Raw genomic sequence first — 232148 nt, 5'->3', positions numbered from 1 at the left:
CGGTGAGTTCTCCCTCTCTCGTTTGGACCGGACCTCCGAACTGACGCTCGCCTCAGTTAAAGTTGCCACATGCACGCACGGTGCAGCAGAGGAGCTGCCCCCCCCCCCCCCTTCTCCCATGAGTTGAGCGCGTAAAGACGCCTGCAGACCGGATGGTTCTGACCCGCGGTGGAAACTCCGGGCTGGTCCAAACCTCGCGGCTCAGCCCGGTATGATCGGGTCCAACCTGAGCCTGAGCTGTGAGCACTGTCCCGGGGGAGGAGCCGGCGGCACAGCGGCGGCGGCGGACGCGTACGGAGAGGTGCCCGGCACCGTCCCTCCTGCGTCCCTGAGCCCGACGGGGCACCTGGTGGTGGCCGTGTGCCTCGGCTTCATCGGCACCGTGGGCTTCCTCAGCAACTTCCTGGTGCTCACGCTGTTCTGCCGCTACCGGGTGCTGCGCACCCCCATGAACCTGCTGCTGGTGAGCATCTCCGCCAGCGACCTGCTGGTCAGCGTACTGGGAACCCCCTTCAGCTTCGCGGCCAGCACCCAGGGCCGCTGGCTGATCGGACGCGCGGGCTGCGTGTGGTACGGGTTCGTCAACGCGTGTTTGGGTGAGCAGGTGTTTGTTTCCTTTGTCTTGATCTCTGGATACCGAAGCATCGGCAGGACATTTAATCTGGTGTAGAATCTGCTGAATGTTATCTGTCTCTGCCTCGTTGGGACGTATCTGCTTCTCACAAGAGAGAAAGAGATGGAATATCGATTTGTGTCCTCACGTATATTCACCTCCTCTCAGATAAGATAGAGTCTGTGAGGAATCTTTGGAAATTGCCTTTTTCCCGCGTATTGACTCCTTCGCTCCCTGGAGCTGGGACAGTTTGTCTCCAAATCATGAATTAGTTCAGTCAAAAACTTTAATTAAGATGTTAATGCATCCGTCGCCTGCAGCAGAACATCTTAATCTTCAATTCATTCTGCAGTTAATTTCCATTAGAATCCCGTTAAAGTGGTGAAGGTGTAATTTTCTGCTCGCTGCTGATTATGCAGCTCGCGAAACTGAATCTGCTTCAAGGACACAAAACGATCTGATCCAGGGATGTGCCCTGATTTAGATCTAGTCCCAGGTGGAACAATGCATTTTGGGTAAATGCAGAAAGAAAACAAAACGTGGGAAAATCCTTGTTATATCAGATGACGTAGTAAATCTGCTCCTGTCAGGTTCTTATCTTGTTCCCCAGAGGTTGTGGAAGACAAAGGTGCAGGGATCTGACCTCTGACCTCTCAGTTTCCAGGTGTCCAGCTAAGAAACCATAAGATCCTGATTCCCTTAATGACGTTTTACGCTTTGCACTTAAGGGGTTCTGTGATTGAGAGCGATTGTATGTGATTAATCAGTGTGTTAAGGAGCTTTGCCCTCCCTGAAGAGGTGAATCTAAATGATATATTAGTTTTCTCTTTGGAGGCTGGCCCTGTAGCAAGGTTTAGGAAGGTGTTATCCCCCCTGTGGAATCTGCAGCTGGAGTAAAAGACAACTATGTAGAAGCAGTAAAGTGCCGTACCTCTTTTCTCACCTGTTGCAGTGAAGCTCTTGAAGATGCTGCTGCTCTTACATCTTTGGTTTTCTCAATGGAATTTGGACTTTAAGTGAGGCGCACTTCAATTTGTTGTTGTTGCTCTGAAATCAGTGGTTTTCTCTATGGAATCTGGACCTGGAGGAAAGGGGCACTCAGATGCAGTAACTTGGTGTTTCTCTTAGAGCTATTGATTTCTCTTCTGAGTCGGGAGTAACAGTAAGCGAGGGGGGGGGGGGGGGAGTGTTGTTGCTATTAAATCAGTTGTTGTCTCTATGGAGCCTGGACTCGGAGTAAAGCGCAGTGAGATGTAAAGTGCAGCAGGTAATGTTTGTTGCTGCAGTACGACACTGTAAGAAGTTGTTGCTCTTAAATCACTTTCTCTTTCGGGACTGGACTCCCTGGCAGATTTAAGGTACAACAAAATGTTGTTTCTCCTAAAGCTCCTGGTTTCTATTTGGAGTCTGGACTTGCAGTAAGGTGCAGTAAGATGTACACCTTGCTAACCCTTTGTCTGACCTTGTATGAAGTTGTGCACTTAGATGCTGTAAGGTCCTAAATCTCTTCTTTTCTCTGGTCTGGTCTTGCACTAAGGTGTTATTGTTTCTTTTGAATAGCTTCTGTATGAGTTTGGATTTGCAAGTTTCTATTAAACCTGATCTTTTCTCTCGTGGGACCGGTATAAGGTGAATTAAACAGTTTTTGCACCTCCATTTTTCCATCTCATCTGTTTTCTCATCTTCTCACTAAACTTCCTACACACTTCCACTTTTCATCCTCTCTGTAAATGAAACACGCGCCATTCATATCTAATCTGCAGTTCATCCATGACCCGAGAATCCGTACGATTAATTTTGCATTCTGTTCCTGGGCGTTGGATGTCCGCGAGCACCTGCAGAATAAGTAAGTAATAACCAATAGCCTCAAAATTGTACGTGACAAGATCAAAAGGCTTCTCTCAGCGCCGCCGAGACGCTTTAGAAATTCAGATCGGAGCCCAGCTGGTCATCGTCTCCGTCAGGCCTCTGGAGCTGAGAGATGAGCGCATCAAAGATGTATGTGAGTGGTGAGTGGTGAGTGGTTGTTTGGTGAGAATTAAATTGAATATATCCAATAGTGGTGGAAAGAAAACAAGAAGAAGCGCAGCGCTGTTTGAAAATGGCCAAAAATAACCTGTAGGGTCAAGTTGTTTCATATTATCCTCCGCCTGATGGAAAATACCTTGTTGGTGGAAGTAATAGTTCCATAAATAAAAGTACCTGACATTATTTGCTTTACCCGGCATATTTACGGGAGTGACATCTTTGAGGGAGCTGAATTTGGAGCAGATCCAAGTAAAGATATGGATTTGGTAGATTTAAATGTGATTTCATACGATGGTTGGCTTTTTTCAGCTGCTGAGGCATCAAGCCTGAATGCATCTACTCTTGATAGCTGAGCAATTTTGTGTGCAAGTGACGAAGGCAGAGACCACTTCGGTTCAGACTCACTCGTGCAACAACTGCAATTACAGAATTGGAACTACACCTTTCAAAACTACAAGTGCACAAACACACGTCACTGTTAGTCAGTCTAATGACACACGCTGGATGAACTTCAGACCCACATAAAAACTAAAATAAGGTTCTAGACTTCTTGTTTCACCCCCTGGCTGTAGGAGCTGAGGTGGAACCTGTGTGTTGAGTCACTAACGAGATGTTGTGTGTTCGGCTGCAATTACCCAGACAGCATCGGAGCTGGTGCACCGCGTGGTCAGTGACTGTAATCGAGCCACATCGAGTCACTCTCACTGGAATCAGATCTCGTTTGTGAAGTCAAGAGGCTCTTTTTTCCTTCTCCTCCTTTCCTCTCTCTCTCTTCTTTGGTTTCACTGCAGGTCTTTCTCTCCGTGTCCTCTCTCCGTCAGGATTTACAAATCAAACGCCAACAGGTGCAAGATTTGGGAAACCAATGCAAACAGGTGGTGACATTTTATGCATCAACAAATAAGGGAGTATCCATAAAAGATAATTGTTACCTGCAGCAGTATTGTCTTTCATCACCTCCGCTCCATCAATACTCTCCCTGCATGAAGTTTTCACGATGCAATCAACGTAAAAACACCACCAGGAGCCTGGTTATGATTAGACACGGTGGACAAGATATAATCTTTCCTCCGAAGAAATTAAGATACAGAAAATCAGGTTTCACTAATCCCCATAAGCTTGTTAGGAAAACCCGATTTCATTCATCTGACTTTGAAGAAAGCAGGTTACTCCAGAAAGCCACCAGTAACAGGATTATGCAGAGTAAATGCATGTAAACACCGTGGAAGTTGTGCTGAGTGGTCAGATTTCGACACAAGCGCGTTTGCTTTGCCAACAATTGGATCTGAAACCAGAAAGAAAGAAAGAGGAGAGTGAGAAAGATAAAGAGAAAGAGGAGACAGAGAAAAAGAAGCGAGGGGGGGAGAGGAAGACGATTAGCTCCCGTGCTGACTCAGGCCCGAGACACTGGCTCATTCATTCGGCCTTGAATCTATTCCTCACCTCTGGGTGAAGACGAATCAGGCCTCAGGTGAAAATAACTCATTTAAATGCACAGTGGAGAATGTGATGGGCCACGTTTTGAATCAAAGTCACAGGTTGGGAAATGATTTGCGCCCTGAAGCCCCGCGAGGCTCCGAGCTGAGACTACAGCAAATGAAAGGTGTCAGAGTCGTGCAGTTAGCAGACAATTCAAACTCAAACAATAGAGTGCATTAGACAGGTGAGGGCTTGTTTACCCTTGATCACTTTATAATTATGAAATAATCCAAACACACAAATGTTGTTTTCTCAGTCGAGTGCATCTCACCCCACAGTCCCCTTATGAAACCACACTTAAATCAGCTAGACGTGGATCTGCAGCATCTGTCACACACACTCGTGGATATCAATCTGATAAAAATGACTTTTTTTCATCAAGATTCATGAATTATTCATTCGTCAAATCTCTTAATGTTTATTTAACCTCTTTTAGCTTGTTGTTCGGATGTTGACAGCAGATAAACGATACTGTCACGTGTCTATTTGTGCTGGTTGAATAAAACTGTTTACCATCTCAATCAATCTCATTATATGTCAAGTGTTGGATATTGTGCTTGTTTTCCGATGACAACAAGTAGCCAAATAAATTATTGAATATCGTTTAACAGTGTTTCTACCAATTCAACTTTTATGTAATGTTGTATCCATGTTGCAGTTTGAGTGTTTTTACGTCAGTGAGCAGATGTTCGACAGATGTTAATCGGTAGCCCCCTTCATGAACTTATCCTGATAATTTATGTTTCCCTCTTTTCACATTTCTTTTTAATCAGTCACTAATTAATTCATAATAATGAATTAACCCCTCTCCACAGGTCACTTATGTCTGGGAGCTGAGAGCAGTTTAACAAAGCAGTGACGTTCCCTTCAGAGATTAACATCATTTTACAGGCACATGCAAAGGAAAGACGAAAGTTTAATTATAATGTGAATACATTTTATTACTTTATATATTCATATAGATCCTTTCATACATGAAATACAGCTCAAAAGGCTTCACAACAATGAGTTAACATAAAAGACATGAAGACACAGTGAACTGAAGAATATTTTATTTTTTCTATATCCCCTCGAGTCAGTATTGACAGAGCTCATCATATATTGTCACCTTTTATCCACATGCTTTATGTAACCAGAGGGCATCTGTAATGGACAGAGGGAGACCTCTCTACACACACACGCACACACACACACACACACACAAACAGTAATTTCCATTAATCTCAAGACCTGCTCTTCGCGGTTGCTATCAACACATTGTGCGCCCTCGACCTCGAGTCTGAACCAAACACGAAGCCTTCACGACAGATCCCAGAGCTGTGATTGTCTGTAATCAAAGTGTCAGTCCCTGGAAGTCTCAGTGGAATGAAGGCAAAGTGCCACTGGACCGCCACTTTAGCTCGTGTGAGCTGATTAGCTCTGATTTAAGAATTCACTCCAGTTGCTCATGTTCATCAATTAGCAATTAACATGCACGAGGAGATGGTGCACAGCTGTCGGCCTCTGCTTCGATGCAGAGGAGAGCGTGTGTGTGTGTGTGTGTGTGTTGCGTGTGAGAGGCAGGTGTGAGCAGCGTCATGATGATTTAAGTGACCACTCGAGAGAATGATTAGCTCACGATTTAGATTGAGGCACATCAAGGAGTTCATGTTTTGTTCCAAGGTTACGATGCAAAGTTTGACTGTAAGTAAACTAGAAGCAACTATAATTGCTCTGTATAAAAAATCTTTAAAAATATTTGTGACTGTCACACCGTTTGACCACCACCTCTCTTCCCCCCCCGCTCAGGAATCGTCTCCCTCATATCCCTCGCTGTTCTGTCCTACGAGCGCTACTGCACCATGATGGCGCCCACCATGGCCGACGGCAGAGACTACCGTGCCGCGGTGGGAGGGATCGCCTTCTCCTGGCTCTACTCGGTGGCCTGGACCGTCCCCCCGCTGCTGGGCTGGAGCAGATACGGGCCTGAGGGGCCCGGCACCACCTGCTCGGTGGACTGGCGGACCCAGACGCCCAACAACATCTCCTACATCATCTGCCTGTTCATCTTCTGCCTGGTGGTGCCGTTCATCGTCATCCTGTGCTCCTACGGCAAGCTGCTGCTCGCCATCAGACAGGTCGGGATTGCAAATGCCAATGTAAATATTTTATACGATTTTAAATTGGTTTCAAAGTGAGATTATTTTTCTTTGAGTTGCAAATTGCAAAGCATGTTTTTGTTGTGCAGTGGGGCAGATCTCGGTCTAGCGGGGGTCTTTCGATGTGGAGTTCTCTCCATGCAGATTAGAGTTAGGTTGTCTGTGTGTCTGAATGTGAGTGTGACGGGTTGTTTGTCTCCTGGTACGTTGGTTCTGCGATGAACTGGCAAACTCCCTCAATCATTTTCTCCATTGACATTTCAGAAAGTCATTTTATTGAGAGTTTAAATCCTGGAACCAGGCCGACCAGCGACCAGGTGAATTTTGACCATTGAAACATTTGATTTGGAACAAAAAACAATATTGGAAAACACAAAGAAAGAGAAGGTGCTGAGTGTGTATGTAATTATTCAGAGAGTGGAGGAACTACACATCCCATAAATCAGGGCAAATTCCCTTTTAATGACTTCCTTCTCTTTGACATTGTGAATAAATCCACTTGTTGATATCAGTCGGACTTGTGGCTTCTACATGAGAATATAACATTGTGTGGAAATTCTACCTCGGATGGTTAAAATATTATGGCTGATGATCAAAATCCCTCCTGATGAAAATTAATTACTTCAGGAGGCTGTCGAGCTCTTTAGATCATGGATGGACGTGTTGTATTAAAGAACGTGGAGCTGTCTCCATATGATCCGATCGGAGCACTTGACTGCAGATCTGAGACGTGACACCACAAAGTGTTCTTAAGTGATTCTTGATTGTGATGGACACCCAGTGAACCTCTCTGATTTGTGATCTCCACTGATCCTCGATGGTATCGAACGCCTCGGGGGTTTGTCTGAGTGTTCGGTCTGAGGCTGACGAGAGGAAGGAAGGAATGTGAGTTCATACCTTTCAAAGAGTCGAGCATGAAAGTGGAGAATCTCAGATCTCAGCAGCCTTCAATCAGGTCGGACATCTACACAACGTTTTCTATTAAAGCTGCCGACACCAGTTCAGACACTTTGCTTCAGCTTTGTTCTGTCGCCGGCGTGTGAGGTCAAACAGACACAGTAGGATTGTCTATGTGTTGACATCATTTACAGCGTGATGCAGGATCAGGAGGTTCTGACGAGATAATTTGATTCCAGTTATGGCTGCTGGGAAGGTAAAGCATTGTGTTTGCCCCTGATGCATTTTCCTAAAAGTACAAATCACAGTAAGTTAAGGTAAGTTTGAGGCGAGGCTTGGAGGAGGATGCATCTCATTAAGATGCAGTTTGTAATGTACGTTGGCTCAGGTGTGATATTTCATTTCATTTTCATATTTCATAATGTCATAAGCTCATAAGTGAAGTGAGTGATTAAGAGAAATAAACTGGATGGATTTTTTGCTGCCTGATATAAAACCCAGCTCCTATTTTTTGCTCAGTAGATTTCAAGATCAATTCATACATGGGAGTAGTCACTCCCATGTCAATATGTCTAATAACCAAGTGGACTCCCATCATCCGTTCTCATCATAATTGAATTGCGAGAAGATTTATCAGAACATCAGTCGCCTTAATGAAAAGAAGATGCTATTAATTAATAATACAATTATTATTTTCCACATCAAAAGAGGGCAAAACTATCTTTGCAGCGTGTAAACCTTAAAATCCATTTGTATTATTATATTGCTTCTACTTTCTACTGTGCTTGGATCTGTTCTAGTGGTTCAGGTTGAGTTGGTCTAATCTGTTCAGCTCTTCCTTTGCTCTAAATGATGACGTCTTTGACTTAGATATTGTGAAAGGGTTAAACCCCTGACCCTAACCCTAAGAGTAAGTAATTCACTTTTAAAGAGCGAGAGAGAGCTAGAGAGAGAGAGAGAAGGGCAGAGGTCATGTCTGCAGGCCGGTGTTGATGAAAGGTCCATGGTCAGATGATCACAGGAGACAAAAACTCGGTATTTTGTGTGTGTGTGTCTGTGTCTGTGTCTGTGTCTGTACTTCACCTGCTGCTGATGACACATAGCAGGCCTTCACACTGTTTCAGGGAATGTGGGTGTTTAAACGACCTGAGGGGGCGTTGACATCCCTCAGTTACAGACACATAATTATTCAAAGCTGGCTCTGGGAGTTGATTGTGATATTTTTGGACCGAGTGCTTCTCATGTCCGAGCCACTTGTACAAACCAATGTTTGTATAAAGTGGTATGAGTGATCGGAGATAGTTTGTTGTATTTATCAACTTTTCACCAAGTTTCTGGTCAGATCCATAGACTGTGGGTCTTTAGAGCGGATATGAAAATGGACATAGACGTCAGGTCGAACACCTAAATGACCTAAAGATCATCATGTTGTATGAACACGTCAAACTGATCAGTTGAAAGTGAAAATGTGACGATAAGATTGTTCGGTAGAGCTGCAGATTTTCCTGAGATCCAGGCTGTGTATCTTTGTGTGTATGTGTGTGACCTTTTGTGATTTTACCTAATGTGAGTGCGTTTGCATCATCCTGTTGATATGTTACCTCTGTTCGGCGGCTACGTACATGAGGTGAGCGTAATCCTCGAACGTTGGCTTGCCTCACTCTTGTGTTGTGTGCGTCACACGTCTTGCTTTACCTTCGCAGGTCACGGTTAAGTGTGTTTGCTCTCGGCCGTGAACCGCACTCTGGTGTTGATGCGTCGACTCTGTTTGCACAATAATTTAATTTGCCACACCATTTGCTGGTTCATGTTCCTTGGCTCTGTGGGGGCAAGCTCTCTGAAGGTCTTCTTTTTCTTTATCTGCTGAATTATGGAATTAGAAAAACTGAAAGTTTGTAAAGTTGGTTCAAATGTCCTCAATATTGCAAAATTTGTTAATTAGAAAAATAAAGTAACCGTACTCCTTTCTCCTCTATTAATAAAACATTTTATAGTTGGATTTAAAAAAGACCTGCAGCAATTCAGATTAAGATTTGAGGCCAAAACGATTTAGCTTCCTGGGAGCCCGCTAACTGTAAAGAGCTCTGATTGGCTCTGCAGTGCCACCACGAGGTTAACAGCTGTCGTCTGTAGTGTGGTGTCTCAACAGCTGTCGGACAGGTCGGTGCAGAGGTCCACTTTATCTCCTGTCGTCCCATGTTTGCACTCAACTCATTTATTCAGCTAATTCCTCCATTAAGAAGAAGCCTGTCAGAGCTGCTCTGTGGACTTGTCTAATTGTAAGAACTCTTCCTGTAAAGTCTGTTTTACCTCATCAGTCATTTCACAGCTGGTTAATCTCATTTCTGCAGAGTTTAGGTCCAGGAGCTGATTCAATTTCGTTTTTGTTTTGCATTCATGGTGCTTGAAGCTATGAATCATCACTGACTTCATAGCTGCTGGTGATTAATGAATTTACATCATCCTAATCTATGAAACTGATAAGTGACTGGGCTCATTAAATCCAACGTGTTGACAGAATCTGAAAACACGAATCGCAGATAAACAACTCCGGTTATGAAGCGGCAGTCGTTCTTATCGTCTTCACGGCTCTGTTGTGATGACGTTAATCTATAATCTAATAATGTGTGTGTGAATATCTTTGGATAATTTGTTGATGAAGCACAAAAAAACGTTATGTTGAGACAGAGGAGAGTTTGAGATCTGCATCAGACAGGGAGAGAGTGAAATGTTTCTCTGCTGCCTAATGTAGATATGCAGGGTTGTGTGTGTGTGTGTGTGTGTGTGTGTGTGTGTGTGTGTGTGTGTGTGTGTGTGTGTGTGTGTGTGTGTTACTGTTGTCTCACAGCAGCCGAGGTGTAACGTTACCTGAGGGGAGGATAATCCCATGCTTACACAGCATGCATCTTTCTCACTTGCAGGGAAAACACACACACACACACACACACACACACACAAAAACACACACTGAAAGATATCTACACACGCACATACATTCCCACAGTTGAGTATGATTAAATCTTTGGCTCTTTCTACTGTGTGTTGAAATATAAACACTGCGAGAGACAAAAGAAACTGAGGGAAAGGCAAAGTTTCCTTCCCTCTGTCTTTGTTTAAATGTAGTATTTATAATATTACAACACTTCACTTTCGGTATTTTTAGCAGAACTTTACTTCTTAATGCAGTTGTGCTTAGTTTTTTCACATCACAGATAATAGCTCTCATCTATTAAAAACACATTTTTTCCTCTGCAGCTTTTCTATAGTGTTTGACTTAAAGAGTAAATAAACCACAGTATATGTGAATCTTATAAGTGGAAGAAACACCCTTATCTGTTTAATATAGTTTAGTGATACAGTGATAACTCACAGATTTACCACTTAAAACTTCTAAAACATTCTGACTTTTACTTGACTACATTTCAGAGGGATTCAGACTCACTTCACTACATCTTCTGTGCTGCTGTGAACGTGTCTGAGCTCAGAATCTCCTGCTGAGTCGTGAATGTGTGAAAGGAAACCACCTCTGGACATTCTCTGAAGATCATGTCCAAAAACTTGAGACCGGAGACATACAAGAACTTAAGGAAATAGCAAGTTGTAATAAAAAACCTTATCGTCCTTTTATCTTTTATTATTCACCGTGTCCTCGGAGCCGTGACGGTCTCATGTGCGGTGTCGTGGACGTCTGAGAGAACAGGAGGATGATGGAGCTCGACCTTGATGGTGTGACAGCGTCTGGTCCATCTCTGACGTGACTGTCACATGTCGTAACGTTTTATAGTTTTGGCCTCTCGTCCTGTTCCCTGGCAGCGAGAAGGACCCCAGACGGAGGGTGATGGAGGTCTGAAGTGTTCTTAAAACATCCTCCTCCGCGTCCAGCTGACGCAGCAGCTGTCCCCAGCGCCGCGGGGCCGCAGTTTGCTCACAGTCACACGGACGGGATGATTTAACTCTGGAAGTCAAAGGCTAGCAGCTCCAATATCAAGACCTCATGGAAAAGAGAACAGCTCCTCTGCACCGTCAGGACCCGTTTCTGGCCAAGCATTTTCATGAATTTGTGTTTTTTTAAATCAAAGTTCATCTATTTCCTTCTAAATAAAGAATGAAACCACCTCAGTGCAGGTTTAAGCTGCACAAATACGCCTGAACATTTTCCAAAGCCTCCTATAATTGGGCTGATTTCCAGGCGTCTTTTGGCTTAAATTCATCTCAAGGTGACGGGAGAATGAACTTGCAGGGATGTGAAACTTTATCCATACGGATTATCCATCATAACAAAGACTTCAGTCGCTCTATTGTGTTTGTAAAGTTGATATCAGGTTCACTTTGTAAAACTTTTTATTGTAACGATGCTCTGAGACTCTGCTGCCAACCACGAACCTCAAATGACCTTTATATTCATGTTTTGTTGCATTAAATTCTTATACTTTTCCATAATTTCTTCGAGAATAATTATGTATATTATTGATTAATCTACTGGATATTCTCTCTGTTAAACACTAGATCTATAAATGACCGAATAGTGTAGAAAGCTCATTATGATCTAATACGGCCTCAGGAGATGTATTCAGAAGTCGATCAAAAGTCAAAAACCCAAAAACGTTAAATTAGTTTCCTGTCGATCGACTAATTGATCCAATTGATTGCTTCTTGCAGCTCTGCTCTGATGGGTGTAGCTGCACAGTATTGAATCTGAACTGCCCCTGGATATAAAACTACAGTTCAGGTGTTATTAATCTGAGTTCTACACACTGCACCAACATTATATTTCCGCTGTTTATTTACCGATGTGTCAACGAACTTGTCCCTCAGGTCCGGAGTTCGGTGGTGGCCCGGCGCCGAGAGCAGCGGGTGCTGGTGATGGTCGTCACCATGGTGGTGGGCTACCTGGTGTGCTGGCTGCCGTACGGCGTGGCGGCTCTGACCGCGACCTTTGGGTCCCGTGACCTTTTGACCCCAGAGGCAACCATAACGCCGTCGCTGCTGGCCAAGTTCTCCACCGTCATCAACCCCTTCATCTACATCTTCATGAACAAACAGGTGAGACGTCCACTGGCACCGTTTCCTGCTCATTGAATCCTGTCGTGTTCACAAACAAACAAACGGGGTGAAAACAAAACCTCCTCAATGGAGCTTATGCATGAAAATATGGATAAATAGAAACATTTCATCATAGGTGAGGTTTATTATTGTTGAAAAATACTGTGAATGTTATATTAAGAACTTAAAATATCATATGTTCAGCTTTTAGCTACTTCATAATGTGTTTTAAATCCTTGATTTAATGGTTAGTGTTGCTAAATAGGAAGTGTTAAACAGTGAAAACACTAAACTTACCTAAACTGACGAGGTGTAGCCGGAGTCAGCTGCTCTGTGTCTTATAATAGATCAGTCTCATTATATTCTTCTCCTTATTAAGTCAAATAATCACAACCAGGGACAGTAATTAAAGTTATATAAGATTCAGACTCAGGGGGAGTCTGTGTAGGGAAAAGCTGAACCCCCCCCCCCCCCGACCCTCCATCTGCTGGCTCCTCATTTACAACTTCAGATATCCTGCTGCACACACACACACACACAGGAGACAGACACACAACATTATTATCATGGTGTCCCAGCCAACGCACAACAGAACTCCCCCGAAACAGAAACAGGAAGTTGTGTTATCAACCAAGAATGCATCTAGAGTTGCATCAAAGTGTGATATTTCTTACAGTGATCACGTGACCATGTGAACTTGGCTATGAACTTTAGATCTGTGCTGTAGTAACAGTTACTACAGTAACTTGAACCCGAGTTTTAAAAAGCAGATCTGTCAGCAGTTAAAACCCAACACCGTCCATTTGTAATGTTTTTATCTTGTGTGTCCTGTCACACCTTTTAAATTATCCCTAACCCATCATGACAGAACGGTTCGGATGGGATTCAGACAGACTCTTTATATAGGCAGTTAATATAAATACATAAAGAAGTTAATGCACATTGTCATTTAAAAGTTATTGTACAGTTTTTATCCAAAACCAGAAGTGTTGCATTGATGGGTTTCGGGGGGCGGGGGGTTATAAGATATTGAAATGAGTGCGACTGAGGAGAAGGCGGAGAAATGAAAAGAGAAGACGCAACATTAGGTAGAAAAGAGGGAAAGAACAGACGATATGAGGTGAGAGGAGCAGGAAGGAGGAGAGGAGGAGGTCAAAGGTGAAATGAAGAAAGAGAAAGAAAACAGATTCTTAGAGAGTTTTCATGAGGAGGAAACGTTTAAGGAAGGAAAAGCAGAGAAGAGTGTTTTAAATTATTTAATTTAATCAGCGAGGGAAACCTCAGAAGAGGAGAAGAAAGGATTGAACTGAGAAGAATCATGAAGAACTACCTGATAAGAAAGATTTAAAATGACAGACGCAGACCTTACGACTCATTAAAGCAAATTTTATACAAAAAGGTTCCTTAAACCTTAACCTTCTGCCAACATTAGTCTGATGAAGTTAGTGGCTCGTGCTGTGAAAAACCGAAACCTGTTCAAAGTGGTAATGAATGAAAGAAAGATGAAGGAAGGACAGAGCAGATGAAAGACAGGAAGGGAAACACAAAGTTGTTTTTTAATCTCCTAAAGGTAACGTAGCTTTGATTTTTGATTATGTCCATATCAGGGAACGACACAGTGCCGCTGACCTTTCCTTCCTCCCTCTCTCACTCCGCCCCTCTTTTATCTGCCTCCCTCTCTTTTTTATCTGCTGCCACCTCACTCCGTCTCTCTGCCTTCCCGCCCGCTTGTGAGACATTTAAGTCTCTTTTGATGACTGACTTGTGTAACTGCCGCACTCTGTGTGTGGAAGTCTTTAAACGGGCCTGTGTGTGTGTGTGTCTGTGTGTGTTTCTGTGATGTGATGATGATGAAGCTGTTGAAAAGAGCTTTCAGGGTCGTGGATAGAAACGCTCTGCCGAGGCCGCGCTGTGTGGCGCTTTCAGTCTTCAGTTCCTCCCAGCCCATAACTATGGCAGCCGTGTGTTGAGGCGAGTTGAAGACTTCAAGCGCTGCGCAGATTCATGGACCAGAGGCAATTAAAAACAGCTGTGTGATAAGAACTACCTCACTGCCGTACTGCAGCCATCCACCAGGGCGGCGATCAAGACACTTTGGCTTCACTTTTGGGACTTTTACTGTTTTCCCCTCTCTCTCTCTCTCTCTCTCTCTCTCTCTCTCTCTCTCTCTCTCTCTCTCTCGAAAAACTGTTCGACCAATCAGCTCCTAATGTTTTTCCTTCCCTTCATCTTCAGACGCCCCGAAGAGGTAAAAATGTGCAATTATTTGCTGAAATCAACAAAAAAATAAACATTCTCTCTCTCTCTCTCTCTCTGATTCCCCTTTTGTAAATCATTTTCACGATGATTGGGAACCACTGGCCCGAAAGCTGTTTTCTAAGAGGATAATTAAAATCCCGGTCGGGGGAAATCATTTATTTATATAGTTGAAGTGAGAGTTTTTCTTGGTTGTCTTCTTCCCTCTGGCTTGGTGATGCTCTCTGTGGTGTTGTTATCAGCCACTCGGGCGAGAGAGAAGGTGAGAAAGAGCTTTTTCTGGACTTGAACTTGGGAAACTTCGCACCCCCGATTCCTCTGCTTCTATTATCCTTTGTTATTGTTTTGGCTTCTCGGTGGAGTCGAGTCATGAAGATGCTTCTGTAGTAACGATATGTTTCCTGCAGCCTTTGTTATATATCTCCTCTTTTCTAACGTGGAAACTTTTCCCCTTGAAGCCTTATTTTTGCCCATAAGAGAATTTTGAATGTTATATTGAAAAATGCATTATATATGCACATATTATTGTCAGAGCTCTACCACACCTCTGTTAAATACACACACTCACACACACATTGGGAGTTGCAGGTGAGGATTTTGTCTCCCCTCAGTCTTAAGATCCAATCTGTGGCTGATTTTAGATCTAATCCTTCATGACGTCAGGTCCTCGATGTTCTGTATCCCGCTCTTCGCTCACCTCAGACATCCCTCTTCTCCTTCACACCTCCGTCCCCCACTTTGCACATCCAGCTGTTTTCTCCTCTCCGGAGGTTTTTGCTTCTTTTTTTTTAAACCAACAGCTTTGTTTTCCCCCCAGCGGCTCTCCAGTAGATTAACACACTGGGATATGAGACAGTGGAAGAAGCTCACAAAAGCCGCCCAGTTACCTCGGGGGAGCAGAAATTAATTGGGTCATATATGTTGAATTGTCAGTCGCCTGCTTGTAAGTATCTCATAAAGCAGATTGAACTGATCCCAGAAACACGCCTTGAGGAAAGAACTCGCTATAATGATGTCATGAACAGACCGAGGGGTCGTGCTCCACGCTGCACACCTCCTTTGATCTGCGGCGCCCTGGGGAAATGTAGTAGACTTTAAGTATACGTGTGGAACCGGAGAGTATACTAAGTACACTACGTTTATCCAGGGGAGCGCGCTGCCTGCTGGACGAGGGGAAGACCTGCACGGATGAACCGGATCAACGGGATGATGTGTTGTTGTTTCACTATTGACTGTATTTGTGTCTTTTCTCAGAGATTCTTTGTTGATTTTTCCTCTTAACTGAACCGAGGGAACTACAGACACTGCAAAAGAGCGAAGAGAACTATTAATAAAAGTCAAATATCTGGTGAATTTGAATAATCTCCTAATTTTACTCTGTGAATTGTGTTATCCTCGGCAAGAGAGGCCTACAAATAGGACAAAAGAATAAAACTACAAAATAAATCTGGAATCCCCCGTTCATTCACGAACCCCTACTTCAGTTTATAGTGACTTCTATAGCTAACGACAGGTTGGGCTGTTCCTGCTGCGCTCTCCTCTCGTCTCTTCACTGCAAACGCAATGCATGATGGTACATATTGTACAATGGTGGTGTTTTGTTGTTGTTTTGATTCATAGCCCCCTAGTGGCCGTAGCTACATGATGTACCTTTAATTTACTACATTCATGTCTACTTATTGTGTCTGTAGTCATGACAAGCTTGTGTGTGTGTGCGTGTGTGTGTGTGTGTGTGTGTGTCTGTGTGTGTGTGTGTAGTTCTACAGGTGTTTCAGGGCATTCCTCCACTGCTCCGTCCCCGAGCGAGGCTCCAGCATAAAGACATTTTCCCGGGGGACCAAGACGCACCGCACCGCCCGCCAGGACCGGGAGCACCAGGTGTCGGCTCCGGCCCCCTCCACCGCCGCGCCCTCGCCCAACTCCATCCGAGGCTCGTCCCAGGGGGCCAATCACACGGCTCCATCGAATCGAGACTCGGCTGTTTCCCGCCCCCCTGCTGCTGACAAGCCCAAACCCAAACTTATCCTGGTGGCTCACTACAGGGAATGAGAGCAGGACAAAACAACAGCGGCGGGAGCGACGAGCGGGGGGGCACAGGTCTCCAATTAGGAAACGAATCCTCTTAATAGTAGAAAAGAGCGAGCGCAAAGTGAGCTCAGTGGGAGGTCTAATCCCAGACCAGGTTGTTGTTGCAGTCGACAAACAGAGACACACATCTCATCCTGCTTCCCCAGCGGCACAGAGATAAGAAGACGAGGGCTCAACACGCTGTCATGCTCCATGTCGAGGTCACCGACTCCTGCCGACAGGAAGTTCTCGCTGTTTTCAAATCCGTCATCCACTGACGCTGCATTAAAGCTCACTTGACCGTTGCTGAAAGTTTTGCAAAGAAAAAGGAGGGGGGGGGGGGGGGGGGGGCCTCCGTGGATCTGAGATTAAAATTCAACGAACTTGCATTAATCAGTGAGGCAGCTTAGTTTGAGTTTATTTAGCTGAACAGGGTCAGGGCTCGGTGGTGAGAGCGATGCCCACGCACACCCGACGACGAGAGGCTCATAGGAAAAAAATCGATAAAAAAAAACAACTGATGTCGGCTTTTGCCAAAAAAGTTTGATATTAAGTAACGGGGGGGGGGGTCGAGCGCTGAGGTCTGGGAGAGTTGTGGTTACGAGACAAAACGCTAGAAGAAGAGAAAGTCGTGTTTTTTTGTTTGAGCTCTTGGAAATAAAACTCTTTCTTTTGTGCAGATTCAGTTTGTCGATGTTTAGATGCTCAAACGGGGAGAGCGTGTGTCCGAGGATCCGCTAGCATGTTAGCGATGTAACACGGAAATAGGCACAATTGCACTTTATTGATTCAGACGGAGCAGATGGAGGGGAAGATATGAAATTGCATTCGCTCTGCCCCATTAATTCAATTCAATATTAAAGTGGGTCAAGCCGTTTAGTCTATTTTTTTATTATATTCATGAGTTGTCTTTTGTTAGACGACAGAAATTATTCAGGAAACATGTTGGAGTCTTCAGAGGAGCTTTTTCTGTTCGGGAGGTTTTATTCTTCTTCTTCTTGTAAACAGGGCAATGAGATATTTGGTCGTCTCCAGTGTGCAGCGACTATAAGACGGATTATTCTCTCTATTTTCTAGCGTTAATTCGTTAGAGGAAGTGGGAATAAGCACGTTTTCCTGACCCTGTTTCCATGCTTGATATCTGAGGATTTGAGGAGAAGCTCGTTAAAAGATTTGTTGAACAATTTTTATGCAATTAAGAACGAGGAGGATTTCATTATATGCCTTTATTTACACTTTGCCCTCTGTCATCAAAGCCATTAAAGGGATTGTTTCACCATGTCGTGAAGGTCGTGTCGAGGTGTTTCACTGTTCTGATTTGTTATTGAAATGTTTTTTTGTGGCTTTGTTCAATAGAAAAGTGATGTTCTGTCGTCTCCTGGTGTTTCTTTCCCTTCGCTTATGTAACATAAATTAAATCATGTCTCAAACAGATCTGGATGTCTCTGTATTTTTCTGTTCACTTCACACAGAGTGTGTGTGTGTGAGTGTGTGTGTGTGTGTGTGTGTGTGTGTGTGTGTGTGTGTGTGTGTGTGTGTGTGTGTTCAGAAACTGGAGCTCGGTGTCTCTCTCTCTCTCGCTCTGTCGCTTCCCTCCCAATCAAATTCACATGTGTTGATTAATCCATGAATTATTGGAGAGAAGCCGATTAACACTCCAAGTCACAGCGTTCTTCTCAGTGTGAAACAGACGCCATTTGAAGAATTAAGAGCGACAGCCATAAACGAATAACGAGTAACGAGGCGATGCCTGCAAACACAGGCACATGTTTGGATGCACATCTGGGCAGCGGCTCAGAGGAAACTTTGGGAGTTAGCGTGCAGCATTATTATCTTCTGGGTATTAACGTCCTGCAGGATTGGACGCAAAAGTTTTTCAAAGCTTGTTTGTGCAGCACAATAAAGTCGAGAAAGAGTTCCTGCTGAGTAATGCTTCCCTCGGCCCGTCTTTGTGCTCCTTGGCATTTGAAATATAAATAGTTTTCTCCTCAAAAATTCTAAAAAAGTTTCTCTCAAACTCGCAAACATGTTCAGCTTCATTGAAATTTCTCTTTGATTCACGTCGATGGTGATGAGTCACTCTTCGGTCATTCCGAGGGCAGATTTTTACAGATTTTTAGATTTTGTTCTCCACCACAGCAGAATATCCTGTTCCCATTATGCTCTATTCTTCCCAGACTTTGTGCCTACATGCATGTGATTGTCCAATATGGTCAGTTCCCCTAATGTCTAATTGTCATGAATGAAGATGTCGGCTCACACAGCAAATGGTAAGAACGAATCCAAGGATGAAAGATTTCACTCAGTATCAAACCTATCAGGACGTATTCCTCTGGGCCACAGACCTCCACTGTCTAATAACTATAAAACCATGATCACACTGGATGACACAACACTTCATTACTATGAACAAACACAGTCTCTTCCAAAAATCCATATTTCCTCCTGTTTAACTCAATATTCACTTCAACACCTTTTTTGTCATTACACAGTATAAACAGATTTGAAGTGTCCAGAGGGAAACAGACAGACGAGTGGACACGTTTCAGTTTGATGAATAAATATAAAAGCAAAAGCAGTAAGTAGTGGAAACCTCCACCTGCACCATTTAGACGTTCTAGTCTTCAACCAAACAAGATAAACTCTGCTTTGTGCACATGTTTGGGTATCTTTGTGTGTGTGTGTGTGTGTGTGTGTGTGTGTATCAACACCACACCCGTATCACTTGCAGAGAAGCAGATTACAGATCAAACTGGTTGAATATCAGCTCCAGACATCTGAGACTAACTGCCCTGGCCTTTATTTCATATTGTATAATAAATCTTTACAGTTGTGATGGAGCATCAGGACGGAGCGTTCACATTCTAATTGAATTATCCTGAGCGGGTGCAGACGGTTAAAGTAATAAACTGGAGGAGCAGGTACAACGCGGCTCAACTGGTTATGTGATGTCACCAACATTTGTCCATTTTCACAGATCTTATCTCGGTTTTATTGGATAATTAAATGTTGGAGGTAGTTTATTCCTACAGACAAAGAAACATAATGAGCAGTCTGAGGCACTAACTTTATAAATCAGATTTAATCGTCCTCCATAAACGATTTGAATTAAGATGGATCGCTCTTTAACTCAGAAACAATCTGGACTTTTAATTTGACTACAGAGATTCCAACAAGTAGATAAACACTGGTCTGCACAGACACTGAAGAGGAGTCCGGAGAGATTAACGAGCTAAAACACCTCCATTACTCTCAATTGATTGTTTGACATGTCCTTAGCGTGTCCCTCCTCTGGCTCCGTCCTAATTGGATTGAGTGGAGACGTCCTCTCGTCACGCTGCTATCTCTGTAACTGGTCCAAATCCAATCCCGACCGGAGTCCTATTGGAAAAGTGAGCGTGTATCTCGGCTGAATCGCTTCATGCATCCTCATTAGCAGCTTGATAAAGAGGGGGAGGGGGGGTCACATTGGTTTTATAATCACTACAGTTTCAGGATGAATGTCCCCGTCGGTTTGAGTGAGTCAAACTTTCTGTAGAGAAGAAGATGGAAAAGAATATGACCTTGTTTATGTGAACAAATTAGTGTTTTTGTGACCAGAAGAGGGAAGAGAGAGAGAGAAGCAACATTTACTTTTATTTTTTTCTCGTGTTGACTCTCGTCGCTCCTGAAGCTTCTGAGATTTTCCTGTCGGCTCCTCAGATGTCGGACGTGTCGGTGAATTCACTCATCGCTGGTCGAGTCCCAGCTGCTGCTCACTGGAGAGACTGGAGTCTGAGAAGTGGGTTTGGATTGTGGGGGGGAGTCTGATGAGCTCACCGTCGTGTTTTCATTTTTATCCTTTTAAAAGTGTGAATCCATTAGCTTGCCACCTCTTACACGAGGATGGAAAACTTACAATGACCCTCACAGCTCTGTAGTGCCCCGGTGTTCAAGTGTTCCCCCCCGGTGTTGAGGACCTTGACACATACTTCGAGTTTTCCAGACCTTGCAATCAACACGAGTGCATATGAGGGTAAATAAAGCAGAATGTTTCAAAACATGAAGCTGCATTCTGTGTTCGGCTGATAGCCATTGAAGTCAGTGAGGTGTTTGACTTAAGTTTGTGTGATAATTGTGTTGTGTAAATAAACACAACTCTACCAGAATACTGATCGAATATTCTGTCAATAGCAGCTGATGAGGAATCAATCACAAAGCCACTGCTCGCTCAGGGAGGGAGACATGCAGTTATAATGTGTTTTTTAAATTGTCAGGGTATTAATGGGAAACAAATCATTAAAAAACGAATTATGAAATAAATAAATATCAAGTGGTGAGTGTTGTTTTCCAAAAGCAGACTTCACATTACAAGATGAGATAATCAGCATAAAATTGTCTTGTGAGTTTAAAGAAGAAAACTTTTTTGTGTGTAATTAACAGGGCCCCAGTATTGAGCCTTGGGGGACACCTTTAATTAAAAGTTTGAACTATGAAGCAAATAAGACAAACTGTCAATCTCCATCTGCGTGATATTATTAAAAAATTATCTGATCAGCTTTTCCCTGTCACAATGGCATTGTTTGCTTATGACGTCAATGGTGTATTACGATTAATTTTTTTCATCCCTCGTCTCCTTGTTACCAGGTGCTTCTCGTCTGTGTTCACAGCTGTGAGCTCGTACAGTTTTTCTGTAAACACACACACATGCTCATACATATTCACAATCATGCGTTCACATTGTGTTGTCTCTCCCTCTTTGGATCTCTGCATCGAGCTCCCGGAGGAAATGTCAGAGTGCACGTTGAATAATGTGAATATTCATCTCATTAGAATAACTCTCGAACATCCACACAACACGAGCTCTGATCTACACGTGCAACCGGGGTGCCGAGCCGTGTGACACTTGTTTATTGTCCTGCCAATCACTTCCATCACCTTTGGTCCTTCTCTCCATCCCACGGCCGATCACAACAATCAGGACGGATGCTGCCGCCGCACGTTCTCACGTTTTCATAAAAACATCTCAACATTCTTGGCCTCTCAGGGTCCGGCCTGGACACAGTCATTCTCTCCGTCTTTGACCTCTCCTTTCTCCCCCTCTCTCTATCTCTCTCTCTCTCTCTTTATTGTTTCACGTGTGTTAACCTTGTGTGGGAGTCGTGACACACTGAGTGGCCTTGACTCACAGAAATAATTAGGTGACAAATGAGGCGATGCAGCTCGAGAGCCAAGATAAAGAGGGAGATAACGTTCAGTTCCACTGAAGCATTAACGGTCGGTGTGGTGCATCTGAGGAGGTGAATCATGACTCGTGACCGGTGTCTTCTTCCTTTGTGCCTCCACACGTTTCTCAGGTGACGGTGGTATTCACGGTCGTTTCTCCTCCTAACTGGTTTGCCGCTGGTTAGTTTCTCCCCACCTGTGTACATCTTGGAAAACAAAATCAATGAACAAGATAAGGGAAGCCCGGCTCAGCTGGACTAATGGTTCGTGAGGGGGGGAATCATCAGAGACTAATTGTGCCTCCTCTCGAGGATGTTGTCAAAGATCATTTCTTGCTTCCCAAGGTGGGATGTGATCTTCAGGCTTCTGAGCAACGTCCTCTGCTCTAAATCAGCTGATGTTTTGCTTCTTGCATGGAATATAAGGATGTAATATAATGTATTACGAAGATTAAGCCAAAGTATCGTGAAAACGGGTTCCGTCATCTGAGGTTGCAGTATCAAGACCCCACTGATACACACGTTCCACCGATCTGAGTCAGTTTCAGCTGTCAATCACAACCTTTCACCTTTTTTTATATCATCAAATAAAAAGATAAAAACCAAACACACCAGAAAAACGTTTCAGTTTGTTCCATGTCCCGTCTGCTAACATGGAGCAGGCTGTGTCTATGACCTATTACTGCAGCCGGGCCACCAGGAGGCGATGAAGATGGTTTGGCTTCATTTACGGGAGCTGTCATGTCGTCCATCTTTATCTGCTTGAATCTGAGGAGCGTTTGGAATGGAGGCGAGCGTGCACGACCAAACGTCCTCCTGTCTTCAGGCTGACGCTCCCCTCTAAATCTCACCACCTCTGAAGAGCAGCACAATGATCTGTGGGATCAGGTCACAGCTGTCCACAGAGTCGTCCCTGCTTGTGCCTGTCCATTAATGTGGTCGTGATTCAGGCGTGAGTCTGAATCTGGATTAACTGACTGAGTTGACTTCCTCTGCAGAAACGCCCGCGGACAGAAGTGACGGCTCTTGAGATTATCCACAGATAATTACCCTGGATAATCTTTGTGGTAGCGTTTGACGATGTTGTTTTCTTTTCTACATCAGGGACCGAGGAGGAAACTCACTGCAGCACTTCACGGGTGAGTTTAGATCTGACTTTCAAAACGACTTGAGACAAACAAGGTGCAGCTCCCCCTGAATATATATGAGCTCCTTTTGTCAAGCACTCTCTCCTCCATGCATCTCACATCTCAGATTGAAGTGTGTGTGATTCAATCAGACACACGTCAAACAAAGTCACGGTGTTAAATTAGATTGTGTTGGTTTATATGTGAAAGGAAAAGGTGAACTTGAAAAACATACAACAAATGGGATATATATATATTTTTTTTAACAACAAGAATCTAATGAAGTTACAATGGAGTAATAGAAACTTGCAATATTTCAGTTTTTATTTGGTGCATTCTATTTCATGCATGATTTGAAAATGCACGTGAAACATTAAGAGGAAACTCTTCATTTCACTTTTCACTTTTACTTCATTTTTCCTTTTCGAATCCTCAACAACAATCAGATAGCATCTTATTATCAGTGCATCAAACCAGCCTGAAATCTGAAGGCCTCCGTTCACTTGATTTGAAATTGGATTTGTCTCATTTGACCTCACTAACAAGGGATTTATTAAACTGACGGTGTTTTCTACTTCTCCACGTTCTCCATCCAGGGTTAAATATAAAGGACCTCAGCAGAGGAGGAGGAGGAGGAGGAGGAGGAGAAGGAGGAGGAGGAAGAGGAGCAGGAACCATCTGTTGCTGTTTTAAACAGCTGCTCTTCTCTGCTCTGCTCCCTGTGTACACAAACACACACACATGCACACACATGCACACAAACCCCAGGCACAGTGGCTCCAGATGGCAAAGCTTCATGACCAAACATGGGAGGTTTGGCAAACGCACACAGAGAAAAGACACAGCGACATATTCCAGCGACACACTCGGCTTTCAGAACACATTCACTCAAGTTCTATCAGAATGGATTTGTCACATGGAGCAAACGGCTGCTCCACTTTCCACTTCAGATCTAATTTGCGTTACTTGGCTGTAATTAAACATGGAAGCAGAGCAAACCCCCCCCCCCGCTCCTTCAGGTCTTTATAGAAGAGTGATGATCACAACACTGGCCTCAGAAGCAAAATAACAAACACACGTGTTCCCTCGCACATGAACACACACCTGAAGTGTGTTGAAGAGTGATTCATATTTAATCAGACGCGCTGGTAGGGAGGGACGTGCCCCCCCCCCCCCCCCCGCCCCCCCGCCCCCTCTGAGCAGCGGCGTGATGAACGAGCGCTCAGGGCGAAGGATGGCGAGACAAACACCTGAGCATCGCCAAGTCCACAACGAGAGGCACGGGACATCTATCACACCGAGGTCGCCACGACACACAACGCGGGATCCCGACAATCACCGAGTTACACAACGACAGGAGAATGGAACAAAAGTCAAACGGAGGGGGGGCTTGTAGTTAAATTGTGGAATGAGTATAACACACACAGACGAGGTGTGTTGTGTGTGTGTGTCGTGTGTGTGTGTCGTGTGGCCCTGGAAAAACGCACACAAACTTTCTTTTCTTTCCCAGGTTTGTTTGAAGCTTATGAATGAAGCGTGTGCGCCTCACACGGGGCACAGACACAAATTGCGATCACATAATAACGTCTGCATGTGGATTTTTATAATTGTCTCCAGCACGCAGCTAATGCTTCTGGGTAATTAATCGAAATTTTCCTGTAAATTTGGTATGAAATTGGTTCATGGCTTTTTGTCTGTGAGCGACCCTGCTGCACAACGATAAGACCACATCCCACCTCTGGCTTTGTGTCTCTCTTTGTGTCTCTCTCTCCCCCCCCCCCCCCCCCCCCCCCCGGCTCTCTCTGCAGCGTCCTTGTTAGAACAGTTTCTGTTTCCTTGGGGACCAATCAGAACCTTTTCACTACGACTGAACTAGAAAGAGAAAAGAGAAGCTCACATTGCAGGAGACAAACAATCCTCTTCTATACATGTGGAGCACTTTAAGAATTACATTTGTTTTTGGTCAAATGTTTATTTTGTAATTTTCCAAATGACCCAACAAGTGTTTTCAGCCTCAGCCTCTATATCTGCTTTCAAAGTCTGATAGATGCCCTCAAACCGAAATCAGTAAAACAGCTGATAAATAGAAAATCACATTTAGGATTTAAGAGCTTGAGGATTTACTTTGGGTGTAAACCAGAAGCTCACTCACTTCTCAGGGTCAACATCAAACCAGAGATTCAAAAAGATGCACGTGTCAAAGGTCGAGCGTTAAAAATTATTTATGCATCCTCATTGATTCTGAAAGTCTGAGATGACTTTGAGCAAAGAGAAGTCGAGCTGCCTCAAAGTCGGCAAAGAGAAGAAATGGAATAAAAATAGAGAATTAAACAGACTTAATAAATGTAAACAACGTGGACTCGTCCTTCAGGTTCACAGCTTTCGTAAATCTGCCTCTGGAAATCGCTGACTCTGTTTTCCTCTGACCTCGTCAGAGAGAAGATCAACGGTCGCACACTTGAGTGAACCACAGACTCACACTCTGATCCACCGCCTACACATGTTCACTCTTTGTTGAACAAGGCGTAATTATTATTATTTCTGCCAATACTTTTTCATAAAGCTCAACCTACCCAGTTCAGTCAGACGACTCACGTTCGATCATGTAATATATTTATTACAACAGATTTAGTGATTGGCGTCTAGGCTCCAGCTTAATCACTCCCCCCATATGATTACACAGGAATGGGAGTGATGAGCAAATACTTGCTCATCACAACCCCCCCGTTGGAGCCTACAGGTGGATGCTGTGGTGGTGGAGGGGCTGAAGCAACAGGGGGCGATACTGCAGCAGCAGTGTGAGCAAGAGGGGTTGATGGGAATTGTCTCTCTGGTTAAATAGACCAAATTTGAAAATGTCTGAAATCACAAATAATTTTAATGAACATTTTACAGCTGAAAACTCGAGCAAGGTTAAACCGATAAAGGTTTTCATGACAAATGAGGAACTTTAAATCTAATCAGGTGAGTTTGTTTGACAACTTTTCTTTTTCTAAGGGCATCCACAAAATCACTTTCACAGCCTTATTTATTTATTTTATTTTATTTCCCTTGATCTGTGCAGCAACTTTTAAACTGACTTGACAAAGCGACACCAGAGAGTCGAGGAATTCCCACGAATGAAACCATTAAGAAATGAGGGCGACAAGAGCAGTGAAATGAAAGAGAAAGATATTATGCAGTTGACGTAAAAGGAAATAAAATTAGTAAAACATAACAGAGACTCTAAGAAACACAGATTATAAAGCACAGTGTGTTTTTGATGAATTGGTACATTATAATAAAGCCGAATGGAAAGCAGGTGGAGTTTCCTCCGACTGTGTTCTCTGGACTCCTCCACTTTCTGAGGATCAGTAATTGGAAATGAGAGCAGAGGTCGACCCCCCACTCGGTCTCACTCGGTATTCAGCTCTGAAGAGAAGATGGCAGAAGCACCTGCTCTTCTTTTATTTTAAGAAGCTCCACCTGTGAGTCATCTCTACGTGAGGCCATCGCTCGGAGGTGTTGACCCAGAAATAACTCTCGTCTTTGCTTCTGAGGATTTGCAGTGAAGCAGTGAAGCATAAAATGTCCTTAGCTACAATCCTTGTTCTATTAAAAACAGCCCCGGCAAAAGCTTCCACCTCTTTCTACACGTTTTGATTTGAATAGTTTAAACTCACCTGACGGAGTTCACGATCCAAACTTCAGGGAACAACCAAAACCCAGAGTTTCCTCCTGTCCTGTTTCATTCTGTAAGTCACTGTCGTGCATTTTTGATTTGTTTTGATTTCTCCATCCTGCAGCTCAGGTTGTTGTGGACGTCACCTCCGCCACAATCTAATATTAAGATCTTTAAAATCATATTGAGTTCATTATCGAAATCTAGTCCCATCCAAAGTAATTTGCACACAGAAAAAACCGAGGCACAATTTCTAAATCCATTAAAAAGAGGAATATAAAGCTGCAGGCAACATTTTTCTCATTAGTTTCTGTTGACTGTTAAATACTCAGAAAATACATTTACATTTTTTTTTTTTTTTCTGTTAGTTGATCTCACCACAAACAGAATTAAACAAGTGGTGGTTCAAATTAAAATGTTCAAGATATTTAACTGTCAAAACAACGACAACTCTCCTCTCAACTTCCCTCCAGGCAACGTGATATTAATAAAAGTGAAGCTGTGATTGGTCAGTTGATAATCAGCGTCCCAGCAGCTGATGACAGGTCAGAGGGGTAAAAATTAACGGTGGGATTCATGTGACAGTTTGATCTATTGTTGGTCTCAGTGAAATAAATCAGCTCTGACTCCTGTTGACAGCATCAAACCTCCACCTCGTCCTCGCCTGCTCATCAGCGACCACAAGAGGGAGTCCCAGCTGTGTGTGTGGGTGTGTGTGGGGGGGGGCATGGGACCATAAGCAGCTGGAGGCAGATATAATTAGTAGTGAGCATCTCTTATCTTTGTCAAACACTCACACACGCTCTCGTTAGTGTTTATTTTTCGACCTGCAGGGGATGTCTCTCGTTCTCTCTCTGTCATTACAGCACCAAGTTTTATTTCATCTTCACGGTCACACAATTTATCATCACATTTTATTTAAGTCTGAGCGGCCTGGTCTAACTGTTAAACATACATGAGTTCTAAGGGATGTTCTGTTCTCTCTCTCTCTCACTAACTGATTTAGATAAATAGAGTCTCAGAAAGTTTAGGGACATTTGAACCAAACCAATCCTCTTTGTTATTTTAGATTTTCAATTTTGTCTGTTGACTTTTCTTATTTTATTCAACAGATTCAAATTTACTTTTTGAATCTGTTTTGAATTTGTTGTTTTAGAGAAGCAATATTACCTTAATATCTTTGTCTTTGGAAGCTTGGAATTTAACACTTTTATTATTCTGGTGAAGGAAGTTCCTGAACATTTGACTCACAAGTACAAATAAATAGATACAAATATTAAGTAAAAGTACCATGTTAACTTTTCAACTTGAGGGAAAGTAAGAACTTGGTTTGTGAGTATATTCAATATATTTAAAGTATTAAGAGTGTAGTATTCGTGTAAATGTAGTGGAGAGAAGTTCCTGACAATAAATCTAGTTAGTCGAAGTACAGATACATGAAAAATGTACTTTAAAAGTTCAGTAGCAAAGTAAATGTACATCCCACCACTGAACTTCAAGACATCAAGCATTAATATGAATTCGAAGAAATATAATAATCAATTTCTTACAAAGGTCTAGAGACATAACTCAACGTCTGCAGGTGAGAAGGTAAAAAAACTCCCTGAACATTTTCAGATATTAGAAAGGAGCTCATTTCAAAGAGACTCAATATCCTGCTGGGACAAAAAAACATAAGATAATAGGAAAGTTAAGAACACGGACAGTAAACAGTCGTGTGAACAGGAAGGTGAAAAATCAATAACCTGCAGCCACAATGAAATCAGTTGTCAGAATAACTTTTTACGATGCTTTCTGGAAGTGGAGACTCGTCGTCAGTGTATTTGTCTCAGTGTTTGACGGCTGTTCTATTATTAAGTGAATCCAGTTTCCTTTTTATTCATGTTAACAACTCTGCTCGTTTATTTTTCATAGTTTCTCATTTGCCTCCGGGGAAAACTTCAAAGTTCGACTCCTCGTTTTCGGCCGTTTCACAGAGAAACATGTGGAGCGACACATCGAGAGATGAAGAGCGATGAAGACGTCCAACGCAGTGAAAACAAGTTCAGTGACAGAGTCAAAGTTCAAAGTTGACCGAACTTTTACTCTGACATGTGCTCAGTCAATCACCATAAATCTTTGCTCCTCCTGTTATTACTGGAGCTCCCACAGTAATTATTCTTCAGACGTCTCCTCTAAGAAGTTTGTGAACATTTTTTGTTGTGTTGCCTCAATATCAGCCAATACTGGATCAACTGTGGCTCAGGAGGTAGAGAGCGTTGTTGTCCATGATCCAGAAGGCCGGTGGTTTGATGCCAAGCTGTGTCCTTGGGCAAGATACTGAGGTGCTATTAGAATTATTTATTTCAAGGCACCTTTTTAGAAACTCAGGGACGCATGACAACACATCATAAATAGACACATGAATAATTAAAGTGAAACATTCAAATCAGATTCGGAGACACCCGAAAAATAAATAGGTACATTTTTAAAAATTACTTTCGACTCGAGACTCTGTAGACTAGATTTACGACCAAAGTAAAAATCCCTTTTTTAAGAATTTACAGTTAGGAAGGTCTTCTTATTAAAAGGCAGCTCTGTGATGACTGACATATTTACTAACACTTTATTTTGGAAAAAACATTTCCATCATATTTTAGTTTCTAGCTCTGCTGCACAAAGTCATGAGGATGAGTTTTCTTCCTTAAAGTTTTTACGCTTTATAAAAGTTTCCCTCCAGCTTCTGGATTGCTGCCAGTGTGAATGTGTTCGACAGCTCCCGGATCAATAAAGTTTGGAGCCTCACTTCTGTGACCTTCCTCATGCTGCTTGTATGTGGAGCTGACTGAGGGAACGAGGAGGGTGAGAGCTGGAGTCAGAGGAAGCTCAAAGGTTGTTTGACTTGACATCACAATGAGAAACCCACACACTGAAAGCAGACGCAGGGTTTGACTCATGAATCATTCCTGAAGGAAGGCCAATATTCATCCTGTTTGGCTCTTTGTGAAAGTTTGAACTATCTTACTTTTACCATTCTTCTATAGTGAGTGACATCCCAGTCTTGTAGATGCAACAACGGCTGAAGATCTTTCTAAAGAACCATCCAATGAGATTAGATTTGATTATTAGTTCATAATAAAAATAAAATGTTAAAACCTTTGTGATGTTGTATCAGTGGATCCGACAGTTTTAAAGCCAGTAGAGTTGAGTCAAATGTCAAGATTCAATAAATCAAATGCAAAAAAAACAGCTTTGTAGAGCTTTTAATTTTTTTATTTGAACATTCAAAATGAAAAAAAAACTTTACATAATCCATCACTGACAAAAAAAATGTGACAAACACAATTATTAAAAAAGTGAGATGCATAGAAAGAGAAGCGAAGCTGAGTATTATAACACATTCGGGTGAACTGAGGAGGTTTGAGGTGGAAGCTGGAAAAAAAAGGCAAAGCAACAGATGTAAAGCAGCTACAGAGATGAAAACTTGGCTGGAACTCTCTCAGCTTTCTGAGCGCGCTCCAAACAGCTGGAAGCTTTGTGTGGATGCACGTGCATGTGCTTGCTCACTGGGTCCATTGACTTCTCATGTGTCCCTTATCTGGTCCAGTCTGGACTGGCTGTGCACTGCGTGAGGCGGTCATGGGCTAAGCTACAAGAACGCACGGGACCGTGTGTTCATGTCCATCAGCATGCATGAGTGTGTTTGCAGGTTTATTTCTTGCGGTAGTCGCCTGCGTAAGCTCTGCGCTCCTCCTGCTCGGGGCTCTGGTCTGCGTAGAGCCTCAGGATGTCCTGCAGGGTTGGGATGCCCTGTGACATCTGAGGGTGGGACATCTGGGGGTAGGACATCTGAGGGTAGGACATGTGAGGCTCCTCCTGGCCGCTCTGGTAGGGCTCCGCCTCGTACTGCTCCTGCTCCTCTGGCTGATACTCCCTCTCTGCTGCCCCCTGGCTGTGGTCCTCCTCGGCGTGCTGCTCGGGCTGGGCCTCGACATGGGGCTGCTCGGGCTCGTAGCGGCGCAGGCGGCAGTCCCTGTCGTACTCGGGGTCGCAGTCGGGGTTGGACGGCTCCATGACGCCGCTCCGTGTGCCGTCGGCGTTCAGGTGGGGCTCGTAGGGCTCGGCAGGGTAGGGCATGTGGCGGTGAACTCCAGAGCGAGGCTCGGCCGGCTTCACGGGGAAGCAGTCACGGTCGTAGCCGATGAAGCATTCGTAGCCCTCCTTGGTCTTACCTGGGGGGCCCAGAGGGTGGCGCTCCTCGCGGGCAGGCTCCTCATAACTGGGGTTGGAGAACGGGATCTGCTGCCTGGGGTTGGAAGGAGCGCGGCGATGCATGGCAGCCGCCGCCTCACGGATCGCAGCGAAGGGATCGTTGGGGTTGGACTCTGGAGCCGCCTCCATGCGTGGAGACTGGGGTTCCTGTTGTTGAGCTTGGGACATGTAGCGGCGCAGAAGAGCATATGGGTCATTAGATTGAGGAGAAGCTGGAGGAGAAGCTGGAGGAGAAGCTCTTGAGCCTGGCGGTACATCGCATAGGGATCAGCACCTCTGTTAGCCTGAGCATAAGCATCCCTGAACATGGCATAGGGGTCGTTGCTCGGCTCGGCAGCTTGAGGGGCGGCACGGATGGCGGCGGCCTCATCTGCCTCCTCGTTTTTGTACGAATGTGGGGGAGTGGCGAATCTGGTGGCGCTAAGGGGGTTGCAGCCCTCTTCGTAAAGAGGGTTGCAGGACCCAGGGGCAGCAGGGATAGGTTGTTTAGGAGCACGGGCGGCCTAGAGGAGAGAGAGAGTAACCCTATTACATCATGATAGTCTCAGGGTAGATGTAATTAAAAAACAAAAAAGCAAACATACCACGAGGGAGGCTGCGTAGGCACAGGCGGGATCCCTGACGGGGTCACAGTTGGGGTACTGCAGGTAGACGCCAGATGGGGCCTTCTGCACCAGCTTGGGTTTGCAGGTGGGGTCTTTCTTGGGATCACAGCCGAGGTGGGCGTAGGACGGCACGGGCCCGGCGGCGGGTGCGTACCCGTAGGCGGCTCTCAGGTGGTACTGAAGACACTCCACGTCTTCAGACGCACAGATCCGCAGCAGCTCGGCCTTCTGCTCCTGAAGAATGAAGAACAGACAGAGGTGGTCCCGTGGTTTCGTTAAAGGCTGGAGGCAGAAGCTTTTTTATCTCTCAAATAATTCAGATTGCGTATGTTGAATTTGTAGGATAACTAGACAATCTGTGCAGCAGATCTTCTATTTTTAATTCACTAAAATCAGTAGTTTTCAGTAATACATAATGAACAACAACATCTAATCTCTTACCTTGGTGAGGAAAGGTGTTGAGGATGGAGCATAGTACTGATACCCAGACTGTGGGTCCTTTGCCGGAGCAGAGCGGACGTACATAGGCGCCGGGGCCTTGACAGGTGCTGGAGCCGGGGCTTCCGCTGGGAGCACCAGGGGCTGGTAGGGGCTCTTGCCCTGGAGCAGAGCAGCATACAGGCAGTAGGTGTCCTTGGTGGGGTCACAGGTCTTAACCGGTGCCGGTTTGGGGGCCTCTGGTTTTGGCTTGGGCCTGGCGGTGTAAGAGGACACGCAGTCGGGGTCATCAGAATCTGCGCAGGACTTGTAGATGTCCCCCAGGTGGCTCAGGTAGGCCTTGTAGGAGCGACGGCCCTCGGCCCGGTTCTTGTTCTGGAGGTAGGCCAGGTAGATGCGGTCCATCTCGTGACCTGGGAGCAGGAAGTGGGAGCAGGAAGGAGGGAGGGGGGCGGGGGGGGGGGGGGGTTACTGCAGAGCTGACACATTTGGGCTATAACAGCAGAGCACAAGCTGTGAAGTGATGCTCCACCCGGATTCGTTTTAGCACCAAATTATTTTTATAGGCTTGAAATCAGACTCAGGCATCATGGGGATTTTGTTGAATAGGTTTTCAAGGTGGAAAGATTTTAAAACATTAGCGTAAACGTGTCAAATCACTAAACACAGTGATGGGATCCAACACATCTCTTGCACAAGGCATGAAAGTTATTACCTTTGACATGGAAGATGTATTTTTTTAAGGTGTTAGCATGATTACGCAACAAAAACTGTCATTTGTCACTTAAAGACTTATTTTTAAATTAGTTTTTAATGTCCAGAGGTGTGTTTACTCACTGCCTCCTGGTTGCCGTTGTCTGTGAAGAACTTGTACCAGTTCCAGAAGTCGGAGTGCTGCTTGTACCAGCTGATGTTCCTGCGGCTGCGGACCAGACTCCGCTGTGACGCTGCAGCCGTCGCCCTCTCCTCGATACCTTCCCCCTCTGAGGGCAGGAGAGATTTAAAAAACAAAAATGAAGGCACTGCTGAGCCCAGAGCTTCCAAACCCACTCGCTCATCAAATTCAAGGACTTGTTCCTGTGACTTCTAAAGATATTCAAGGACTCAAACTTGTTATATATCATTAGGCCTCTTTATGTGATATGACATATCCATGATGAGGTGAAGAGTTGATGCTACAGAGGTGATGGATCTGAGTTACTGGGAACATTTTATAACAACTTCTATGTCTTTCACCTCTGGCAGACTGACACTGTGCACTTTTAGAAACAAGCACCACTGTGTGAGTTTATCCCTCCAACCTCAACACTGCTTTTCAAGGTTTGTGCTCCGGTAAAAAAAACACATATCTACCATCTCCTTTGGCCTTTAGCCCGATTGGTCCAGCAGACAGGAACGCTACAGGGAAAAACAAACACAGAAGTTGCTGAAGCTGAAATTGAGACGCGACAAGTGACTTTTGAAACGTGTCTCGAATACATAAGTGAGAATATGACATTAAAGCCGGAGCCCTCACAGACAGATATTATACATTAAACAGGGCAGAGGTAATTAGCTCTGCCTGAGGCGCTGGCGACAGCAGCTCTTTGTAGATTTTATAGGTGAGCTTGTAACATCCAACCCCCTGCTGGGCTCTCAAAGAGCTGCGTGTGCACTTTGTGTGTCTGCAGCCGTGCACATGTGTCCGTATGTGTGTGTTTGCTGCCGTTTGACCCCATGCTGCCGTGGGGAGCAGCGGAGCGAGCTCTTTTCATCTCCGCAGGGAGAAGGTGTTAATGCCTTACAGAGGGAGAGGAAGAGGAGGAGAGGGAGGAAGAAGGAAGGGGGGGGGGGACAGATGACCGGAGATCCATGGAGGGATAATTCAGGGTTATGTGGAAAAAAACTTCTAACAGAGTTTTGATGATCTCTGATGGAGGAGTCGGGGAGATGTGATGTGCACAGGAGCAAAAGTAGGAATCTGCAAAGAATGAATGTGAAGGTGACCCGGGGTGGTGCAGGAGGTGGGGGGGGGGGGGCTGTTAAATGATGCTGCCTCAGTGTATCCGCTGTGTTGTTTTTTACGAGCCTGTAAAAGAGAGGCTGGCACATCTGGAAACAGCAGCGCTTTAAGAGGGCAGAGGAGGAGGTGATGCTGACAGGTAATAATTTTTTTACAGGAGCAGAAACGATGAAAGGAGAACCCCCCCCCCCCCCTCCCTGACTACTGCTAATGATTTCCCCAGTTCACTATCGGACACGACACTGCAATTTTGAAAATGATTTTTAAAGGGGGAGTTGAGATGTGAATACGTTGAGTCATGTCACGAGAGGAAGGTAGAAACAGATGTTGGAGGAATATAACCTGTCATGTCATGATAGACGAACATCACAGTGATGAAATATGTGAAGCTGAGTTGAGTTACAACCACTTTTAACACAGAGTGAGTCCACGGCCATGAACTGGTGAAGGGCAGAACACCTTTAACACTCCAATTCACCCAGAGCTCAGAGAAATGAGACCTTGAGATGAACATGACGCTGGTGAGCAGCTGGAAGGAGCAGGAAGGAAACAGAGGAGATGAATACAGACCATGAAACTAAAATAAAGAGAGAGATTCTGAGGATGGAAAGAAAAGAGAAGCAAAGGAGGACGATGGTTCTTTTCAATCTTCTCCTTTTATTTGATAACTCAAGGTTTTACATTTCAAGGATTAAGATAAACTTGCTTTATTTGGTTCAGCTGCACCAGCTCTGATGGAGTTTATTCTGCTGCTGAACTTTAACTTATATCTTTCTAGTTTTATTGATTTGTAAGATTTTGGTGTTTTTTTCTGAATTCGTCTTTCACTTCTGATTACGTATCAAACCAGATATTTATATACAGGACGTAATGTATAATGTGAAGGTATCCATCCATAGATACGTGACATTCTGACCTTAGTGTTACTTTATTTGATGATGTGTGTTGTGAACTCACCGGGCAGCAGCACCACAGCCAGCGCAGCCGTGACGAACACGCCCAAGAAACTGCTTCTCCTCCGTCCAGCCATGACTTCTCACACCTCCTCCTCGCCTGCAAACACCAGCGTCACAAAGGGATGATTTCACTTCCAAAAAAACAATCCACTCAGTTGCTTTTGAGCCTAAAAATCCTGATTGCAAAGGGAAACGGTGGATTATTGATCTACAACGTCCTGCATGAATACAGAGAAAGCTACAAATCTGATGAATCCCTGTTGGAAGGTGTTAAACCTCCTCTGCTGAGACCTCAGACCTGAGCTGGTTTTCCCCTGCAGAGCCGATGAAGTGACCCCTGCAGCTCTGAGCTGAACTCTGTAACTCAGGAGGCTTTAAACAAACATGCTGCCACACGGCCCCTGGCTGCTGTGTCATTGTAAAACCTGAACCAGGTGTCATCCAGCAGCCAAGCTTCAACCTGAACTTGAATCGGGTAAATAAACACAGAGGTAGCAGAGGTTAGTGTAGTGTTCTTACCTGTGGTTATCTTCTCAGCGTGGATGTCTGCAGATCCAGATGTGGACTCCAGAGAGACAACAGGTCCACCTGGGCTCAAACACTAAGTGTGTGTGTGTGTGTGTGTTGTGTTGTCGAGGTTCCTGGTGCACCCCGTTCCTGTGGCCCTTCTGTCAGACTGACCTGACAACGGGATCCCGAATGGTTTTAAACCGAGCCCGTCATCCCCTGACGTACACACACACACACACATTCGTTAACACTCGGGCAGGAAAACGCGCACACACACACGCACCACCTGAGGGGGTCAAGGGCCACCTCAACACGGCACCTGATTGGCTGCAACTTTCTGTGACTCTGCACCAATCGCAGGCACCATAATTAGGCACAGGAAAAGAGAGAGGGTGGGGTGGAAGGGCTTGAAGTTAGAGATGGAGATGTGGAGAAATGGTAGAAGTTGTCTTAAATGATGTTTTATGTATTATTATGTAATTTGCAAAACATGGTTTTAAACACGAGTCTCATTAGAAGTTAGAAAGTGGAACCTGGAAGTGGTTTGAAGAAGCGTCAGAGACTCGAGAGCCAGAAAAACATCGAAAGACAAAAGAGACGGGAGAAAGAAAACATGAGGAACTAATGAAGGGGCGCCGGGCTGCCACATACACACTTCTCTGAGACGTGAGAGAGGCCACACCACAGCTTCTGTCCAAACCTGAACACACACACACACACACAAAAACACACACACACACAGGGACAGCTGGTCTACACATGAGGAATTTGATAATCTACAGTTTCCTCCTCACTTTTAACTGTGTCGGGACATGCCAGCCTTGTAACACACATATACGCAGGGATGATTCTGTCGCTGCGACTGATGCAACATCAATACATCTGAGTGGACACGTCTGTAATTCAGTTAGGACACTGTCCTGCTATGAGGAGTATTTGAAAAAAACTTTTTTACACCTTCAGGTGATTTAGTTTTCTAAGAACATTGTTTTTTTAAATGTTATTTTATTATCGGGCACCTTTGGGACTGTTCAGCGTTTTGCTTGTGATTAGTTCTAATCCTTAAAGCTCCTGAAAACCCGACAATTAAATGTTCACGACAAAATAAGTTTCAACACATTTACTCCATTTCATATATTTTTTTTATTTCTCATTAATTTAAAATATAATTATTTGCCAGTTAAAGAACAAAACACCAGAGACTTTACAGACGTTTTTTAAACCTGATTAGTCGAAAGCTAACAAGCTACCAACCCACAACCCCCCCCCCCATCTTTGGAGTAGATCTCTCAATGTTTTAACACGAAGTCGCCTGCATAAAGAAATGTGTTTTCACAGTTTGGTGAGTGTGTGACCTGCACAGAGCTCTGACCTGGTCCAGCACCTCTGGGACGAACAGGGACTTTCATCAGTGGCTCACTTCCCTGATGCTCCTGCAGCTGTTTGCAGCTGATCCCTGCAGGAGCTGATTCTAGCAGCACGGCTGAGTGGAGTAACTGGTGGGTGTCATGTCCACATTGTGTCGACCATGGACTCACTTCAAGTCAAATCAGAGCATTTCCATTTTCCCTTATTAATGATATATGACTTCACCAGTGCTCCTTCATTTCCTCTCCTTTTGAAGCATTTCCACATTCTGCCCCCCCCCCATCCTGTCCAGTCGTGCTCCACATTCACTGGTCATGTTAACACTGTATCTCGTGTGTAATTACGTTTGCAAACAGGTGTTCGGCGGAGCCAGCAAACCTACAATCCAGGTCCCGAGCAGATTCGAACAGGACGCCGCCAAAACCATACTCATAATTTTCTCTGGAGCCGGAATGTGTGGGATTCTTAGAATTCAGCGTAGACACCTGGTTCACCATGACAGCTTGTCCTCTTCTCTTTCCCTTTTTTTGTAAAACCAAAAAGTCGTATTTTCTGTAAGGAGGTGCCTGGCATGTAGGAGGAGGAGGAGGGGGGAGGGGGGGCTGTACAAATAAGAGAAAGCTCTTATATAGAATTCTACACAAATGTTTTTTCTTTATATACAGGACCAGGTGAAGTGTCGTCACTGCATGTCATCGTCATCGTAAAGATCCTCGAAATCTGCAGATGGAGAACAGAGGAGGAGGAGAAGGAAAGAAAAGAGAGGAAGAGGGAAAGAGAGGAACAGAGGAAGAGAGGAACAGAACAAGGTTGGAATCAGTCCAGCTGTTACCAAGAACTCCCACATTCTTATTACACCTTCTTTCACTTCAGCTGCTTAGTTTGGATCAAATTAAACTTCTCTACAACTACATTCACTGCTTGATGAAAACTTATTTTACTTTTACTTTTGTTTTTTTATACTTTTAATTTCAAAGTACTGAGTACTCAAACTGAGACATTCTACTGATCACAGGACAAACAAATGATGGTGACACAAATAAAAGAACAATTGAAAACAGGAAATAGCCGAGGTGTGTTTGTGTGCACATCAGTTTGTGTGCACATCAGTTTGTGCTCGGACAAAACCAAAACTTTTTCAATAAAGTTTGCTTCAGGTGCAGAGGAGAAGCTTTCATCCTGATTATTCTGGTTGGTCACATCTCATAAAGGTTGAGAACCACTGATTAAAAAGTTTGGATGAGAGACGAATCAGCATCAAAGTTTGTGTCTCACATCTTTGACAAAGGATTCTGATTTTATCACTTTAGATTCTGGTTGTGTACTCAGTGAAATGTTATTGTACACTTAACTCGGTTCTCCTCTGATGGTTTCTTTGGGAACTACCTGGGTTTATCTGTGAATGAAACACGGTGTTACAACACTTCAGGTCCCAGTCAGTGTCCCGGGGGGAGAATCCTCTGAATGTCCCTTTTAGCGACGTTAACAGCCCAGGGGACGGACTGCAGACTGTGTGTGTGTGTTTGAAAGCAGCTGACTGGCCTGAGTGTCCTGCTGGGTTTCAGTCTTACAGCAGCTATAGGTGTCCCACTGGGTTTCAGTCTTACAGCAGCTATAAACTCACTTTACCGTCTTCTCCTCAACTCTTTTCCTCCCTCCCTGTTTTCCGCCTCTTCCTTCATTCCCCTCTTTTTAACAATCAGCTCTTTTCTTTCTAGGTCATGTGCTGCTGAGCCAGAATTGTTTTTGCCCGCAGCCAACGCTGCAAGACAGAAAACCGATTAGCTCTGTGGTTTTTTGTGAGTTCCAGCACATTCACTGGTATTTATGGTGGATTTTAAGGGTTAATTTGAGGAGACGATGCATAATGTGCTTACACACCGAAGCTCCAGTTTCCATGCAGCTCTTCAGTAATCTGCTTTCACCCTTTTACCTTTTTTACATTACTGAAACAATATTCAAATACTCTGAATATCTTTTCCGTAAGAACATAAGTCTAATTAGTGGTAGGATGCTGCTGCTGCTGCTTTAAAGGATTATTCTAATAGTCTGAGGTTTAATTTAAATGTGTTTTGAATTGTTCAGCTTCGACTTGGTTGTATAATTTAAGTTTGACTTTAAGGTTTAAAGCTTAAAATAACCAAATAATCAGGGTTCTCTGTGTGTTAGCCAGCTTTTAATTAAAGGGAACTTAGTTTTTAATTTAGACAAGTTCATGTTAGATACACACGTGCAAACACAAACATTCAAACTCCTGAGTGTCTAGTTACAAACTTCAGCTTGTTGGCAACACTTTGCTTACACGTCTTTATCGGATTCAATCATTAAAGAAGCAAATGAGTCATTTCTTGCATCTTTGACCTATTTTTTTGTCATCTTACAAATTAAGAAATGTATTCTCATTCGTGAGAAAAGTGCCAGATCAAGTAGGATTTCTGTTTTCCGTGCACTAACAGAAATATGTCAGTGTGTGTGTGTGTGTGTCTGTTACCATTAAAGAAATCAGAGTGAACCGCTTTTTCATTGGCTGCCAGGTCCATTAGCAGACCGCTGCTGCCCCCTGCCTGTGAACATGCACCAGTACAGCAGGTTATGTGACACAAAGAAAAGCGCACAAACACAAACAGACAACAAAAACGACAACAATCCACAGGTGATGTCATGATCAATAAATCACTTCAGGCTTATTTCAAGGTAAACTGTCAAACGTCTGAAGATCAGAGGATTTATTACTGTTATGTCATTAATATGAAGTAAGTGAACTTTCTGGACTCTGACATTTTTAGGGAACTTTTCCTTTAATTAATTAATTAAACTTTATTTCAGCTGCAGCAGTAAACACAATGATTCAGGGTTTAAAATAATAGAAAATAAAATGGCAGCTTAATCCCCATGTTAACTGTCTGTGGGATTTATTTCAGTTGGAAAAGGAAACGTTTAGATTCCACGAGCTCCTCTGTGTCTGTGATTAAATGAGACCATGTTGTCTTTATTTCTCTTTTAATTTGACAGTGATGAAGGAGGTTTTTATGTTTTTTACAGTAAAATAAAACTTGTACAAACCAAAAACAAATATTAAACCACAAACATGTAAAGTGTCTGTAATCTTCTGCCTCAGCTGCACAAAGGAGGAACATCCGGAAATATTGGAGGATTTTTTACATAAAAGAAAATCGTTTCCCTTCCTAAGTGGATTAAGACATTAGGGAGCTAGGTAGCATTAGCTGGGAGCTAGGTAGCATTAGCTGGGAGCTAATCCACAAACCTCGTCTAGATCCACGTACGGACCCGCTCCCTCGGGAAACATCTCGTCCACCACAGGTTTCATTTTGTTTTAATCGCAACGAATCAGCTGCTGCGTTTTAAAAACACACGGTGGATGCGAGTTTGTGGCTAAGCTAAGTTAGCTTCCCAGCATCCGTAAACAAAACAAATGTGGCCCCACGCTAAACTGTGTCCGGCTGTTGCCAAAGGCGTGTTGCGAAGGTTCCGCTCTCTCATTAGCGCACTGTGGTTGTGTTACAGTAACAAAAATCTGAATTCAGCATATTTGTTCTTTATCTTATATTTAAATAACAGTAATAATTCACATTGAGATATATATTATATTATTGATGATTAGGATAATCTGCAGATTAATGAATATGAACATTATTAATTTTGTTCAATTTTATCTATCAAACAAAAACATAGATAATAAATGAATACAAATATAATAATATTCATATTATTGTGTTATATATAATAATATATAAAAGAGATTCATATGACTAGCAGATGAAGTGAAACTTTAAAAGTGAGTTACATTCAAACAAAGGTATAAAAAGTGATGAAGTGAAACTCATAGAACTTCTTAGATACTTCAATAAGGTTTATTTGTGGCATAATACATGAAGATATTAAACAGTACAATTCTACAGGTCTTCCTTCTCTACTACCTCTGAATTCTACTTGTTTGCTATAATAAGAGAAAGTATGTTACATTTTCCTGTATTTCATTTCTTCTCTTGCTCATTTCCTTTCGGTGAAGCTAAGAGATGTATTCCTTCATAACTACTTTGAGCTGCTACATCCGTCCGTCCCCGTCCTCAGTGCTCATGTCCTGCGTTGGTCTCGTATCCCAGGGTGTCTCCGAGCGGCTGGTGGGCGAAGAAGGCGCGGGCCATCTCGTTGATGTGGTTGTAGGCGCCGATGGATTTGAAGTACTCGATGTAGTTCCAGAAGTCGGAGGTGGAGTAGGGCCAGTAAGGAACAGCTGGTGGCTCGTCGTACGGCACTACACAACAAGCACAGTCACTGTTATATATATAATCACATTCCTCTGGTTATTTAATGATGATTTTGAAGTTTCTCTAAAGCTGCTCGGGTTCAGTCGGTCTATTTTCCTTCACACAAAGAGAAGATTATACTTTGTCTAAAGATAAATGCATGAAGAACAAGTTTGTCCTCTCAGGGGAACGTGAACCACACCTGAAAACAAAATGTACATCATCCTGTAGAACCTCTGTCTATGTCCTGGGCTCACGAGGCTTCTGTTGTTGAATGTTTCAGCCTTTTTGAGCAGTTTAACAACGTTGTTTGTTGTAAACCTTTGTTTGAGTCACAGTAAAATCTTGATTTCTAACACTGGGATGACTTGTGTGCAGGGGTGGATATGCCAAATGGTGCAAGAAGACAACAGGAGGCATCAGCTCGTATAGATACGGATTCAAACCAAACACACATCAGACCAGATACGGTGGTCCACTGTGTCAAAGGCCTCTGATAGGGCCTGCAAGATAAGAACTGACGACTGAGCTCCTGCCTCTGATAACTGTCCCTTCTGTTGAGAGAGGAATCCTCAGACCAGGTAGAAACTCTCCTGAGAGATGGAGCAACACGAGGGTGAGGAATGTCTCATCGAGTGGACGTTTGACTGATAGTGAGAGATTTCATGTTTACCGGAGACAGAAGTTGATTGAAAGCACAGAGCGACAGTGTCCAGTACAGACATACTTCCAACTTTTATTTTGGTGCATTATTAGTTTACTGTTTTTATCCAGTTTAAGTAACTCAGAAAGATATATATTTTTGCAGAAATTTTGGATTGTCTCAATAACTATATATGACATATTTTTGGTTTTGTGGTGAAATTCTATACGTCGACAGAGATGTTATTTGTGTACAGTTACCTCCTTCAGGGATGACTCTGGCCTCTGTGGAGAGGAGGAAAGAGAGAGAGAGAGGGAAATTAACATTCCCGAGCATTCCTGGGATTTTCAGTCACAAAGACGGGATTCAGGTCCGCAAAATGGAAAACTGAGCTTTCTCCCAGAGGAGCTCAGCATCCCTGCTCAAATATTATCACACACACACACACACACACACACACACACACACACACAGACTCCCCTTTGTACACATGCAGTCACTCAAAACAAATGCAGCACTGTCACATCTGGGAGAATCATCCAGGATTTAAAGCCGTTTACAAAACATCTGTACGAACATAAATCCAACTCGGTTCTAATGTCTTAAACCTCAACAGGATATTTCCGTGTAAATGAAATAAACTGAAGTTATATTCAGTTCTTGACAGAATTGGAACCAGAGTTTGACACATGGACAGGAACTCACCTGTGAAATAACAGATACAGAGGCAGAGGAGACTGATACAGACCAACAGCTTCATCTTTACTCCTGTAAGGAAACAAATTGCATCATGCTTTTCTGTTTAGTCTAAAATTAAAATAAAAAAACTCAAATGGCGAAAATAATTAAAGCGCCATCATCATATAGACTATAAAACATAACTGTTTTTCTCTTCAAAATCAAATTGTGCAGATGTTTTACCTGTAACTGGTTTGTGAAGCTGTGCAGAGAGAGTGGTGCTGATCCTCCACTGGTCCACTGTGGTCTGTGGTGTGTGTGTGTGTGTTTGTGTGTGTGTTGGGGGGTTCAGCATAGGTAGAGACACACACACACACACATTTTAGTGTCATATTACAAGACTTGATTTGTCGGGACCAACATCTTTAACTTAGCACCACTTAGTATGATATACACGTATGTGAAGTGTTTTTATGTTCCTTAGTTAACTTCTGTAGCAGACCTATGAACTTTTTTGTGTATTTCATGTATTTACAGTATTTGTGGTTTATTCAGCAGGAATCATGCAGATAAACACTGTTTCAGGAGCATTGTAGAGTGTCAGCTAAGAATAAAAACAAGTAAGTAGATAAAACAGAATCCGGCTGTTTATACATGTAAATGTAATGTATATTTTACCTATTTAATTGTATTGTTTTTATCGTCCTGTGAATAACTTTGTAACTCTGTTAAGACAAGTGCTATACAAATAAATATTATTTAGTAAAGGGGTTTGGATCATCTCATTCAACAGATAATTAAAATGTCATTTTTTTGATAAGGACAATACCAAAGATTTGCTGTTTTCTCTTCTGCAGGTTAATTAATAATGAAAGGTTTTATAGCTGATGTCTTTTCATCTTTGTTTGTGAGGATAATCACCTGGATGTTAAACGTCTTTGTAAAATCAGACCATGAGAGTCAAGAACAGATGAATGAATCAATCTTTATTTTTTAAAGACAAAGCTTATTTCATTGTTTGATTCAATAAAGAAAACATTCTTGTAAATTATGCAAGATATTAACTTCTGCAGTATGAAAAACAATATATTCCTATTTGAGTGTGTTAACATCAAAATATAAACTAAAACACGAGGAACAGGCAGAGGAGTTAATGTGAGTTTATCAGTTTCATCTTTAAAGTCCCGAGCAGCTAATACAGAATTAATATATACAAATATATTTTAAAACGTTTTCACACTGCAGATCACTTTCATTCGACGTCTCCATCACTCGTCTCTGCAGCCAGTCTGATCTGTGGCCTTCATCCCGCTCAGGTCGATTCCCTCGCTGGTCATCAGGTCTTTGGCGTGCTGCACCGTCTCCTGAGGAGGGAACCGTGAGCGGGTGAGGATCCAGGCGAAGTCCACGTGGAACACGCGGAGGACGTCGTTGCACGAGTACACGATGGTGAAACCGGTGTAGTCAGTGGACAGAACCCAGTACGGGCTGTAGGGAGAGACTGGGAGCAAAGGTCACAGAGGGAGAGAAGACGGTGGTGAGAATCTTTGAAGGAGGTTCGACTGCACAGTCTGATGAAAGAGGGAGGAGTTTGTTTTGTGCCATTTGGGCCTCGTTAGGTTTCTTCACAGAAAACTCATCATAGATTAAATCTTAAAATCTACATCCACTGGGAGGTTTGAGTTTCTTCAGTCGAAGGACAGAAGCAAGAAGTGAGAACTGATGTGAAGCTTCCACAGACTCAGACAGACTAGCTCATTGTTTTCCTACAAATAAAGAGATGCTGATGTGTCATGTATCGGCCATAAGTCGTCATTCATGAGGTATGTGTGACTTTAACCAGCCTGAACTCCGATGATCTCAACCATGTAGAACCTTAATCGTCTGATATTCTATTTATTCTTAAAACACTGCACTCCTCTGGAAGTAAAAAGAAAGACGAAGAGGATGAAGACAAGTTCTCACAGTATGAGAAGCTGACTCCCAGTTTGGCTGCTTCTCTCGGGTCTCGAACCACCGCCGTCCCTTCGCCCGTCCTCGTCTTGTTCTGACTGAGACACACAGAGACAGATGGAGACTCTTTGTTAAACGAAACTTAGGTTTTATCAGCTTTTAATCTGTCGGCCGACTCTTAACAATATGTTAAGATGTAGCTTTGGGTTCAATACTGGGATCAAGTTCTGTGTGTATTTCTGAACAGTCTGTGGAGTGAACTCACTAGAACTGAGAGTTGAGAACCCGGATGGTTCCATCTTTCCTCAGAGAATAGTTCGCTTCGATGCACTTTCCTCTTTCAAATGAAGCAGGAAGCTTCTCGATCTCGTACCATCTCCCCAGATACTGTTAATACAGACATTAGGTATTATTACTCTGATTATATACGTAGAGTATTTAAATCATGGGTTTGTATATACGCAGAGTATATGTGTAAATATCTGTGTCACCTGTTGGAGGTTGAAGCCGGGCTGAACTTTGGGTGTGGGGCAGGGACCCCAGTGAATAGTCTGAGCTGCCACCAGGGGGAGCAGCAGCAGGAGGAGGTAGAGGGAAGACATGTTTCCTTCAAGAGCGAAGAAGAAAGAAGAAAATATGAAACTAACCAGGAGCAGTGCCCCCTAGTGTATGAACAGTGCCACTGCACAAGATGTAAATCAGGAAATGATCAAACGTGACAGTTAAAATCTTCTTTTGGACTGAAACTGATTTATTTAATTATCTCTTGTTATAATATTTGATATTAAAGAACAATCTTTCAATTTGGTTCAGATCCAAATAAAAACATTGAAAATCTTGAATTTAAATGTGGTTTTCAGGAAGTTGGGCCTCGATGGAGTCGTGTCCTCGACTGGGTGTTATTCAAGTTTGTTGGAGTGGAAACTATTGAAACTTCTGAGTGTAAAAAACTCTGAATCTAGTCTATAGAATAATATAAAGGAAAGTAAGTGTCGATAAATCCCCAAAGATCTGTAAGGGAAAGTGAGAATTGGCTCAAGTACATTTATTTCTAGTTACCTAATTACCAATATTCAAAATATTCCAATTAAAGATCACCACTAAACTCTAAAATATTAACAATCATGTATATTCCTTCAGTTTTAAGTGTAGTTGTGTGTAAGCCTGAATATGAAGTGTTTTAGTTCTAACTTCATTTTAAAGGTTTTCAGGATGATGTCTGAACAAAGTTCCTCTGGAGCCTCGAGGACGTCGAGCTGCTACATTTACATTCATGAAATTATTTACATTTCAGATTCTATTGTCCGTGTAGAGAAAAGAAATAGGTGTACAGAGTTCATTGCAAAGTAAATACATAATTTCTCCTGTTTTGTCTCTCGCAGGTCACATGTCGCCACACCTGTTCCCCTGGTTTCACATAACACCTGCATTCAGATCAGTCTGCTTATCCTCACCAGTGTCTCAACACAACAACACAACCTCGGTGTTTCACTCTTTCATTTCAAAGAATCATCTTAAGTTAGTGATGCAGATTGTTGAAATATGAATATAGAACAACAGAGGATGAAACCAGGTGGAAAATAAGTGAAGTCATGAAACAGAGAATAATTCGTTTTTAAAGACGAGCTGCAGTTTAGAATAATCCCCATGAATAAATCTTTCTTACCTCCGATGAGTGTGTGTGTGTGTTTGTCCTTGTGTGTGTCCGTGTGTGTGTCTGTCGGGGTTGAAGTCGTCCAGTTGTCAGGTGTGGCCCCGAAGCTGCGTCTCAATGAGGCTGAGCTGGAAACTCTCAGACTCTCAGTTATATCATCAGCTCACACACACACACCCAGACACACACACACACCCAGACACACACCCAGACACACAGTGGGAGTGACATCATGCTGTTTCACAACGACGGCAGGCTTCAGCTCATTAGATAATTGTCATCATGTGCACATTCTCCCACACACACACACACACACATGATAGTGAACTTGCAGACGCTGCCGTTCAAGTTACAAAACTCGAGTACTTGTAGTTATATTACTTCTTTTAAAAGTTTTTTGTTACTATTTGATTTTAAAATATTCAGATTTAAATTTAAACTCTTAAGTTTTCAACTAGATGGCGCCAAATTTAAACAAAATATATTGTACTGCAGCTGTCTTTTAAAATGTGTAATGTTGCCATTAAGAAAATTTAATGTTAACTAATTTACAATTTTTTAAAAAACCTTTACCATCAATATTTTTTATTTCATTATATTCGAGCTATATTTGTTTCCGTCTTGTTTTTACAGCAGCACCCACTTGTGTAAAAATAGCTTAAGGGCCTCAGCATTAAAACTCATAACCATCATAAAAGATATAAAAATGTAGAATATGGTTTAATTTGCATTCCTGCAAAATTATTTTGATGTTCCCAGAACCTTGTGACACAGTTGTGTCCTGAAAATGAAATTGTATTTCCTATAATTCCAGATGATGCAAATATTAGTATGTGTTAACATCACAATGTAAAAAACAACACGAGGAACAGGCAGAGGAGTTAATGTGACTTTATCAGTTTCATCTTTAAAGTCCTGAGCAGCTAATACAGAATTAAGATGTACAAATATACTTTAAAACGTTTTCACACTGCAGATCACTTTCATTCGACGTCTCCATCACTCGTCTCTGCAGCCAGTCTGATCTGTGGCCTTCATCCCGCTCAGGTCGATTCCCTCGCTGGTCATCAGGTCTTTGGCGTGAAGCACCGTCTCCCGAGGAGGGAACCGTGAGCGGGTGAGGATCCAGGCGAAGTCCACGCGGACCAGGCGGAAGAAGTCGGTGCACGAGTACACGATGGTGAAATTGGTGTAGTCGGTGGAGAGAACCCAGTACGGGCTGTAGGGAGAGACTGGGAGCAAAGGTCACAGAGGGAGAGAAGACGGTGGTGAGAATCTTTGAAGGAGGTTCGACTGCACAGTCTGATGAAAGAGGGAGGAGTTTGTTTTGTGCTATTTGGGACTCATTAGGTTTCTTCTCAGACAACTCATCATAGTTTAAATCTAAAATTCTACATCCAGAGGGAGGTTTGAGTTTCTTCAGTCGAAGGACAGAAGCAAGAACTGATGTGAAGCTTCCACAGACTCAGACAGACTAGCTCATTGTTTTCCTACAAACAAAGAGATGCTGATGTGTCATGTATCGGCCATAAGTCGTCATTCATGAGGTATGTGTGTCTTTAACCAGCCTGAACTCCGATGATCTCAACAACCAAAGATCGTCTGATATTCTATTTGTATTTATTCTTAAAACACTCAACGCCTTGAGAAGTAAAAACAAAGAGGATGAAGAAAAGTTCTCACAGTACGAGAAGCTGACTCCCAGTTTGGCTGCTTCTCTCGGGTCTCGAACCACCGCCGTCCCTTCAGCCGTGCTCGTCTCGTTCTCACTGGGACACACAGAGACAGATGGAGACTCTTTGTTGGCCGACTCTTAACAAATATGTTAAGATGTAGCTTTGGGTTCAATACTGGGATCAAGTTCTGTGTGTATTTCTGAACTGTCTGTGGAGTGAACTCACTAGAACTGAGAGTTGAGCACCCGGATGGTTCCATCTTTCTTCAGAGAATAGTTCGCCTCGATGCACTTTCCTCTTTCAAATGAAGCAGGAAGCTTCTCGATCTCGTACCATCTCCCCAGATACTGTTAATACAAAGTAGACAATAGGTATTATTACTCTGATTATATACGTAGAGTATTTAAATCATGCGTTTGTATATATGCAGAGTATACGTGTTAATATCTGGGTCACCTGCTGGAGGTTGAAGCTGGGCTGAACTGGGGGTGAGGGGCAGGGACCCCAGTGCCACGTCTGAGCTGCCACCAGGGGGAGCAGCAGCAGGAGGAGGTAGAGGGAAGACATGTTTCCTTCAGGAGCGAAGAAGAAATGTGTTGACGTCATGTTTATGAAACTAACCGGGAGCTGGGCCCCCTAGTGTATGAACAGTGCCACTGCACAATATGTAAATCAGAAAATGAACAGACGTGACAGTTCACATCTTCTTTGTGACCGAAACTGATTTATTTCATAATCTTTCGTAATTATATTTGATATTAAATAGTTAGGGATTGAAAATGTTTACAGATAATACATGGAAATCAAAGGAGTCCGGTTGATGTGTCAAGAAAAAATAGATTTTTTAACAATTTGTTTTCAACTGGAGCCAGAACGATTCAGATCTCTTTGGCTGAATCGAACAATCATATTATTATAGTATAAACAGATATGAAACCTTTCAGTGATTCCTAAGGTGTTATCAAACAACTATGAAAAATGATAAACCAAAAAGATTATAATAAATAAGAAGAAATCACAAATACAAGCAAATATATAGAAACTTCTACATCAACACGTCTTTTTTCTGCGTTGTTTTCTCCACCAAGGAGTTTCTCTGTCTGTTTGTTTGTTTTTTGGCTAAGTCATTATTTCCATCAAACTTTGATGCAGATCAAGTTTTTTTTTGTTAACTTTACTCTCTGAGAAATCAACTCAAATATTGAAAATATCTTAACTCCCAATGGTAAAGAACAATAATGCAATACGGTGCAGATCCAAATAAAAACATTGAAAATCTTGAATTTAAATGTGGTTTTCAGGAAGTTGGGCCTCGATGGAGTCGTGTCCTCGACTGGGTGTTATTCAAGTTTGTCAGAGTTGAAACTATTGAAACTTCTGAGTGTAAAAAAACTCTAAATCTAGTTTATAGAATAATTAAAGAATATAAAGGAATCTAAGTGTCGATAAATCCCTAAAGACCTGTAAGGGAAAGTGAGAATTGGCTCAAGTACATTTATTTCTAGTTACCTAATTACCAATATTTAAAACATTCCAATTAAAGATTGCCACTAAACTCTCAGAGAATAATAATCATGTATATTCCTTCAGTTTTATGTGTAGTTGTGTATAAGCCTGAATATATTAAGTGTTTTAGTTCTAACTTCATTTTAAAGGTGTTCAGGATGATGCCTGAACAAAGTTCCTCTGGAGCCTCGAGGACGTCGAGCTGCTGTATTTACATTCTTGAAATTATTTACATTTCAGATTCTATTGTCCGTGTAGAGAAAAGAAATAGGTGTTCAGAGTTCATTGCAAGGTAAATACATAATTTTTCATGTTTTGTCTCTCTCAGGTCACATGTCGCCACACCTGTTCCCCTGGTCTCACATAACACCTGCATTCAGGTCAGTCTGCTTATCCTCACCAGTGTCTCAACACAACAACACAACAACACAACCTCAGTGTTTCACTCTTCCATTTAAAAGAATCATCTTTAGTTACTGATGCACATTATTAAAATATTAATTTAGAACAACAGAGGTTGAAACCAGGTGGAAAACAAGAGAAGACATGAAACAGAGAATAATTTGTTTTTAAAGACGAGCTGCAGTTTAGAATAATCCCCATGAATAAATCTTTCTTACCTCCGGTGAGTGTGTGTGTGTGTGTTTGTCCTTGTGTGTGTCCGCGTGTGTGGTCGTGGTTGAAGTCGTCCAGTTGTCAGGTGTGGTTCCGAAGCTGTGTCTCAATGAGGCTGAGCTCGAAACTCTCAGACTTTCAGTTATATCAGCAGCTCACACACACACACCCAGACACACACACACACCCAGACACACACACACACCCAGACACACACACACAGTGGGAGGGACACCATGCTGTGTCACACCCATAGGACACTTCAGCTGATTAGACAATTGTCATCATGTGTACATTCTAACACACACACACACACACACACACACACACACACACACACACACACACATACACACACCTGACAGTGAACTTGCAGACGCTGTATAAAGGGTTAAGTACATTTCATCCGTTCAAGTTACAGAACTCCAGTACTTGTAGTTCTACTACTTCTTTGTTTTCATGGTGATGACTCGTGTAATCTTTGGAATTTATTATTTATATTTGAATAATTGTGTTGGAAACAGATCAGGACACAGTTTAGTGAGTTTAAACGTTTCTGTACTATTTGATTTTAAAATATTCAGATTTAAATTTAAACTCTTAAGTTTTCGACTAGATGGCACCAAATAAAAACAAAATATATTGTAGAACATTATCAGCAGCTGTCTTTTAAAACGTGTCATGTCGTCATTAAGAAAACTTTATTGTTAACTAATGTACAATCTTTCTTTAAAACCTTTACCATCAATATTTTTGATTTCATTATACTCTAGCTATATTTGTTTTTTGTTTTGTTTTAACAGCAGCACCCACTTGTGTAAAAATAGCTTGAAGGCCTCAGCATTACAACTCATAACTGTCATAAAAGATACACAAATGTAAAATATGGTTAAATTGGCATTCCTGCATAATTCTTTTGATGTTCCCAGAACCTTGTGACACAGTTGTGTCTTGAAAAGAAAAGAAAATGTATTATACTTAATATAGTATATATTAGAAAGCTCTGCATTCTTTTAAACTTTATCTTTTATTTATGAGCATCTTTACTTTCCTATTAAGTCATGTAACAGTAAAATAAAATCGTCTGTGTATTTTGGCAGATTGATATATTTCCTTATTCTTCTTCCAAAATTGTTGCTGATGTGTGAAACAATGAGAGCAAACAGACAGTGAGACTCTAATAAAGATTATTTATTTCCAGTGTTTGTTGAGGGGGGGGGGGGGGGGGGGCATCGCACCATGTTCTGCTGTACACAGGCCAGATGTTCATCAAACATTGTCTCATGCAGTTCCTTTCTCTTTTTTTTGTTTTGTTGTCCTTTTTCCTCTCGGGTTTGAAAAAACGCATTTGAACTGCACGTGAATAAACAAGTGAAGGTGTTGAAGTCGAAGAGAAACAAACACTGACATGAACTAGAAATGAGTTTGAACAGGAAGAAACAGAAGAACCTGTGGAATGCCTGTGAAATATTCTCCTCCTAAACTTTTTGTTGGTAAAAACTGTTAAAAAAGAAAAACAAAAAGAGGCACTTTTTTCTTTTCGAGATAAAAACACATGTAAAAAGTTTTTCTTTTGGACTATACCTTGACAAAGTTTGGAAATTAAAAACTACTGCACCGAGCATTACATACTATAGTAACAGTATTTTTTTCGTTAATGTTTTTTTCAGTCTTTATTTGATAAAACTATAATAACCCTCCGAGCTCATATCTGGCTGTTGTGACCGTGCTGTGAAAAAAAAAAAAACACAAACTTCCCACAGCACCGAGCTCAGAAAGCAGCCGTCCACTAAACCCACAGACTTCAAGTACAGGCAAAAAAAATTCAAAAAAAAATACATACACGTCGTTTTAAAAATGACAATAATGTCACAAGCAACTAGTGTTAGTCCAGAGAGAAAAGGAGCGAGTAATACATTCTTCATACCGTTTATAAGAGGAAGTACTGAACCGAGATTCCTTATTTCTAAAAGGTTTCCTCCCTCGTTCTTCAGTAACCGTTTTTCATTATGAGTTCGATTCCGTCACTTGAGCGTCTCGTGGACGGCAAAGTCACATTCTGTCGCGAGTCCAGTTCAGGAGGAAAAGTCTGTTTCTCTTCTTTCCGTGTGTCTTGTTTCCCAGTATGGCCGACGAGTCAGTGGAAATACACATAAACATCTCTTCAGCATTAATCCAGTAACAATCATGTAGGCCTATACACAGTATGTACAGTAGATACATAGAGTTTACTTTGTAGAAAAAAATATTGTGCAGTAACCTTCGCTCAAATAACCACATTCGCACATTCACTCATTCATTCTGTTCGGTCCTCACAGATACTGGTAGAACCGCGAGCGGACGACTTGAGCTCCAGAGAGTTTGTGAGGGTGAGCGTCCGCCCCGAGCGACGCCTTGCTCTTCACCGGCAGCCCCCCCCCGTTCACCTGCTCCCCCGCCGGCGGCTGAGCGTCCAGGGCGGCAGGAGGAGGAGGAGGAGGAGGAAGAGGAGGCGGGGATGTTTCTGGAGCGACGCCCTGAGCTTCTGCGGGATCGTCCTCAGGCTCGGCTTTGGGTGCGAGCTCCACGTTCGGCTCGGAGCCTCGGCAGCGCTCCCTGGAGATCCAGTCCCGGACGGAGAAGTCCTCTGAGGAGCATCTGGGTTTGAGGTGGTCCAGCAGCGAGAGGTCAGCCACCTTGTCCACGCCGCCCTGCTCCCGCCAGTCGTTGATGACCGCCAGCTCTGCGAAGTCCCTCTGCCCGCCCAGGGTGTGCCGCCGCCGGATGTTCTTCTTCTTGGCCCGAGCCTCCTGAGCTCGGTTCTTCTGGGAGAACATGTCGTCAGCAGATGTTCGTATCCGAAGCTTGAGCCGCTCGGTGATTTTCAGGTGCCATGCTGGTTCGGCGCGCTCCGACTCGCTGCGTGAAGACGAGCTGATGCTGCTGGTGGATCGGCCTTTCTTCATCACCTCCAGGACCCGAGACAAGCGGGTGGAGGACTCCGACCTCCCGCTGCTGCGCTCCCCGCTCCCGGCTACGCCCTCCATGGAGGACTCGCTGTCTGTCTTCTGCCTCAGCGACCAGCGTCTGGAGAGGGTATCGCACTCGATCATCCTGTGCGACGGGAAGAGGCGGCGTGCCTCCAGTTTGTGCCCGACGCCTCCGTCAGCTGCATCTCTCGCCTCCGCCTTCTCCTGACTCTGCTCCTGGCGCGGCGTGGACTGGCTGCTGCCGCCGCCCGGGGCGAACACCGGGAAGTCGCTCTCGCTGTCCGTCTCCATGGGCCGGCCCTCGCTGATGAGCTCACTGCGCTCGTCGTCCGCCTCCTCGCCGCCCGCCAGCTCCGGGCTGAGCGCACTGGACTCGGCGCCGGTCAAGAACGTGATGGAGGAAGTGGTGGAGTAGTCCGAGGTGATGGAGCTCACCTCTGCGCCAACGGACGCGCCGGCACCTCCTCCCTGTCCCATGCACACTCCTGGGGGCAGGTCGGGGGGGGCTCCTCCAGACCACTTTTTGGGCCTCGACCGAGGCACCGATGCTCCGGAGCTCATGGTCCCGAGGTCCGAGGTGTTTTCGTCCAGCTGAGACGGAGGATCGGACAGGGAGGACTTCCCTCGGGGAGCTGCCTGGTGGCTGGTGTTCGGAGAGCCGCAGATGATCGGGGACGAGATTGAAGAAGACGAGTGGCGGGGCGGAGTCTTCTCCTTCAGGAACAAGGAGCTTCTATGCTCTCTCTTGGCTTTGGGCATCAGCTCCACAGTTCTCCCGTTCTCCTTCCTCTCCTCGGCCGGGGCTTGCTGCTTGGCGTCGGGGCGAGTCTCGCTCGGGGCCTCGGCCTGGAGATGGTGGTTGGGCTTCTGGCCAGGGAGTTCCTTCTTGGGGAACACGGCGTCCAGGTCGTCATCTGAGCTGCTCGGCTGCGGCTTCTCCTTTGACTTCTTTCTTTTGCGGCTGGCTGCAGCAAAGATGGAGGAGACCAGGAGCTCTCGGTCCTTCCCTGAGCCCCAGGAACCCTGAGAGAAGGAAGAGAGAGGAAGACCAAAATGAGAAGGAGCAATGCAATGAGGTCGAAAAGAAGAAAAAACCCTTCACCCCTGCCTGGAAACTGAAATCTGTACTCCACCTGCTCCCATGAAGCACCACAAACCAGAGAGGTGGACAGAGAGAGGAACATTAGCGAGTGTCATTAACAGGAAGCACATTGTTGTTTCCATGCAGGCGGTGAAGCAGCAGCAGCAGCAGCAGCCTGAGCTCTGTCATGATGTGGCCATGAAGCTGGAGAGAAGCAGCCACGGAGCAGCAGAGCAATGATGGAGGCAGCTGCTTATTCTCAGATTTTGCAGCCTGGAGCATTAAGTCCTTACTAAACAGGAATATGTATAGACTCATAAAGCCATGAAGTGCTGCGGCTCACTGGTTGTGCTGAAGCCTGTTGGACTAACTATCACTTACAGGCTTGTTTCAACCACGTTACAGGAAACTTCCTTTTGCCTTAGTGGTATTGTGCCATGCAGATTACCTAGAGCTTGATACCAAGGCAGATATTAGGGACTGAAAACTTTCTGATAAGGTAAAATCACAGAATAATGATTCCTATGATGTCGTTGTCAATCCCTTATGGCAAAAAGGTAAATTAGGTTTGATATTTTACAGTTTAACCATCACTAAGAAAATGAAAACACAAATTAGACCAAAATATCGATTTTCTTTACCCAAACAAGCTTCTAACTCTACGCTGACGTCTGTTGATCTGATCCTGATCCTGACCGGAGGTGAAGGCACCTACCTCCCTTCATCCTACTCTACCAGAGGCCTGAGAGCGTTCTCACCAGACACACACACTCACCTTTGATTTAGCCGAGTCACTGTTCGGTGAATCTGCAGGACAAACAGAAGAGAGGGAACATGTCAGATACGACACAGACACACTCGCATGTGGAGCAACACGTGAATGTGATGAGGGAGGAGAAAAAAGGAAAAGTGGATGATGGGGAAGCAGGATGTTTTGGTGGGAAACAAAACGCACAACAGACGAGATGGAGGACGACACGAGCAGACAACGGGCCATGCTGCACAAGGGGACAGGTGAGCTCTATGTTACACTCAGGGCCACGTCTACCAGGCATGTGATGTTCTTTCCCCGACTCCAACACACACACACACGTATGTTCCCGTGTCTCTGTGATACTGAGTGCAACTTCAGCCGTGACCACAACAGATACACTGCACAGCGGAGCAGGTCACGTGCCATGCAACACGAGGACACACAGACGCAGCAGAACCCTGTCGCACAGACCAGAACGTCTGAACCCACGGAGAGAGAAGCTACTTTAATACTATGTTTGCTGATGAATAAACATGTTTTCCTTTTTTGATTTCTCAAATGTTAAATGTAGTGTTGACCGGAGCTTCCTGATGTTATTGTCATAAAGAAACACGTCACACACCAGAATGGAAACTTTTTGCACCTTTTGTGAATTTTATAAAATAAGAGTTTGTGGTTTTCATTGGACGGCGACGTGTGATATTCCCTCCTCAGATTATTTTATTTGAATGTTTCTTAGAGGAACTGGGAGATGAAACTATTCACAAGGACAAAAAGCTAAATTGAAAAATTAAAAATCTTGTGATCTTTGAGATTTACCTTCTGGCTCCAACAGGTTTAAAGACCATTAAGAAAAGACCATTGGATAAAACAGCCCACGTACATTTAATTTTATATTTACATTTATATAGATTTATATATTTTTGCTTTCCTTTAGTTTTAATCTTAAAGAATATTTAAACAGTTTTATTCTATCTTGTTCAACTCATCTGTTTCATTTTCGAAGATCATTTGAAGATGCTTTATGATCTTCAAATTGCTTTGAATCGTTACTTATTGTTTGCCTTAAAGCTCGTAAAGCTTCTTGTAACTGTCTTTTGAAAGGTGCTTTGTAAATAAAGTATATTTTTAATATTGTTTTTTCTTAAAGATTTACTTAACTAGTTATTTGTAATAAAGTTAATTGTCCAACTGCATAATATTAAGCCTCAATTACATGTATTTGTCATAAGAGTTTAACAATCTTTTTATATATCTAATAAGCCGATAAATCTGTTTTTCTCCTTAATATCGGCATCAGTTCCACTTTAAAACATAATTATCTTGGCGTTCGATTCCCAGCCCCACAGACGCCCTTCAGCTGAATGGATGGAGCAGTGCGCGGTGGTGGTGGTGACATGAGTTTTACCGTGACAACAATGACATGGTGAGGACATAGACGACTATGGAGGAAACCAAGAGGTCAAAGCTGAGTGACAGGGGGGTCACAGAGGGGCTACTACATGAGACACTACATGAGAGCGACAGTGTCAGCGAGGAGGAAAACCTGCCATCAGTCCTCACCTGCTCTGTAATCGTCCTGATCACCTCCTCAGGTTCTGGACTAGAAATTTGTTTTTCTGATTGTGTGACATAGCCAAGCCCCCCTATACACCCCTTGCAATACACAAGATGGCACAATATGCAGGTGCACACGGACGTTGTGACGTAGAGAACCATACCATGCTATCTCTCCTGTTGGCGAGCTTGCGGGACAGTGAGGAGAGACAGCGGAGAGCCTTTCAGACAGTAGCACCGGCCCGTGTTAGGTAAACTCTGACAGACAACACCGGACACTGTACCGTACCGTGCAGCCGCGTCCTTCCCCCTCGCTCGGCACGGCGTTCTTTGCTTTTACCACTTTTTTCTTTTTTTCTTGTCTTTCTCTTTGGCTTTTCCTGTGCTTTAAAAGAACTGCGGGTTCCTGCAGACTAGGCAGCTACACTCGGGGCAACAATCCTCCTTCTTCCTACAGTTCCAGCTGTCCATCACGGACATTACAGAGTCCATCAGTGACATCATGGTGTGATAGACTCCTCCCACTTGGCCTGTGTCAAGATCAGTATGTGTGAATGCTGGGAAAGCCTTTAGGACACCCGACAGAGCCTCACTAGAGACAGAGGAATCAGAGGTCGCCTTTCACTGTAAAAACATCTACTTTGTGACGTGGGAAAGAACATGCCGTATTAGTGCAACAGTGGGCAGGATAGGGGGGGGGGGGGGGGGGGGGGGCAAAGCCGAGTAGTGGAGTCTGATCCTAACGAGTTATTAACGGGCAGAGAGACGATCGAATAAGATAAACAACGTCTAAGTCTTTATAAAACACTGTGGAATGCTGTCTAGAGCAAATGAAAAACATGACAATTTATCGCGTCCTTGGAGTGACACAAATAAATTGTCCGCTCGGACCCACACAGGCGTTTGGACTCACGGTTAGCCATAGACATTTCTATCTAGTGGCAACAGCCAAAGAAGCAAAAGAGGGGGAAAGCTTGGACTTAAGGAAGAAGCAGCGTTATCACAAACATCCGTAAGTCGTTGTTAAAACAGCGGCGGCCTCCTGGGACCACAGCGAGCAGCAGCGACAGGACAGAGAAAGGTTAACCCACCACAGAGTCGGTTCTGCCAGAGGCAGCGCGTTACCTGATACTTCCCCCTGCGACGCGGCGGTGCGCCCGATGTTGGTGAGGAGGTGGTCGATGTTGGGGATGGGCTGGGACTGCACGGCGCTCATCTCATAAGACACAGTCTGCAGGAAGCAAAGGGAACTCATCAGGTTTGAGTTTTTCTGTCTGGAGGAACTGTTTGTGTCTCAGGTGCTTAGAACGACCTCTCGCTAGATGAATAAATCATTTTGAATTGATTCTATGATAACAAAGATAAAATCTAAGAGCAGAAGGAAGAGTTTTATTAATGGCAGTGACGCCTGTACCCACCGCTGGTTCTCCATTTCCCTCTTCAGTGAAAAACCAGTTGTACTAGAAGGAAAATAAAACATGAGACGTTAGGTTTTTGTGTTTTATAAGCGAGGAGATCCGTGAAGAGACCATGGAAAACATGTGATTCTCACATTCTGAATGAGGGTCTCTACGATCTTGTACTGGTCGGGCATGTGTGTGACCATGTGAGTCATGTTGTCCTCGGTGGTGCGCACCAGAGTCGGACCAAACACGATGGCCAGGTTCCTCGGCTCCATCTAAAACGAAAGAAAAGTAGTTTAAAGCAAATTCTAGATTCGCTATTAAGACTGACGTTGGTTTTAAAAGATAAAAAAACTTGAGTTCTGTACCTTATTCTTCTCCGAATGATCCGCCACACATTTCAGATGAGCTGAGAGGAACTTCAGGGTCTCGTAGTGATGATCTGGTAACTCATGAAGCTGTCAGGAAACAGAAGAATAACAAATGACAGGAAGCATCTACAGATGGAAACAAACAAAGGATGAAATAAGATACTCACCAGCCTCTTGATCACTTTGAGTCTCTCCACTGGGCCCTCGACCCTGTTGGCGTCTATGAAGTCTGAGTATCTATCTGTGGGTGGACAACATTTTTCCTTTAAAAACATTTTCAAAGCTTTCGTGTAAAAAACAATGTTAATTTTCTAAGGGTGTAGTTAACACGTTTGGCCACTAGATGGGAGACACGATCCTGTGAAAACAACTCACCATTAGTGAACAAGGGCTCTGGAAGTTTGCGGAAGAAGGACTTGAGTAAACTGCTGATCACATTGAGGTCCCTCCATTTCTAAAAAGCAGAAACACAACTTAATTAGCATACAAGAAACCCTGAAACTTATTACCTCCACTAATCAGGGGATTTTGCCGCCGTGCGTTTGTTTGTCAGCATGAAACTCGGTGGAAAGATGGAACACAGGCCAATAAACCTTGGCAGAGGTATGAACTCTACTAAGTGACATTCTAGTTCAACCTGTATTTGAATTTTAGGCTCAGAAGAAGATTTCACGACATCCACTGTCAGAGAGATGTAGTTTTAGCTTCTGAACTCCACAGCTTCTAACGGTGCTGATGTAGTTACAGTATTTATCATGCTTTTGTATTTACTGAATCTTGCCAGTAAATGACAGTAAACTTTATTGTTGCCTTGTGTACACAAAGGTCGAGATACAGCTTTAAAAATGTCAGTCTTGCATCCGGCCCTAAACAGATTGAGGTCCAGCACTCACACAACTTCAAGGATAGTGTAATTAAAGCAGCAGAGGATCGATGGAGTGACTCACATCATCCTGGACATCGATATCATTCATGCCCTTGTTGTTGAGCTCCTCCTGCATGTTGGAGATCGCCGCGTTGTTTCCCGGGACTCTGTAGATGCCAGTGTACTCCAGCCCCCTCTCCTCCACCAGATTACAGCAGACCTCCACAATCAGAGGCACAAACTGGGCGATATATGTAAAGGTGGAAAAGGATAAGGTTATCGGACATGCAAAGAACGCAGATAAAGGTAAATAACCTCTTTATGAATGTAAATGAGCAGAGACCTTGTTTGTCTGTGCGGGAGGACAGTCGTCCAGCCTCACTCCGAACGTGACGCCAGGAGACGGCTTCTTCTCGAAAGGTTTCCTCATCAGCCCCGGGATTCCTTTCCTCCATGTCCCTTTGTCCTTAGGAGGGCTGGTGTCGTCTGCGAGCACAGAGAGAAATAATGAGAATACAGACGTTACAGACACTTCTTTAACATTGAGACATTAACGCTGTTAAGAAAACACATTAATATGATATCCCTGTATTGCACGTAATGTTTCTCGTCCTCTTTTCCTACCTTTGTGCATGTTCTTCCTCTCCTGCTCAGGTTTGGGGGAGTGAGGACTTGTGGCTTTGGTCTCTCCTTTGCCTCCCAGCAGCGTCTGTCGGATGCTCAGCGACTGGCGAGAAGGTTTGGGCGACTGCTCCGTCTTGCTGCCTGTGGGACTGAACGAGACAAGGACACGAAGGCTGAATGAGCTTCTGTGCACGGGACGGCGTGAAGTTCTCCAACAGTGTCAGGGCTCTCCCTCTCTTCTGTTCTTACCTCATCAAGGTGTTGTACTCCTTGATCTTTCTGCTGATGAGGTCATGGCTGGTGAAGATGGCGTTCTAGTAAAATAAAGAAAAGAGGAAGAAAGGAAGGAAGGAAAACAGAATGGACATGAGACAAAAAGATGATGGTTAGTGCATCAGGTGCAACACCTCCCTTCGACCCCCCCCCCCCTGCCTGTTTAAGACACAGTTGAGTGAGTGAAAAGAAAGAAAATATCCTGTCTGTGATTTTAATATTTGCTGGATTCTAATGATGTTGGATTTAGGACAGATTGTCATTGTCAGATAATCAGTGTGTTACTCTAAATTATTCCCCTTTTTGCTAGGGACCCCCTGGAGCCAACTCAAGGACCCTTGATGGTCCACGGACTCCACTTTGAGGACCCTAGTATTAATTGAAAAGATATGTTAGTTGCTAAAATATTTCTTTCTAAAGCAAAACCGGCTGCGAGGTCAAAAGGACACGAGCGCCGTTGAAATGAACAATGGAATATTCTACAGTATTAGAGGTAATGTTACACTGACAAGTGATATAACAGAGGATGATCCCTGGCACAGTGACCTGCACAGAGACCCCGAGGCAGCTGCCTTGCTGAGAACTGATGAACTGTACAAGCTGCCAAAGTCTGCAAATAAAATCATAATAAAAGTAGAATTACAGCCGAGGCAGTTGTTCGCCTCCGCCAACCTGTCGGAACACGGGGGGAGTAAGAGTGATTCTGCAGAACGTTATTATGTCACAGTGAAGTTGCACTTTAGCTTTTTAGATATTAAATGTCATCAAACAATCATTTTTATCGAATAAACACTTTTCTGTCGTCGTTGTGACCAAAAATAGAATCAGTTCATCTTTGAGTTCAGGTGAGGATTTGTGTGAGATGTAAAGATGTTCCCTCAGAGCGCTCCTGAGACTCACATGCAACCTGAGAACTTAATGCCTCCAGGTTTCTTAGATGAGCAAGATTACGCAAAAACAAAGAAACACATTTCCAAGGAATTTGGATTAAGCCTGGTATCTCGGAATCGCTGGGTCTCACCTCCTCATCCAGGTTGCTGCTCTCCTGTATGACCCTGATCCAGGCCAGCATGTCCTCCCGGTCCTCGGCCTGGAACAGGTACTCGCAGTCCGACGTGGTCAGCCGCAGCACGTTCTTGCGCTTGGTGTCGCTGTAGGAGATGTCAATCAGACAGGCCTTGATGCTGATTGGCAGGGCCTCGTCCACCACTTGGCAGTTGGCGTGAGCCTGCCCTTCCTTTTTGTCTTTATACAGGCAGAGGTAGTTGCCCCTCAACACGGCGTACATCTGCTTCCACGGGCGCATCCCCGCACCAACACGCTGAAGAGAAACAGAGAGATTAACAAAGCAAAATAGAAGTTAAACAACAAAATAAGCTGCTATGCATGACATCGTAAAGACAAGACCTGAGGCAACAAGGTCAAAGGCAGATTTAAGTTCAAATAGAGGACATCGTCAAACCGGGTCAGACTCACTACTGTTAATAAACGGGTCATGTAATGCTTGTATACGATAGGAAAGCTACACGGAGACGGTGCACACCTTTCCCTTATCTGTGTTCAGCTGCTTGAAATGCAGCAAACCCTCCTTGGTGGCGTCGCAGAAGACCTCAGATGAAGAATCTCTCCTGGAGCCTGAATCTTCTGACGACCTGTCGACTGCCTGCGATGGATGAGAAGGTGACGGGAAACGTTAAAGACAGAAACTCCTCACGTCCAGACCAGTCAAACCATTAGCATAAATCAAGAGTTATACTGGTGCGTCTCAATGTCACATTTTAAAGGATCTACCATATAAAAGTTGATAAAAAAAATACACATCCACACCCTCTGAATCAATAATCTACCAAAAACAAGCCTGACGTCGCTTTTAGAGCCGTAACTATGTCCTGTAAAGTGTTATCTTCTGGGTGTGACCTAACGAGCTGATAAACTCGGCAGGTAGCTGCTGAACAGAGCTGACTAACAAATGTACGGTTGATAAAAAAAACAGACTGGACTCACCTTCCGAAGACCTTTCAGACCAGGTATTAAAGCCCTCCTACATGAAAGAGACATGAAAACATTATCATACTGAAAGGGCTGGAACGAGAGGAATGTGGAGTAATAATCTTTTGTGTGAAGCCACTCACCCTCTGGCTTCTTCCCGGTAGTTGTCCAGACCTTCATCGTACGACTTGGAACGCTCGGTTTTTGTTCCAGAATCGGACTCAATAATTGTGAGACGGAGAGAATCTATTAAGAGAGGGTCAGACAATCATTTAAAAAGTGTCCGTAAGCTGTGATATTGAGTTCAATCTGTTGCCTAATTTCATATTTTGCGATAAAATAGAAAAAACAATACCTTGGTCATGTGAAAGCTGTCGACGAAAGAGGGGTGATGGCGAGGTGGGGCTGGGTGGGATGGTGGTGATGATGGGTGCTGCAGATATGACGGCAGAGGCAGGGATGTGGATGGTGCTGTCCAGGTCAAGACTGGGACTGGACGGTTCATCTAAGGACAGAACAGGAGGAATTTAGCCTCATGGTGAGAAACATAAATCCATCTATTGAATGAGGAAAAACATTTGTATTTACTATTTGAAATCAAGGACCCATCGGTTCAAAACAACAAAGAACATCTAGTGATAAATTTCCAAAACAAGAATAGAATATATTGCTTTAAATGGAAGGATGGGCAGGATTCAACTCTAGTGACCTCACATACACCTTTGTAATAGAACATCACATTGTAAATTAAATAATAATAAATACACAATGCCTCATTCATCTGCGCTATCTCAACTAGACTAATCCTTTCAGCAGATGGCTGTAAAGTGCTGCAATAAGAAGCTGAAAAGAAAAGAGCGATGCAGTCAGAAAGTAAACACGCGTTCCTTGTCGGATAAGCTGGAACACCTTTCCTGTTAAATACACACGTGCAACGCAGTCAGCGAACATTTCACCCTCCCAGACAGCAGTGTGTCATAACATCTGATATGCAGTATCAGCACGATAGCGAGCCCTAAAAACAAATTGAGAGACGCGAACGCTGAACAAACACTGAGAGAAATGAATCATATCTGCGGCGGTGGTGATGCAGGCAACCAAATATGATGTTCCTGAAGACTGTCTAGAATTAAATAGAGCAAAAAGCTGAATAGTTCTTCGTATTTATGGTCTTTTGACGACAGGAGGAGATTTATTTTTGGTAAACTGGTTTGAAATCATGGTTTTTATGAATTTAAGCACATACAACTGTCAAAGGATTAAATTCCCATAGATGCCAGTGCACCGATTCAAACGTTTGTCTTTCAATGACACATTTTATTGCTTTGAAATCTCTTTCCCCTCGAACCTGGAGAGATCAGCTCCCATGACACAAGAAGCCTCTGTTCTGAAACCTCAGCCCGATGCCTATTACATGTAATCACTTGTTTGTTTAGCTTTTATTCTGTTTCTGGGAAGACGGCGACACCCACTGATGTCCGACACGTATGATGTCACATCAAGACTTTAAGCTTTCAGTAAAGTTGGAGAACAATGCAGATCCATTAATATCTGTATGAAAAGATAGAAATCAGTCTCTCTTGTCCAAAGGAAAAATCCAACATATGTTATGTTGATGTTGAATTGAGATTGAATATTCAGCCTTTATCCGATACATAAATAATACTAAACCCCAAATTATTGCTATTACACAGCAATTTTTTATTAATTAACACAAACTATTCGTTTTTTGGGATCAGGCTCCTGTTAACAACTTTTTATGCCAAGCTAAGCTAACCAGCTTTTGGCTCTAGCTAATAAACGTGAAATCCATTTTGATGTTAGGAAATCGCTTCTTCAACTTTTTACCCTCACATTCTGGAAAAGAAACAGAAAATCTCCGGTGTTAAATGAAAACACTGGGAAGTGCAATGATAAAATGAAATCTAGATCTAGATGCACGGTAAGTGTTTGTGTACACAGGAGGGAAATGGTGCTAGAAGACGATAGGATTAACCGCTCTCGGGACAACAGGCGAATACGAGAGCCGCTCTCATTGGCTGGTTGTGAGTCACCAATGGCGGCGCGGCCGTGGATGCGAGGTTGAGTTCTAGCTTGTTTTTCGTCTGCCAGATGACACAACGGAAGCCACTTCAGACGATACTTCAGTCGAAACAACACAACAAGTGAAACCACGACTCTGACGCTCAATGGATGACACAGAAAACACAACAAAAAATTGAATACGATTCCTCCTCGACGTAAACAGGCAGCGATGTGACATTTTGCACGTACTTCAGCAGCACAGCGATGCTCCCAGTACAAAATGTGTGTCAGACAGTAAACATAGAGCAGTTGTTCCACTCATTGTACTATGAGGTATAATTGAAGCGGATTGCTGCAGGAATGACCTTATTTCTCGGTTATGTCACAGTCCATTAGGGCGACATTCTTAGGTTTCTACTGCTGTGCAACACTGGGGGGGGGGAATATGAGACATTTCAGAGAGTGGGAGGGCGCGTTTATTGAGTGTGACTGTGTGTGTCTGTGTGTGCGTCTGTGCTGCACGACTCAGACGCCAGAGAGGTTTGAATACGTCATGGTTACCTGTAGAACAGTGTGGAAGTTACACACAACAACCTCACACCTGACACAGTGTCATCCTGAGTTCAAAACTAATTTTTTTAAATTCCTAGAGGACACGTTCTGCTGTGACTGGAAATTCTGCTTTTGTTTTTTAATTCAACACAATCACCTTCAACACAATGTCTTGCTTTTCAAGAATAAACACACTAACTCTGTCTTCTATAGAGACAGAGTTTGAAGAGAAGGTGGTTCTATGGATTGGGTGCAGTCTTACCTATAAAAGGGATTGAATCCAGGGAGCCATCAAGGTTATTGGATCCAGACGTGTGTCGTGTGTCGCCCAGTCTCCTTAAATGCGTCTCCCTACAGCCGTCGTTGGACATCCAGCACATTGCATCGGCAGAGCCGGCCTTCACCAAAGGTGGTGACCTATGAGTGACTCCTCCACCGCAGTCATTTACAGCTAGTACATAGGACGGAGGGCGAATGTGAGGAGATTCGGTTTTCTTGTCTCTTCTTAGGACAACTACTGTTGCATCAGGTCCTTCTACTCCCTCTGCAAGACCGCCATTAGTTCGTACAGATGAGCTGGTGGATGTGCAGGTTTCTCTGACCTTTGGCTTTGGGGTCACAGCTCCGTTGCTAGTGGAGGTACCAGAGGAAGTTCCAAGTTGTCTCTGCGTGGGCATTTTAGAGGACGGACCAGAGCAGGAGGAGGACCTGGCAGCCAACCCGGCCTCCAACCTATTCTCCATTTTCAGACTGTCAGCCCTGCACCTGAGCTGGAGGTGCAGAGGAGAAGGGTACCCCAGATGGTTGCCACTGATGGCAGCTCTTTGGTCTTTAAGAGGGTCTGTGGTTTTGATGGGTAAGGCAGGTAAAGAGTCTGAGATGGCATTTTTTACAGGCAGACGTGAGGGTCTCATTATGACCCCGTCTGTCCTGGGTGGTGTTACAGAGTCTGTTGTACCTTTAGTAAACACAGGAGCAGCTAAAGGTGAGCTAGATAATCCACTTCCTCGCCCTTCGCTCTCCTGTCCAGGGAGACTCCTGTTGAGATGAGGTAAAACTTTCAGGCCTGCTCCCTGCCTGCCGGCCCTGGATTCCTCTGCCTTGTCAACCCTACCTGGCTCAGCAGGCTGCTGGCCCAGATAGTCGCAAGACCGTGCCCGAGGTTTGATAACATCTGTCGGGGAGGAGAAGGGCAGAGTGCCTTGGGAAGAGCTCCGAGGCCAGTTCCTGTTTGGTATCGTCTTCTCCGTTCCACCTCCAAGCCTCTCCTGGGAGGCGCTACGTAATGGAGTTGTGACTGTAGTACCTGGACTCTTTGCATTCATCCAACGATCACTGGATATGCTCCTCTGTCTGACCTGGGAGACTGATGGCGCTCTAGTGCTGGGGCTAGAAGGGGGAGGCGTACGTTGTTGGGCGTACGCAGAATTAGAATTAGCAGCCGCACGCAAGCTGTCCAAGCGCTCCTGGATGGTGCGGCAGCCATACGAGTGCAGCCTCTTGGCGTCGATGTAATCCTTATAGGTGGTGTAATTTCTCCAGTCAATGTTCTGGTGTGGGGAGGTGGATGAGGCTGTGGGAGAGGGCGAGTAGTGGTTGGTGTTGGGTGAGACAGCAGTGGAGAACGTGTCGGGCAATGCAGCAGGGACAGGTGCCCGTGCAGGTGGGGTTAAGGGGTCCACATGGATCGCACCAGGTCTAGAACTTGAGGACGGGGAGTAGACCGGACTTTCTACGGGATGGGAAGAGGGACGTTGAAGCTGTGCACCCCCGGGTACTGAGGGAATAAGGGGTCTGGGTCTAGCTGATCCAGAATCTGGTGGAGAACTGTACCGGTTTTCCTCTGTCCTGTGACTGGGGCCCGCCCGAGCGACCCAGGGCCCCCTGTCAACTGGATCAGGAGGCATGGCTACTATCCTCATACTGTCATTACAGACAGACACCACAGCCTGAGACTTTGATGTCTGCTGGGGTGGGGGTGACGGCGGAACAGGGATTTCCACGCGGTGACTCTGTTCAGCGGTTCCCCCTCTTCTTCCTGGTCCGTGAGCTGGCCCTCCAGGGGTCTCACTGACCGGGGCAGGCTCTGACGCCTGGGCCATGCCCGCAGCCTTCACTTCTATCCGAGGGTAGCATATGGGAGGGGGCTCGGGGATGTTCTGCGCATTTCCGCTGTACGCCTCGTTTCCTTTGAGGTATGCATCCTGGGAGTACGCCTGCAAGAGATTAGAGGACATTGTGTCACTTAGGTTGCAGAGAGGCTGGAGAGCAGAAATAGATCACATTAAACTGCCAGAGAACATTGCGCCAAACCCGGAACAGGATACATTAGACCCTCTCAACAACGTAAAAAAAGGGAGCTATTTGTGAAGCTATCAGACTTCTTCCATGAAAAATCTGCTGCAAACGCACATCCAAAAATAGCAGACAATACAAAGACTGTTCTATTTAGGCCATCGTTTGATTTTCCTGCTCAGGGCAACCGATTTTTTTAATGCTCGATATACTGACACATCTATAACCTGAGACTTCATCTCCCTCAGTATCAATCTGTTGTTTATAAAATACCTCATCTGCACCACCGCAATGTGGCTGCTTGCATTTTAAGACTAGAGAAACAAAGGTAATCTGAGAGTGTCAATTATTGACATGAGTCTTTTTTTAATGTGAAGAGATTTTCAGAAAGACAAACGATGTGACTGCAGTCCCTCAAATAAGTGTAAGTGACAGACCCACAACTGGATTCTGCCTTTCCAAAATAAATAAACAGAATGGTTAAGAGACATGGCGTTCCAGAAATTCTTTTTCAAACAAACACAACAATTGTTCTCGAAAGTTTCTCAATCTCTCTCCTAGGAGAAGGCAAACAAATATGACAGTATGCCATTTTACAAATTATCATAAAAAGCACCAGATGTGGGGAAAAAGAACAGCAAATAGAAAAAGAAGGCTGGAAAGTCCAGAATAAACCCTCGGAGCCAGAAGTCAGGATTAAAGCGGCAGTGGTTTACCCACCTTCTGTGCTCTGAGGCATGAGGAGAGGGAGAACGGGGGACGTCTCTGTCTGCTGGTGGCAGCTAACGCAACTTCAGTCAGCATGGCTCTAAAACTCTACTGTCACTGTAGAGACTAAGGTACTTTCCTGGAGTAAAACTCTGAGATACCCCCTTAAACTTCGCTAGAGCTCACTCTCCAGTTAAGTATCGTCACGGACAGCCTCAGAAAAATCTCCCGGTTGCACGCTGACCTCGTTATATTTCCTCATCCTCCCAGCTCAAGAGCCCTTGAGAAAATGAAAAGGGAGAGCGCTACGGTGCTGGACTTTAATCGATGGCACTCCACCTGAGGTGTCAAGTTACAGCAGCGGTGGGTCTGCAGCCTGGTGCCTCCCTCTGCATTTGCATGAACCAAGGCAAATATAAACTAATCTCATTATGAGGAAAGTACAGAGGTCTGCTGACTGATGATGTCTCTTTTTCCAGTGAACTCATCTTTATTTTTAAGACTGCATACACTCATCCCAGTAAAGGAGGGGAATTACAAATGGGCTTTTTTGGGAGTTTGCCACCGCCTACAAATTACAGTCAGAAACTTCTGAATCATCAGGACAGAGAAATTAAAGGAAAGTCATTGGTTAGTACAGAATCCCTTCTTACCAGAGCTGTGATATCCCTGGAAAACTGCAGTCCCCAGGTTAGAGAAGCAGAGAGGAGAAGAAAGAGTAAACAGGTGAACACATAGAAACGAGCGATACACAGACAGCGATGGAGATGACACATTGAGAAAGACAGCGACTTCAGCACAGGCTAAAAATACATCGTGCAAAAGGATCGCAGAGCCGAGAAAAATCACAGTTTGAGAGCGGAAGAATAAGATAGAATGAGAATAGAGGTGAAGTTCAGCAGTGTCTGTCTTTCACGGACCTGATTATCCTCTGAGTCGTTGTGTGCTCATCCCCGTTATTTCCTTTTCTTACCCCGCACACACACACACATACACACACACACTGCTGTTGCAATACGCAGGTTTTCTCTCCTCTCTCCACACACTCAGCATTTCCCCCCCGTGCTGTCACTCTCACCTGCTCACAGCGGCACCTCTCCTCCCCCTCTCTGGCTTCTGAGGCATTTCAGTCGCACTCACTCAAACACACACTCTCTCCACTCGCCTCCTTCCACTCATCTGATCGACGCTGCCCTATCGTACGTTCACTTTTGGGCGAGCGTAAACACACACGCTTGCCCGAGCGACACTGGCTTCCTCCCTCGCTCACTCGCTCGCTCGATGCTGTAAACAGTGTACCAAGAGGAGAGTCAGCTGACTGCAGCTGTACTCCCTCCGGTAGTGTGTGGGCTCCATGCCTCCGAAAACTCAAACACATAAACACATTTAAAAGCAAACACAGACACTTTATTCATATAACGCTGCACGGCTTAATTAATGGAAACTCTGCTGTGATAATAATAATTTCCTAGACACTAGAATATGTAGAAAAACTAAATTTGTATTGATGAGGATTAACAGAGAGTGAAATCTGCAGTTAAATGTATATTATTCTTTAAAACTGACTTTGTATCGTGGCACATTAAGAGCAGTTTGACCCCTCGCATTGTAAACAACTGTAAAATAAAATTTTCCCTAAAATCCCCGGCTGGCAAATGAAGCTTTAATTTGAACTCATGCGTTTCTCAATGGCTCATTTGAACTCCTGAGCCTTGTGAGTCCTCACTCATTCCAAAATGCCAAAAGCAAGTTATTGTGGCATCTGGTAAGCTGCGGCCAAACTAACAAGCTATGTGAGGAATTCAGCAACACAGTGGGATCCGACTCAGTTCTCTGCTCCAACAAAGAGGATTTCTCAAACTGGGGTGAAAGGCGTCGTGTGGCGACTGGTTTGACGTGGTCTGGTGCTGCGTTATCGTCTGCTGGGGCTGACTGACTGGCGTGAGCTGGCTGTGTGTGTGTGTGTGTGTGTGTGTGTGTGTGTGTTTGTGTGTCTGTGTGTGTTTGTGTGTGGAGTCAGAACACTGGGTCTGTTCCTCTGTTATTAGTTTTTAAATCACTCAACACTGAGGTTGACAGGTTTTAGAAACGCAGCCCACCTGACGTGAGACGATCGATACCAGGCTTCATGGTCAAGATCAGAAATAGACTGGAGGCAACTATCAACAGATGAATGAATGCTTACCAGCTGCAGAATGTCCTCATCCTTTGGCATCACGCAGAGCTCCAGTGAGGGCTCGCTGATTGATGAAAACGTGAGGGGGAGATGGGAGAAGGAGAGAAACTGTTAGAACAGAGAGTTCAATCAGGGGCGAGCCATGACAAACGTTGTACACGTACAATCCGACCTTCTGCAGCTGCGGGTTAATGGTGCGTGAAAGTTACATGTGCATTTGTCAGCGATAAGGAAACAATCCAAATTGCAAAGCTGTGTGTTTTCGATAGTACGTTTCACAACGGTTCTGTATTATTTTCTGTGTCATTAGTTCACAAACACGCAGCGAAGTGATGGTGGTGAAGAGATAAGCTCTCGGGCACCAGAGTCTGAGTCAGTCATTTTAGAATCAGGGTCTGATTCATCACATTTGGCCCCTGTTGATTCTGATGTGATAATATATGATTATAAATATAAACTAAAAAAGAACAGGGTCACAAGTTGAAGGAGTCCGTCACAGGCGATAATGTAAATGTTTAATTAATCAAATTTAGGCCTCTGGGCAATTTTCCTGCTTTGCCTAGTCTTCCTTTAGATGAACCATAAAATGAAACATTAGCAAAATCGTACCTGTTCTGGATCAAGGCTATGACTTGTGAGTACGTCTTTCCAATGATGCTCTCTCCATTCACCTTCACGATACGATCCCCTGCACAGAATCACAGAATAAGAAAGTAAGTTAGGTTTATGTAATCAGACATCTTTCATAGAGCAAGTCACAGTCCTTCACAAGAGTAAACAGTAAAAGAATCTAACAAAAAGCATAAACACATAAAACAGTACGATAACAAGGCACAGGCCACTTTGAATAAATTATTCTTCAGCTTCTTTTGAAGGTGTCCACACAGACTGTTAGATCTTATGTCAGTAGGAGGACAATCCCACAGTGTCGACACAATGAACTCTACGACCACCGGGTCTGAGACCTCGACTGTCCAGGAGAACTATCTGGAGTCCAGTCCGAGTGAACTCCTCCGCGGCTTCTTCCTCCAGCACAAACACACATCTGCTTTTAGATCAAAGCAGAAACACCAATACTGGTTTATTTGAAGGGACCCCATGTTAGGATCCATCCTGTGCTAGGATCCACAGCCATTAACATTTCCTGAAGACGAGAGGTGAGTTCAGGAGAGGAACTAGATAATTGTGGGAAAACAGTACACTCCTCCGTCCCAGGAGAGGAAAGGAGAGTGATCAGATAAAAGGCACAGGGCTTTACAGGATTTGTCCCGGCCACTTGACATTTCCAGTATTACAGAGCGTGAACCTGGCAATAACGTTTACTGCACGGAGCTTCAGCTGTCAGCAACATTCCCGGGAAATGAAAATGAAAAAAAAAAGAGCTGATTAGTTCTTTTCACCAGAGGGGGAGTCTGTTCGAGTATTTTTTTTTTTATCCTTCGTAATAAGAAATGATTTGTGGATTAATAAGAGAAACAAAGTGGGAGACGCAGTTGATATAACAGTGTGCATATTACACTTTGTTCAACCTCCCACAAAGGAGCCATCTGTTATTTTGTAACCCCATCTCTGTTTTGCCTGGCAGGTTACAAGGAAGTGGAATTACCTAGAGGACAGATGTGAAGAAATCTTGGCATCGAGCGGCGATTTTGGGGTCAAATGTGAGACAGTCAGAGTTAATCTCAAGATCTGCCCGTTAACAGGAGGAGTGCAGCGTGGAGACTGTGTGTTGCACTGTATGCCCATGTGTGTGTGTGTGTGTGTGTGTGTGTGTGTGTGTTTGTGTACCTGTACAGAGTCCAGCTCCGTGGGCGGGGCCTCCCTCCTTCACTTGCTTGACGAAAATGGTGTCCATTGGCTCCAGACGGTTTCGCTGTCTCCCTGGTAACGCGAGAGAGAGAGAGAGAGAGAGAGAGAGAGAGAGAGAGAGAGAGAGAGCACATGCAGTCAGTGAGGACGAGCAACAGCAGTGGAGAGAGAAGTAGGCCATGTTACACTGGAGCTGGAAATTCAACTGCACCAATATGGTAGCACCAGTTCCCACTGTTTACGATAGAGAAGTACAATACAATTTTCAACGCTACTGAAAAGAAGCACATCTGAGGCTTGTTGTACATACTTTATATTATTTCAGCGACTTCCTGCTGATGCTTCACTTGCACCTTACTTTTCTGTTGCTTTACAGAAAAAGAGCGAGAGAAGTTAAGTGGAAAATACTAACATCCCAAACGCTGTACATCTGTCTTTCCCTTAAACAACACATCCTCTGTCCCTTGATGCATCCTCTCACCGCCTCTTCTCCGCTGTCAGATGTGTTCTGAGGTGCAGACAGAGTGGGGGGGGGGGGGGGTCAGAGTTTGCTGACAAGGCCACATGCAAGCGAGACACAAGGGACTTTGGTTTCATGGGGCTCACAAACACGACGGCACGCCATGTCGTGTGAAGTGCACAAGGAAACTCACCAAATTTAGCCTTCATACAAGCTCACTAATATTATCTTTAAAGTGGTTGCAGGGTGTGTATATTAATACACAAAAAGAGGGCACAGGAGTTGTAGTGACTCTGTTTGTGTGAGTCTGATTTAAAAAAAGCCAAATTTGTCTTTTCCCTGAACCAGAAGCTTCAGTCTCATTTGGCCTCCGCTGCCTTTCATGGCCTGCAGACTTAAAGGAAGTGCAACATCTGAGCATCCCACTGTTCTGTCCTCAGGGGGACGCCCGGCACGCATGCTCCCTTCATGAATGCCCCGCTTCATGTTCACACAGCAGCAGATACATGCATTTGTGACCCAGAGGCGCCCGGGGAAATCAGTGGTGTGTGTGTCTGTGTGTGTGGGCCCGATCGACAGGGGTGGAGCAGACGTGGGATGGTGGTGACGGGGGGCTGAGAACCAGTAACATCAGTCTCAAGCCCCAGACTGGTCTCCAGCATGTCGCACAGCCATGTCACCTTAGATGTCCTTGTATCTCATGATTGTGTGTTGTTATGTCAGTGCAATCTGCTGCCCCCTCCATGTGGCTGAAAATGTTACTGCATGCTGAGGATTAACATTGACGACATGCAATGTTTTGATCTTCCATATGATAATCATCTCTGAGCAATAGAAACAACACAGCAGAGCTTAGAAGGAGAACTGGCGGATGGAGCTTAATCCATTTTTAAATCAAATGAAATTGTATTTGTACAGATCATATTCACAAATCACAATTTGGCTCATAAAGCTTCACAATCTACACAAAGTGACACATCCTCTGTCCTTAACCCTCGACCAGTGTGAGGGCAAACAAAATGTCTTTAAGGGCCTCAGGAGGACTTACTCATGGACAGACAAGTATAACAAAAAAAATAACAATATTCATAAGCTTCATACGGAAAGACGGAGAGATCAATGTTCACTGAAATGTTGACAACAGCTGTCAAGTCCTTTTTGAACCAGCAGAAGGCAGTAGAGGACATAAAATAGCTCTATGAGGGACACACTGTATTTATATTAAAGGTAAGGCGACCGAGGGGTCCCAAGGGTCGTGGGTTATATCCTGGGTGGGTCCCCAGATGGTTGTAGAGACAAATATGATTGCATATATAAAAAATTAAATTTAATGTTTTTGACTGGTGATCGTTTTTACATAAAATTGTGTGTACAAGTGATACGATCGTATTCAGAGTGGATGTTATTGAGTGTTTGTGAGAATCAAAGTCAGTGTGCACATGGTTGCACAAAACCATCCTCATCATTCAGGCTCACGACTCGTCAAGGCAGAGAACCAGGGATCTTACTGAATCACCTGGTCGTTGATGACATGACTTCAAACTTCAACATTATTGACGTGTTGTTGGATATGACTGACCCGTGTTGGGTGTAGAGAAGTCGACTAACTCTCCCTCTACCCCCCCTCCGCCTCTCTGCTGGTGTGCGTGCAGGAGGCAGATTCCCAATCCAGAGCCAATCTCACCGAGCACTGACGCTGCAGCACAAAATTGGATTCTGGAAGTTTCCATGCCCCGCAGCTGGATGAGCAGGATTAAATGTGGAAATCTAAAGCTTTGGACATTTTTAATGCTCCCAACTGTCTTATCAAAGCATAAACTACTGCGTGGATTAATGAAGCACGTCAGCCTCAGAATGACTTTGGTTTGCTGTTCCAAAGATCAGATCCAGTTGAATAACCACAGCTATTCTTGGGTGGTACTGGGAAACAATGACGCAACGACTTTTTTAACTTTACAGAATTTGAAATATGTGACGGCTCATGGTCAAGGTCTCAGCAGAGCACATAAATCCACTAAGGCCCAATAATCCCCTTAAATTCAATTAAGCCACACTACATTTTACACACTTATATATATGATGCATCATTCCCTGGGAAGTTGGTGAAAAACAGCCATTCTCACAATGTTAAAGAAAGTGAAAAATTAAATCCTGGATCTGCCTGATTGTATCTGGACTCTCTGGAGTCCTTTCTTGGCTCATGTCCTCAAGTTTCATGGAAACCCATTCAGTAGTTTTTTGCATAATCCTGGTGATAAACAAAGAAACAAACAGATGGGCAGGAGGGTAAACATAACCTCCACGGAAAAGAGGTGAAGAAGCTCCTGAATGGGCCCAATACAAAGAACTGGTTTGTTGTTTTCAACACGTGGACCACAACTCGCATTTCAAACATATATTGAGCAAGAAAACCAGTAAAAAGCTGTTTACTTGCTGTACATTTCCAGTCTAGCAGTTAAATGCCTTACACTGGCACGGTTGTGTCTCCGCGCTGCTCTTTGGCCTCGACAGGCTCTGGCTTGGCTGCCGTCCCCGGCTGCACAGCTGGGCCTGGTTGTGTGGGCCAGCTCCCCGCTCCGCTGTTGTTTTGGGTTAGATAATGTTATTCTACAGAGGGCTGGGCCCGCTGCCCGCTCTCTGCATTAACCTCTAATACCTCTCCATCCAACTCGCTCACAACCCGTTTGTGTCACTCACACGTTCACAAACACCACACCCACATGCAAACGCACTGCCTTCCTAAAGTACACAAACACCTAAGCACATGTGTTACTCATTGTTTGCTCTGGTACTGAATAGGAAGATGTGTTCCTCCACAACTTTCCCAACACTTCAAACACGGAGAAGAAGGATCAGGAGGACTGTGTGTGTGTGTGTGTGTGTGTGTGTGTGTGTGTGTGTGTGTGTGTGTGTGTGTGTGTGTGTGTGTGTGTGTTTAGATGATTATCTGTGTCAGCTCTCTTCCAGCAGAGGAATATGAAAATGTGAGGCACATGATCCTGGCACACGGAGGTCCCCCCATAGTGTGGGAAGGTCAAAGCACAAGTACACTTCACATAAATCCATAAACTGCGACTTCCTTCAAAAGCACAGTGTGTTTTATCATCAAACTCCCGCTTTAAAGACGGCGGACGAAGCCACCGTGAAAACAAATACTGTAACTCGGCCTCTTTGCCTCCTCCATTCCCATGAATTCTGTACAGTTCTCACACAAACGAGTCCAAACACAACTCTCCTTTGAAAGCTTAAACTCTGCTACAACACCTGCACGGCCGATTGCTGACATCCTCCAAATACTCAAACAAACCCACACATCCTTCTAAACTGTGTCAATACACTTTGTCGCACAGTGAGACGACTTTCAGGTGCCGGGGTTGAGATGGACAGGTCTCATCTCGCTAATCGCAGCGCTCTGTAAACAGCTGCAGCTTTACATCAGCACACACTGGAGGGGGGGGGGGGGTATGTCAATACGCCTTAAAGCCAGTGTCAAGTCAGTGGCTGCACGTCGGTAAATAAGTGAGTAAACTTTTTCAGTATGGCAGGTTTAGAAATATAAAGGTCAATGAGTTGAACTAACAAGCTGCTATCTCAGTCCAGGTGTGTCTTATCAGATTTGCAAATGTATGAAAGAAAAATGGTAGATTTGTCAACACAAACTCAAAATCTCTTTGCACATATTTACATTTCTGGTTCAGCAGACACAGAATTCACATTTGAAAAATTCCTCCAAGCATTTGCAGATTATTTAACACATTTACAAATCTGATACACACTCTCCCTACACACAAACAAATAATAATGCCACAATATTGGCCCCATAGAAAAGATATATATATATATATAAACACGCAATTATCGAATAGTCTTTTCTCTACCCCCTGTTATATACAATAGATTTTTATAATAATCATATTGGTCATAACTCATAAATCCCTTTTTCTCGAGCTTCCCGCCAAGTGTTCTACTGGATTGAATGTTGGTCACATGTCGCTGTACGTGGTGGGCGGTGGGTGTGGGGGGGGGGGGGGCAACTGTGTTCAAAACATGATCTGCATCTCCCAATACGAGGAGGAAATTCCATTACATGACGACAACGGAACAAACCCCCTCTGCTGAGGAAGAGATGTGGTTGAAAGCTCAGGAAGAAGGTTGTAAATGGTCAAATGTTCTGACTCTACAACTTCTTATGGAACAATTAACAATTGACTGACACACTGATTCCAATATATCTGCGATAAGATAATGGTTGGACTTTACTAAATAAAAACATGGAAAGTCCAGTGATCTATATTTGAATGTAACACCTGCATGGCTAAATGTCTGGAGGGCTGATAACATTTCAAAAATAATTCACTTATGTGATTGTAGCATTCCTGACGTAGAAACACCTGACACCACTGTCGCAACTGTCCACTGATGTGCTCAACAACAACGCACACACACACACACACACATGAACACAGACACACACACCTGGTGTTTTTCCACCACAGACAGGAAGGTGTTGGTGTACTTTCCATCACTTTCTAGGAATTGCAAATACCAAAACCCGCCCAGGGGAGAGAGGATTATGTTCTGACATTACTCTGACCGCACTGTACTGAGAAAAAAAGAAGAAGAAGAAGAAGAAGTAGTAGTTGATTGAGTTGTTTTGTTTTTCTCTCGTTAAAAAAGACAGTTTAAGTTTGACTTAGGGAACAACTGACAAACATCTGGAGACAGATGTGGCCATTTTTAAATACCTTCTCATGCTTCAAGACATTTTCTCTAAATGAGCCAACTGGCCACGATTCCTGTTAGAGAGAGATTTGCGGGGAGACTTTGTTTTTCTGATCTTTACACAAAAAAACACAAGAGCAAAAGTGTGAGGAGTGGATAAGATAAGTTCAATTAGCAAATAAAATATAGTAGTTACACTTGTTTCAGTAAATATCTAGAGGTGGTGGCCAGAAAAGAAAAACCTACTCTGGTCTACATCTGTCTGAAACCAGTCTCGAGTGGTAAATCCACCATCATAACCACTGGCGAATGCTTATTATCCCTATGAGAACAGTGGAGCTTGATGGGCGTTGCAACAGTCCAGCAACAGAGAACGTGAACGGCCGGTTGTGTTTGGATATTTACCTAAGAAAGTTTTTATGATTTGAGTCTTAATGTTACAGCTTCTACGTGGGTGGGTGTATATCATAAAAAAAACAAAAAACAGAACGAGCTGTCAGAGTCATAATTACTCACTCAACTTAAAAGAAAAAAAACAGTTTGAACTCTAGATTGAAATAAAAGACAAATAGTTCACCCTCATGAGTAAAGGATGCCTGTTGCCAAGAAAAGCAGACGTTTTTTTTGGGGGGGGGGGATATTGGTTCTCTTGCCAAGCCTTAGATTAGACCATCAATATTAAATATCACCCTAATATCTTGTTTGTTCAATCTGCACAACCTCGGTCGGTCTGGGTAAATACCTGCAGTCCTGTCGCATACCTCTGCACAGAGCCAGGCTAGCTGTCTCCCCGTTTCCAGTCTTAGTGCTACGCTAAGCTGACCGTGGAAAACGATAGAAAAGAAGACAAAAACTTTAGCTTTGTTAAAGAAGGTGGGGCATTAAAAAAGGCTCACTGGAGAATACTGGGGAATTCTGTTTGCTTGAGCTGCGCTGCGTTCCCTCTGCAGACTTCATGGGAACGAACCAAAACCTGACACACACACACACACACACACACACACACACACACACACACACACACAAAATAGAAGTGGTATCTGCAGAGAAAAGTGTTTCACGTTGAACGAAAAACAAATATTTGAACAGATGGGGAAATTTTTTATGTTGCTTCTCTCGCTGCGCCGCACAGAACGCCTCATTCGGATTTCAGCCCCCTTTGATAACTTGCTAAAATACACAGCTGAGGAGAAAGAGATACAGGAAAGGCAGAGACAGACGGAGGGAGGGAGGGAGGGAGGGAGGGAGGGAGGGAAGAGGAGGGAAGAGGAGAGGAAGTGAGATAGAGAGGAAGATTTGGGATAACAGCCGTTTGGTATGTACACAACCGCTGTGAAAGGAAATAAACACGTCTATACTTGGGACACACACACACACACACACACACACACACACACACACACACACACACACACACACACACACACACACACACACACACACACACACACACACACACACACACACACACACACACACACACAAAGTAAAAGCACATCAATCCCGTTTCCATATTTCCACAGTGCATCTACACACTGCAGGTCGGTGTTTACGTTTGTTTATCTGTGTATCTACGTCACCGTGTGTGTTTTCTGGATGTTTTAACTGTTTCCAGAGGCAACACCCAGCTAGTCAACACGCGGTCAGCAGAAAAATGGGCCAAGATAGAAGCTTATTACATTTTGGCATGAAAATGAAATGCTTTTACTTTCTTTCATGACGAGAGAAGGTTGTTTTTCTACAGATTCACCAATCCCCCAGGAAATAATACATGGATCGTGATAGAAAAAAAAAAAAAACAGGCATATTTAGGGGACTTATATTTATGAGTAAGTGTTATTTCACTTCAGATTGATTGGATTTAAGAGGAGTTTGGGGTCTTATCGGAGGTATGTGCTCCAAATGCCTTTCTAGTGTTTAATTAAATAATTCAATCCGAGTCAATCAGACTCAAAAATCCTTCAGAAATCTGTTTTCAGTCTATTTCGGTTTTAATTTCTGAAAACTTGAGCTGCAATCACATGCTCTGAATTTCATAATCTAGTCTGTTTTCGCATATTTTTCATATAATTCAATTACTTTCAAATTGTTTATTTAGGGTTAGGGTTAGATTTCGAAGAAGTTTCTTAAACACAATGAAACTCCAAATTTAGAGACAAACAGTCTTCAGCTTGACAAGTGACAATGTTAATTTATAATCACCGTATTTTTTACATAATTTTCCTTAATAAATACTTATTATCGATTCATTTGCTGGAGTATTAGCTGCAGCTTTGCAAAAACAACAACAAATGCATTCATTCAAGACATTGTTTGTGCCGCTCTGCATCATCACCTCTGCTGGAGGCAAAGAAGGATTTATGAGACTGGAGGGAGGCCAAGTGACTTCCTGAGGCAGCAGCAGGAGGCGGTTATTATTCACTATGTATTGAGCCTTTCAATGAATGGCTCTCATGCACTTACAACATAAGATTTAATGCCAGAGGAACCACGCACACACACACACACACACAGTCACAAGAGGTTAACACGACTTCTTTCAGGTAAAGTCACAAAAAGCAATCCCAGTTCTTAACAATGTGGAGCCACACTTACTCCCTGAAGGGTTTCCTCCCCGTGTGTGTGCTGTTTAATGTTTTGAGGCCTGTGTTGAATGAAGCGGGTGGACATGGAGGAGCTGAAGTGGGTGGGGGGGGATAGTGTGAGGAATGTGACACCAAGAGCCAAGAGGAACGATGAGGGACACTTACTGGAATCTGGTAATATCCTGCTGGGATGTGTTTTGAGTCAGATTTACCACTGAAGGGAGTCCGCTCACCTTCCATCAACCCAGAATACTTCATGTTTATCATCCACTCAAGACATATTAATTCACTGAATTACACCATGGGGGGGGGTCTGGATGTTTCACGAAGCTCAACCATGATGATGAGCGTCTCACTTTCTTGTTCATTTATGTCAAACACAAAGAATTACTGTGAAAAACGGTGTCACGTTTTCTTAAAAAACACGATTTTCTATTTGTCTGTGTATGTAAACACGAGCCGATGTACACGGGCCTCGATGGTCTGTTAGAAGATGTGTTGCTGGGCTGTCTGAGAAGGCAGCAGAGCGATCCGCCTGCGTTCACGCTGGGCTGCGGATGTGAGCAGAATACTGAGGGACTGGAACGACGAGCCGGATGCTCTGAGGAATGCCGGGGCCTTGCCAAGCTAACGCCACAGCTCTGAAGAGCAAAGACTAAAGACACAACGCCGCCTGTCTGGCTGACAGACCCCAGAGAACACGACTGCACCTGCAACATGTTGTTTATTTCTTTGTCTGCTTTATTCCCTGTGTTATAAAGCCATTCTAGAGACTGAGTTCCCTGTACGAATAATGAGATGTTAAGACACAAAGACTCATCAAAATGCGTCTATTTCAATCTGTAAAGAGGGAAAACGTTTGGAGTAATGAGGTGTCAATCTTCATTTGATGCCCATTCAGCAGGAATAACTGAGAGTAAATGGTTTCTGTGCGTCTCTTATTGCAACAGCTGAGGTCCCAGCTCACAGTGCACATCCCGATTTCATGCAGCAGTTTAGATTAAAAAAAATGATTTACAAACTTACCTCGGCTGCCATTGTCCTCATCCTGAAAGAAAAGAGGAGACGATTGGTTTAGTTTTAAGTAATCATAACAAAGACTGACAAAGAATAATGTCTGTAGCCATAAAAAGAGTCAAAGTCATCATAAAAAACAAATAATCATGGAAGATATTGGAATGTTATTCTTATATTAATACTCATAACACTGTTTTGAAATATTGTAAGACATTTAAAGGCCTACATAATTTATCACCTCCACCAAGAAGGTTAGGTTTTTGTTTTCATTGGTTTGTTTGTCTGCTTGTTAGAAGGATTAACCCCAAAGTACATTTTTTAAAGGGCTGGAGCTGGATCTTTAACGTACTGAGATGGGATGTGAGCCTTGGCAGAGGTATGCCCTCTCAATTTGATGTATTAAAACAATAATTAACAGATTAATTGATAAAATAATTAGTTGAAGCCCTACAGTGGACTGCTGAGAGAAGAAAGTGTTAATTAGTCATTAAACAGGGCTCCATAATTGGAGAGGTTTTTGATAAAGGACCCACGACGGTCCAGAGCAACTCCTGTGGCTGTTCATCCAGAAAAGCCACTTCATGTTTGTGGTCTTTACTTTTTCTCCATTTTCTCAAAACATAAATCTTTAACTTCCCTCAGATCCACACACTCTTGCTTTAATCCACCTCCCCCCCAGTGACACATGTGTTGGCCATGGATGCTTTAAGATCCGCCGCTCTCCCAAGGCTTTCCTTAAGACGGTCAGAACCTCTGCAAGCTAACGCTAATATCCTCAAACTGCGATTAGGACAGAGCTCCGATCCAAGACCCTAAAAGTAATTACAGTGATGCATAAACATGGATGAGGATTTTTTGTTTTTTTATCCTTACTATGACGGTTGAGGTTACATAATGGGTGAAATGGTTAGAGTTCACAATGAGCGATCGAGTAATGGATTGAAATTTAAGGTTTTAGTGAAATATGTCCCGGAATCAAATCTTAAAAGTATAAAATAAGACTTGGAATAAAATCTGGTGGAATCTGGAAAGAAAACAAATGCTTGTTTAAGTTCAGGAATTCATAAGTGAATGATATTTTGTTGATTCAAATTAATGATTTATGCTACATTATGCTTCTTGCCAGATTTTCAAAGATGAGTTAACTCCCTTATTTGATTTATTCTATGAATCTTAGACCATGTGTAATGTCAGCTCAATGCAAATCAGGTTTTAGTGAGAAAGTAGAAGCCAACACTGCATCAGACTGGACTAAAAGATGTCCAGAACAAAGCTGTGATACTGAACTGTGGGAGAAACTGTCCGTCTCTGTGGTTTGACACAAACGTCTCAAAGTCCTAAACTTTTGTGCCGCAGTTTCTCTTTCAACACGCAGAAGCGGCGCCAAAGGCTATAAACCTAACGTACTATGCTAACTTTGCAGGAAATCCCTTTGTGCAAACATGAGAGGTTGTCAAAATACACTTCAGAGAAAAGTAAACCCAACTTATCCTGAGTTATCACTTAGGAAAACTAATACGAGGGAGGCCGTGATAAGCTTCCAGAGAGCGGACTTGAAACACCGGCGCATTTTCCCATTAAAGAAGTCGTATTTACCCAAAGCCCTTTAGTCTGTATTAAGTCTATGCCCCATTAGGAGCCGGAAGTGCTGTAGCATCAGGATTAATACCAAAGAGCAGATTGGTACTGATGTGATCCAGGGGACAGTTGGCAGAAATCCCAGGTGGGATGATACAAGTCAGAAATAGGCTCTGCTGAAAAACTGGCACCACACAAGCGTATTGACATGACAGTTAAATTAAAACATCGTAGTCCTATTAAGGTGTCAGTGATGGTCAGACACAACAACACACACAACTGGAAATAGATTGAAATTGAAAATGTCTTTTTTTTTTTTTATTCGAAAGAGATTTGAAGAGATTAAATATTGAAGCGATTATATGCTGATGTTATAAGTGTGTTATAATAAACATCTATATAATATTTGTATCTACAGTTAACAAAATAATGGCTGCAAATGAGGTGAGCTCAAATGCACAAGATGCCTGTGGCAGCCAAACGAGCGTAAAGTTTGTGATGAAATATTTGCCGCTTGTTTGTTGCCCCTTTGTTGTTGAATTTTCTGACTAACTAGTAAAAACGTAAACAAAGCAACTGAATCCATGTCACATCTGAAGCTGCTCACAGTTTGAGAAAATTACCCGACTGGTGGATTGGAGTGAATCGTTTTCAAGAATCTCAGAAAACAAAAAACAGACACTAAAAACCTTGAAGCCACACATTGCATCTTTACTTTTTACTACACAACAGAACATGCATTGATTTATTTCTTCCTGGAAAACAACTCTCACACAAGAAAGGCACTAAATAGGATGTTGTTTGTCTGGGGCCGTGTTCAAACAGCAGCTGAGAGTCATCATTCGGACGGTTTCTCCTCTTTATGTGACACAAATCTGCTGTTTTTCTAAATCACTACAGACACTACAAGGGTCTCAGTTTAATGATTACGATCTGGAACCGAGACCAGTAGATATAATGTTCAGGCCCTCGCCAGCGACACCGGAGTTAGATCAAAGGACAAAAAGCAATAATGAAAGCAAATGAACCAGAGCGACAGGTATTTGGAGAGAAGCCTTGGTTCAGTCAAAGCACAAATTAAAATCAAAATTTGAAATGGGACAGGATCTGAACCGCTTTTTCCCACAGTTCGTCTACCTAAGTTACATCCCTGAATATATTTGCAGAGATTTTTTTTGATGATATGATGGATTTGTTTGTTTCGTTCTGAGGTCTTGGTGTAGTCAGATGAGTGAGAGTCAGTGTGCGGTCACCTTCAGGGAGTTGTGGACGGCCGACTCCGGTGGGTAGACGATGAAGTGCCGCAGCGTGAAGCCGAACCCCTGGGAGGTTCGACGCAGGTTGAGCGTCTTCGGGCCCGGCCAGGAGAAAGGCTCCTCCTCCGGCCCGGGAGAAGTGGTGGCCGACACCTCACTGGGCTCGTGCCCATCCTTCTGCTTGGCCTGAATGGAGGAGAAAACAAACGGTGTGTTACTAAAAAGTGTCCAGAACCTACACTGGGTTGTTGACACAGATTTAAAACTGGATTTTTAAAAGTCCCACATTATTGGTTTTCTTCTTGAGAGCAAAACGATGCCATTCTTATGTTTGTTGTTTAAATACATGAGCTGTCAGCGAAGGGTTTTCTCTTAAATCATCATCCCCCCCCTAAAATTGTATCTGTGGATCCCTTGAGGGTGTGACCTTCGGTGCTGGGAAACTCTGCTTTACATGTCTCACTGCTCTGCAACAAAGAAATCAAACGTGGCTATAAAAATAATGACCCATTGATCGTAAATCTGCTTTTTCCACTTGTTCACCGTGGAGAAGAAACTCTCGGCTACATGACAGCACAATCCCTCCATTGACTTCACCCCTGGTAATTGTCAAGCAGAGTGGTTAACGAAAACAAAGAAAAGTGTGTTTTCACAGATGTAACAGCCCGTGACTAAGCCTATATCTTATTAATCATCTTGATTTAAACATACCAGAAATCCCCTGTTGGTGATTCTTCACAGTCGCCAGAGAAAAGACAACAACAGCAGGACGGTTGTGAATGGTGAATAACAGGGAGACATTTAGTGGTCAAGGTTTGTGCTTTCGGGAAAAACAGATAAGCAAGTGTTCAGAGACAGGTTGTAGGGTGTTTAAGAAATATTGTGTACAATAATTGATGAGATATTGTTGCCTATAGTCTGCAAAACAGTGTCTTTGTCTAGGTAGTAAATGTTTGACCTGCAGTCCATTTGACATCTATCACAACAAACACTTTAGCTTAGTCCTTCCTGGCCACTTTGTCTACGAAGCCTCAGTAGACCTTCCTTTACCTTCTATCCCTTACTTGCACTTCATATACCTTCTATCCATTTCATAGAGTTTTGTATAACTTCTATCCCTTCATACACCTTCGTATCCCATCCATCCCTTTCTTTTGTAGAAGTCCATGAACCTTCTATCCCTTCCTTGCACTTCATATACCTTCTATCCATTTCAGAGAGTTTTGTATAACTTCTATCCCTTCATACACCTTCGTATCCCATCCATCCCTTTCTTTTGTAGAAGTCCATGAACCTTCTATCCCTTCCTTGCACTTCATATACCTTCTATCCATTTCAGAGAGTTTTGTATAACTTCTATCCCTTCATACACCTTCGTATGCCATCCATCCCTTTCTTTCGTAGAAGTCCATGAACCATGTATCCCTTCGTAGACGTTGAAATCACTTCTATCCCATCGTAGACGTTCCTAAACCTTAATGCCATATAAAGGTCTTATATGCCAAATAACTCCTCTGCAACTATGATCTGTCCAAACATTGAATTAATCAACAGCTTCAGGTGAATCTGATTTGTCATCAACCGAGGCTCAGCGCAAAATTAGTCTGAATGTACTTGTGAGTTCTGTCGGTAAACACAGAAGAGGAAACGCATCACTCATCTCAACTGGTGCTACTACGAGACAACTTCTGTAACGTCGGTGACAGAGGCCACGAATGAAGTCAAATATTTAGCTCCTGCTTTGTGGCTCTCGATGCAGGGATTAAATTTGCAGCGATACAAGTCACATGTGTGCTGCCCTGGGCGCCACACCACCGTAACATATGGCTTTGGTTACTGTACATTCTGAGCTTTACAGGGCTATTTGGTGCGTTTGCATGATGACAGACTTATCTTCTTACATTCCTACATTCCAATTGTGACGAACACGGGATAAAAACAACACGTAAATGCTGGCGGCTCTCAGCTTGCGTAACATTTGCATTAACGCCTACAAAACCCAGCTCGTGCCCCACGTCTGCTGTAAAACAGGGGATTTCAGATGTTCTATAACAGAGAGCTGAAAAAATGTTTACACTGGCTAAAGTGGAAACTGGTGCGAGGCTGAGGATGATGAAGTGAGAATATGAAATTAGACAAACACATTTATACAACACCCAGTTTCTGCTTTAGCCGTGTGCAGTCCTGTTGCATCACTCCAGTTATTTACAACAATAAGCTAACTGCAGCTAATTGGCCATTACCTGCACGTGTTTCACAATAAATGCATTTTTAAGTATAGCGCCGTGATAAACTTTGCAGCGGCTTTCAGAGTTTGCAAACGTTAGCTAGGATTTCTTTCCGCACAGCTGTCGGACAGTAGTCTCTGCTTGTAGTGTCTGATTCCTTTCTAACGGTTGTGAAACCTCAGATTTATCACACCTTTGAACATCTAACAGGAAGTATTAGGTAGTTCTTTATCAGATAACTCAGAGAGCCTCCCCGATGTCTTCTGCCGAGCAGTGAGACGTCACATCCATCATCAGAGTAATGACAGAGCTGAACCGCTGCACCGCAGGGCGTGCGTTAGCGGTTATTGCTCACACTACTATCGTGACTCTTGGCTGTGTGCGGGCCTGCCAAGAGTTTTAGCCTCAACCCAGATCTCTCCGCGGGCTCTTCTCCTACCCAAATACATCTCAGCCTATGGATCCAAAACAAAGACATTCTCCCCTCCGCCGCCCCTCCGGCTTCTCCTTCCACACCTCTCCTCTGCCTGTCTGGGAGCAGCAGATGTAGGGAGGCCTCCGGAGAGAGGGATGGGTGTGGGCTTAATGGTATGACTGGTGAAATCACCACCCAATACCCAAGTGGTGCAGAGCTGGAAGTAAACCCGAGTGCATAATGTAACAGAGAGAGGAAGAGGAGGGAAAGAAAGGAAAGGAGCTGACACAGGCCAACTCAGCTGTTTGTTTTGATTTCATGCTTAAAATGTAATGGTGTATTACGCAATAGCTAAGCCATCTGACTCGAATGCCCCGTGACTGAGGGACACACACACAGACACACACACACAAACACACTTTCCATCTCTCTCTCTATATATAACATATTGAATTATACAGCAAGAAAAGCAACAGCACAGCAGAATGCGAAGGGAAATTCCAGCTTCACAGTGCTGCCATAAGTTCCCACAGCTACTCAGTAAAAGAGTCATATTCAGGGAACAATACTGTAAATCTGATCAAAACAAGCTCACACGATTACCTGATTAATACCATTTAATTATGCATGCAATCTGTTCATCAGAACAGTCACCAGCGAGGGTTTTTTTGATCTGTGTGCTGCCATATGGTGCCACAGCCTGCAGGACGGTGCATTTGCATGGGCTCTTCTGCTTCTTTATGTATATGAGTGAATTTGAATGTCATTACTTTTACTTTCCAAATGTTTTTTTTTTTTAAAGTTTTTTTTATCTGTGAGTCACCCCCTGGTCGTCTGACCTCATGGATCTACCTCTTTCACTCCCTCCCTCGCTCGCCTTTTCTTTCCAAACATCTCTCCCTCTTTGACCACATTAGTCACCCTCCTTGTTCAATATATAATAAGGAAAATGTGCCTTTGCTTCCCCCACTTTGCTCCTCCACTGAACAATGACTTCATTCCAGCCAGCCTCAGTGTGTGTCATAAAGAAGTTGGGGCTGTTCGGGGATATTTTAGAAGAAACTGTGAAAATGAAGCTGCTGCATACACACAGCTGTAAAATAAACATGATCCTCCTCTGACAACACACAGCAAAGAGGCACTGTGAATACACCATAGGGACCAGTAACAATAAACGAAACCTAAAACCCTCACGCACACGCACACACTCATCTTACGAAAGATATTGGTCGGTGAAGCAGGACTGCTCTGCTGCTGTAGCACAGGATGACGCACGCTAAATTCCTCAGATGGCACAACAAAGTGTAGCTGCCCCTCACCTCTCTTCTTTCAAGTGCTTCCTATATTAACCTTTATGCGACTGCCAGACACTGAGAGACCTTAAACTCATATTTCATATGAGTTACAGTATTCTTGAATGCTTCCAAACCGTTACACGACTTTCCTCTGACGTTCCCTTGAAATCAAAAGGATGCTCATCCATCACCCATCATGTAAACTGTCCTTACCCGGGATCGGACACAGTTCTTCCTGGAGGCTTCTCGCAGCCGAGCCCAAGACACGCTGCGGTTGGGACTGGTGAGACCGAGCTCCACCTCACCCCAGTAGGCTCTGGCCAAAAGCTGGAACCAAAGACAGTACGGCTCCGACAGGCAGCCGTCCACCCCGGCCAGCCGAGCCCACGGACAACCCCCTGATGGCGGGGAGGAAGAGAGAGAGCAGCACCCGACAGCATTCACGTCCACATCCAGCAGGTCAGAAGGATCCTTCAGCGGAGCTGGCTTACAGCCTGGAGGTAGCCCGTTCCTCTGGGCCAGCATGGCATAGCCAAGTCCGAGGTGGTTGAGACCAGATGGCAGAATGGATGAAGGCTATCCTCAAAAAATGCTCTTTAACTTCCTCTTTCCCTCTGTACCGTCTACTCCAAGTTCATTCTGTTTCCTCTCTCATCCTCAGCCCGTCCCCGACTGCCTGTGCTGGTCTCAGTTCGGAGAAACAGGGCTGTTCCTCTGGGCGTCCCACAGACACATGATGTTTCCACTCAGCCGAGAGGAGAGCAGCTGAATGCAGTGCGGAGAGCAGCAGCCCGACTGACTGACGCACCCACCCACTCTCCACACAAACCTCTCTGTGAAGTATGCACACACACACCAGGCGGCCTGAAGTGAATTCTCTTCCTTTCCTGTCTCCTTCATCGCTCTCTCTTAACTCACCTCTTCCCCTGCCCAACCTCTAACAGAGACTCCACCGTCGAGGCTGATCAATAAATCATGAGAACGCATGAGAGGAGAAGACAAGATGCGCACAACAAGTCAGAGAGTTAAGAATGAAAAGCCAAAGTTTGTAGAGTCGGAATAAACCGGCACCACAGAGCGGCTGTCTGCAGGGAGACAGGAATAACACAGGACTGTTTTCACAATGAGTGGAAGAAGTCAAGTGGGGCTACAGGAGATACGGAGGCATGTGTGTTCTGTGAAATCTATAAGGAACAAAAATGTACAGCCACCAAACCCACCCACATCTGCAAGCCTGCATCTCATCTGGCAACTACAAAGAACTAATAACTGTGTGTGGTGCACATGGCGCTGAGAGAGACGAGCAGAAGGTGCAAAAACCCACAGTAACTCCAGCATATTTTAGATTTATATATAGAGATGATGCATTTAAGCATTGTTACATAAGGATGCAAGTTAAACTGACTCCTCATACTATCTTTAGAATCAAAACCTTTATAGAGAACTTACAGTGGAGTCTCTCCTCCAGTGTTTACATGTAGAGCACAGATCACTAAAGGATCAATTAAAATGACCCAACAACGCTTCCAGTTTACATGTGAACATGTGAGTATTGACGCACTTAAAAATAAACTGTGAGCCAGCTGTTGAACACATCTAGCTGGGCCACGGTGGGTGAAGCTGTAAATGACAGGTTAACAGACTGTGCTTGATTCTGTTAAGGTCAGACAATTTAACACCTAAACGTTAATAAACCTTTATTAAACTTCACTATTTGCCAAAACTAGTCCCCGACTGCATCCAGAGATCAACTGGATGCAGCCCAACTAGTCTCCCTCCACACTTGCCTTGTAGTATTACATAAGAGGCTAAAGCCGAGTCCACAGGGGAACACCTCCTCAATGCTTCCAGGTAAACAAACTCCACAGAGGCTTGGCAACCGCCCTTTATTTTAAGGAGCAGTGAGATGTTTGGGAGCGGGATGGACCCGGCCCTGATGACACCTTTTAGTAAACCTCTCGGGGAGAGCACACGGCCAAAACATCAATTTAATATTTAATCACATTTTCATCTCAGGGCTCTGTGGAGCATTTGTGCCGCTCCAATAGTAACATCAGGACTCTGTGCTGGCGGATGGCCTGATACTAAATCTCAAATAATAATCTAAACAATGTTCATTTTGATATGCAGCACCTCTATGACCCTGTTCAGACGGGTCAGTTGTCTTGAATGGTTCTCCTATGACTACTTGTGATCCGATCTCACTTTTCTGCTCTATTTGCAAATAAACACAAACGTCATCCGTGTTTGCAAAGACCAAATTATGTTGTTTTTGCCCAGTCTCAGTTTATAGATGTGTCCAATGACAATGTTTGTGTGTGTTGGTGCAACTGAGAGAGATAAAGAGAGAAAGCTGAGTGAGGAGGGGCTGAATGAATGGATGTGTGCAGCTATGAATTTGACAGATTTAAGAAAAGTCTCAGGCATTAAAGCTGTAACGGCTGAGTAGTCTATGAGGCCCAGGATACATTTGCATTCACAAAGCAAGAGGAATCATCTCCAAATGTGCTCAGAGTTTGTCCCATCATCTTATATCGACTGGTTCACTTCCACTAACAACTAATGCAAATCCTCCATGAGTAGGTGTGGTTTGCAAAATCGTGAAAATGTCTATTTTGAATCTGAGGAATATTTGCCTTCCGACACAGCAGCGACCATCAAAACAACATCGGGAATCCAGTCGTGGAATGTTCCCTCTCAGCCACTTGCTTACGAGCATCTTGTTACCACATTCACTCCACTCCAATATAGCATGTGGTGTTCTGTATGGAAAAGACGGCAGAAATAGATGTCGACAAACACGTCCAGTGGAGACACGTGACCGGTAGAAGCCAAGACAAAGATTCAAGTCTGACAAGAATCGTCATATTTGAGAACTAGTCGAACTTTAACGATGAGGGAATCAGAGATAATGTCATACGTGTCACGTGTTTCCATTTTCACAAACGCGTTACCAGTCCACATCACCACCACAGGTACAGTTTCCAGTCTTCATACCTGCACTAATGCACATCTGACTCTCACAGGGTTTCACACCACATCGGCTACGTGTCCCTACACTCCTCTAAATCTAAAACACATGATAAGAAAAAAAAAAGATCCCTGAAAGGAATTCCTGTTGGCTAAGACGTGGATTTGGTGCCATGCATGCAGACACACAAAAAAAAAAAAAACGAGACACGCCGCCACAGAAATATTATGCCGTTGCTGTAGAAACCAACCAGACCACAACAATGTCGGCCACCGGACTCGGGTGTTGTTCTCCGTGGGCGCCCCCATGTGATCTGAATGTGTGTTTATGTGTAGATCAGTGTGTCATGAAGCAAAGCAAACAGTATCTAGGTTGATTCGAGGCTTCCAGCTCACATCCTCTGACATCCTCTGACGCGGACGAACACCAGAGTCGACAGTGATCCTGTGAACGTGCAGATGGACGTGCACAGTTTGATGTTTATGCACCGAGCAAAAAAACTGAAAGGAAAGTCTCTGTATGTGTGTGTTCTGGGTTTGGCTGTGTGCAAACTAAATATCCTCCTGCATGATGGTTGAAATGTTCAGTTTCTGTTGATTCAGCTGTATGTTCATTTTTTGAAGGATGTGTGTTAAACTGGGGCGACGTAGTGGTACAGTGGCTGGCACTGTCACTCCACAGCCTCACGGTTTGGGGTTCGAACCTGCCTGCCTTCAGATGTCTCTCGTCAGCAGAGATAGAATGTTGGCTGAACAATAATATGATTTAGAAACACAAACTTGGAAGGTCTGTCCCCGTGATAACAGCAGTTCAAACACCGACGCTGATACAGAAGCATTTATCTGATTCCATGAGGACTGAAAGATACGGTGTGTGTAAGTAACAGGGCAGTGATTTGAATGGGTACGATAACAACTTGTGCAAGGCTCATAGCCCACGCAACCGATCCAGCCAGGTTTTTTGCATTTGTTAAAGAAAGTTGAACAAAGTCACTTAAAAGTTGCGAAATGTAAATAAAGTTAATTTATCTACTGGATTTTTCTAAAAATAACAAATCTCGTGATTCTTTGTTAGACAAACTGATTTGTTTGGCATTGAAATAAACACAAACCTGCACAAACTGTTGACTGTGGCGATCCAGGACAAATATTTGAAATGTACTTTGACATAATAAAGATAAAAAAGCAGCAGCAACAGGTTAATTGGGACGATGTCCGTGTTCAAACATACAATAAACTGTCAACAGCTCTTTAACACCAGCCGGGAAAAAAGCTTTGAAGAACTTTATGAGATTACACAGAGGTGCAAATTGTGAGCGTTGCCGTCGGTCCAAGCAAAGCCACAAAAACTAATAACACCCGTGTGGTCCAGTTGATCAAATCAATTTGAGCGTGGCCACAGACGCTTGTGAAATTCGACTTGCGGGTGTAGAAGGTGGCGCTGTGTGTAAACCGATGGATGTGTTATGACATCGAAGAGGTCTTTGTCGCTGCCCCTTGTTGTTGTTGCATCGTTACCACTCGCTGCTGGACCCAACGCAGTGCAATATGGTCTCGGAGTCCCCCTGCTGATAATTCCACAAATGGCTTTGTGGCTTCACACAGCATCACAGGCCAGGGCCAAAGACAACATCCAGACCGCGGCTGTGGTGAAATAAAAGACAGGGATGGAGAAACTGACAAGCTATTCAGGGGCTTGTGTGGGGCCTTTAAGACCACTTGTGAGTCTTTTTACTGGGATCACATTACTGGTGTGCTGATACACCAAAACAACATAAATCCGGTTTGTAGATTGGGAAAGACTGGTTAGAGGAAAAGTTCTGTTCTTTGACGTTGAACAAACAAAACCTGTGTTTCCTCCAAACTTGTTACAGATGTTTACATTTGTGGAGAACACGGCACAATGAAATCCAGGTTGTTTCATGAGATGCCTTTTATTTTTTTTAATCCACTCAAATCTGGGAGTGTAGGATTTATTAGATGATAATCTGCCGCTCTGATTTGTGTAACAAAGGACACACAAAAAAGGGGGGGGCGTGTGGTCGGCAAGCAGCTGACAGGATCTCTGGACGAGGATTAAAGACACAGGGCACCGGGCCGGACTCTGAAAACTACAAGAAGTAATTTTTAAGTCCCCAAATGGTCCTAAGTTTGTGTTTCTGCAGCCGTGAATGTGTGCGCTTGTGTGCGCTTGTGTGCGGCGGAGAGAGACACAAGAAAGGAGAAAGTATTGCCGGCGGATTAGGCTCGATTCAGAGGTGGCTTTTCAGGACTCCCGGTGGGTGTGAGATCTAATCTGGACCTGCTGCATCTGGGCTCCGCGAGGTATGGCTTACTGTAACAAAGGAGCGGCTAATGAGGGCCAGGGAACAGACTGCTCCGACTCTGCGCCCACACCACTGCACATCCATAAAGCCCTTCTTCATAACGCCCCTCTGGGGGGTTTCGAGGGGTATCAACCCTACAACCGACTTCTCTGTAGAGGTAGCACACTGCAAAAGAGCTGATCAGGCAGATATTCAAGCAGAGAGATCTTGTTGTGGGCCGATAATCGGGGGTGTAGACGGTAATAGTGGAGTCAGGTAGGAGCCATAATATAATTTTACAGCACTCTGCCAATATGCTGGGAGGAGGGAGGGAAGGAGGGAGGGAAGGAGCGAGGGAAGAAGGGAGGGAGGGAAGGAGCGAGGGAAGGAGGGAGGGAAGGAGGGAGAGTGTTTGTGAGGCAAAGACAGACTTTCTTTCCTGGAGGGACGAGCAGGAACTGAAGCAGAATAAAAAAGAACAACAAAGTAAGTGAGAGAAGCTCATTTGGGAATAAAGCAGTTTGTTTTAATTTATTTAAAAAAAAACAGGCTACAGGGGAAGCTTCTGGTTTTGGACAAGTTAAAGGGAAAATCAAATTGCAGCCGCTTGGAGGAATCACATCCCGATGAAGAGGGTTTATTTTTTATGTAGCACTGAAATGGCTCCCTGACATGTATATGGGAATATGAATCAAATATTGTATTAGCAACTCATTCAAGCACCATAATCAAAGTAAAGTCAACAGTTGACTATTTTCAGTTCCTCTTACAGCCAATGTTCACCATCCATCGAAGTTATAGGACTTTAAGGTTTAGACACATTATTCCCGTAAAATGTTCCTTAGAAAATAAAAGTCATGTTATAAAAAAAAACACCTAAGCTGCCATTTAAATGTCAACAAGGTTAAAATCCAAAAACAATAAAATCACTGCCTGCTCTCGCACATGCTTTGGTTGTGAGAAAGAAGCTGGCACCAGCTTTCTCTTCATTTTTAAGACGAGTCCAAATCACACACAGTCATGATGCAACTCCATAAGCTCCCACTTTAACTCCCCGTGAGTCATGCCCACGACATATTTATGAGCCAGTGCATCACTTCTGTTCCACTGGCAAAAACAACCATCCAAATTCACAGTTTGCTATGGAGACGCAAGAAGAGAAGAGAAGCACAACTGCTTCAAATGTCCAGGAGAGAAGAAATAAAAAAAAAAACACAGGGGCTTTCCTTCAGGGAGAGTTTACAGGCTGGACACTCTCCCAAAATCACAGAGGAAGACAAAGCCCTGAGCCCAGAGGGTGGAGGGGTGGGTGGTTTGCATGAGCCGGGTGTATTAGCAAACTCCCCCAGTGAAGGAGCTCGGCTTGATTTGGACAATTGTCTCCAGAAGTCCCTGGACACCTACAGACAAATGCCTCTGCCAATCAGGCATTCAGCCGGCGACTCATTCACTCCTCGGCAGCTGCTCGCGGAAAACGCAGAAAAGGAAACAAATGTGTTTCTGATGACAGCCCGACCCCACCCTGTCAAATCAAAAAAAATCTAAAAAAACATGCATTTTCTGTGGATGTTTGATTATTGCATCGCTCGGACAGTTTCCCCCTCAGGGAGAATCCACACAGTGAAGGCGAGGTGAGGCGAGAAGGAGCTAATGAAGACACAGTCCCGTCAGACAGACGCAGGTCAACATGTCACATCTCAGCAGGCAATGATTTGATTCCTCATCTTTTGATGTAAATGAGGCTTGATATTTTACATATTAACCATTAAATGAATAATAAACGATAAAGAAAACACAAATATAGCAAAATATTTGACTGTGAAAGGCTCTTAGTCGCCCACATAGTTCTGGGTCTGATTTAAGAAGTCAAACATGGGATTTGAGCTTCGATGGCTCCATAGGGTCTGCTCAGTGACGCAGGATTCACCCTATATAAAACACTGCTATTCCATCCACCTCTCCCACCAACACCCTACACCTACACCACGTCTGGAAACTCCACATGGGCAGCATTAATCAGACACATGGACAAACAGCCGATTCACTCAGCGAGGCTGCTACGGCTTGAGAATGGGACATAGACCATCCTATCCACCCCGTAATGTAAACTAAGTCACTCGGCCTTTTCCAGCCGTCTGAAAGGTTCCTTTAACGGACTATGACACTGCCGTTAGTGCCCCGCCCCGAGCTTCATAAAGGGCCCATATAGCAGCAGTGTAAACTGATCTTGGAATTCCCTAGGGCTGAGGTTTGAGGTTGGAAGGCTGCAGACTCGAGAGGAAAGGCCGAGGGTGGAGGCTCCTCTCATTCCAGACACACGCCTGACGGATGCATATTTAGCGTGTAATGGGTGACAACACACGCATGGAGAGAGAGAGCAGGGCCCAGTCAGGTGAACACACACACAGCTCTGTGGTGCTCGGCATAATGAAGCCTCATTCATCAAGATGTCAATCCGGTAAAATGGGGAAAAAACAAACCAGGTCGTGACTAACTGCTGGAGAAAGAGTTAGGGCAAATTAATGAAAACATGTATGACAAAAATATAGGTTTGAAAATTGAATAAATATGGGTCTTGGTCAGATAGAACCACAAATTTGGAACGGATACGATTCTCAGAAAAAAGGGACATTCTTTAACGATAAATAACATTTTATTTGGCTAAATCATTAAAGCCACGAGTCCTTCACACGTGCAAAAGATAAAGCAAAGAGCACACCATGACCTCCGACTGCATCCAGCCAGGAAATACCACACATGTCATCTCATGCAGCCAGCCCGGCTATTCTGGTCGACCGGTGAAATATTCAGAACTGCCATTTAAAATTCATAAGCGGCTGCAGAGATGCTCCAAACCTCTAAAAATAGTCTTTAGCGCGTAATGGAACATGAAATATTCACGTTGATATGAACTCTGCTGCCACGTGTGTTATTCTCGTGTTTACCTCTGTCATGTGCAGCGACGGTGACCATGTGCTTTAGCTGCTGTATAAGCTGCTGATGACTGCAGCCAAAACAGCAGCTGCACTTCTCTTTATTGTTTTTATTATAGTCGTCTCCCAGGTGAAGAAGTTTTGACCCACAGCCCTGCAGAGGACGGACGGGTTCAGGACCGTCTCACTGGGTTTGGACCCCCTTGAAAAAATGGGGTTTACCCCAATGAATGAACTTTTAACATTTTAAACATTTGGTTCTTTCAAATATATAATATGTGACCTGTTCTTCATTCAAATGTCTAAAAACTATTTGACCTGTACATTTTGTTGACTTGTGTCCTTGTCTCTGCTATAACTTCCAGGGCAAACCACGTATGGAATCAGTTTCTCACATTTGTGTCTTTTCTCTCTTTTAAAACATGAATGTACAATAACATCAATAACATTTTAAAGAAAAAATACACAAAGTATTCAAATATTCATTTGGATCTTGATTGCCATAACAACAGCTGCAGTTTCAAAACATTTGAAGATCCTTTTTTTTTTTTATTCTCGTACATATTGATGTTCGAGTTATAATTACATTTTATGGAAAGGTAAACATTCATTCTGGAAGACATTTTAATATACAATACCACTGCGTTATTGTGAAGGCATTCAGTGGACTGTAACAGATTTGGTATGGGACAGATCTGGTATTGGTTATGAATAGAGGCGCTCTGCACTGGAGCCAACACTGATGAGGGCTGTGGGACACGCCCTTTAAACAACACACACACACACACACACACACACACACACACACGCACACACACACACACAAAGCCCCGGGCTGACCAAGAGCTGTAAATTACACCGCTATTATGATCCAGCAGGGGAGTGAGAGTGAGGGAGAACGGCGAGAGAGCAAACGAGAGAAGCAGAGGGAGGAAGAGTTGAAGAAAACGTTCTCCCTGGCTCGCTGTGGATGCCTGCAGTGATTGACAGATGCATGATGGTCCATGGAAAACACCATGGTGCTTTCCCCATGTGTAAACATGGCCTGAGTTGGAGCATTTCATCAGACCCTTGAGTTTAACCTCTGCGGCTTCATCAATTAAGACGCTGACAAGCCCAGACAAGCCCAGAGTCAGTGACATCATGTTGCATCTCATTAGAACGACCGCGCTGGTGTTTGGATGTAACGACTCACAAACCTCTGCGTAGCCACAGACTGTCTGTGATGTGATGATTACAACGTTCAAGAAAACGCAACTAGATTCCCCTACATAGGATCACACAGCTCAACTGGAGAGAAAGGCGTTTCCTCCCGAGTGTATCTGGCTTCGTGTCGGAGAGGATGCAGATCTGATTTACGGCCACGAATAAATTCTGCAGCTCCGCTCGGGCTGTAATCAGAGAGAGTTCTTTCAACATCTCGTCTGAGCTGCTGTCTGATATCAGCTGGTGCTTCTCACCCCCGAGGCACCGCAGGGCTGGAGCTCGAGGTCACAGGCTTGAGTCCACTGGGATAAGAAGCCGATGTGAGCAGCTCGGAACACAGGCGAGAAATTGTTCGATAGGCGTCATGAGGGAGAAGAGAGAGTTAATGAATTAAGGGTTAAAATAAGGGAATGCACATGCCCCAGGAGATGCTGGAATGAGAAAAGGGTTTGGACAGTACGTAGTTGTCGCTAACGTCAGTCGGGGCTGCTGTTCAGGGCGGGGGTTCAAGAGAGTTCACGTGACCTGCTGCAGACATACAGACAGACATGGGATTTATGCAGGGCGGGGCAGGTGTGACCGAACACTAACGTCCTGTATTAGCTGAGGAGAGAAGAATGTTTTCTTTGAGCGCAGCACTAACGTCACTTGGTGGGAAATAGTTCTGAAACCGATGCTGTTTGATCTACGTTGGTGTGTCTGCAAGTATTGAATCCCAACACACTATTATCAAGCTGGATTAAATCCTTCTTCCAGACTGTTTACCGAGGCTGCATCACTTTTAATGGCTGACATCACAGGGTCTTTAAAGCTACAACAGTCCCTGCTTTTCTTAGGCCTGTTCCCTTCTGTCCAACAAAACCAGGTTATATAATGAGGACCTTGGCCAGATGAGCAGAATAAAAGACTATTTGGCTCTCCAGGTCTCGCAGCATGGAGCAGCTCAGCCGTTCGAAACTGGAATGTTTTCGTCCTGTGTTTGTCCAGGGGGGGATGAGACCCCAGGGCCGCCCAGGACGACTCACTGCTCTGTGTGTGTGTGTCTGTCCGTCTGTACTCTATAAGTCTGGAGGAAATTAGCTGACTCAAGTTGACTTGATGAGTAACCATTTAGAGGAAACATTTAAAACAATATGCGTTGTCAATTTTCCTGTCACACACCACCTCGATGATCTCCACAAGGGTCAAAGCAAACATACTCCCTTGTTTGTCTGGAGAAGGCATCCAGATGTTTACCAAAAAACAAGCTGACAAAAGAAATGTATCAGAACAAACAAGGGCCGTATTATCACTGTAGTGTTTTAGAAAAAAATATGAAAAGATCATGAATATTTTCAACCACTCCCGGCACAAATGAGGAATTCTCCATGGTTATTAACTATTCCACTTGATTTGCTCAAACCCTGAAGGGAAACTTGCCTCACAGCAGCCATTAAAAATACAACAGTATGAATGTAGTACATAGATAAATAAATGTGTACAAATAGACAAATAGACATATACTGCTTCCCCTATAGAATCAGCTGCTATCAAAAAAAACAAGCTGATTCACTTATCACAACAAGACAATGAAATTAGTATTATTTCTAACTATAGCACTCAACAGTCCCCTATCTTCCAATCTTACAGAAAGTGGAAATAACAATAATCAACTGTAATGGGTTGTTCCCTGACCAGTACTACATCCGTCCAGCAAGTGTCCTGATAATCCACTCAGTTTTTTTCCATGTAATGCTGTTAAATATCAGACAAACAAACAAACACAGATGAAAACACAAACTCTTTGGCGGAGGTAACAGAAAATACAGACTGGATGATATGTACAGGTTGAACTTCAACAGCTGCGTCTCAGCTCCCGTTGTCAGTGCTTGGATGTGGCACATGTGGGATCCGATGTGTACAGGACAGAAAGAAAAGGCTGCTGGTGGTGCAGCCTGCCCAGATTGAGGACCAGATGGCTTCACCAGCAAACGCCACAGACTGTCACTTGCTCATGTGGGTGGGAGGAGGGGCAGGAGTGTGTGTGTGTTTGTGTGTGTGTGTGAGTGTGTGTGTGTGTGTGTGTGTGTGTGTGTGTGTGTGTGTGTGTGTGTGTGTGTGTGTGTGTTTGTGTGATTTAGGGCTGAGCTAGAGCAACCGATTGAGCATTAAATCGGTTCCTAATCTGTTGGCGAAAGATTGGGATGATTTCTACTGGGGACAGTGAGGACTCTGGGAGGAAACCCACATAATAATACTAAACAGGAAATAGTGGTGGTACACACAGACACAGAGTGAAGGCTAAAGGTCAAGGGTTAGCACCAGACAAGACACTTGGCCTTAATGGAGACTTGGACCGATGAACCCACTCCCTCTACGTGTACTGTTGCTCTGACTCACACCAGGTTTTGCGTGTCTGCGAACACAAATAAAAAGCCTGCTTCAACACGGGAAAAAAAAGTAACTGTGTCTCATAAATCTACAACAGATTCAAACCGCAAAAAAATGTGTTTCTGATATTTTTCCCTGACTTTCTGCAACTGTCAGGACTCCTCAGGTCTCTCCTGAACATCAACCAGACAGGGTTTTTATACGCTGCAGCTATAAATGTATCCTTCCATACTTTAAGTGTTAAGTCAAAGTAAAGAGCTCCCTGCCTTTAACCTGGCCTGACTCTTGAGTTGAGGAGAAAAGGCAGCGGCAGCCGAGAGGATACATCAAACACGGTGTTCATATCTTATCAACGGTATGTGGACCAGCAGCTTGCCAAGTGGCCCCGGTCAGACGACTGGGGATTGGTGACAGGGCAACAGGTCACGATTAACTGGCAGGCAAAGAGAAAGTTTAAAGGAGACAGTAAACGCAGTTGGGGGTTAGCTAAATCCAGACCTAATTTGTTTAGCTCGCTAGTCTAAATTTGCAGGTACAAATCAAGTATGCGGACAAGGGGTACAGATAATGCAGCTCAGCTTGGCAGATGTACCAAAACAGCTAGTAATCGTCAATGGATGCCTACAGTCCACCCTATAGGTTCAACCATTCTAATCCTTTTAGGAGAGCGGAGATCAGCTGCTAAACTGAGCAAACCTCACTGAGTCAATCCCATTGACAGAAATGTTCCACCACGGCCACGCTGTAACCCTGCTCTGCCGCCCGAGGCCTTCACTGCAGTTAACAGGCTGCTGGATCTCATGTCAATAATAAGCATGCAAAAAGCAAAAACGCAAAATACCCTCTGGTCACAACACTGTGATTATGGTTTGGTTTGGACACAAAAATGACTTGGTTGGGTTTGGAGGAGGCAGATGATCATGTTACCTTGAGGAAACGTGAAGGAAGGATTGTGCTCGTGGTTTAAAAAGTGTTGACTCGTGGTTGGAAAGTTCGATTTAGAGTTTTGTTGAGCAATCCCTGCAGCCACCTAAACCTCCTCCCAGGATAACAACATAACCTGATTTCCTCCTTTGCTCCTGTCATAATGAATTAATCTGTTACAGGGTTTTGCTACTTCAACGTAAACAAATCTACAAAAATCAAACTCAATATTTGCCTCTTGCATGTTCAACTCGTTCCCTTGCTCTTTTATACACTTTTTTCAAATTTGCGCCTCAAGTGGGCATCGCGTCGAGCTGCTGGGCTCCAGGTTTTTGCCAAATACTGGAAATCTAAACCCTAACCCTTAGAGCGAGGACAGGAACCACTCTGCCCTGGACGAGCTCTGAGAAACAAACCAACTACTACATCAGATCCCATTCTGTCCAAAACATGCAAGTCTATCCCAGACGTTTCCTATAGCACGGCTGTGTTGTGACCTTCACCCGCGGCATGCACCGTGCGAGTATAAACCCAACTGGACTGTGCCGAGTATGAGGCGACGTCAGCCCCTGTAATGCGAGACCTCGGCAGTGAGGAGAGGAGAGGTGACCAGGGCGGGGAGGAAAGGGGAGATTAGTAGTACGGTTTCCAGGTAACGGCCGTAAACACTGTCAAAGCAAGTCTGAACAAGGAGCGAATCAAGGCAGAAAATGGTATAATGACACACGCTGACATATACCAGCTATCGAGGTAGTTAAACAAGTGGAGGGATGAAATTACTCGACGTGTTCATGAGCACGCTGCACGCTGTTTTGGCTGCTCAGCAAGAAAGAACGTCAATATTACACCTGCCAAAGTAATCCTTGCCAAATCGGTGTAGCTTTGGACTCTTTCACATTCAATCCTTGAAAATATCTCCTTCTTCTTCCTCGCTCACATTGTTTTAAACTCGACAGGACATATGGGATGCTCCCCAAAATGTTTCTGGTACATCCATGAGATCTCATGCATTACCTGCTTAGACATATGTAGCTCAGAGATGCCATGCACATTCTGCACATACTCTTCTGTTATATACCCTGCATGTCCAGATCATGACATTCTGTACTCTGTGAACTTGGGGGGGGACAAAAATGCTAAACTGCAATGTACACCTACATCTCTCCTCACACTGTAAAAACACATCCTGCAACAACCCTCTCCAAAAGCACACAGTGCTCTTTTCATGACACTCCGAGTATGCAGGCTGACGACGGAAAATGTTAGCTAGTAAAATGCTGGAAGAGTGGGAGCCTCAGAAATGCATGCGCTGAGAACGGCCGGGCCAGTGTAGCCGTCCAGCGTGGATCTCTGAGGAGGATGACGCAATACAGGACGGGAGGGGATGCAGAGGAGAGGGGGCACAAATATGTTGACTATTACAAGCTCAAGCCCCCTCCTCCTCCTCGACCACGTCAGTCCCACCCAACACTGAGGCCCATCTGGAGCGCCTCGTGACCCAGCTGATTAAAAGCAGTTGTAGCCTTCGGTGAGATGTGGCCAATGGAATGTTGGGACTGTGGAAAGGCCCGGAATAAGTGTGTCTAAGAGGGGTTGTGAATTTATGCAATGTGTATGTGATACCAGGCATGCTGATGCGTGCCTTATTTGTGTTGTATCACATGTGCGCATGCAGCCACACGTCCGTTAGTGTCAGTCATCAGCGATCAATCAAATCGGATGAGAAAACCCCCCAGAGCTGAGTTGATGGATGGCCCCACTGGGACTTATGGGATGGCTCGATGGGAGCATCTCTGCACCTGAGTCACAGCTTTGGATCAGACTGTTTCGTGACCCCATATTAGCCTCAACGCAAACAAATACAAACCAATACAGATCTCATGCTAAGGATTACAGCCATCAGCCTTAACTGTAACCACAACCAGTAAAAAAAACTAAAGTCTCCTCCACTTAGGGTAGAATTTCGCATCCTTGCTCTGTTTCCTTTTCAACCCTTTTGCACCTCATCCACCCCAGATCTGGCAACCTGGACGTCCGCAGTAACACCATCCAAAACAAAAGTTATTAACTAGGAGCACCCGTCGAGTGGCATCACTCTCATCCACCAGAGGTCTAATTGGAAACCAGCCAACTGAGAATCTCATCCCTCCAGGCAGATGACACAATTCATGATACAAGAGCTTCAGGTTCATCTTTACTGCTCTCGCCCCGGTAGGGGATCCTCCATGCGGTTAACGTTGAGCTCAACATGTGTTTTACTACTTAATTGAATAATGAAGCGATGAGAGAGGAGGAAAAACCACATGACCGAGGACTGCACCAAAAGGCTGCCAGAGGAGGATTGTGCGGCGAGGGCTGCATACTTGGGTTTTAAAGCTGCGTTTTTAATAAACGCTGTGGTTACATGCATGTCAAGGACGCTTTCATCATCTTTCATATGTGTAAAAAACTGAATCCTGCGAGGGGTAAGAAAAAAAAACTGACCGCCCCGCCTCCTTTTATCAGACTCCAAGCAAGTGTGTTAAGTGTGGCATCATGTTATGTAGTTAAATCCCTGCTTTCTAATTTAGTTTGGCTAAGCCTATTCCAGCCGCATGTTAACTTGCAGTTTCACTAATGGAGCCTATTCGCAGTCCATGAGGCTTCCTGTTTTCGTCCTGCAATGTTTGGCTGCTTCGGATGTATGTGTTCTTTTGCCATCTTATTTTTTCAAATCGTAAAATTTTTTCTATTTTCATTTAAGGACATTTTTATTTGTCATAATAGAGGTCAGACATGCATCAAACTCTGGATAATTTCAGATTATCTGGTTGAATGTGAGTCTGCAGACATTCTCCTGCCATCCCCCCCTAATGAAAACTCTGGATAATGTTCGAATGAGCCCGTGTGAGAATACAGAACAGTGAGAAATTCATGTCTGAAAACAGCTATAGAAAGAGACAAGCCTGCTGGCAATGTGGATGGATACATGGTCGCCTGGATAGAAAGTGCTGACAAAGTTATTACCCTGTCGCCTTACCTCAGCTGACCTTCAACCGACAATAAAACATGTCAAAAAGCTGCTGGTAGTCACAGCAAACAATACAAAAAAATAAAAAAAAATAAAACAGAGGAAGTGTCCAATTCGATTTACAGCCTGGAAACACATATTCCACTTTCTGGATTTTCTAGTATTTCAATAGATCATCCTGTAGTGGAAATGGCCCCGGTTTGATTTCCGCAGCAGCAGCAGATGCATATCCTGCAGCCAGACGCTGCAGCCACACTACCTGCTCACAGCAGCCACATCCCGAAAGGTAAATAAGTCATCATGAAATAGTAATATCAAACAACAACTCAATTAAATCCCCATTAAGGCCGACAAGTGCAGAAACATATGCAGAAACAAAACAACGTACACTTAGTCATTTGGCAGACAGGTCAGAGGCTGTGAGGGCGGACTCAGAGCAGAGCTGAACACAGCGGGTCTCCAGGCCATGATGACCACGCCCCGGCCCAGCTGGAAACAATAAAAAACCTCATACTCCTCATCTCTTCCTCTTCCCCTCCATCTCCTGTCCCTCACTGCACCTCACAGGCCCTCAGACTCCAACAGGGTCTTTGGGTCTCACTATCTTTTCTTCCGTTATTCCTTTCACGCACCGTCCTCCCTTTTTCTGCCTCCGTCAGACTGTTTTCTAATCAACCCTGGGCCCCATATAACTTAGAGGGAGTGTCCACTGCATTCTCCATCACCACAGTAAACAGTCAGTCGACTGGTGAGCCACTCTCTCTGGCATGCATGCGTTAAAAACTAAATGCCAAAAGAAAAAAAAACAGCGAGGGAGAAACAGATGGATGTTGTTTGTGTTTTACGGACAGACAATGGGAGTGAATTTGATTTCCAGGGGCGGTGGAGAGGTATACAGTTTTTTTAAAAATAGCAAAAGGGCGCCTTGACCTCTCCTGTGACACTGTCGCGTTGGGTTTTCTCGCAATTCATCACCGGTGATTAGTAAACAAGGGTTAAGCCCATCTCCTGTCACACTGTCGGAGGAACCCTGGTGCTCTGAATGCTAATGTCATTTCATCTGCATCAGAGCAAAGCTGCACACACACACACACACACACACGTGCACAAACACAGACTCATACGGGACAGAGAGAATCGTTATCAATGTCTGTTTCCCCCACACACCCTGTATCGCCTAACCAATCACATGCTCTGGCACTGAACAGGCAGCCAATTAACGAAAGAGCTGGAAGGGCAGGAGAAGGACATGATGGTGATTCGAGATTTTTAAACCATCACTACGAGCAAGTTATTCCTCCACACACACACTGATCCATACATCAGGTACAGTGAACGAGAAATGACACGGTGAAGGAAAGAAGTGTTTTATTGTGATGGGTAAGAGGATAATGGGGGGGGGTCGGGGGGGGGGGGGGGGGGGGTGACTGACACACTCCAGTGATCTATGGATTCTCTGTCAGGGCTCTGCAGAGGGAATCTCCCTCCCCCCCGCTCCACCCTCTGACCGTCTTGCATGATGTAACTGCTCCCAGTAGAGTGATCGAGTTTAGATGCAGCACCGCACGACACAGTGGCGCTCCTGCCTTTCACATGATGAGAGAACAAATGCATGGGAAAAAAAAAATCACCCTTTTCTCCTTCGCTGTACGAGCAATATTTACAACCTCACCTCGAGAGACCCAACGTGTGAACACTACACAACAACACCTAACGCACACATGCACGCATAGCTCCACCCACAGGCGAGGCTCCGCCCAGCCCTGTCTGCATTGCACCAAAGAGAGCTGCATCTTTTACGAGCCGCTTTTTTTCAACAACCTGCGTCGAGGAGACTCGGCAGCACCCAGCTCCTTCTTACTCACAACCTCCTATGCCCTCCCCTCCCTTTCCCTTTTCTACAGCTCACAAGAACAGTGTTCTTTATGAGGCTTTATGAAAGATCTTTATGTGCTTTTCTTTTCTGTGTTACAGAGGTGACTGTCCAAGGACATGGTGTTTCCCTCTGGGTTTGTTGAGCCAAGCCTCCGGGGACTCAGCCTCCATAAGTTGTTTTCTGCAGCTCTGCAACACACACTGAGTGACATCGCTGCATGTTTACCGCAGCGCTGTGCACACACGTTGCAGGGATTAAGTCTCTGTGTGGATGACTGGGGGGGGGGGGTTACTGTGGCAGTGTGAGGTGAATCAGCATTCTGTTCACGCCGCTTTCCACTACAAGAATCAGCTGAACTGCTGAGGACAACAGTACAGCTCAAATTTACGGCCACAGGCTAACGTGTCCCGAGTCTGCAATGAGGGGAAAGAAGCCCACAGTCTGCAGAAGCATGCTGCGACAATGACACAGCAAATAGTTGCCACAGGAGGGACATGCATATATTTCTCTTTTTTCTTCAGCGAGACAAAACTACGAGCTGTTCCTGTGTGAAATCTTTGGCTTCCTGACAACATTTCTGTCTGTTTTCCTACAAGAAAAACTCAACATTCATTTAGTTTTCTTTCCAGATCAACATGTTTTCATGATCCCCCCCCTCGGTGCTCGGTTGTCACACATTCACAGTTTTAACAGTTCGGCGCCTATAAATCATTAAACAGTATAAAATAACTGGACCGAAACGTATGCTTCTAATAAGTGCCGAGTGCTGCTTGTAACAAGATCCTGTCAAAATGCTTCTAGGTGCAAGTTAGAGGTTCATGTATCTCAGGTCACGGAGCTTAAAACCGCCCTCTGAGTATAAACATTAACCTGTCTCAGTGGGAGGCTTGGCGTCAGGGTCTGCTGCCTCAGTACATCTTAGATCACCGACACTACATGTGCCTCACACTTTGTCCAAGATGAATTCATTTTAAAACCCTCATCTTTCACTCCTTTCTCAGGTCTCCGGATCAAATAACTAACTTTTGGAAATGACAAATGCATCTTAATCATGACTTTCTGGTACTGCATTCTGCTCCAGTGATGTACAATGCAGAGAAGGAGGACAGTCCAGAGGTTTAAACTGATAACCAGTTCAATCCCATCCATTTAAGACTTTTTCAGTCAGGACCATATTAAGTTCTCATCCACAGTGAAGCAAATCCTTTAGATTGATCGATTTTCCACCTGAGAGAGCGAGCGATAACTCCAACTGAAATCTTGACTTGAAGACAACCCGTGAAGGACAAGATAAGCTTGTCAATTTCCACCCACATGCTTAAAATGTCAGGCCCAACTGCTCAGCTCATTACAGTGTACATGAATAAAACCAGAGGGAGGAAACAGGGAGAAAGGAGCAGACTAACTCTGTTCCTCCCTGAGGGAAGTACGTGCCACATGGGCACATGCGCTCGCATGAGGCTGATTAAAGTTCTGATCTCTGCTTGGGACTGACTTGGAAGTTTTATAACTCGCTCCTTCCCTCCCTTTTTCCCGCCCTCAGTTGCTGCCCCTCGGCTGCTTTCATATGCTAATAGCGGGGCAATTGTGCGGGCCAACAGCCTGGAATTCCTCCCCACAAAGGAGAAATGGAGAGGGAAAGACAGAGGAGTGAAAAGGGACAGAGAGACAGAGAGAGAGAGAGACCAGACGAGGGTGTGCTGATCAGAGGTTGTTTGCAATGAAAGCTCCGAAAGCCCAAGCGTGGTAATGGTGTGTGCTAGATGCTAGTGTGGTTTTGTGCAGCCAACCAGGAGTCCACAATATCATGAAAATTAGTTATGGGGGGATTTGTTAGTATATCTGAACCAGTTAGTCTTTTGAACCATTTGCTTGAATGATGAGCAGATTCTCAAAATCGCTGCAGATCCATTTTCAGCATTGACTGGGGGAAGAATTGCCTGATCGTTTAAAATCCTACTTTTGGAATTTGAAATCAAGCAACACCGTCTGGTATTAATTGTTCAGTCTATACCTGAAAGAAATAGACAACCAATCAAATAATCGATCAGCATTTAAAGCAAAAACTCGCAAGTAGAAAAATCCCCTGGTCCATAATTCTTCGAAGGGAACATGTGAAGCCCTTTCTGTGGAGTTGGGTGTGGTCCATCACTACAGGGACGTCAGTGGAGGTGTCTACCAGTACACCAGCAAGGAAGCCACCCCCCACATTAAATTCCCAGAGCCAGAGGCCTACAGACAAAGAGAAAGGACACAAACACCACTTTTCTGTCCATCCAGCCACCTCAACTAACCCCTCCCTTCAGAGACAGAGAGCAGGTGGGCCAATTAGAGTCCCAAGGGTCCCCCCCCCCCCCCACCCAGATGCGAGCAAGACCCTCGCTATAATTGGTTTCCTCATGTATGAATTATTAATCCCGGTGGCTCTTTGAGGTTTTTGACAGAGGAGGGTTGCGACAGTGCACCCTCTGACACTCAGACTCTCCAGTTTAACCCCCCTCCCAAGTGTCATGTTAAAACAACTCTTCAGAGCAAGGTAGAGAAAGTCGTATCTGAGACGAACACAAACAAGGGTCTCTGTATTGGGTTCTTTGAAATGAGGCCGGATGATGCAAGGATGTGTAATTTGAAAGCATAATCCAGTGGTTTATCGAGAAAAAATACACAGAAATAGAATTCCACTTGCTGGAATTGGCAGCAGGGGATGAACTGGTCAAATATCTGGATGATATAAGCTTTTTTTCCTAGGAATCGTAACTTTAAGGCTGCAGCAGTAAAGCTGCCTTCAGACATGCGCTGAACTCCGGATGATATCCCGAGATTATCCGGAGTTCAGCGCATGTCAGGAGCTGAACGTGAGAACGTGAATGTCCGAGTCGGCTACTCCAAACAACCACTAGAACAACAACCCTCATGACAACCCTAATGATCCAACAATGAACACATTAGTAGAGGTGCGGCCTTGTAGTTATTGGTGGCAGTCACGTTGACTTCCTGGCTCGTCTCCCTGTGTCTCATACCAGGTGTTGGGCTGTAAATATTTCATGAAGCCTCAGTGCTGTGCCACTGGTACACAAAGGCCGTTTTGAGCATCGGGGACAGCAGAGGCTCTCTGGAAACAGAGGCCTATCAGTTCGGCTTGGGACACAGACAATTTTCGGCACTGCTAAAATTAAATTAGAGGAAGGGGCAGGCCAGAGAGCAGCGCTGCCACATTGCTCAACACGGCAAGACTTCTGTACTCCTCACATCAGACATTCCATGGTCAAATGAAAAAAAAGGGGAGGGGGTATTGGTGGTGCACGAAACAATGAGATGTCTGTGCAAGCATCCAGTGAAAAAGCCGAAAATCCATGTCGGAGATATGAAGTGTTAGTGAGGGTGCCAAGTTGACTTCTGTGCCTATAGAGACAATGGATACATACAAGATGGCCCCACAAAGAGAGCTGTATGATAGAGGGAACAAATTCATATGCTCGGATGCAAGTGCACATACGTCAACATGGAAAGGCTTTGACTTTTGCACCCTTGAACTTAACATGTCATCCGATTACAAGTGCTCATTTTCCACTGTATATAACCAAGTAGCCTTTGATTTAAGTCTGAAACCGATATGAATATGATGTGGATAAATATTTGTTCAATTGGTTCAGATGCAGTTATATTTACAGACAATATCTCAGTAACTTCAAGAGAGTCTACTTGTACTGGAGCCAAGAGAAAGAGTTTTCAGTCCAAGAATCACTCGTTAAATCCCTCGATAAGATTCGTTTCCTACAAGTTTAGAGTCAAGCCACCTACAGCTGCAGGAGGAACTCGGTGTGCAAAAGCAGGGACACTCAGAGGTCAGCATGCCAAGCACTCCACGGTCTCCATTTCCACGCTGCACAACTGAATGAATTCTGGCTATTAATACTCGGCATGTCAGGGATGCCTGGAGAACGCCAGGGAGCAACAGGGGACAGAGACTGAAGGCTAGCTCATAAAATGAGCAAGGTGGGGCGATGAAGAGGTGGAGAAGATTATGCTAAACATCCAGCCTGGAAGAAGGACTGTTGGTGTAATGAGAATCAGGGGCCTTTGTTGCAAGCCCCCCATTAATCTTTCTGCCCAGGCTTCCTGTCAAGTCATGCTATTATCATCAATAAATGCTAAATCCCAAAAAGTTTAAAATAGTGGAAAAACTGACCTGATCATTCCAAGCGCAGTACAGATTGCAGATCAGGCTCCAGTTGTTGTTAATCATACAGTCGAGAACTCTAAGATGAGCCATCTTACATTTGACTTATGAAATCCAAGCCACCTGCCCCTCAGCTGTGTGTGCTAAACCCGGCTGTGCCCGGCGGCACCCTGCTGGCACTGATGCCACCTTGACAGAGAGGAGGGCACACGGAGGCAAGATGGATCAGCAGAAGGCTAAGGGTGCATCTCTGCGTCCATCTGTGAGCCCAGCGGGCATCCTGTCAGCCATGGCCATCACCCCCAGTCACGCTTCATTAACAGTATGTTAATGATCTATGCTGCCCACAAAAACATGGGAATTATCCCAAACATAGCATTAAAAAATACTGTCCCTGGAGGAGAGAGAGAGCAGCAGAAAAAAGGGTCCGGTGCAAATAAGTCCACCTAGGTATCGACGTGCAGCAGAGGTGTCTCCAGGGTTATGCAGCAAAATGCAGACCGGCCGGTGGAAGAGAATCTTAAAAGACGACGAAACAGACTTTTTCTTGTCATCTGCCTCTGCAGTTTGGGACAGATCCCTATTTTTGTCTCTTCTCGTGATGGCGTCTCGTCCCGACTGGTGTCTGTGCCTCCCTGTGCTCGACTCTGCAGCAGTACCAGGCAGAGGCAGCCTGAACACCAGAACCACACATACTCACACTAAATCAACTTGCATCTGGACGCAATGCAGGAGATAGCCAGGGAGAGAGTGATGTCCTTCGTCTTTCTCTTTACTATTCAGGACACAGCCGAGAGCAGCCGAAGGTGTCCCGGCATTGAGTCAATGCGCACCTTCCTCCGCCGTCTCACATTAAAGTTAAATCTCACTTAAAGCTCCCAACACCTCAAGAGGCTTCGAGTTTTGGTGTCCTGCGTAGAGCTGCAGAGAAGAGGACTGTGAAGGCTCCAAACAAGACCAATCCTGCAATTTAAGACAGGATCCTGTGCAGTGCAACTTATTTCATTACTCTGCAAAATAATCTTCAGTCTGCTTTGCAGGTGGAAGACTCGCTGACTAACAGGAAGAGTGCCGCAGCCCCCACCACCACGGAGCAAAATCCCATATCGGAAGTCAGCTCTCTTTAAGTAAATGAACGTGCTCTTAAAGACTTCCTCTCGCTACAGGATGTCAAAGAAATCAAACTTTTGAGGGAGGCAAATATGCCGGAAATGCACGAGGAGATAATTAGGAAACTACTGGATGCCAGTTAATTGTTGCCTGGGATTGTTTATGTTCCTTCCACCCTTTGATGCTGCATGACGTCCAGATGGTTGTGATTGTGACATTAGCTGTGAGGCGGCTTCATCAGTGAGATGCTCATACAAGAAACGGTATTACCAATTTGCAGCGAGAATAAGCCTGAGGTGGGGTTTAAAATGTTCATAAATATTTAATAATAACCCCTAAGTACTACATGACACTCCCGTCTTCCAGGGATCCACCGGATGTAACCACAAAGACAAAGTAGCTGTGTGAATCTCTGGTGGTAGCAGAAGTTCCTGAGAAAGAGACGTTCTCAAGTGAAAGAGAGAGAGCTGCATGCCACTTGTGGGTACACACACAGCTGAGGTCTGACTGCCTGCGTGGCTAGTAAAAACTTTATGGATGGTAGCGTGAATATGCAGATGCCGTGGCACAAGTACAGCTGCACAGCTACAAAAGGCAGCAACAGAGCTAAACACTAAGTTAGAGATCACCTCGTGAAATTATGAGGAGTGCAAAATAAATATTTGGGCTAATGACAAATTAGAATTTGGTGGGCTGACATAGTTTAGATAATTAGTGTTACACTGCGTCTATCTTACATTTAAACAGTTAGGAAGGAGGCATGAGAGTTAAACATATCACGAAGAGAAGGGTAAAGACAACTTGAGTGATCATTCAGACACAAGACTCTGCATTAGGTCAGGAGGCTACACTCACAGTCTGGTCTGAAAGGTCATTCAAGTCCCACAGGCCACTGTCAGTGATCAGACAGGACGACCCCGGGCCCCATGACACACTATCCAAAGACCAGTTGGGGAGGTGATCTCAATGCTTTCCTATGCTTGCACCTCATAACTCTTAGAACCACCTAGTGTTGACCATTGTCAACACACAGCCTATGTGCTTTCTATAACCTCGAGGCCAGAACTCCAGTGGCTAAAGTTTACTGGAGAAAAATGGTTTCACTCAAACTACCGGGATTCATCACATTTACAAACACTCCCTCACACAGGCCAGGAACAGACCAGTAAAGACCAGTAAAAGCATGAGCCCCACCCCCACCCTGAAGCTAAAACAATCAAATCAATTCTGAGTTATGGATCTAATGCCGCTCTCTGGACACACACGCACAGTCAGTGACACACACCATCTTGAAGTATTCAGAACAACCGAGACCACAGGCGTGTTTTAATGGATGTCAATGTTACATCATATCACTCATTGAAAATGCATGAGGATGCCAGGCAGAGAAATATAACACTGTGGAAGTCCTGTAAAATTTACTGAGAGGAGTTAATGGATATTAAATTCAGGGATGAAGTTATTACACATTGTATTCGACAACCTGATCCATTAGAGTTTGATAAGTAGCCCTCAGTTGTTGTTGTTGGGAATCTGATTTGAGAATGAATCAACACAGCAGTAAGTAACCAGCAAGTACTCTACCATTTTAGGAGTGAAATATTTTTGCTGTTGTTTCTGTGATAACTTTTTTTACACTCTAATGCGTCAATGCTCTTTTTATAGAGCATTGATACATTCAAGTGTAATGACTGAAAATCTGAAATCCATGTTAAACCACGTTTAAGAACTCTTTGATCCCAATAACCCTGAATTCATCCAGTTGACAGCACGTTGGCATTTTCAATAAATGACATGCACCCTGCGGTTCCAGCGACAACTGCAAGGTCGTAATTGAGTGGTTGTGGTCAATTTAGGGAGATTATATTTACTGTCAGAGACGACTTGCTTTGCGCTCGGGCTAAAGTTTGAGTTCCACGGTTTGCCAGAGACGACAGGAGCTGTCACAACAGCCTGGACGTCGTTCAGTGGCATCTCTGCCATCCATTCATGAAACCGCTCCTTCATCAGCAGGCCCTCTTTCATTCAGTCAGTGTGCCCTTGTTCATTTCCACGACTGACACCGAGAGGAAATAATGTGGTTTCCTGCCAAAACCTTGTACGCCCACGCTCACACTGCGGGTTAAGATATGTCCTGATAACACCCTGTTACACAAGGATTGCCTAAAAACAAATAGTGCTCTTGCATATGTGGTTTAATGCAGCTTTACACACTGTCATATGACAACCTTTGCCCCGTGTCTGCTTCAGCGCCATGTGATACTTCTACATAGCTGCAGTCTATATATTCATCATCACATTACATAATCTGTGGCTTATGGAGCCTGCAGGGTGTCAAATATGACAGGATGTAAGAGGAGTGAATATTCAGACAAACCGAGCTGTTGATGCACTCCACACACACACACACACACACACACACACAGACACAGACACAGAGCATGCACCCACAACAAGCCCCTGACTCGTGTATGTCATGTCTCGGAGCCAAAGATAGAGCAGTGATGGGGGGGCAAGTGTTGACAGAGATGCCTTTGGCATGTGTAACAGATAGCGTCTCAGCCTCACTGAGCATTAGACTGGTTCTGTTCTGCCTGTCTGCCTGCATCTGCAACCCCCCCCCTCAAACTCCTACTGCTCACCATCTTCTTTCTGCCCCCCCACCCCTCTTTATTGTACAAGGGGGTGGGGGCATCCAGGCAGAAGAGGCTGTGACATTGAGCCGATGAGGTGGAGAAGAAACAGAAAAGGTTTGGCATATTTGCCTAAAAATGTTAAACTCTCACCCCCTGTCCTCTTCCTGCTTCCTCCCTTCCTCCCCTCCCTCGGCGCATCCATCCATCCAACACCCATCCATGCTTGTGGCCAACGGAATAATGCAGTAACCTGACTGCGGCCGGCCTGGACTTTAAGCCGACTGACGGGTAACATGCTGGAGCCATGCCGTGCATGAACGTCAGCCCTCCAGAAGAGGAAAAGATAAAGGGGGCCGCCCGACTCATGTTATAGGCAGAAATACATTTTTGGGTGACCTTGAGTCAGACGCAGCACGTGTGTACCGGTTTCCCTTTTGGTCTTTTCCAGGAAAAAAATAGCTACAGCCACTGGGAAGTTTGATTCCGATAAGAGATGCCAAAACACACAGTCCACTTTGAGATTGACGATAAACTGTGAGGCCGATCTGGGGTTTCCAAACTTGGGGAAACCCCTCAGAGAGAGAGAGAGAGAGAGAGAGAGAGAGAGAGAGAGAGAGAGAGAGACCACTTCTGTATTCACTCTATCTCTCTCTCTCTTTGGCTTTCTCTCTCTCTCTGAGTGTTTGTTCTAAAACAGCCGTCAGTTCACGTCCAGGTCAGTGTTTTGTTTGCCGAATATGAAAAGAACCACTTTTGCACGAAACGCATTAGATTTGCAAATGTATGCAAATCCAACTCGTTTTGTCTCTGCTGTGACTGATGAACGATTCTAAACGCTGATAAATGACCTTGAGATTTTGTTCTGCAGACGCTGTTGTGTGTTTTTGTTGAGATTTTTTTGGTTCCTTGCAAGGACAAAAATACACCAATAGAAGAAGTGACATCATGAGTTTAATTAGAGCTCGGTGGCAACACTGGAAATTTCAGTTTTTGTTCTGACGCTAAATGCGTGCAGCTGCGCACGTATGTGGAAAGATTTAATCTTAAGGCTCAAACTGGCCACTGTCGCATTCCCAGCCTGGCGTAATGATACTGTCCTGACCAACATTCACACATCCGGGGATTTCTGGAGAGAACGAACAGCAATTCCAGGACAGTGATTATTTTTTCCCTCTCTCTCTCTCTCTCTCTCTCTCTCTCCACACACACACACACACACACACACACAGAGCATTCATCTTTCCATGGGATAAATATAGCCCTGCTAAAAACACGCGGGAATAGAGGACGGGTGAAAGACAAGCATGTTGCTTAGTGTGTGGGCGGGGGGGTGTTATGGAGCTGGGAGGGGCTATATTTAGAGCAAAGCTGAGAGCATCACCAGCAGCCAGAGCACCGCCATTGATGTCGTGCTCGGCCACATGAATGATGGTAGGGATCAATACCTGCTGGAGAGAGAGGTTCACAACCCGGGTTTCGTCTTTACCGCTTCAAGCCTTTCTTTCATCTGTCTGATTTCTTCTTTCAGGTTGTGCCAAATATCGATTTTAAAGTAAAGATTTAAAAAAGGAAATGAGGAAGAGAAAGAGAACCAGCGGAAGAGAAGTGTGATTATGATGGATTGTTTACCGCTCATGACGGTAGAAAAAGATAAAATCACATTCTCATAAGTTTCATTATCATAGGAAACCACAATGTTGATTTAAATTTAAATGATAAGTCAATATATTTGGCAATTATTTAGATAATCCATTCATAATTTAAGTAAGTCTTTCAATCAAAACTGTAAAAAAAATCTACAATTTCATTTATCAATTGTGCAGATATTGGCATTTGATATGTAAGATAATACAATATCTAATAATGATGTCAACATAGACTGGACATAAATAAACATCATTACTTTGACAGTTTGTAGACTCATTTACAGTTTAATAAACACGGGAAATAACCGTTAGTCGCTTCCTTTATTCTAACAAGAAACTCACTTTGTTCATCAATCTTTTGTCAATAGTGTTTCCCTAATATGGGCAGAACTGAAGGCCTCAGCTGCTCCATTGCTGCCCTGCTAGTGTCAGAGTGACAGTGTGAATGAGGCCAGGAGAGAGGGAGGCAGACGCTATACACGTGGGGTGTTTTTCTCTTTAACGACTGGGGCAGCTGTGCCTAAATTACCCCCGCGTTGCTAACCTAGCTCCGACAGTAGCAGCATGTGTGTCTGGGGAGGTGTGGGGGGCTAATATTTGAGAGCCCACTGCTTGTACTATCCCTCATTAGCAAGCCAGAAAGAAGCAGGGGAGTGAGAGGAGGAGGAGAGGGGAGCCCCATCCCGCCTGCGGTCTCAGCTCCCATCAGCAGATCCTGAGCAGCGAAGCTTGAAAGTTGGCAAGTTTCGTGTTTGTGTTGTAGGAGGCATCAGGTAGATAGAAAACACCTGCTTCCCTCCTCTGTCGAGCCTCAGGCGGCGAAAAATCTCAGGCTAAATATTGGCACACTGACTCACAGGTGACTCATGTATTCTGCAGAGATATACAGATGTGCTTCTCTGATTTATCAAGCAAATTCAAATCTCTCATCGGGGCATTAAGCTGCAAAAAGCATCCTTAAAGTGACGGGGACCATTTAAAACCAGTAAAAAGTAATCTGTGGGTTTAGCTCTGAAGCTGGAGAGTGTCGGGGTCGGAGAAGTTAGTGGAGACTGAGCTGATGGATGTTTGATGCTTCAGCTCTACATCTGGGAGTTCTTCAGTCTGTGGTGTTTGTAGTTTTAATCAGTGATGGGAAGTCAAGTGATGTTATGGGAAACATTGATTGGGAAAGAAACAGATGCGAGGAAACCAGCAGCGCGCCGACACTTACTGCTGCAAGAAAAAAACGTCTTATTGATTCATGATAACTCCTTTATCTCATTGATTCTCTCTAATCTGCTCAATCAGGAGTCAGAAGAGTATCAACCAAATGCTCTTCTCACTAGCTCCGACAAACAGGAGCTTCTACTTATGATGTATTTCCAACACACAACCTCTGCAGACACCTCCGCTCTAAGCACCCATCAACCTTTTCATAAACTCTGGCACCGTTCACACACCGCCTCACCCTATTCCCAAAGATTTATGTCGTCCATCCCGTGGCTAGTTCTGACATAGTAAGAGGATTAGAGCGCACAGACAGCCCTGTTGCCATTTTCTGATGATGGATTAATCCAAAACACGCCAACCGCTGCACTGCTGTTATGACATGTACCTAGCCAAGCTGGAATCTCTGATGATGATGATGATGATGATTTGCTGATGTAACAGCCACCGTGCGTAAGAGGCAAAGGATGAGCTTTACAATGTGCCATTTATCAGTGTCTGGCATGCAGACCTGCAAAACACCCAGTAAGATTAACACTGCAAGCACAAAACTCTCTTTGTGCACTTAACCAGTTTGTCAGAGTGGGGAAAAAAATGAACCCTGTCACCCCGGACACTGGCAGCCCGCTGCAACACTTAGCTCACACTCGCTCTGGGCCTCTCGCTCTCCGAGTGCATGTCAAGGATTTCCCTTAAAAGTGAGAAGAACCTTTGAACTGTCGCTGATGAAGTTACAGTTGATAAGTAGGATTCGTGGATCCTTCTCATCTGTACAGGGGAAAGTCATTACCAGTAAATACACATGAGAGCATCAGGCACAGCAGGAAAGTCGCACAAAGCTCACACTGTGTCAAAAATAGATGTTCCAATCTGGTAAAAAAGAAATGCACATAATGTGTCAACAAGAAACGGGCGTTGATCGGAAGGTTCACGGCCTAAAGTACAAGGAGTCAGAAGTAGAAAAATCTAGCATTTATAAACTTAAGGCTAATTTGTGCTGAACATTAGATTCAGAAAGGGAGTGAGCCTTCTGAAAGCTGAGGGACAGGCACGTAGCAGATGGAACGGAGCAGTACCACAGGATAATGCTGGGGGGGAGTGTAGCCAAAGGTTTGTGCGAGACAATGAGACAAGAAACAGTAAACATGTATTGTTGTTGTTGTCAGAACGTCTCGACTCTGCCCTGCCCTCTAGTGGATGTATAATCAACAATGCCGATTTAAAAGGACGTGTTGACGGATCGTATCTCTTTGTGTGCGTAGGAAAGAAAAAACATTAATGAGCCTTTAGTCCAGCGACTGTGGAGCAAACCAATCCCTGATGAGCAGAAGTCTGATCTGGCCAATGACAGTGATTGACCTTCGGGGACGAGGATCGTATTCCAGCCTCTCACGGCCATATTTGAATCCAGCAGCTTACTTCTACACTATAAAAGAACATCCTCCCCTTATGTCGCCACCATGAGTGATAAGCCCTCGAGACAGAGGATTGTGGACGACTGCACAAAAGACAACGCTGTCCATTTTTTTTTAAGATTATGCAGAAGTGCAACTTTCTATTACCCGAAGGAGAAGTACCAGAAAAGTTATCAACTTCTCACTTTCTGCCGAGACATGCGACGAAAGCTGTGTATTTATTCCTCATGAATAATGAGGAATGACAGCCAGGGGGGTCGAGACACATCTGCATCCAAAGTCTTACCTCGCAAGACGGAGTTACGGCTTTGTGTTGTTTGCTCTCCTCATTGGCCGGTGGTGAATCACTCCAACGTGCTGCCATCATTTCATTTCAAACCGCAGAGGAGGAAGAAGTCCTTTAGAGCCCACATTGAGGTGAGGAGGATGAAGTCCAGAAACCAAAACAGAAGAAAAAAGATAAAAAATCTTAATCCACAGCGTCCTCTTTCTTCATGTCCGTCAGCCGTGGAAACCTGGACAGAAAATGGACAAGTTGGTCAAATGAAGAAACGTTGAGACAAAAGATAGATACACAATCATGCACTTCTCACACCCTAACTACAGCAAAGATATTACGCCCGGAAATTAACTTTTGAAAATGACTGATCTACAGCAACAATAAATGTCACATCAAAGCTGCAGGTTCATAAATTTATGATGAGCCTGGTCACTCAAGGACACGAGAACATCTTAACTAGGGCACTTCTACATGAATGGTTAAACTGGAAATCTAAGGTATGAAAAAGGTCTTTTTACATTTTGAATTTAGTGGAAGGGGCATGAAAAATCAATCAAAGTGAGGTCAACATTGAGAGAACATGGAAATATTTGAGTTACTAATGCAATAACAATTGTATTACTAAACAATAGAGTTACAAATAAGGGCAGGCAGAAGAAAAATGTTTTAGATGAACCGCCTTTTCAAATGAATAACATAGATCCTTTCTGATTCCATATTGATCAATAATTGATTTTCAATTGATTCCACAGTTTCACTCCATATACATAAAAACACATAATGTACTTTAATGGACTTTCTACGTTTTCAGGTCATTTGATATCCATTAACAGCTTCTGTAGGTTTGCGGGTATCTTCACACATAACCAATTATATTTATATTAAAAAGTTCCAACACATAGGACTTGATAACCAGTGTGTTGGGTTGTTCTCTTGCATTGACCTTGTGTATGAGTCCTATTGCTCGTTTCTGTAACACACACACACACAAAAGGGTCGATCATAACTTTGAAATATTATATATTGTAGTTATTTTCCAATGCAGCATGGGTTTCAGCTTCCTGTGTATGTCCCAGAGCAGTTGCTGGTGTGTGTGGATGAGAAGGAGCTGGCCCAGCAGGTGGATCGCTGCTGGTTGAGGGTGTCCTCCTGCACAGAGGCACCTTCCTACGTGTGTTTGCTCACATGCATGTGAATCCAGGCTGTTCTCAGTGTGAGGAGGGAGAAAGCACTGCGAGGTCTGCAGAAACACACACCCGCGCGTCATGAGGTTTATTCCTCCAGCGGCTTTAACAGGGACAATCCCCTCGAGTCCGTTACTACGGAGCCTCGGCTGCTGTTGACAGATCCACGACAGGTTGCTGCTGGGAGAGAACCACAAGAAGAAGAACCCTTACCTGTTCGAATCCCGGACAAAGCCAACACGTCGTCCATGTTTCGAGTGAGGAGCTGGTGTGTGTGAGTGTGTGTGTGGGTTCGAATCCTCCCGTGGACCCGGAGCTGGGGTGGGAACGCAGCCTGTCAGAGGAGATTAGAAAGCGGGACGCTCGCGCTCCTCGCTCCCGGGGCTGCGGAGCTCGCTACCTGTTAGACGGTCGAAGAACACCCAGGAAAAAACACCCGGTAACCGCCCTCCAGCGCGCGTTCCTCCGCCGGGGAGAGCCGACGACGGTCCAGCCTCCCGCCTTCATTCATTCCCCTTCATCCCAGTGCCGCGGCTCGACGCCAGAAACCAGTGCGAATGCGAGCGAACGCGCAGAAAGTCGCGTGCAGTCGTGCGTGTTCTCCTGTTGGCGGCGCGACGGTCTGGGGACAGGCTCCCCACTCCTGCCCCGGCCACGCCCACAGACTCCACCCACTAGAAGGGCGGATGGCCAATCAGGCAGTCGGTTTAAATTTGGAATTTTGAAGCGGGCCAATTGGAGGTGTTGTTACATAACAATTCCAATAGAGTGCAAGCTGGTCGATAGATAGATAGATAGATAGATAGATAGATAGATAGATAGATAGATTCAGAGACAGAGAGATAAGATAAGATACATATATATAGAGAGATATATAAGATACATATATGTAGAGAGAGGGATAGAGAGAGAGAAATAAGATACATATATAGAGAGAGAGATAGAGAGAGAGAGAGATAAGATAAATATATATAGAGAGATAAGATACATATAAATATATAGAGAGAGAGATAGCGAGAGAGAAGTATGTATAAGCGACAATTCTGTACATTGTGTATTTGTACTTTTGATACTATAAAAGTTTTAATACGCCTCCACATGAGTTACATTTTTCCGATTATCTAACTTGTTTACTGGAGTGACACGTGCCCTCTGAATACATTTGAATAAACAGCCATCGGCTCATAAACACTTTGCTCTCCCACTCTGTCATTAAGCCTCTCAGTCCTTTTTAAAGTGAGCAACTGAAATCCCAGTAACATCATTAACTGACGGGGCAGAAGCCCGAGGCCCCACACACACACACATATGCTGAGCTCTCCAGTTTCCTAACGCTCAACCAGTGGAACATATTTGCCCAGCCATTATCAACTGTCCCTAACTTTATTACGGGGACATGTAGGGCATGGCGGCCACATGGGACTCACAGGAAAAAAAAGAGGGCCACACAGCTGATGTGCAGAAAGACAAAGGCTGACAGTTTTCTGTTTGCAGGCTCCTCCAGCGGCACAATGGAAGATAGGACAATGGGACTCCTCTGACCCACACTGTGGCGAGGTTTCCCTGGTTTCAGAGAGGCGCTATTGTCTAAAGAACTGGTGCACCCTCATCCAGACAAAGGCCAACTTAAACTGGTGTAAGTGGGACTCTGCGTTATGCCACGGTAAACACCAGGTTCTTATTCATCTGCTGAAATGTGTTTATTAAACTCATACTACATTAATAATGCAGCAAGAGGAATGTATTGATTTGACAGCGAGTGCATCAGAGACTAAACTCAGCAGAGGAATGAAGTTTCTGCTTGTTTCCTTCCACCTACAGCCCATTGTCTGTATATGTGTATGAAAACCCACGAGGGAACTATAAAAAAGTTTTCCCAAGAAAGCACTTTGTTTTTTTTATGAATGGCAAAGTGAGGACAGAGGGGTTTAGATGAATGAATGGTGAGCAACAACAGCACACTTATATCTTTAATTTCACTTTTTCCAACCTTATTTCAGACGCTTCTGAAGGACACTCTGCTAAAGCATTTGTATGAACATTGACTGATGATTCTTTTACACCAAATAAGTGAAATGATCGGCTCAAACATTGAGTCGATCTGATTCTCTCAGGGGAGAGAGATTACAATCTGTCTCGTGGCAGCAAAATGTTTGTCTGGATTAGGACGTCACATGAAGCCCAAGTTCAAAGCCCGGCAGCGTCAGGATTTGGACAGGTGGAAATGACTCCGCAGTACAGAATGCAAAGTGAGTGAAACCGGTTCCTTCGTCCACACAGACTAGACGACATCCATCACACGCCACCTATATACAGCTTTATTCATCAGGTTGTTCTTTAAGCCGTAGTTGAGCTTGAGAGTTTAAGAGGATGAGGATCACGACCCACTCCAGGTTGTGTAAGTGGACCTGGCACAGAGTTTGATGACTGGATGAAACCCAGCAGCAGTCAATCCATCAAACCCTCTGGCCAGCCGGTCTATAACTGGAACACAATGAACGCCAGAGAGGATGTTCTTTCTATTTGGGACCGAAGATGCGTCAGTGAAGCAGTTTTCATTCAGTTCCAAACTGGAAATGAAGTGGGATCTTTTTGTGACTGGTAGTTAAATTCAGATTAATATTCAGCAGAAGCACAAACACGAATAGTTTGACATTTTAGGGGAAATTTACACATTATCTTTATTGCTCATGCTTGTGTGTTAAATACAAAACTCCACCAATTGCAACCTACATCTTTCACACTAAACCTTTAAGACAATGAGAAAATGTCTGAATCTACAGGTGAAACAAGAAAACAGCTGGTTTTCTGTGGAGCCGGTGATGTGACATCTAATCCTATCGCCCCCGTCTCCAGCCACTGGCTTCATGTGTCAAACGCATGGATGTGTGGCCATTCAAATGTACAATTCCCGTTTTGTTCCCTTTGTGCTGGGCGCAGTTTACCTGCAGCCTACTTTCCTGGACTGGCCCCTTCCTCTGTTCCCTCGACGGAACACTACAAAGCCGCAGCATGTGAAACCCGCCAGGCTTTTTGTCCCATCTTGCTTTCAACAAACCCTGCCTCAAGGTGAAGGACAATGGCCCCCGGGTTCCCAGGGCCATGCGGGTGGCATTAGCGCTGGGATAAGTTAACCACTACTGCCAAGTGCTGATGTTTTATGATAAGGACACATGGGGCTGCAGCCGCAGGAACAACGGGGGTCTTTGTGGCTCCAGATCAACAGATAGCACACAACTAAAACGCTGTGTAAGTTGTTGAGCGTCTTTTTCGTCCTCCTTGTCTCATTGCTCTGCCCCTTAAGGGTCAAGGCCGAGCGATAAAACCCGACTGAGCGCAGGGTTCCTCTGGACGTGTTGGCGGAGGTGTTGTTTACCGCCACAGATGTGAAACCTGAGAGCGTTCTGAAAGCACAACATGGAAACGGAACGCTCCAAACCTCCCAGATCTCTCTTTTGTTTGCAGCCACTGGGATTGTCCACATAGCAACTCATTTACCAGGTCATTTCACTGGGAGAGGCCTTGCCGCCGGTGCTGGACCATTACCTTTCGGAACAAGCTTTCGGAAAAACATGCGGTAGCTATAGTTTCAGTTTTTGGAAATAAAAATGTCTGGAACAACCAAAATGATAATATATGATCATGTGGTTTTGACTTTTGAATCTGTGGACATTAGTTTACTTGGAGCGGTGACGAGTGCACAGGTTAAGTGCTCGACCCAGATCAAACCCTGATTACTTCACCATCTTTCCGTCGAGATGTTATATCCCATGATGATTACAAATCAGAATAATCATAATAACTCCTCCATGTGCTCATGGCTGCCCGTCATGTTACGTGTTTGGAGTTTCAGGTGGTTTAGAGTAAAGAGCGCGTAGCCACATGATAACACTCCCCGAGTGCACGCTGGGTGAAGTGAAGCTTGTTCGGCTCTGTTTGTCGACACGCACAATTGACTCTCTCAGTCACACGGATGATGGCAACAGAACACAGAAAATACCTCAGAGTGTGTGTGTGTTTCAAATGTGTATGTTTGTGCTCCAGTCTGCAGGTATTTTGATTTCTAGCCTTCACACTGCAGAACTCTCCCCCAGAGGTCAAGCACTAAGAGCTTAATTGTCGCAGTAAAAACCTTATGAAAACACAACAGGCCTTAATGTTTGTTTATGTACGAACCAGTGGAATAAAGACATTGTTTTCCTCAACGGTAATTGACGAATTTATGATGAAAGAACAATTAATTAACTTTTACATTTCAAAGGTTTTGCTGCCATTAAAGCTTCCCCCCTCCCAAGATTTCTTCAACATCTCTTAATAGACCATTCTCCATGTTTCCATATCAGACATGTGTAATTGCATTGTGGACATTACTGTTTCCAAACCAGGGGATCAAATTGAAACTTTCTGCCCTTAGTATGAATTTATAAAAACAGCTTTCTAGTGTCAAACTCTGCACATTTATCAACTCTGGTTATTTTCCAGAGATTTTCCGGAGGGCCTGTGTGTGAGAACAAGTTTGAGTCTGAATCAGTTGCTCCTGATATATTTCCAGAATTTTGTGTCACTTGTGGCAGCTCAGTAAATGTGGGTGAAAAAAATTATACTCAACATGTGGCATAAAATACACAAAGAGAGTTTTACTGACAAACTATGGGAGTTGAATTTGGTACACAAGCACTTACACATCACCAATTTTGGTTTTTAGCTTTAGGTGAATTGTTGTGTTATTGTTTCCCGTCTGCAGCAGAGCCCGGTTCAAGCTGGAAAACAAATGTCAGTGTGGAGACGCCGGTCGGCCTGGCTGCTGCGCCCACTGTGTGTTTTCCATGAGTCAGAGGTGGGCGGTGTCCGGGCACTGCCATGCCAGCGTCCATAAGCTCGCTCCATCTGTCACCAACGTCCTCTCCTGGTGGGCGGCGCTTCTTTCTCTCATTTATCCCAAAGGGTGGATGAGGCAACACAACACCACGTGGAACATATCGTTTTTTAATTTAAAAGCTATGTCATGACGTCATTTCACAAAGTTGGATGAGCTGCTTTGAGCAACTTTTTAAAATATACAAGTTACAAACAAATAGTTTTGTGCCGCTGTGTAAAAACTGGGCATAATTCGTGGTTTGAATTCCTCTCAAACTTTGTACTTCATCTTTCCGGTCTTGCTGATAACACAGATGTGCTGAAAAAGAAAGAGGTGGGAGAAAGAGGAATCATCTTGTGTTATTTCTTGTTAAATTAACAGTTTTAATCTTGTTCATGAATACTGAATCTGATGATGGCACAATGTGTGTTTAAGATCACCGCCCCGTATGGGACATTCCAGCATAATGTGCCATGTAGAGAGGATTGCAGTGATTTGAAGGTAATCTATAAAGATATGACACGTTCATAAATCTGACTTAGGGCGTCCCGGGGGTTCAACTCATATTTCTCCTGCAGGATAAGGACAGATAAGAGGGGGAAGCTTCAACTCTCCCTGATAATGAGATCCTAACCTCTGCATTCCACACGTCACCCTGTTTCAAACCTTCGTAATGAATACCGCCCCCCCTCAAACATGCACCGGACCCACACACACAATAATACAGTACATACGGTACGTGCAGCACCACACACACAACCAAAGCCAGGGGAGTCAGAGTGGGGTTAGTGTTTTATGTGAGTCAGAGGTAAATTTGAGGCCACGTCTTTGCAGAAATAAAAATGACGAAGCTCACATGGATTTGTTCTGACTAATTTCAGGAAATGAGAAATCTGGCGTGAAATAAACTGTCAGGGGGTCGGGGGGGCGACAAGGAAAACAGGAATGATTGCACTTCTGACCCGAGGAGTGTAGAAAGAGTAAGAGGGTTTAACGAGACCAGGGAAGTAGAAATAAATAAAATAGTTCTCCAAATGAAAAAGGATGGTTTCTCTGCACGAGGGTTAAAATGTAGAAATGACCAGGAAAAAGAATAGTGATCAGGAAAACGCAATATTGGACAAATTCAAGTTTCTTAAATTTGAATTCCGAGACTTCACAATCCAACAACTTGTTTAATTCGAAAACGAGTATATGATATTTTAGTTGTTTGTGAGCTGCCCAGCTATCAACCCAAAGTGACCATATTTGGAAGAGCTGGGGGTGGAGCCGTGCATACACTCAGGTATAAGTGAAATCTAAAGTCTCCTCACAAAGGGAGGATTCTCTGGGCAGCGGACGTCTCTTTGATTTGCAGCAGTTTCCTCTCCCATCCCTCCTCTTTCATCCCTTTCTCTCAGCTTCTCTAAAGGTCGTGTGCGGCGTGCGGCCGTGTCAGTCGGCCCACTCACTTACATTCAGGTCACGGAAGTATTCATTGTAGTCCAGGGCATAACCGACAACAAAGCGGTTGGGGATTTCAAATCCAACATCTATCAGAGCAAATGCAGACAGGAATGTTAATAAGTGAGCAGGATTATGCAAAAACTACAGGGCACATTACAAAAGAACTTGGGGGATAGATCCTGTATGGGTCAGGGAAGAAGCCAGTAACTTTTTGGTGAAGATCTGGATCACGGGGCAGATATAGGAATTTTATTTCACACCTATCTTTGGAGATAGTCCGTTTTCAATGTCTTTGTTGATTTATCAGAGAACAAATCATGGATCTTGATTAAAAAAATCTGGCATCTTTTGGGGCCCTGATAATTCTGTGAAATTTGGTGCAGATCCAAATGACCATTCCAAGATCTGTCCCCTTAATCGAATCCGCTCCAGTTGAGTAGTTTATGCATAATCCTGCTGGCAGTCGGACCAGTATACAGACTATGAGTCACACAAACAGACAGAAATGAAAATATAACTTTCATAGCAGACGAAACAAAGCAACAATCCTGTAGAAACCCTACTCACAGTCGGTCAGATGTTCAGCCATGTTGGGGACCCTCTTCACCAGCAAACTAAAACGCACGTTGCATTAAAAGTTAAAGCACAACAAAGTTTTATGATGAATAACTACTTATATCGAGTACTGTTCTTAACTATCATCACTTCAACAAACTCACACCCCAATACAAAAAGGAAACTTACATAGATGTTACACGCCAACACTCAAACAGCTTTACACAGAGTTTTAAAGAAAAGGAAATAACTTTCAACACAAGCCATCAGGGAGGAAAGATGTTTATCTCGTGTGTGTGATCTTCGGAACACAAAGGGAACTGCCCATGCACGGGAGATAGCGACTGTGGACGAGTGATATCTTCTTCTCCTGCTCGTCACACGCTCGGCATTTCCACTAGTGGCGGGAGGGGGGGGGGGACAAAACACATACGATCGAATGACAGGCTCACCCTGCGACCTTGACCATCTTGGGTTCAAAGGTCTCCACATGCTTCAGAAGGGCCTTCATGGTCTTTCCTGTGTCAACTATGGCCTGAGGGAAGGGAAGAGCAAAGGAAGGGAGGAGAGATGAGGACGGAGGGACAGGGGACATTTGAGGGCCGGATGCTTTCAGAGAGGGGAAAAGTGATAGAGAGACGTTTTGATCTTTTTCTCAAGTACTATTCCTATTTACTTTACTTTTATAGCATATATGTTGATTTTCTACACACAAAACAAGTTTCTCTCCCTTACAGAGATGAGTTTAAATTTAAGTGTAAATCAAAAGCAAAATAGACGTAAGCACTTTGTCTTCCTGATCAATAAAACACTGAAAGAAGTTTAAACTGAATTGTCAAAGGCGTCAAACAAGGTGGATTTTGAAATGTTTTAAACTAAGACTGTATATAAAGATGAATGACGCGTCTCCAGTTGTGACTTTTTAGTTTTATCCATATCCCATCTGCTAACATGGAGGAGACATGGTTCCATATACTGCAACCAGCCATCAGGGGACCATTCAGATGATTTGGCTTCACTTTCGGGAAACTGTTGTGTCGTCCATCTTTACTTAAAGTCTTTGAGAAGCTATAAGAAAAAAGTATCTGCCACTCACCTCAACAATCAGCACACACTTGGTAACATGCGAAAAGAAAAACAGACACACATTAGTACATCGGGACCTCTGAGTTTTAACAAGGTTCCAGTAAAGTCAAAATAAAGGCTGATTGTTTGTCCAAATTTTACATTTCTTAGAGACGGTATCTAAGGCAGCAATGTTAGCAGTATCTCAAACGCCTTTACAAAACCCCAGACTCATTCTGTCCTCCGCCATAATGGACAATCTGTGCCTAAAGTGAGTATAAAGTCACTTTGAGTGTCCGGGTGTTGCACACTTTCCCTCCAGGTTTCAAGTGACTCCTTGTTCCTTTTGGCCGAGTGCGAGCGGCTCTTTGTCTCGACCAGTGGAGAGTATCTATGGTTCGGGGGGAGCGACTGGAGAGAATGCAGGCGGCCGGCCAATGTTCCCGAGCTCCACCTGAACCCTGTTACATAACACTCGGAGAAAGGAGACGGGGACGTGTAAGACAAGATGGAAACTCAAACGTAACTAACCTGTCATGGTGCGTGCTTCAAAGTGTAAACACAACCTGGAGCCAGCTGGACCACAACTGTAACTTGGCAGATATTTGATTCTGCTCTGCCTCATTTCTTTGGGATTTTGCATTTTTAACTCTCTTGGGATTATTAGATTATGACCTTTGTGTCTTTTCTGTACCTCATCTTCAGAGAGTGTGTACTTCTGCCAAGGCAGTTACGAAACCACATTTAAATTCACAAATTCTTGTCTGATCTTTCTATCTATCTATCTCACTCTCTGTCTCTGTATATCTATTAGCTAGATAAATAGATAAATGACAAAAATGCATAGAAAAAAAACATCCTAGCATGCTAGCATTTGCTTATTAGGGCTATCTTTTACATCTTAGATAAATCACTCAAAAGCTAAAATGTTAACCTCTTTGTGGCGTCACATATAAAAGATGGGATACATCCTCTGGGTACCATGAATGCCTCAGCTATGTGTCGACGAGCTGTTGGTCAGACTGAGCTGAGCTAGCGTGGCTAACAATCGTTTAGAGTGAAATAATAAGACAGATGGTTTAGGAGCCAGTATTTTATCCACGTGCCAAAGCCTCTGATTACATCTTCAGGTCACACAGATGTTTGAGTTCGATTTTAAATCAAACTTCTCAGATTAGAACAATAAACCTCGGGCTTAAGCCACTGGAGCTGTTTGATTCAACTTGTGGAAACTACAGGAGCTCACGTCACCTTCAAGTTAACATTTACTGTTTCTTTGCCGTCGCTGCTTCTCGATTGTTGTGCTGCGCTCGTATGACTCAGCCTCATCAGGCCTCACAAAGCTCAGGTGACTAATAAAGAGTTCTGTGATATTATAAGGGACCAAGTGGGAGGTTCGTGTTCAATATTTCCATCAGAGTGAGGGATCGTGACGGGAGGGTCGACCTGAGTGACGCAGACGAACCGGAGTGATTCATGTTTTCTGTTCCAGCCTCAGCTTTTTTCCCTCCAACCGTTTCACTTAAGAGAATTCCACATTAGCCTGTTTTTAAAGCGAGTGCGTGTGGGCATTAAATCAACCGAGTAGGATGAAGTTCTTTAACTATCTCAGAGGAGGATGTAGTGAGGAGGGATGATTCCTCACGATGCCGGTGTCCTCCCCTCCGGAGGCGAGCAGGGATGAACAGTCAGTAAATCTGCCTCCTGGGAACATTTGTTTTCCTGATGTGTCTGATTCATGGCGACGCTAGCGAAGGGCAAACCACTTTAACAAAGTCACACTCCTGTGAGTCGCACACAGGGACAATGATTGGTCCTAAACTACTCTAAATGTTGAAATATAGGAATGTGTGTGTTGCTTTAAGGGCAAGTGTTGGGCTGTAAAAACCTATTCAAGAGAGTCAATATTCTTAGAGGAAAACTCAGATCAGGTCTATTCTGCTGGGCTCCTGAGAGGTCACAGGTCAAATACAGTCAGAACTCACAATCAAATACTCACTATTCAACCAAATACTCCTGTTGTGAGTATTTGGTTGCATTGTGAGTTTTTGGTCGTATTGTGGGGATTTGATTGTGTTGGGACATTTGTTTGTGTTGTGAGTATTTGATTGTTTTGTGGTATTTGGTTGAAAGTATTTGGTTGTGAGTATTGGTTTTGTTGTGAGTATTTGGTTGCGTTGAGAGTAGTAGGATGTGTTTTGAGTATTTGATTGAGAGTATTTGGTTGTGTTGTATAAGTTGTGTATATTCACATGGGTTTTCTGAAGTTGTGGAGCTTCGACCTCTCAGGATCACTGTAACATTCTTGGGTTAGGGCTGTGGTGACGTGTTTAACTGTAATTTACACACACCTTTCCACGCAGGAACGACAGATCTCTGCTTCCTATGATGTGCAGGTCCTCTGTGGATTGGTCATTCTGGGAAGAAGAAGAAGAAGAAGAAGAAGAAGAAGAAGAATGTCGTCTTTAGCAACAACAACATCATATAGAGATGTCGTAACTCTTTACTCCACGGTTGCTTTTCATCCAGTGTAATCGACAATATCAGTGTCTGCCAGGTTGCTGGTTGGGAAACGGAGGAACATATGTTTTCTTAAGGACAAACTGAATCCGACCGGAGTGTTTCTCAATAACTTGGCTTTACTTTGCATTAATGCAAGACAAATGCACAAAGGGACACTGGTTTTGCAACGACTGTGAATGTATAATGTGATGGAATTGTTGTGCAAGCGTAATATATAATAATAAAAACAATATTGCCGTTTTTATATGATTCAAAGTTTGTCGAATGCAGCAATCCCAAGAAAAATCTCTTCAGAAAATACATTTTCTATCCTTAAAATACACAACAACAGACACAAGAGAAACTGTGACAGGGACAAGTTCCCCGTCCTGGGGGCAGGTCACATGACTCCATCGGGACCCATGAGACCGACTGCATCATCACTAATTCTAGGTTTTATTATTTTTATGGGTGGTCATTCCATTCTTACATTTCTCAAATTAAATGTTTAGTGTTTTTATTCTTACGACTCTATTTTGAACACATTTTTATGCAATTCTTTTTTTAAACTCTCCATAATAAAATTCATGCTGTTCTTGCATTTATTTAAACTCAATTATAAAAAAAATTGAAATGGTGACTCTTCCCCTGAGCTGCATGAGCAGAGCAGGAATGTGACCACATGCAGAGAAATATAAATCAGATCCTGTTAAACGTGTCTCTGCCAAAATACACAATCTAACAAGTGTCGGTGCTGAAGAGTGATGCAGAGTGAGTCAACTCCTCAGTTTACACATTCCAGGTGTTAGACGGTGTCAGAAGCTGTTTTCTTGACCTGAGCTCGAAGTGTCCTTCCTGAGTGTGGTGTTTCCTGACTTAACATGAACAACAGTGACCTCTGGTGGCCAGGCCTAAAGTAACACACATCCCTGAGATACAGAAGAGATGCTCAAATTTACTTTGGTGCACAAATGCAGGACTGTAACTCCAGGATTATTTTGATTATTGATTAAGATGTAATTTATATGTTATTATATTATTTGTATATGAGAATGTATTCCAGCTCAGAAACTATCTTGAGTAACTAATCTATTTTTAAAGTTGTTGGTAAAGTGATATCGACTGGTCGTTACAACACTTTTATCATACACAGAAAAACAACTAAATAAATACTGTAATGTTTTAGGGGTTTATTATTTTTTAGGTTTATCAGACAGCAGAATAAAATAAATCTGTCATTTTTCTTTGTTGGTTTATTTATATCTCTTTTACAAGAAAGACCATTTTTCTTAATACTCTAATACTTGTTTTTGGGATTATTAAAGTCGTATCTTATATTATCTTATCTATAAGAAAACAAGATGCTTCCCTGCAGTGTTTGAGGATATGAGGGAGTTGTTTTCATGCATCATGCAGGTCTCCTACCAGGTAGCTCTTCAGACGAATAAACTCCACCCGGGTCTCCAGGTACTTGTTCGAGTTGCGGCCAAGAATTTTGAGGAACTCCACCAGATCGACACAGAACTTGTATCCTCCCTTCAGGACGCACAGCACCATTATGTTGCCGTCCCCGAAGTCGTCCTTGATGTAGTGGGCCAGACGCTCCACCCTGAGGGAGACGTCACATCAATGACCTGCAGGGGAAATGATGAAGAACTCTCCCTTTCCTTGGATGTGTGTCTTTTACCTGTTCATGATGACCCCGTGTGGGATGTAAATGCTCTCTATGTCCTCGTGGTAGTGCTGTGGGTAGGTGAACAGATCCAGACTGTGCCCGGCCCAGTCGTCTTTTATCTACATGTGAGGTCAGTGATGTTAAAACTTGTTATTTCACAGGGAAAAGACAAATACAATAAAGTTGTTTTTTAAACAAAGAAAGAGCTCAAGGATATCTCTGATCTTGAATTTCACAGGAAAAAAAGTTGTTAAAAACACTGGTAACACAAATAGGGTAATTCTCTTTTTCAAGTCAAAGGTATAGTTTTGGAAATGTAGTTTTAATACTTATAGATGAACCCTAATCTCCTAAAACCTTGAAAACATGCAAAGTAAATCGGCAACTTGTTGCTCTAGTTTGACTTAAATTGAATTAAGTCCATTACAGAATATTACAACACTTTCATTGTTAGTAAAAATAAGGATATGAGACAACAGCTAGTACGTTATCCTCTTATAAAAGCTACTTGTATAACAGCTGAAGAATTCTTGTAGATAAAAGAGCCACAAAATATAAAAACGCGAACATAAATGCTGAATTATATTTTTTGATGAATGTGGGCTTTGTGTTGAACGTACCACAATTCCTCTTTCCATTCCTGCAGCTGCGTTGACACAGGGAAAGCAAAGGAAGTTGAGCTGGGTTTGGGATTATTCAGGTTGTGGTGACCGTCAGTAGAATACACAAAACAACCTGGACCTAAAGTTGAGGCTCTTCCATTTACTCCTGTGCAAGAAAAAGGGCAGAACAAGAAGTAAGACGACATTGGGTCAAGGCTTCATATTCCCTCAGAGAGGAGCATATCCTGGAGCTCAGGAACACAAATGATTCTCTAGAAATCTCAAGATACAACAACTTGCTGCCCGACATTTCTACTGTGAGAACCAAAACGTGTCTTACCGTTTTGTTTTCCTCCTGTTAAGTGACCATCCACAACAGAGGGGGAGAAAAAGAAGCTGAAAAGTTGGGAGGAGAAGTGCAGGGCAGCCACATGGGCCCTGATCACACTGGAGTAGTGAGAAGGACAGCTCTGTTTGAGTGGTGCAGAATTACAAGGATAATCAGATTCATGTGATGCTGGCATGTGGCTGCATCACAAGCCAGCGGGGGAGGACGAAACTAATCGATGACAAATACTTGGCTCCTTGAAAAGTTGGTGGCAGAAAACAAATTTGGTTGTTTTGATTTTCATCCAGACAATATTAAATTTATCAAAACAGTTTGGACAACATGTCTTATTTGAACATTTATTTTTTCCTAGCTTTTCTTTACACCTCGGACTGTGGGAGGAAACTGGAGTTTCAAACTAAGACCGAGCGGTCGGGGATGTACAGTGCCTTGCATAAGTATTCACCCCCCTTGGACTTTTTCCCATTATGTACTGTTACTAACTGGAATTCAAATAGACTTAAATAAACTTTTTCCCGTTTGATCAGCAAAACATGCATAGTACTTTGGAGGTGCAAAATAAATTTTATTGTGACACAAACAATAATGAGAACAAAAAAGTTGACATCTGTTGGGTGCATAAGTATTCACCCCCCTGTGTCAATACTTGGTAGAACCCCATTTCGCTGCAATTACAGCTGCAAGTCTTTTGGGGTATGTCTCTACCAGCTTTGCACATCTAGAGATGGAAAGGTTTGTCCATTCTTCTTGGCAAAAAAAATGAAGCTCAGTCAGATTGGATGGAGACCGTCTGTGAACCACAATCTTCAAGTCTTGCCATAGATTCTCTATTGGATTGAGGTCTGGGCTTTGACTGGGCCATTTTAAGACATTAACATTCTTTAATCCAAACCATTCCTTTGTAGCTCTGGCTGTATGTTTAGGGTCATTGTCCTGCTGGAAGATGAACCTCCGCTCCAGTCTCAAGTCTTTTGCAGACTGCATCAGATTTTCTTCAAGGATTTCCCTGTATTTGGCTCCATCCATCTTTCCCTCTATTCTGAGCAGTTTCCCTGTACCTGCTGAAGAGAAGCATCCCCACAGCATGATGCTACCACCACCATGTTTCACTGTTGGGATGGTGTGCTCAGGGTGATGGGCAGTGTTGGGTTTTCGCCACACATAGCGTTTTGCATTGAGGCCAAAAAGTTCAATTTTGGTCTCATCTGACCAGAGCACCTTCTTCCACATGTTTGCTGTGTCTCCCACATGGCTTCTGGCAAACTCCAAACGGGATTTTTTATGGATCCCTTTCAACAATGGCTTTCTTCTTGCCACTCTTCCATAAAGGCCAGATTTGTGGAGTAGACGACTAATAGTTGTCCTGTGGACAGATTCTCCCACCTCAGCTGTGGATCTCTGCAACTCCTCCAGAGTAACCATGGGCCTCCTGGTTGCTTCTCTGATTAATTTTCTCCTTGTCCGACTCTTCAGTTTGGGTGGACGGCCTCCTCTTGGTAGGTTTGCGGTTGTGCCATATTCTTTCCATTTTCTTATGATGGATTTTATGGTGCTCAGAGAGATGTTCAAAGCTCTGGATATTTTTTTATAACCTAACCCTGCTCCATATTTCTCCACAACTTTATCCCTGACCTGTTTGGTGAGCTCCTTGGTCTTCATGATGCTGTTTGTTCAGTAATGATCTCCAACAAACTCTGAGTCCGTCACAGAACAGGTGTATTTATACTGAGATTAAATTGCAGACAGGTGGACCCTATTTACTAATTATGTGACTTGCAAATGTGACTTGTGAATGCAATTGGTCGCACCAGATCTTTGTTAGGGGTTTCACAGTAAAGGGGGTGAATACATATGCACTCAACACTTTTCAGATTTTTATTTGTAAATAATTGTGAAATCCATGTAATATTTCCCCCCACTTCCAAATGATGCACTATTTTGTGTTGGTCCATTACATAAACTCACGATGAAATAAATTTTAATCTGTGGTTATACCATGACAAAATGTAGAAAAGTCCAAAGGGGGTGAATACTTATGCAAGGCACTGTAGATGGTTTGAATTTCTCACAGAGGTCCATGTCTTCCTCCGGCGGTTTCAGGCGTTAATTGTGGGTTTTCGTTTAATTGATTTTGTTGTGTCTTCTTCAGGCCCACCATAGTGGACTCACAATAAACTCAGCTTAATAATGCGTGTGTCAGGGATCAAGGTTTTTATTTTCATTCACATCTGTGCAGTGAATATTCTCTAATACTCTTTAAACACATGCACAAATAACAGTCAGTCATGAGAGAAGGACAAGGAACATTGTACTCTCAACTACTGGGATTCAAGAAGTATTTTCCAAAAACTTTAAAAGATATACATTTATGCTGTGCTCCTTTTGTTACATTTTGATGTTAATAAACAACATGGCAGCAAAGAAGTCATCCGTATTACTGCTTTGTATTTGTATCCGTGGATCTGGGTGGTGAGCTGCTGCACCTCAGATTAATATAGTTATTTGAATATCTCTGAGGTCCGTCGAAGCCCTTTGCGTATGTTTTGGTAATTTCAACAACAAACAAAATAAGAAGATCTCTACAATTAAATGCATGCTGTTCTTCTAGCTGCACGTGAAAGCTAATTCTAAAAAAGAAGAAGTGGTGAATCCCGAGCTGCCGGAGGAGACCAGGAATGTGACCACATGCAGAGAAATATAAATCAGATCCTTTTGGATTTTTCTATGCCAAAATACACCGTCTATGAAGATACTGTTATTGAAGAGTCGTGCAAAAAACCTGAATTCAATTCCTCCCTTTATTCGTTCCAGGTGTTAGCCAGTGCCATAACTGATTTATATTTTAAATTAGGAGCCTGGTGTTTTCATGACCTGAGCTCTGAGGTCAATCCACCTTGAGGTGTCCTACACCATCGACTGTATATCCAAAATAAGTGATGACACGTCTCCACTTGTTCTCAACATCCAGATACGAAACCACAATATCCCAGATTCGAAAGCTGCCATTTGGTGCATTTGAAACCAGAGGCTGTTCTTCATCGATAAGGAAGTGGCGCTGGGACATCGAGGGCACGCTGAAACACATGCTCGACCAATCGTGAGTCAGTGATGCGTCAAATGTAAAGCTACGTTAACAGGAAGTGATGATGTTAGCAGGCGACAAGTAACTTTCATGCAGCCTTCATATTGGCTACTTGTCATCTTAAAAAAATCCTAAGAATCAATTTATTGCCTGTGATCTTCTTCTTCTTTGTTCGGTTAATATGCGGTGCCCTAGGTACAATCCAATTGCCTTTGATGTGACTCTAACATCCTCATACATAACATAGGAGGATTTGCCCCTGCTCCCTTGGATTGCATGCATCCTTACATAAAAAGTAAATTCTACTCTGTTCCTTGCTGCGGGAACAAAAACAACAGCTGGAAAATTTCAATTTCAAAAAGTCGGTCAATTCCATTCAACACTTCGAAAGCCACCGCGTCCTGAAGTCAACATGTCTAAGGACAACAAGCCTGAAACCGCCATGGCTAAAAAAAAGATTCCAACTGTTGTGTATAAACGCAAGGCGTCAACAGGCAATCACTATGCTATGGACTTGCCTCTACACCACTGTAATATCCTCAAAATGAGGGAACCCAAGTTACCCACTGTGCATCCAGAGTCTATCTACAACCACTTACCAAAGCCAGTGGTTGATGATATTACAGAAAAACCGAAGAGGTATGTCTAGTTAGACCACAAGTAGTGCACTGTAAAATAGTCCAACTTATGGTGGAAGACGTTGCGTTAATTAATCAACATTACTGTTTTATTTCATTCATTAACATCTGAAATGATTTATACAAATTAATCAGAATCAGAATCAGAAAGTATTTATTACCAAGTAGGTTTACACCTACAAGGAATTTGCTCTGGTTATTGGTGCATACAATGAACATAGAAACATAAAAACATAAAAACACAATAAATACAACACACATAAGAAAAGCAATAAAAAGAAACAATATATATTTACTCACTTATTACTTCTTATTTACTCCCTTTTTCTAATATTTATACAAAGTAACATTTATTTAGACATAAACATATCTAAATAAAATAGATATAATAGATAAAAGATATAAAAAGTGAAGTAAAAAGTGAAATGCAAGATGCAAGACAGTGAACAGTGTCAGATTGCAATATAAATCTTTTTAATAAATTGATCATCGTCCTCTGCTCCCTTTAAGATATGTCTCCAAGTTTCGCCCAACAGTCCTCAAAGAGAACAAAGCCAACAAGATGGCAATGCGAACGATGGGACCAGTAAAAGTGGAGGTGCCCCATGTCAAATTCCTCAGGAAGCCCACAAATACTCCCCAAACACACAAGAGTGAGTTTTCCTGCCGATGACACGGGTGCATATTTGAGCAGCGATTGGATATTGTAATCATCTGAATTTCTCCTTCATATCTTCTCAGAGGTTCCTCAGGTCTCCAGAGTGAAGAAACCAGGCGTTCCCCTGCAAGCAGAGCGCACGCCTAGAGAAGCGAGACCAAAGAGGGACTTTTTAAAAACGAGGGACAGTCTGAACACGGTGAAGCCTGAGCCAGCCTATGTGGACATCAAGGGACACAGGGAGATACTTAAAACGTCTGGGTTTGTCCCCGTCTACAGCAGTAAAAAGGTATTCCCCCACACAAAAGAAAAGTTGGTCTAGACTGTAATTCCAACCGATATTATATACGTAGTTTCGTACAAAAACCTAAAGTAAATTCCTCTCTATTGACGAGATTTGATGATTGTGATTTCAATTTCTCCGCAGTGCATTTTAATGACATTTGCTGTTTTCTATCTGCAGGAGTATGGGAAAGTTCCTAAGTACTTACTGAAGCGCTACAAGGAAAATCTGCTGAAGGCTGAGGAGCAGCATTCCCTGTTGAAAGAAAGGATCGATAAGGAGACCAGGAAGCAGATGTCAGACGCAGAGAGAAAGTCCATCCTGCAGGTATTTGAACACTTTGACGATACAACTTATGTGTTATCAATTTGAGTCAGTTGTCCCACTGACTGGTGTCCCTCTCTGGTGTCCCTCTCTCCAGGGCCTGAGGAAGATCTGGAATAAGGCGAACACGGATTATCAGTTGTTGCCGCTCGTCATGGTCACCCATTCAATGCTTGCCAGGAAAGAGCGACTGGAGGAAGAGATGACCCATCTGGAGACAGCCATCGCCATGTTCCAGGATCAATCCAATCCAGTCTTCCTCCCACATGATGATGATTGACATTGACAAGTTCCCTTACTTGATCTGGGGCAGCATGGTGGAGTTAATTGGAGAATTTACTTTTTAATTTTTCCCCTCATTTGCTCCGTCTCACTCATGGCAGATATCACATGGACTTATTCATAAAAACAAGTTTATGAATAAACTGTATAACTCTTTTTTCTATGAATGAATTGATATAATTTATAAAACTATAGTAGCCATGTATGTATCATTGAATGACATATTGTGATCTTCTGAATCACGATAATCCAGATGAAAATGTTCACGATATTTTTTGAATTTTCAAGGAAAAGACGAAATCCACTTTTATACATTTTAGGACATTTTGTGTCTAATAATGGAAAATTATCTTTCTTGAAAGCGTAGCCCCAATGAAGATGGTATTCAGCCATCGAAGAAATATATTGATAATGTCGGAAATCAATGAACTTACATTGTCAACAAGGTAAAACATATGAGAGACAAAGATTTTGATCGTCATCAATTTCAAGTCACATCCAGCTTTTTATATCCATCCAAAATTTGTCGAAGAATGAATGAAGTATATAAGACCGATTTACGAGGTTCTGATGCGCACTTGAATGCACCACAGCATCAGTGCTACTTGTAGGTTTCGCGAAAGAAAAATATTTATACTTGTTATTATTTCAATATTAAAGCCTTAAATGTAGCATCTGATCCACAGACAGTTAATAAAGACTTTATAAAAGATATATATGACGTTTTTACAGCAAAGACCAGCGCTCACAGTCCGTTTATTGGGAGGAATATACGTTTTGTCCCATCTGGCTGACCGTAGTTGTTTTGGATGTGACGTTGCAGTGAAACACGTGTTATCGGAAGTTCCTGCACTTCTCGGGTTTGTTTTTGTCTTCTTCTCTGGGGGGCATGTGACTCCACGATGGCTTCACTGAGCACCCGTCTGCTGGTGCTACGAGCTGCCAGCCTCCACCGGAGCCCCGTCCACAGATGGTTCTCCACGAGGGTCGGTCCTCCGGGGCGCAGGAACGTCCTTCTCATGGGTGCCCCCGGGGCAGGGAAGACCTCGGTGGGGAGGACCGTGGCCCGCACGCTGGGGCTCCCTGTCATCGATGTGGATGACGACGTCTTGGAGACCACGTGGAAGATGCCCGTGGCTGCAAAGCTGGCGGCAGTGGGGGGGCAGCGGTTCCTGGAGGAGGAAGGTCAGGCCCTGTGCGGCTTGTCCGCCTCCGGGTGTGTCGTGTCCCTCACGGGCTCGAACCCACTCCACGCTGAGGCGATGCAGCACGTGAGGCAGAGCGGCGTGGTCGTGTACCTGGACGTGGACCTCGAGGACATCATGCGGAGACTCACCTGGATGAAGGTGGACAGGATAGTGGGTCAGGAGGCGGGGGCGTCCCTCTGGGACATTCTGCTCTACAGGAAGCAGTTCTATGAGAAGTGGCTGGACGTGCGCGTGCTGTGTGGGACAGGGGACACGGTGGAGGACGTGGCCGGGAAGGTGCTGAAGGCTGTGGAGAGATATGAAGGTCACGCTGCAGACACCTACGTGTCCACCAGGGGGGGCAGCGGGGGGTCCACCCACTTCAGTGATGTGGTTGTAGAGGGACTGGCCACAGATGGAGGCCTCTACGTTCCCAGAAGGGGAATCCCACAGCTCGATGCTGGAGAGTGGCGGAGACTGGTGGACATGTCCTACCCAGAGAGAGCACTGGTTTTACTTGAGAAGTGCATCCACCCACTGGACGTCAGCGCTTCGGACCTCAGGACGATGGTGTTCGAGGCCTATGGGTCCAACTTCTCCAGTGAGGAGGTGGCACCCGTCAAACATCTCCACCACAACCAGTACGTCCAGGAGCTTTTCCACGGCCCCACGGCTTCCTTCAAAGACCTCGCCTTGCAGCTGATGCCCCAGCTCTTCGCCTACTGCCTCCCTGCCATGTGCAACTACCTCATCCTGGTGGCCACGTCCGGAGACACCGGGAGTGCAGTGCTCAGCGGCTTCAGGAGCCTCGCCGGGGCCGACCGACAGAAGACCGGCGTGCTGGTGTTCTTCCCGGAGGAAGGAGTCAGTGAGATCCAGAAGCTGCAGATGATGAGCTACAGGGAGGGCAACGCCAGGGCCGTCAGCGTCCTGGCCGACTTCGACTTCTGTCAGAGGAGCATCAAGAGGATGTTTGGAGAGAGCGGGCTGACGGGGCACCTCGCCGTGGAGTACGGGACCGTCCTCAGCACCGCCAACTCCATCAACTGGGCCCGGCTGCTGCCACAGGTCGGGGGACACTTTCATTCGAGGGCTAAACAAGTGTCAGAAGTGACTTTAACAAGGGCTGAATCCCATTAGGACCTTGAAACTGGTTGAATCAGCTGATTGGGTCACTCGGTTAATGTCAGAAAGTAGCAAAAAAGCACACTGTGGTTTACAATAGTCAAAAAACACATAAATAATTAATTTACAATGTTAAACAAACAGGTAAATACATTTGTGTTTATGTCCTCAACAGTTTTAGGGAAGATGTCATATTTATTTTTTTAGTTAAGGTAAAATATAATGAGGCAATCATTTACCTTCAGTAGCATCAGGTAAATAAATGAAGACAATAAAAAGGAAATAGGATCTACACTGTTTTCATACTGACTAACTCTGCTCCTCTTGCAGCTGGTGTACCATTCCTCAGCCTATCTGGATCTGTGCCGGGCCGGTGTCATCACGTTCGGGGAGCCCGTTGATGTTTGCATCCCGACCGGCAACTTTGGCAACGCCATGTCAGCTCTGTACGCCAAGCGCATGGGCGTCCCGATAAGAAAAGTCATCTGTGCATCCAACCACAACCGCATCGTCACGGACTTTATCACCACGGGCCAGTATGACCTCCGGGGGCGGCCGCTGATGCTCTCCCACTCCCCGGCTATAGATATCCTGAAATCCTCCAACCTGGAGAGGTTTATCTACCACGTGTCAGACGGGGACAGTGGACTCGTCAAGGACCTGTTCACACGCCTGGACGGGCAGCAGCACTTCCAGGTTCCTGAGCCTCTTCTTGGCAGGATACAGCAGGAGGTGCTGGCTGGCTGGTGCTCTGAGGAGGACTGCCTGGCCGCCATCCAGAGGGTTCACACACAGACGGGCTACGTCCTGGACCCACACACCGCCGTGGCTAAAGTGGTGGCAGACAGGCTGCAGGACGGCTCGTGCCCCGTGGTGCTTTCTTCCACCGCGCACTACGGGAAGTTTGCTCCCGCTGTGTTCAAAGCTTTACGAATCCCAAATATTCCAGAGGATCCCGTGGAGCAGCTGAAGAAGCTCGGCTCGACCGCGTCCAGACCTGAAATGCACGGGGAGATGATGAAATGCCTGAAGGAACGCAGCAGGGGGGGGCACACTGTTTGTCAGGCGGAGTACGGTGTGCTGGTGGAGGAGGTGGAGAACATGATACACGACTCCTTCCTCAAAGTTATGTAGGTTTATTTGACCTCCTCCAAGGAAATCACGTTTTCACAATCATGTTTGTTAGTTTTTCCATAGGATTATGATAAATTTACTTAAGAAAAAATTACCTGAAACGTCCGGAGAGATCTCGTAAAATAAGAAAAAACTATTCGGTAGGTTCAGGGGACTGATATTTATGAGTGTGTTTAATTTGGTGCAGCTTGATTGAATGTGAGGCCAATGTGGGGCCTTAGCTTAGCGAAGGTCAAACATAAGCATAAAAGCAAGCTTACTAACAAAATATATACATTTCTTATATAAATGTATAATAAAACAGAAAGAATAAAGAAAGAAATACCAGATACAAACAGGTATGATGATAATTTGATTTGACAAACATCATCAAAAGGCTAAATCCTGCTCCAGCCTGCCTCATTTCATTCTGCTGTCACAGATCTCTAATGTGGTTTCAAGCTGGATTGAAAGCCTATTGATTACACATCTCTAAACATCATTATCTAGGATCCTGGCCCACTAGAGGGGGGTGTCTGCTTAGCCACTGCTCTGTGGGAACACTGGTGTCTTCTGCAGAATCCATTTGCCTAAACATTATTTGAGGGGGGGATTCCTGGCTAAGTTAGAAATCATTAAATACATTTTAAATCAAAATCTACTGAGATTAACCTTAAGGGTTGATCGTGTCATTGTGTAGTTTAATTTGATCTAACTCTCCTGTGTCACATATTTTACAGTTATAAGTACTGATAGGAAAATTACATACAAACACGTTTCTATTTATCAAAATGTGCCAATTATTATTTTTATTATTAAAAATGAAAAACTTTAGGTAAACCATAGAAAACTGTGAAAAAAAATTGGAAACAATTAAAAAAACAAGATATAGATCAGAGGTAGGATAAAGCGCATGTATAAAATGTGAATTTTATAAGACATTTATTAAACCTCTCAGAGTAGAGGGGGTGAAAAACCTTTGGTATATGACTCTTTCAAAATAAGACAATTCTCTTTTTATTCTTTGGATAAATACAGAATAAAATCAGTAGTTTGACATTTCAGGAAAAACTTGAGTTTCTCACTGTGAGTGAGACGAGAGAATTTATACCACCACCAGTCTTTATGTTAAATATTAAGCTCGACAGAAACTGCTGTGCTGCCAGAAATATCCAACCAGTGTAAATGACAGTGTTAGGATTTTGTCTTTTCATTGATTCCTCTGATTCATGTCATTTTAATGTCCCTGTGTCCTGGACTGAAGCTTCATTGCAGATGACGCTGGATGTAATTTAAATGCATGTTATTGGGAAACACTCTGCAGAGGAAGTGGCTGAAATTACAGCCTGTGTTTCCTCCTGACCTCATCAACCAGGAAGGGCAGCGTGACCCCAGAAACACCCGAGACTGGAAACTGATAGATTTCAGATGACACTCACACGAGGAACCATGCGTCTGCTGTTTCATCTGCAAGGACATGAACCTTCATATGGACACAGAAACAGATTCTATATTTTCTCAATGCTTTATAATACAAATATATATTTTACTGATGTGAAGAGCGTCTCTGTGGTGTCATTTTCTTCATATCTACAGACAGAAAATGAAATTTGTAGTATACACATACTTTATATGACGTATGGCAAACCCCTGAATCATCTGAAACACTTCTTCTCTGGACATCTCACAACAGGAGGGTCCAGAAATGAATCCTGTCTCTGTCAGTGGAGTCATTTAAATCCAGGTGCTGATTCAGCAGCGGCGGGAAGATAAGTTCCATAGATCTCCAGGATTGCTTATGAGTGCAGTTGTGAAAACGGATGGAGAGTCAGGGCAGATTTGACAAAGCACTTTGCCGGCATGCCCTCTGATCTGGATCTGCGTCGCTCTCTGAGCCTCGGACAAAACCCAAGAGGGGAAAGTGTCTCTATCTTCACGTTCTACACTCGTGGGCTTTACTATGCTCCAGTGACGCTCTTCTGGGATTGACAGCTGAGATTTAGTCGCTGTTGGTCGAGCATGTGTTTATTTATATACAGTCCATGATTCTGACAGGTTGCAAGATTACTCCCAAAATGGTATTTTTAGAATGTCAATCATTAATATTTGGACCAAAAACACATAGAAGACGATCAAAGGGCCAAACAAAGGATTATTTTTAGAAGTATTTGTGAGACTGTGGTTGTTTTGACCTGCTGGTGTTTGTGTGAGAACGATGTGGAAACAGTCTCCATCAGCGATCCATCGTCTCCTGACAGAATCAAAGAGCTCAGCTCCGGGCCTGTGGCAAACAGATAGAGAGAGAGAGAAAGGTGCCGAGGGACATCAAGATAAATTGTGACTTTTACAATCACACGTCTCACCTTGCTTTAAATCATTTGTGCACTTTTTCTCACACGCCGACGGGATGACCGATCACCTTTTCTGCTATGCATGAATATATTACATAGTACATGGTCACATGTCGGAGGTTTCTACGAAGCAACTCTGTGCTTGTTCTCTCCTTCTCTACCCCCCCTCCCCCCTCTGTGTGTGGGGTTTGCCTCTCTGTGAGCGTCGGCCTTATTAATCAAGCTGCTTGGCAGGTGAATGTGAGGAACCGGTGGGTAAGTGTCTGAAGATGGAAGAGGCTTGTGTTGAGGTGCATGTTTGTGTGTGTGCGTGTGTGTGTGAGGAAGAGAGAGAGAGAGAGATCCAGCTGTTGCGTGGCACCACGGCTGGGTGAGCAGGGATAATTGCAGGTACCAGGCTGTTCCCACCTCTTTAATGTGAACCTGTGGCATAATGGAAACTGCTCTATAACACAGGAGGGAACTGGAGAAGTGAGAGGAGGAGATTAACGCATCAGAGGAGTTTGGAGAGAAGATCCAGTGAACTGGGTTGATTTGAGCTTCTGCTCACAAGAACACAGACTCTAGAGTTCGGTTGGAAAACCTAAAGGAAGCAGAAAGCCCCCCTCCTCCAAGTAAGAGACGACCAATGGAGAACCCATATTTTGGCCCTTATCTCATTCTCTCAGGCACAACCCAGATCACATGACCACAGATGATTGATGGAACATAAATCAATAAATCGAAAGCTTTGCCTTTTGGCTCAACTCCCACTCTGGAAGCATTTAGAAGTTTCACTGGTGGAACCGTGAATTGTTTGAAAATAGATAGAATAGATAGAAAGGACAAGATCTCAGTGCTGTAACGTTAGATTTAATATAAAGACACATATTATACCATCCTGTGCTGATATGACAGATCCATCCCTTTATTGAAGTTACATTGAACCGTGTATAAAACCTGCAGTGACATTTATTGCATTTGTAAACTGTAATTCACTGGTTTCAGTATAATTTGACTTTTCCTTGATGATTCAAACAAATGCTAATTCAGAGGCTTGTCCAGCGTGCCAGGAGCAAACCCACAACGGGGAACACACAATCCTCGTCCATCCCGGTACAAAGAAACAGTCACATTTAGAAATGTTAAAAAACGCTGGCATGAAAACCTGGCACTGAGCGTTTGGTTCTGAAGTGGAGGTAAAACACCCTCCATCACTGCAAAGACCCAAGTTTAACGTGTTGGCAGAGGCTCCTCGGTCTTGGCTTGGGGCTTCGACAAAGACAGCTTGCCAGTGTTCGGGGGGGAAAGCCTGTGAGGGATTAGCTCACAAGACTGCACCCCCACAAGGTCACTGAGGGGTTAGACGTGGCAGGGACTGTGGCCCACTGGGGAACTGGCATTAACGTATGCAGGACGAGCTTGAAAGTGTTAAACACCCTGATGTCAAGCAGATATAAAGATAAGAAGTTTTTATTTAATATAAAAGCCGTTAAATCTATTTATACAATATATCAACATATTGGAGTTTGTCAGGGACAGAACATTAAAGTCCTTGACCATTGAATATAAAGATGGAGTCAAACATTCAGTTCTGACATTAAGAAATTAAAATGGATTAAATCAGACTAAGGCAAGAGTGATATAAGTATAATAAACTCACCAAAAATGGATAATACATTGATTGCATGATACAGGTCAAGGTAGAAATAATGTTAATGTAAAACATAAACTGAACCGTACACATTTTTACATTTCACTTTTCTGTTCAAATAAACTGTTTGAATTAAAATTTGTATAGTTTTATCACAACAGATTTAATATTTGTAATCATAAAATTGATAAATGCCCTACTTCATTCTCGAAGGTAGATTTCCCTGAGACATCTTTTTAATGGTTTTATATAATAATCTAATGATCTATTCTAATCTTTTCCAATCTATTCTAATCTCTGTCAGATTAATGTGGCCGACACTGATGTTACCTTGTGTAGGATCAGGAGTCTGATCACTGGGTTCAGACCTGCTGAACTTTAATGAAGACGTGAGGGTGACTGGAGGAAGCTGGCTCTTCTCCTCCAAAACACGTAATCTGATCCGACACCTCAGTGAAAACAGTGTGTGCATGTCTTTATTGTCTATGCAGGTTTCTGTGTAGTAAAACCCTAACCCTTAACACGAGTATTATTGCAAAGTGAAGTCTCTTTATCTCCATGATCAATGGTTTCTTTCTGGAAGCAAACGCACCAACACATCTCACCATGGTGTTCACCGGAGGCTTCCCAGCGAATTACCTGAGACATTGATTCGCACCCCAACGTACCTCAGTGAAGTGTGAGGAAGAGGAGGGGAGAAGAGCTAATGAAGTTGTCAACAGGAGCTCGCCACCACAACACGACTGTTACCGGAGCACAGACTGAGCTCATTTACATTTTGAAGCAGAGCTAAATGCATCTGTACCTTTCTGCCGTTCAGAGTCTCTGAACAGCTCACAGACAAAAGGCAATGGTTCGATCTAAGGGGAACAAAACAAGTGAAGGGCCGTGGAACAGATTACATTTAACTGATGCCCTCATCGGGCTGGTGGCGACCGTCTGCCGGGATCTTCTCCCGTCTGTGATGAAGGAAAGAGAATCCATTTCTCTCTCGGCGAATGAAAAATCAATGACCCTGAGATGGATATGCGTGAAATGAGATATGAGCTTTGTCTCAGAGGACTCGAGGGGCTCAGATTGACAGCTGACTGACAGGGGTTAAGTGCCAGGGAAGGCTGACGGGCTCAGACGTGTAAATTTGACCATCTCGGACCCTCACACCAAATGTGTTGCGGAACTGAAGGTCAAAATGCCACATGTTCTGGGAAGAGATAGCCCTTATTGCAAAATTCACAAGATATAAATGACAATTTGCTGTGACTGTCACAGACTGTCACAAACTGTCACAAAGGTTTCATTGTGGTCACGACGTCCAGTTTCCAGACTCCACGCCGGCCTGTGCTTTACGTTGGGCGTCGTTCTACACCTCAGAATCCAAGCACCGAGAGAGTGACACATTGCAGATGGCTTCGCTTTATTCCTCATCACATGCACCCGTGCGATCACCTTCTTGCTGAGGTATGAAGTGATCAGTGACTGTCACACACTGAGTGATTCTCCTCCGCCGAGCCTGGGACACAGGGAGCTGCTGTTTATCAATGTGATGGATACAAGGGAAGCCACATGCATGTTACATGTTGTGATAATGACAACGTCAGCATTGGCGTGTCCAAAGCACGGTAAGCTCTTAAAAATGCTTACTGTTGTGTTTATTATATGAACATGTCTGCACCTCCCTGACAGAACGGACAACTACTTGGACTTGTTGCCGTTTTAGATTTGCAAACTCTCCTTTCCTAGTGCTTGATAAGAAAAGCCACCCTGGTCCTTTATGTTTCACACTGTAGATTGTAACTTTGAGCACATCAACCATCAAGTAACTCACACAAAAAAACATCACATAGAAGCCCAGCAGCTCAAAAGTTAATATTACATTACCAATGTGTTTTTCCCAGGAGTCAACATGAGAGATTGCTCACAACAAGCGACCAGGAAGCTATAATGTCTGTCACCATCACAGCTCTGACCAATGTCCTCATGTTCTTTAGAGGCTTCGTGTCTGACTTCCCATCAGGGCCTTTGTTCTGCAGCTCTTCAATCACATTTTATTACATTCACACAGTCACCTGCTTCGAGACCCTCCAGAGGCACGAGGCCAGAAACAGACGTTGGTCTGTGAGATACCTCCAAAAGATGATGCTGTGTCCACCTTCATCATCATCATCATCATCATCATCATCATCATCATCATCCTGACAGATTATTTAAGATTTCCCACAGGTTTAATTTTAGTTGACACCGGTAACAGTTATAGGCACAAGATTAATAAGATATAAGGAACACAAGAATACGGTGGTATTGCAGAAAAATAGCAGCAGAAACCGCGACATCCAAACAAGCAAATGTGGTTATTAATAAGCTCAAATTTCAAATGACTACAAAGAGACACATTTGAGTTGCATGCCTCTGAAATCTGCTGACAAAGAGCTCTGCGCTTGTTTTTAAAAGCAAACCCAAATTAAAACAGAGAGAAACTGCAGCCCACTCTGAGCCCCATGAGTAATCTGACTTATGAATGCCACCAGACAGACGGGGACAGGAGGGCGATGTCGATGTCACGGTGGTGCAAGTATAGCAACTGTTTGGTTTCCTGTCTCTGGCTGTGAGCTTGTGGATATTTAGAAAAGAAAAGCAGCCTCAGATGCAGCTGCATGTGTGTAGGTTGGTCAAGAAATCCAGGACGTCTTCAAGTCTCCACTTCCTCAGCATCCCCCCCCGATGGACCGTGCACCACGCAGGCCGACTCCCGGCTCTGTCACCCCTCGTCACGCCTGTCTTCCCTCACCCTGCCTCCAGGACGAGATGCCTGCAGCCCACACAGCGAGACGTGACATGGTGAGAGGGAGGGAAAGAGAGAGGGAGAGAGAGCGAGAGAGAGGGAGAGAGGGAGAGAGGGAGAGAGATAGGGAGGACAACCTGACACCTGATAGCTTGGTGACAAATAAGAAATATATCAGCTCGCCGTCAGGCCATGTAGGTTATACAGTATATACATATATATATATATGTGTTTGTGTGTGTGTGTTAATATATTTATGTATATTTATATATGTAACAGGTGGTTAGTTGCAGGACATAATACTTATACTATTAGCAGTATTAACAGAAACTACCTTTTGCAAATTTCTGTTTATCTACTAACCCTTATCTTTCTACTTGCTTGTTCAATCATCCTCTGCCACTGCACTTTACTTACATACAAACATAAAATACAAACCACTACAGTGAAAGGTGTTTATTAAGTTAATACTTAGTCTTTTTTATGAATATATATATTTTTTACATTCTCTCTCATTCTGACTTGCCTGCTGGTGTGACGACTTAATTCCATTAGTGTGTGGATCAATATAGTTGTATCTTATCTTATCTTATGTTAAATCAGAGAAGACATCTGCTTTAAAAGGTCAAAACTTCAGCTCTGACCACAAAAGAAAACATTGGTATAAATTCCCACCAATTGATCAGCTGACTCTCAAATGTCACTTCGATCCATTGATCTGAATCAAGTGTTTAATTGGGATCAATCAGTGGAAGGTTGGCGTCTTCAGCTTCAGCACCTGACAGCTCCTTCGTGTGTTTCAGCACCGGACAGCTCCACCAAACCCAGCTCCTGATTGACAGCTGATGTGTCCAAACGCGGATGTGTATGTGTGTGTGTGTGTGTGTGTGTGTGTGTGTGTGTGTGTGTGTGTGTGTGTGTGTGTGTGTGTGTGTGTGTGTGTGTGTGTGTGTATGTGTGTGGCTGTTACAGGCTCCTTCATGCTGCCTGTGGTCGGAAGAGGGCGGAGTGCTTCTGTCGGCCAAGTGAGAAGCTCCATGAGAAATAACAATACATATAAAAACCATCATAACACAATTACCTGCTACCTGCTTCCGCCTGTGATTCAGGCTGTGCAACCAATACATGCTGCATAGGATCGAATCTGCAGCAAAGAGACCGAGACAGTCTTATGCATAGGGAGAGAGAGAGCGAGAGCGAGAGAGAGAGAGAGAGAGAGAGAGAGAGGAGGGGGGAAACAGCTGCAAGCGGATACTCAACATCAACAAGCTGTATGAGGCATCAGTAAGGAAGAAGGGATTTGACGAGGAGAGGAGAGGAAGGGAGTTCCTGTCGTTTTTTCCTCCTCCTTGTCTTTTTCATCCCCACAACACGCAACGTGCAGCCTCGCATGAATATCCTACAAGTGGCGGAGCGATGCTTTAGCTGAGCCATTGGGTGATTTTTATATATTTTATTTTGTATCCTACTCTCCAGCTCAGCTCTGCAGCCAGACGACTCAGTCATTCCGAGCAGCAGCAATCTCCCGAACATCTGCGGGCGCTTCTGGAAGGGTGATGGCTGTTTTCCGGCTGTCGCTGCTGCTGCAAGTGGGATTTGTGATCGGATCAAACCATAAATACGCGGAATGGTCCTCGCGCGGGGAAGAGATCGGAGCACGGGCGGAGGTTGACGGCGCTCAGACTCACCGTCGGCAGCTGGCGCATCTCCGCGCGCCTCGTCCTCCTCCTCCTGCTGCTGCCGGGGAGGCGGCGGGGCTGGCGCAGCAAATCGAGGAGAGCCTCCCCCGGGTGGTCGCGGCTTTCCTGCACACGGGGGACTCGACCACCTTGAAACACGCCAACTGCTCGCGGAGGTACGAGCTCGCCTCTCTGCGGGGAAGGTCACACGCCGCCCCGCATCACTCCCTGGGCAGCGTGCTGGACACGGTGCTGCACGCCACCAACTTCCTCAACGTGGTCCTGCAAACCAACAGGTCCAGGGAGCAGAGTCTCCGGCGAGACATTGAGTGGTACCATGCCCTGGTGAGGAGTATACTGGAGGGAGACGCCAAGATCCACCGGGCTGTGGTCACTTTCAGCGCGGATTCAGCCGTGGCCGGGCCCTCGATGCTCCTCCAAGCCACCAGGGCCGGTGGAGAGATCGTCCTGCAGGACCTCTCCAGCGTGGCCCACCACCATCTGCACAACCGCACCGCGGACACAGAGTGGTACCACGAGGTCAAAGACAGGAAGAAGCCCACGTTCCATAAGAGGGTGCTGAGCCGGGACTTTAAACCAGTTGACAGTTCTTTGAACAGAGGAGAGAGTTTCATCCCTGACAAGACGCATGTGAAGTGGTCTGCTCCCTACCTGGAGTGTGAGAATGGGAATTTTGCTCCTCGGTGGCTTTTGACCCTATCGGCGGCTTTCTACGGCCTCAGGAACAACCTGGCTCCTGAGTTCAGGTAGGAAACATGATGGGTGTTTGAAATGTGAGCAGTGATATATTGGCTGATATGACCTAAAACTCAAGAAATCATAACTTCTGCCTTGAACCCTCATCATCCTGCAAGACACACACACACACACACGATATTATAGAAACTACAGATGCATGTGAGAAAGGCTCACGTCAGTCCAAAGGTGAGTTCAGGTGGCTTCAACCACCAGTACACCCCACTCCTCTCCCATCACAGTCAGTGCAGTGATCAGACCTTCCTCCCTCTTCCCCCCAAACACACTACACCCTCCCACCGGCCTCCTCTTCTCAAACGAGGGGGGGTTTTCTTCTCTCCTCCAGTCTGATGAGGCGGCGAGATGCTAAAAATAACCCTTGGATGTTACTCGATGTAGCAGTGGTGGAAACCTCTGGCTACAGGCCCTAATTCATTTTTCAAACTCGCTCAGCTTCTCGATTTACCGCTCGGGAAATGCAGTGCAGACCTTTCCCTTTTTCTTTTCCCCGCTTTCAAAAAGGGAGGCTGCAAAAAAACCTGCAATGAGTCAGAAGCTCTGCGAGATGAGAGACGGCCAATTTCAAGAGTAACACAAGGCAGCCGGTGTCAGTGGATGAAGAAATGCCGAAATGCCTCTGATGTTCTGGTGCCTTGTAGAAGCCGTGTCCTAAAGCCACCCCAGCTGCAGCCCGCTGGTGTAATGTGCCATGTTTATGCCAGCGGCCCTGATATGCACCGGAATAGTCAAGTGTGAAGGCTCCATAGGATCCTGACCAACATCTTCCCAATGAATATTTAATCCTGATCGGTAGTTGTGTGTGTACCGGCTTCGATGAATCTTTAATTGATACACTCAAGTCGCACACAGGCAGGCAGGGATTGCATGTGAGTCCAAACCTGCAGTGCACCCCCGACTGAAGCCTCCCAGAGCAGCTACACACACACACACACACACACTCACACACACTCTGTGAAGCAATCTGAGAGGAACAAAACCCACAGACTCAAAACTGATGCTGTGTAGAGTTTATTCACGAAGCCAGATTCACGATATGGTCGAAGAATTGAGACGGAGAAACCTTTCTTTGCCAAAAGGAGCAGTTTCACCGTCCATTGATATTCCCCCCCCCCCCCCTTTCAACCGGGGCCTCCTCCAAAAGATCGAACGTGTGACACGCGTGGGTGTTTTGTGTTGTTTGTGTCCCCGGAGAGTGGCCTGTTCAGCGGCCATAAAAGAACCACAACTCTGTGCTTAAAGGAGCAGGAGGGGCCACATGTATTCACATTATCATGTCGGCCATTTCAATAAGGTTAATGTAAATTATACAGTATCTCATGCGCTGATGTATTATGGGGAAATGAAGAATCTGTACATTTGATGCACAGAATACTTTAAACTTTGGGGGAAATGTGCTCATTTGCTTTCTTGCAGAGTCACATGATGTTTAATCTCATGTAAATGTGAAGTGAACCTCAGCTTTAGCATAGTTAGCATTGTGTAGCATGGTTTAGAGTCGCTGGTATTGACACATTGTTATTATTTAGACAGCGCGAGGCTAGCTGTTTCCCTATTTTTGATGTTATGCTAAGCTAAGCTAAGCAAACATGGATGTGGACACTGTTTAGCAGGGAAACAGCCGAGCTACACGTCAGCTCTTCAGAGAGAAACAGTCTTTGATACACTTAGTTTTTTGAAATAAATCAATTTAAGCGTTAGAGGAGGCTTGAGGTCGATGTTGACCTCGACTGACTTTTTGGACAGAGCTCACCTCTTGACTGATTTCTCATATAACTCAGAGGAAGACAGGGAATAAACTGAAATATGACACCATCCTTTTAAAAATGAAAGAAACCCCCCTTCAAACCTGACTCTGCTATTTCTCTCTGGTGTATTGATCTCTGCAGCTTTTGCAGGGTTAGCATTGTCAGATTGATTAATGCACATACACGGGGTTGATTTTGAAATACACCTGTTGTCGTGCCTCGCTCCCTGTTTGCCGTGTTCCAGGCGCTCAGAACAACGCCCCCTGCAGCCTCCCTGTGCCCCAGCAGCCAGATAAAGAAACCGGAGAAGAGGGGAAACGCTGCCTCAGACATCAGCTCTCCTCCGCTTCCCTTCCTGATGAATACACAATCAATACGCCGATGAATTAATAATGAATGATGTAGAACAACAACCCTGCGTGGGCCATTTTGATTCCGGTCCTTCAATGCCTCAGCCACTTCCTGTTTGGTGTGATGCTGCAGGAAGACGCGAGGGGCCTGGTGTTGATTTTCCATGCATCATGCATATGGAAATTATGAGTCTTGTTTCGCTCCTTTTCTCTTTTTTTTTTTTGGCTCGTCGAACACGCAGGTGCTAAACAAGGAGTGAGTCTTGTTAGAGCAGGAGTGTGGGGACGTGTGTTTGTGATAGATCGACCTGTTGTTTGTGTGAAGGTGTAAGAAATCGCACCTCTCACACTCCATCTCTCCTCTTCCCGTCTGTCTCTTCAGCTGCACTCCAGGCACAGGGGAGGCAGCTTAGACCACACACAGAGGACTGGCTGTTTCCAAGCGTGCAGTGTGTGTGTCTGCGTGTGTGTGTGTGTGTGTGTGTGTGTCTGTGCTATTGTTGGAGGCTGAGACATTCTTCAGGATGATACTGTACCTTCCTAATTGGCAGATCACTCTAACTTCAGACACAAACTCGTGACTCGTACACACACAGCAAAAAAAAATACACAAAAGAAGGAGATGGATGCGAGAGTGGAGGTGCTGTTTTTGTGCGGTGAACACACACTGCACTTCAAATTCGACTCTCACAACACACATCTTAATTGCTTCCAGGCTGAAGCTCAAGCAGCGGCGGCAGAATAACAAGGCAAACTCATTTTAAAAAAGGGAAAGCAAACTGTAAAGGATACAAGTATTCCTCATTGTATTTCTCCAAAGGCCACACAGGGTTCTAATTAGACACCAGCACCTTCTTTCCTTTTTTACACTTGGCTCTGGTTTCCCCCCCCGTTCCTGCTGTGGGACGCACCGGCCGTCTCACGGAGTGGGAGGCCTGGAGCTCCACGAGGAACCAGCAGCATCTGCTCAGAAGCAGACCATCCAGAAACTAAACAGGGAGGAAACCCCACAACTCCTGAGGCTGGGAGCGTGATACATGATGCTAAACTGAGATGAAAGGGAGGGGGGGGGGGGGATTCAGAGCTGAAACGGCGAGCGTGTTGATTTCAGGGCAGGAAAAAGTCTGAGGAAGATTGGAAGCAATCGGTTTTCCAGTGAGTGTAACCTGAAGCAAGCACGGGTCAAAGATCCCTGAGGTGCTTCTTCTTCTGCTCTCAGGGCTGACGTCACTGGGACGTCACTGGGACGTCACTGGGACGTCACTGGGACGCTGCTCGGATCCGTCAATACGAGAAAATGTCAATGTTTCACAGAATCCAACGACCAAGTTATATGTATTCATGATAATGCAGCTAATGATGGAAATAATCTCGGTGATTTTCGCAGTGTTATGCACCAGTAACCTCTTAAAGGATTAGAACATCTGTAATTTCATTACTGGAGGTTCATCCTTCGGTAATCTGATGTGAGCATAGAGCTGCAGGAGGATAGAGGGGCGGCCGCAGAGCAGGGGAATATAGAGCTGCTAAATGATTTGTCAAAGGAATTAAGCTATTTAAATTTTTTCAGATTAAGGGACGTTACAGACCAACGGAAATATAAATGCAACTTTAACACAGGAAGTAGCTGCAAACCCTGAGTCAGCACAAATGTTGGTTGATTATCTCTAGTATGAGATGAAAGAAGAATCAGTGTTTGCTTTCAGAATCAAACGAGAACTATTTACTTGACTTGTCATCGGATCCAATCAAAAAAAAAAAAGATATATATCAATCAGCTAATGTTTTCCACAGAACTGTCAGGTTTCCTTTGTCAGCAGCTCGAATCAATGAACTCTCCTGCAGCTCAGTGTTCAGACGTCAGAGCAGAGCTTTTATTGAAAAGAGTGTCAGGAGTCCAGAACTATGACAGGATGTTCCCACTCTCTAAAAGAAAAGTGTCTTTATTCGTTTTCTGTGACAGACGCTTCGCCGCGGGCGCCGTGTCTTTTCTGATGGCCGGCGACAGAACTCAACACAATGACCCAGGTTGCACTGGGACACTGGGACACTGGGAGACAAGCAGCATCCTGCCCGGCGGCCAGACTCACATTAGCCTTCTGCTCGTCCTGTCAGCTTAATGTGTTTCCATCACATAAGAGACATTTTCCTCGGGAGGGCTGCACGGTTCTTGCATTGTGATTGTTCCGTGACATAATGCCCGAGCTGTGCCCTTCTGAAAGCACAGCAGAGTGTTTCCTGTCGGGACACCGGGGGCAGCAGAGAGACGAGCGTCCTGAGCGTGCACGTCGTCTGGCTACATGGATGAGCTCAAGGATAATGTCTAAGCTTCTGCCAGTCTCTCATGTTCACCTCTCTCTTTACATTATCCTCGGTTTATGTGCACGGTGGAAATGTCAGAGCTAATTCCTTTTGCTCCAGAAGAAACTGCCAGATGGTCTTAACACATGCAAAAGTGTCCAGCACACATGAGATCTGATTGAGCTCTGCAGAGGAGTCTCTATGGAGCCGCTGCTGGTCGAGGTTCAGACTCGAGCTCGGCTCCCTGTGCACGGAGGCTAAATGTGCTAATCAATCTCAGAGTCCATCTTCTGCACCTGAATAGAGACGTACGGCTCAAAGCTTATAGACCCGACATCCATGACTGACCTGCAACAAAGAGGCCTTCACTGCCAGCATGTTTCCGTGAATATGCTTTTGTAGCCTGAGAACAATTAGCCAGATCCGGTCGGCTTCTTAACGTGAGCACAGTTTATGTCCCAGAGAGCGGAGCCGGTGCTGGTGGGACGCTCCTCCTCTTTGCCGCTCTGGCCTTTAGACCCACAGAGAATGGAGGATGAAAGGAGAGAGCACTCGTTTCCTGGGGCACCACTATCTCCTGCTCTCTGTGATAATCCCGTCTTTGTGGCCTCGATGGCCACGATGCCTCTGCCCATGCTCCTTGTTCCTGCTCTCACGTGACGGTCCAGTCTTTGTGCGGCGCCCGTATTCAGACGCCCCCCCCCCCCCCGATGCACTTGCTCTCTTTTCTCTCTCTTTTTCCCCCCGCAAGCTCTTTTTCATGCCATATGTCCTCTCTGGCTGCGATGCTGATCGCCTGCAGAGTCGGAAGCGGACGTAAAAAGAGGAGGCGATTGTGGGAAAGAGAGGAAAAGTAGACAGGCTATTTTTCTCTTTGTACAGACTATTGCAAACAAAACCCAAAAAGCCTGAGCCGCTTTTGTAACAGACATTTTGATGAATCCTCAGAGCAAATGGCCATATTCCTGTGCCGCGTGTTTCAATGCCCTTATTACATAACGGAGAAATGAAACAGAGGTAATTTCTCAGCAGGGAGGTGGAGAACAGCGAGGTCAGGCTGCCCCGAGGCGGGACCCGAGCAGCGGTTATTAATAACAGACGTAGAGAGCGAGCACTCGGCTGATATCCTGAGGGAGCAGGTACAGGGAAGCAGCTCCTGCTCACCTGGACACACACCAGCACAACCTGTCGGAGCACATGGTGACCAAAGGGCTGAAAACCATAAGAGTGAAGCATCTTGATCGCCCCCCAGAGGCTGGCTGCAGTATAGACCCTCCTCCATGATGGTGGACGGGACATGGACGTGTGTTTAGAAATATCTGATCTGAACCTGAATGCAGCAGGAAACTGACTTGAAGACTTGAACCTACTGGCTGCTTGTGAGATTTGATATTACCTCATTTCATGTGCTACACTGGCTGCATGGTACATTTATCACGAGTGTAAAACCATGAAAACTGCAGGAGGAGTAGAATGAGGTGTGAAGAGCGCCGTTCATTCATCTCCCAGGTAATAATCTTCTCCATTAATTTTCTGCAGAGACCACTGGGGGGCTTTTTAACAAAGCAGCGCTGAGGCTAAATGCATTTATAATATAATAATACAAATCACTACACTGTAATTGAAGCCTTATTGGCCAAAGATCTCCGGTAGAAACTTGCAGAGCCGTTTCTGTCCGGGACACAAATCCTGGAAATTGGACGACCACAGAAATCAGAGACTCGGCTCAGCTTTGCTCTTCGATGTAAATCCCGAAGCAACATTAAAATCCACGTGAAGGTCAATGTTCCAACAAGAGTCACAAGGTCGTTGCAAAGTTAAATGCTGAATCAGACATGTTTCTTTTTTCCGGTGTCACTGGCTCTTGTCTGGACAGTCGTTCATAACGTCTCCTCTAAGTTTTTTTCGTGTTAGAGAATTTAGTATTTAGTAGTTGAGTATAGATTTTCCAACTTGCTGCCTCGAGCCGTCCTCCACTTTTCAGTCTTCCTGCCTGAACGTGGGCTGAGGTCACGGGAGAGGAGACGGTGCACGGGGCCTCGCTGAACTGAAGAGCATTGTCCAACCAGGCAGAATAAATATAGATTTTATACTTAACAAAAAAATAGATATATATAAACTCGTATCTAGCTGTTGTGTTGCAGTAACATGTCTGAGAAGAACCCATCAAACTCTGCTTTGGATCCAGAACAGGGGACAAATGCACATATTTGGTTTTCCAGTTTCTTTATCTCAGTTTCCTGCCGCAGCTGCACTTGTATGTTGGTAAAGGAGAATCACCACCACATCATCTTTGCCTCATATCCTCCCTCAGCAGAAGACAGCGTATACCGCACAATGCAGCGGATGAAATAATAAGTACTCAAATAGAAACATGAGGTTTCTATTTTTGTCGGTACTCAAAATGAAACGAGACACCGAGCTGCCGTTCATCGTGTCTGACCTCATTTCACTGTTTCCTCACTCCAGCTATTAGTTAACTGAAAATATGGATTCTGACCCCGTGGAAATGGTTCATGCTTCAATCTGCCTCGTTTAACTGATTTCAATGTGCTATTGAACCCAACACATATTTCATATTTTCAAATACATTCTTAATTGCCGAAATAGAATAAGTACAGTCAACTTAAATAATAATTAAGATTAATTTATGTTGTGCAAACTGAATTAATTCATACTGCATGTCTGCTGCTGTTAGAGATTTGCAAAATGGATGTTTTATTATTGATTTCGGTGTTTTTGTGCAGTTATTTTAATCTGCAAACATCTCACTCATGTCTGTGGTGTCACTGGTAATTAGTTTTCTTGTTTTTGAGTAAATACAAATATTGTTTTCAGACGTTGTCCTCGTCTTTCTATCAAAATATTGATCTCAAATCATGTAAATATCAAGTTTATTGAAAAAAAGAGTTCAACCTGTAAAAGTCCCTCATCCCTCACTTTGCACTAACATCCTTAATTCCCCAGCAGCCGTCCTAATGCCGTCCTCCTGTCTTTGCAGGGGCGTGGTGCGAGTGGACATTAATCTGCAGGATGTTGATATCGACCAGTGCTCCACTGACGGCTGGTTTGCTGGAACCCATCGATGCAACCTGACCACCATGGAGGTGAGTGTCAAACCTGCTGAACGTGCCGATTAGGCCGAGGATTGATCCTGTGTGGGAAACTCAACTGTCACGTTCACGCTCTCGGTCGCATTTCAACAAGCGGGCGAATGGAAAAACACTAAATCTGAAGGTTTCATGAGGAACCGATCGGATTCTTCTTTTATGAGACTGTTTTATCAGCTGAAAATTACAGTTTAAACGTCTTGAAGATCGAAACACATAAAAAAGTATCTTTCCTTTTTGTGTTTACATCCAAAATAAATCCGATATGACAGTAGCTGTGTAAATAACTTGATATTTATCCTCGTAAATGGATCCTTCAATGTGTCAAGGCCAGTGGGATCCTCTGGAAAAAATATGAATCTTCGTCTCCGCCGCCGTCTCAGTTATTACCTCCATCAAGGTCATGTTGTCATGAAATATGATGAGAGTTGATGGTCTGCGTCGTGTGGAACTAAGTGGACAGATGGGTCCAACTGGGCTGATTCATTTATAGTTTTTGTATTAGTTATTATTATGGTCACAGACACAGAGGGTCAAATCTTAAGGGTTTGTTTACAGGGTCAAGAAATTAATTTAAAACACTTGTTCAGCACCTGCAGGAGAAAATAGTCCTGATTTAAAAGGTGAAATTAAACCAAACCATTAGCTAAAAGATGATGACTTTCAATCTTAAAGACTCTATCTTCTGAATAGGAACTTTATTATCATGGAGACTTTTCTCTGAAGGACATATCTTCGCACAGCCTGATGTCATCACACGTCTCGCTAGAGGAACGTACACTCCTTCCATGTAAACAATGGATCAGAGGGGAATAATAATCAAAATGTAATATACGGTAAATATGTGTTTCGATGGAGTTGATTCTTTCTCTGGCACCTGCATGTGCAGCAGAGCCCGAGTGACCGGGACTCAAACTGAGTGTGTGACCGAGGAGGCGTAGAACATGTTGACTTCCTGTCCTGTGGTGCAGCCAATCCGCCGGGTGGCTTCACGTGGAGTTTTGAGTTCCTGTTTGTATGAAGGTGCCTTAAAGTGGGAAAGGTGCATGTGGGAGAACTGCATTGAACACAACTGTCTGCGTGGATGGTAAAAACTATGATTTAAAAGCCTCAGAGCTGCTTTTACAGATGTTTCCCCTCAAAACAATTTGGAGAGTAAAGCTAATCACGTCTGCTTATGAGCTATAAGTGAGTTGGTGGTAAACTTTTTCTCCTTCTGTTAAAACCAAACACTGCCGCTCTCCTCCTGAGACGTGGTCGTGGTCGGTGCCGGCTCGTTCTCCCCGACGCCTCCGACCCGCGGCCCCGGTGCCGTCGGTAGAACCGAAGGATTCGGAAGATGTGCTGTAGATCAAACTGATTCATAATGCATGTGATGTAATGGATGGCAGTGAACCTCCCTGAATAATTAATAACTCTCTTTGTCTGAGTACTTCCACCTTCTCCACGGACAGTCGATGTCAGAGACATTTGACATAGTGTGTGTCCGTGTGTGTGTGTGTGAGAGACATATACTGAGTGTGTGTGGCTGCAAGGAGACAAATACATTGTTACTGGTATAGATTTTTAGCCTGGTTCGCAGAAATAATGATCTCCATGCGCTTACACTGCAGGAGTGTGTTGGGGGGTGCGCTTGCTTACAGCTGAAGGATGAAAGCTGCCGTGGTCGAGGCTTGTTACAGGATCCGTCTCGTGCTGCATGACAGCTTCATCATGCACGAGGGCTCGTTATCCTCATATCTGCTGGATCAACAACACAGATGGGGAGAGGAGTCGAGGAGGGAGTGTGTATACATGTGTGTGTGTGTCCGTGTGTGTGTATGTGTGTGTGTGTGTGGAGGTACGTCGAACAAGAGCCTCGCTGATTCCACCCAAGTTGTTTTTCCTCTCGTGAATATTCATAATTCATAAATTACACACGATCCCTCTCACATAAATTGGAATTACAGCATTGTTGTGTCAGTTACAGCCAACAACCTACTTTCCTGGGCCTTAATTAAAGTGCACGACGAGGTAAATCACAGGTGACGGGGGGGGGGGGGGGGGGGGGGGTGGGGGGGGGCTGGTGTTTCTCCAGCTATGAATAGAAAGCCCCAACAGCAGTGTAATCAAGTCTTGTCGAGCTGTGTGTGTGTGCCAGCGTGTGTGTGTGTGTGTGTGTGTCTGTGTGTGTGTGTGTGGGGGGTAATGTGATAAAAACAGCACAGGGAGGTCTGCCCTGCCTTTGCAACCAGGGATTCATTCTGTGTTATTGCTGTATTTTCTTTCCCGGGCAGGTATTCCCTCTGCATGTGCAGCAATCTGTAGTTTAATGGGTTTCTTTGGGTCCATTTAGATGAAACAGACCATAATGTCAAGCTGCTGTAGATGCGACTTAGTGAGTATTTTTCTTCGTGTTAATGGAAACAAAGCATTTGTGTTTTCATAAGGGGTCGGAGCAGTTTATTTACTGGAGTGTATCTATGACGTATTCACATTTCCATTCCCCCCCTCAAACGAGGCTCTAACATTCTCCACGTTCTGTTTTACATGCACGGGATGAATTCCTCTCGTTGCACATCCTCTGTTGTTGTTTCTTCTTCATCTTAGCTGCAGGTTCTTTTTTTTTAAAGTGCCACCATTCCACCAATTGAATTTGACAAAACGCAGTGGTTCCAGCCAGCAGGGCCAGGCAGAGCCGGCTCCCTGGCCCTGCCTTGCATCCTGCCTCTCAAGCTGCTGTCGGCCCAGCCAAGCGTGCAGGCGAGCCCAAACTCAGATGGAGGCAGATGCTATGGATGACTGGTTCACCAGGCGAGAGGAGGAAGGCAAAACAAAATGAGGCTCGGACTGTTGAGGAGAGAAACACAATAACCCAACGGCTCCGGGAACCGGCTTGTCTGACGAGTGGCAGAGCGATTTTTTTTTATATCCAACGATTTCTTATCATTCTTTCCCAATTATTGGTTTTTATTTTCATTTCTTTTTCTGCTGTGGTGCCACAGGTGATCTATTTAAAGATTCCACTGAGACCCAGCTGGATTTGTCCTCTTTACTTGACTATGATAATACATAGTCGGCGGCTGTGGCTGAGGGGTAGAGTGGTCGTTCTCCAACCTGATGGTCGGCAGTTCGATCCCCAGTCTGACCCCATCTGCAAGTGTCCTTGGGCAAGATGCTGAACCCCCGAATGGCCCCCCCATAAAATAACCAAGTGCTATGAATAGATGCACTGTATGAATGTGTGTGTGTGAATGGGTGAATGTAAAACTGTACTTTAAAGCGCTTTGAGTGGTCATCAAGACTAGAAAAGCTCTATATAAATACAAAACCATTTACCATTTACATAACAGTTCCCTAGATATGCATTTTAAATACACGCAGACATATAGTTTGTAGAATTAATAACTTCAGGTGACCTAAGATATAGAAAGGTCTGATCGAAACCCTATCGAATTCCAGATCTGCAGCAGAAAACTTATTTTCTGCATACAATTCAATAATGTTTTGGGAATTGGGGTAAATTTAATTCCGTATTCATTATGCAGCACATATATTTTATAGTAAATCAGTTGTTTTTGCAAGTGGGCACCGTGTCTAATGAAATTACAGGAACATTCAAACAATGGAGAGAATGAACCAGCCCACGCTGCTGTCAGGGATAATACATGTGTTTATATCAACTCTGACTCCAGACCAGAGGCAAACACTGCATTTCATTGACTAAGTAGCTCTGACTTCGATCCCACTGAAACCAGATTAATCTTTACATAACCAAGCATGTAGCCGAAAAAAAAGATCATCAACCACAATCTCCACTTCATTTCCTGCTGAAAGGCTGTAAACATGGCGTCTGTGGTTGACGGTTCCCCGTCTCTCTCCTCTCATCTCTCACTAATGGCACTTCAATTAGTGTGTTTTCACCGTTCTTCAAAAGTCCAGGACTTTGCCGCCCCGGGGGCACCTTTCATGGGAGACTGTGGCCGTGGATGATGATGAATGTTTCAATCAATTAGCTTATTGCTCAGAACAAGTGGTGGGGCCCTGGGGGACGGTAGCCGGTGAAAGGCGGTGACACAGAACCTGAATGATGGCTCCAGCCCGCACCACGAGGCCGCCTGACGCTGCCGAGCGGGAGGAGAGAGACGCTCCGCTGGAGGGAGAGGACCATTTAGAGTCTGAGAATGAAAACATCAGGTTTTAAAAATGTGTCCAGGTGGCGTCATAGCACCTGGATTTAATCTCTTAACCCGATGGCATCTGGTTCCACACCAGTGTTCAGGCTCCAGGGATGGATCTGTCCACCTCTTTGGTCCTGAGTGAAATATCTGAACTACTCTTTGATTGAGTGATGTTAAATTTGCTACGAGGATGAACCCCCCCCACCCCCCCACCCCAGCATCTCCCAGGAGCGATTCACACACTCAGCCAATCACAAGTCAGTCTTCTAGGCTGTCAATCGTGATATTATAGAATCAAACAAGGAATTAAAAAGAAACTTACTGTGGAAACTTAGACTTTTACTGTTGTTCATGTCCCATCCACTAACACGGAGGAGGATCAGATAGATATTGAATGAACCAGACGGTGGCTCCGTCGTCATCTATCTCCTTTACTTTTGTTTTTCCTTCTCCATCTATTTCTATTCACAAATTCCCTCCAGAGACAATGAGACACAACGCATTTGTGGGGAAAAAAATCAATTTAGAAAAAAACTTATCTGGAATCAAACTCCTGCCTCAGTTGAAGTAGGATAATTGAAAAAGCATCTTTTGAGTTAAAAGACAAACACGGACGCTCAGAGGCCAGACGGCTGCGTGTCAGGAGGACGAGTGATGTTTGCTTCACATCAATGTGTCGCTCTCTCTCTCTGCTGTGAGTGGATGCTCCAGCTCTGTGGGTTGACCCTCTGTCACATCCTGACCTTGGTTCAGGAGGTCACCCCGGCCCCCGGCCCCCGTCCTGCCACCATCTCAATCACACCCTGTTTCCTCCGCCCCGTGTACCTGCTGAATTAATAACGCCGCCGGTGTTAAACAACCGCCGCTGCCTCCTGCGTCTTCTCTCGCCCTCGGCCTCGCTCTGGTTTCCACTCTCTCGCCCTCGGTGTGCACCAAACAACACTCTCCGTGCTCCACACATCATTTTGACTTACTCTCCCTCCCTGGAGGCCTCGTTCTAACCACTATCCCCAACACTTCTCCCAGTCCTGGTCCTGCGATAAATAATTAACCTGGAGGAGACCGGATCCCTGATTGTTTTTATACCCATGAGACTTGTGGGAACGGTTTTGTCCTCCCCGACGTGGACAATCAGATTCTTGAAAAACTCTCCGTCTTGTGGGACCGGCTTTCGTCCCTCAGGTTATATTTGTCCTTGGAGTTTTATAGATTTTTGTCTCCATCATGTCACAGTTATTAGATTCTTTTTCTCCAGTTTCTTTTTCCTGCACGATCACAGTTTGTTCCTCTTGAGGCTGATGTCTGAATAAAAAAACCTTGTCCTCAGATTGTAATTGTAATTCATCTGGTAGTTATTAAATATTTGTCCCCAACACGTGACTGTGCAAACGTTTGTGTCCCATTAATGTCCTAACAGATTTCTGTCCCCTCAGTGAACAGTGTCTCGTCTATAAGACTGGAGCTCGGTCTCGATCCATCGGAGGCTGCGTTCGATCCCTCGATTCGACCCAATTATCGGCCACTGCTGTAGTTCATCCGAGGAGGTAGAGGAAGACATGTGGACGTCTGTCCTCAGGCTGAAGGCACACTGCTCCACCCACACTGACACGGGCCGATTGTGTAACAGCGGCACGACTACACTGTCACACACTCAACATCTCAAAAAACAGCCTCATCATCCATATTAAAGATGAACTAATTATTCACACTGAGTCAGTTGTTGTATCTGATTGGCCCTGACCCCCTGTGGTGACCTAGACCCCGAGCCGTTCCCATCATGCATTGTTTCTGTGATTTACACGTCATTGTCTTTTATCCGGCAATCTTTACCTTCAGCTGCCTTTAATTTAGAAACATCACACGAAGGCCATGTTCACTATTGGCAGCCATGATAACAAATCCTTTATCTACACGACAGCGGCTGTGGAGCATGTTCTCCGCTACACCTGCTACACCCGTCTCTCCTTAACGAGCTGATGTCCTTATTTAGGTTCATTCGTTTAACCTGAGAAAGACGTAGGAGACGTTCTGAATTGATGGGATTCATTTTGAAAAACTGATTGCCGGCTGAACCTCATTAATCAGTGTGTCACCAAAAAGTGATTGATCTCAGAATCAGGGATGTTGCTTGATTTGCATGCGAAGGTTTGAGGCCTCGTTCTGCTGCATAATGACTCGTCTGTCATGCTCCTGATCGTCTTCTGTGGGAAAGTTACAAAGATGGATTTACTAAAACATTTATGATCGTATTCCTCTACTGAAAAACAACAAGTGCAGCTTTAACAGCCTTGAAACCTGCTATTACATATTATGTTTATAACTATCGCCGCCAGGGAGGTTGTGACTTTTAGCAGAACTATTCAAAAACTACTTGGATTTGTCCATGTTCTCCACATGTCGGCTCTGTGATTGGCTATTGATCTGCCTCTCGTCCCCAATGTGAGCTGGGATTGGCTCCAGCCCCCCAACCCCCCCTTCAACCCTCAAACGATCAGTGCTCTGGGTTTGTTTAATGCTCCGTTTTAAGTTAAATGTGTCTCCTCGGTGTCGTGCACAAATTTCCCAGAGTTTTATGTCACATCCAAATGTGTCATCCTTCAGTAGGACTTCATTTCTCACTCGACGTGCCAGCTCGCTCAGAAAACTCCCCGGGCCCCTCTTCCAACGTGATGCATTAGCAGAAGAACGGTGAGTAACGTTTATCTGCTCGTTTTTCTGACAGCCCCCCCCCCCCCCCCCCTACATTCCTTCGCCAAAAAACGCTCACCCCTTCCTCTGCAGGCTGATCAAAATATCAAGTCGTTTTAGGATCTTGGGAAATCCCTGTGTCTTTTTGAAACATGCCATCCTAGTGAGGCAGGGATTCCCACACGCATGTCTGCGGCGGCTTCACACCCGGACCGTGACCCTTTCAACCTCTCGAAGCGTCCTAATTAACCACGTCCCCGGCTATGTTGCGTATTAGAGTGTGTTCAGGAGCCTATAAATAGGGTAATTGCTAATTATCTAGAGTCATCGCGGGAAAGCTGTGATTATGCTACAGAGCTGATAAGGGTGCTTGATAAGAAGGAAGCAGAATACTGCTGTGCACCAGCAGATTTAAATTCACCCCTCAATTTCAGCAAATCCTTTTGTGGCCGGGAGAATTACGCAGCGCTGTGGAGGAAACCCCAAACTCAAGAGCGGGAAGCAGGAGGAACTGCAGTAAACGTGGATTCAGAAAGAGGGAGGAGTTTGAAAAGCAGAAAGATGAAGTCCTCTACTGGGACATAGTCAATCATCTTCTTTTCGTTTACCCGTGTTAAGAGGCAAAGGGAACTGACTCAATATTATTAAATACTAGTTCTGTTCTCGACCAATCCCTTCACATAACGAGTTTACTCTCAAATTTTGGTGTTAAAGAAATATAAGAGTTTCATACCTTCAACAAAGGATCCTTCATTTTACAGCAGGTAAATGAAACCACTAATTCTGAGAATTGACCTCTCCCAGTGGACGCAGTGTCCCGTCTCCTCAGGATGGAGACATCAAGGCTGAGGGCCGTCGGCTCTGAGCAGAGGGACGACACCTCACAGGACACCTCTGGTCTTCACTGTGGCCCCCGGCCCTTCTCCACTGTCTGGCTAATTGGCTCTGTGGAAAAAAAAAAAGGTGGAACTCTTGAGTTTACACGGAAACACTTTGAAGTCTTGAATACACTCGCCCCCGGGCCGAGGCTTACATCTGCTTCGCCACAGCCTTTCTCAGCGCGCCGTTAAAAAGCCGAGGCAGAAAGCAAACACTGGGTGCAGCGAGGACGGGATGAGAGTGAAATGCAGAGGTAACATTTGTCTAGGGACCCGGGAGAGTGGATGTGAAACGAGTGCAGCAGCGTGCTCAACAAAGGAGGCAGAAAGAAAGACAGAGTCGTGGCAGCAATGTTCACTTCCACAGAATCTGTTTGCATGCACCTTGCACTCAAAAAGTGAGTCTCTATTATGAACTCACAAACAAACAGAAATCTTGCTTTTCGAATAAGATGATGGACGCGCTGGTGGATGGCTGCAAATAGAGTGAAGAGGATTTAAAGTAGGAAAATAAGAGTTTAACAGTCACTGTGTATGAGTGGAGTGGAAGTGAAGGGCCATTGGACGACGGAGGCAGTGTTCCCCGTCCTTCATGACATTTTCTTCCCCTGCAGGCTTCTCCGAGGAGGTCAGGGAACGCTGTCCTCCCTCCGACCCTCTTCTCCAGAGCGTTCACTGCTCTTGCTGGTGCAGGGGGGGGGGGGGGGGGGGGGGGTGTTGTGTATCTACCGCTGCAAGTTGCGAGTGTCAGCTCCACTGTGCGTTTAAGTGTGTGAGCAGGGAATACATATGTGCTTGTCCAGTTTACTTTGACGCTGACATAAGCTGGGAAAGTGATTAGGAGAGCAGTATCCCGGTCGTGTGTGTGTTGTGTTGTGTGCGCTGAGGAGCCGCCTGTGTGTACTTGTGTCCCAGCTCGATGGCAGCGCTTAGCTCCCTCTAGGCCCCGAGTGTTTATCTCACTGGTGTTTAGGCTTTGCTCTTTGGACGGCAGCCCAGAGCGAGGCCCGACCGGCCGGGCAGCTCCGCTCGGGCTAACTCCTGCTGGTTGACCTCGTTTAAAGGCCTGGCTGTGGAGCTGTCGCTGGGAGCGCAGACCCACAGCCGTCCAGCTCCCTGCTCTGTCCCCTGCTCTGCTCTGTCCCCGTCGCTGCTCTGTCCCCATCGCTGCTCTGTCCCCGTCTCTGCTCTGTCTCTGTGCCTCCCTGTTCGTCTGGATGAGGAGTGAGAGGCTGCAGCACCGCTCGAAAACAGAGTCAGGACCAAGTTATTGAGCCCAGTCACTTTCGACAGCTAAAAGAAGAACTCTGACGTCAAGACACACACACACACATGAACTCAACCTTTATTTTTATATCTCACCAACTCACTCTGTGAAGTTTCATGCACGCCATGATGCCGAGATTAGATGAAAGGCTAAATGAGCTTGAGAAGCCTAGAGATGTCAGGAACAGTCCTCCTGATTGAAGGTTTATTAATATTCAGTTTTGGGATAGTGCAAAACATTCGGACGTGGGAAATAATATCCTGGCTTTTATCAGGTTTCTTCAAATATTCTGGTTTATGTTTAAACTTGTAAATATCCTGGATAAGCCCCTGTGCCCGATTTTGAGATACTGGTGCATGTCTACATGTGCATTTACTTTATTTATCAAATTTCCCTGCGAGTAGGCACGGTACTGTATTTTCTTTCTTTCTGTTTCAAGCAACAGTGCATTGTGTAATTTCCCCGGTGCCCTTCATACACACATGTCGAGCTGGAACAGACACAACTGCACCACATGTGCCGAGTGAATCGCCCTCGAGCCAAGTCCTCCCCTTCCTACCTGCTTTCTGTGAATTCTATAGTTCAACCTGTAATTACTGGAAGATAATCTTTCCTCAGGGTCCGTGTTGCACTCTGTAGGATCATTACAAATACCTACAGAGGCCTATTAGTGGCTGATGAGGCACCGTGCTGGACCGGAAGCGCGTGGGCTCCTTTCAGAGAGCGGCAGAGCCCTCGGCAGGCCCTAATTAGCCCGGAGAATCCGGCTAGTTCCCGGTTTCCCGGTCAAGTGGAAGACGCCTGGCCCCCGCATCAATTAGTGCGACTTTTAGAGTTGTGTTTTTTTTAATTCCCCTGGTTCGTGTCACAGAAAGGTGACGGAGGAGAACTGCTGTTTGATGTCAGGAAGATGTGGAGCTCGTGCAAACTGGTATTCAGGAGTTCCAGCTGTAGAATAAACCAATGGTGCATGGGAAGTGGATTTATAGCTGGAAGTTATGCAGGTCCACACTGGCTTGTTAATACTGGTATTTACAGAGTGGTGTAGTTGACGGATGTATTCTGCAGGATCTTCTACTTTTGTAATATTCAGCTGCAACTTATAACACGTGACACTTTTCTCTCATGCTAATTATGACACTTGTGACCCCCCCATGACAAAGTGAGGGGACAACATATATTCTTATATAATATATTATCAGTATTCAGGCTGTATTGAAATGGATCCTGCTTTAATTAAAGTGTCTTTCAAAAACAGTGATGATTAAAATCTGACTTCAACAAAAACAGAGCTGGTGTGAGAAATTCTACACAAGCCAGAAAGAGAGGGAGAGAGTGTGTGTGTGTGTGTGTGTGTGTGTGTGTGTGTGTGTGTGTGTGTGCGTTGTGTCTATTTCGGAGTCCTGCGGCCTCTTATAAGTGCTCTGTTGCAGGAGGACCATGCTGCTCTGACAGCGTGACGCACTCCGATAAAAAGGCTCTCGCTTGCGGTCACACACGTCACCATGGCAATTAGCATGTCAGTGTGTGCATGTGAATGTGTGTGTGTGTTAGCGTGTGTGAGTGTGTGATTGACAGCTGCCACAGCTGGGACGTAAACAACAACGAGCGGCTGCTGCTGGTGGGGGGGGGGCCTGATGTGGAGCTCAGGGTGTCTCTCCAACATGTGACTGAGCCATAAAGAATAAATGAGCTGCATCATATTTACACACATGATCCAGGTGACAATTTATTTTTGTAACACAGATGGATTGTTACCGTCAACAGTCACAGGGAGAGATCCTGTGCAGCCACACAAAAACACAGACACACACACACACACACACACACACGTTACCCTCCATCATATAGAATTAATGAGCAGTTAATGTGATGTGAATTCTCTCTCAGCAGAGTCGATGCCTTCAGCTCATTATGGAAAGATAAAAAAAAACAACATGGCTGCCTGAGCTGCTATCAACAGAACATCATCAAACATAATTAATAGCATATGTCAGGCAGATAGAAGTAGGTCAGTGACGGTAGCAGCTGTGTTCAGAACACTTTTATAATCACAACACATGTATTTTACCATAATATAACATAATATAATATAGAGACCTATTGGAAGTACAATGATTCTTTGATTAGTGGAGATGAGTAATTAGGTTATTGGCTTATTGTTTCATTTAAAATCATTTTAATGCAAATATACCAGATTCACTCACCTGCTTTCCCTTGTTTCACATGAAATATTATATATTTAGGCAAACAATGTATTTAATGGTCTCCAGGAAACTAGGATGGACATTTTTCAACACATTAAAACATGCAATTATATCTGTGGACACCATTTGCAGGAATATGAATTGCAGTATGAATGTGTTGTGTGTATATGTAAATTCCACTGGGTACCTTTAAGTTAACTACTTTAACATGATACAAACATATTTCCCCTGCCGTTAAATTTAACAACTCTACAACTCGTGTGCTGTATCAATAAATCGAACTTGACCTGAGTTGATATGATGGCGACACATTGAAAACTTCTCTCTAAGTCGTGTGGGTGTGACTGATTCTGTGTATTCTGTGATAAAGTCAGAGTCTGTGGTGAGTGACAGGTCTGAGGTTTTAAAATCCAACTTGTCGAGAGCGTCTCTCATTGAGACGAGGAGCCGTCTCCTACAGATTCCTCTAGTGTCTCTCCTGATGCTCCGGCCTCTTCTGAGGAATTAGTTTGAGGAACAAGTCCGTTGAATATTAACCTGGTAATTACCTCATGCTTCCACCGAGGGGCCTCTCAGATTGAACGAATAAAGAAGTGCGTTCAGACCTTGAGAGACGGTGAGAAAGCAGCTGCCTCTCAAGACGTGCACGCTCCATTCTGCTGTGAAGAGCACGGCGGCGGCCGGTGCTTCATTTAGACGCTGCCCCCCCCGGCCGAGCCTCCGGATCTCCGTCAGGTCACAAACACTTCACACCGCGTCAAGAGTCATTCGGAGCACCGCTGCTATTCTCGGCCCCTCTCTCCGGCCTCATGAGCCATTATCGTCTCGGCTTAGGTAAACACGTGGACTCGTGTAGATTTAAAGAGAGAAGATTTGAGGCCGAGGAGAGAAGATGTAATCTCATTCCCTCAAGATAGAGAATTAATGCTTCTCCTTTAATCATGCAAATAAAGTCTGTTCTTAATTTAGACATTAATTATATCTTGTAATTTGGCAAACAGCACAGAAAGTCTGCCAAGGATGCCCCCTGACAACCCTCCTGCTTTTCTCCGCAGCCCTCGGTCTGTTTCCTATCAGACTTCCAATCAGATGGAAGAGGTTTCGCTAATTTAATATCGAGCGGCGAGGAGGCGCAGGAAGGAGGCGGGGCGGGGGCGGGGGCGGGGGGGGGGGGGGGTATCGCACGACTTAAATAATTAGACCCTCGTCGCTCTCGCAGGACATTTGAACCCACGTTTCACTCACAGGCCGAACTCTGGGTTCAGTATTGACGTATTTTAAAAAGCTTTTTCATCGGTTTGTTATCAGTCTGAATTTCAGGGGATTTAAAATTATTTCTGCGGATTTAATCCAGAAAAACACATTCGTCATCGATGTATAAAACATTGTTTGTTTGTTTGTTTCTCTCCACAGTGTTTGCCGACTCGTGGTCAAGGATTCGTGTTGGACAAATACAAGTGTCACTGCAAGAGAGGATTCTATCATCTCAACCGGGTCGCTGTCAATGGCTTCACACGTAAGAGACTAATGATTATAAATCAGATTTTATACTGTAATAAGGAGAATCATTGGTTTCCGTGAGTATGTTACAACAAATTACAACATGCTAACTTTATAAATACTGACCACGATCTCTCATATCACATTATATAACAACCTCATGTTATAACCGCGCTGATGAGAGTGACACGTGCTACTGCTCCTTCCTGGAAGCCGAAGTAGTCTCAGTTACCTGTGGGAGGCTAATCAGGGTCGGGATGGGAAATCTGTTTTTAATGGTGGTTACTTCTGCCAGTTGACTCCGTGTGTGAGTTAATTAAAAAAGTTCTTCTGCAGACACAGAGCCCCGGTGGTTTTCACCTGGCCGGCATCTCTTCTCTCTGCCGCACTTTCATTTAAATCCACTTTACCTCCCGTCTCCCAATGTTCCCTCGTGCACCACCCCCCCCCCCCCCCTCCACCCTCACTTTTTGCATCATTTTTATTGCCGCCCATTTTCTCACCCTCAGATATTCCCCTTCATGTGCAGAGAGGCTGCAGTTTATTTTGAAACGAGTTGATGTCTGTGCTGTTTCGACACCAGCTCTCGTGTTCGTGCGTGTGTGCGTGCATGTGTGTGTGGGTGTGCGCGTGTGTGTGTGTGTGCGCGTGTTTGAGAGAACACAATAATAGAGAGGAGAGGCAAGCCCGTTAACGAGGCGTACTGCTGCAGTCTGGCCCACCATGGGGCCAATAACAAGCCTGTTAATCCACAAGGGGACATCCTTGACACTCCTTTGCAGAGAAAAGCCAGTACAACTCACTTCCCTTTGTCTCCCAGTGATCTTCCACTGTGGATCTCGCAACACAAGTGTGGGACAAAGAAGTTAGTGTGGCTGAGCTCGAGCTAACCGACGAGAAGGAGCTGAAGGACGTGACTCACAGCGACGGGGATAAGTCGTCCCTTTGAAGGGATCAATGATGTGCAGAGTCATAGCTTTGAAAAATAGGCCAGTTCCCTTTTAAAGGAAAAATCCCCGCAAATCTCTGAGACAATGGCTGTTTCCAATAAAGCCTCCATAAAAGCTCCATATAGCTTCTCCCACTCTTTATCTGTCCAACCATATGGCCATCTCTCAGGGGATTTCTGCACAAACCAATAACAACAGCCCCAGTTTCCCATTGTCCCCTGGGTGGGTTTGGTTTTTACCTTAGTCTACGGAGGCAGGGTTTTTCCTTTTTAATGGCCCAGAAGGGTTTTCCTTAATAACCAGCGGCATATTTTCAGGAGAAGTTTAACTGTAACTTTGCAATAAGTGGTTTAGGGTTCGGTTTAGCACTTAAATATGTGCCAGTGTTTTAGGTTTTGAGTTTCAGGTTCATGTCCTTCCCTTGTCCGTCTTTTATTCAGAGCCTGAATGCTTATAAAGATGGACAACATGTCTTCGCTTCTCTCAAACTTTTAGCCACAGTTTGCACGTTAGCAAATGGAAGATGTTAGTGGTTACATCTGATCAGGAATCATGTGACCCACGCTCTAATCAGCTGACCAATGAGAGAAGCCTTGGAGACAAATAATGGACATTTTGAAAATAAAAGCATAAATAAACCCCCAAATTGAAATCATGAAATTGCAAATGGACAAATATGTCCCCACTCCCGTCTTAGACCAAGATAAACATCGATTTTTTATGATTTTCACGTTCAATCAGCTCGTTACACAAATGTCTCCGTCCTCGTCAGCGCGAAATAACCAAGTGCCGGCAGGACTCTGTGGACTTTATCCCCGGGAAGCAGCAAGTCATCAGCCCTGTGTGTTATGTCAGTGAGTGAACAAGGTGCAGCAGTGTTGACTTTCCATGTTCACACATATAGATCCATCTCCCTCGTGTTGACACAAAGTCGATGAATCCTTGTAAGGTCAGCGAGGTACAAGACGATATCCTGGAAGCTTCACTCGGCCAGAGAAGAACTTCCATCTCCTCCTTTATCTGGTAATACTGGTCTCAGTGGGGACACAGTCAAATTCAACATCAAGGGGCCGTTAGCGTGACACGTGTTGCTGCTCAAGCTGCTTTGTAACTCTGAGAACATGAGGAACACTGTAAAGAAAGATGGCGACGCACCTGTAACTAGCTCCAGCAGCAGGGAAGCCGAAATATCAAGCATGGGGCCACTGCCCTCTTGAGATTTTGAGGTAATTTAGAGTCTAAATAAAACCAAACATACAAGAGAAATTAGTTCTGGGACACATTGTGTGATAAGAACTAGAGCAACAATAACAGAAACCATCTTGTGTCCCATATGCTAACATGGAGGAGATGGTGTCACGTCGTCCATCTTTCTATACAAACTATGGTTTAAACTCCTCTGTTCCCCCGACAAGGTTTCTATGACCCTGTTAACCCTGGCATCTGAAAAAAGTACGAGAAATCTCAATCTAAATTAACTTGTTTGATCAATACAGACGAAAAAAATGAATATTAGAAATCAAACACCTCGTTGACTCCTTTGTTCTTGACTTTGACAGGGACGGGGGACAAGGGGAAAGCGGCAGACAGCGGTCCCAACGCGGATGAGGCGTCCTCCAGCGACTGTCTGCCGTGCCAGCCGGGCTGCGCCTTCTGCAAGGACGACACCCCCTGCGTGGCCCGGGAGGACGGAGCCCTGCGCATGGCCGTGGTCTCCTTCCAGTGCCTCTGCATGCTGCTCGTCTTCATCAGCATGGTGCTGGTCTACTACTTCCGCAGGAATAAGGTAACACGCTCACGACAAAACAGAAAATGAGTTTGTTCAATAGAGAGATGCTCTCAACTTTAACTCCCAGTTTAAAAGCTCTTTCACAGACTTACTGATCAATTAAAAAACATTTTTCAATACGTTCTTCCTGCAGATTTTACATATTTTTTAATGTTTTAGACAAGATAAGCATCTGGTCTCCGTGGCTATAGCTGTTGGTTTGAGTTTATTTTTAAATGGGCTGCACAGCTGTTTGCTGATCTCTGCAAACCCCCCCTCAAGCATCTTGTCAATTAGACGATGATACGTTAAATATCCCAGTGAACAGAAATGTTCAACCCCTCTATAAAAAGTCCTCGAGACACAAGCTTCCATTTCAATTTGTTTTCATTCGACCAACGAAGAAGAAAGGCAGATATCCACAATGACATCCTCTTGTTTCAGATGTGTTTAAACCTGCTGCAATATGAAAATATATTCAATATACAGATTTATATCCATTGAGAAACATTCAAACATTATTTTTTTATAATATAAAGACTTTGGGAATTTATTTTTGGTGCAAGGAAAGACCATGAAACTCCTTTATACTTTTTATCACTGGGGATTTTGGAACCATATCCTCTTCATAACTGAACATGAAAATTGAAGCTGTTTTAAACAACATTTTAGATAAATTAGAGGTTTAATACTTGTTGCATGTTTGTTTTTTCTGTCAGAGTATCAGAGCGTCTGGTCTCGTGCTGCTGGAGGCCATCCTGTGTGGAGCCCTGCTGCTCTACTTCCCGGTGAGTGAGTGTGTGTGTGTGTGTGTGTGTGTGTGTGTGTGTGTGTGTGTGTGTGTGTGTGTGTGTGTGTGTGTGTGTGTGTGTGTGTGTGTGTGACCGTGTGCATCCTTTCAAGTGCTTCTTTTTGACACATGTGCTGATAATGCTCACAACGTGCTCGTATATTGAGCCGGACACAGAAATCTTCTCCCTGACTGAAGGTTGGCATTCAGTCTGACCTTCAGTTCACTCTGTGTCTCATTCATCTGAAACTGTATCGGAGCTCAGAACAAAGTTGTGTGTCTGCAGCACGGAGCAGTATTGTTGGACGTGTCAGATCGTGAAACCCTGGGTTCATGAATCCTCCTGTTTGGCTGCTGTTGCTCCGTGTGACAGCTGCATGCAGCGTTTCACAGCCGAGGTGTGTGAGATAAAACGGGACTGGCAGAGACAAACATCCCAGGGCTTGTTGGTGACCCCCTGCTAACCGTACACAGCGTCGGCCAATGAACCCAGCAGCACCGTCAGCTCCACCATCTGTTGACCAGCCACTCGAGCTGCCTCACACACTCATTCAGACCTGCACAGAAAAAACACATTCGTCCGACCTTCACCTTTCAGTATTAAGTGTTTTCAACCAAAACTCAAACCTCAAGTGACTTTTACTTTAATGAAATTAGGTTTAGATTTATTTGTAGATAAATTATGTTTTTATTGTCAACATGTCGTCCACATCCTTTGAAAGAAGGACCCATTTATATCAAAGATATGTGGGACTGTCCTGCAGACACTCAAGGATCAAGATTAAGAGCAACTCCAACAATAAAAACCCTTCATAGAAATCGATTTTAATTGAACCACCCTATAAATGGTGATGGTTGATCTAGAAAAGACTTCAGAGCTGGAACAAATCATTGATTGATTTGACGACAAATCAATTTAAACTTTCACACTAAACTATAATTTATGGGCTATCGATAAAAAATAATCTATTACTGCACATACTCATTTGTATATGTTTTAAAAGTTGTACATTGTCCTGGAGGAATAACAGTGGATTTAAGTGCTTGTTTTTTATGATTCCAAATTCTGCCAATAAGGAATTAAATCGTCATGAACCCGGAAATAGATGATAACTGACTGTGATAGAGTTCAACCACGTGGATACCAGACCTAATTGTTGTGGCCTCATGCAACCAGCAACTGTGATCAATAAAAATCCTCCAGAGTGATTCCAGAGCATCAGTTAAAAAAAAGATACTGACATTGATTTACATGAATCCACCATTACCTCTTCCTCCCGGGCGCCCGGGGCTCGGACTAATTGCGATTTAGCTGCAATCACGTGGAGCTATATGCTGAGCAAAGCAATGCAGGGTGAATGTAATTAAAGCCAATCGATTTAGAGCCGGCCAATCAATGCAATTTGCTGCGACAAGGTCCTGAAAAGTAATAATGTCTGAAATCTGCAGATTGAATCGGTGGGCGAATGAATGAATTGCAGATGATGTTCCTGTGTCTTGCTGGTGCGGCTCCGGCTGCCAAAGCTAAAAATAGGCCCCAGCTTGTTAACAGGCTCCACAAAGGAAACTTCACTTTGTAGGTTGCTCTGTAAATCCAGCCTTGTTGTTTTGGAGAAGACGGTCCGAGTGAAACCACGACTCGTCCTGTTTTGATAAAACATCTCGGCTCGATCATGTGAAAACGACGGCACGCTAGATTGACCCCCCCCCCCCCCCCCCCGGCCCTGATGCATTTCCATGTCTCCCCCATGAGGCTGCGAGGGTGAGACGCATCCCTCCCCCATCTAAATATAGATTCAGAAATATTCCACCGCCGCTGCTGCTTCTATTTTAAATAATTCCACTGTTATTAGAGCAGGAAGATGCATCTCCTCCTGCTCTGTGGAGTAAAACCATTTTCTTCCCCCCCCCCCCCCCCCGCCCTCCTGTGCTTCTCTCTCTCCCGAGCGTGTCACATGCAATAACTTCAGCTCCCTCCCTCCCTCCCCAGCTCTGAAATGAAAGGCGGATGGAAGGAGGAACAAGCAGTGCAGGAGGAGAAGAGGCAAAATTATGGCGGTGCCAAATCCGGCTATTTCTGTCGGGCTGTGGAGAAGAGAGCTGGAGAGCGGACACGCGTTTGTGATTCACAATGTGATCCCGGGATTAGCTCGCCAGCCCCGCGCTTGTCTCTGTGCAGCTTCTTATTGACGCTGCTGGGGGGCGGGGGGGGCGGCTAAGATTGGAGTAAAGTGACAGAGTTTGAATTGCCATCGCTACTTGTTTTGATTTCTCAGATTCCACCAGCTCGCACAGTGGAGCCGGGGGAACATGCAGTAATGAGTCGGAGGCGTCGCCTCGTGCTGCCACCTGGTATCAACCTGTCAAACGACGACTCCGATAGGTGCTCGGGAAAATGCATAGAAAGGGGGGGATGGAGCACGCATGGTTTCACTTGTCATAACAGTATTCTTCTTAGCGGTGCATTGTCCACGCTGCAGCTCATGTCTCACACGACAGCTTGCAACGACACTTAGAGAACAATGAAATCTTCCTCTTCTCCACGTTCACTTTGCCTTCTCATCACAGTTTCTCTCTTTCCACAGCTCAGTCACACAATCTTTTTTACTCCTGACCCCTCCTCCCTTTATTTTGAGCTTGTCTTTAAGGGAGTGATTATCCGTAGGAAACACAAAGCTGCGACAACAGATCTTCTTTATTACCTCGTGTTGGGTCTTTGAAATCTCAGCTGAAAGTCATATCTCTGAACTCACTTGGGCTGCCACACTATTTTAGTCTTTTATCTCTATTATTATTACTCGTACTTGTTTGTTTTCTTGTTGTGTAGCACTTATACTTTGTGTTGAAAAGTTCTCGATAAATAAAGTAGCTCTTATCATTGTTAAGTTTAGAGGTTCGCTATTCTCTATGGACAGAATCGAGGAACAAGGTTTTGGGGCCGGAAGTTGCCAGGTTTCAGTTTCTAGTTCATGAAAAGAGATTTTAAAAACTACAGGAAAGAATAAACAAGAACAAGAAAGCAGGAGTCTCGTCTGATGAGCTGTTCTCTGTCGCTCTCTTCCCCTTGTCAAGGAAACCGTCTCTGTCATCTACCTGACGTTTGAAAACTCCAGGCGCCGCAGTGAGCCAGTAACAACCAGTCTGCTTAAATGCATGTAAACACACCATATGAGACCGATCTTCCCCTCCCAGTGTCCCAGTCCATCTGTGCCGTGCACCAGCGCAGTCCGCCCCAGAGACGGCACTAGTTGTTCTTCTCTCCCCTGCGAGACGTGTCACGCCTCCTGCTCTGCCTCGTGTGCGCTCAGAGATGAATAACGTGAATCTGTGAGTTTTGTGTTTTTAGATTTTAGTTGTGAAGCATCTTTTCAGCCCAACTTGGGGCGTCTGTCGCTTCCTGTTCGAGAAAACCTTTGCAGTTTTCAAACCAGTGGTCTGGAGCGGGACTAATTCCTCGTCCCTCCCTGACTCAGTGTCTTCCCACCTGTCCACTTTCAGTTTTAAGCCAAGGTGCCACTTCACCCCGGCTGTGCATGGCAGGCGGGCCGGGCCTCCCAGCGCATCAGGGGGCTAATGAGAAGCCGTGTGGCCGGGGGATGATGTCTCCTGACCTGACAGGCCTTGACACACAGTCTGCCAGCGCTCTCTCTCCCCTGCTCGGCTCTACCTCCCATCCAAGCTGTTCTGACACTTTCAATCTGACTTAAGTGGATCTGGAGGGTTTCTCTGTGCATCCCCGGCCCTCCCTTCATACCCCGCGCTTCCTTTTCCTCCATCTGCACAGCGCTGAAGATGCACCGCTGCACCTGGAGTGTTCCTTCTATCCACACGAGCAGAGACACGGAGGGTGTGAGAAACCGGAGAAAGAGAAAAGATAGCAGCGTTGCATGTAGGCGGGTTATTCCCTCTCCGATACGTCCCCTTGCGACCCGGCGAGGTGGGAACATCTCTGAGGATGTAACTGGTGTTGAGGAGGGAAGGCGAGCGCCAGCCGGCCCCGGCCTTGACTGTGCAGAGGCCGAGCTGGATGTAATTTACACTCGGCCCACCTCAGGGAGCAGCGGCAGGAGGAGAAACCATTACCTCCCTCCAGAAAGCTGCCCTTCCCATGTGGCAGTGAGTGTCAGATTTCTTATAAAAATGGATCCATTGCTATTAGAACACTCCACCTCTCCCTTGCTCCCACCAGTGCCCCCCCCACCACCCCCTCCCACTCTCTCATACCGAAGGTGTTTCGTGGATTTATATATATATAAAAAAAAGAAAATGAGACAAAGAGACGAGGGGCGAGCCGGAGACGATGAGCATTAAAGAGCAGGGCATGGGCGGACCGGAAGGCTGCCGTGATTTCCTGTCAAAACATTCAAAGTAGCGCGAGAGCTTTGTTGTGACAGAACGACTCCCGAGGCTGTTCCATCTCGTTCTCCACTCAGATGGAGACGGACACACTAAATAGCTGAAAGTCGTTTTTCTCCTCTTTAGCTGAATCTTTGGAAACGGCAACAACAAGAATCTGAATTTCGCCTCCGTCTGTTTCTTTGACTAATGCCGGTTTTTCCAGCTCTGGGTTTTAGTTGCTTTCAAATCAGAGAACTGACGTGTTTGCACTGGATCACTGACAGATGACTAATATATGATATTTTCTTTTTGCCGTTTTCATTTCGCTAAGTGCTCTATTAGCATGCGGCTGCTCCTCCACCCGTCATAGCTGTGAACCCCCCGGTAATAACTCAGCATTCAAGCCATCACTTTGAATTGTTGCAGGTCTAACAGAGGCGCAGTTTCCAGGCATTGAAACCATTTGGTCAGTGTATTTCCTTTTTCTGAATCCTGACCACATTCATTTATACATTTAAACACGAAAAACAGGACATTTTTGCACAATTTGTATGATCTACACAAATAGTTCTAAAACATCTACATAAGTCTGAATGCTCAAATCTTTCAAGATGTCTCCAAAAGGTTTTTATACCAACGGTGCATAAACAGATGGACAAAACAAACACAACTCTTTAGTTTTATCTCCATTTTTGTTGCTTCCAGCTCTTAGTTTTTGTTTTATGGCCACGGCTTCTTGTAATTTCTAATCTTAGCGCTCATGACTGGCACCAAACATCCCGTCCTTAGTCTGCCAGGAATTATATTTACACACAACCAAGTTGCAGCCTAATGTTTGTAGACAGGGTCAATGACTCTAGACTGAAATACTCTACAGACATAACAAATTTAAATTTATACTCATGAAGAACGCCTTGCATCAAGCTCAGTTGTTGATCGCTGCCGAAAAATAAAACTTCGGAAAGTGACGGAATAACAAATAGAATAAGCCGTAAACTTTTTTCCCGTCTGTTAAATCGACTAAACTCATTTCATGGCATCGAGGGACGAGTCCGACGCTCTGATCGATAACTTGTCCGTCTCTGACCTTCACGGGGACGAGGATCAATCCCCAAAAAGCTTTCACCCTCCTCATCGACCACATTTACATTTTTATTGTCTGCACATTACAAGTTAATTACACACTGCTGATTTTCGGTGCACTTCTGCTAACTGCATTATTCTAATAAAAGAATCCACCCACTTTCTTTTTTTAAGTGTTATTGGTTGAATATCTCCTGTTTGCCCCAGAGCGAGAGCTAATTATCCAAAGCAGTCTAGCACAAAATGATTTGTGTATGCTCTGTGGTGCATCCATTTGGGAGTCGTGATTTGGTTGTGGGTGTATTCACGTCCTCACGTGGAGCCTTCGGGGACTTTAAAGTGCCAGAGTTTGTGTTTTTATCAAATTAAAATTCGGGAGCGACACCGGCTGTGTTTACATTTGGTCGTACTCAAGTTGAGGTCACATTTAAAGTCTCAGTTTCCTTTAATCGACTCAGGTCGGACAGCGTTTTGTCTAAAGGCAAAAGTCTTCACACCTGGTGATGAATGGACACAATACAAGTCAGAAACCAGCTTTCAGACATTCACTGAACTTTTATTCCCGGAGGATCTGAACGTGAGAAGTGCGTCCAAGCTCCTTCAACATTTTGTTCTGCTGCAATGAATAAATCTGGAAACTGAAATTACAGAAACTCAGCTTCCTCTTCTCCGAGCATCAGCTTCACCTTCACTGTGCCTTTGTCAAAAAATAAACATTGAAATAGAGGAAACGGTGAATCACGAGGCAGCTGACAGACACACTAAGACTCACGAAGCCGAACAGTTGGTCGACCGTTGTGTGGAAAAGACGAGTGTTTGATTCGATGCTGCTTTTTCTCAGATGGGAATTCTTCTTCTCCGAGAAACTTTAAAGGTTCCCCGGAGAGTCTTTCTGTAAATAAACAAAAGTTGTGTTTACATTTAGTGTTACTCTACCAAAGGCGTTTGGTGTGATGTGAGCACACAGAAGTGGGGTGTGTGTATTGACTTAATCATCAAACGTTTTATTTATTTTCCATCTGCTTCCAGGCTTATTTGTTTGACCACACGTTCCCACGTCTGCTGAGAGTTGCATCACATGTGCATACCCACAGTTACCCAGGAGGCTAGGTTAATGACTTAAGCTGCAGCCAGCCAGCAGGGGGCGATACCAGATGCTTTGGCTTCACTTCTGGGGAGCTTGTTTTAAACCATGACACAGAACAAACTGCTCAGTTCAGTGTGAAATTAACTAGTTTTGATATAATCACTGATTTCACACTCGATCCTCAGTTCAGCTGGTGCAACAGGCTGCTCTTCTCCTTCTCCTCCCTGGAAACTCACCAAAATGGACAAAACAATCAGACTCACCTCAAAAGCAAAAATTAAAAACCCAGCGTTGGTTTGCGTGGGGTTAAGCAACATCAGATCAGCTCCCTGGAAAAAACTACCGCCGCTGCCGCTCGCACCACAGCTGGCCGGCTGTCGTCAGCGCCGCATCAAAAGGGGGGGGTCGCTCTCGAGTGGCTAACCAACCAGCCCACTGAGTCTCTGTGTGTGGAGCCAGCTGGTGGCTGCTGAGCTGAGGAGCGATCAGGAATGAGAGATAACTGCAAATTAAGTGAGCGAGCGTTGATTGAATGAGTGAGTGGGTGAGCGTGTGAATCTCGCGGCTGTCTGTGCTTTTCGCCTCCCGTCACTCTCGTTGTTGAATATTCCAACGGATGCGTGAAGAGAGATGAATCTATTCATCATGAATGTTAATCATGTAAACCCACTGACACCCTGTTCTCAGTCCTTCAGTCAGTTGTGCGTTCGATGTTACACCATTTATGTGTTGACGGATAATAAGTGTAAAGCTGATAAGGTGATGGATATCGAGATTTCTGGAAATATTTGATACATATAAATCGAAAAAGGAATCAGGCTTATTTGAGGCTTTGACCTAAATAATGTAAAAGTTAAACAAAATTAGATTATACAGAATGAACATACTGAAAATCAGTATAAACAGGTCATTATAATTACTTCATTATCAAGAGCAATAAGTATTTAAATATTAGAGCAAAGAAACAACATCTCAGAGGAAAAAGCAGTTTTTTTCAAAGACTTTCTTTTGCTTTCATCTTGAATATGTTATGTTGAGTCGATGGAGGCTGAGCTTCATCTACAGTCACATGTTCAAACCAACAACAGCTTGCTGATGTTCCCATCAACACACGACATGTCCCGTCATTGACCGGGAACAAAGCCCTTGTTAGTCCCCGTCCCACGAGTCGCTCTTCATTAGAGCACGAGCAACGACCTGTTATGTGTTATAACATCTGCTGTCAGGTTAATATGTGCACAACAGGCCATGTGCACCGCTAACAAAACAACAACTACACAAATAACTGATGCATAATTAGAGACACGAGCGGTAGAAGAGATGCTGACTCAACTGCCTCGTCAGTAATGCATCACAAGTGATGGATTAGATTACATGAGTTTTAGCTTTAGAGCTGCTGACAGTTTCCTCAGGGCAGAACCACGCTAGCTGTTTCCACCTGCCTCCAGTCTTAATGCTAAGCTAAGCTAACCAGGCTGTGACACGTTAATGTACCGATGCAAGATGTGAAGATGTGATTGCGATCAATCCAAATATATTTCTGCAAAAATATAATATTACTTTAAAATTATTTAGCGGCGATGTATTTCCTTCAAACATCTGGATTAGAGATCAGCTTCTCATGAGAGGTTTGAACGTCCATGAGAGACAATTCATTCTAACCAAAAAACTGATGCCAGGCTGCGAAGGAGAAATCAGATTTGGTCTTTCTGTCACTAAGTTAGACTTCCACTACTTCAAAAAGTTTCTTCCTCTCAGATCTCTGGAACACTTTGTTCTGTTTTGCAGTTTGATGAGGGTTGATCCAGAAGCAGGTTGTGTTAAATCAGGTGTCTGGGGAGTCTGGAGACCGAGAGGTCGGCAGATGGGAGACATTCAGCTGGGACACCTGCTGGAAACCAGGAGACAATACTATCTGACATGTCCTATAAATGTCCTCATTACCAGACATAAAATCTGACCTCTTTGGAGGCAGAGATACTTTAAGGATGTTTGGGCTCATCATTTGAAAATGTTAACACGCCCGAATGTTCAGAAAACACATCACCATCCTCAGACTGTCCATTGCTGCAGCTCCTCTTTTCAGCCTCTGTCTGAAACACTTGGTTTAAGCTCCTGTCTCTTTAAGACCCCCCCCCCCCCCCCCCTAGACTGCTCTGATTGGCCAGCCGGGCCGCTCTGTTGTGATTTGTCAACTGCTTCCAACATGTGTTACATTCACAAAAAACGTCTATAACACACGAGAGGAAAAAAAACTTAAAAAGCATCATATGTTTATTAAATTGTGATAAAAACTGAATTTCTACATTTATTTTTAGAGTTTGGAATAGTCAGGGTATATAAATGGCGTGTGCAAGATGCTTGGCAGCACTCAGCACTTCCAGATACTCAGGCTGTAAGCGAGAGGCGAGCTGAAGAGCAGGAAGAGTGTTGATAATTGTCTCCTTCATATTGACGTCCATTAGACAGGTATACACCCCCTGATCCTCTCAATCCCTTCACACGCACTTATGCTGCAGGTGAACACACACACACACACAAACACACACACACACACTGCGGAGCATCACCCGATCCCTCTCCCTTCTCACAGCGCTGAATCCAGCATTCCCAGCACTCAGCATCGATTATTAATGGAAAGTTTGAAAAGAGGAGAGGACGGAGGGAGGAGGAGGAGGCTAGAAAACCGATCTTGCTCTTTATGCTCGCTGACGTGAAGAGGAAACTGCCTGAGGGTCACAGCCAGACTCTTCCCAGAAACCCTCCTGATGGGAAGTGCAGTGGCGGAGCGAGAGGCTTACGTAATGAATATGGCTCCTGCAGCATGTGGTCGTGAGGGGTCAGGGAAATGTTTGAGGACAATGACCGAGCTTATTTTCAGTAAAATTTGAGTATTGACGATGAGGAGAATTGATCGTGTTGGAGAGATGAACTGGGAGGGAGCTGAGAGTCCACTGGGAACACGTGGTTGGTTTTTATTATGCTGGAGCTAAAGTTTCACATTCAGCATATCCCTTAAAGGGGACATATTATGCCCATTTTGCCGCAAGTTGAAATGGTTCCTTGGGGTCTTAATGAAATGTCTGTAACATTTTTGGGTCAAAATACCACAAGGATAATTTAAAACGGCACCTTTTTACCCTGTCTAGAACAGCCCTCCTCAGATTGACTGATTGTCAAGAGTTTCTGACATAGAGGAACCACAACAAATCGTGGGAGTTGTTTTTTTCCAGAGTTTTTGGGACGGTAGACATGCCAGATACCCAAATGAACGTGTAGAAGCACTACAAAAGTGGAATTTTCATAATATGTCCCCTTTAATAGTTTAAAAGTTCACTCTTGTGAATTCTAAGCAAAGCTGCTTCAACTTAATAAACTTTTGCTCGATGAAAACTTGTACAAAGACTTCTCTGACTTTGTCTCTGTTTTTTGTTGTTCCTGATAACTGTGAATCTTGAGCGACTAAATATAAAACTGGTTTCAACCGGTGAGAATGATGTGATCTCACCTTTTAAACACAAACTAAATGTGATAAAAACTTTTTTCTCACATCATTTAAAGCCGAGCCTCCGGGGAACAGCTGCGAGTGTCTGTCTCACCACAAACAACACCAGGCCCAAAGTGGCACGTGACCGAGATCCAGCTGCTGTTCAGCAGTTTATCGAAAACGCAGTCGGAAGCCCAGTGTTTTCCCCCAGTGGGTGTTATTTCATTTTTTTAAACTGCTCATCCTGTGCCCTCCTTCTGTCCCTGCGGAGCCAATCATGCGTCAGCAAGTTGCTGAGAGGCTGAGAGGCCTGATATCTCTTCATCGGCTCCTGAGCCTCCTCTCGGCGTTTCGTCAGGAATCCACTCAGGACTCAGTTTTTCTAATATTACTTTTTTTACCCTCTTAATGGGAGTTTCAGAGGCGGCTCCATGCTGCAGATGTAGGACAGCTGAGTTATGTCAGAAGTTGTTCTGGTCGACCATGTGTCACAGGACGGCGTGGCCCTCCCTCTCTCTCCTGTGGGGGTCCTCCGTGTCCCTCCACTGATTCCGACCCAGTGAGCAAAAAAAAAAATCCACATGCCTGCGTCTCCTCCGCTGCCTGAGGGATCGTATTAATGGCTCGGCTAATCCGATTACCATTAACAATCCCACAGGGGAAATCGCTGCACATCTGCAACGGACAGATAATTGTGTTGCCTCCGATGTTTGTGTCTTTCTCTAGTTTTGTGCGTGTGTTTGTTCTCCTTCTTGGAAGATCATCAGTGTGTGTGTGTGTGTGTGTGTGTGGTTTATGTTTTTGTATGGGCGCCATGTCTCTGCGATTCTCGGTCTTTGCAGCAAACGCGTCTGGATCCTCGTCTCTGTCTCAAGGGCAGTTCCTCTGTGATGTTAGCAGCGTCAGAAGCAGCCGTGTTATGAGTAATGCCAGGGAGGGATGTAAAATGTCACCGCGCTTCTGTCATGTCGTGTTTTAACTATTAAAGTCAACGTGATTCATGACATTTGCTCTTTGATTTTTTTTTTCATTTATAGTTTCTTGAGAAATAGAGGTGAAGCTTCAAAAGATTAATCAGCTGTAGAGTCAGAGCCGTGCCGGTAATGCAATAGCCATATATTTTAAATTATAATAAATAGAAGCAGTGTGGGAAGAATTATGTAAATTTAGAAATCGTTATCATTGCTTCATTATAATTATAATTAGTTTCTGATGCTTAAACATTGTTTCATGTAATGATTGAGGTCTGAGGTTTTTTTGGGTTCAGGTGAATTTTAACTCATCTGCATTTTTAAACATGACTTGATCCGGCTATATTTGGAATAATTATTTTTAATTTGTAAATATGTTAAAAAATTCATATTGATATATATTTAACAGCAGTTTAAACACAGCTGGCTGCCATCTACAATACGACTGGGTTGGTTTTGCTGTAGATTTTTTACTCAGACTAGAAACTATCCAAACTCAAGGTCAACTTCTCTCTGGGGCTTTCAAACACATCACACAGACTTCATCGAGAGAGGGAATCTGCTGATCTGGGAAGTTTAACATTTTATCCTCAGCTGCTTTTTTATCAAATGAGTCCAAGTTCATTTCCAGGCCTGGAACTCAATGACCATTCGCCCACAACCTGTCCTGAGCGTTCAAACAGATTGAATGGTTTTCATTAGTGAGTTAATGTGTCGGGATTAGAGAAAGACATCGTTGTTATTCTCTTTCTGTGTTGCAGGTCGGGATTCTTTACTTCCAGCCGAGTGTTTTCCGATGCATCCTGCTGCGATGGGTCCGACTGCTGGGTTTTGCCACCGTCTACGGGACTCTGACTCTGAAGTTGTACAGGTAACACACACACATACACACACACACACACACACACACACACACACATACATACATACATACATTGTCCCTCGCCTCGTGTCAGCAGGGATTAACTCCAGCTCCCCCTGCGGCCCTGAAAGTACAAGCGGTGCAGATGATGGATGGATGAGTTCCTTTAGTGCTTATGTGTCTTTACTTATCAGGTGATTAGAGAAGTGTGAGCACAGTTTTTCAATAACGTCAGACATAAACTTAAGGTTTAGGACCACACAGTTTGCTCTGGTCCCAAATGATCTCCATATATATCGTTTGGAAAAAGACAAGCCGAGAGACTAATGTGTGAGGGAGCAGAGGAAGGGAGAGAAGTGCCAGAGGGCTGAGAGAACAGGGGAGGATATCCAGCACTGAATAACCCTTAATGAGACAGCAGCTCCGCCGTATTTTAAAAGCAACGCACTTGAAATTGTTCTTCTGTGGGTCTTTCTGTCAGGTGGATGTGTCAGAAAGGCCCGGTGAAGACGGTGATTAAGAGGATGTGGCTAATGCGAGTCGAGTAAACCCTCAGAGCTGCGAGTCAACATATTGCACGGATCAATTTTTGATGGGGGGCTCATTAGCGGCGAGCGCAGTGGACACTTCATCAATGTGCGTGAAGGGCAGAGCCTAAGAATAGCGACGGCTGGTCACGTGTCCCGGCTGAATTTAATTCCTGTTGCGCCGTCTTTGTGTTTCGGTGTATTTATGGCTTCATGTATTAAACATGGTGGAGGAAAGAGTCACTGCTGGAAACCGTGATGCATGTTACAGCTGACATGTTCTTCTGCTTTAGTCCATGGTCGTGCTAAGCTGCATGCACATGGACAGTAGAAACGGTAAAAAGTGAAATCCTTAAAACTCTTATGGGCTATAATCTGCAACAACCCATCCCATCATAGATGCTCAGTTTGACATATAGGAATCCACAGTGTATTTACATGTTGTGCTGAGGGTCTCTCCTCCTCCTCTTCCTCCTCCTCACAGAGTGCTGAAGGTGTTCCTCTCCCGGACAGCCCAGAGGATCCCCTACATGACCAGCTGGCGAGTGCTGCGTCTGCTGGGCATCATCCTCCTCATCGTCTGCTGGTTCCTGGTGGCCTGGACATCTGCCGTGTGTCAGAACCCGGACAGGAAGTCCACCCTCATCGACGTGAGCTACACGCCCGACGGGCTGCAGTTCAGCATGTGTCTGCTGGACCGCTGGGACTACATGATGGCTGTCGGTGAGCTGCCCCTCTCTGCGTCCACACGGGGTTTACATAGATGAATACACGCTTCAGTCTGTTTGGGCGCCACACGGAGAGAAAACGTGGGTTATTTGAGGTATTCATGTCAGGGCAATCCAGAAGTAATTTGTCTGGCACGAAACATTAGGCGTTCAAAGAGTGTAAGAGAGATGAGGGAAGAGTGAGTGATGAGGAGAAGTGGGATGAGGGAGACAGTTTGCCTCCATCTACATTTGGCAGCGCTCTCCTGTTTCCCAAAAGAAAGACATTAATCCACTGCTGCTGCACTTTTGGGTGTTTTCCTGTGTGTTTCACACGGAGGCGAGGGAACAACCGGCAGCAGATAAAGACAGATGAGGCATCGATGGCGCTCGGCGGGGGGGCTGCATCTCGCAGTGAGGAAATCTGCATCCTGTTTTTTTTCACGCCTGCTGACTCAGGCTGCACGAGGGAGAGACAAACGGGGTTCTATTTGACTTCTGGGTAAAACGTATGGACGCCCAGCAGGGAGGACACGCTGCGATACTTTATACCCAGGACAGATTTCCTTTCTGTTCATTGGGGGGGGGGGGGGGAATGTGCAGGTCAGCTCTGACGTCAAAAAACAACCTGCAAACGCACAACAAAGTGCAGTTTCAGCAATGCAATTAAGTGTTGGATAATTAATCTTGTATATTACTTCAGATTTAAGCATATTTCTCTTTTGTTGTTGCTGAACCAGCAGCATTTGTTTTATGTTTGTTCACCACAAACCAGGATTTTATGTCTTCTACAGTGGAGAATAAAATCCTCTAGAGTGTAGATTGTTATGGTTAATGAATCGTTTTCTGATGCTTTATCACTATAATCAGGTAAATAAAACTGCAAAACACATTTCTTTATCATGATAAATAAGTTTCTGCCGCAAACAAACAGCATGGTGACTTTGGAGCTCCCTGTATATGAACTATTACATGTGGCGGCCATGTTGGTGCACAAGGATCCATTTATTCTCCAGAGAAAACAACCACAGCTGTTATAAACCTGTGTTGTACAACAGTTTAACAATGGATTGGCGGCAGGTTGGTGTGTGCATGTGACTTTTTAGATTTTCTGGTCCTGTGCACTGCATATAAATGATTTCTTTGCCCGTGTCTTCATCGTGTTCCTCTTTTCTCATTCTTCACAGCCGAGTTCCTCTTCCTGCTGTGGGCAGTGTACCTGTGTTACGCCGTGAGGACGGTGCCGTCGGCGTTCCACGAGCCGCGCTACATGGCCATCGCCGTGCACAGCGAGCTCGTCCTGTCAGCGGTATTCCATGTGATCAGGTAACGCCTCCTAAATGAACTCTTACATTCACATCTGGATGCTGATCTTACATTACAACTCATCTTCAAGGGGTCCCATAGGAAAAATGCAAAATATAAACTGTGCAAATACATGTGCTGAAATAAGTCAAATAAAATAAGATGCACAGCAGCATAATTATAACAATAACGTCCATATTTAGCAATGCATTTCCATTAAAGTCATATTAATGACTCATTAAAAAACAGTCTTATTCAGGTCTTATTCTCCAATAAACCGCTGTTCAACAGGAGCACCAGTAGGAAAAGAGACATTAAGTCAGCAAGCAGCCTCATTAATGTCAGTCACACAGAAATATCGAGCACAGAAAGTCTCCTTTCAGCAACTTGACATGTTGAGATAATAGTATAGTGCTGTGTTTAAAGGTAATTTGGCATTGTTAAAGTTGGTAAATGTGTAATTGGGTTATTAGCAAAAGAAAAAGCAGTCAGAAAATCCACCAGATACATACAACATATTGTCATTTCACAAAAACCTCTATACTTACAAATATAGTATAAGATATAAGATTTAAATGATCTGCTTGTCTCTAGAAGCCATTATAGGGAAACTGTATTGATGTGTATTTGTGTTATTTGTGAGAATTCATCCTTTAAACTTCGACTCTAATCTCTAATAAATATATTTTTCCTGGTGCAGTCACGTCCGTGCATCTGCTCCCCGGAGAATAAAACATAATTACCAGCAAACGCATCATCCTCAACATGCACAGATGCTGTCACATCCATTTACAACATGTTTCCACATTTACCGGCTCCACATTTAATATCATGGCGTTTGCTGGCTGGTGTCATTCTGACGTTTATGTCCTCTACTAGATTGTCTCATTTGCATCACATATAGGCTGAGTGAGGCTCAACCCTTCTGTTCATGTGGGAGCTGTTTCTGTTTTTAATCTCCATTGTAGTGAAATCAGGCCTCTCCCTCCAGTGTACGTGTCAAACAGCTGCAGCGTGCAGTTTGTAAATGAGACCTTTCACCCCCCCCCCCCAAAACGAGAGCTCAGCTCCATCACATTATTATACAATGAACAATATCAGACAGAGCATAAACATAAACTACTAGAATTATTGGCACCTGTAAAATAACATCAATGTGTCATCGACTTATTGCCTGATAGCTTCTTGGAGAAATCGGAGTCGTGGACACATTTGAACGTCTGGTTTTGCGTGACTCCGCCTTGTTGTGAGTCTGTTAAAATGACCAGACGAGACCCTCTGATAAATTGGACAGTTGCCTGGTGTGGCGAGTTGATTCTGACTGACGGGCTGCCACCAGAGACCACGGCGTGCACTGGAGCTTGTTACACGCGTCCATTTGTGTTACTCGCAGACCCGGCGATTTGATCCCACGGTGGCCAGTTACAGCTCCTCGCCTTGCCGTGGTGGTCGTCAGGTTTTGGTGTAAGGTCCAGGTGCGAATGGGATGCAGAGAGAAAATGACGGCTGCGTCCCTGCGGGGAGTGTAGAGGGATGAGGAGTGGTGCCAAGGTTATTAAATCCTCATCTGCACAGAAACTCGCCATAAAACAGGAAGGAGGGAAGACGTCAAAGCTTTGGGGCATTTCATGTGCTGGACCTTCGCCGTCACTCACGCCTCTGAGGCATTACAGCAGTAACTGTTCCTTAATTAGCCATTTGCCAACTTCTACAATGTAATGGGGCTGCTAGATGACATTCCGGAGGTTGAATTAGCATCTGACAGGACATGCCTTCATATCCTCGCCGTGCTCAAGGTCTCATTGTGCTGAAAAAGCCTGTTCGTTCGCTTAAATAAAAGACTTGAGCTTCTCCTTGCATGCACTATTGTTTCTGCCGGTAATTATCTCATATTCCACCAACTGCTGTGCCACAGCGGGCCCAGGGTTTTGCTGTCTGGTGCAGTAATAGGATGCATCTTGTGACCAGATCAAGGTCACTCCCCCTTTTTGTTGTGAATCCAATTGAAAGAATGAGGAGAAATATGGTGTCCTTGCTGGAAGCAGGGATCAAGTGGAGCATTATCCGAGGCGGTGGACTTGACGCCTGGACAGACAGTGTGTAAATCTACTTTGGCTGAAAACTCATTAAGTCTGAAGGCGTCTGTCTCCCCCGGCTCCATCTGTATCTCAGAGGTTTACTGCAGACGGAGCAAAGTGTGTGGACGTCACAACATAATTTAGTCGTGCTTCACTGCAGCTACCGTGTGAGCATTTTCAATTTGACAATCAGCCATCATAAGGCGTTTTAACACGGGTAATGAACAGCACTTTCATTGTGAGAGCATCTGGAGGCATCTGTTCTATGGAGATTCAATTTCTTGAATTTTATTCCTTCCCTTTTCTCTCCATCGACTCTTTTTTTTTTCTTCGTGTGCATTCTGACAGGTTCACTCTTGCCCCTGAGCTCCATCCAGACTGGATGCTACTGCTGTTCTTCACCCACACCCACCTAACTGTCACAGTGACACTTGGTCTGCTTCTCATTCCTAAGGTAAAGTTTTCAACTTGTGATTCAGTTTACTCCACATGCTCAAGAAAAGTAAAATATTGCTGGTATTTTGTAGACTTTGCATTTGTCTCAATGCTATTTGTCCACTATCCTGATATTGACTCTCAACATCTCTTATTTTGAAGTTTGAATCAGGCTATAATATGTTTATCCACTAGTTCCTGTTTGCTGGCGCCCACATGAGAGACGATATTGCCTCTGAGGCCTACGAGGACGAGCTGGACATGGGTCGCTCTGGGTCGTACCTAAACAGCAGCATAACCTCTGCATGGAGCGAACACAGTTTGGACCCTGAGGACATTCGGGTAAGACCTGGCTTCCGTTTACGTTTCCACCTCCGATGTATAACCTGGTGATAACTTTTTTTTTCCTACCAACAATACTGAGCCATGGCAGTTCTTTATTGCAGACACCAGACGAAATGGGCCATCTCAGTTCTATTAATGGCTGTGGCGTAAGGCCTTGTGACAGTCATTGGGAAAAACGTACCAACGTGAGCAGAGATTTCTGTTTGTCTGTTAGCGCTGAAGAAGTCTCTCTACCAAAAGATTTGGGCTCCTCAATCCAATTATCATTACACGGGATGTTGACAGATATATGATTAATTCAAGACCTGAGCTTAGAGGCTGATTCAGACCTAGCATCAATTCACACTCCGTTTCTGTATTTAAAGCTGTTCAGGACTGTCCTGTCTTTGCTTTTTCTTTCAGCTCGCATGTGATATTCCGTAGTGCATCACTTAACAACTGTTTGTTAGTCACGTGTCATGGATTTGTACGGCATGTTCTCTGTGCGGTATAGTGTCTGCTTTTTCGTATCAGTGTTTTGATCGTAAGAATACCGATATATTTGCTTCTAGCAGGAGACTGACCACTTCTCTTCTGTCTTTCCAATCATTCTGGGATCCATGTTTAGGAGGAGTTGAAGAAACTCTACTCCCAGCTGGAGATTTACAAGAGGAAGAAGATGCTTGCGAACAATCCTCATCTCCAGAAGAAGCGCAGCTCCAAGAAAGGGCTGGGTCGCTCGTTGATGAGGCGCATCACCGAAATCCCTGAATCTGTCCACCGTCAATGCAGCCGGGAAGATAAGGAGTTGGGGGATCATGGGAGCAATCGTAACAGCATTTGCATGTTGAAAAAGAATCCCTTCGATCCGCCTCACCCAGGTAAACCAGCCAAGGAGGAGACGCTAAAGAACAAGGTGTTCTCCCTGAAGAAGTCCCACAGTAGCTACGACCACGTCCGCGACCAGAACGAAGACTCCAACAGCTCGACAACAGACAAGATGGAGGTGACCCCGGCGGAAGGATCCCTCCTGGAAGCGCTTATGGGCAAGAAACTGGTCAAGAAGAAATCTAGTGAGAATGTAAGTGTCCCCAGCGATTCTACAGAATGTGTCCCTTTGGTGTGCAAGTCTGCCAGCGCCCATAACCTCACTGCAGACAAGAAACCACTTCATCCGAAGGCTTCGATGCTGCAGAAGTCACTCAGTGTCATCGCTAGTGCCAAAGAGAAGACTTTGGGTTTGACAACAGGAAAGGCCCCGAGTGCAGAGGACAACAATAAGAAGAGTCAGTCAAAGTGCAAAGAGACGAGGGCCGGTGCAGAGCCAGAAAACGAAGGCCCGTCTAAGATGATTATCAGCCAGTCGGTTGAGTACAAACAGACTGTGGCAAAAGGTACGATTATGAAACAGACAGTTAGCGGCAGCGAGCCATCAATCTGTTCCGATCCAGTCAAGGGAAAGGACCTCTACGATCTCTCAGAGGTTTGCCCCTGGGAAGTGGAAGATGTCCCAACTCCAACTGAAAACAAAGTCCAAAAGCACGTATCTATCGCACCAAAGGAAACCACGACAGTTCACGGAGGGAGCACCAAGGGAGGCAAATCTCAGCAGAAGCAGAAAGCTTCTGATCACTCGAGTGGCAGGAATTCAAAGGAGATTCAGAAGACGACTGCTGTTCGGGCAGAGGTTTGTCCCTGGGAGGACGGAGGTGAGAGTAACGTTAGTCAAGGGGAAGGGTCAAAGCAACAATTATCTAGTCAGACTAGTCAATTTGCTAAAACCCAGCCGCCGCCTAATTCTGCAGTAGAAAGCTCCAAAAAAGCTCGGGTAGACGTTTGTCCTTGGGACTTTGAGGAGCCTCAAACAACAACAGAAGTGTCTCGCTCATCAGATGCGACGAAGCAGAAAAAGGGCACATCTCCTGTGGACTCTAGAGGGAAAAGTATCCTTTCAGATCCATCTAAAGTAGGAGGCTCCCTCCAGCCACCAACTAAAGCTGATGTGTGTCCCTGGGACTATGACAGTACTGCAGTATCTCCAAATTCTGAGAGGACTCCTAGTCCCTCTCAAGTTGCCAAAACCAAGGAAGACCTTTCAAAAAAGAAGGCTACCCCTTCCACAAGAACACTTGAAAAAGAGAAATCAAGAGACACTGATGATGAGAAAAGTAGAACAAAATCTAAGGACAAGAGTAAATCGTCAGAGAGACACGCAATTCCGCAAAAACTGGCCGAGGTTTGCCCGTGGGATGTAGAGAGTCAGCAGGAGGTACCGTTGGTGGAAAAAAGGAAAAGCGCAAATGTTGGAGCCGCCAAACCAAAACCGGCTGAAGTGTGTCCATGGGAGTTTGAGGATACGTCGGCTAATAAAGGTACAGACAAAAGTGCTTCTGTGGTCAAACAGAGCATTCCAAACGCTAAAGGCGGCGTGGAAGCTGTTGCTAAAAAGGCAGATGTTTGTCCCTGGGACTTTGAGGAGAGCACATCAAGCAAGCAGGCATGACACTAAAACCTTAATGGACTTCTGAAATTATAGTTATTGATGTACACTTTTTTTCACTTTTAAAATCGTTAAATATTACCTTTTACTATTAGTCTGGTGACTTGGAAGAAAAGTAGATCAAACTCCACAAGTTGCCTTCCTTTCCGAGGTTTTGTTCCTGTTTTACCTATTTTGAAAATAAGTAAAATGTACAAAAAAACGACGTTGTGACGAGCATTCCAGATTATTACAGGAACATCCTGAAGTTAAATTGTAGACAAATTATGCAACTTTTGATTCAGCCTTTTCACTTCATGAGCAACGTTGAGAATCTGCATTTATCATGTTCTGTACTTTTTTTTAAAGTGCATTGACTTCATTACTTCCTGGGCAAGGAAATTAAATAATGGTTTAGAGAAAGAATATTGGACGTGAATTAAGGTTTGAAATATGATAAGAAACTGCAGAAGTGAACGCCAAAGAAAATGGGAACATTTGCAAGGAGGGACGTCGGTCTTTAGGCGGTCACGTTAATTTATTAATTTGTGTCCAAAATCTTGGCAGAGAGGGAAGGACTCAGTGAGAAAATCAATCTATAGCACTTTAGCCAACCCCATTAATTAAGAACTGAGGTCGGACTCTTGTTCTTCTTGTACACTTTGTATTTTCAAGCTCATGGCATGATACACACAACGACCAAAATTAGTCATGTTTATTTTGTTTAGACCTATTTAATTGTAGTTCTCGGCAGATTAAAATGCTTCCAGGTCTGCTGGGATGTACTGTATGTGCCTAACCAACTAGCATTGTCTTGTATTAGTCTGAAGTAAAGCGAATGGGTTCATCTTGTGACGTTGACTTTATAGAAACAGCATGCACAGCCAGGTATCGAGGGTAGTCGGATGCTACCAGTTTGTCGACTAAGGCAAATTAATGTCTTGACAAGTGTATAATGTTGTTGTTTTATTTCCAAAAGCTCGTTCAGGTCGGTGAAGATTATACGAGAGCAGCACTAAACATGAATGTGTGTTAACGTGACTCAAATGTATGCTGTAAAAAGTAGGGCCAGAGAAATTATGAGTGTGAAACTGGAGGAAATTTATTCGCACCAGCTTTGTTTATAAATCCAGCATGGGTTGTGTTTAGGTCGGCTTGCAACAAGTGTGTGTGTGTGTGTGTGTTTGAGTTTGTATGAGAGTTAATAAAGTTAAACCACTTTCCTTAACGAGTAACCTGCGGAGCGTAGACTGTGGCTGGGTCCAGAATCACTCACTGATCACTGCATAGTCCACTCTATAGTGAGTTCTCCATTTTCTAGTTCTGTCAGATTGTTTGGTGGATTTTTGGGTGATTTCGGACACAGCCTGGATATAAAGATGGACGACATTCCAACTCCCAAAAATTGAAGCCAAATTGTTTGGATCGCCCCCTGGTGGCTGGCTGCAGTATATATCCTAAACCCAGCCTCCTCCATGTTAGTGGATGGGACATGGACCAAATTAAAAAGTAACTTTTCTCAGGTAGTAAGTTTTTGTAAGTGATTATCACACGGATGAGCTGAGTGTTTAAGTTTTTATTTAAGGTTTTAATTAGTTATTTAGCTATAGAAATAGGGGGAAATATGATGATTGACCAATGAGATTGATTTGCAAACTTGTGATCTTACGAGTTCAAGATGGCCATTTGCATATCCGGAATAATTTAGTTTCAGGTTTGTACGAGGGGAAGTTGAGTCCATCTTTTATTTACAGTCTGATCTCTGGAGTCTGATTCATGATCAAGTCCTAACGGCTCCTGTTTTCTCCTCAAAGGTTGAACCTGCCACAACTTAGTTTACAAACAGCTGATGGGAATAGCTGCTTTATAAGTAATTCTGGTTTGTTATGACTTTAATTTTTAGCTCTTGGCCATGATTTCTGTCAGTAACAGTAACATTGATTTACAGCCGCGTCGCTCTCATCCCTGTTTTCACCCATTTCTGCGGCCATTGTTCTATTGCCACTTTCTGTGGATAAAGCTATTTATACTGCTCTGGCACCAGAAGACAATGGCCCCAGTTTGTAATCCCACTTGGGAGACGGGAAACCACAGCACCACAACCATTTACTCTAAATTACCTCTGAATAAAATGGTTTATATGAGCTATTATTAATGTCGCTTTGTTTCCAGACCCCAGTAAATCCTTTGGTTAGTATAATATTACTATAACTGACAGAAATAAAGGCCATTTACAAAAATAAAACATGTCTTTTGTTTGACCAATGATACTGAAGGATAATTATGATTGTTCTGCCATAATTGTTCTTCTGTGAGTGTTGAAAGTTCACAAGTAGCATATTTGCATGTTCCTCCCTGTTTAATGCAAAGTAGGCTAAAACCCAACCGATTAATTACGCTAAAAACTTTAGATTAGCTTTAGCAACGTGGTTTTATCAATTATTCATTTGACTAAACCTTTCGAAGGTTTTGATTTGTTTCCTCGTTTTGCATCAAAATGTCTAAATATTCATCACTCTCCATCCTGGGATCACAGTGGAAAAACAATATAGAAAATGTCCCACTTATATTCAAAATAAACACCGGAGAATATTTGCAGTAATGTGAGTATCAATATAGCATCTACAGTACTTTATGATATCTTGTGAGAATTACATGGTATCACTGAATGTCGTCACTGAGTGTAATTATCTGTGATTGCTGTCAAATTCCTCTCGACATGATAAACGACCTCTGTAAGAGTCCTTACTAACTGTGATATGGAAAAAAAAAAAATCTGGGCTCATCAGTGAGCATTTTACTTTGAAGTCCTCATTCGATTAAACACGGTTCGTAAACGGCTAAATTTCTGTAGCACATAAAAACGTAAAACAGTCCAGTGACAAATATTTGTAGCCGTTCTCGTCCGATTGTGCTCGACGCGCCGAAGCGACTCCACAGCTCGACTCCATGAGATGATTTAGACGTCGGGTCTTATATCAGCCTCCGCCGACTGAGAAATTACCTCTGTCAATGACCCACGGAGGGGGTTGGGGGGGTGGGGGGTTGTCTGAGATATTTAAAATGTGGCGTGTTTGCCTTTCAGCGCAGGGTTTGTCATCACCTCTGCTTTATGAGCTACTTTAGGGACAAGGTCTGAGAGGAGCTGTCACCGCGTCGGGATTGATTGTGATGCTCTGACGGATCTATATGATATTTATGAACCAGATGTTCCGTGTCGTCCATCATGTGCCCTGTGGTCGCGGATGCAGGATCCTATTACGTGAGATTACCTGACCTCCTGTGTGACAGCAGCAACATTTCAAAAGCCCCTCTCTGTTTTTTTAAAACCGACTCTTCAGTCTTCGCAATCACTGCCGCATTAGACTTTACTGCCCTGGGTGATGAATAATATGCCGTGTATATTTCCTGTCCTTGTAGGAAAGCTCTTTTAAAAGAGGAGATATGTTTATTTCACGTCGTGTTTGACATGACCTCACACTGAGCTCTGAAGCCGCTGTGATTTGGGTGAAATTCAAAATGTTTATTTTAGGAGAAAAAGCGCAAGTACAAGCAATATTTTATAACATTTTCAAGCAAAGAAGTTGTGGAGAAAAAAAGGTTTTTATCGGTTTGTGTTGATTGTTTTAGCTTTTGCAGGTTTCGCCCGTGAGATTTACAGATCAGTGATACATGGAGCACAGAGGAACAGTCGTGGAACAGAAAACACTAAAGGCTCATTTATGCTGCTGTTATGTATGAAAAGTGATGATGTCACTGCCCACATACTTTCATGCGTCCTTTGCGTTGGCTTTGTTGTTGAGCGAAACATCCACTAGAGGGCAGCACAGAAGCAGCTGTTTGTGACCGTGCCCAGGCGAAATAACACGTTATTGATTCCTTTTTAAGTTCCGATATCGTTGAAATGTCTTTATCAACTGCTATGTTTGTTTCACTCGCCACTGGCTACACTGCCCCCCCCACGATTTCCAGTGGTAATGCTCTGTTTCATCCTTATCCGTTAGTTTTCAGAAGATGTGCACGAATCAGATGATATCAGTGCAGGGTATCTTGTTTCAACACAACTCTGTCTCCATGTTATAGTGGGACAATATTAATTTCTATGGCTTTGTGCCACTGGAAGTTAGCATAAAAAGGAATTAGCAAAGAGGCTATTTCGGTCAATCTAGTTATTTTACATTGTTGATAGTCAAGAGGTGCAAATACATAATTAAAGGGGCGGAGTCCACATATGAAACAGACAAAAAACTCGGGCTCTGTTTCCGTAGCTAACATTAAGCATAAATGAGCCTTTACTGTGCAATATCCCACCATTATACTAGGAATTATGTCACATGTTTGCATAGCATTCAATCTGCTCTATTGTTTAGGTAGCATGCTAGCAGTAGCATCCCTCAGTTGAGTCAGTCCATAGCGTCTGTGTAAACATAACCACTACTACTGTCCGTCTCTCTGGAGAGTATCATTGTACTTTAGCCTGATTAAAGAATCAGTGACAGTTTGAAGCTCCACCATTTCACGTCGGTGTTCAAATCCAGACGGTTTGTCCTCGTAACACGTGGACGTATCGACCTCGTGTCCTGTAGCTCCTCGTCCGGCGATCGCTGCTTTCATCTCAAACCCCGACTTCCGTCTCCTCTTGTGACCGAAACCGAGTCCGTCCGTCACCCGATGGCAAACACAACTACTACTCTAACTACTACTACTATTCAATGCTGTAACGTTGTAAATCTTGCTCCTGTGGCTTCTGCATGAATTCAAGAAATTAGTAGGACCGATGTTTCACTGCCCTTGATAGAACAAAAAAAGAAGAAAAAAAGGATCTTTTATGGACTGTTACAAGTTGTATAGTGAGTGGTACTGTCCCTGACCCACTGTATTATGTGCTTGTTATAAATATTGCTCTATGACAAGCCTATAGCATCACTATATGGGAATATTTGGTAGATTTATATTGTGTTATATTGTGATAGCATGTACATAAAAGATACCTCCTCTGCAATAAATATTTATACGAAAATTAACCGTGTGTTTCACTGTTATTGATCCCAGTGAATTTTTCGCTCTAGTCTTTGCTCTTCGAAACATTTCTAATCCCACGGGAGGTTGAGACGAGACGCTCCCATGATGCATTTCTGCTTATTAATCATCCCTGTCTCAGGTTTGTTTGCTTATTCTTCTTGTAGACACGCAGTTGGTGAAACCCATGGCCTCTAAAAGCCTCGTGCATCATAGCCACTTTAGGATATGCACGACTTGGCAACTGTCCTGAAATGCTTTTATGGCGTGTTGTGGTCTTTTGAGCGGGGATCAGTGGAGGCTCTGCAGGAAGCAGCAGACAGGAGATGATATCAAATGCTGACTCCAGACCCCTGCAGAAAAACCCAGCGTCCTCATTTTCCAATTCCAAAATAATTACTGGCCAAGGTGATGTTCTTTATTCCTCGAGCCGAAAGGAAAATCGCTTCCTGCTCTATTAATCCACCAGTTTTCTTCAGCACCATTAATTCTGCCTAATGAGCATTACACGAAACAAAGTGAGTACAAGTACTTATATCTGCGACTATACAGACAGTGATGCAGCAGAAATAACATTGCAGAGGGCTATTGTGCAAAGCAAACATGTTAGCATTGATTACAGTTTACTGGAGCACTTTCAGATACACAGAGGATCAATACGGGGCGGCAGCAGGGAACTCACAGAAAGTTCCGAGAAGGAGACGAGGACGCACAGTAACATTTAATTTAGCATTCATTTATATTAGTTAGCAATTAGACAACAATCATGCATAAAGAAATTACATTTAAAGTTCTCAACATGAATTTGGGAACTGTTTTTTTTTTTTAAAGCTGCTATAATCATTCAAATGAAAAAAGATCTTGTTTTAATGTCGTTAAGCTCATTGTTTCGGTTCAGTCTCACTGATTTTCATTAACCCAGACCCCAGCATCAGCAGCCAGCTGTTTTCTGGACAGAACATCTGGTCAACCCCCTGTACCACGATACTCGAGGTTCACCAGACCCTGTCGGCAACTTGACAGGTGCTCGGAGAACGCAAACCATAAAATAGAATAATATAAATTAAATAAAATTATGAAACTGGCACATGGAAAACTGGTGCCAACCGTTTCCCACGCTGTTCGAGCATCATGAAAAAGCACTGGGAGAGCTAGTGCTCATTATCTGGCCATAGAGAAAGTGAAAAAAAGAAATCCTAGATCAACCATCTTTATCTGAATTCACTCCAAAATTTAACGGGTTCTTTCTTGGGTTATCGGTTCGGTAGTTTTAAAGTAACTCCGCAGAGAGAACGGGATTGAAAACACAACCTCCTATCTGCTGGGGGCCTGAAATTGTGTCTGAACTTGGTTGAGGCCTGATCAGATAGACAGAGATTGAATATTGGACATATTTGCATTTATTTATATCTTAAACAATCAGTGTATATGTACATTTCCACCCAAAATAAGTACATGTAGACTGAAATTATCGAAAGTAGAGTTTTTGGGATTAATCAGGCTCATTTTCCCCCTGATGCTTTGTATTGATTTGACATTAACCTGAGTGCCAAATTCTATTTGATCAAACAAGCAAAGGTCTTTAAATCCCCTGTAAACACCAGACTCACTTATTACTGCCAGTGTGAAGCCAATCCCTCCTAAAGGCTGAAGCGAGATCGTGAGTAAACATTATATTTAAGAAAGATAAATCAGATTAACGTCTGTAAGAACCAAACAAAGCAGAGATGAGTAATGATGAGCAGAGCAGCGGCAGAGGACACATCCATCACTTTGCTGCAAACTCTCCGGATCTCCCGGGGAGCATGCGAGAGTCACAGTTGGACGTTCCTGTGTCTCTTTGTTGTCTTTGCGGGACAGCGGGACACATCCACCAGCGCGGCAGGACTCATTCTCAAACCTCAGACGTGAACCTTTTTGTGGATGAGGCCCTGTGGGTGGAGATGGAGGGGCGGCGGCGGCGGGACAGAACATGAGGGGAAGCTGATCACTTGGCACGAGGAGGCGTGCTCCGGCAGCTGACTCATCCGTCTCTCGGATGCAGGGAGGACCAGGAGCGAGGAGGAGGGGGGATGGGGGGGTGGGGGAGGAGGACGGGGTGTTCTCATGTGTGGACTCATGAGCAATAACTGTAACGCTCATGACTCACACATGAGGGGTTGCGTGTCGTGCGTGTGTGTGTGTGGAGGGATGCACCTAGTGGGAGATGCGTGGGCGAGAGACTCACACCGGTGGACGTACACACACATGCTACACAGTGTGATCTGGTTTTCTTGTATTTATTGAGAAAAGGATTTAATTCCCCCGAATTTGTGTACTTCTCATTTCCTAAATACATTTACACCGCTCTCATTCTGTCCCCTTAAAGCAGGCTGCTGTCATTTGTAAGATTTAAAAGGTCAGTGCAACCAAATTCTCCATTTATTCCCATAAGTATCTAAGGATGTGGGCTATACAACCAGTAACCAGTGAGGCCAAGACCAGTCCCAGCATTGGGAGATGGTAAAAGGCTGACTGAAGATCAAGGAGGACAACACAAGAGAGCCTCTTTGCTTCGGACCTTCTTTATCCTTTAATCAGCCGTTGAATTTCCATTTTGATTTCCGTTGACCCTTCGACTTGTTGCTCCTCCACCAGCAGAACGGTTTTACTTCTCATTTCTCCCAGTGACTCACGAGCAGGCCCTGTGAACCAGTGGGTGTGTTGGATTCGTTCGACACCACAGCCGTGTGGGCAGACCCGCCACCCACCAGATCCTGTTCCCTCCGTCCTCTGAAGCCACGCTCCGGTCTGGACTCCCACACAGCTTTTCTCAATGGTGGCTCCATCGTTAGAAGAGCCTCCCCCCCACCCCCCCCCCACGGTGATGTGAGCACCCATGACTCACAAAGCGCCTCTGTTACGCTCCACCACCTCCACAAGAGAATCCACAATACACACATTAATACATTTACACACTCGCAGTCAGGTACCCGCTCACAGCTCAATACTCATCCCTGCGTGCGTAAGATAATGAATAGGTCATCCGATGAGTAATTTCACGATGCAGGAGTGAACGACTGGAAACTGTACTGACGCACCCACTGACGAGTTAATGTCTCCGGAGAATATCCAGAGAACCTGCAACTGCAACTGACTTCGTCCTCATCAAAGCTTTTTATTCTCACCTTGTAGATCAATCATGAAGAGGATCAATGTGTCTTCCTGTTTATCAATGTTTAATTAATACAGCTGCTTTCAGACCTGAAAGTATCCACAGGGGCTGTAGGTGAGAGTTCAAACGTCCAGGTCACTTGATCAGAACTTTAAATCTCACTTGAAACTTGAAAATCCAGTGGGCGTGTTGATGAAGTTTCTAACAGATGTGAAACTGAAAGAAAACATCTATCTCAGGATGAAAAGAGAGGAGCCCTCGAGGAAGAAGACAAAGACGTCAAGTGGGAGTCGATGTGCTGTGAACATCAACACGTGATTACTCCAGTTGAATTTAAACATCATGTCCTGATTCCTGCTGCTCTTCTTAGACGCCTCGTCTGAAGGTTTACGGACATTTTCTTGTTGTTGTGAAAAGCACCTTTCAAATGTTCTTTTCAAAGAGGACAAACAAAAACAAGACAACAAAACATCAGAGACAGGACGGAAATTTATTAAAAAAAATCAGCCTATTAAACTGTATAAGACTCTTATTAATAGAAGCTTCTATTATTCTAAAATTAGACGAGCCTCCATTTGATTTGGCAGCTGTTCATATGATTGATTGCACTAAATTGTCATGAACCCAAAAGGCTGATGGGGAATTTATCTCCGCCGCTGACAGGATGAGGCTCTGGATAAAACGCTAGACGGTACTTTTGGGAGATGAACTCCTCAAATATTGGTAATCAATGTTGTTATTAGTGTTTCTGAAACTCAAGATGCCATTACTCACCGGGCTCCTCCTCCACGGACCCGGGAGCCATTATTTATTTATGAGCCAAATTATATCCAAACTGCTTATCCAAGACAAACGGTGCATGTTACAGAGGCTGTGTAGTGCAGGCGTTTACAATTATCTCTGCTGACGATAGTGTGCGTGCACTGATTACATTTATTCAGCCTCAGTGTCGGTTACAGTCCCTGCAGACGTGACAGCAGGTTGTGAATTTTCCTAGCGCCTGCCGTGCAAACACCTTGTAGGCAAAGGAGGAGAGCGTTCTCCGAAATGATGAGTCCTCTCCCCGGCTGCAGCTCTCTCCTCACATTGTTGTGATTAACTGCCGGGGCCCGATGACACCTCTTCCAATTAGGGAGGCCCTTCAGCCCTGCACACTGAGAGGAGCCCATTTGTCTGAGAATTCCTTCTTCTTGCTCCTGTCAGACGATATCCTCCACCGTGTGGAAGACAGAACCCCTCCGTCCATGCACACATACACACACACACACACACACTCACATACACACATACACACACACACACACGGATGCACTCCACCTGTGTTTCCATGTCTGACAATTGTAGGCTTGTGTTTACGTCTGTGCCGTGTGCATCTGTGTTTGTTGATCATGCATATTTTCATCTGTGAGTGCAAAATGATTCATCTCTCATTTCTATCTTATTGGAAATATTACAAATAAAAGAAAAGCATAGTGGCACCAGACCAAAGCAGGATGCTAGTGGTAAAACCTGTCAGTGTTAAAAATAGAGGAAAGCTGTGTGATATTGCTCATGACTTATATTCTTTAACTGTGGCAGAAAAACTGTGATTTCTTCTTATTTACTCCCAAAATGCTTATAGTTTAAATTTAAAGGACTCTGGGCCTGACACAGCAATTTAACTTCAATTTAACTTTTTTGCCGCCAAGAGAAACATAGTTCATACAAACATGTATATTAATCACATAAAGCATGAACATGTTCAAATCCAACACATAACTTATATCAGATGATGGCATAAAAAATAAATTGTGACTTTTATTTCCTATGTGTTTTTTATTCTATCGTTGTTAGAGTTGTATTTCCATGTCATTCACCACCTTTTACACTGGAGAGTGGACGCCCGGTTGCGCACCGCCCCCTGGTGGTGGTGTAACCCAACGTCATGACTTCCTGAGGTGACGTTGACTCTTCATCAGCTTCCTCCTCCTCTTCCTCATCTAAGAGAAAAACAAAGCACCCACTGTAATAGAAGCATTTCATGTAAACACCATTATGTGGAGTTTCCAAGTTGTTATGGTTCATGTCTATATAATATTATGATGAAAACATCCACAGCGTCCATTTTAAGATGTCAATTCTTCGATTTAAGATATTTCTGTTGTGTTGCAGCCTGTTAGTCGTAATTTAAAAATAATTTAAAAATGAGGGGAAATAGAAACCAAATATTTCATTTATATAGTGTGTTTGTAAGATAATCCATCACTGACTTACACAGGAAACATGTGGAGGTGGAAACAGGCAAACTCAATATGTGAATTAATCTTTTTAATGACAACTAATCCTGCATGTAAGTGTCAATGAGTCATTAGAGCCAAAGATCTACTTGAAATCCAGCTCAGCACATGAATTTCATTATTTCATGGCTCATAATTACACTCATGGTGAACATGAGGGAGGATCTGGGCCCAGCAGTGTTTACACAAACATGGAGGCATCACAAAAGAGCAGCTCCACTCATCTAATAATCCACTGTATCGTGATTTCTACCCCAGGTCTTCTCCTCCTCCTCTTCGTCATCACTGTGCTTTTCACCAACGCAGCTGCCACAAACAGAGCCCGAGGCCAGGACGCTGGTGAGTCACAGTCATACAGACGTGTGTGAATGAAGGTAAGTCAACATATGTATCGGTAAATAAATATAAAAAGGCTTTTCTTTGACGTCATCGGTCTTAATCACTCAATTGTAGCAATTTCCAGAAGGCGGTGGTGCTTTATCTCCAGCGTCCCTGCCTCCAGGTAGCAGGCAGGCGGCTGATTGATGGGAGCGAGGTGGCCTCTCTCAGGGACCGGTGTGCCATCGCTCACTCACCGTTAGTCACCGGGCTCTCAGCCGTCTGAGCTGGAAACGTCTGAATCACTCGGTGAAAACACCAGGAGCACACACACAAACAAAGATGAGAGGAGGGAGAAGAGGGTTAGAAATAAAACTGTACTGAGATAAGTTGGAAGAGACAGAGGAAACGTAACGCTTAGAAACATGAAGGGAGGTCAAAGTAAAAAGAACCTGGAAGTAAATCTACTCAAGTTAAATATCAAACACGCTCTTTATTCAGTAGATGACACTTAAAAGAGTTGAGACAAACATCAACCCTCAAGGTCGTCTGGTTCATTTTCTGTTGCTTTCCATCAAATCACATGACCTTCATCCGCTGTCATCATGGACATGAACTCTGGATGTTTCTTTTATGTAAAATGATCGTTAGCTCAGGAACAGCCACTTGTCGGGAGATCTTTTCCTCCGCTGCTGTTTTCAAGGTCAGAAATTAGCTCTAGATCAACATGTGAAGGAATAGAAATTGACTTCAATGAAAATAGAAGAATGAAGAGTAAATATCAAGGGGAAAGATGAAATAATGAAGTGTTTTCACTGAAACAGAGAAGTCAGGTGTTTTTGGATTATAAAAGGAATAGAGATGGAGTTAAATCCACATTACACTTTCAGTTAGAGAGTTATTTATCTTCAAAGTGAGACTTTTAAATGATAAAACAACCAGCCACACTCCACTGGTGATGGAGGTGGAGAGCAAGTGTCTGCATCACAGCCTGAAAAGCAACATGAGTCAGTCTCATAGTAAAACTCACAGCGAGTGGGTTTCACTGGAGGAGACGAGTGTCTGGATTTCAAAAAGAGATTTATTGATTTGTACTTTTTGTAAATCAAGCTTCCTGTAACTCCGGCGACAGAACAGGTTTCAACAAAGTGGATTATGGATTAAAAAGTGTATTTGAGGCAGATTCATGATCAGAACAACAGATAACAAGGAATTAAATAGTTATAATAAGATTTAAGTATCATATTATAAAATGTAATGGTGGCAATTTCACAAAAAATGCTTTATGTTTTTAGCATTATTACTACATGTTTGGAGTATAAAATATGTGAATTGATTAAAATGTGACACAATTAATATTTTTTTGTTAAATCATTTCATTATGATTTTTGGGGACTTCAGTTTAGTATTTAATCTGACAGGAATTCATAATTTCCAGAAGTATTTGGCTGCAGCTACATGCAATGCCCACTAGATGGAGACATTTTTCGATTTGTGCCAGTGAACATTGAATTGGCTCCATTTGTTTTCCTGGGAAACTTCATCTTCAGCCTGTGTGACGCCTTCGTCACATCTCTAACGTGTCCAGAGTGAGACATGACTTTATACTGTTCACCTACTATTGTTATCGTACGGTAACAATCCTCTGCAGCACAGTGAGGCCACGCTTCGCTCCATCTGGGGGCTGCAGTGCCCTGAACCTCCACCAGGGCCCAGTGAGAGGAACCAACACCCTGGACTGTACATCCTCAGGATTTCACTCCAGCAGCAGGTGAACAAAGCATCGATTATGAGCCCAGCTTTGTTTTCATGGAACAAAGGACTGTAGTGAATTTAGAAAGTCTCATGATCTCTCTGGCTCTGACGGGGAGAAATGAGACTGAGCAGCTTTGTCTGATGCGAATCTTCTCTGAGACAAATTCTTCTTTTGGTTTTCAGAAGTTTCTCATTAAGATTTAAGTTTCCTGCAGAGTTTAAATGTTGTTGCAGATACGTTTCCAGCCTGGCCTCTTTGCCACGATCCACATTCGACTTGTTGTGACTGAAACTCGAACCTCTGAGCTGCTCAGACTCACAACAGGTTTTGTTTGAGGTGAAAACATGAGGCTGAGTCCAGGGCCAGCATGACATTGCACTGGAGTCCATTTCTTCTGAATGGCGTCTTTGTTTCCGTCACAGAGCCACAATAAAGGCTTCGGTGGGATCCCCTTCCACCTCCTGTGGGGCAAAGACCATAACATCCCCAAATCTGAGACGACCAGGCTCTGCTACACGGTCTGACACATGGTGGCTGACTCCTTACTCTCATGTGCTCGTGAAATTCAGGCTCTTTCAGCAGCAAACTCAGAGAGAACAGAGTAAACTCACTGTGCAAACAACGCCATGAAGATAATGAACTGATTGAAGATTGCAAAACAAGTAGAGCTTTCTGTTTTTCAGCTGCATGAACAGGTGTGTGCAACAGCCTCTGGAAATTACCCATGATCCCCGGCTTCCTGCACCAGAAGAAGCTGCCGCAGCTTTTAAAAGCAGCTGCACTTGTTTACTTTGAGTTATTTGTCTCGAGAGTTTCCCTCATTGATCTTCCAGGTAAAACTTCAGATTACAGTGAAGAGGGGATGAGTCACCTCCTCTAATTGCATGTCTTCGTTAGTGTGACGTCAGCAGGATGTTAATTGGAGCGGTTTATGCAGAGTGCGTGTGTTGAGTTGTCGGAGGCTGGAGGCAGCAGCAGCTCTCCTGCTCGGTGGGGGAGTAATTAAGATGCAGGGACGGTGATAGGGGAGCGTGGGCTGCTTCAGCTGGTAATTATACTGTGGGACGCTGGTGTATTATTGTCCTGTGTACTCATGAACTTCTCCTACATTTATCATCTATGTAATAAACTGTCCCTTTTCTCCTCGTCATCATCAACACATCTCAGACTCAAAGTATGAAAGTTGGGCACAGAGACATTTGGTTTAAGCCTTTTAAAAGATTCAAATATCACAACCTGGATTTGCTTTGACTTCCAGGAAACAGTCTGAGCAACAGCAGCATTAATATGTGACAACTTACTCCAGGAAGGTCAAAGGTCGTATAACATTGTCAAGAGGGGATTCAGCATTTTGCTCAAGGAAACTTACAAAGTAAATAAGTGTAAAAGATCCTCTGGTTGAATGAGGACTTTGACCATGAATCATAATGTTGTTTATTAAACTGAGTGATAAATTAACCACCAAGTCATTTTAATTCATTTTAACTTTTATGATCAAAATATTCATAAATAATGTAACCCCCCCAGCCCTCGACCCCAGACAGGTCAGTAAAGTGTAAAACCTCTCAACAGCAAAACAAAATAGAGTATTTGAGAATTTAAAATGATAAAATGCTCAAAATACTTCATACAAATCATGAAATAAGATTCAAGAACACAAAAGGGCTAATAAGGAGACAGGATTGGATATTTAACAGTATTTACTTTTTTCTCTATTAAGAAAGTCAAACACATTCGCTGAAAATAAAAAAGAGAAATTAGTAGATTTATACATGAGACAAATAAGAATAAAATACATATATGATACAAAAGTTCCAGGAAAAATGAGGCTACATGTCACAAATGTCAAGTTGTGTTAGTCACCACTTCAAATTAAAGTTTTTTTTAAACAAAAAGGAGACTTTTGTTGCACTTTTATGATTTAAAAAAACAAAATTCAATGATAACTTAAGTAAATATATAAACATAAATAAAACAAGTTTATTTCCACAGCTTGTATCCACAAAATTTTACAAAGTAAAGTATGAACACACACACACACACACTGACACTGTGCTGATTTCCCTCTTGGATGTAAACGGTTAACCCCGGCGGTGGTCGTGACGTCACGCTCTGGTTCCTGCAGGCTCGGGCCGCAGTTCGGTGAGAAGAGGATCTGAGCAACTAACCAACCGAACTAACTAGTCCTCCAGTCTCCACTGATCTGCAGCCGCTGGATCCAGACCGATCAACGACATGGGGAACTGTCAGGTGAGGAAACACGATGTTCGGATTAGAGATGTTTACGCGTCAGACGCACCGAGGAGAAATGACTATGATCATTCAATCTGAACAATCAGCTGATCTGAGAGCGATCGACCCTTTAGATTTGGATCCACTGGATCTCCAGGATCCACGTGAGACTCTGTGGATTCACATTCTGAGAGATATCAGGCTCTGTCATGAGTTGCGCACTTTGCGTAAAGGACCGAACAACTGCTCTGCTCGGATCCTCAGTTACTGCGCAAAGCGAGTAAATCCATATAAATCCGTGTTATCGTGTCTGGATTGAAATGTTCCGGTTTCACTTTCACTGTGTTTGATGTTTTATCTTTATTATTTTAATACTGAACGACCGTGTGGCAGAAAACCGTGTGTGGTTTTTTTACGCAGAGGAGAGGAGCCACTCCCCTGCGGAATTCATCACTGCTCCGTTAGACGAGAGCTGATATGAATGAGTGTGTGCGTGTTATGCAGGAGTGAGAGTGCAAGAGGTGGGGGAGTGATTTAAATCATTATTTTTTCTTTTATCGGTACCTCCTCACTTTATGTCCATGTCCTTTATACCTATTTACACATGTTTCTCTAGTTCTAACAATTAATTTCTCATAAAACATGGTTAAAGAAAATGAAACCAAATCCAGCATCTGCTCCTGAATCTGCATCTGCACCAAAAGTTTCTCTAAAATCACCTTTAAGGCTCCGGCCCCGTCTTAAAACAAAGTTTGGTGGAAATGGGTTCAGAGGTTTTAGCTTAATCCTGCGATTAAAATAAAGTTATAAGCCGATTCCTGGATCTTCCTGTTTATCCGGATCCACTCGAAAGTTTACATTATTGTATCATAATGGCATCAACTGTACATTAAAGTAGTTTTTCATACAGATAACTTGTTGTTCAGACCCAAACAAGCATCACGCAGATACTTTACATTGATCTGATTGAAGTGAGACACAGTTCCTGCTCTCTCCTGTTAGATTTGATGTGTTTCCACTGAGGGGAGCCTCTGAATCCCCTCTCAGACCCCCGTGGGCCCCTGAGCCGCACTTTGATTACTGCTGGCATTCGTTCAGCCCCCACCAAGTTTGTTTAAAGACCTCTGGCCCCCGGATTCCTCAACTGAAGCATTGTGTCCCACTCCTCCCCTCCCCCCACCAGCCAGCTGCTCCTGCATCGCTGTCATGACACGAATCCCTGTGAACTTTATTTAGACGGCGATTATATTGATTCAATCACTGGTTTGAGCCTCAGAGTTTCTGTGTTAACAAACGTGTTCTGTTTCCTCAGCCAACAATCGTGCCTTACGAGGACTTCGATGTCATGATGGACATCAAGGGCATCCGCAAAGCCTGCAAAGGGTTCGGTGAGTTGGGAAGAAGTTTGACTTTTATACTCGTGAACTAAACAGTTTATTCTTCTACTGCATCTGTTTGTGTTTTCTCTTTTTTCAGGAACTGATGAACAGGCCATTATTGACATCCTGGCAAACCGCAGCGCTTTTCAGCGGCAGGAGATCAAACAGGCTTATTGTGACAAGTATGACGATGTAAGTGGGATTCAACGACACACACACTGATATTAATTATATTACCATATTGTTTTTACACAGGGAAGCATTTCTCTTCCATTTCTATACCCTTCTCATGACCACAGCACTAACTAGAGCGTAAAACTCCATCAAGGCCCAACAGTCCCCATATGAAACCACATTTAAATCCACTAGATCTGGATTTTTATAATCAAGATCCATTAGATATTCTCAGAGAAACCCTCTTGCATCACCACCCGACAGACAAATGGACATTAGTGAAAACATAACGTCCTGTGTCTCTGCGTCAGGAGCTGGTGGACGTCCTGAAGAGCGAGTTGACTGGGAGCTTCGAGAAGGCCATCATCGCCATGCTGGACACGCCCCTCGTCTACGCCGTGAAGGAGCTGAGGAAGGCGATGAAGGGCGCGGGAACCGACGAAGACGTCCTGGTGGAAATCCTCTGCACCGCCACCAACGAAGCAAGTTGCAAATTAACAAAATAAGATTGAATCAGTGACAAACAAGTTAAGGAATATACTGAAATATCTAACTTTATGATTCTTGTGTTTGCACCAGGACATCGCCATGTTCAAGGAATGCTACTTTCAGGGTAAGATGGAATCCCACTAGTTGGATGTGGTGCATTCATGAACATGTGGATAAATGTCTTACTTCCGATCCCTGTGTCATGAACTCTGGAACCTTTGGAGGTTGACTCATCAGGGGCTGACGTGGGACACATTCAGACACTATTCTTGTCCCTGAGGAACAGTCACATTTTGTTTAGTCAAGGCCACTCCTGCTGCAACTTCCTGTTTCATTGTGAGATCGGTTCTTATCGCTGCATTAAAGTAGGATTTCCTCCAGTCTTGATTTCTCCTCCCCTCCTTGAATCATCCAAAAGCATCGGCACAATCCTGGAGTAAATCCCAAACACACCAGATTCTCTCTGCCACGTTGCACTGAGTCATTCTGCACAAGAAGCTGAAGCGACTCTGGAAATCATAGCTCGGCTGAGAGGGTTTGTTTGATAACTAGGCTGCGTCCCGCTTGGGCCTGAATCACGTCGGTTTGATACCGGGGCCGCGGGTCACAGTGCAAAGTACAGGAGTGACGCCACAGCCCACAACAGTAGTTACAGCAGTAGTTATTATTTACACTAGCTTCCGTGCACTCTGTTATTAGCAGCTTGCTCATTGTGCAGATTTTAATAACCTCTCTCCTTGTGACTGCTGTTTGGAGCTTTGCCGTCTTTGTCCATGTTCATCTGGTCGCCTACTTGCTCAGTTATATTTCCAGAAATCATGAATCCTTCAATGAAGATCCTGGTCTCATGAAACTAAAAGGCAGTGGAGTCACAGGACGTGTGATTTCAGAAAGAAAACAGGTCCGACTTGGAAAGTGGGAAAATTATTAACTTGAGCAAACAGGACAAGTTGAAGAGAGTTACACATTAGATGCACTGAATGAGTATCTAAGCGTGTAGGCCTCATCTTTAAATACTCACAAGTCCAATTTATTTATTTTTATCCTCAGTGCATGAACGGGACCTGGAAGCAGATATCGAGGGCGACACGAGCGGAGACGTGAGAAAACTCCTCACGGCTCTGATGCAGGTGAGCGGCTGCACTCGTGTAACTGAACTCCTCCCATGTGTCCCGGCACTGAAATGGAGCTCACTCTCCCTGTGCCCAGATATGCCCTATGAACCCCCCCCCCCCCCGACACACACACACACAGAGCAGATTTAGTTGCATGAGTCAGACACTAACTTTTCACTACACAGCAAAAAACCTCTGCTTCTAAATCCAGGGCGACAGAGACGAGAGCTACGAGGTGGACGAGGAACTCGCCGAACAAGATGCCACTGCCCTGTTTGAGGTAACGTCCTCCTCTGCAACACGTCCTCACCGATGTGTCGATCGGTGAGAGCGGTGTAAAATGAGAGATATAATGTGTTTCAGGCCGGTGAGGGCGGCTTCGGGACAGACGAGTCGACCTTCAGCCACATTCTGGCCTCCAGGAACTACCTGCAGCTCCAGGCCACGTTCAAGATGTATGAGCAGGTCGGTTTGTGTGACGCCGCGTCTGCAAGTGAAACCCAGGATCAGCTGATATGTGACATGTGTGAATTAAACAGGGATCGTTTGAACTGTACTTTCCCCAGCGGCTCTCAATGTCCTGAACAGTTTTTTTTAATGACCTTTTGATAAATTACTAATCCGATGTGAAACTGAAGGAACGTGTGGAGCTGGAAAATGAAACGTCCCCGCTTCAACTTCACCTGTTGTCTCCACAGCTCTCTGGAACTGAAATCCTGGACGCCATCCAGAACGAGACTTCTGGGACTCTGAAGAAATGCTACGTTGCTCTCGGTGAGTGCGGAACACAAAGTGTGGCGTGTTGAAAATAATCAGAACTCACTTAAACTTACTTAAAAAGTGGCCAGTGAATGCATCGTCCATTTACAGCTCTTTTATGTCTACTGACGAGGAGCTGATGGAGTTTTTAATGAAACTTTTTTCCTCCGCCCTCACAGTGAGAGTCGCTAAGAATCCTCAGCTCTACTTCGCCCGGCGTCTGAACAAGGCCATGAAAGGAGCAGGAACCGATGAGGACACGCTCATACGCATCATCGTGTGTCGCTCGGAGGTAACAGAACATTTTATTTCACAAGTCTGGCTGAAAGTTAAAAACACTGGTGTAACCAAATATCTCATACTTCTCACATTTTTTGTTTTCTGCCCCTCGTCCTCTAACGGTTTTCCCCTCTGTCCACAGTTTGACCTGGAGACCATCAAAGACTTGTACCTGGAGAAGTACGACGTGTCCCTGAAGGACGCCCTGAGGGACGAGTGCGGCGGCGACTTCAAGCGCCTCCTCCTGGCCATCTGCCACTGAGAGACGCCGGCAGAGCGTCCAGGGGGGGAAAGACGGAGACGGCAGAAGACATGTGTCCCGACGTCGCTGCTGTCCTCCGTCCAAACACACTAACAAACACTACTCGGCCTCCATGTGACGTGGGGAGCAGGAGGGCAGGGGTGACGGAGGAAGTAACCCGGCTCATGTCTCGTCCAAACTGAGTGCATGTGGGTAACTCTGTGTTTTTTACTTTCACAGATATCGAAGTGTATTTCCTTTTCTATCACTGTGTCCGTCAATCGCTGCCAGTTTCCTATCGTCTGTTTTTAACCTTTCACTTCTTAACACCTTTTCCAGCATTTTACACAGTGACCAGTTGTTTTCAGTCACTGTAAACAAGCACCAAGTTTTATTACCGGAGTGAACTTCAGTCACGCTGATGTGATTGTACCGATGTGGTCAGGTGATTCAAGACTTGGTAGAGTGAATCTAATCTAAAGCTAAAGCCTGAGTGAGACCTGCTGCTGCAAATTTACCAACTACACAGGAGTACTAAAGAAAAGAGAAGAAGACAGTTTTTTATTTTGTAATCTGAGAATAAAGTTAAAATGTGGAGAATTGAGTTGAGGAGGAGAAACACAGAAGAAATGTACTTTTTAAAACTTTGCATTTCGAGAATAAAGTAGAAATGTTAACAAATGAGTCTAAATCTCAACAAATTTGTCAATTATGACGTTTCACTTGTTTTTATAAAATCAAATTACTAATTAAAACCAAAATAACAGAACATATCTCTAAGAAAAAACATATTTAACATGCACTGGGCCCTTTTCTCTTCTGCTAACATGGGGGAGGTTTAGGACCCATACTGCAGCCAACCACCAGGGGGCCAGTCATGTCGTCCATCTTTAGGTACAGTCTATGTCCTGGCCCTTACACTCTCCCATTACTTACAATTCATACTATAGTGTTATATATTTACCATCGTATAAGTATTATAACGCCTTTTACTAAATAATTCTCTATTGATGCTTAGTTATTTCCCCCGGGGCCGTTTCCTTTCACCCTCTAACTCCAGTGACTGTTAAACTTTGTCTGCTGTTGAAACGAGTGAAGCTTTGAATTGAAGAAATGTGAACGTGTGTTTGGAGGAACATCAGCCGGGATCATGAAGGAAGTGAGACGTTATGTGAATGGATGAGCGGAGAGAAAAACAGAGGATATATATTTTATTAGTTGCTTATTGAGAGAAACTATATATTGATTTACGATATGTTGCATTTTTACCCAGTACAACTATAAAAACTTGACAAATCCAAATAAACCTCAATCTTGATGTGATTTTTTTTTTTTTTTTAATTTACGACTAACACAGTAGACGTTTTAATATATAGCTTTATTTAGCGGACTGTTTCAAGAAGGCCAGTGGTTATATACCAGAGGAGAAACCTGACTCAACGTCTGTTTCTTTTGTGTCTATATAAGGCAGCTGAGATTTGTTGAAATGACCACTATTGTTAAACAGTTTGCAGAAGTAGTAACACAAGTAAATGACGTCAGTGTGGTCGTGGGATTATTGTTTCACTCTCTGTAGCCAAAGACTTTTAGTTTAACTGCAAATAAAAAGGCCTGTAACTCCATCTTGTCTCTGTCGATTTATTTGAATGTGGTTTTGTTTGATCTCAGGTGATTTTAAATGAGTGTGAGGGTTCAGTGACTTTGAATAATATCCTCATTCATTCCCTCTCACTGAACGTCTGTTCTTGCTCTATATGTAACTCTGGTGAGCAGGTATGAGGCTACTTCCTGTGAGAAGTGTTGAAGGTCAGTAGAATCCAAACATCCACAGTACTTGAGAATAAAGATTATGTTTATATAACAATATATTACAACACCCCTTCCAGTGTGTCCTCTGATGCCTTTAGCTCTGTAGGAAATATGCTTTACTTTATCCACACTTTCCAAAATGTCTGCCTGACACATTTAGTATAATGATCTCCATTAGAGTTTAGCCCAGTGAACTGTGGGTTTGAAAATGTGGTACAAATGAAAATTTCAAGGAATAAAATACAATTCTGTAGACAAGACATGTAGAAATGTTAAATACATACATGCCTGCTTTTCTAAATGTGCAATATGAAGTTGGCATAAAGTTAAGAAGTTAATTTTTTCCAATGAAATCTGAATCATTATCTCTGTTACATGAGGTCTTTTTAGAAATTAAAAATAAGAAAGGTGTATTTATATATAGAGGGTTTATCATCATCATCATGAATAATATTCCTAATGATAATAATAAATGCCTAGTAAAATAAAATAGAAAAGTAAATACAAGTCTCTATTAACGGTAACTGTCTTTATTTTAAGTTATTATACTTTGATGAATTAAAGAATAAACAACAAGAAGTAAGTATTTTGTGAAACTTGTCCTGTGGTAAAGTTATGAGAATTACGAGCTTTCCTGCAGCACCTGAAGGCACCGTTATCCCCCCCTCTCTCCCCTCCCTCCTCTCCTCTCCTCCCCTCCCTCACTCCCTCCCTCTCTCTCGTGCTTCCTCCACTCGTCTGTTTATTTTGTTGATAAACGGTGAATCCAGAGTCGGACTCCATCATCCAGAGGCGCAGGAGCGTTCCAGGGGTTAGTCGGATCCCCTGGACTCTGCTGAAGGTACGTGCTTCTCTCGGTTCCTCGGCCTTTGTTGCTCCTTTTCTCTGGTAATTACAGTCATTAGCATCCATCTTGGTGGGAGATAATTAAAAACCACTGCAAGGAGAAGTGCCTCGCTCTATTTGCAGCCCACGAGCATGACTCCTTTACATGCATCATGTAAGGTTTATAACTTATGTCATTTTTTTTTTAATTCCCCACTAATAACACACTGACAAATCCTGAGTGACAGGTGATCAACCTGCAGCCAAGCTGCTGTGTGAGGGTTCGAATCCACAGATATCTCAACAGGAAGATGGAAAGTTTATTGCAACATCTTATTCTCATGGGAATCGATCCCATGTGTGAACACGTTGTGTCAGGTGCAGATTAATCACTGCAGTACTCACTCCTCCATTGTGTTTGGATGATGCTACAGCAACAACAACTTGCACATATCACCAGTCCATGCAGCATCGTCTCCATTGAAACGTCCAGAGAAGCGTGATGGACACTTCCTGCAACAAAAGTACTACTTACTACCACTAAGAAAACGACAATACTACTACTAAAACTACTATACTACTACTATACTACATTAAACCCACTTTTATCAAGCACCTGGTAGAAATCCCTTCATCCCTTCTGTCAACCTGCAGATATTAATCCACCTCTCATATCCTGTGAATTATCTTCTTCCTGAAACTTGTTCTCTTCTTTCTCCTCTTGATCTTGTGGCTTATGAATCAGTAACTGAGAGTTAACATTCATTAACCAGTAATCATTAAACTCACAGGGGCCTGATCATTGCCTTTATGCTCCAAGGCTCCAGTATTACTTTTTCATTATTTACTAAACTGCTTCTCCTGCAGCTTTAATAACATGTCACAGTTTCTCAGACCCAGCTGGACTCAGTGAAAACCAGGTGCAGAACTTACCTGTGCTGGAAATTACAGGGTTCATGTCTCCACTCGCTGGGACCTCTTGATATTTGATTCCACTGAAGTTCTGAATCAGACACTGTCATTAAATGGAGAAGAGAAGACTAATCCTCAGTGGAACAACATGGAGCCTCCTAGTGATATTTACATTGTACAGTTTAAATCTAGAGAGACTAATTTCTGTTTCTGTGAAATAACTTTTTATCTTTTCCAAAAACTGGTCGGACTTTTTGTATTTGTTGTTGATTCGTACCATGAAGCAATATAAAGTTTGAGTCCTGGATCTAAACTAAAACCAGGAGTTAACTGAGCCACCTGCTCATTCGTAGTGAATGTTTAACTATTGCAGGATCCATCACGTTGTAATCAATTTATTAATGTGTCATATGAACTCACGTGGCTCTGGAATTAATAAATCATCAGCTCTGGATTATTTTTGCTTCCATCATTAAGTTATTTAGTACAAAGGTACATGCATCAGACTCTGTGGTAATAAATTCTCAACTGTTATTAATCAATCCTTCATTAAGTGAAGAGCCACAAACCTGATGATGTCTTGTTAACCAGTTATTGAAGATTACAGTGAATTCACTCTATTATTATGAATGAAACAGCTCCGGTCTCGTTTATTAATGTCTTGTTCTCATGTTTCCACACACGTGACTTGATTCATGTGCATTTCTAAAAACTCATCAAGTATCACATCCATCAATTCACGTTTTTCTCTTCATGCAGAAATGAAAACTCGGATTTAGCCGATTTAAAGATTTAATAAGAGCATGTATTGAATTTAGAATCATACAAACATATTAGAATCTTTTACTGAAAGTTCCAAATAACTGCTGCTGTTTATATTATATACATTATATTTTATACCATGAGCTCACTTCTTGCAGTGTAGCCATGAAACTGATGAACACCATTGATTTGTTAAGTATAGAAACATAGAGGTAATTTCGGCGTTTCATATTTATAATTATAGAAGCTATATTTCGTAAATCTCTTAATTGCTGGATTCAGAGCTCATAATTATAATATTCAAACCTCGTCGTGATGGTAACAGCTGTAGTCAGAGTTCAAGTGCTGCAGCTGGAAGTTTCTGTTTCTTTTTAAAACAGGAAGAAATGTTCTGAGGTGTTTGTTGTGATGAGTTAATCAGAATACTTCATTGGGAGGATTCAAAATACATTTATAAGTCTTGGAAGTATCAGTCAGGATTTTAGACAATGAAATACTAATAGTTCAACATCTTAAATATGATAAACCTCTGATCACAACATGTTTTCTTCCCCAGGCTGGAGGAGATGTCGTCCGTGTGGCAGCAGGAGGGCTACTCCCCCTGCGTGGAGATCGACTCCAGCTCCGTGCGGACCAAGGAGCGGCTCGGCTCTCCGGCCTGGCTGAAGCAGGAGCAGGATGACCTCCGCATCATCAAGTGGGAGAACTTCCAGTCGGGAGCCTCGGCCGACTCTGTGCAGGACAACACACCCAGCAGCGCCATGCCAGGTAACCAGCAACAGAGAGGGAGTAAAACCAGTCAGACCATGTTCCTGACTATTTAAAGGATTTAAAGTCTATACTAAAAACTACACAACCTGTGTGTGTGTGTCTCTGCAGCTGCCTCACATGCAGAGAGCCTGCCCCCCCGGGTGCTGCTGACCATCACCAAGCTGCAGTGCATGCTGGAGAGCAAACAGGAGCGCATCGCCGCCCTGGAGCGGCAGGTGGAGGACCTGGTGCAGGACCGCCGCTTCCTGAGGAGCCAGATCGAGAACCTCACAAGCAGCCGCTCCATGCCCACGTTCGCTTGCCCCAGTCCAGTCACAGAGGGTCGGTGTCCGAAGCAGCGTGGACTCATTGGTTCTGTTTCGATTTATTCTCATCCGTTACTTCTCTTTTTCACACAGCGCCCAAACCCAGCAAGGTGCAGCACTCGGAGAGCAAGTCTCGGAAGAGAGAAAGAGCTTCGTCCAGCTCCTCTGACGCCAGCGGCAGCGGCTCCGAGGCGTCCGACTTGTCGGAAGTTTCAGCGGCGTCGAGCGAACACAGACGGAGGAAACATCACAAGGACAAGAGAAGGTCGAGGAAAGGGAAGGACTACAGCAGGAAGAGAGGTAATCTCCAATAGATCTAAAGTTAATACACATCGTAAATAACGTATATTAATAGTTTATACATGGCTACTTATATAATTTGCTCAATATCCCAAAATCCATAACTGTCATAGTGACCCTGTCCCTTGTGTCCACCAGCTACAGGTGTCCAGTACGTCATCCACCGCTACAAACAGGTCCTGTCGTCCTTCATCAAGAAGAAGAACATGAGCGAAGCCTTCCGCCACCTCGGCATCGACCGCAACACCATCGCAAACACGGCGTCCATCGCCGAGCTGCACCTGGCCGGCAAAGACATGGTCCCCCTGGTGGGCATGTTCCGCCAGGGAGAGGAGACTCTGGTCAGCTATGCCCAGAGGTGCACCTTGGTCATCGACAGTGACACGGACCTGTCCAGGAGGATAGACCAGATGAAAGCCAACGGCGAGCTCCTGCCCATCTCAGGGAAACGGCCCAGGGTGTCGCATTCTCACCTGCAGCAGCTGGGGGGCGCTGCAGACAGTATTTTAATAGGTTGATCGAACATTAGAAGCCTTCTTCAAAATCTTTAATTAGTTTTCCTCTCAACGTGAACTGATGGATTTCAATGTGCTTATGTAGCTTTGCTTTTTTCCTGAGGACCAGAAGATTTAGATATATATATACAGTATACATACACGTAGCATTCTAACATGACAAGATGTGGACGTATGTTTTTTTTACTGTCATGCACATTTATGTACAGTTGATTTCAATATTGGATTTTTTAAAACTATGTAAGAGCTTGTGTGTAGTGTTAGAAACACCCACAAGATGGCAGTGCTCATCCATAGGACAATTCATTACAACTCTCCTCTGATCCAAAATGGTGGATGGTCGATTTTACATTTCCTGCATTGGCTGTGTTACTTTATGTTTATATGAAGTTATATTCATGCACTGTAATTTAACACTGAATTCAATGTGTTTACCTAATGTTTCCAAACCTGCCAACAAATGAAAAGATGTCCTGTATCAGAAACATCTATATAAGGCCTTTAATGGAGCTATTGGTTATGTGTCCTCTACACTAGAAGATGTAAACACCTCATCCCAGATCTTAGGATGTTAAAAAAACTAAATCTTCCTGAAAGATCTGTGATGCAGCTGGAGGGTGATGTATATCCAGCGTCTGGGCCAGAGGAGTGGACAGATGCAGATGTGCAGACGGATGGCAGAGCTTGGTAAAATGTCCTCCGGCGATGGCGAGTGTCGGTGCAAAGTGTCGCCACCGCTTTCCTGTTGTGTTTGCTTTTCACGCCGAGTGACAAACGACTCGTGCCGAGCCATTACAGGGGCTGCACCCGGGCTCTGTCACTGTCAGTGCTGTTCACGTGCCAGATATCTGCTTATCTTTCACTGACACGTCCCAATCCCCTCCCCACCACCACCACCACCTCCTGCTATGAACTCATTCAGTCATTCCTCATCACTTCTCTGTCTCACTCTCATCCCTTCATTTATCCCCAAAAGCAACCATGACAGAGGCAGGTGGTCGAGGGTAGTGGACAGTGTAGTGACATTTAACGCCACCGGAGGCAGCAGTCAACCACCTCACAGCTGGTTTACAGTCTGAGGGACCAACTCCTGAGTTATACAAATGTCAGTACTGCTGTCGTCACTAGGACACGATGTGATTCTGCAACTCCTAACGTGAAAAAGGACCTTATGGACTATTTGGTTTTTGCACACCACCCCTTTTTTGTTCAGCATTTCCAGAAATAGCCTGCGTTTGAGTGGCAGCTGTGAATTTGGTGCTAATGACTCCTGGTGATGAATCTGAGAGCTGAAGCTGGAGACAGGACGTGGGCCTAATCGAGCCTGAAGCGTCCTCTTCTCCTCCCCCGGCCTTTTGACTCCCACTGATGTGGGGCCAGCTGGGACTCCATTTTGTGTCTTTTCTGATTGCAGGTGCCTCGTCACTGCAGAGCCTCCAAGTGCCTGGTGGCTACAAAAATTCTAACCCCCCTCCTCCTCCTCCTCCTCCTCGTCCTCCTCCTCCTGCTCCTCCTCCTCTGATTCTGACCTTGACAAAAAAAGAGCATCTGGTCGTTCTCACAGTGAACAGTTGTAATAACCACCAATCACCCTCCTAATGGTTCAAGTAAAATGAGTTTGAACTGGTGGGTTCAGATGAAATGAGGTGATGTTTTGTTTTACCGCTGCATGATAAAAGCCTCGGACATATTTGTGAAAGATCAAAAAGACTTGTAACGGAGGGAAAGAGCTAAGACTCGAGCAGCTGATTTAAAAGCTCTGTGGGGAACACACTGTGATTCTTGAGAAACAGTGGGTGACCGTTTTTCACAACTACTGAGGTGATTATTCTCACATGTTGAGTTTTTGTGCTCATCTTGTGTTTGCATTTGGCTGAGACGTGTTTATAGAGTCATTTTTGTTTCTTATAGCAGGTCATTATGTTTTTTTCTGTCTCATTAAACTGCTGCCATGTTAAGTGGGAACCTACCCACTGTATTTTCCCTCTGTGTCAGTCTCTTTGCAGATAGTTAGATTGATGCCAGTCTCACATATAATTGATAAATATAAAAACTAAAGCTAGGAGCCTTCAAAAAACATTTTTTTTACTTAAGCTGTTGGGCCTAAGTTTGTCTGAAATCACCCACTAATCACAAATATTTAGCGATTTAACTTGCTCTCATTGTTTCCCACAATGCATCATGAAAAAGACTGTAGAACCAATGGTCACTAATGGGCATATTTATACCATCATGCATTGCGCTGGCAGCGGGGAGACGAGAGGAGAGAGACCAGCAGGAACAGCCGACCTGTTGTACAAAGTGTGTATGCAATTATTATATTGTACTTTATGCTTTTAGTGCGGATGAGTTACAGGCTGGTTTTTAAAGTTGATCACTGTACTTTGCCAAATTAATGAATCGTCCCAGTCCTCCCTGCTATTTAAACCAGTTTAAATCTTTAGTTTGTCAGCAGCTGAGACAGGATCGAGCTTTAAACTCGATGAAACATCCTCACGAGAACAGGACTTGACTTGGCTGCCGACCGGTGAGCATCAGAGTTACTCATGTTTCTGCGGCACACATTTTCATGCAGGTTGTGTTTTTCCACCAGGCAGGATGTGCACACGCAGGACTCACAGGTGCTCGGGCAGGTTTTTAAATTCACCAAATGTTATCTGACAGTCGGTGTGGGCGTGCACGTGAGACTCGTCACCCTGTTGTTGCCCTTGGTCCTCCGGCTAATGGAATCTCAAAATAACCTGCGCACTGTTGGAAAAAGTGGGTCACCGCACCGATGCGATGCCAATAAAATACAAAAGCATCAAGTAGTGCATTATGGGTATTTCCCCCTGTGGTGGAATTGAGGTGGGGGCCGGAGACTGCTGCATTTTCTCAATCCTATTTTCTGCAGTGACATTAAAACGGCTGGTGGAGCAGTCGACGAGGTGCAATCATAGATTCGTCTTCAGCCTTTTATTGGGAGTGAAAACATTTTTTTTTTTTTTTAATGCATTAGACGACTGGATAGCAGCAGAGCAGCCTCAGTGTAGCAGGGAGCTGCTGCGGCACTAGAGGACAGTGTTGTATCCAGATTCTAATGTCTGTGGTCAGAGAAAATCACCAAAACACCCCTGGATGCACAGTTTGCTGATTAGATTCAGTCCGACAGTCACAAGCTTCTACTACAATACAGCATGAGTTTTATAACAACCTTTAAAAATACACAATAAACCAAAGATACAGACAAATGCTTAAATAAACAGTGACAATCAAACAGGGAATCGTATGACAGCGATTCATGAGATTTCTCTTAGCAAATATAAAACAGGGGAAATTCGCAGAGATGTTTATCTGAAACCAAAGAACCGCTTCTCAATGACAGCTGCTCTGCCGGCGCTGCCAGATCAACAAGTCTTGCTGGTGTGTTCTCCATCTGGCTGCCACTGATAACAACTTACTGGGGGCTGCTGGATAATGGTGTTGCGAGCTTTAAAGCATGCAAGGCGAGGGGGTGGGGGGTGCAGAATGTATTCTAGGTGCAATCCAGCAAAACAGGATCCCGTAAACCAAAATCGCACACTGAGCCCGAGCACGTTCAGGCGGTGTGTTCGATGCTGCGGCTGGGGGGGGGGGGGGGAGTATGATTCGTCTCAAGATGGCTGATGTATCCGTGTTCAGCACCTCAGTGGTTTTGTAAAGGCCGTGAAAGGACGTATGTAAAGCTGGGACGACCTCTATTTTCAGGGTCACTGAGAGGCACTGACTGTTTTTTGCCCCCCCCCCCCCAGGTGTCCTCAGACTGACAGGGGGGGGGGACGTGAGAGATAATAGAGCACAAGATGATAAATGGATGTTTGCTGTCGGCCCTAGAGCGTTGTTTTTAATGTATGTACCATGTTTTGTTGTAGTGCAAACATCAGAGGTCATGTTATAAAAATAACAGAGAGAAAAGGTAAAGAAATGATAATAAAAGAAATGCAGAGCTGCACAGGAATCTGTCTGTTCTGTTTCTCTCCCTGGGGACAGCTACGTCCACTTGGACACAGAAGACGATGGTATGTGACGCAGAAGAAGACGCAAGTTGACAGCATGAAGGTACCTCGACCCCCCCCCCCCCCCCCCCCTCGAATCCTGTTGGTTCCTCGTGCGCTGACGCAGGACCAACCAGACATGACACCAGAAAAATACAATTATAATTTGAAAGGGCTTGTATCAAGTCAGGCGTAGAACTGGGAATAGAAACGTATCACAGTGGGTTTCTGGATATCTGCTGATAACCAGAAAAGATTTGGATCCTGTCAAGTCATGTTTCAGAGTCGCTCCGGAGTCATTAGGATCACAATGTGTGTTTCCTGAGGGGATTCAGCTGAGTCACCGTCCTCTGGGGTCCTATGTGTCCAGGTTAATGACAAACAATTGAGAGTGTGAAAGTCAGAGTGTGATCTCATGCCACACACACACACACACACACACACACACACACACACACACACACACACACACGCACACAATCGCTCTGAAAGCTCTTGTCCTTATTTCAATTTCTCTCAGATTAGACATTGTGCTTTTCTGTGTATTCTCTCTGACCTCTATTATACTAACAGCTGTTAATTACACAGTACTGGGTTTCCCAATTAATCTGGCTCTTTCACACATTGTCCCATTTTTTACACAAAAGCACGACATGCATACGGACTCTGTGGACATGAGAAGAGCATGAGAGGTGATTGTATTTCTGTGAATCTCATCTACAAGCTGCTGAGCGTGGAAAACCATGTATATGACCATATGGAGCAAAATCTGATTCTCCATCTGTCAATAAATGCACGAGAAACTCCAAGAAAATCAAACCTGTCAATTTCAAACCCTGAAAACAAATCAAACTTTACTTTTGCTGAAACTTCCAGGGACGCTAAACACAAAAACACACAAACAGACATAAAGTCAGAGGAGAGGGAATGAATACTGATGAACAACAGGGGGCATTAGCATCAGTGAGGTTACACAACACCTCACTGGGGAAGAGGACACACTGTGTTTTGAAGATGAGTCACCGCTGGGACTCGTGGGATTGAAGAGGAGTGGGCAGAAGTGGCTCAGAAGCTGTTTGTTGAACTTAATGCGTCTAAACTTTATAACTTTCTGAAAAAAAAACAGCGTCAGAAGAATTCCCGCTTCATTAGCGATGCTGCTCTGGGGTCAGCTGGAGACGGAAATACATCAACAATCATGGTTTCGATTTGCTGCAGATATTCACTGTATGTTGCCGATGGAGTTAATGATTTCTATATAGCAGCATCAAGTGAATACTTTTAATATCTTTAATGCTAGACTAAATCCATCCTTAGCCTTTGTTGAAGATGGATCCGGCTGGATGGAAAACTCGAAACCAGCTGAATTCAAATTGGATTTGTTATTTTGCTTTATTCAACAGCTAATAGAACATTAATGGTGAACTACAAAGTGAATCATTTGCCATGAGCAGGTTAAATTAACATTTTGCACAGTTGAGGTTGTACACGTGTCAAAGACGCTTTTAATTGCATCGAGATCTGAGAATTACATTTTCTTCGATCAAAGGCCGATATAAATACTTCGTCAAACGGCTCACATCACACGACCGCGACAAATTCATTAACATGAGATGCAAAGCTCCTACGCAGGCCCTTGTTCCCACTGTGCGTCAGGCACAAGGCTGCTGATCTAACATTTACGTTTCTAGATGTAACCTCGAGGCATTTCTGACAAACTGCAATTTGTCCTCTGCACAAATAAGAAAAGTGAAACGCTTCGATCTTATGTTGTTCTAACAAAGCCTGACCACAAACATGTCAGCTTGAGCCATAGTGGAGCTTCATGCATGTATATGAAGCCGATAACATCCTAATGATCTTTCTATCAACTGCACAATCCCAATACTCATTTAAGTGGCTCATGATGTGCTCTGCACCACAGCTGGGGAAGTCACGGCCCGGTGGTTCGCGACAATGGCAGCCGGTCATTCGCGGCAGCCGTGGGCCCGTCAGGCATTCACACCACGTACCTATGGCCACAATGGCCTCATCAGTTGCCTTATTCAATCAGCCTTCACAGACGGAGCCGACCGCAGCCCCCCCCCCCCGTCAGCCGTCCAGCGATCTGCATGGCGGTGACACCAACAATCAGAGTGTCCCTCCTTGAATCTCCTTGAGGTGATCTCTGATTTCTCCTGATTGCCTCCTTTAGTCCCCTCAGCGACGTCGAGTAGCACCACGTGATTAGTGCAGGGGAGGAGGAGGATAATAGGATATTGTGGTAATTATTGTAAATTAATTGTTTTAGCAGTATTGTATAAGATAGGGGGATACGGGGAGATATGGGAAAAATCCGTATGAGATCACCATCATGTTAAAATCCTGAATTTCTTGTGTATTCAGGCTCCAAACTTGATTCAAAGGTGAAGGTTTCAAGATGCAACAAGGAAAATAAAAATGCAAATTCCATTAACCATGTAATGGTCAGGCAGGAAACAGCAGGGTGGTGCAGCGTTGGTGGTGTCAGAGGCCGCTATCGATTCCCACATGTGCACCAACACACAAAGAGTGAGAGACTGTGAGAGTCAATAACCCCATCAATCAATCAACCTTCATGAGGTGATGCTCGTCCTTCAGAGCCAGCGAGTCACCGAAAGATCAGGAAGTCATGCAAATATTTATGCTCCTTCTAAAACAGCTCGTTTTGCAGGAAGAGCTGTAATTTAAGGGAGTTTATTGATTATTTATTTATATATTTCTGTGCAGGTTTAGACCAAGATGTGATGCCTCTACCCTCTGGCGAGAAGTGGTTTAACCCAAGTTTAGTTGAAACAAAATGTTGATTATCTCTCTGTAAAATCCAGATAATTCACTGGTGACACAACGCAGACATATTGGTGATAAAACACAGACGCAGTTTAATGAGTGGGCTGCAGGAGACAAAGCTAAAGGACTTGCTTGTCATTCTAGTGCCACTTCATCTTCAACAACATAATTGCTCTCAAGCCTTTTATACCGTTCTATGTCCCAACGTTTCACAAACGATCTGTCGGCAGGAGTCAGTCTGAAAACAACTTCTTTAATATGAGGTAAGACATTTTATCAAACCTTACTAAATCTAATTTCATATTTCATTGTGTCAAGTAGCTTTGGACGTACAACAAAATAATGATTTGGATTATTTGGGTGCAATGGCAGCTGGTTTAAGAGGAACTGGAACAGGCACATGAGCTGAAATGAAACTGTGAAAGCTGAGCAGTTGCGTTCAGTGTGTGTGAAGGATTATTGGACCGGGCGGCCGTCTTCACGAGATGAGATGTCCCGTCAGTACAGAGTCAGTCACAGAGTTGAGACCGGCGGCTGATCCCCGGCAGAGAGGAATGTAGGCTACCTGTCAGGAAATTAAGCCTATTAGCTGCTTATGTGAGACGTCACACATCTGACTGTGTGCCGCACGCGTGCTCTCATCCAATCTCTCAAACATAAGCAGAGTTTTATATGATTTGGTTCCAAGTGTTTCCAGAGGAATTCAAGTTTCATTTTAGTCGCCTTTAAAATTGTGTTGAATCCACTTTTCCCGTTTTTTAGCTTCATGTCTGCTGAAACATTCAGGGCTAATGGTGTACGACAAAGAAGAAAAAACACAGAACTGCTAGCCAGTTAGCCAGTTGTGTGTCTGAAAACAACTTTCACGCTTCTTCACAACGTCATCAAACTAGGTCTTTTGTTATTGATTTGATTGAGAGACCCCTAGTGGCCAAAGAACGGCATGAAAATGAGACAAAGGTTTTAGGTACAATGGAATGCTAATGGAAGCTAACACATGCTAACATGCTGACACATGTTTATTTATATTTGATAAACAGTGACCACAAAGTTCAGCAGTGGAAGATTTCATTGTCCAAAGGCAGCATGGAGGAAATTTAAAGCATAAAGCATGAACACAGTTCCCTTGATTTACTACATAGATCCAACATCATTCATCACTGCTGATTTATTCTCCATCACTGTCTGTACACTGGTCTGAAGGCCTGGACCACTGTCTGGTCTGCACCCGGTGCTGGAGCGTGGCCCACTCTAATCATACGGCTATTATGGCCATCGGTGCATCTCCCACCCCCCCACCCCCGGTTTGGGTTCAGCCTGCACGAGTCATTTGTAAAGCAATGGAGCAGGAAATGAGGTTGGTTTGCTGCAGCCGTCCAAGCCTGCAGGACGTGGACGAGGGGGGCCACACTCACGTCGGCTGGTTGATCACACGGAGGGGACCCTCCCAGACGGGGTGGGGAGGGGCGTGGAGGTCACCATCGCTGGGGGGGGGGACGTATAAAGAGGACTCACAGTATCACAGAGATATAACCGGGCCCAAGATTTATTCCTGACCAAAACATTGGATCTGCAGTTTCCCTTCTGAAACAAGAAATACCTCAACTACATGAATATATCAATGTTCTAGTACTTAATCTGTTTCTTTTCATAAATTAAATTCAGAGCAATAATAATTAGTTGAACACACCGATGTTGATCTAGCTTTGGGTGAGAGTTTCTCTCTCTCTCTCTCTGATTGATACACGCCTCTGAGTGTTGGGAGGAAAACAATCACGCTGCCATCTGCTCATCTGTGTGATCAGATAATAGCGTCACCGCAGCAGCAATTAGTTTCTGACGGTTCGAGCGGAATCAATAATTTACAGTGTAAGTCACGGCCGCGTGAAATCTCACTACCCCGTCACACGAGGAGTTCGCTGAAGGACGTAATCGTGCAATATTTCAAATCAAAGGCGTTATCGTGATGTAAACAAATGACAATCAATTATCAGCGATTCATTGACGCAGCAACGGCAGAATCTCTCGAAACAAATCTGTAAACATAAGTTTTTCTTCCATTTGCTTTTCACCTGCTTGGTCTTTGTTAGTATGACAGGTTTAATTGGTCAAGAGATTCGTACTTCCCATAAAGAGCTCAAATCTTCAGCTTTACGTGTTAAGAGGTCATTAGCGTAACAGAGCCAACTTCTTAAGAAGACGTATATTCTTCAACTATGAATGTTTCCTCAATATCAAAACCATTGTCAAACCTAAACTAGCCTGAATTACCTAAAATAATTCATTTGAATAAGTCGCTGATGGAATTTTGTATTTCACTTGATGATAAGAACGACAGACGGTTTTATTATATTGTTTTAAAAAATGCAATGTTCTCTACATTCGTTTTGTACCATAAACAAAACAAATTGATTCTGATGAAACTTTGCCAACTCATCAGTTACTTCTGATGTTTTCTCAAACAGAAAGATGTTTTCAGACTCCATCGGTCCGTGCAGTGAACTCTCAGTCCGGCTCTGGCTCGGTCCCACGGCGCCTCTCTCCCCAGCAGCGTCTGTGTAATGGGACACTGCTAAACGATGCTGAGGGCACCCGGGTGCAGTCATGGCCGGTTGCACCCGATTCGCTCCTCGCTCCTCTCTCCTCACCGTCGACCACGCTCTAGCCCCGTTGTTAGCTCCTCTTCTCCAGGCTAATTTATGACACTATCAGTCTCATCGGCTGTTGGCGACTGGACAAACTGGTGTTACAGCTAATTAATTAAACTGATTAAATGAACCTAATAACTTTAGTATGCTCCGCACTATTGTGTTCCCTATTCCTGATGTATAATACATAGCCGAGGAGGCCGGGCCACAGAGGAGCAGCATCCTTAGAGTCTTCCCTTCTGTGATATCATGTAAATGCACTGAAGAAAGAGTAAGTATGATGATGACTCTTGGTTTGTTTGTGTCACTTATTAAGCTGCTGACGCTAACAACTCAGAACACGCAGGACTGTTTGGATGGATCATCTTTTATTTGCTTAATCAGCTCGACAGCAAACAAGGCTTCTTCATTTGGGTTCTTATTTGCAAACCTGGGGAGTGGCTCTGTGCATCAGGGCCTTGTGTGAGTCTGTGTGTGTCTGTGTGTGTGTGTATGTGTGTTTACCTGTGCATGCAGTGTGTGTGCGTGTGTAAATCTATGCTGTATCCTTACCATAGAGTCCATGCGTCTCTTTGCTGCTTCGTTCCCTCTCATCATCATGAAAGGTCAGTAGAAATATTGAAATAGTTTCTATTGTTATGATTCAGCTAACTTTAAATTTGTTATAAAAATTTAAGTGTGTTTTCAAGTGTAGTTTCATTTTAAGATTTCTATCTTGAACAGATTTTGGTCAAAGGATTTTTGTGACACATTTTAAGAAATCCTAAATTCTGACTCATGCTCTTCTGATTTATGTTATTAATATTAAGATGTAGTGATATTTATAGGTTTTTTGTTTGTTGGTAAAAACATTAAGGATCAATTCTGGTTTTACTCTCAGTATTCTTTAACAAAACTAATGTGCATAATGTGTATATATATATATATATATATAAACATACACTAAAAACATTGGCAATGACTCCCAAGATTTAATTTTCAAGCCTTTATGACAAATAAATGTAATCACAGCTTCGATATTTCAAATTAAATGAGACAACATGAATACCACCACTATAAAATAACATCCTTTTTCTAAAATAAAAAGTAAAAAAATACACAAATCTTCTGTAAATCTGTAAAATAAACATGTTTACATTAGTTTGGTAAATATAAACACCATTATGTCTGATAGTATCCCCCTGCAGTGATGCATTGGTCAGGCTGTAAGTGAAAGTATTGTGCCTTTTGACTTCCACGTGTCCAGGCTCAGTGAGGCTGATCACCTTCGCTTGTAGAGCAGCAGTCTTCCCGTGCCAAGGTTAAGCCGAAACCTGAACCCACAGCGTCACAGATAAGTCTGCCTCGGTGTCCGCTGTTTGCCAAATGGATATTTCCTCCGAGCGGCCAAACCTCTGCTCAGACATGAGTCAGACAAAAGAGTCGGGACTGTAATTCATCCATTTATCCAGATACCGATGTAAGTGATGTATAATTTCTAACTTTTTGTTGTGTATTTATTTGAAAACCACAGTGGTGCATCTGTGCACATGCTAAAGAAGCTGCTCAGTTCTACATACATCACACTGATCATTATTCTGTGCACTTGTACACAGACTGTGGTTAATGCCACATCCCTATACAACTAACTTAAAGTGACAGCCAGCCAGTGCCTGAGGATACACGAGGTTAGGTAACACACACACACACAGACACACACACACACACACACTAAGGGGTTATTTCCCTGCAGCCTGTGCTCCTGTTGGAGGTGTCCAGTGTGTATCCTTAGGTTTCTCCCTCCTGTCTCATGTGTCACAGCTTGTTCATGTCATCACATTCAGAGGCAGTGATGTTTTATTGAAGATGTCTGCAGGTCACTGTGCTGCTGTACATCAGCCAAACACAATGAGCGACACGCGGCTGCATGTATAGGAGTCTAATTGCTCCGCCCGGGCAGCGACAGATTCAATCTCTGCACAGTAATGTCCGTGTTCGTCATGTTTATCAGGATCTGGAGACGTCCATTCACAATGACTCAGTCCAACTGATTTAAATCATCATAATGATCATCACCAGTTGAGATAAAAGAAAAAAGCCGGGGAGCAGATCTGATGGGAAACCCGGTGGCCATCCTCCCTGAGCATAAACAAAGTGACCACTGATAATAAAAAGAGGAATGTCCCTCTGTAGCTGCTCGGGGCCTCTAACCAGCTTTCCTTTGTGTATGAATTGGCGTCTATATGGGGAAAGGCTCATGCTGCAGCAGTGCCTAATTCCTGCTAATCCCACCGTATGCCCTACCACTTAGCAATGGGTTCCAATGGCAGCCCTGGTGCAGGGGAATTGCTCGTGAGATTAGCCGGCATTAGCTCCTCCTCTGTGGGTCACCCTCCAGGCCGGGCCGGGCTAACCCTGCCGCTGCCTCCACGACAACCTTTAGCACAGAAATGGATTAATCATCTTTCAAAAATGTCCCACGCTTGTTTTTAGCGAACAATGTAAGTTTGATTTGATTTATTCTGCTTTTATTGTGGTTTAACAGAACTCCTTGTAGACAGAACTGTGATGACAATCTGTCTACAAGGATTCATCAATGCTGTGTTTGTGTGTTTACTTTAAAAAGGGACCATCTAGTTGACTCTAACTTCCTTTTGCACATTTCTATGCAAAGATGTTAATCCTCTTCTTTTTATACCTGCAGTTGATAATGTGTATTTCTGTTTTTCCTTTTCTTTTTGGATGTACAGCAGCCTGAAAATTGAGACTCTGCTTTGATTGGCTGTGCAAGTAGGAGACACACACCCCTCTCTGAGGTTAGACACAGAAACAGACATCAATGGGGATTAATACCGATTTTAATAACTCTCAATTTTGCAGTTGACAGTTCTCAGATAGCAATTTTTAAAATTGTATGTAAATGTGATTAAGAATCCCAATTTAGTATCAGTGTTGAAAATAATTTTCTAGTTTTAAATGTCAAACCCTTAACTATGAAATTATGGAAAACCCATGATGATCGACTTCTGTGATCATTAAAACAGCCTCTGTTGAAATGTGTTTAATATAAATATCATCAGTGATAAATAATCCGTTTAATTAACCCGAGAAATAAACCTTTTTTCCACCACGATTCAATTCAAGTGAAGAAAAACACTTAAATATATAATGTATTTTTTCTGTATCCAGTGTCACGGTACATTTGTTGTTAAATGAAGTTTATTAATCCAACATCAGAGGCAATAATTAATAGATTAATGATTTGAAACTACTAAGTGTTTGTACAGTATTCAACATATCCACTCTATCAGGACTCCATCACACTTACTGAGCTCGAAGCTGAAACTTAAATCGACTCTGTCATCGCTGAACGAGATACAGCAAATAAAACTGCAAGTCTGTAAAGTGCATATAGATAAAAGCTGAATTTTATCTCTTGCATTTCTACGCTGACAGAAGCTAAAGAGTTTAAAGATTTTAAGCACTGACCCTGATACGACCTTTAATCCAGCCTGTATTTTAATTTGTTCCATATTTTAACACCTCACAGCTGCTGGTGTTGTTTTAGCCACAAAGTTTGAGCCCCAACTATTCAACTACCACTGAATTATTCTCTGGTTTAGTGTAGATGAGCTTTTACTTCAGTTCCAAGACAACTAATGTGTCAGTACTCATCTGTTAACACTATATTAAGCATGATTATAGTTAAAATGCACAAAACTGATACCAGTTCCAGTATCAACAAGAGGGTTGTTGGTTTGAATCCTGTTTACAAGGGTATTTCTGTTTTATTCCTGTGCATCGTTCTCTCCGCGGCCGACCTCTTGCTCTTTGTGCGTTTCCCTCTGCAGGAGATCTCTCCTGAAGATGTTTCCACAATCAGGGAAATCCATCGTCTTTGACAACTTTCCAGATCCCACTGACACCTGGGAAATCATCGAGACCATCGGGAAGGGGACGTACGGGAAAGTCTACAAGGTTCTCAACAAAATAGATGGAAGTAAAGCAGCCGTGAAGATACTGGATCCCATCCATGTAAGTTTTATATCTGGATATCCAGTATTAATATATGTTTATGTACTGTATTGTAGTATTGCATAGTTCCAGGTTTACAAATTAAAAAAATATACCAATTAAAGCCTTTCTTGTCCCTTAGAAATAAAATCAATTAACCCTAAATGGATGATTGATGAAAATCTCATGTTTTGCGGGGGGGTCTTACTGACCTGCAGACCAGCAACAAGAAAACTCTTAATTTACACTTATTTGCCATTTTTGTAAGAATACAAATACGAATTTGGGTAAAATGTTAAATATCGAGCTCAGCTAATCATAAGGACTCCAAACATGTGGAAACAGCTTCACTGGATTTGTGTTTGTCTTGTCATTTGAACGGATCTGTGTTTCTTGTGCTGCAGGACATTGATGAGGAGATAGAAGCAGAGTACAACATCCTCAAAGCTTTGTCCGACCACACCAATGTCGTCAAGTTCTTTGGGATGTACTACAAGAAGGATAAGAAATGTGGAGATCAGCTGTGGCTCGTGCTGGAGGTGAGACCACTCGTCATACTTGAATAAACACATTTGCTCTGTGTGTGCTCGTTGCAGCCAATGATGGAAAATAAAGATGGACGACAGAACAGAAGTTGACGTTAATCAATATCCAAAATATTTTGGCTTCAGTTTTTTACTGTGGGAGGAAGTGGAGACACATCCTCCATCTTTATTTAACCTCCATCAGTCATTGGTTACAACCCATGTACAAAGACTGAGAACTTGAATAGTCTCTATACCACGGTGATGTCGTGCAGACACAATCGCAGATTAAAGGTCAGATTGATCTTCACACCTCGTGTCTCGCCAGGTTGATGCAGCGGTGAACAATCTGGCTCGGGATTATGTTCCACTGTAAGCTTCATGAGCAGTCTACGAGTTTATTCATAGGCCAGTTGAGGGGATTTGGTCACAGCCAGTTAGCATCATCGACGTAAATAATCTGAAAGCAAGAGAATATTGTTTAAACCTGTGGTGCACTTGGATTTTGTAACCA

General features: G+C 44.2%; 13 protein-coding genes across 16 annotated transcripts; 6 read left to right on the top strand and 7 right to left on the bottom strand.

The window, feature by feature from the left end:
- Positions 1–211: 211 nt before the first annotated feature.
- Positions 212–16843, top strand: tmtopsb (teleost multiple tissue opsin b). The gene is made up of 4 exons (XM_053412625.1): positions 212–596; positions 5909–6237; positions 11971–12198; positions 16213–16843. The coding sequence occupies exons 1-4, from the start codon at positions 212–214 to the stop codon at positions 16501–16503; spliced, it is 1233 nt and encodes a 410-aa protein (XP_053268600.1). The 3' UTR covers positions 16504–16843.
- Positions 16844–29863: 13020 nt separating this feature from the next.
- and1 (actinodin1) lies at positions 29864–34839 on the bottom strand. Its single transcript, XM_053413081.1, has 7 exons — positions 34767–34839; positions 33161–33205; positions 32641–32790; positions 31811–32220; positions 31349–31603; positions 31055–31267; positions 29864–30839 (listed from the first exon to the last, which is right to left on the bottom strand). The coding sequence occupies exons 1-7, from the start codon at positions 34837–34839 to the stop codon at positions 30204–30206; spliced, it is 1782 nt and encodes a 593-aa protein (XP_053269056.1). The 3' UTR covers positions 29864–30203.
- Positions 34840–36376: 1537 nt separating this feature from the next.
- On the bottom strand, positions 36377–40103 carry cops9 (COP9 signalosome subunit 9). The gene is made up of 3 exons (XM_053412352.1): positions 39909–40103; positions 39135–39207; positions 36377–37363 (listed from the first exon to the last, which is right to left on the bottom strand). Exons 1-3 carry the CDS (start codon positions 39969–39971, stop codon positions 37326–37328), a joined length of 174 nt encoding a protein of 57 aa, XP_053268327.1. The 5' UTR covers positions 39972–40103; the 3' UTR covers positions 36377–37325.
- A 485-nt stretch (positions 40104–40588) lies between these two features.
- Positions 40589–42535, bottom strand: otos (otospiralin). Its single transcript, XM_053412351.1, has 4 exons — positions 42476–42535; positions 42260–42322; positions 41815–41838; positions 40589–40919 (listed from the first exon to the last, which is right to left on the bottom strand). Exons 2-4 carry the CDS (start codon positions 42312–42314, stop codon positions 40732–40734), a joined length of 267 nt encoding a protein of 88 aa, XP_053268326.1. The 5' UTR covers positions 42315–42322; positions 42476–42535; the 3' UTR covers positions 40589–40731.
- A 662-nt stretch (positions 42536–43197) lies between these two features.
- Positions 43198–49836, bottom strand: apodb (apolipoprotein Db). 2 transcript variants are annotated; one of them, XM_053413026.1, is made up of 6 exons: positions 49653–49836; positions 45852–45874; positions 44677–44792; positions 44451–44572; positions 44198–44283; positions 43198–43733 (listed from the first exon to the last, which is right to left on the bottom strand). In XM_053413026.1, the coding sequence occupies exons 3-6, from the start codon at positions 44785–44787 to the stop codon at positions 43501–43503; spliced, it is 552 nt and encodes a 183-aa protein (XP_053269001.1). In that variant the 5' UTR covers positions 44788–44792; positions 45852–45874; positions 49653–49836; the 3' UTR covers positions 43198–43500. The 2 variants fall into 2 exon arrangements, with proteins under 2 accessions (XP_053269001.1, XP_053268999.1); XM_053413024.1 differs by lacking the exon at positions 49653–49836 and having other exon boundaries at positions 45852–46010.
- LOC128426149 (apolipoprotein D) lies at positions 46715–49779 on the bottom strand. The gene is made up of 5 exons (XM_053413027.1): positions 49642–49779; positions 47972–48087; positions 47741–47862; positions 47523–47608; positions 46715–47071 (listed from the first exon to the last, which is right to left on the bottom strand). Exons 2-5 carry the CDS (start codon positions 48080–48082, stop codon positions 46839–46841), a joined length of 552 nt encoding a protein of 183 aa, XP_053269002.1. The 5' UTR covers positions 48083–48087; positions 49642–49779; the 3' UTR covers positions 46715–46838.
- A 1024-nt stretch (positions 49837–50860) lies between the features above and the next one.
- On the bottom strand, positions 50861–118219 carry LOC128425968 (rho GTPase-activating protein 21). 2 transcript variants are annotated; one of them, XM_053412803.1, is made up of 25 exons: positions 118112–118219; positions 116721–116949; positions 82703–82891; positions 79881–79902; positions 71067–71159; positions 69888–69966; positions 69288–69342; positions 64362–66315; positions 61878–62027; positions 61666–61768; positions 61538–61574; positions 61077–61196; positions 60555–60854; positions 59510–59574; positions 59261–59409; positions 58980–59122; positions 58719–58877; positions 58147–58225; positions 57939–58012; positions 57769–57858; positions 57550–57675; positions 57416–57457; positions 57123–57228; positions 54462–54493; positions 50861–53628 (listed from the first exon to the last, which is right to left on the bottom strand). In XM_053412803.1, the coding sequence occupies exons 2-25, from the start codon at positions 116799–116801 to the stop codon at positions 51949–51951; spliced, it is 5928 nt and encodes a 1975-aa protein (XP_053268778.1). In that variant the 5' UTR covers positions 116802–116949; positions 118112–118219; the 3' UTR covers positions 50861–51948. The 2 variants fall into 2 exon arrangements, with proteins under 2 accessions (XP_053268778.1, XP_053268779.1); XM_053412804.1 differs by lacking the exons at positions 69288–69342; positions 69888–69966; positions 71067–71159; ... (2 more) ...; positions 116721–116949; positions 118112–118219 and adding an exon at positions 67115–67436.
- A 4692-nt stretch (positions 118220–122911) lies between these two features.
- On the bottom strand, positions 122912–130637 carry prtfdc1a (phosphoribosyl transferase domain containing 1a). The gene is made up of 9 exons (XM_053412672.1): positions 130620–130637; positions 130012–130118; positions 129750–129933; positions 128174–128239; positions 125854–125871; positions 125210–125292; positions 124770–124816; positions 124212–124288; positions 122912–123074 (listed from the first exon to the last, which is right to left on the bottom strand). Exons 1-9 carry the CDS (start codon positions 130635–130637, stop codon positions 123027–123029), a joined length of 648 nt encoding a protein of 215 aa, XP_053268647.1. The 3' UTR covers positions 122912–123026.
- Positions 130638–134444: 3807 nt separating this feature from the next.
- LOC128426216 (enkurin-like) lies at positions 134445–136215 on the top strand. The gene is made up of 5 exons (XM_053413080.1): positions 134445–134671; positions 135181–135323; positions 135412–135617; positions 135792–135938; positions 136033–136215. The coding sequence occupies exons 1-5, from the start codon at positions 134445–134447 to the stop codon at positions 136213–136215; spliced, it is 906 nt and encodes a 301-aa protein (XP_053269055.1).
- An 845-nt stretch (positions 136216–137060) lies between these two features.
- LOC128425696 (threonine synthase-like 1) lies at positions 137061–141201 on the top strand. The gene is made up of 2 exons (XM_053412428.1): positions 137061–138472; positions 138860–141201. Exons 1-2 carry the CDS (start codon positions 137120–137122, stop codon positions 139661–139663), a joined length of 2157 nt encoding a protein of 718 aa, XP_053268403.1. The 5' UTR covers positions 137061–137119; the 3' UTR covers positions 139664–141201.
- A 6760-nt stretch (positions 141202–147961) lies between these two features.
- On the top strand, positions 147962–192282 carry gpr158a (G protein-coupled receptor 158a). The gene is made up of 12 exons (XM_053412765.1): positions 147962–148851; positions 156259–156364; positions 168981–169083; positions 171577–171803; positions 172505–172573; positions 184303–184412; positions 185415–185653; positions 186825–186963; positions 189369–189474; positions 189651–189797; positions 189902–189985; positions 190408–192282. Exons 1-12 carry the CDS (start codon positions 147962–147964, stop codon positions 192280–192282), a joined length of 4095 nt encoding a protein of 1364 aa, XP_053268740.1.
- Positions 192283–206857: 14575 nt separating this feature from the next.
- Positions 206858–213071, top strand: anxa13 (annexin A13). Of its 2 annotated transcripts, none has more exons than XM_053412688.1 (11): positions 206858–207031; positions 208326–208401; positions 208490–208584; positions 208881–209048; positions 209146–209179; positions 210106–210185; positions 210382–210450; positions 210534–210635; positions 210869–210944; positions 211109–211221; positions 211351–213071. In XM_053412688.1, the coding sequence occupies exons 1-11, from the start codon at positions 207017–207019 to the stop codon at positions 211468–211470; spliced, it is 948 nt and encodes a 315-aa protein (XP_053268663.1). In that variant the 5' UTR covers positions 206858–207016; the 3' UTR covers positions 211471–213071. The 2 variants fall into 2 exon arrangements, with proteins under 2 accessions (XP_053268663.1, XP_053268662.1); XM_053412687.1 differs by having other exon boundaries at positions 206859–207031; positions 208878–209048.
- Positions 213072–216323: 3252 nt separating this feature from the next.
- On the top strand, positions 216324–217651 carry LOC128426165 (coiled-coil domain-containing protein 106). Its single transcript, XM_053413037.1, has 4 exons — positions 216324–216525; positions 216637–216849; positions 216927–217133; positions 217272–217651. The coding sequence occupies exons 1-4, from the start codon at positions 216324–216326 to the stop codon at positions 217649–217651; spliced, it is 1002 nt and encodes a 333-aa protein (XP_053269012.1).
- Positions 217652–232148: the final 14497 nt, after the last annotated feature.

Source organism: Pleuronectes platessa, chromosome 20 (assembly GCF_947347685.1).
Source record: "Pleuronectes platessa chromosome 20, fPlePla1.1, whole genome shotgun sequence".
Classification (NCBI taxonomy): domain Eukaryota; kingdom Metazoa; phylum Chordata; class Actinopteri; order Pleuronectiformes; family Pleuronectidae; genus Pleuronectes; species Pleuronectes platessa.
The sequence above is the reverse complement of the archived record's forward strand: the minus strand, read 5'-3'. Positions and strand labels throughout refer to the sequence as shown.

Excerpts from the sequence above, each read along its gene's own strand:
- cops9 (XM_053412352.1), bottom strand. The coding sequence starts at position 39,971 with ATGAAACCTGTGGTGGACGAGATGTTTCCCGAGGGAGCGGGTCCGTAC. Across the intron at positions 39,208-39,908 it reads CGTACGTGGATCTAGACGAG|GCAGGGGGCAGCAGCGGTCT; the intron begins GTTTGTGGATTA and ends GCATGTTCACAG. Across the intron at positions 37,364-39,134 it reads TCACTCTGATTTCTTTAATG|ATTTCGAGGATCTTTACGAT; the intron begins GTAACAGACACA and ends CTCCATCTGCAG.
- LOC128425696 (XM_053412428.1), top strand. The coding sequence starts at position 137,120 with ATGGCTTCACTGAGCACCCGTCTGCTGGTGCTACGAGCTGCCAGCCTC. Across the intron at positions 138,473-138,859 it reads GGGCCCGGCTGCTGCCACAG|CTGGTGTACCATTCCTCAGC; the intron begins GTCGGGGGACAC and ends CTCCTCTTGCAG.
- prtfdc1a (XM_053412672.1), bottom strand. Across the intron at positions 129,934-130,011 it reads CACGGGGTCATCATGAACAG|GGTGGAGCGTCTGGCCCACT; the intron begins GTAAAAGACACA and ends CGTCTCCCTCAG. Across the intron at positions 123,075-124,211 it reads AATACTTCCGTGACCTGAAT|CACATCTGTGTTATCAGCAA; the intron begins GTAAGTGAGTGG and ends TTTCTTTTTCAG.
- LOC128426216 (XM_053413080.1), top strand. The coding sequence starts at position 134,445 with ATGTCTAAGGACAACAAGCCTGAAACCGCCATGGCTAAAAAAAAGATT. Across the intron at positions 134,672-135,180 it reads ATTACAGAAAAACCGAAGAG|ATATGTCTCCAAGTTTCGCC; the intron begins GTATGTCTAGTT and ends GCTCCCTTTAAG. Across the intron at positions 135,618-135,791 it reads CCGTCTACAGCAGTAAAAAG|GAGTATGGGAAAGTTCCTAA; the intron begins GTATTCCCCCAC and ends TTCTATCTGCAG.
- anxa13 (XM_053412687.1), top strand. Across the intron at positions 208,585-208,877 it reads ATTGTGACAAGTATGACGAT|GAGCTGGTGGACGTCCTGAA; the intron begins GTAAGTGGGATT and ends TCTCTGCGTCAG. Across the intron at positions 210,945-211,108 it reads GAAATGCTACGTTGCTCTCG|TGAGAGTCGCTAAGAATCCT; the intron begins GTGAGTGCGGAA and ends CCGCCCTCACAG.
- LOC128426165 (XM_053413037.1), top strand. The coding sequence starts at position 216,324 with ATGTCGTCCGTGTGGCAGCAGGAGGGCTACTCCCCCTGCGTGGAGATC. Across the intron at positions 216,526-216,636 it reads ACCCAGCAGCGCCATGCCAG|CTGCCTCACATGCAGAGAGC; the intron begins GTAACCAGCAAC and ends GTGTCTCTGCAG. Across the intron at positions 217,134-217,271 it reads GGACTACAGCAGGAAGAGAG|CTACAGGTGTCCAGTACGTC; the intron begins GTAATCTCCAAT and ends TGTGTCCACCAG.
- tmtopsb (XM_053412625.1), top strand. The coding sequence starts at position 212 with ATGATCGGGTCCAACCTGAGCCTGAGCTGTGAGCACTGTCCCGGGGGA. Across the intron at positions 597-5,908 it reads GTTCGTCAACGCGTGTTTGG|GAATCGTCTCCCTCATATCC; the intron begins GTGAGCAGGTGT and ends CCCCCCGCTCAG. Across the intron at positions 12,199-16,212 it reads ACATCTTCATGAACAAACAG|TTCTACAGGTGTTTCAGGGC; the intron begins GTGAGACGTCCA and ends GTGTGTGTGTAG.
- and1 (XM_053413081.1), bottom strand. The coding sequence starts at position 34,839 with ATGGCTGGACGGAGGAGAAGCAGTTTCTTGGGCGTGTTCGTCACGGCT. Across the intron at positions 31,604-31,810 it reads CAACACCTTTCCTCACCAAG|GAGCAGAAGGCCGAGCTGCT; the intron begins GTAAGAGATTAG and ends TTCATTCTTCAG. Across the intron at positions 31,268-31,348 it reads CCTACGCAGCCTCCCTCGTG|GCCGCCCGTGCTCCTAAACA; the intron begins GTATGTTTGCTT and ends TCTCTCCTCTAG.
- otos (XM_053412351.1), bottom strand. The coding sequence starts at position 42,314 with ATGAAGCTGTTGGTCTGTATCAGTCTCCTCTGCCTCTGTATCTGTTAT. Across the intron at positions 41,839-42,259 it reads CTGTATCTGTTATTTCACAG|AGGCCAGAGTCATCCCTGAA; the intron begins GTGAGTTCCTGT and ends TCCTCTCCACAG. Across the intron at positions 40,920-41,814 it reads CAGAGTCATCCCTGAAGGAG|TGCCGTACGACGAGCCACCA; the intron begins GTAACTGTACAC and ends CTTGTTGTGTAG.
- apodb (XM_053413026.1), bottom strand. The coding sequence starts at position 44,787 with ATGTCTTCCCTCTACCTCCTCCTGCTGCTGCTCCCCCTGGTGGCAGCT. Across the intron at positions 44,284-44,450 it reads GTTCTCAACTCTCAGTTCTA|TCAGAACAAGACGAGGACGG; the intron begins GTGAGTTCACTC and ends TGTGTGTCTCAG. Across the intron at positions 43,734-44,197 it reads GGGAGTCAGCTTCTCATACT|TCTCTCCCTACAGCCCGTAC; the intron begins GTGAGAACTTGT and ends CTTTGCTCCCAG.
- gpr158a (XM_053412765.1), top strand. The coding sequence starts at position 147,962 with ATGGCTGTTTTCCGGCTGTCGCTGCTGCTGCAAGTGGGATTTGTGATC. Across the intron at positions 169,084-171,576 it reads CGCTGTCAATGGCTTCACAC|GGACGGGGGACAAGGGGAAA; the intron begins GTAAGAGACTAA and ends TGACTTTGACAG. Across the intron at positions 189,475-189,650 it reads GTCTGCTTCTCATTCCTAAG|TTCCTGTTTGCTGGCGCCCA; the intron begins GTAAAGTTTTCA and ends TTTATCCACTAG.
- LOC128426149 (XM_053413027.1), bottom strand. The coding sequence starts at position 48,082 with ATGTCTTCCCTCTACCTCCTCCTGCTGCTGCTCCCCCTGGTGGCAGCT. Across the intron at positions 47,609-47,740 it reads GTGCTCAACTCTCAGTTCTA|TGAGAACGAGACGAGCACGG; the intron begins GTGAGTTCACTC and ends TGTGTGTCCCAG. Across the intron at positions 47,072-47,522 it reads GGGAGTCAGCTTCTCGTACT|TCTCTCCCTACAGCCCGTAC; the intron begins GTGAGAACTTTT and ends CTTTGCTCCCAG.
- LOC128425968 (XM_053412803.1), bottom strand. The coding sequence starts at position 116,801 with ATGATGGCAGCACGTTGGAGTGATTCACCACCGGCCAATGAGGAGAGC. Across the intron at positions 66,316-69,287 it reads ATGAGGACATTCTGCAGCTG|GCGTACTCCCAGGATGCATA; the intron begins GTAAGCATTCAT and ends AATCTCTTGCAG. Across the intron at positions 57,676-57,768 it reads ATCATTCGGAGAAGAATAAG|ATGGAGCCGAGGAACCTGGC; the intron begins GTACAGAACTCA and ends CTTTCGTTTTAG.